The 246180-nt window shown below is 49.2% G+C and overlaps 1 protein-coding gene and 2 long non-coding RNA genes across 3 annotated transcripts; 2 read left to right on the top strand and 1 right to left on the bottom strand.

Annotated features, from left to right (window-relative positions):
* Positions 1–9392: 9392 nt before the first annotated feature.
* HECW2 (HECT, C2 and WW domain containing E3 ubiquitin protein ligase 2) lies at positions 9393–192579 on the bottom strand. Its single transcript, XM_054723028.1, has 28 exons — positions 192262–192579; positions 147638–147745; positions 140513–140607; positions 135884–135959; positions 129127–129296; positions 125553–125695; positions 118799–118899; positions 117005–118369; positions 115518–115613; positions 110237–110387; positions 109186–109289; positions 108329–108453; positions 100337–100522; positions 86042–86176; positions 81899–82001; positions 80603–80699; positions 64843–64926; positions 57206–57315; positions 47784–47904; positions 45985–46098; positions 35176–35328; positions 32679–32777; positions 29242–29371; positions 28126–28272; positions 26900–27014; positions 23917–24002; positions 22806–22918; positions 9393–9936 (listed from the first exon to the last, which is right to left on the bottom strand). Exons 1-28 carry the CDS (start codon positions 192548–192550, stop codon positions 9825–9827), a joined length of 4728 nt encoding a protein of 1575 aa, XP_054579003.1. The 5' UTR covers positions 192551–192579; the 3' UTR covers positions 9393–9824.
* On the top strand, positions 13684–14582 carry LOC129150702 (uncharacterized). The gene is made up of 2 exons (XR_008557423.1): positions 13684–13735; positions 14121–14582. It is a non-coding gene; the product is annotated as an uncharacterized LOC129150702 (long non-coding RNA).
* LOC129150701 (uncharacterized) lies at positions 54947–56288 on the top strand. The gene is made up of 3 exons (XR_008557422.1): positions 54947–55032; positions 55903–56029; positions 56186–56288. It is a non-coding gene; the product is annotated as an uncharacterized LOC129150701 (long non-coding RNA).
* Positions 192580–246180: the final 53601 nt, after the last annotated feature.

Raw genomic sequence — 246180 nt, 5'->3', positions numbered from 1 at the left:
GCTCAGGACAGGTAAAAGTCAGCTGGGAAACATTAATTTACTAGCATGTATGTGTGCAATCGCCACCACACCCAAACCGTGTGACCGGTTAGCAAAGATCTGGCTCTACACTCCAGCCACAGAGCTACTGGCATTCCTGCCGGGTTCCAAGGTTCAGATAGCCTGTTATCTTCATTCCTCCCTAAACATGGTTCTGAGGGTTATAACAGACAGGTTAATTACAGACGAGAGGAAACAAACCCAAACATTTTCACTCCAAATTGTCAGTAGTGTTGCAGGAGGAAGAGACTCTGGTGTTACAGACAGTGCTTCTCAAACCAGTGAGTGCACACCCAGGGTACACCGCGTCTGGCCAAGGAACAGGCAAAAGGCAAAGTCTTCCTGGGTCAGCAAACTTCTTTGCTGTCTGAGGAAGCGGGGACCCAGCCGTTATTAGAGCTAATAGGGAAAATCCTTATTTTCAAATGAAAACCAAGTTTGACGATATATGAGAGTTTTGCTTAAACTAAATGAAGCCTGTAAGTAATTTTGTATTGGTAGGGTGGCTGCACGCTGCATTTCCCTACCTGGGGCGGGGGTGGGGGGGGTGGTGCTCTATCACTATGGGTGATGGAATGCAACATTGAAGAAATGTTGACATGGTTTCCTAATTAAAAATGGAGTACTAGCAAATCGTCGCTAATTAGCGAATGGTTCTTTAGCCAACAGTTAAAATGGTTTTTGTTGTTTTGTTCTGGGAAGTCAATCATTCAAGAATAGAATTGGCCCCCCAGGGAAATGCTCAGTTCCTGTCCACTCTCCCCGCCTCCATCCCAAAACAGAAAGGCTGGTCTGGACTGGGCCGCTCAGGAACCCAGACTTGGGTCTTGTCCTCTTGGGGGACTTCATCACTTGAGCTTTCTCTTGCCTTTCCAGGCCACAAGGCTGGAAGGTCAGCGGAGCTGCCCAACCGCAGTCAGGTCTGACCATGTAGAGTCCGGCTTATCCCATTTCTCTGGCCCCGTGAGTAGCACTGTTTCCATTTAGGGACTCCTCTGCCCTGAGAAGCCATAAGAGTGGGCAACCTGGACCAGGTGTATACATTATATATCCAGATTCATCTATCAGCATATTCCTCTTCTTTTCATCCATTGGTTTTTCTCTTCTTGGAACTTGCCTTTCCCTCTAAGTAAGATGCAAAGGATCAATCTGTGAGTGTGGGTTTATGGAGGACCGGTATAGGTATAGGAAGTCTCCTGACCTTGTTTGGTCTCTTTAGAACTGACTCTACTCACTGCAAAGGATGTCCTTCATATGGTTTAATCCTATTCAAAGGAGATTGCTTGGGACATTGGGGCAAAAGCCTCACAGTAATAAGAGGCAAGACTTTACTTCATCTTGAGCTCAGGCATTTAATTTTGGGGTGGAGGCAGGGAGAGAGGTGTATTGGCAATGTCATGACAAGAATTTGGATTCGGGGTCCATTTCCCAATGCCAACCGAATACCAACTAGACATGAAAAATACTACCTTACCCAAGAGTTGTGTATGTATAGCAAGAGGTAGTATTTCATAACATTATTATCAATTGTCAAAGAAATATATATTGTTCCAATGATTTATGCTTTCGAAAATTGCTTGCTTTTTCTTTCTAAATAAACAATTAGTGACTAAAAATTTTTTTGCAAGGACTTGTAATAATGGGGCAAATAAAATGTGTGAGATTTATTTCTATCAATGTAAACATCAGCTCTTTACCAGATTTCCTCATTTTAGTTCATTATGGTGATTCCAAACTTTACTTTGATTGACAAATGGAATACTAGTCAACCCAGTATCTAGTTAGAAGGAAGTATCTATTTAGAAAGAAAAAAAAGCCATTAGTAGGTAAATATTTTTGATAAAGGAAAAGAAGGAAGCATGAGGAAAACATATTTTCCATTTCTTGATAAAAAGGTTAAAAGCTTTCTGGTTAAAAGATGAAATAAAAAACACCAAGAAAGACTCTCTGGGGCCTGGCCAGTGTTGCTCAGTGGTTGAGCATCAACCTATGAACCACGAGGTCCTGGTTTGATTCCTGGTCAGGGCACATACCCAGGTTTCGGGCTTGCTCCCCAGCGTGGAGTGTGTGAGAGGCAGCCAATCAATTATTCTCTCTCATCACTGATGTTCCTATCTCTCTCTCCCTCTTTTTTCCTCTCTGAAATCAATAAAAAATATATATATATTTTTAAAAATCTCCCTGGGGATGATTAGCTGGGTGGTGGGAATTACACATTTTAAAACATTCACTAATTAACTGGGTTTCAGGTTTTTTAAAAGTATATAATAATGGAGGCAGATACATTTATCATATTAGAAGCACTTGGAGGTCAAAGGTTATAGAGGAACGTTATAATACAAAAACCAGGAAGTCGGTGCTGGGGATGCAATCTCTTGCTCGTCCCTTTCAATGACAATGTAAAACTTTCGTCAGTTATGCAGGGTGAGTCTTTGCCTTCGACTGCTCTCCTGTGACCCGTGAAATTCATTTTACTGTAAAATACAGAACCGAGTTTCAGGGCACATCTGCCCCATGAAACCTTGACAAGGATTCTCTTAACTCGCATGAGTTAACACTAGTTAGTTTTCAGAAAGATAATGGTCAGCACAGATCATTTTTCAAGTACATCCTTCATAATTGTCTACCCTCATTGTATATATTTGCCTTTCCCCATCTCTTCATATGAACTGCCATGTCTTAATAGTGTTTTATTGATTTGGTCAATTATTCATACTACCAATCAAATATAAAAGATAATGTATTGATTAACTCAAGGGTTCCAAACTGATGGACCCACAAGGGAAATTTAGCCTATAGACATATTTGCTTTGATCCAACTGGTATTAAAAAGATCTAAAAAAAAAAATCACACAATTTTAGATTTCTCAGTTTCTCTTTCCACACGGGACCTGAATCTCATGTGACTAGAATCTGCTTGAGCAGATTGGAATGCCCCCTTTAGGTAAACCTCAGCACTCTCTGTTGCTTACACTCAGCCGGTTTTACTCATTAAATGCCTACTTGGATCCTCTACGTGTGTGACACCTGCATTAGACTGGTGTTGGAGGTTGTGATGGTGTGCATACGTGTTTATGAAATAAACATTCAACCAAGATGGCTTAACAAATAGTCTCAATCCATGTGAGAAAGGAGATTATATTTATGTCAACTCATTTCTTCAGCACGAGAAATGAGTTGCCTATCAAATAGCAAAATATCACTCTAAGAATAAAAAATAGATTCCTAATTATAAATATCATGAAAAGAAAACTTCCTATATCCACAAAGCTGCACACTAATCCCATGAGACCTTTATCCCTACATTGTTTTGTTCCCTCGAGTTTTTTCTTCCCAAATGTATCACAGAAAAGTCATAATCTATTTTTTTTAGAAGAAGATTTATTTTGGATTAAGTGATTTCATGATGCAACATGGTTTTAAACAAAATAGAGATCAGTATGAAAATAAAATAAATTGTACACATTAAAATATCTTTCCTTCAAAGCATTTCAGAATCATAAAAAAAACACCACCACAAAAGCCAGGGGTTCAGATGAGGCTAAGAATACAGACTTTGCAGAAAACAAACAAGGAGTCTACATGTCAGAGTTCCAGGCTCCACTTAATACCACCCGAGAATCATTTCTAGGATGTCAACCATCTGCATTGTTTGCTTAAAAAAAAAAAAAAAAGATGAACTTTAAATATAAGGTGAAATGAGAGCTGTATAATCTTAATGCCAATAACAAATGCCTCCCATTATTATTCTCTATGAAAAGTCACATTGACTAGGTATGAATTTTAAATCAACTCAGCAAAACAGAAATATAACGATTACCTGGGATGCGTGGTGTGGTAGACACAGTAGGTGGATTTGGTGAAAGGAAATGGCAAGGCTTTAAAAAAATACATCACCTGGGCTCTACTGAAATCTTAGAAATAAATATGTTTGGTTTTTTTCTTGCAGAGCCTTAATATTAAAAAGTAAGCATTATTATAAAATTAGATTAATACTTTCAGTAAGAGGCGAGAGAGATGCATGTATTTTCATTTACTTTGGAATGCCTGCATCCCTATTGTAAAAACATGTAATCTTATGTACGTTCCAAATATTAACAGCCTCAAATTTTACCTATGATAGCATATAAAGAAACAGAAATAGGTTGTAATAACATCTTTTAGAGCATTAAGGTCCTAAAAGAACATTCGGTTCTGTGTGTTTCTTAGTTAATCCTTCCAAGGTATTTCTTGAATGTTATTTACCCCCCCCCCCCTTTTATTTTTTTTTTTGCAGAAGGTGATAGTAACCAGAAGTTTACTGATGATTCCTCATTGGCATCAGTAACAGCTGATTCAGTTTGAATCACACCACATACCGATCAACATGCCTCAGGGTTGTAATATCTTCAAATGAAAATCGGATAGAAAGACCTCACCTGCCCAAGGCCACTACAAGTAAAAACCACACACATAAATGTAGGGTTCCTGTGTTCCCCGGGAAATGGGGCCTGCCCATGCTGCTGACCTGTCCACCATGAAAGACAACTACTCTGCATCATAAGTCTAAGCAAATGTCTCTTCAGTCTTGACTTCCTGAAAAGTTGGAAACACTGACCGGGTCTCCATTTGAAATCCAGGAACCCAGTTCTGAGGTTTTCGCCTTCTAGATTAGCAGAGAACATTGAAGTCACCACTAGAAACCACGAGAATGTCTCCAAAGCTATTGGAACGTCCAAGAACGTCTACTGAAAAAACAAATCCAGTGGAATAAGCCAAGCAACACCCTTTCCTCTAGTTCATGCACGGAGTTCAATAGTAGTAACAATGCTTAAGTTTAAAAATACCCACAACGGAATTTAATACTAAATTACTGACTCTCCCCTGATGGAAGCTCTGGCTAGCTCTACCAGTGGGGGGCTACATTCTGTTTCCCAATACCAAAATGTCACCGACCTGCCGAACTTAGAAAAACGGGCTACTCCCAAGCAGCGCCCTCATTAGGCAACATGGCACGCTTTTCCTCAAAGTCAGAAACCAGATTGAGGTGCTTGCTCCCACCCCACCAGCAAGCCCTAACAGGATCCTCCCACCCCGTTTCAGCCTTCCCCCGCCCCCGTTACAGTCCTCCCTTCACTACTGCTAGTCCCACAGGCTCCTGGAATGCAGTTACCACTCCTCAGTCTGGACTGTTGTCAGTAATTAGCACTGCGTTCCTGGCGGGCAGGGCACGTCTTTTTTGCTTTTTTCGTTTCTTATCTCCCAGCGGGGAGCAGTCGGTTGGCTTTAAGCCACCATTTAGAAATGAGAAGCTTGGCTGTCTCTGGGATCCCTTTGCTCCCAGGTTAGACAAACACACCTATCTGGAAAGCACAATGGAACCACAAAGTTAATGGATTTTGCAAAAATTGGGAATTTAATTGAAAGACAGTCTCGATTTAAACTCAGGTTTTATGGGAGGAAGGTGTCTAAGATCTAGTGTTTGCACTCATCACCTAAATCAGAAAGCAGATCAGAGAGCACGAAGGGCCGGAGACTCGGTTTGGAGATTAGTCTTCACTTGCACGCTTTGACTGTGCAGACTTACACAGATCTCTTAATGATCACATGGCATCATTTCACCTGCCTGGGGAATTTCCTGAATGGGGTTCAAACTGGAAAGATTTTTAGACTCTTCATTGTAAGATCTTTGTCTTAGTTAGAAGTGGTCACGTTCTAAATACAATTTGTGTAGAAAGAAAAAAAAAAAATTGGATGACTGTGAGGACAGAGAGGAAAAAAACCCAACCCTGCAGTAGTTTCTTCATCCACATCACTGCCACTCCGCTAGCAGGGCTTTCTAGATCCATCCTTACTAAAAATGAAAAAATAAAAGAAGGCTTCTGATTAAAGACCTTTTTTTCCCCATGATGTTGCTTCCAAATAGTATTTGAGAAAACTAAACTGCTATACTATATAAATCCACCAAAAGCAATCAAATTGGGCATTCTGTTTTTCATTTCTTATAACAAACAAAAATTTCTTAATAAAATGCAACCGTTAAGCGAATGGGGAGTTTTTCCAGAAATGGACAGTACTCATTTCTTCATGGGCTTTTCTGAAGGCGTCACATTTTAGAGGGTTCGAAAAAGCGAGCCTTTGGTAGATGAATCATCTTGCGAAATTCACTGAAAGCGAAACATGCTGGTAGAAACATTAGCTCTCCATCTCTGGTGACGAAACCTAGAATTGTAACTATAAAGTACTGAAACCTCTCACCAGCCAGCCACGAACACCAGCCTCAAACCAGATGGGGACGTGATACCTTCGACCCCACGAAGTATGTGAGGATCCAGAGATGATGCGCCCGGAAGTCCTCTGACACTCTAACGTGCGATACAAGCAGGTGCTACCATTGCCGTTAACCAGTTAACCATCTGAACGCCGTTCTACCATAAGGATTCTTATGCAGGTGACACAGATTTTCCTTCATTTACTACCGAATTCCTCCTAAGTCGTCCTGGACACAACAGATGCTAGAAAGGGATGGCCACGCTTCTCTGACCAAGATCCATTCGTCTTGTGCACAAGAAAAACGTTTGGCCCCAGAAGTGGGCCGGGCTCAAGGACTGGCATTTTTCACAGTGAACACGGAAGGTACACTGGAGTGCAGATGGAAGGAACCGGAAACGTCCAGGTTTCACTTGGGCATTTCTTGGATAATTTGGAGATCCCCCAGTCGTTCCTTCAGGTTCAGCTCCTCACATGCACACTTTAAACCCTCGTGTATCAATGCATCATGAGCTCCAACACTTGACCAGTATCAACACACTATGACATGCCTGTAGTCCCCAACAGAAAGGGCATTGATGTGACCTTCCTTCCCTCCTTGGTTATAAGCACCCACGTATGAAGCCTTCAATGACTTCCCAGATGGAACAAGCCATTCTCTTCTCATTCCTTAATTGTAGAACAAACCAAATTCTGTTAAAAATACTTTTTTGAACCTTGGTGCCTACTCCTCTAGACCATGAGCTTCTCAAGGGCGGATTTTGAATTTGCAGCTCCATGATCGGACACAGTGGCTGACACGGGGCGAATGCCAACACTGCGCCTCTCCTCTCATCTCAGAGATTCTCTGCGTACGTACACGATGCATCGTGACTCTCTTTTATGCTGTAAGACGGGGCGGTGTGAGTATCACTTAAGAGTTTCTTAAAGGAACGAGGCCATGCAGCGAGTTACCCAGTTCACGGTCCAGAAGAAAAAGATATATGGATATTTCTATTTGTAGAGTGTATTCAAGTCTAAATTATTCTGTGGACATGATATTTAATATTCTAGAAAGTGATCATTGGACTTTTTGTTTTACTAGTGAAGAAAAATAGGCCAGTAACCATGGCGGTTTGATAGGCTAAGTACATCTTTGAGAATCCCCAATTCTGAGAACAGTAGCAGCTAGATGCTTGTACTGTTATATGAGAAGTTGGGATGCCCTCACAAATAAATATATTTGTTAGAAATAATTAAAGAGATACACTTTACTTCAAATTTCTTTCACCTGATAATGTGGAGTATGGTAACAGTGCCACAGACCAAAATGAAAGCTCACGTGGTCTATGAATGTATTTTTGAAAGAAATGCAACCTTCAATTTCAGCTGTTTAGAGAATGCCGGCTCTGAAACATCACATTACCATAAAAAATGTCGTTTTTTTAAATAAAGTATATTATATTATTTTCCTTATAATGAAAACATATAAACAAGTAAAAATAATTTGCAAAATTAAAAATACTTACATTCATGATCAGTAAGTACACACTAACAGCTCCAGTTAAAACTGTTTTCTCTTCCCTGTGTTTCTGGCCCAATGATCGGACTCAGGGAACCTTCCCTTCCCAGCTGCGGGCTCTGGGGGTCTTTATTCCAGAACATTTCCCCGCACGGCAGCATCTGCCTCTAGTGCAGGAACGCAGCCTGGGTGGTTTTCCTCTGGAGACTCCAGCAGTAAATGCAGCTTACCCAACGGGGAGGGGTGGGGGCAATCGCTCTTCCAACCAACCCACAAAACCCATGCACGTGACCTCTATCAAGTGTGAGACCGCCAACATCCCATCACTAGGATCCCACGGCTCCGTATAGCTCAGAGAAGTGGCCGGGCCATGCCTGCAAAACCATAAGCTGGCAAACCACACGTCAACCCAACGCGTTTATTATTCACAATGTAACGTCACTGCCGTGAGCCTCTGGGGAGGTATGGCCATCCGTCCAGAAATAAACAACGATGTGGGAAAAACCCGAAAGCAGTAGAAAGGACGCCCTCTGATAAAACGAAGCCGATGTTAACGTCAGTGAGGTCACGCGGCGTCCGAGGTGCCCGAGGAGCCCGCTTCCTTATGTCGGTAAGGAATCTGCGCATCAGCGAAAACACAGGCTTGGAAACGGAGTACCGAGGGCTTCCGCCTGTGACGTCACTGACGAGGGAGCCGGAATTCCCGTTACTAAAGAGAGCTGACCCCTTAGGTGCTGCTGACGGCTCCCTCAGTGAGCTTGGGGTTTCATGATGCTGAACAAATAAAAAGTGGGGGGAGGGGGAAAGGGGGTACGAAATATCTTTATTAAATGCCATCCTGTAAAGTATCTGATGGATGGAAGAGTCTAATGCATTTTAAATAAATGCATAGTGTACGATCACGTATCGTGAGCCTTAAAAAATTATTACTGAGATGCACAGTCCGGTGGTGGTAGACATGGCACGGTGGAGAAGTCTGGTTTCGAAGCTGTTTCCGGTTATCCTTGCCAAGGGAGGGAGCTGCTGTCAGTCACCTTGTAACGTCCCTGCAACTTTGGTACATTCAGTGCAAAATGTTTCGGGGAATTGGTTTGTACCTTCATAAAAATCAAAGGCCCTTTGGTTCCCTGGACAGTGCTTCGAAGGACACCGACGAGCATGATGCCCACGTAAGCATGGAACACGGCAATGGCTCGGGCGACACGGACAGCAGGACAGGTGGGCTCCTATACACACCTCAAAGAACATAAGTATCATGAACCTGTAAAAAAAGGGAACAGAACTCACCGGGGACTTCTTCCTGATACGCTGTGAGTTAATCGCTAGTTATTGAAAACAGTTTCCATGCATTAGGAAGCATAAACCTGTCGGGAGGAATGCGCTGTAGAACAGTTTGTCTCCAGCCATGACGGCGCACAGACCACTCTGCACATCCATCGTCACAGACCACCCGATGGCAAACCTTTCGAGCTGCCTCAGGTCGACTTGGTTTCGTTTCCACTCGGGTCCCGTGGAAGCTGAAACCCACGTGCACACCATGCAGGCACACAGAAGCAGGAAAAGGAATATTCTGTGGTGACGTGGGGCGCACACACAAAGGTACTTTCGGGAAATACACGTGTTTTTATTCCGTTATTGAGCGCGCACTAATCTGGAGAGCGGGTCAAGGGCTGCCGGTTTGGCTTGAACCACGTTCAAGGTTAAGTTTCGAGAGTCTCCCGAGTCCCTGCACAGTGACCTTGAGCTGACCCCGCTCAGGTTCGTCTTGGTCTTGGGACGCAACGAATGGGAAGAAGCGTGGCAGTCAGGACCTGCTGATGGAAAGACGGCGGGGCTGTCCCCTGGGCATCAAGCTCACCCCCATCCTTCAGAAAGGACTCCTCACCACGAGCCCGTCCCCAAACGTGGCTCAGACCTGCCAAGGGATGGCGTCACTTGGATGGAAGCACGCGCTGACCCTCCCGGTGGTGGGCCATCCTGGGAGGGCAGCTCCCCAACCCGCCCGTCCCCACGCAGCCGGGCACTGGGCTTCTGGTCACTCAAGTCCAAAGGTGCTGGTCTCTTCAACGGCTGTCAGGAGCTTCTCATACAGCATGGAGAACGAGGGGTACGGGGGGAGGTCCAGGCGGTTGAAACACGTGTGAGCTCTGTGAACAGAAGAAGCACATGGAGCTTAGAGTGCTTAGGGTGATAGGAGACTGCCCTGTGTGTGTGTGTGCATGCGTGTGTGCGCACGTGCGCAAGCAAGTTGGTTTCTTGTCTATTTCCACGCTCTTTTTGGGGAAAAACTTTGAAAATATTTTGACTTGAAAATTCAGAATTGAAAACAAAAATTCAGAATTAAATTTCTCTTCGGGAAACGGATATTTAAAAAGTGTGTTTTCTTTATATTTTCACAACCACTTATCCATTTGACATACACATTTGGTTTTTTGTTTCTCTTGACATTTTTTTTAAAGACATGCTTATATACTCTTGCAAAGAAATTTATTTTCAGAATCGGCATTTGCATGGATGTTTCAAAAATCTATGGTTTCACGGTGTTTCATTTTCTGGGGCAGGGACGGGCACCGAGTGTCTCTGAAGACCTGGCCATGGTGTGGATTCTCTGGAAATTCCCTGGCAGGACTTCCCTGTCAGTCAGGGCACCACTGCCGATGCCTTTGAATTCTGTGTATAATCTGTTTTCTCCTAAATCACAATGCAAAATAATGGCCACTTAAAACATTACATGAAGTATCCTTTTTTAGAAATACCCCTCCCCCTATTTTGCCTAGATAGGGAAAAACTATGCTTTCCTGTTATTTGCACCTGAATCACAATAAAAAAATTGACGGTCTTCAAATAATACATCTTATCAGGAAGCAAATCTACACTCTGACATGGAATAGGAGGCACTTTATTATGAATGTCCAACAGCTTGTTTGTGGAGCTAAACTTTGACTTAAATGCTCCTGCCCTGGCCCAGTAGCTCAGTTGATTAGAGCATCATCCTTGATGTAAAAGGTTTGTGGGTTCAATCCCTGGTCAGGGTGCATACACGAATCAACCAATGGAAGCATGACTAAGTGGAACAACAAAGTGATGCTTCTCTCTCTCTCTCTCTCTCTTCTCTCTCTCTCCTCCCCCCCTTATTCTTTCTCTAAAAATAATGCTCCTGAATTAATATGGAATATCAAGAGCTATGTCTTAGATAGAAGTGGTCAAGTTATAAATACAATTTGTGTAGAAAGAAAGAAAAAAATTGGATGAATGTGAGGACAGAGAGGAAAAAACACAACCCTGCAGTAGTTTCTTCATCCACATCACTGCCACTCCGCTAGCAGGGCTTTCTAGATCCATCCTTATTAAAAATGAGCTCTTCTTACAAAGCCACATTTACATTTCTGTTCTTATAAATCACGTGTATACTTATGAAGTCAATCAATTATGTCCCTGGACGCAGTGTAGCGTGGTGGTGGGACGATCGGAGGTTTGGAGCTAGCCTCGGGTTTGAGACCTAGCTCTACCAACCAGGATTTGGAGTGAGTTATTAAAACTCTCCGAAGCTCAATTTTCTCCCCAATAAAGGGAGTCACATAATTTGTCTCGGAAGGAGATGAGGATTAAATGAAATGACAGAAACATGCTTAATACAATGCGTGGCTCATCCTGTTTGACCAATTAATAAGAGATGCATTGTTAACTACACTTCCTTATCATCAAAAAGATTCACTCTAATTGCCTACATTGAGTTGCCAAGAGAGAATCATGACGCATGGAAATGGTGAGCGAACAAAGACATGAGAAGGCAGGTGTGTGCCCACACGGCCGATTAGAGGCAGGAATGGAAAGGGGCTCGGGTATGAGAAGACCCGTTTTCGGACTCAGCCACAGCACCAGCTCGGAGTTTACAACTCTCGTTACTACAAACTCTGGGACATTCGGAGGGGAAGTCATCTCATTAATACTTGCAGCCAAATACCTTTTCGTTGGAGGCAGCCGATCAATGGTTCTCTCTCATCATTGATGTTTCTGTTTCTCTCTCCCTCTCCCTTCCTCTCTGAAGTCAATAAAAATATTTTAAAAAAGAATAGTCCATTGTATGTATATACCAGTTTGTTATCCACATGTTGACAAACATCTGCTTGTTTCCATCTTTTGGCTACTGTACAAAATGCTACCACGATTTCCGCCTTGTGAGACACCGAGCAAAAGGCCCAGGTAAGCCACGCCCGGACTTCTGAGCCACAGAAGCAGCGATGGAACAGTTGTGTGCTGTTGGGAACTGCGACGTGTGTGGGAATGTGTTCTACAGCAACCGAAAACTCCTACAGGTCTCCAGGTCCAAGTCCAAGGAAAGGCGGCAGGTGAGCTAGCTGAGATTCAATAGCATCACACCTGTCGAGGGCAGGCAGGGCAAAGCTGGGGTGAACAGCGGCCTTTCGCTGTCCAGGTCCCTGAGCACAGACACAGGAATGCTGCCTGTCTCTGCAGCTCCTGCGTCACCTTTGTCGACACGAGTATGTTAGCCCCCGAATCCGTAAGCCTGGGCAGGCTTTTCTCCGAGGTCCCAGATCCCAACACAAAGGGAGGGACTGGACACCTTTCTTGATCCTCTTCGGTCCGGACACACTCGCAGTGGCTGGTCCATGACCTAAGGCGACCACTGCCTCCCGAGGGACAGCGGCTTGTATAACATACGGTTACCCTAACGAAACGTTCCTTCTGAGCGAACTGGCCGGCTCCTCCTCTGACAAATGCCTCAGGAGGATGGAGAAAGCACATCTTGTAAAGGGGGAAACCGTGCAGAAAGACTAAATGGTTTTCCCAAGGTCAAAGTTGAGTCAGTGGCCAAATCAAGAGCAGGGCCTCAGCCGTGGGTTCCTAGGGGAAGTCCAGCATCAAACCCAAGCAGGGATGCTCATGGGCTCAGTTCTTTCATTCTCGGACGCCTGTCAATTTCATCCCCTCCCGGACAGCAAACCGCTAGTCCTCCCCCTCCTACCAGACTGCATACATTTCGAGGCCAGGGATTAGCCAAATAAGCTTCAAACGGCTTTTAAATGGATTACTCAAAGACACTACGCAGTGTCAGCTCTGGGGAAAACGGTCCCCATTGGGTCCATCCAAAAAACCCTGGGAGATACCGGGGGATTTTTAGGTGCTTAGCTCTACCTCGGGCTCCCCAGAAAACAGCTACTCAGAGTGATAAGAATCTCCAGGAAGCTTGTTTACAGTGGAGACTGGGGCTGCACCCCCCGAGGTTCTAATTCAGAAGGTTTGGGGGGGTGGGGTGGACTCGGGACCTGCGTGTGAACTGTCACTCCAAGTGCGGCTGATGCAGGTGGTCTCCCCTGCGGAGAGGCATCGAGTGGGTCAGAAACAAGCTCTCTGTGCCGGCGGTCCACACCAGCATTCTGTGCGCTTGCAACGAATTTCACAACTCCTCACAAACAAGGCAGCGCTGCTAACGAGGAAATTGAGGAATCGTGCGGTCCAGCACATTGCCCAATATCTACCATCGACGTGCCGTAGGAGCCAAAAACAGGAAGGGGGAAAAAACAAAGCAAAACAAAACACAACCCTCGGAGGCTTTCACACCCCCGCCCGCCCCACTCCGCGTCCCCAGAAAACTCCAGCAGGAGGAACAGCCGGCTGGGACCGTGTTGATGTTGGCAGCAAACACACCCCCGTCAGTCAGGCTCCACGAAAGGACATTTTCCAAACCTCTCCGAGGGCTCTAATGAGTTTACCTCACTTTGGCCTCCGCAGCCAGAGCCACGCGCGGAGGCCGGGCCGGAGCCGTCTGTGGGGGGTCACGCTGGCACCAACATAGGGAACCCCCCCCCCCCCACCCCCCCGACATCTGGTCTGGCCTAACAGATAGATCTCTGGGTGCTTTCTGGATTCTTCCGATGTTCACCAGGAGGTCGCATTCGTACCCTCTCTTCTTTCCTAGAGAAGGTCAGGTCTGTTACCCAAACCCAGCGGGCCACGTAGCACAGGACAACCAGGTGGTCTGCGATGGTTCACTGCATTTCTGTGTGTGTGTGTGTGTGTGTGTGTGTGTGTGTGTGAATATGTGTGAGTGTGTGTGTGTGTGTGTGTGTGTGTGTGAGTGTGTACTTACCTATTCATTTAGTCCCCATTTTCCCAGAAGTGAATTATGGTAGTTTATAAGGACTCAAAATATAAGACACAAAAAAATTATAATCAGGATCTTAAATTGAGAGGAAAAAGGACAGTAAATGCTGTGCTAGAAATAAGATGTATTTGAATACAATGAGGCCTTGCTATTTGCAATATAATTTAGAAAGTGTTTGTCAAAATTCTCTTTTTTTCCCCCCAGTTGTCCGTGGTGCCTCATTCTTCAGAGTTTCAGTTTCCTTACTCCTACTCCTGCCTCTGCACCAAATAATTAAAAGCATTCTGGAAAATTCCTAAGGGATCTTGGACCGTACAGATTTGTCTAGAAATGGGAGGATTCCTGACCCCATGGACCAGTCAAGTCACAGTGTTATGTACCCGTTTTACCCCCGGCTGCCCCCCGAGGCCACGGGTGCCTGCAGCGCCACGGCCAGGGCACTCCCGGGAAGGCGCTGAGTGGGCCTGGAGGGGGGGCAGGCAAAGGGGGCTCGCCTTGGCCTCTCCGGAGCCTCCTAATTCAGCGCCCAGGGGTGCTCGGGCAGCACCCACGCCCCTTCGCCTGCAGAACCTCTTTTATTATTTCCCCCTGGAAGATGCCATATTTTGAAAGCTTGTCGTTCCCATGCAAAATGCCCTGGTGAATAAAAAGTAATCTTTAATTTGCGTTCCACTTCATTCCCTCCTCTGTTCATTGAACAAACTTCCTGAGCTCACCCTGCAGGCCGGGCACCGAGCTGCCGCCGGCAGGTGAGGATGATTGGTCCGGTTTCTGCCTACGAGGAGTCTGCACTCAGGCAGCAACATGTACAGACATCTGGGACCCCCGCAATGCCATGCAGTCCGTGCTCTGTACTCGGGGACCTGGCCACTGTGAGCCGGTGCTGAAATCCAGCCCCCCTTCGGCTCTGCTCACCACACCGGGGGCCCTCCCTAGCCCAGGAGACCACGGACACCCCGTCTAACCGACCACAGGGTTCCCCGGGGCCCGCACACAACCCATCACAACACGACGCGTTTCAGGTTTGCGCCGCAGAGCGCCCAGTGCTGAGCTGGGGAGCATCTGGGTGTGCAGGTTTTCCGGATCGAGGAGGAGGAGGAGGCTGTTCGCAGCACAGGGACCGGAAGGGAAGTGTGAGGGAGCACTGCCTCTTCAGGAAACCTGAGAAGTAGGGGAGCTTGAGTGACAGGAGCCAAGGCCGCACCTGAAGCCAGAGGAGGAGGTGGGGCCACAGCAGGAAGCGAAGGGAGTCCATGCAAAGGCCTCTCCAGCATCCCGCGGAAGAAAGGGAGCTGGGGTCTGGGTGTGGACAGCGATGTGGCAGAGGTGCCACTAACCAAGACAGGAGACGGGTAGGGGGTGGATGATGGATTCAGAGCTTGCATTCAGCCTGAGGAATCCCAAGGGACCAGCTACACGGTGATAACACTCCATGGAAGTAATCTGGTGACTGTTTTGCTAGCCCAAGGAGATTCATGAACGCAAATAAAGGTATAACCTCGGTTACGACTTTCAAAATATTCACAATTTCTCTCCCGCCCCCCTTAATACTTTCTTTGGCCACGAGATTGAGAGTAGGAATTCCTGCTAAGACTAGTGCACACATCTCTGTGTGACCCCTGGTGGCCCAGCACAGCCCCCGACCCTCGCCAGGTGTTCTCTGAATGAGAATCGATGAAAAGGAATTCTATGGCAGTTACTGCCCCACGAATGTGTCATGTGCCATTTGGTGCCAAGGCGGTTGGTTACCTGTCCATTTAAATATCCATTACTCCTCCCGCTGTGGTCCACATGGACAGAGACCAGCCTGTCTCTCCCACGAGGATTCTGCACACAGTCAATGCACGATGAATACCTCAAGGCTTGTTAGCGCCCTTCATAGTTCCAATTAGAATTAATGTCTTATTTTAAGGCCTCATTAGCTCACCTTGGCTAAAAGGCACCGGGGCCTATACATAAAGTGTGTGTGTGTGTGTGTGTGTGTGTGTGGGGGGGGGGGTGTTCCCAGCATGGGAATTCCTGCATCCAGGGAGAAGAAAGTCTTCAAATTACCTATATATATAAAAGCCTAAGATGCAAAGTGTCCCCTAGGGAGTTCGACCAACCGGAGTTTGATCACTCACTATGACGTGTGCTGACCACTAGGGGGCGGCACGGAATGAAGGAAGGCCCTGGCTGGCAGCCGCTAGGGACCCCCCTACTCGTGCACGAATTTCATGCACTGGGCCTTTCTTATAAGCAGGTAGCTGCTTCACCTGTGGGTGGTCCTGGGAAAGATGAAGAGTATATACTTTCTAAACATAAGAAATTAACGCCAATAGAAGAAGCCCCGGTAAGGAGCTGTTCCAGGCTGAGCACTCCTGGAAGCCCCAACAAAACAGAAACACCCTGGGGGGAGACAGCACGCTGCTTACACACTCAAAGGTTGTGGGATGCCACGCCAGCTCTGAAAGCTAGGGATTAGAAACGATAATAATACGGGCTACATTTATTTATTGCATGATGCGTTAGGCATCATTTTACACACTTCGCATGTGTGATCTCATTTTATCTTCAAAATAATTTTGTGATGTGATGACTAGTCTCTATCTCAATGGTTCCGATGAGGATAGAGAGACACAAAGCGACTGTGGTATGTCTTGTCTGGAGCGGTCCAGAGTCACCGCCAGTTTCAACATTTAATAATTTAAGGAAAACAGTATTCACTGAGTGTCAATTATTTGCTAGGACCATGCCCTGGGGGCAAAGCCACGTGCAACTCAGACAAGGTCCTTGATCTCATAGCGTTCTATCCTAGCGGGGGAGTAGACCATCCACAGCAAACCAATCACGGACACAATGACTGGGTTGGGGTAGGTCCTCTGAAGGCACTAAGGTGTGGCAGAGCGACAGGTGCACTTGGGCAGGAGCCCAGAGGACCTCTCTGAGCAGATCGTGTCCGAGCTGAGACCTTGGGGATGAGAAAGAGCCGCCGGTAAAGAACCGGCAGGAAGAGTTCGTGCATCAAGTTCGAGTCTTGGGGAAGAACCGAGTTTGGCACATGGAAGAGCAGCAGGAAAGAGGCTGCTGGCTGTAGCGGGCGGAGGGAGAGCATAGGCATTGAGGCTGGAGTGTAGGCCAGACCAGGCCGCCGACCAGGTAGTCATCTTTGGCGAGGAGTCTGGGAGGTGTAAGCAGGGGAGGGAGTGACCTTGAGATTTCAGATCACTCTGGTTGCTGAGCGCAGAAGGAACGCAGGATGTGCGAACAGAAGTGACGTTTAGCCAGCAGGTGCTACGTGGTCCAGGGAAGAGGTGCTGAGACATGGAGGGGGTGGTGGGAAGAGATGATTTTGCCCTTGAGGCCAAGGAAAGGGGGATCACCACTCCCTAAGAGCTGTCCTGTCTGACCCTCACAAACGTACACTTTCAAGGATGGCTTGTGGGACAGCCCCCCAGGGACACTCGTCCTTCTGACTTGGGTTATCCTACTCTCCGTGTCTCGCAGCAATTAAGATTCCTTTCACTCCGTTACATAACCACAAATGAGTTCCGTAGCCCTACTTTTTACATTAATGGCTGAAGAGTCCCTTTTCAGACACAGTCTGTTTTTGTGACCACTTTACCCACTTCCCAAGGTAAAGACCAGTCTAAAAGGCACAGGGCACCTGAGGATGGTTAATGAGGTGCTATTACTAGCCATCGCCGACACATTTTTGCTAGCACACAGAATAAAGTAAAAGCTTAAAATGTTCTTGTCAGACAGTAAGGACGGAATAAGAGGACGAGGGGAAAGGAATTGAAGAGGATCTCACGTCAGAGATTAAACTTGGGAACCGACTATACACTGAGTGGCCAGATTATGATGATCTCTGAATGCATAATAATCTGGCCACTCAGTATATATATATATATATATGTATATATATATATATATATATTTATTAGAGGCCCAGTGCAAGAATTCGTGCATGGGTGGGGTCCGGCCAGCCTGGCCAGGGGCAGGGGATATGGGCAGTTGGCCGGCCTGCCTGCTGGTCGAACTCCTGGTTGAGGGGACAATTTGCATATTAGCCTTTTATTATATAGGATATACACTGAGTGGCCAGATTATTATGCGTTCAGAGATCATAATAATCTGGCCACTCAGTGTATATGAGAATCATCTGCTGATTTCCCCTCAGACCACAAGGCACCTCAGCTGAGCAGCAAGTGGCGAGGACTGGGGAGCCCGAGGGGGGTGCCCCAAGGCGAATACAGAAAAGACGGGGCACCAAGGGGTCCCTCCAGTGCCCACCTCTTGTCCTGAGACATTTTTAACTAAAGAAAGTGGCACCATATTACAGACTCCTCAGTCAGTTTCCCACGTCCTGGCCGGCAGCTCACTTAGTTGGCAAACCATGCTCTCTGCACGGAGGAGGAAAAACCTGAATGATTGATGATGCAGAGCAATCGTTACTGACATGGAAAGATGTCCATGGTCAGTGATACCTGGTAAGCAAGAAGAGGTTACAAACAGTATATGCGTGTGACTGTCTTTTTCTTTTTAATTGTGTGTATATGTGTGTATAGAAATGAGTGCAAGCACACACTTCAAAATGCTAGAGGTTATCTCAGTAGTGGATTTTATAGATATTTAACTTCTTGGCATGTCTCGGTGAACAGTTTCTTTTTCATAAGAATAAAAAGCAGAGCTTTAAAAATGAAAAAAAAAAGTTGCCTTTTATCTTTAAAAGATAATTTTATCTTTTTAAGCTCTGTTCCACCAGAAAACCATCTCCCCGAGTTACCCACTTCATAATGAACTTTGCTTCTGATTTCTTCCTTTGGGCCATCATTTCATCCACATTAACCTCCAGACTCAGCCGTTTAAAATCTCACGCTTCCCCCTCTGGCCAAACCCACGCGGTGGAGGAGGACACCAGGATGGAAGCTCCCAGCTCGTCTGCCCTCCTCCTGGGCCAGGACCTCAGATAGGAGCACACCCCCTCCCCCCCCAGGCTGGGAGGGCTGGCCCCGCACCATCCAGGCTGGCCCGCCAGCCGCCTGCTTCTCAGGGTGTTTAAGAGCAGCTGCCCTGACGGGAATCTACTGCCCCCAAAGCCCATCAGAACTCCGGGGACAGGAAAGATACGGAAATGCAGAGCACAGAGCGAGCTGCCCACCGCCCGGCCCGGGACGCACAGTGTGTGTGGCAGGAGCCTCTGTGGAGACGGCCGGCTGCCGCCATCTCCATTCATCATCTGGGCCTCAGTCCCTTTCCTCCCACAGAGAGGAAGGAGCCTGGATTCCGCGCCACTGGCTTCAGAGACGACCGCGTGTACTTGGACGTTCCTCGGGCCCCTGGGGAGCAGGGCTGGATTTACCGCCACCGCAGAGCGGGGCCAGGAAGCCGGAGCGAAGATGGGACTCGTCTGCTTGAGCTGGAAGGCCCTCTGTCACCCATGTCTAGAAAGACTGACGCCCTGCCGTCTGCCAGGGCTGCCCGCCCCGCCCCCAATAGCCCCTGCGGCTTTCCAGGGCACAGCCTCCGTGCCCGACCCGGGATGATGCCAGACCTCTCGGAGAATCAACTGTTTGAGCAAGAAGGACAGCCACCCAGTCTGTACATTTTACATAAACGTCATCTCACTGACAAGTATAAGAAAGGCGCTGGGGTTGACCAGCTTGAGACAACCCCATCATTGTGATCGGTGAAGAAATCACTGCTGATAAAGAGGTTCTTCTTTCCTGAAGTCTATCAGGAAAGCGCCTGGGACATGGCGTGGGTGCCTCTGCTCTGGGCGTGGGAGGAATGGGCTCCCCAGACAGGGCCATCGCTTTAGACCAAGCGTACAGCCCTTTTTCACACCAGCAACACCCCACACTGCACAAAGGTGATGACACTGTGATCGGTGAAGAAATCGCTGCTGATAAAGAGGTCCTTCCTTTTATTGTTTTTTTCCAACTGTCCTTTTCCTGTGGAGCACAAGCTGAATCTTACAGAAGATTCAGAATAAAAGGTGAGAAAGATCAAAGAAGGCCTACTATCCCCGAGGATGGGTATACATGTCATCTCACTCATCACAACTACGCTGAGCAGAGCATTGCTGTTCCTACTCTTCATGGGGGGAGGTTTGGCGGTGGGGGGGCACCTAGACCTTGCTCAGGATCACAGAGCCAGTGATCGGCGGGCTCAGGTCGGCAGCCATGCCTGTCCACTGGGCCATGTGCGCGGACTAGTGTGCAGTACGGCAGCCAGGCAGCTCTCTCCTCCTCTCAGACCTGAAAAGTTGGAGCTTCTCACAGACCGAGTGGGAACCCAGACTGCCTTCCTGCTGTGCCTCAGATGATCGTTCTTTATGCGATGTTATAATCTGGGTGAAACCAAGACTCTAGAACCAGCTCCGTTCATAACAAGAGAGAAGAAGCATCATCGATTGCCCAACTCTGTGTCGGCAACAGCACTGCCCGTGAGTCAGCACAGACTTCCTGGCGCTCCCGGGGAAGTGACAGGCGACTCTAGCCCGACCTCCGAGAGTCTCCCACCGCCTGTTGGTGTTTCTTCTTGCTCAACCAAACCTCAGATGCCACCTCCCCTCCTCTCCCCCCTCCCCGCCCCCCAGCTTTTTATAGGTGAGGAAACTGAGGTCCAGAGAGCAAGAGATCTAGGCCCCAGAGTCAGGTGGTGGCAGAGGGAGGATAGAACCCAGGTCTTCTCACTCCCCACCCTGGGCTTCTCCCAACCTCTCCTGCCTGATACACGTGACAGGTGATGGTACAGACACCATGATGGCAGCCGGCAGCCATTGACCGGATGCTCATCGGGGCCAGGACCAGCAGCACACGTTTTAGATGAAGGATTTCATTCAATCCTCAGAATGACCAGCCTACAGGGAAGAGGAGGAAACGGAGGCTCGGAGGGATTGAGCAACTGCTCCAGGACCCCCTGGGGCACGAAGGCCCTGGGACAGAGCCCAGGCCCTGGGGCGACAGCCGCATGTCTGTCCCAGGCTGCCTCTCTGCTCACCCGGTGTGGTGGCAACTGCAGCGATTCAAGGTGCGCAACCCATCTCTCTGCTTCCTGTTACAGGTTGTCCCACCTGCTTTCCGGAAGCAAATCTCTGCAGAACCAGACCTCGCAAGAAAGGGACGCAATCGCTCCGCCCTTTCCTGCCTCCTTGGTGCCCAGGCTTGAGCTTCCCTGAGCTTCTCCACAGGGTGAAAGGCCCAACTTGGTATCTGCATCCATCGATCGATCTATCTATCTATCTATCTATCTATCTATCTATCTATCTATCGTGTATGTATCTGCTTTTAGATACAAACATGAGTTTAAGGGGGAAAAGGACACGGTTCAGGCACAAATAAAATAGAATCATCCTATAAATGAGGAAACTACAGGCTGCCGAGAGTGCAACACCAGGTGTGCCAGGTGGTATCCAGGGGTTTCAGGCACACCAGCTGGTACCCGGGGTCTCAGTGCCGCGCCTCTGCTCATAGGCCGAGGTGCACCAGGGTGGCGGAAGAAGCTGGGGCATCCCCGGGCTCCCACGATGCATCGCTCTCTGCATGTGTGTCTTCAGCATCCTTTTCTCAGGTGTGATGCTTGGAGCAGGATTCTCAAAAACTAGCGTTTTGCAGTTGCCAAGAAGAAAGTCTTGTTAACAGGTTTCTTAAAGCTGTGCTTAAAGGAAACTGGGGATGAACTCATGGGAAGATCGCTCAGCCTCTAGAGTGCAGGTTTATTGGCAGTAAAATGAGAGGCAACCTGAGGTCCTTTTTACCTCAAAAATTCTACATGATCACCGCCGATCAGAGAAAGCAGGTCTAACACCGACTCCTCCCTCCGCTCTGTTCACTGGCTCCCTCCGGTTCTTCTGCTCCAGCTCCAGTTACCGCCATTCAGCCCCAAACACTTTCTCGTTCATAAATAGTGCCGCACCTTTACGGCGGTAAGACTCTTACACATATTAGTAGCAACAACGAAGCCCCTTTTTCCACGTGAAGGAAATGTCATCTTGTTATGAATGAGAGTGCAACGCAGAGAGCATTCCCGTGGAATTAAGGCATGGACGACGGAAGCTACCGAGGTACACAGCACATTCACATGATTTAATGTTCTGCAGAAACCCCACGGTGATTCTGAGTGAAGGGCTTCTAAGTAGTTACTAACATAAACTTCACACCAGAGGTTCTGGAAACATCTAAATTAGAGCCACAATCGTAATGATGACCAACACGGCTTTGATAAAGCTAACAAATGCTTTAGTCTTATTGCATTTTACATTTTAAGCTATGTGTTTATGTATGTTAACTATGACCAGGAAGATCAATCCCTCTACCCCCATTTAGAAAGGTAAATCAGCAAATGAGATAAGCTTATTCTAAAAGCTTGTCCCACTCTCCCAAACTTTTAACATGAAAAAAAGGTAAATCATCAAATGAGATAAGCTTATTCTAAAAGATTGTCCCACTCTCATTTAGAAAGGTAAATCAGCAAATGAGATAAGCTTATTCTAAAAGCTTGTCCCACTCTCCCAAACTTTTAACATGAAACAGTCACTAATACACTGAGTGGCCAGATTATGATGATCTCTGAACACATAATAATCTGGCCACTCAGTGTATATCCTATATAATAAAAGGCTAATATGCAAATTGTCCCCTCGACCAGGAGTTCGACCAGCAGGCAGGCCAGCCAAGCGCCCATGTCCCCTGTCCCTGGCCAGGCTGGCCGGACCCCACCCATGCACGAATTCATGCACCGGGCCTCTAATACACACACACACACACACACACACACTGAGTGGCCAGATTATTATGCGTTCAGAGATCATCATAGTCTGGCCACTCAGTGTGTATATATGAACATGTGCATAACTTCCTAGAGCAACGTGGTGACAGCAAAGAACTGTTGTTTGCACTTTACCTGGGAAGCGCGGTGATTTTCCCCCACTTTTCCACACAGAACCTTCTGGGGCCATTGCTTCCTCGGAGAGAAGCGAAGCCTTCGTAGGGAATGCTGGACGTGCCCGTCACGAACTACCGACGAGAAAACAGGAGGAGGAGGAGGTGAGGCCCAGCGACCAGCGGCCCAGGAAGACCGGCGTCCCCCACATGCCGAGCTCCCGCCCCGCCGCTGGGGAAGCTGGAGACAAAGCTGATGCCGGGCACCGGCCATCGCCGAGCATCTGGCACAGAACCAAGGACGGACGGGCCTTGGAAAGGGAAAGGGGTGGGGGCCTGAGAAGAGGAAGCCTCTGGACCGCTGACCGGCTCGGGAGCGTACCCCAGGGGTGGGTCCCACTCCACGTGAATGAAGTGGGTGTGTCGATTAACCTAAGTCTATCGGGCATCAGCCCCTCGTCAACTCGGGGTGGATTTTTAAAAAGTGACGATGAAAGGAAATTAAAAAGAACTTCTGGGCCTGCAAATGTGAGGGCAGGTCCTTGACCCAGAGCAGCCAAGACTCCGCCTACGGGTAAGGCTCCGTCTGAGCGTCCAGAAGCTGTCCCCGTGTCTGATGTCGCTCTAGCTGCAACCCACCAGCAACTGCCCGGGGCGACTATAATCACCGCAAGAAAATGAGCCCGTTTTCCAGTGTCCTCCAACTGCACTGTTCTCTCTACTTTGCTGAGAGGCAGGAGGAGGGAAAGAAAGGGCTCTTTATCAAGGAACTGGGTCACTCCTTAAGGGACCGAGCGGAGAGCACCTGTGGCTCAGGGTGCTGGCCTGCGGAGGGTCCGGGGACTCTCTCGGAAAGGGCCCCGCTGTCCTGAAGGCAGAGGCTGACCCCGGGTCCCTACCCTGGAGGTGGTACTTCCTCGCCTCCCTCCTAAAAGGCGTGGACCTGGCTGGGGACGTTGTGCCCCGTGATGGAGCCCAAGGAACGTGCCATCTGACGAGTCTGGAAACCATGCAGCCCACACGGGCACATAAACACGGGATGGGTTTATCGGGTCCCCAGCAAGTATTAAAAACACGCAATTCCAACAGTAATTCTACGGATGCGTGAAAAAGACGAACTAATGGCGTCTTACCTGTAACAACCGCAGCCGCTGTTCGTTGTTGAATCTCTCCACGGCCGCCCAGAACCACCGGATTACAATGTGATTGTCGTGGTACCCTAGCGAACCAACCACAGAAGCCTGCGTTACTTTGGCTTTTCGAGCGGAAGCCACCACGACACACTGGAAAAGGACCCCCAGACACATGTCCTCGCCTTGGACTCCTTAAAGGTCACTGACAATGTAGGACTGAGGAGAGCACCGTAAACATGATCGTATGCGTGTCAGAAGTCCAGCAAACACAACACTGAGTGACAGCGAGAGGCCCTGTTTCCTTGTAGTGTCACCAAATACAGCGAGGGGAGAGGAGAACCACAAATGAGGGATGTTAGCCCTATCGCCTCTGAAGGATATAACCGCTGTGACTGGAAATGCTGAACTCTTTGGGCCACTCATTTAAGAAATAGTTTGTGAGGGTCGCTATGCCAAGTGCTGTACCATGCTTGGGGGTACAGTGGCCAAGAAAGCAGACCCTCAAAGGGCTTCTGGGAAAGGAGAGACACATTAATCAAATAATTATACTGCTGGGCCAGTGTGGCTCAGTGGTTGAGGGTGGACCCATGCACCAAGCGGTCACCGGTTCGATTCCTGGTCAGGGCACATGCCTGGCTTGCGGGCTCAATCCCTGGTGGGAGGTGCGGCCAAGGGTCGCGCGGGAGGCAGCCGATCGGATGTTCATGTTTCTCTCTCATCGATGTTTCTCTCTCTCTCTTCCTTCCTCTCTCTCTTAAATCAATAAAAACTTATTTTAAAAAATAAAAACTATACAAATACATAATTGCAAAATATTTTAAAACTACATATAACATTCATATTGTTTAATCAAATTACTTTTTAATAATAAAAAAGGAAAAGAAATTTCACTTCTTTAATTCCTTCGACTAATAAATCCCCAATAACCTTCAACCTAAATATTACTTTTATTCCATACTTAAGTAGCACTTAATAAAATGTTAAAAGTGTCATCCCATGGGTGGATTAAGGAAGTAGTTGTAGATGCCCATCCTATCAATAAAGAAAAACTACGCTCAGAGACACGGCTCAGAGATTAAGGTACAGTCAGTGGTTCAAACCAGTGAACTGACATAGTCCATCAATATGCATCAAGCCACGGGGATTCTGGGTTGGGGGAAGTCTGCTGCACGTGTTGCAGTGGCCGTAGGATCTGGGACCCTTCCTTCCTGCTTCCTCTTAGACCAGTTATGCTCAGAGCCCTTGGGGAAGAGAGGGGTCCAAGCGAAGGGCAAACAAACCCGGCTGGGCGTGGGGCTGCGTGGCCAGCTCCGCGGTGCTGAGCAAACAGCTTCCCCACCTCCACAGCAGCGCACCGGCTCTGGACTCACAGCCGGACATTCTCTGACCCCATGCACCGGCCCTTGGCCGCCTCCCTTCGCTGTGTGTGCCCAGCCGTGTGGAGGAGGAGGAGGAGTGTCTCACTGGACCCCCACGAACCGCTGCCTCACGGACACGTGGCGAGGGGCAGGGAGCCCCGCTTCTCGCAGTGCCACGGAGCGGGGCCGGCAGGCATGGCAGCTGGGTGGCCCACCCCGCAGCACCCCTCCCCAGGAGCTCATCTGATAAGCTCTACAATAACCATAGAAATAGGTACTCGATGAGTCACACGCGGTGAGTCAACGTTTATTCTAAGAGTGGCTGCCTGGATGAATGGCACTGCCAGCAGAATCGCCCGGGGTGGGGAAATGAGCTGGTACTGTGTATGGTAACGTGCAAGTTATGGAGAAACTGGAGAAACGGTGTTCTAGTTAGGGAACGTGTTTGGTTAACCAAGTGAGAGTAACCAAGGGCCGTCTAGGGATTGGCCTGTGGGCCGACTGGACGAGACGCGCTACGGCAACTGAACGCTGCCTGGCAGAGACAACGGCCGGCAGACCGCCCGGCAGCACCGGGAGCCGGGAGGGCCTCCACAGGCAAGAACAATAGCCACTGAGCGAATGCCAAGTTACGTTTTACTCCGAACCTTTAACGCTGTGCTTTGAGTTTCTGTGCCAACGGACAGGCAACTAGAGGACTGTTCGGGGATGAGTTCAGGGACTTCAAGTTTGTCTGTTTCACTCTCCGAGCTCAGAGCTGGCGCGGACCCCGCACACCCCGAGGGAGGAAACCGACACCAAACCTACACAACCACAGCCGCTACTCGTCACGACCGCCCAGGGGCTCTGCGATGGAGCCTGCCCTTCGGGAGCGGTGCTCTTCCTTTGCTTCCACTCAGGAGTTTACCTGTAGCTCTGGGTGACCATCAGACCCTTTCAAAGTACACAGACTCAGCATCCAGCCTCAGTGGCTGGGCTCCCAGTTCCTCACGGAGAGTCTGCACTGCCCTCCGCAAAGGCCGCCGCTGCGCCTCCCATGCGGTGGAGGGTCCTAGAGGGCAGCCTTTAGCCACCCTTCCAGCAGCTTCCTTCCAGTGGACGTGAGGCCTGACTGGGGAAGGGCTCGTCCAGGAAACCACTTGAACTGTGAGAGGCACGCCCTGCTCCCTTCACGTGTTTCCACCGCGAAGCACAGCTGCCAAGCGGCTCAGTTAAATGTAGGAGCACGGCCTTGGCGTGTTAGGGAGTCGGGAGGGTGTGCCTCTCCGAGCGTGAGAGCGAAGGGGGACCACAGGTGCAGTCTGAGCTAGCTCCCTGGTGCTTCCCTACCAACACCAGAGAGCAGTTAATCGGTGCTCCGACGGGCACATTTCTTCACCCACAATTCAGCGTGATGACATCCCGAGATGGGGCGTAAGCCGGCCTTCCTCCCCGGGGCGGATGCGGTAACCAGGGAGAGAAGGGGGTGTCCCTAGCCCCAGGTCTCAAAGGAGAAGCGCCAGACCTATGATGAGGTGCAAGTGTCCTTGCTGTCCCGGCCTCGGACCAGCAGCCGAGCCCTCGGCCTCCCTTCCCTCTCCAGCTTAGCACCCAGCCCCCCCCCCCCCCCCCCGAGCCCGGGTCACCTCCTCTGTACTCCGTGTTGTTCCTCCAGTCACTCAGGTCGATTTCGGCGGTGCCCGCGATGACCAGCTCCAGTTCCCTCGCATCGAACACAGAGACCAGCCTGGCATCCACCACCTGTGGAACAGCAAGAACACGGGGCCCGGCTCAGGCCCCGGAGGAGGCCCAGCGACAACCCGCCTCGCCAGGAAAGGAGGGCACGCGGAGTTTGGGGAATACGATGGATACGCCCTGTAGGCGCTTTAAAAACGGCAAAGCTCTCGACACATAGAAGGTATTTTTAGCACAAGGTCCACGAGATGTCTCTCAGCAGGATTTCTGTTTCATGGTCGAGCACTGATTAATCTAGTTTGTTTTTCTTTCCTAAAAAAGATCTAGTGCTGCCGAAACCGGTGTGGCTCAGTGGATAGAGCGTCGGCCTGCAGACTGAAAGGTCCCAGGTTCGATTCCGGTCAAGGGCGCGTACCTTGGTTGCGGGCACATCCCCAGTAGGAGGTGTGCAGGAGGCAGCTGATTGATGTTTCTCTCTCATCGATGTTTCTAGCTCTCTATCTCTCTCCCTTCCTCTCTGTAAAAAAAAAAATCAATAAAATATATTTTTAAAAAGATAATAATAAAATAAAAAAGATCTAGTGCTGTCCGCCTGGTTTGGCTCAGTGGTTGAGCGTCGGCCTAAGAACCAGGAGGTCACAGTTCGATTCCCAGTCAGAGCACAGGCCCGGGTTGTGGGCTTGATCCCCAGTGGGGGGTATCCATGATTCTCTCCCATCACTGATGTTTCTCTCTCTCTTTCCCTCTCCCTTCCTCTCTGAAATCAATAAAAATATATTTAAAAAAAATAAAAAGACCTAGTGCTCCTCCGGAAGAAGTCGCACGGATACTGGATACGTGTGACGCCTGGGCAGGCCCTCCGATACAAGATTTCACATGTAGAGCATGACATGTGGCTGTCTGCATCCAAGCAGGCGCCAGACGCACGGCATACATGTTACCCGTGGTCTCTGAACTGTCAAATGCTGTTTGAGTTCAGGCCGTTTTAGGTCAATGCTCTCTGTAACAGGCATGAAGCTTTCTGTGTGTGTTCCCGAAACGCGCAGGACAGAACACTGGAGAAGATTCTACATGGAAAGAGCCGCCGTAAGCACAGCACACGGGACAGCACCGTGGGTGGGCTGCGGCCTGGGGGACGTGGCCCGGGAGCCCCCGCCCCGCCCCGCTGGCGCCGCACCTCGTAGAAGCCGCGCACCAAGCTCTCCGTCTGCTGCACCACGCCGCGCTCGATCCGCCACTTCACCATCCGCTCGATGTACTCCTTCTTGTTCTTCTCCGTGACCGGGATGTTGGCACCCCCGGGCTTCAACTCGCGCTCCGTGATCTGGGGTAACGCAAGAGGACCGACAGTCAAGCAACCCCTCGGGGGGGGGGGGTGGGGGGGGGGGGTGAGAACGCTGTCCCGCAAGCAGGCGTGAAGGGCGCCCGGGCCCACGCTCACCCCACGGCCCAGTAACACCGGGCATTGGGCGCGGGTCCAAGAGCCTCCGTGGCTAAAATATATGTAGCCGGTGCCGAAGGTTAAGTTTTAGAAATCCTGCCTGAACAGATAAGTCCTTTAAATGACGATAAACTGGTTCCAGATTCTGGGCCACTGCTAGTCGGATATTTGGCAAAAACGCATTTTCTCGAATTCCTTTAGGGTTTCGAATCAACCACACAGAGAAAGCCCATATTTAGGTAAAGACTGACTTTAAGGAAACAGAATTACATTCAAGTGAATATTAAATTGAGAACTTCTTTTCCAAAACACGAAATTCAGAAAAGCAACCAAATATTAGTATATAAATAAGATTATTACTTATGAACTATTATGTAATTTCAGAAAGAAATATTTTAAGCAACCCTTCCACCGACTCTGTAAAAAAGATCAACATTGGTTGATGGGTCAATATCTTCAAACCTTCACTAAAATATTGTTTACTTTCCCTCAGCTTCGAAATAATCCATTTCAGTTCTGAAATAGGAATGAGAGTTGAATCCAAGTGCCAATTAAGTAATTGTGTTTTAGGCACATTCTAATACCTTACATGGATATTTTCGTTGGAAATAAAAGGATCGCTTACAACACACAAATAGTTGTCACACTCTGTACGCTAGAACACCTTCATCTGCAGTTGGCATTAGAGTAATCTTTGCAACCACGATGACTGTAACTGCACATAAACCTGGCTTTAAACCACCCAGCAAGCCACACGTAAATACGCATCTGATCTCAGCCACTAAGCCCTTCTTCACCGACCAGCAGCCTCCAGGCAGCACCCTGAGACACCGGCTGCCCACACCCACACACCTGCCCGAAGACTTCTTCGTTCACAGTGAAGGTGAGGTCCAGGATGTCATGGATGTCGTTGTCCTTCATCCACTGCAGGCTCTGGTGGAACTCTTCATCCAGGTACTCGAGGTCACTCAGGTCACACAGACTAGGATGACACACGGACGGAAATAAACATGTGGGCACGGCGAACAGCAAAAGCCCAGAGTCACGAGGAAAGAAACGAAGAATTGAAGACAAGATCAACACAATAGGCACCGATTTCTAGAATGTACTGAGTCAAAGGCAGTAGCCAAAGCCGTGAAATCAGTTAGAAATCTGTTATACAATTTTAAAATCCTGGGTGTTTGTAACACATCTGAAGAATCACTCAGTCTGACCTTTCAGAGACAGAGAGAGTTGGAGGTGCAAAGAGTGACGGCCATCGGCACAGTCACCCACAATTCGTGCCCCAGAAGAAACCGGAACTCGGGTTGACAACTTGGGTCCATGTCCTTTGGCTATGTTGCACTGTCTTCAACAGTGTTGTCCTAATTAGAAATTCTTCGTATGTTTCTATAGTGCACTTGAACTTTCTCCCCCTAAAGACCAGATGTGGTCCATGTTTACAAACATGCCTTTTTCCTCATGGTTCTCACTTTTTCCGTGATTCTGAAAACAGCAAGCCACAGAGCCTCTCTCTATAATTATAAGGGTTTTCTATAGCTCTTCTTTCCTGCTGAGAGAGGCTCTACAGGAGGTGGAGTAACTATTATGGAAATGTAAGGTGGCAACATTTGATTTGCTTCAGTTGTGTTGAAATTCCCTCCTGTCAGCCCAATTTCAAAGGTCAGGCTGTTTGGTTCAGTCTAAACATTTAGTAGGCTTCAAGTATGTTCCAGATATCATAATAGCTACTTGTTAAACACTAATTGACCTCCAGGAGATAATGGTCTAGCTGGGGAGACAGGAACACAAATTGATGAGTTAATATAAGGTGGTTAGTGATAGCCAATAATTATAAGTGGGTAACACAATTTGTGCAATAGTATATAGGTATGTTACACTCCAATTAGAAAAAAAAAAAAAAAAGAAGATAAGGTAGCTACAGAGAGCTCTCACAGCAAACATGAAGGACATGGACTTCGACCTAGAGATTCAGGGAGCGCTTTCTGGTGTAGGTGATACCTGTGATAAATTTTGCAGGATGTTTAAAAGCTAGAGAGGTCAAGGGCACTGGATGAAAAGGAGAATTAGGGGGGAAGAAAAAAGAGAGGAGCAGAACAACATGAACAAATCATAAAGGCCAGGAGTAGGTAGAATACGCCAGCATCCTGGCAGGACCAGAGAGTGACCCGCTAGGCGGAATGTCCAGGGACTGAGGCTAGGAGCTGGGAGCGGGCCATTCTAAGGGACTTGGTCATTCAGAATGACGGAAAGGCTTTAGGGAATAACATGGTCGGCTGTGAGATGTGACTTTCAATTGTTGCTCTGGAAATGGCGGTCCAGAGGATTACTTAAAACAAGGGGAGGTGTGGTTATGATAAAAGGGTGGGGATCAATTACACGTCACCGTAGTCATCTGGGAAACATGAGACAAGGGTTTCATCAGGGCACAGTTATTAAGGGTGGAAAAGAGAAGATGAATTTAAACAGTGTTTAGGAGACACATGTGGAAATTAGTAAATGGGTTTGTTGGGGTGGCGTGTATAAAGAATGATATCTAAAATAGGGATAGCAAATAAACTCATGTTGCAAGTCAACTCGGATTGGTCTTGAGGGCTCTAAGTCAAAAACTCCCTGCGGCCCCAACAAGTTCAGCAGGAAAAAGCAGCATGAAGGACCTGTGGCTTGTCTCCTGGGGATGGGCAGGAGGTGGGGAGGAGTTGGACACCTCCTGCTTCCTGATGGAGGGTGACTGCTGATTTCTGACCAGAGCAACCTGAGACTGCTGGGACCATGAACCGTAACTGGGCACATGGGGAAGGGTGCATTTCAGGTCAGGGAAAAGGGATGAGTTTCGTGTCAGCCACGCTGATTGCGAGGTGCCCGCGAGACACGCATGGGAGACATTCAGCGGCCTGTTGACCACTTCAGCCTACAACTCCAGGGAGATCAAAACTGAGAGTCTGATTTGAGCGTCAGAAGGAGAGGAGACTGGTGAAGAGATTTCCCCATGAGAACCCCCCCCCCCCCCGACACACACACACACACACACACACACACACACACACACACACACAGAGAATGCCAAGAATGGAAGCTTCTGGAACACTGAGGTTTAAGGGAAAATCAGAGGGGAAGCCCACAAAGGAGACATAAAAGCAAAGGAGGACAGGGCCATGGATGCCAATGAGATCAGACTCAAGATACATGGGCGGGGGTTGCGGTGGTCAACAGGACCAAAAGCAGCGGATGGCCCGTTCAGATAAGGTCGAAACAGCATTCTTTAAAAGCTTTGCTAGGGTACTGGCGGAAAGAAGCCAGGCGCCGTGGGTGGAGGGTGTGCCAGCAGTTGGTATAGACTGCTCTCACAGGAAGCCTAAATGAGAAGATGAGAGACGAAGCCATAAACTGGGAAGATACATCAGGAGCTGGGGACCCTCAGGAGAAGGTGCCCAGTGCCCAGCTGCCCAGGGCTTCATCCGCCCACATACCCAAGGGGAAGATGGCAGAAGTCTTCCTACTGACCTTCATCCGAGCCCCCTAGACACACCTTATTTCACTTGAGGTCTAGGCTTCCGTTTGCAGGGAGTGAGCTACACAGAACCGACCATGTGTGCTGTCCCCATTGCAAGTGTGAGCCTCTGCCCCTCAGACAGGTGCCGGCTCCTGTTCAGCCTTCTCAGCGCCTAGTGTTTACAGGACAGAGGCTGTCTGGCTTGACATCTGACAACGACTGCAAACTCTCATTGTGACAGCCATGAAGAAGAGTTCTGTGAATGCCCGTTTCTCCGCGGCCATCATAAGGTACCGTTTTGCATGGAGGGAGATCTCAGGAAAAATATAGGACTGCCCAGCCCTAACACACAAACAAAAATAGGGCAAAAGCCAAACCAATAAGAAAGGAAATGTGGACTGAGAGCAAGCAGTTAGAAGTGTGCATAAAGCAAAATACGAAGTGCATCATCTAACAGAGAGAGGACTGTGAGTCACCCAGGCTAACCCACAACTATTCTATTAATAATCAGCATTGCTACCACAGGAATCCCAGGGCTGTATTTGAAGTACAATTGTTTTTTAAGGAACATGTGTTGCAACAAATGAGAATCAGCTATTTGAAGTTCAGCAAAACGAAGACAGTGGGGGCGAGACAGGAGGAAAGGATCCGAAGCAGGAAAAAAACAGAGTCACTGTCTTTGTTTCAGAAATCTAACCCTCCCTGAAGTTTAGTAACAACAGGTTGGGACCCCTTCCAGGAAAGGAAATATTGCAGCCTTACACGCTAATTACACGAGCAATAAAAACACTCTTACATTCTGAGGAGAGCCTTGTAAAAGGGCCGGGTGAAGAAGGCATCCAGCAAGTACTGGTGTATCAGTGCAAGACCCAGGATCCTCCCGCTGAACCGGAACCTGCGGAGGAGAAGCATGCGATCACTCACACGTCACGGACCAGGTTCGAAATCGTTTCGCTGGCTTGTGAGAACGCCTTCCAGCTCTGACCATGTACGTCTGTCCAAGGTCAACTGCCTACCGGGCCGCGGGCATGTGTGTGCCCTCCAGGGCAGTGGTTCTCAACCTTTCTAATGCTGCGACCCTTTAATTTAACACAGTTCCTCGTGTTGTGGCGACCCCCAACCATACAATTATTTTCGTTGATACTTCATAACTGTAATTTTGCTACTGTTATGAATCGTAATGTAAACATCTGTGTTTTCCGATGGTCTGAGCGACCCTACTAGCGGTTCTCAACCTGTGGGTCGTGACCTGTAGAGCCTAAGACCATCGGAAAACACAGATATTTACATTATGATTCATTAACAGTAGCAAAATTACAGTTATGAAGTAGCAACGAAAATAATTTTATGGTTGGGGGTTGCCACAACACGAGGAACTGTGTTAAAGTCAAGGGTCACGGCATTAGGAAGGTTGAGAGCCACTGCTCTAGGCTGTGTCTTCCTGAGGCCAACAGTCACCTCTACCGTTGAAGGGAAGGTGCCTCGCTCCTAATCACAGACACGCTGCTGCACCTCCACCCGTGCCAACAGCGTGTGCCATCTGCACCCGCGCGGCCACCGGGAGGCTCCTGGGCGCACGTCAGCGCAAGTCCCCCCACCGCTTCCCAGCGACGGGCAGCGTGAGCCCGGTGGCGGAGGAGGACACGCGGTCTTCTCACCGGGTTGCATGAAGAGGAGCAGGATTTCTCTCATCAAACCCAGCAGCAATCCCCTGGGAGGAAACCCCAGTCTCAGAGGGAGACGGCGCCTCTCCCCACGGTCTCTCCAGCCCCACGCCCGACCCCTGTCACCATCAAGAGCCATGCACGTGGGCATTTGCGGGAGTTTCCTCCGGCACATTCTGTTCCCTAAAACCTCCAGGCTCACGGCCGTTCTGAATCACTCGGGAAACTTGACTAAGTTTGTCTGTGATGCCTGGGCTGGCTGGCGTGAGATGTGCCTTGTTTTCTCTCTCAGGAGCACTCCGTTTCTAGCTCTACGAGCCGGATGCCTTCCGAGAGCCTGAACCCCCCGGGCTCCCCGCTGCCCGTGGAACAGGCGGGTTCGCAGCCATCCGGGGACGGCTGGCCGGCAGCTTGGTTTCTCCTGCTTTCCGCTGGTGTTAGCTTAACGGCGACAGCTTCCGTTGGGAGGACTCCAAATTGGAGCCAAACGGAAGTCAATTGGAAAAATAAGTCCTGAAAGTGATGCCCTCCACCCGCCAGTACTAACCTCATGACTCAATTTTTTTCATGAGTCCTACTCGTGGTTTTTGGTTGTTTGTGTGTGTGTGTGTGTGTGTGTGTGTGTGTGTGTTTGGTCACGATCAGTGAAAATGAGCAGAAACAAGTAAACGGGGTTATAAAACTAAAGTCTATACGTGCAGGAATTTTTTAAAAACGTAAGGCCGTTTAGTCAGAGCACAATCTGGGATTTTCAGAATAAATAATGCCCAGACGGGGCTCCTGTACCGCTTGTCCTCGGTGCCTTGGTGTGAGAAATCAGAACAAGGGGCAAGCCCCGGCCACAGACTTCGGGTGGCTGATGGGGTCCGAGCGGCCGCTGCTGTGAGTCCACATGCCTCCCTTCTGCCTTCAGTCGCTCCAGCCCCTCTCCCGCCCCGTGTTAGCCGCTGCCCCAAGGGCCGCTCTAGAAGCCGCCTCACCTCGGGGGCAGGCTTTGCCTCCCTCACCCTCACCCCCCAGAGCTCAGGGGTGCCTAAAGGAGCAGAGAGGGGCCTGGGCATCTCCCCGGGAACCTCACATCATCCATAACTTGCATCGGATGGGAGAAACCCTTTGAATTCCAGCCAGCTCGCTTAAAATGGGTCCGAAGGAACATAATCTATTCCTGCTTGAGACTGACGAGAAAAATCAGAGTCAAACGAGATGTTTAATTGAAAATATGGCCCTACCCGGTTTGGCTCTAATGGTTGGAGTGTCAGCCTGTGAACTAAAGGGTCTCGGGTTTGATTCCAATTCCGGTCAAGGGCACAGACCTCGGTTGCAGGCTCGATCCCTGGCCCTGGTCAGGGTGCGTGCAGGAGGCAACCAATAGATGTGTCTCTCTCACATCAGCCTCTCTCTCTCTCTGTGTCTCTCCTCCTTCCTCCCACTCTCTCTAAAAAACCACACACAATGCATGAAATCTCCTTCAGTGAGGATTAACAAAAAATAAATAAGAGCCACACCAGCCAGGGCAATAAGACAACATGATTTTCTCCGAGGAAAAAGGCGTTAGAACCGAGGATTCCTATCAAAACGAGTATCACGGAAATCAGCAGAAGAAAAGTGTCGAGGAAAATGTTTACTTACCATTCGTGGTGATTGTCCACAAAAGCAGACATGGGACTTATTTGTACTGTGTATGTGTCATTGGCCGAATACTCAAATAAGCCGTAATATGGGTTAAAGAGTTCTCTGGACACCAGGAAGAAGAACTCTCTGGAAGGTCCACTGTAATCCAGCCTTTAAAGAAACCCACAAAGAGAACAACCCGTTATATATGTTTTCTACGTATTAGACGCCTTTTCTACAGAGCTCCGCTTTCCACGGAACACTCATCACAAGTCTAACCGCCCGCATTCCAGGACTGTCCAAACCCAACGGGACTCCCCATCCTGATTTCCTGATCGCATCCATGTCTTTTTTTTTTTTTTAAATATATTTTATTGATTTTTTACAGAGAGGAAGGGAGAGGGATAGAGAGTTAGAAACATCGATGAGAGAGAAACATCGACCAGCTGCCTCCTGCACACCCCCCACTGGGGATGTGCCCACAACCAATGTACATGCCCTTGACCGGAATCGAACCTGGGACCCTTCAGTCCGCAGGCCGACGCTCTATCCACTGAGCTAAACCGGTCTCGGCTCGCATCCATGTCTTGGCCCAGAATAGCGAACTGCACATTTTATGTGGAGCATATCCAAGACGAAGGCCACCCATCAGGTAAGGGATGCAGCAGGCAATATGCACTTTGATGGTGTAAACAGATATGAAGAGGTAAATATTTTCAGTGTCCGGGGCCAGGTTATAAGGAAAAGGGAGAAGAGTGGGAACGCTCTCTTGAAACAGGGCAAAACCAGAGGCATGAGCTGCCTACATCCAGGGACACGGAGTCCTTCCTCAGGGGCTTCTAAACACTTTTAATTGGGGGAGAAGGAGACTTGAGCGCATTGGAGGAAAGGCTATTACAGATGAAAGACCCCCTGGGAAGATCAGAGGCAAAAGAAAATGGAATGACAGAGTCCCAGGGAAAACGTTAAATTACAAAACACCAAGGAAAAGTATAGACACGAAAAATGAGGGTACCCAACGCTTCCTCGTGGGAGAATTTGGAGAAGAGGCTGAAACTCTAGCCCCTGACCTACCGTGTAAATCCCACTTCCGGCACAGGGACATCGAGGTCAAAGCGAGGCAGGAAAAGTGACTGTGTTAGGTTTGAGGAATGACAAGTGGCCAACCATGCCGAGAGCAAGACATGCAGTCCAGAGGCGTTTGCAACAAGCAATTGGATACGTTAAATTTAAAGCAAAAAAAATACAAAGGACGCCTACCCCATGACCAATGCTCACGCCTGGACTCAGAGACAGGAAGGGCCGGGGAGGGGAATTGAAGCAGTGGGTAAGCTGGGGTGGTGGGATTTTATAGGACTTCATTGGCTCACTCTGCTTTTTGCCTCTTAGGGAATTTCCTCCACGGGCCCTACTGCATTTTTTTAAAAGGAAGTCATCTGAGTCTTGTCCAGTGATGGAATTGTGTGATAGAGAAGAGAATCCTGTGATAGGTGGCAGGTGGAGCTGGGAGACCCGTAAGAAACGTAACATGACGTTTATTCAGAGTTGAGAGTTTCAGAGAACTTACTGAGAACAGACTTCCGCTAGCCACAAACTGCTCTCTCAGTGTTTGGCCTATCTGAATACAGGCGTATGCTGTTTCCTTCACCTTTCTCATGCAGCCAACTTCAAATCCACCGGCTTTTTCAGTGTAGCCTGGTCTTAGCTAATGTCTCTGAAACTATGACGTGCTAGCTTTATTTTTTTCTGATACACAACAAAAGAAATACGTAGATATTAGAATACAAAATGTCAGTCTGTGGAACAGCTAAAGCCATCTCACACAGCCCCAGCGCACGCCGCCCTATGGGCGACAGGGTGTGGGTGGCCAGGACGCCTATGGGTGCAGAAAATGCAAGCACAGCGGCCTCTCAGGCCAGAAGGCGACATACTGAAACCACCCTCGGGGGAGATGGAGTCCATAGTCCTGTCCACCGGACTCCGGTGGATGCGACAGGAGGTGGCCACCAGCTCAGCGGGGCGGGGGGGGTGGGGGGAGCTGCTCAGAGTGCAGGGGCCTGCAGGGTGCAGGGCGCAGACCACACCTCCCAGGTGCTGAGCTGGGCAGCCCCATGGCTTCCTCCCTCTGTCCTAACTGGATCCCTGACGCCACCACCAACAAGCAGAATTCTTCTTCCACCTGAATGTTCTTCACATGCTTAGAGGCTTTCTCCCGGCGAACATCGGAGGCCTGTTAGGCTCCGGGTGCTCAGCTGGATGCTGACGGTAGATGCTTTGTTTGGAAAAGTCATTTTCTAAGAACTCTTACGTGTGGCAGTTTTCATACCCCCGGTCTCTCTCCCTTTGCTCCCTCCCCACTCACCAACAGGCCTCTTCTCCCACCCCTTCAAGGAGGGGCTGGGCGGTCCCTCTGCTGGGATCCGCTCCAGGCCCACGTCTGACCTACAAGGCGGGGCCTGAGACTGGAGGTGCGGTCCCCTCCTCGGGGCTCAGCCAGGGCTTTGCCCTCCTTTCCGGCACACTCTCCCCGTGAACGCAGCCGAGAAGCGCCCGGCCCGAGGGGCAGCCGCCTTGCTGACTCACCACGAGCTTAGTCATCGCTCATATCTTTCTCCTGGGCGCTGCAGCCCGGGGCTCTCCGTCCTGTCTGCAGTCACCGAATCTGTTCAAAACCCAAGTGCTGGGCGCCCTGCGTTTTCCTACTGAATTTCACTTTCTGAGATCGAGTCCATGATTCCGGGCTACCCAGATCCCGGTGGAGGCAAAACTTCTCCCTAAATTTCCTGCCGGCGGCAAACTGCATCAGGCCCCGTGTCTTTCCAGAAACAGAAAACGCCAGTGGTCCCTGGCACCTCAGGCGTCCTTCTGTCCATCTCCTCGTTTCACCGAGACGACTGGGACTGAAGGAAATCACTGACGGGCATCAGATGGAAGCGCGGTGGAGGGTCCGGGCCTTGATGCTGGCTTCCCGACCCCCCTGATCACCCATCACTGCTCACAGCCTACCCTCAGGACATTGTAAATGTCCAAGACTAACAAAAAAAAAGTCGCTTTTAGGCCAGGGTTGGTCAACGACGGCCTGGGGGCCAAATCTGGCCTGTCTCCCAGCTTTGTAAATAAAGTTTTATTGGCACACAGCCATGCCCATGTACGTGTTGCCTGTTTGTCTGGGGCTGCTTTTCTGCTAAGACGGCAGAGTTGCGTGTGTGGGATGGAGGGTGCAGGGCCTGTGAAGACTGAACTATTTACTATCTAGCCCTTCTCAGTACAAGTTTGCCAACCCCTGTGACAGGAGGAGGTGGGAGGAATCTGCTACTTTATTAAAACACCTGGCTTACTACAGACCCCCTTCTTCAGTGAGGTTCCTTCCAAGAAGTGGGAAATGACTACCACACTCTAGGGCCGTGGTCAGCAAACTGCGGCTCGTGAGCCACATGCGGCTCTGTGGCCCCTTGAGTGTGGCTCTTCCACAAAATACCACGGCCTGGGCGAGTCTATTTTGAAGAAGTGGCGTTAGAAGAAGTTTAGGTTTAAAAAATTTGGCTCTCAAAAGCAATTTCAATCGTTGTAACTGTTGATATTTGGCTCTGTTGACTAATGAGTTTGCTGACCACTGCTCTAGGGTGTATGCAACCTCAAGGCGTGGCCATAACTAAGTGTGGGGCCCCGAGTGAGTGGTCCGAGCTTTGCGGGGGCTCTCGCACACAATCCCGGCACCGATCCTAAGGGTCACGGGCAGCTAAAACACGAGCCACATACTTTATGAGTCACTGTTCGTACAAAGAGACAACTGGTAGAAGTAAAAAGGCCTTTTCGCTGCTTAAAATGCAGCTGTGGCCTTCAGCTGGAAATAGCAGGTTTCTCGGAGGCTGGACTCTCCGTGGTTAGTAACACTGCACGCACCGCGGGTTACAATGAGCGGCTGGTGCGTCTGCCTCCTCTGTGCACACGCCTACATCACCGAGGGCAGGGACTGCGCCGTTCGCATTTTCGGATCCCGTAGGGGCTCCATATATGCTGCTGAACCAATGCGTGGAGCTCTCCAAAGAGATCAACCTCCTTTACCTTGTGAGCTGGCACCTGGCAGGGTGAGTAACTTGGCACAGGTTTGCCTTCAGGTGGTGTGTTGACTCAGTGACATTAACAGGCTATGCCCATCCCTAACTCCATTCACAAATACGCTCATAAGTCACTCGAGTGAATGAGCCTTAGAGAGCTTGGCGCTGGTCTAGTCCTTTCCAGGTGCCAGAGCATCGACCACGGTCCAGTTTGTTAGGACAACGAAGAGGGACCTCACTGAAGGGCTCCTTCGTGATGACAACAGCTGGATCTGGCTGACCATCACATAAAATGTTTCCTGAAAAGTTAACCCGAAAAATAACTTTCCCCCCCAAGAGAGAACACAGCTACCAGTTCTCCAGGAGGAAAATATATTCGTCCTGCGCGGGTCAGACTTCTCTCTGCGGCTTTGAACTCCAGGAGCCCAGGGGGCGTCCATCGAGGGCCAGCACAGCTTTTACAGGTGGATTTGATGGCAATCCCAAACGTCAGGGCTGCACGCCTGAGAGCCGGCTGTGGCTGCAAATGACAGGCCGACCGAATCCAACAGGACGTGTCCCAGCAGGCACCTGGTGCGTGTGCTCCTGGCTCCTTAGCAACCTCCGCCATGTAAACAGCTCCTCTGACTCATGGCCCAGGGATCGTCGGCTACATTCCTGTTCTGCCAGTTAGGTTGGTTCCGCAGCGACGGGCTTGGCACGGAAATGCAGAAACTCCGGGCCGCGGGTGTGGGGCCACCCGGCAGCTGCCTGCCAGGGCATTTCGGAATCAGCACAGATGTCTTCGGGGTGGCGGTGCAGTGTTGAGCCCCGGGAAGCGCTGATAAAGCATTTTGTTTATTTAGTTTACTTTTTGGTAAAGCATTTTAAACGCCGTCACGTTGCCGGGCTGACCCGGCCCGACTTGTTCGTGGCCTCCAATACTGGTTAAAAGTAATTTATTTCATTCTCCTGTCCTTTGCGTTCAGCTAAACATCACCGAAAGCGAAGTATTCCAAGGGAAGTAGACTATACAATGAGAGAAGGCGATGGCATTGGCAAGTCCCACCACCGTGTCCCCCAAGTTTTCAGGAAGACAGAGAGCGCGGCTTTCTGACAGGCCGGGTCAGGCCCACACGCCTGTGCACCTGCCGACCCGCCCTCACGTGGTTATAGCAGCAGCTACGCCCGGAGGCCTCGTGGGAGGGAGGGGTTTTGTGGGCAAGGACTGAGACAAGCCGCGTTGTGCCCGGTGGCTCCGAGCCTGGGCCTCCATCCACAGTGTCCGTCTCCGGTGGTTTCACTCGCTGCCTCAGGAGAAAGGCCACAGGAAGAGCTCGTCTGTCCTTGAACCCTTACGCCAACCCTGTTCGCTCCCATCCCCTCCCTCGGCTCAGTGTGGCTTTGCAAGACAGGTGGTTGACGTCATAGAGGTGGCTCCTTGCGTATAATGAACTCATTCTTTCTCAGAGAAAGGCGCCTTTCCCGGAATTGGCCACGGAGGAGACAAGGAGGAGGGGCAATCAGTGCAAACACCCCTCTTTTTTCAAGGCCGCCGCTGCCTTCCTGCTCGGCCTACTGCGAAGCCCAGGGCCCAGGACGCCTGATCAGAACACTAGAGTCTTCCTAGCTGACGTCTGCCACCACGCAGCTTTGGTTGCTAGGACTTTGAAGTCAGAGGACAGTGACACGCTGGAGGCTCCGCGGTGCCCCACTGAACCCCTCCCGAAAGGCAGCCAGAAGCCCCCCGAAAGGAAGCAACCACGGCCTACAGTCTCCCCGACATTCGCTCAAGATGACTCAGTTCCCAGCCCAGCCACCGCCGCTGACACGCACAGCTCCCCACGGTGCCAGCGCAGGTCACCAGCTCAAGTGGGACGGAAACTTCAGCGACGGGGACAGACCTCCAGCTCCGACCAAAGTAGATCACAGTGATGTGCCTGGAAACTGTTCACTGTTGGCAAAAAGCCAAGTAAAAACGTGCATTGTTTTAGTGAGAAGCATGAATAGCCTCTTGATTTCATTATTTTTGCATTTTTAAGTTGAATATAGGCATCACCAATATTCGCAGGTTAATTCTACCTCACCCGGGATTTGTCGTTAACCTGTACATTTCTGACTCTAAATTTCCCCAGCATTTTTCTTGCCTCAGCTTTTCATTTCAGGAACAATCTATAGATCATGTTTCGGGTCCGTGCAAAGAAACAGCCTAAAGCAGTGGTTCCCAGCGTGGGGCACACGCCCCACAGGGGGACAATTTGATTTTTAAGGGGGGCAATTCGAAAATGAGTTATTTACAGTGAATTTTTTTCTTATAGTTCTAGGGGCCTCAGATACAGTATATAAATATATATTATGACATAGTTATGCATTTCAGTTCACTATTATATGTTTTGAAACTTTGCTATTTTTTCATATCACTTCATATTATTATTTTTTTAAAACAATTTCTTAGTGATTTCTTCCTCAGTACTTCACCTGTCCTTTCGTTCTTTTATTTTTCTCTTTCATGGATGCCATGCTCTTTGGAAGCTTGTTTAGACCAAGTTAATGGCCTTTCAGGCTTCCTCCCCGTGAATAGGAGTTAGTTAACTTTTTGAATAGTAAGAATTATATGTCTTACATATGTAAGGGGACATCAGGATTTTAGAAACGCTTAGGTGGGGCGTGGCCAAGAAAAGGCTGGGAACCACTTTGCTTAAAGCAAAGCGAACGTCTCTGTAAATCTGCGGATTCACACCTTTTTGGAGTACAGGCAGATGCATTCTTCTTTTGTTGTTAAAGTTTTTATTGAACTTATTGAGATTATGTTGGTTAATAAAATTATATAGGTTTCAAGTGTACAGTTCTATAATACTATATATAGACAGGGTGTCTCAAAAATGTAGATACACTTTAACAGGTGATAGCTCAATTTTGAAAAAGAACTGTATTTTAATAAACACTGCCTTTATAATTATTCAAAGTGTGTGTATATGTAGTATTGTGTGTTCACCACCCAAAGTCTACTCCCCTTCTGGCACCGTTTACCCCCTCTATCTCCTCCCACCACCCTGTCCCTCTGGTAATCCCCACTGTGTTGTCTGTGTCTATGAGATGCTGTGTTGTGTGTGTGTGTGTGTGTGTGTGTGTGTGTGTGTGTTTTGCTTAATTCCTTTACCTTTTTCACTCAGCCCCCCAACCTCCCTCCCATCTGACAGCTGCCAGTCTGTTCTCTGTACCTATGAGTCTGTTTCTATTTTGTTAGTTTAATTTGTTCATTAGATCCCACATATAAAGGAAATCATATGGTATCTGTCTTTCTCCGAATGGCTATTTCACTTAGCGTAATACTCTACAGGTCCATCCATGCTGTCACAAAAGGTAAGATTTTCTCCTTTTTTATGGCCGAGTAGTATTCCATGTGTAAATGTACCACAGCTTTTTATCCACTCATCTACTGATGGGCACTTGGGCTGCTTCCACATCTTGGCTGTTGTAAATAATGCTGCAATGACCATAGGGGTGCATGCATTCTTTCAATTCAGTGTTTTGGGTTTCTTGAAATATATTCCCAGAAGTGGAATCACTGGGTTATAAGGCAGTTCCATTTTTTATTTTTTGAGGATCCTCCATGTTGTCTTTCACAGCAACAGTGCACAAGGGTTCCCTTTTCTCCACATCCTCGCCAGCACTTGTTGTTTGATTTATTGATGACAGCCATCCTGACAGGTGTGAAGTGACATCTCATTGTGGTTTTAATTGGCATCTCTCTGATGATCAGTGATGTTGATGTTGAGCATCTTTTCATATGTCTACTGGCATCTGTATGTCCTCTTTGGAGAAGTCTCTATTCAGGTCCTTTGCCCATTTTTTAATAGGATTGCTTGCTTCTTGGGGTCTTCAGTTATATAAGTTCTTTATAAATTTTGGATATTAATCCCTTATCAGATGTATCACTGGTGAATATGTTCTCTCATTCAGTAGGGTTGTCTTTTTATTTTGTTGATGGTTTCCTTCACTGTACAAAAGCTTTTTAGTGTGATGTAGTTACACTTGTTTATTCTTCTTTTTGTTTCTCTGGTTGCAGGAGATATATCAGAAAAAATATTGCTAAGAAAAATGTCCAATGATCTTACTGTCTATGTGTTCTTCTATGACTTTTATGGTTTCAAGTCTTACATTTAAGTCTTTAATCCATTTTGAGTTTATTCTTGTATATGGTGTAAGAAGATGGTCTAGTTTCATTGTTTTGCATGTATCTATCCAATTTTCCCAGCGCCATTTATTGAATAGACTATACCTCATTGTATGTTTTTGCCTCCTTTGTTAATAATTAGTTGGCCATAAAGGCGTGGGTTTACTTCTGGGCTCTCTATTCTGTTCTATTGATCGATATGTCTATGTTTATGCCAGTACCAGGCTATTTTGATTACTATGGCCTTGTAGTAGAGTTTGATATCACAGCATGATTACCTCCAACTTTGTTCTTTTTTTTTTACATTTTTTTTAATTGATTTCAGAGAGGAAAGGAGAGGTAGAGAAAGATGGAAACATCAATGATGAGAGAGAATCATTGATTGGCTGCCTCCTGCATGCCCCACACTGGGGATCAAGCACGCAACCCGGGCATGTGCCCTTGACCGAATCAAACCCGGGACCCTTCAGTCCGCAGGCTGACGCTCTATCCACTGAGCCAAACCAGCTAGGGCACCAACTTGGTTCTTTCTGAAGATTGCTATGGCTATTCAGGTCTTTTGTGGTTCTATATTAATTTTTGGAATATTCTAGGTCCATGAAATACATCATTGGTATCTTCACAGGAATTGCTTTGGGTAGTATGGCCATTTCATTATGTTAATTATTCCTATCCATGAACATGGTATATGTTTCCACTTATTTGTATCTTCTTCAATTATCTTTCTTCAGTGTCTTATAATTTTCTGATTACAGGTCTTTTGCATCTTTGGCCATTCAAATGGTATATTGTTGCCTCTTTGGACGTCCCTACTTCCCATATATCCTTCCACATTTCCTGTCCCCACACGGGATGATGTCCTGTCATTCACTGTTGTTTGTGCCATTGTGGCACTCACAAAGTTAAGGGATTGTTTCTGATGACTGAAATTCACACCTCAATATATCCTCTTATTTTCTCTCTGGAGTTCTAGGTGAAGACAGGTGATAGAAGCAGGAAGCATTTGGACATTTGTGGCAATCAAATACAGAGTTATCAAGCCCCACTCAGCCTGGGCCTCCTCCCAGGAACAGATGTCATCCCAGGCAGACTGCATGAGGATGACCAAACATCACAAGCACCTGTTCCATTCAGACTTAAGTTCCAGGGCTCCCAAAGACTCTTCTCTGCATCTCTGAGATCTCAACAATGAAGGAAGGCAGCTGGCGCTCTGGGGGAGGAAAAGTATTCTCATTCAAACCAGGCTGACTCTGTCAGGAAATACCTGGCATCCCATGCATACCTGTGATTAGGCTAAAAGCATTTGTCTTCATTTTCAACTGAGCACCTGCATCTTTAAGCCAATGAACATACACGAGAAACCCATTGGGGCATGTCTCAGGCAGCTTCTGTGCAACTTGGTCACATTATGCTCTTTTCCCATGTAAGGTTTCACTTTCATCGAGTCTCAGCGGGGAGACGATACAACAGTGCATGCGAAGAGTGGAAGTTCCCGGGCACTAGTTGAAATGGTGAAAAGATCCACGGGTAGAACAAACATTCAGACAGACCCGAGTGCAGGAGTTTTGCCTGCATCCCGGCGCTGGGCCAAGAGGACTGCATGAAGAACTAAGACCTGGTTGTGAATCTCAATTTTGCTATAATCTGGTTCCACTGGCACATGCAGTTATTTTATACATTGGAGCCTCCACTGCGTGAACCATATACTGGATGGTTTAATTTGTTGGATATTACTACTATGATTCCATAATCTGACACAGTTTACTCCTGGGCATGACTGAGAGGGAAATAATCCCCATCAATACAATCAAGGAGAAGACAAGCAGAGTTCAGGCAATGGCGTGGGGTTCTGTTTACTTCACTCTAGTGATGCCTGGGTTGCACTGGAGGTGCTGACACTCGAACCCTGCCCTGAAACGGGGAAAGCAAAAGGGGCCTGGGAGACAGGAGAGCTGCCATCTCTCATGCGCCATGTAACAGCTGCCACGTCTATCTGGATGCAATAAAGACTGCGAGTGTTCGGTCCTCATTCCCTGACCTTCATCTACATGCGCACACTCAGGCTGAAGTCATGGAAGGGGGGAGACCTTAGTTTACGGCAGGCAGCCATCTCTGTAGGTGTGCTGCCCTCTCAAAGGAGAGCACAGCAAGAACCAAGACCCAACAGTTACTGCTGCGCAGGCTTCTGGGTAGAAGAGCAGAATTCCAATGCGCGATGCTGAAATGGGATTTGTTCACCAGGAGAAGCACGTTCTGCTTGGCACCCGGGGCAGGGAACGAGAGCACAGATGCTGAAAGCAATTCCTTGGTGTGTTTTTCCCCTCAAAGCCCCCTCTTCCCTTTTAGAGGGAATGAGAGACTAGACCAAACCAAACGCTGCTCCCAAAAATGCTCAATAGCTACAAGTTTTTACCAAAGAATTTCTATGCCAAATAAGTTGAAAACCAGAGAAGGCCTTTAAAAAAAAACAGCCAAGAGATTTGAGTGTATGAGAGCGGCATTTCCTGCCAGAGGGTTTCCTGTTTCAGGCGACCGCAGCGAGGATGTGGTGAGACCCCGCCCTGCAGCCCAGCCTGCGCTCCCCTCCCCGGGCCGCTTCTCGGTGCCACTCACCCTTCCTCCCCGACGAAGGTGACGTACAGCTTGTTCCTCTGCAGGTCTTTTCGGGAGTAGCCCATGATCTGATTAAAAGCATCTTCGAGTAAGTGATCTCTTCTGATGATTAACCTGTCCATAAGGAGGCAATTTGAAAAAAAAAAAAAAAAAAAGGGTTATTGCCTAACCCTCATCTTTCTAGGACTGGGCACTTGCCATGTCATTTCCATTTACCATAACGAACGAGGCCAAAAGGAGGGACTTCATACCATCGCTCTCTGCCACCAAGGCCACGTCTGCCTTTAACTCTCGGCAGCATTATAACGGCCGCGCCAGAGAAGCGCCGAGAAAGGGGGCAGCCCACCCCGAGAGGCCCTCTGAGGGCCGAGTCCATCTGTCCAGGGCAACGGGCAGCGCCACGGGCACGACACTGTGCTGAGCAGAGGAAGGACCGCCCTCGGAGGGCATGGCTGGAGCCCGAGTGCCCCTCGACAAGCCACTGAGGTGCTCAGTGCCTACAGAGTTGACCGTGAGAACAAGAGGGAAAAACTCCCAGTGTCCTCCAAGGCAGAGGGGTTACCGCTGTGCTGGACTTCACTTTTCCATTAGGAGACTCTCGAGGTTCCCTAAGTGACAGATACAGACGACGGATACGTGCGGCCCATGAACCCACTTGCCCTAAGGACCGTTAACGTCATCCCTGAGCACACGCCAACTCGCCTTTAGTGACGACAGCCATGGAAAGGGGGGCAACGTGGAGGCCAAGGGCTGAAAGCTTGATCCCGAGCTTCGTCAGAGAAACGTCAGGAGGGAAGGCTGAGAGGCCCGGTGTGGGCCGGCTGGTGTTTTCGGAGGCGAGGGAAGTGGACCGGCTACCTTAACCCCGTGAGCCCTCCTGGGGGGTGGCGAGCCGTGGGCTGTGGGCTGCCCCCTGGGCCCTCTCGGGCACCCGGAACGTGGTGGGACTGCAGTAGCGGCCCTCCCTCCCGTGTCCCCTCTCAGGGGGCACGTGACCTCGGTGAGGCCCTGGCGCAGGGTGGAGGGGGGGTGGGGGGGTGAGGGCCGCAGGGGCACGGAGAGACTGAGCATCATTCTGCCCACACAGGTGCGGCCGCGTCCATCTCCCCACGTAAGCGGAGGTGAAGGGAGACAGGCAGGAACACCGTTCACGAGGGGTGCCGCGGACAAGCGACGTTTAGTTCACGGCGGACAGGGCTGGGCCGGTGCCCGCACTCGGGTCGGCTCAGGAGTTAGTGCTGAGCGACGCAGGACCTGGCGACAGCCTCAGAGCCGATGAGGCCACGCTAAGCCAGCAGAGGTCCTTTCCAGGAGAATAAGTAAACCCGCTTGTCATTTTTATTATTATTATTATTTTTTAAATACAGTTTTATTGATGTCAGAAAGGATGGGAGAGAGAGAGAGAGAGAGAGAAACATCAATGATGAGAGAGAGTCATGGATCAGCTGCCTCCTGCATGCCCCCCACTGGGGATCGAGCCTGCACCCCAGGCCTGTGCCCTGACCGGGATTTGAACTGTGACCTCCTGGTTCCTAGGTCGATGCTCAATGGCTGGGCAGCTTGTACTTTTCCTTAACATTTTTTACATGGAATGTGGTCGTTTCTTTACTGTTTCCTTTAAAACCTTAAGCTGAATCGTGCTCAAAGCCAGAACTGTGTTTTGTATGGTGCTGCCACGTACAGACACCAAAATAATTACACCGACTAAAACCAAGGTGGGTGTCCGCCCCAAATCACAACCAGTTGCACCCCATCCTCCCACCATCCGCAGGCCCTGTGCTGGCTTCGCTCTGACTTACTTTAACTTCCCTGGGCCTTGTCCGTATCCTTTCGTCTCCAGCTTCCTGTAAAAGTTCCTCAGCTTGGCTTCAAAGTCTCGCTTGTAAGGGGCTGGTGCCCGGGCATTGGCACGCTGCGTACCTACAGCAAACCACAGAGAGAGAGGGTTGGCTTTGCGCATGTCCCGGCGTGCATCCTGTCACCGTGAACACGTATCACCAGACCTGGGACCGGAGGGAACGTGTGCAAGGGGCCATCCACACGTCCCGTTCCTGCGGCTCCCCCCTCTCCAGGCCTCAGGCTGCACAGAGCTCACGCACACAACACGGCCACTTGCTGCCTTCTTGTTCCGCAGAACCATGAGAATGCATTGGCTTCTTCATTGTTGACGCTGTTACAGGTGCCCCCCACGCCCCCCACCTTTGCCCACCTCCACGCAGCCCTGCTTCTCTTGGTGGCACACTGGCCGGAAAGAACGAAGCTGACTGGGTAGTTATGATTGTGCCATGTGCTCGTCAAATATGTTCCCCCTTTCAGCCCAAGCTGCTGCGAGCCAAGCAGGATTACTCATGCCCAGTGCTGACCGGAGGGCGGGATATCCTTGCTGGCTGCTGAGGTGACATCATGCCAATTAGACAGGAAGTTATAATGCGAGAAGTATGCGGTGGCTAAAGCAAGGGCAGTGAGTTTCCATCCTTTACTCCGTGGAAAACCTACGAAACTTCTTTTGGGTACGCACTACAACTAGGAATTGCTCTAGACCAGTGGTCGGCAAACTGCGGCTCGTGAACCACATGCGGCTCTTTGGCCCCTTGAGTGTGGCTCTTCCACAAAATACCACGGCCTGGGCGAGTCTATTTTGAAGAAGTGGCATTAGAAGAAGTTTAAAAAAATTTGGCTCTCAAAAGGAATTTCAATCATTGTACTGTTGATATTTGGCTCTGTTGACTAATGAGTTTGCTGACCACTGCTCTAGACACATAATTGCATGCGTTTTATGTCACGGGGTAGAATAATCTGGATGTCAAAACAGAATTCAGACGTAACTGCAGAAGGCACGTCTCCTGGTTACGCAGAGTAAACAAGACTGCCATTTGTTGCGTTCTTTTTTATCTTAACAATGTGGATGTATTTATTTCTTTTATTGTTGACACTGTTACAGACATCCCCTGTGTCCCCCCACCTTTGCCCACCTCCACAGAGCCCCTGCTTCTCTTAATATGTGCCAAGTACTGTGATTATCTACAGATTATCTAAAGATTTTAAAAAAATATCTCATCATATGACAAGTATCACTAATAAAATGTAGAAGTAACAGTTCCTCTTTCCATGGAAAAATCTGGCTTTGGGTCATAAGGTGTCTAACCAACTGGCCGGGATACAGAATCGGTGATGAAAATGGGAGTCAGGGCCCTGACAGGAACACTGGAAATTTCCACCCAAGATTTCACAACGCAATGAGAGAGCCAGAAAACAGGCATGCTGAGGTCCTGGGCATTACACACCACGGTAAGCTCATTAAATATTTATTGGATGAATGAATCAACTCAGTGGTGGTCATTCATTGCTAATACCATGTTAGATTCAGCAAGGGATGCTCAGAATGAGTCAGACAGCGTTCCTGAAGTGGGCACCGGGGCTGGGAAGTCAGCAATAAAACGTGTCAAGCACAATGGAATGCTACGCTGCGGTAAAAAAGAAGGAATTCTTACCGTTTAGATGGAACTGGGGAGCATTATGCTAAGCAAAATGAGCCAGTCAGAGAAAGATAGATATCACATGATCTCAGTCACTTATGGAATACAATGAACAACATAGACTGATGAACAAAAACAGATCCAGAGACGGAGAAGCATCGATCAGACCGTCAACCCTTCGAGGGAAGGAAGGGGAGGGTGGGGGTAAGGGGAAGAGGTCAACCAAAGGACTTGTATGCATGCATATAAGCCTAACCAATGGAAGCAGACAACAGGGGGATGAAGGCATGAGTGAGGGGGGTGGGGGGCAATGGGGGGATAAGGACACATATGTAATACCTTAATAAGGAAAATTTAAAAAAACTAAGTAAGTAAGTAAATAAATAAATAAACCATGTCAAACAATTGGAGACCACGTGACTACATCCTAACCCAGATGGCGTGCCAACCATACAGCAGAGAGGACAGGACTGTTGCCCTGGGGCGGGACCCAGACCTAGCGATCCATTTTGTTTGCATTAAAATCGGTTTCAAAGATTTTAAATTAACTTCTCAGCATTTAAAAATGAGGAGATTTCAGTAAAAAATCCGTATTTCCACCGGAAAATGTAGGGCGCTCCTGCCATCGCTGGCGGACGTGCGCGCTCCTGGGGCTGCGCGGGCCGCCGCTCCATCGAAGGCAGCGTGTGCTCCGCGGCGCCACAGCCACGCGCTGGCACGGCTGCCCGGCCCCGGATGTGCCCTGAGATCAGGGCTATGGCAACGTGACAGTGAAGAGGATAACAGGGATCAATGGAGAAGACTGGGAGCAGCTGCCTTGGAGCCAGGCCTTTCCCCCCGGAGATCTGCACTCCACGGGCGGCAGCGTGAGCTCAGTAAGCCCTGTGAGCGTGGGCAGCAGACACGGGAGACCGCTCACAGAGCAGAGGGGAGTGCGGGGAGTGGACGGGGAGGGGAAGCAGGGAGAAGGCTGGAGCCAAACTAGAGAGGAACTGAGAACACGGCCGAGGGGCCTGGGCCCGATGCAGGGAGCAGTGGGGTGCAGGTGGCAAGGAGAGAAGACGGGTGAAGGCAGGTAGGAGTAGTTGCAGCGGAGGCCTGAGGCCGCTGAGCCTGGGCTGCAGGGTGGGGACGCAGGGGCACACGTACAACGTGGAGTAAGAACGCGTACCAGTAGCTAAGGAGAGGAGCAGGAACTCTCGTGGTAATATCAAGTTTTTAGGCCCGGCCGGCGTGGCTCAGGGGTTGAGCATCGACCACTGAACCAGGAGGTCACAGTTCGATTCCAGGTCAGGGCACATGCCCAGGTTTCGGGCTCGATTCCCACTGGGGGGCGTGCAGGAGGCAGCTCATCAATGATTCTCGCTCATCACTGATGTTCCGATCTCTCTCTCCCTCTTCCTTCCTCTCCGAAATCAATAAAAACATGTAACAAATAAAGTTTTTAGAACAATATCGCTGCCATTCGCTGGTCAGGTGCCTGCTATGCCTTAGGGACCATGCGCTTTGCATAGCGGATCCTGGGGAGTCCTCACAAGTCTAGGGAGCAGGCATTGTTACCCTTCCCAGCATCACCACCGTAACTAAGGCAACGGAAGTCACATGCCAGTGAATGGTGGGTTGGGGTTTGAGTCAGATCTATCTGACATCCAAAGCAGCATGGGGAGGGAGGCTGGTGGACGGGCCTGGGAGCTCTATGCGTGTGGAGCTGGAGATGCCAGCTGCGCAGGTGCGTGTACAGGAGCGGCACCGCGGTGCGGGGAAGGGCCTCGCTTCGGACTGAACGAGTGGCGCACGTCCGCTCTGTGCAGGCCTCTGCCTGAGCAGCCCGTCCCAGCTCTGCCGGCAGCTGTCTGCTGGAGCTGGGCACCGGGGCGGGGGCTGCACCGGGCCTCAGCGATGGGTTCGGTCACACGGCTGCTGATCATCCACAGGCCCAGACGTCTGTCCGCAGAGCTGACGCTTCTCCCCCCAGAGGGAAGCGCCGTGTCGCAAAGGAAACCAATGAACTGACCTAAGTGTCTGGGGTGCAGAAGGGGCCCTCGGCCGCGGTCCCCACAGCTCAGCTGCACGTTAGCATCACCTGGGAAGCTAAAACCGCCCTGGCCAGGCCACACCCAAGACACATGCCATCAGACTCCTGGGGTGTGGCCTGGCTAGTGTTTTATAGGCTCTCCACCAACTCCAGAGGGCAGCCAAGCTTGAGAACCATTATCCGCCACCGCCCCCCCCACCGAGGGCAAAGTACCCACAAAACACCTGGGCAGCATCGCATCCAGCGACCGACACTCCTGGACGCCCAGGGACAGGGCAGCGCACCCCAAGTCCATTCAGGGGTGCAGCACGAGGCTGTCAGTGCTGCCGTCTACCAGTAAGAAAAGCCACCCAGACAGCTCGGAGCAGACTCCGGAATCAGTGTCGGGGAGCACGGCCGTGGGCAGGGAGGAGGAAAGGAAGAACACAGCACTCCACGAACATCGTCCAGGCTCTAAAGCAGGGGTCCTCAAACTTTTTAAACAGGGGGCCAGTTCACTGTCCCTCAGGCCGTTGGAGGGCCGGACTATAGTTAAAAAAAAAACTATGAACAAATTCCTATGCACACGGCACAGATCTTATTTTGAAGTAAAAAAACAAAACGGCAAAAACACCCGCGTGTGGCCCGCGGGCCGTAGTTTGAGGACGCCTGGTCTGAAGAAACGTGCTTCTGCAGGAGTTCGTTGCTTAAACAGAAACACAACCGTGCATCCTATGCTGCCGCTGCGTGATCTGAGATGCTTACGTAAAAGGACGTGGGGGACCCCATCACGCATTCATCGGTATCAGCTCGGGCCTCAGTCAACCTGAGCTCCGGCTCCCCTGAGGCTCCAGCTCAAGTGACTCAATTACGGAGACTCCGGGGACAGACGTCGTTAAAGGCAGAAAAAGCTTCTGCTAATCGTTCTATCCTGAAAAAGCCATCTACCCATGACTTCACGGCTTAGAAATGACAGGGAATTAGGCCGCTGGCCCGTGTCAGACTCCTAATGCACGTCAGGTGCAATGCCAAGAAATTCCAGGGCAGGAGCGACGGGACTTCGCTCTGGAAAGAAAACACGATCTTTCTGGGAGACGGAGGCGACGGCTCTGTGCGCACACAGCTCCCCGGGAGGCTCCGGGCCCCACGACGCCGGCCGAGCGCGAGTTCGCGGTCTTTACGGACTGGGGAAAGGAAGTCAGACTCAGAAAGGTGGATGTCACATTTGGGAAGCGACCCAGTGAGGGTGGGGTGATTTTAAAAACCCTTGGGTAGTCTGGCCTCTCAGACCGGGTTGGATTAAAAGGGAGAGCAAAGGGCATGCCAGGGACAGGCACCCCTGAGAGCATGGGGGTGGGGGACAGGGAGCCGAGCTACAACCACCACCACCTCTCAGCTGCGACGGAGACATACTCGGGCCCCCTTCCCCTTGTTTCTGGAACCACAGGTCCCCATCTCCCACAAGGGACACCGACAGTTCTATCATGTGGTTCCCAGATCACCTGGGGGTGGGGGGTCAGAGTAAAGAGAAGGGGTGGAACCCCATTTCTAGAACAGGTGCAGAGCGACTCCAGGGAGGGTGGGGTGATGCGGGAAGGGAGAGGGGATTAGAGGAAAGGAGGGAGACACAGAGAGGATGTTTGTGGGAAGAACAGGCCATGAGATGAGCAGCAGCTAGGATGCTGACTCCCGAAGGAGAGAGGGAGAGAGAATCCCTGTGGGGTGGGAGAAAGTATTCCCTCTCCTCCCCCATGCCCTCAAGACGAGCCCAGGAAGACCCACGGGCTCCCCAGTGCTCTCTGGCCGCCCGGGACCTGGGCTGCTGTCGCTCCAGATGGCCCAGGTCTGGCCAAGGACCACCAGTGCCATGCGACGGTCCCTCAATCCGCCAAGGACCTGGTGCACCCAGAGCTTAGGTGACGGAACGGTCACAGGAGCGAGCACACCTCCCACCGCACTCGTTAAGTGAGGGATTTACTGCGTCTACATTCCTAGAAATGCTCTGGGCCCGGATGGGACATCATAAACCATACGGTGCTCGGGAAGGGCTCTGCCTTGGGGCGGAGGGCGCGAAGGCCGGGCCTGCCATCTACGGCCCTAGGAAAGCAAAGCTTCACGCTCCAAACGGGGACAGCTGTCGGCGGGCGCTTCACAGCTAAAGAGCAGCGAGTCCCGCTGCCCGCGACCGACGGCCCTGCGCTCGGGTGAGGAAACGTGGACAGCTGCCCGGTCCTAGGCGCTCCGGGAAGATCATCAGCATGTATGATCGCCGTCATGTATGATCACAGCATCATCCCCACACCCTCAGGGGGTGGCATTCTAGTCGCAGGGAGGACCAGACACCTTCTCAGAACCCCTTCCAAGTATTTCACGAAAACTTGAGAAACACGGTAGACGGAGAGACTCTCCCACTTGGAGAACTGGAGGACGGCGGCCAGCGAGGCCCCCCGGGGGTCACGTGGAATCAGTTAGTGACCCCACAAACCACGCCCACTGAACCCCGGAGGGCCAGAGGTATGGGGACGTTCTCCCTGGAAATTACAGCCGCCACCAGCTCTGCTGGCGAGGGAGTCTGCCTGGCGCTCCTTGACTCTGGAACAGAATCCCTCACCTGCTCCCAGGAGGCATGTTACTCCCACCAGGGCCTCCTCACGGGATGGGAGATGAAATGAAGTGATCTAGGCATCACGTCGCTTGTTCACACACGCCAGTCTCCTGACCCGCGCTCGGGGGCAGGAGGGGGGTGCTCAGAGGGACACCCCGAGATCTATCTTTTCTCAGGGAGGGCGCCTCAGCCAAGGCCTGGGAGGGAACGTTGGCTGGAATCAGTGACAAGCCACAGGGCTTCATTTCTTTAACCGGGAAGCACCGGAGAGGGCAGCCCATCTGAACGTCACCCTGGGCTCCAGCCGCGATCAAGACCCGTCGGAATAAGACCCGTCGGAATGATTAGCGGTTTAGGCAGCCAGCCCTGCGAGTCAGGGAGAAATGGGTTGGTATGTTGCAGTTATTCATGGTTCAAATATTGGCAAACGCCACTTCTCAGGATCCTATTTCCAAAAAGGAAAAAAGAAAGGAATAAACGAATATGTACTGGATGCTGGGGATGGTGTTCTCCAGCGAGGTTTCCTCCAAATAACCAGGGGAGGCGACCACTGTTATTCCCATTTTACAGAAGTTCAAGGTCAGGGAGGAGTGGGTCCCGACGTCACACACGGTGGACAAAGACGAAGGCCAGTTGTGAATGATGGACATTCCCCCCTGGACGCTGGCATCCAACGTCTATGTGACAGTGAAACTTACCTGTAGTGTCATCTACTGCTGTCTTTCCATCCCGTAGCATCCAAGCTGGTGTCCCTACTCTGTTCCCAAGCTGACCTGTGCCTCGGCCCCCAGGGTCCTGCCTGCCCCCGGCCTGGGCTGTGCCGCCTGCTGCTCTGCCCCATTCGAGGGGCCACTCTCTTCCCACCCACATCGTCTGACCTCTGTGTGCTTGACACATGGACGCTCAGCCTCCCCCTCCGAAACCCCCTCCTCAACGCCTCTTCTCCTTTCCAGGTAACTGTCCTGTTTTTCCTTCCTTTCACACTTTCTGAGAACAACCTTCTACCCGCCTGGCGTCCACCTGACGTCCTCTGTCATGCTGTCACCAGTCACATCCCAGTCTGTGACCTATTGTTTCATGGAAACTGCCGTGGCAAAGGCCAGACCCCATTCCATCAGTTCCAAATGTAATGGCCTCTTCTCAGACCTCATCCTTCATGACGCCTTTGAAAATGTGGCCCTGCTAACCGCTCCCTCCTCCCTGAAACCTGGCTTCCCTGAAAGGACTTTCCTAATTCTGTTCTGAAATCCACCGTCTCTCTCTCCTGCACCCTCTCTCCCCGCCCGTCACTGAAATACTGGGGTCTCTCAAGGGGCCAGCTCTCTTCTCCCTTCTGTCCACAGACTTGTCTTCCCTCGTTCCTCCCCTCTCACCCTGGGCCCAGCGGCCGCCGCACCCCTGTGCTCCCAGCCAGCGCTTCTCCGGAGCTCCATGGCGGTCTTTTCCAGTTGTGTCTGGATATCGCCGAAGATTCCTCAGGAAACGGGTCCAAACCAAACCCACTCCCCTCTCCCCTCCAGTCTAACCCTTTTCCTTTCTTGGTAAACGGGGTCACCGTCTGCCTAGCAATCTAGGTGGCGAGGACTTCAGAACCTTCCTTACCGGAACTCGAAGTCCTGGTGTCTCACCTCCTACATGTCTTTCAAATTCATTCCCTTTTCTCTATCGTCAGGAGTCCAGCTCCTAGCATGTCACCTGGGTTAACACAACAGCCTCCCAAACAGTTTCTCTGATTCTGGTCTCTCGTTTTCTAACCCATCCTCTGTATCGCCACCACGCGGGTCTTGGTAAAGCAGGGTGTTCGTCTGTTTATGAACTTTTAGGGGCTCCACGTGGACTACAAGGGGAGGCATGGATGACCAACAGGCCCTCGTCCGTCCTTCCAGTCTGGGCGTTGGGAACTTGCCTTCACTGTGCCCTAAACTGTGTTCCTGCTTTGGTGCCACGAAGGTCCTGCTTCCTTCGGTCTCCCTGGGAAACTCCTGTCCTCATTCTTCGGGGCTCCCCTTCATACCTGGTCTCTTCATCTTTCCCTAAACACCCCACCCCTGGTCTTAAGGGGAGACGTGTTCCCACATCTGTGTTCCCACACATTCTTCCATACAGGACGGACCGCAGAGCTTTCTGGAGTCGTTTGCTGACTCACTGGCGCACTACGAACCCTTCAAAGGCAGAGAGTGCCTTACTCCTCTTCGCAGCACCGTGCTCCGGTCACAGATGATGCTCAATAAATCTGTGGTAAATGAACCCTTTCCTGTTTGTGGCATTCAAGCCGGCGGTAGCTTCATTACCACAACAACATGTGAAAACACATGTTACAGATCAACGACCACAGAGCAGCTCTTCGCAAAACATATGGAGTTGGGATTCCTCGTAACATCGTTTTAAATTCTGAAAGCTGTTAAAGTGTGAACAATGCATTGCCTATAATGAGGATGACACAGCTGATTTGCAACATCATGACTACCCTCCTTTAAAAACACTCACTTGCTAAGCTGCGTTTTCTACCATTCATTCATTCATTCATTCATTCGTTCGTTCGTTCATTTGCTCATCTATCCATTCACCCCTTCATTCATCCATTCACAACATGCCTCCTTCAAAAAGAATCTGAACGTAAACATTTTCGTTTGTTCATCTATCACGTGCTCTGTCTGCCCACACGTCTTTCCCCTCCAGCGCAGGTCGTGACTTCTGCAGGGAAAACTCTCCAAGTCCCTGAGGCTGACCAGTTTCAATTCTCTATTATTTCTTGAAAGCAGAGATTTCTTTTTATTATTCCTTGAATCAGCCTCCTAACTAAAACCTTTTAAATCCAAAAAGCTAACCTAGTATTCTGTGCCGTAACGCTGTCCGAGGCACATTAGGCCCTGCAGAAGGAAGACTAAGGTCTGTCCCTGGCTTGGTCACACGGCAAACCTTGACCACTCTCTTCTGGAATGTCATTACCTCCTGTCAGTATGAATCCCCCCGGGAAGCAAGCCAGTCCCAGAGGACAGAGCGGGCCACAGAGCATGCCCCTGGGCGGGCCCTGAAGATGCTCCCGAAAGTCCCTGATGAAGAACAGAACCTCTGACCTGGGGCTCGCTCCTCGGGGAACCCCCCGGGAGCTGCAGGTGGACTCACCTGGCGAGTTCTGGGGAGAGGACACGGGGGAGCCGCGCGGGGACTGACAGTAGCTGGGGTGGAGTAAGGCATGCGGAGGCACATAAGACATTATCTCTTCTTCAAATAAACTGGGGAGAAACAAGAAACAAAACGCGCACTTTAGCCAACGAGGTGGGGACAGCCTGTTTCCACGCTGAGACAGCCGCTCTCTCCTCCTGGCCCGCCCGCCCAAGGCCTCGTCCCCGTCCCCGTCCCCCGGGAGTGCTGTCCCCCTGCCTGCTGGCCCGTCCCGCACAGGCCTCGTCCCCGTCCCCCGGGAGCGCTGTCCCCCTGCCTGCTGGCCCGTCCCGCACAGGCTGGCGGCTGCGGCCACTTCTGAGAAACCTGCGGCCACTGGTCTGGTTTCCTCTCGACTCCGGACAGTGTCGGTTCTGTTTTGCCACTTTAACCTTTTGCACTCGGATGTCGAGTGTGACTCGACACAGTTAGCATTAGAATAAAGGAATCGAGAAAAAAAGCAAGCGAGTGCAAAGGGTTAAATTTGGGAATAAGATTCCAACACAGCAGACATCCGCTGAGAGCCCCTCGTGGGTACACACAGCACGTTTCACAGCTTCCTCTGAGGGACAGGCCGCAGTCTCAGCCTTCGGAGCTCAGGACGTACAAGGAGCATTAAAAGCAAAAGAAGACAAAACAGCTCCTCAGTCGTCAGCCCCCGCGCTGAGTCTGGCTTTATAATGGTTCTCAAAGGTGAGGGCGCTGATGTTCGATGGCCCAGTCCCGCATCTGTGGTTCCCACCAGTCTTCTAAAAGGCAGCCAGCAGGTGCCTGCTAGCTTGGAATCCCACCTCATACATATCATGGTAAGGAAAAGCAGGATTGATTACACTAACTCAAACAAACACTTAAAACAGAATGAAAACAACCATAAGGAGTTTTTAAATTAAGAGGTGGACGTAGGTTTGCTTTAGACTCAGCCACGTCTAAAACCGGCTCCTTGTTTTCAGAAGACATTCAGAAAAAGTGGGAGAGTTTAACCTTGTAGGGGTTTAAAGAAGGGCCTCCCAAGACCCTGCTTCCGAGCCCGGCAAGGCTGCCCTTCCCCCACACCCGTGGTCGGCAAACTGCGGCTCGCGAGCCACATGCGGCTCTTTGGCCCCTTGAGTGTGGCTCTTCCACAAAATACCACGGCCTGGGCGAGTCTATTTTGAAGAAGTGGCATTAGAAGAAGTTTAAGTTTAAAAAATTTGGCTCTCAGAAGAAATTTCAATCGTTGTACTGTTGATATTTGGCTCTGTTGACTAATGAGTTTGCCGACCACTGCCCCACACCATCCGAGGACGCGGAGTGATGCTGGAGGCCGGATTTGGTTGCCATAACTGGGGGAGGGGGTGCTTCTGGTATCTGGTGGGTAGAGGCCAGGATGCCGGTGAGCATCTCACAATGCACAGACCAGCTCCCTACAACAGAGGCATGGCCAGCACACAGCGGCAGCACGTCCGAGGCTGGGAAACCCGGGGTGGCAGCGGTGCAATGACAACTCGATAGCCTTTCTGACCTTCATCCACATGCACACGCCTGCGAGACCGGCCGTGGTAGCAAAGGCACTTTCAGACAGGGTGCTTTTTAAAGCCATCTTTCCACTTTTCAACATAGAAGTCAGGAGATTTGGAGACAGAGCGGTAAGTAATCACATGTTTAATTCCTAATTAGGCCCTGAAACGGTCATTTCTCTTTTTCAGTAACTCAGCAGTCCTTGGAAAAATGTGATTTTAAAGTGAATCACTAGTGAGAAGTCCCATGTAATGGTTGCTATCACAAAGTCCTAGCTAAATTAATTGTGGAGATTAGCACCCTCTCCTCAGACATCTACACCTGTGTTTTATTTTTACTTCTGACAAACATGCATGCATACGTGTAGATCTGTGTATATGTATGAGTGTGTATATATATCTGCATGTGTGCAAGTGTGTATATGCAGTAGCTTTTGTTCCCCTCTTTCATGACCTTAATAGGTATCCTTCCATAGTTTTATATTTTGCAACACATAGGCAAAGATAAAAAAATATATAGCTTTGCCTAATGCACTGCTAAAAATTACAAAAGCTATATGTGCATAGCATCCTTGGACATTTTGTTCAACAATATAATTCTGAGATTTGTCTGTGTTAATATATAAGGATGTAGTTTATTATTTTTACCTGCTATGCAGCAGGTCATTCTATGAACAAAGTTTATTTATCCCTATCTCCTCTGACAAATATTTACTTCTCCCTGACTTTGTGCTTTTATCAATGGTGCAGTGAACATCCTGCATAAATCACCTTGGGCATATGTAAAAGAGCTTCTTAGCATAAATACGGTAACATATCTGAAATGAGAACTGCTCAGTCATGATGCAGATGCCTTTTCAACTATAGAAAACATTGCCATATTGTATTCCGAAGAGGGTCTAGGAATGGCAATCCCACCACGTCCAGGCAACAAAAGAGGTCCAACTTCTCATCTGGTATTATCAGGCTTTGGATTTTTTTTCAAATTGAACAGTGTGAACCAGTATCTCATTATGTGAAACTGCCTATTATGACTGCTAGCATCTTTCCATACTGTTGCTTGAGTTTCTACGAAATGCCTTTTGACAGCCTTCACCCATTTTTCTTTTAAATTGATTTAAAGGCATTCTTTATGTACTTACATCATTTTTATGTGTTGTGAATATATTCTTCTAGTTTGTTACCTTTCTTTATGTCCTTATATATGGTGTCATTCATTGGGTAAACTTTAAAATTCAAATGTAGCCAAATTTATCAATCATTTCCTATATGAACTCTAACAGAGGTATATTTTTTTTACATGAGCTGAGTTAGTGAAAGAATATATGAATTAGAATAATCAATAACAGATGCAGCAAGGTCATTTAGGTACTCTTGGGTTTCATGATATCGATATTGGAAAATAGCCTTACACAGGTTTATTTTTTTTTTTTTTTTTTTTTTTTTTTTTTTTAAATATTTTTATTGAGGTATTATATGTGTACATATCTTACTATTACCCCCCACCCCACACCCACACATGCCCTCCCCCCCCAGAGTTTTGCGTCCATTGTTTATGCTTATATGCATGCATACAAGTCCTTCGTTTGATTTCATAACTCCCCCACCTTTCCAAACTTTCCCCCTGTACTTTGAAAGTCTGTTTGATGCTTTACTGACTCTGTATCTATCTTTTTGTTCACCACTTTATAATGTTCTTTACTATCCCTAAATGAGTGAGATCATGTGGTATTTTTCTTTCATTGACTGGCTTATTTCGCTTAGCATAATGTTCTCCAATTCCATCCAGGTTGCTGCAAATGATGAGAATTCCTTCTTTTTTATGGCAGCATAGTATTCCATTGTGTAGATGTACCACAGTTTTCCGATCCAGTCATCTGCTGATGGGCACCTAGGCTGTTTCCAAATCTTAGCTATTGTAAATTGTGCTGCTATGAACATAGTGGTGCATATATCCTTTCTGATTGGTGTTTCTAGTTTCTTCGGATATATTCCCAGGAGTGGGATTACTGGGTCAAATGGGAGTTCCATTTTCAGTTTTTTGAGGAAACTCCATACTGTTCTCCACAGTGGCTGCACCAGTCTGCATTCCCACTAGCAGTGCACGAGGGTTCCTTTTTCTCCGCATCCTCGCCAACACTTGTTGTTTGTTGATTTGTTGATGATAGCCATTCTGACAGGTGTGAGATGGTACCTCATTGTTGTTTTGATTTGCATCTCTCGGATAATAAGTGACTTTGAACATGTTTTCATGTGTCTCTTGGCCTTCCTTCTGTCTTCTTTTGAAAATATTCTGTTTAGGTCTGTTGCCCATTTTTTTATTGGATCATTTATCTTCCTCTTATTAAGTTGCATAAGCTGCCTGTAGATGTTGGAGATTAAACCTTTATCAGTGATAGCATTTGCAAATATGTTTTCCCATGCGGTGGGCTTTCTTGTTGTTTTGTTGATGGTTTCTTTTGCTGTAAAAAAGCTTTTTATTTTGATGTAGTCCCATTTGTTAATTTTCTCTTTAGCTTCCATTGCCCTAGGGGCAGTGTCAGTGAAGAAGTTCTTTTGGCATATGTCTGAGATTTTGTTGCCTGTGGAGTCCTCTAGTATTTTTATGGTTTCCCGTCTTATGTTTAAGTCCTGTATCCATTTTGAGTTTATTTTTGTGTATGGTGTAAGTTGGTGATCTAGTTTCATTTTTTTGCATGTATCTGTCCAGTTTACCCAACACCATTTATTGAAGAGACTGTCTTGACTCCATTGTATGTTCATGCCTCCTTTGTCAAATATTAATTGAGCATAGTGGTTTGGGTCGATATCTGGGTTCTCTATTCTGTTCCATTGATCAATATGTCTGTTCTTGTGCCAGTACCAGGCTGTTTTGAGAACAGTGGCTTTGTAATACAGCTTGAAATCTGGTATTGAGATCCCACCTACTTTATTCTTCTTTCTGAGGATTGCTGAGGCTAGTCGGGGTCTTTTTTTATTCCAGATGAATTTTTGGAGAGTTCTTTCTAGGTCTGTGAAATATGCTGTTGGTATTTTGATGGGGAGTGCATTGAATCTGTAGATTGCTTTGGGTAGTATGGACATTTTAATGATGTTGATTCTACCAATCCAGGAACATGGTATGTTCTTCCATCTGTTTACGTCTTCCTCTATCTCTTTTTTCAGTGTCCTGTAGTTTTCTGCGTATAGGTCTTTTACCTCCTTAGTTAAGTTTATTCCTAGGTATCTTAATTTTTTTGGTGCGATGGTAAATGGGATTGCTTTTTTAGTCTCTCTTTCTGTAAGTTCATTATTGGTGTATAGAAAAGCCATAGATTTCTTGGCGTTAATTTTGTATCCCGCTACATTGCCGAATTCATTTATTAAGTCTATTAGTTTTTTGATGGAATCTTTTGGGTTTTTTATGTACAATATCATGTCATCTGCAAATAAGGACAGCTTCACTTCTTCTTTTCCAATTTGGATGCCTCTTATTTCTTCTTCTTGCCTAATTGCGATAGCTAATACTTCCAGTACTATGTCAAACAGGAGTGGTGAGAGTGGGCATCCCTGTCTTGTTCCTGTTCTTAGGGGAAATGGTTTTAGTTTTTGCCCATTGAGTATGATGTTTGCTGTGGGTTTATCATAAATAGCTTTTATTATGTTGAGGTACGAGCCTTCTATTCCCACCTTGTTGAGAGTTTTTATCAAGAAAGGGTGTTGGATTTTGTCAAATGCTTTTTCTGCATCTATTGATATGACTATGTGATTTTTATCTCTCAATTTGTTTATGTGATGTATCACGTTTATTGATTTGCGGATATTGTACCATCCTTGCATTCCTGGAATAAATCCTACTTGGTCATGGTGTATTATCTTTCTGATGTACTGCTGGAGCCGATTTGCTAGAATTTTGTTGAGGATTTTGGCATCAATGTTCATGAGGGATATTGGCCTGTAATTCTCTTTCATTGAGTTGTCTTTATCTGGTTTTGGTATTAGGGTGATGCTGGCTTCATAGAAGGAGCCTGGAAGTGTTCCTTCCTCTTGAATTTTTTGGAATAGTCTGAGGAGGATAGGTTTTAGTTCTTCCTTGAAAGTTTGATAAAACTCTCCTGTGAAGCCATCTGGCCCCGGGCTTTTGTTTGCCGGAAGCTTTTTGATGACTGCTTCAATTTCTTCCATAGTTACTGGCTTGTTGAGCTGTTTAGAATCTTCCTGATTAAGTTTTGGAAGGTTGTATTTTTCTAGGAATATGTCGATTTCCTCTAGGTTGTCCAGTTTGTTGGAATAGAGTTGTTCGTAGTATTTTGTAACAATCCTTTGTATCTCAGCGGGATCTGTTGTTATTTCACCTCTTTCATTTCTGATTTTGTTTATTTGGGTCCTCTCTCTTTGCTTCTTGGTGAGCCTGGCTAGAGGTCCATCAATCTTGTTTATCCTTTCAAAGAACCAGCTCTTGGTTTTGTTGATCTTTTGTATTGTTTCTTTGGTCTCTATGTCGTTTATCTCCGCTCTGATCTTTATTATTTCTTTCCTTCTGCTTACACTGGGCTTATCTTGTTGCTCTCTCTCTAACTCTTTGAGTTGTTGGGTTAGGTAATTTATTACCATTGTTTCTTGTTTTTTGAGGTAGGCTTGTAGAGCTATGAACTTCCCTCTCAGGACTGCTTTCCACAGGTTTATTTTTTAATGGAATACTTTCCCAGAGCTGTGTCATTCATCTCTACACTGCAGCCTGCTGGCAATCAAGTTCATGTGACCAGGAGTGATTTCTCTTTTTAAGAAATAGACAAAGTGTAAAAACGGGCAAAGTCTCCCCGTGTTAGCAACAAATCCGTTGCTTGAGTTCACAGTCACTATTTCAAATTACTCAAACTCCAAAGTAAAATTAAAAACAAAGAACTAAGGATATCCCCCAAAGTTTCAGTAATCATTAAAGATCATTTATTAAGCAGCACAAGTAATACAGTGTGTCACTGTACTATTAAAATGATAAACACATTTGATCATCCAAATATTTCCAACCAAACTTATGGTGGAAACACCATACTCCATATTAACTGACCAATCGTCTTCCTGGCTCTCTGGCACAGTATATCCTGTTTTCAGAACGAGCTCAGGTCACCATAAGCAAGGCTCACCCTCTTGTCCGAAAAGGAACCCCTCTACCATAGGTCTTATTCAGAATCAAGTGAAATGAAATCTTTATGGAAAGTGAATATATCCCAATGAATTATGCTCCAAAAATCCAGTAAAGGAAACTAACGTTCTGGCTTTCGTCTTTAAAATATGGCAACTATCAAGTAGCAGTGAGGTCTTGATCGGGTCAAGATCATTATGAGTAACAGGAATGAGGTTGTTAGCACTCTGGGATAAATAAAATATTGGCTGATGTGGCTCAGCATGATTTGCCCTTTAATTCTATGGGGGTCACACCGGCGGGGTATCTCAGCCACTGGGGGGAGCAGGCATTGTTTTACTCTGGCCTCCTCCATTCGAAGGGTAATACTGACAATGAAAAGGGCTTTTGGAACCTGGCTGTTTTCCCTCGAAACTACTCTAAAATTTAAGACCAAGGCTGCTCTCGCCATCAGCAAAGAAAACACCATCGGTTGGTTTTATGCAGGGCTATCACGTTGACAGTGAGTCCCAGGGACCAAATCTCAACTTGATCTGATTTCCCAGACCTAAACTCTCAAGACCGTAAAGTAAATGAACACTATGGAATTAGCCAAAGGGGACCAAGCCCATTTTACACACACACAAAATCTGAAAGAAAATACCAACGTGACCTCTTCTGCGCTGAAGGGGTAAGCTGTATCTACCCTTCTGCTCCATCCTGCGAATGGGACATCCCCTTCATGGGCCTTCTCCAGACCCGCCCCTGCTCTAATTCCACCTCCTCTGCCAGCCGGGCAGAAACAAAACCAGACACTCCGTGATGGGAAAGGGTAAGGCAATCTGGGATGAAGGACCGCTGCACCAACACCCACCTCTGCATCGTGAGCATGCCACAGGCACTCGAGAGTCCAGGCTCCCAGGACTGTCAGACTATTTTCTAAAATGCTCCTGATACCTGGTAACAAGACCCTTCCTAGTTCAAGAATGAGCGTCACCCACCTCAGCAACATCACAAGGTCTGCATCACTGGAAAGACGCACCAATCCTGGGGTCCCTTCCGTTCGAATAAATTGGATCTTCTCCCTGTTCAAGCAGAGAAACGGCTCACAGTTTATGTAGTCGATTTTTGAGACATAACTCAGTGCTTTAAGCACCCATTTTTTAAACGATGGTCACATGGTTTTTTGGGGTACCTGTTCGGTGGCAGCCACGGTGTGACACCCTAGAAACACACACCCAAGGCAGACAGGGTCCTTGCCTTCAAGGACAACCTCACGGGGGGTCAACGTTACCCCGTCCTCATGCTGGGAAAGATGCTTTTATTGCCTGCTACTTTGCTGCCCAAGCCCTACTACCGGTCGTAGTAGCATCCAACCAAGAAAACTCGGTCCCTGCTTAGAGTTAAAGCCTGTTGTGGGCGTGAATCTAACCGACTGTAGATCATTCAGGCTGATTCGCTGATATTTCAAATAGTGAGTGTGTAGGGATAGTCATTTATATTCCTGAGGGAATACCTTTAAATTATATGTGATGAGCGCATTCTTACTTGGAAGCAGGTAGCATCTATGCATTATATTTTCAATATAAGAGCAGACGGTTCTTTCAAATAACTGAAAATGTGGGACACTTTCAGTTACTACAGTTGGAGAGACAGATTCTGTGTCTACCTGTGTAAAGGCACACACGCTTATACAAACTCATGTCCAACACCACCATGTGCTCTATTCTACCATCATTCTATTATAGACGTATGTGATAACATCAGGTGTTTTGTTTGTTTGTTTCATGAGTCATGTTACTATTTCCAATTCTTTATATCAATACAATTTTAATAAAAAATTTCCTAGTTGCATCCCTGATTTACACCAGGCTATTTCAAAGCAAACCATTTTTTTTTTTATGAAATGGGGGGAAAAAATAAGAACATAAATTATGAAACTGAAAGCATTACATCTGATAGGAACATTGGGGCCCACATAAGCATGTCTTACTTTAAGGACTAACGACAATGTATTCGGATTCCTGTATACCATACTATGAAACAGCAAGTATTTAAACATTTATTTAGATGCAAGTATTTATTTATATTGAGCTCTTATCTATAGAGCATTTCGCTTCCCTGTTTATTATTTTAGTAAAATTCCACTGCAATTTACATTTCCAAATTCTCTTTTGAGCTACGTAGAGGCCTGAAGGCAATGAGGTGGAAGGTGAGGTTTAATTGTTGAAACAAACAAACAAACAAAAATCCCTAATCACAGAAAGTCACTGGATTTTCTCTCAGCCACACAGCTTGCTAGATAAACAGTTCAGTTCCTGGCTTCTTCTGGATAGATCCATTTTACAGAACATGTTAGCATATGAAGCAGCTAACCTTTGGTATGGCCAATTTTGTCTGTCCTTCACTGCCAGTAACTGTCCTTCACTGCCAGTAATATATATATATATGTATACATACATACACACACACACACACACACACACACACACACACACACACATTGGCAGACATGTGTGTAAGAAAGCCCAGCTCTCTGCTTAATGCTATTTCAGTTTGGAGGCTCCAACCAATCAGAACATTTCCCCCAAGTGTTCAAATCACATGCCTAAAGCACAGGATGAAAACCGAGGCCCATTATCTGGTGAATGATTTTTTTTTGGGGGGGGGGGTAAGAAATATAAAAGTTGGTTTAAAAAAGCTAACAAGGAAAAGTTATCTTGGAGAAAAAATAAACAATAATTTAAACAAAGAAGTACTCTTTGAGGGCCAGTAACACTATACTTTGATCTTGAAGAATCAACATCTATCTCCAACAAATACACCATTTATCTCCTCAGTCTATCATCACAGTGAACCAGGCAAACAGATCAAAATCAGAAAGCAAACAGGCTGAGCTCCCCCCCACTTCTCTGCCTGGAGGTACCAGAGTGGGTGGGGCAATGGCAAGGCTATCGTGCTCTGGACTGTGGCTTGTGTGTTTCCTGTGAATAAGGAAAAGATCACAGTTCTGAATCACCAGGGTGACGGGGTGAGGAGAGAAAAGCCCGAGACACCCAGGGAAACATGCCACGTGGGAAACTGTTCACCACGTTCCAGATATTAACTCTTAAGCAGTGAAGGTCGCTCGTCTGACTCTTCAGGCAACAACAGAGCCGAGGCAGGCTGAGGCTAGCTCCCTGCGGGACCAGCTAACTCATCACAGAGACAAGTTATGGGTCATATGCTTCCGAGAACAAGACACTGGAGCATGTCATCTGATGTACATCAGACCACTGTGTACCTTCTTATACTAATATTCACGCGTTCTCTCAGCATACATCTTCTGAGTGCCTCCTATGTGCGAGGCACGGTATCACACACCAGGAATCCAATACATGATAAGACACAGTTCCTTTCGCAAAGAATTCATGGCACCGTGAAAGAGAGAAAGTCAATGGGCAACTCTAGTATCACATGAAAATACTTAAGTTACTTTCAGCTAGCTCAGTGATCGGCAAACTCATTGTCAACAGAGCCAAATATCAACAGTACAATGATTGAAATTTCTTTTGAGAGCCACATTTTTTAAACTCAAACTTCTTCTAACGCCACTTCTTCAAAATAGACTCGCCCAGGCCGTGGTATTTTGTGGAAGAGCCACACTCAAGGGGCCAAAGAGCCGCATGTGGCTCGCGAGCCACAGTTTGCCGACCACAGAGCTAGCTGAACTCTGTTTTGGCCTGATGCCCACTCCCATTCTATGAACTCCTTCCTAAAGCCTTTTAGGGTAGAAACAAAGTAGGCATTGGTCAAGGGAACATGTTGGTCAAGGCTGAGAACTAGACAGAAGTCAGCAGCTCTACTCAGAAATGTCACCAATCCTTTCTGAGAAATGAAAAAAAAATAAATAAAAAAATAAGGGAACTACTTTCTTGTCCTCGGGTACATGACCAATATTCTATAGACCACTATTTCTCAAACTGGTGTTCTTGTCTACCAGAAATCTACAGACAAAATCTTGAGTTCTGGGACAATTAAAAAATGTTGTTTTCACTTCGATAATCAAAAGTGCTGATATGGAGGAAAGCCTATTTTAGATAATCTCCTGACGCTTATGACTGAACACCGCCATGTGACTTTGGCTCCCATGTTTGCATTTACAAGACAGTTGCTGCCAAGTGATCAGAGATTAACTTCAAAGCGTCAGGGCCGGGCCCCTAGGTCTGTGGCAAGGCCTTAATGGTAAATATGACGATAACAACGACCCTTGTCTACCATTCATGCACAATTCTTTCCCAATTGAAAACGCCAAACTTTTCTTCTGTAGCCTTAATTTGCATAATGACAATGCTGAAGGAAGGCGAAGTGATGTATCTCCAAGTTGCCATAGGCTAAGGAGAAAAACAAAATAGATGGGTGTGAAAGGTAAATGAGGTATTTATACTAAAGAAAGCGTAAAAGATGTCACAATTCATTCTAAGAACACAGGTTTTACAATAGTTTACAATAGAAAAGTGGCAGTAGGATCGTCACAGGGTACAGTTAAGGACGTATGTTCTCTTGTGCACTGTATTTAGGGGCATGCTATTGAATGAATTCGCTCATCAACACAATGAATCGGCAGACAAAATTTACGCTATTTGTTAAGAAGTAAAAATGGTGACCACGATAATGCCACAGATGCACTGATGGACCATTAGATGCAACATCACAACAATCAAGTCAAACACAACTGAAGCGAAAAGCACAAATGTATCTTTCCCCTGACCAGGGTCCCAACGTTGGTGATGTGGCCTCTGAGAAACCAAGTCTTCTCATTAGTTCAAATGTGATTGATTTTTTAAGTTTTTACTTAATTTATATGTCTCTTGGTTTTATAGTTTACAAAAGTACAGAGATAAAAAGGTTATGCATATCTTACATTGGCACACGTTTATGTTTCATTAAAATAAAAGTGGTTAAAGTCGACATTGTAGATCTGCCATATTTCTTTTCCTTTTAGAGTGAGAAGTAACAGATTTGGCTCCTAACAAATTTCCATGAGTTTACTCAGTTTCTGAAATAAACTAACAGGTTTGGGAAATATTATTGAAGATACAATGACTCTTATTAGGGGGACATTTGAAAGTTACATGAATGTATTTATTCAGTTTTATTTCATAAATGCATAGAGTTATGAGGACTCTGGCAGTCCTCTTTACTGCCTTCACTTTAAAGCCATGTTAGTGGCTTATAATGAGGATTAAGATTATATTCAAACTAGAGGCCTGGTGCACAAAATTTGTGCATGGACAGGGGGGTGTCCCTCAGCCCAGCCTGCACCCTCTCCAATCTGAGACACCTTGAGGAATGTCCGACTGCCCTCTCACAATCCAGGACTGCTGGCTCCCAACTGCTTGCCTGCCTGCCTTCCTGATTGCCCCTAACCACTTCTGCCTGCCAGCCTGATCACCCCCTAACCACTCCCCTGCCAGCCTGATTGATGTCTAACTGCTCCCCTGCCAGCCTGTTTGCCCCCAACTTCCCTCCTCTGCCAGCCTGGTCACCCCTAACTGCCCTCCCCTGCGGGCTTGATCGCCCCCAACTGCCCTCCCTTGCAGGCCTGGTCCCTCCCGACTGTCCTCCCCTATTGGCCTGATCACCCACAACTTCCCTTCCTTGCAGGCCTGTTCCCTCCCAACTGCCCTCCCCTGCTGGCTATCTTGTGGTGGCCATCTTGTGTCCACATGGGGGCAGCTATCTTGTGTGTTGGAGTGATGGTCAATTTGCATATTACTCTTTTATTAGATAGGATAACGGTTTACCATGTGAACTTCTCTGCATGGCTGTTGCTCCTCTCTGTGCCCTCTGGGGTACATCCCAGCACTTCCTCCATCAAACTTTCCCACAGGGCCATGCAGCTAGAACTTAAGTTCCTTTTGAAACATGAGTTTCTTGAGGGCAAAGCCCTTCCTTCCTCCTTTGCTTGTATGTTCCCCAAGTGCCTACCACGGGGCTGTGCACACAGCAGTGCTCAGTAAAATGCAAGCCAGGCACCGGATCAGTTAACCCCAAAAGGACAGACTCAGCCCCAAACATATTTCTCTGAGTCCAGTCAGTGTTTGGAAGGAACTATCTGGCCATCATTTTGTTGTTGTTGTTGTTGTTGTGGTAGAGAAAAAGACAATCAGAAAGTGGACCTCAGATTATTAACTCAAACAGAACCCCCTGAGGGATGTGCAAGGACAGGCAAAGAAGCAATCCCTTCTAAAGAAAACTCACAACCGTGGTACGAGGCTCAGCTGTCTAGTGAGAACCTCAGGAGAAAGTTGCTGGCTGCTGCTGTCTCTCCGATGCCCATAATAATTAGCCTTCTGCAACCACTTCCTCCAGCACAGAGAATCACCCCAGAGGAAAAACCCCAGCAGATCATTTGAGGACAATAAACATAGTCTCAAGACCGGAATTCCCACAGAAAATACTCCCACCGGAACCAGCCAACATTTTGTTGAAGTTGAAGAAGGGCACATGATCAGAAACGACCAGAAGCGTCTAAACCACAGAGCTTCGGGTTGCAGGCTCTGCAGCACACACGGTTCCTGCAGACACAGCTCGGGAACACCTTAAAAAATACACGGGTTTTTAAAAAACTCCCCGAGGGCAGTTTTAGAGAAATCCCTAGGACTTCTCTAATGCTGGATGCCAAGGAAGGAAAATCAGCACCAATCTTTATCACAGTCTTTACTGCAGTCACAGGGTCCAGTCTGACTTTTATAGAGCCGAGCAGTGACAGGATCAACTTTCCTTTCTCCGTCCTATTACAGAGGTTAGATTTGGAAATATTGGTCCATTACGGTCACAGTATACTTATGGACCCACAGAAGTGACATTAACCAGCCATATGTTTTGGGGAAAATATTTGTTGTAAATGGATACGAATCAGTTCCTTGATAAGAATTTAAAGAGTTACTTAGAACTATCGGACAAGGAAACTAAGGAAACAATGCATCTACAATTGCATCAAAGAATACCTAGGAATCGCACAGCTGGCGTGGCTCAGTGGTTGAGCACCGACCTATGAACCAGGAGGTCATGGTTTGATTCCTGGTCAAGGCACACGCCCAGTTGCAAGCTCGATCCCCCTTGTGGGGTATGCAGGAGGCAGCTGATCAATGATTCTCTCTCATCATTGACGTTTCTATCTCTCCCTCTCCCTTCCTCTCTGAAATCAATAAAAGATATATTTTAAAAATACCTAGGAATAAATTTAACCAAGGGGAAGGCACTTAGGGGTGACCAGGCCTACAGGGGAGGGCAGTTGGGGGGTACCAGGCCTGCAGGGGAGGGCAGTTGGGGGGTACCAGGCCTGCAGGGCAGGGTAGTTGGGGGTGACCAGACCAGCAGGGGAGGGCAGTTAAGGGTGACCAGGCTGGCAGGGGAGGGCAATTAGGGGTGACCGGGCCAGCAGGGGAGGGCAGTTGGGGGCAATCAGGCTGGCAGGGGAGGGCAGTTAGGGGTGACCAGGCTGGCAAGGGAGGGCAGTTAGGGGCAATCGGGCCAGCAGGGGAGCAGTTAGGCATTGATCAGGCTGACAGGGGAGTGGTTAGGGAGTGATCAGGCTGGCAGGCAGAAGCGGTTAGGGGCAATCAGGCAGGCAAGTGGTTGGGAGCCAACAGTCCTGGATTGTGAGAGGGATGTCCCAGATTGGAGAGGGTGTAGGCTGGGCTGAAGGACACACCCCCTCCTGCACGAATTTCGTGCACCAGGCCTCTAGTAAATAGATAATACAAGAATAAACTGTTTGCATACTCACAACTGTAAACCTACTTTTGCCACACCCTGTATATCCAGAGAAACCCCAAACAGTAATTCAAACGAATACACTATGTGTTCACTGCAGCATTATTTACAATAGCCAAGCTATGGAAGCAACCCAGGTGCCCATCAACAGACGCATGCGTCAAGAAGAGGTGGGACATATACACAATGGATTAGTATTCAGCCATAGAAAAGAATGAAATCTTCTCATTTGTGAAGTCTGTCAGTCAGAGAAAGACAAATGCCATACAATTTCACTTATATGTGGGATCTAAAGATCAAAATGAGCAAATAAACAAAATAGAAAGAAACTCATAGACACAGAGAGCGAAGTGATGGTTGCTGGAGGGAAGGGGTGGGTAGAAAAGATGAAGGGATTAAGAAGTACAGATTGGTAGTTGCAAAATAGTCATGGATGTAAAGTACAGCATAGGGAATATAATCAATAATATTGTAATAACTATGTACTGTGCCAGGTACTGAACATATTCGGGGGAACACTTTGTAGAGTATGTGACTGTCTAACCACTAGGCTGTACGTCTGAAGCACCGACTGTAAACTGTAATCAAAAAATAAAATTGAAACATAAAGAGTTACTTAACTCTCTTTGCTGGCTTCCTCATTTTGAAATAAACATAATTATAGTGCCTGCCTCAAAGGGTTGTTTGTGGGAAGGATTAAATGAATGAATAAAAATACAATACTTAGCGTGGAACCTATTTCATGGTGGCACTGAATAATTTTTAGCTATTGTGTATATTATTAAGTAGGCCTCATAATTATTTATTCATTTTTCAAGAGCCAGTAAGATTTAATGAAAACAGGACCAAATTAGAAGCCTTGTAACTGACTTCTGCAGGTGGCTTTAACCATGCTGTTTGTCTTGTTCATGCCACAAATATTTGTTGAGTACTTTTATGATATGCAGTCGACAAAATGACGGGCTCTCTATAAAACTGAAATAACCCTGTGAGTATCAAAGAGTTAACAAATATGAAGGCTTTACATTTCTCATATTTCAATAGCTAGTGGGAAACATCCTATCTAATAACAGACAAATATGCAAATTGACCATACCTCCGACACACCCACAAGCCATGCCCACCATCCAATCAGAGCGAGTATGCAAATTAACCCAAACCAAGATGGCTACAGCCACAGAGAGCAAGGTTTCCTAGGTAACAGAGGAAGCCAAGCTTTCCGCCTGCCCTTGCCAGGCCTAAGCCTCCACTCAAGCTACAAAGTTTCAATTATAGAAGGTAAACAAATTCAAACAAATGGCGGCAGAATGGAGCTCGAGAGAGCAGGCCAGGGTTGCCGCCGGCAACAGGGGAAGCAAAGCTTTCAGCACACCCTGGCTGGGCCCACCCGATTAAGGCAACAAAGTTTCAATTATAACCACAACAGAAATGGCTGCCGGCCGTGGAGGGAGCCCCAGGCTTGGCTCCGCACCAGGCTACAAAGTTTCAATTGTAGAAGGAAAATAAATTCCAGATACCAGGGCCTCCGCTTGGGTTGCCAGGGGGCATGGCCGGCCTGCAAACCACCACAGGCCCCTCGCTCAGGCCGCCCCATGCCCCAAGGGAACCCCCACCCTGATCCAGGACGCCCTTCAGGGCAAACCAGCTGCCCCCACCCCTGTACCAGGCCTCTATCCTATCTAATAAAAGAGTAATATGCAGATTGATCATCACTGCAACACACAATATAGCTGCCCCCATGTGGTCAAAGATCCTGCCCCCATGTGGACACAAGATGGCCACCACAAGATGGCCAACAGGAGAGGGCAGTTGGGAGGCACCCGGCCTGCAAGGGAGGGCAGTTGAGAGGAACCAGGCCTGCAAGGGAGGGCAGTTGGAGGTGATCAACCCTGCAGGAGAGGGCAGTTAGGGGTGACCAGGCTGGCAGAGGAGGGAAGTTGGGGGCAAACAGGCTGGCAGCAGAGTGGTTAGGGGGTGATCAGGCTGGCAGGCAGAAGTGGTTAGGGGCAATTAGGAAGGCAGACAGGCAAGCAGTTGGGAGCCAGCAGTCCTGGATTGTGAGAGGGATGTTCGACTGCCCGTTTAGAGATCCGACTGCCCACCGGGATCGGGCCTAAACGGGCAGTCGGACATCCCTTGAGGGGTCCCATATTGGAAAGGGTACAGGCTGGGCTGAGGGACAACCCCCCTCCATGCACGAATTTCGTGCACTGGGCCTCTAGTTATCAATAAAGAAGAGCCATTTTGAACTCTAAAAGTGGAGTTTAGTTATTATACACAAGAATCTGGTTATAAGACACCTTACCTAAGGCATTCCCAAGAGCTTGAACCTAAGTCTATCATTATTCTGAGGAATGAATATCAAGGATATACTAGAATGTATAACTAGAGAATTTTATTTTCTTATGAATTATACTATTTTATTATGTATTTGATAACAGGTGTTTTAAAGAAAATATACTGAGGAATTGAAACTGTTTTATCTCCTGTAGTTTTATTTTAAAATAACCATATATATTAAAAAACAAACAAATTAGTTAATATGAAGCAATTGGGATGGGCAAACCAGGAAAAAGCATGTAAAGGGACAGATAAGGATATGGCAGTGTTTTCTAAACAGTAATAAAAAATGTCAAGGCAAGGACAAAAAAACCTCGAAGTACCAATTTCCGGAAAAGAATACTATAAAAACTAGTGGTTTCCCACATTTTAGTAATCATTATTTAGAAGACTTAAAAAAAAAATAAACTCCACCCACAACAGAAAGAAAACATAAAATACTTTGGAAAACCTAGACAAGAAATGCTGAGTTCTTAAATAAACAAGAAAATTTTATTGTAAGAAATGAAAGGGTTCTATACACAAAAAAATGTTATGGTTATAGAAGAGAAAATAGAAAAGTGTATTTTAATTGTATCCAAAGTAAATATAAGAAACACTCCCCATGAAAATCCCAATGTATTATTATTTTAAATATGTTTTCATTGCTTTTTAGAGAGAGAGGAAGGAGAGGGAGAGAAACATCGATTGGTTGCCTCTCAAATGCACCCTTATTAGGGATCAAGCCTGCCACCTGAGTATGTGCCCTGATGGGTAATCGAACCTATGACCTTTCGGTCCACAGGACAATGCTCAACCAACTGAGCCACACTGACCAGGGCTGAATCTCCATGTATTTTAAAAGTTGAGAACATTATTCAAAAGTTCGTCTCCATATGCAAAATAATGCGGTCCAGTCAAGATGGCAGCACAGGTCGGTGCATGCTCCCACCCGCCCACAACCACCTCCAAGGTACAGCTAGTCTACAGAACATGCTTCAGAATCGCCTGAGGCCCAGCGAGCAGACGTCCTAGAGCTGAGGATGTGGAGAGGCAGCTACTTCGAGGCTGATCCCACACCCACTTATGGGGGATAAAAATCGGGAGGGATGTCTCGGCTGAGGAGGTCCCCCCTGGAGAGCAAAGGGTCCCTGCCCCACACCAGGCCCCCCAGCCCAGGGTTCACGTGCTGGGAAGAGAAGGTCCTATAACTTCTGGCTGTGGAAATCAGCAGGGATTGTGACTGAGTGAGATGCAGGGGGTGGGGGTGGGAGGTAGGGTTGGGGGTATCTTCTGGAGTCTCAGGCAGTTCCTCTTAGAGGGCCTGCCCAAGGACTTACTCCGACCTGCTCCCTCTGGGTCCTATGAGGATTAAAAAGAGGAATAAGATGTTGACCTTGATTTCATGTAGCTTGCACTTGACTTGGAATATAAATACATAAGAATCAATGTGTTAGGGAAAAAACAAGATATTGTAAAACACTTTAAGCACAGATGGTATACTATTATGCCATTTCTATGATAAATTATCAAAGTCAGACACATAAGGCACCTGATTTTTAACATAATGACACCCTTATGAGTCTGCAAGACCGTTTTCAGTAAAATGTGTCCCAAGGAACTGATAGCAATAACTAATTCAACACGGTACATTAAGAGTATCCCCATTTTATGTAGGATGGTGTGTCTGAACAAGGAGATTTTAATTTTAGGTTAGTTCCAAATACACTGCTTGCTACCTTCTGGTTTAGGAGGAATCATAAGCAAAACAGAAAAAAAAAAAAAGTAAAGAGGTGTATCTATTTGAATTTCTCAAGAGCAACACTTCTCATGGCATTATGGGGGAAACACGGAGGGATGTTTTCCCTCTCGGGCCAGGCCACCATGAGGGGGCAGCACACAGGGCTACGCTGGTCCTGGGAACCCTCGCTCAGGACATGCACAGAGGGTCCACGGTCACCTTTGACACCGGGTCACTCAGTGCCTCTATCCCATGCAGGAATCTCTCATCACAAACATCACTGGAGCACGAGGTGCAAGAACCCAGCTGCTCCCCACACCTGGGGCCGCGGGAATGCTTCTTACGGTGCAGTTTCTCACCATCCGAAACAGAACAGACAGACTACTGCCCCAATATGCTGTCATGACAAGCAAAACGCTGAACTACCCAAGCTCTTCAGAAAGAGCAGGCACGGCGCCACGCCCCGTGTGAGAGGAACAGCACTGCCTCGCTGCCTTACGTCCCTCTTCCTCTCCTGTCACCGCTGCAGGTCCTTTTTTTTAAAAAAAAAATGTTTACTGATTTCAGAGAGGATGGGAGAGGGAGAGAGAAATAGAAACATCAATGATGAGAGAGGATCACTGATCGGTTGCCTCCTGCACACCCCACACTGGGGATGGGGCCCGCAACCTGGGCATGTGCCTTGACGGGAAATCAAACCGTGACCTCCTGGTTCATAGGTTGATGCTCAACCACTGAGCCACACCAGCTGGGCACGACTGCAGGCCCTTTTCATGGCTGACTTCTGTAAACAGCTTGGGAACGTGTAAGTGGAAACTCACTCCAAAATGGGTCTTGGAATAGGATGGAAACTTACTTCAAAACCTATCCAATCATTTCTTAGCAACTGGTTATCATGTGAGATCTACCCTAGAAGAAAGGCTGTCACTAAAAACTAAACATCTTCAGCAAACTTTAGGAAATTAGAGACTTCTAAGACTCTAAAAAGCTGGAAAAAAAAACACCACCAAAATGGGAAGCTACCAATGGGACCTGCAGCTCTTCCCTCTGTTAGGACCTGTTATGGTTCTAAGAAATTAAAGAATTATTCTTTAAGAAATTAAAGAATAATCACAGGCCCAGCCAGCGTGGCTCAGGGGTTGAGCATCAACCTATGAACCAGGAGGTCACAGTTTGATTCCCAGTCAGGCCATGAATCGGGGTTTGCAGGCTCGATCCCCAGTGTGGGGCATGCAGGAGGCAGCCCATCAATGATTCTCTCTCATCATCGATGTTCCTATCTCTCTCTCCCACTCCCTTTCTCTTTGAAATCAATAAAAATATATTTTAAAAACATAATAAAATTAAATAAAAGGAATAATGACAATGTTAGATGCCTTGTTCAGGTAGATCAAATCATCTGATTTCCCCAACAGTGGAGATTTGAAGAGATGTTAAGTTGATGTACATAATAATGTGGAGAGCAGAGCAACAGGAAAAAATTTACTACTGAGTTTCTGCTTTCTTGTTCTTGTGTGTGTGTGTGTGTGTGTGTGTGTGTGTGTGTGTGTGGTGTGTACTTTCAGAAGAACAGATCTTGACGAGAAGAGTGTGAGAGTGTGTGTGTGTGTGTGTGTGTGGTGTGTACTTTCAGAAGAACAGATCTTGATGAGAAGAGTGTGAGAGTGTGTGTGTGTGTGTGTGTGTGGTGTGTACTTTCAGAAGAACAGATCTTGACGAGAAGAGTGTGAGAGAGTGTGTGTGTGTGTGTGTGTGTGTGTGTGGTGTGTACTTTCAGAAAAACAGATCTTGACGAGAAGAGTGTGAGAGTGTGTGTGTGTGTGTGTGTGTGTGGTGTGTACTTTCAGAAGAACAGATCTTGATGAGAAGAGTGTGAGTGTGTGTGTGTGTGTATTAGGGCTGGAGTTGGCAGAAAAGAGAGAAAGCAGAGTTCTTATTCAGGGATTAGCTAAAGAGGAGGATTTGGTTGTTTGTCCCTTTTGCCTTGTGGCCCGGAATCTGTACTATCTCTCATTAGACAACGGAGGAGCTCATTTCTCAGTTTTATTAACTAGGCCTTCTTACGCAAGACTCTCGGTGCACCATGAATTGCTGAGAGGGTGCTACAGTATACAAACGCACAGATGGTAACGTGTGTGGTTTGGGTGATTTTGGTGGGATTTAGAGCAGCGTGCTTGTGAAGCTGGGGAAGTACTCAGACTAGAGTTAGAGGTCAACTAATGGGAAACTGGGATTTCTGTGGAAGCAGCCGCTGCGGTGTCAGACTTGACCTTTAGAAGGTGATGATAAGCTTAGAGATGTGACAGGGGTGGGTGGGGAGGGTGAAATGGGTGGAGTCTAAAGGTACAAACTTCAGTGGTAAAGGAAACAAGTCCTGGGGACGTGACAGACAGCATGGTGACCTTAGGATTTTCAACCCTTCCCAGCTCAGGGCACATAAACTTAGTACTAAAAGTCTGAAACACACCAAGAAATATATTTTTTGCTGATCTGACAAAATAAATTGGAATAATTTTAATTTATTCACAATGGACAGATATTGCTGTGCTGGCTGTTGTCACTTTTTTTTTTTTAAATAAGAGAGATCCTCTATCTATCTATCTATCTATCTATCTATCTATCTTGGTTAATCCTCACCCGAGGATGTTTTTCAATTGATTTTTAGAGAGAGTGGAAGGGAGAGGGAGAGATAGAAAGAAACATCAATGTGGGAGAGACACATCGACTGGTTGCCTCCTGCACACACCCTGACCAGGGCTGGGGAACCTGCAACCGAGGTACATGCCCTTGACCAGAATCGAACCCGGGACCCTTCAGTCCATGGGCTGATGCTCTATCCACTGAGCCAAAACAACGAGGGCTGTTGTCACTTTTTATTTGACAATCTAAGGGAAAAGAGGTCAGTGCCCCTGGCTAAATAGTATTGCATGCACAACGACTGAAAATCGCTACTGCAGTTAATTCTGTGTTGCTTATTTGAAAGTTGCTGAGAGAGTAGATCTTAAAACTCTCATCACAAGAAAAAATTCTGTAACTATGGTTGGTGACAGATGTTAACTAGACTTATTGCAGTGATCATTTTACAGTCTATGCAAATATCAAATCCTTATGTTGAACACCTGAAATGAATATAATGTTATATGTCAGAAATACCTCAGGAAAAAATAGAGACAGACTGAGAACATCATAAGAATATTTGGCAATTTATTTTCAAATAAAAATATATATATATATGTGTGTGGGTATATATATATATACACTAGAGGCCTGATGCACGAAGACTCGTGCAAGAATGGGCCTTCCTTCCCCTGGCTGCCAGCACCACCTTCGCTCTGGCCGGAGCTGCCTTTCCACCTTCCCACGCTGCCCAGAGGCCCTGAGCGGCTGGGGCAGTGCAGAATGCCTGTCATCACCATGGCAAAGGCGCAAGCATCCCACCCTGCCCCCACCTGCTCAGCACCTGTGTATGCAAATTAACCCGCCATCTTTGTTGGGTTAATTTGCATATTCACTCCTGATTGGCTGGTGGGCATCATGAAGGTACAGTCAATTTGCATCTTACTCTTTTATTAGTATAGATATGTACGTATATATGTGTGTGTGTGTGTGTGTGTATAAATATCTATATATATATATACACACACATACACACACATTCACTATATGCAAAATGTTACTCTAGATATTTGAGCATAAGGAAGAGAAATAATGATGATTTGAATAACATCCCTATTTGTAAGGAGCTTAAAATGGAATTGAAAATAAAGCATAAAGACTCAAAAGTCTAATTAAAGCACAGAAGTCATATAACCAAAATAGTATGAAGGATAACTTGATATATTACATGATTAAGTATCAAGTTCAGTGTCTGGACCACAGCTTATTAAACCTGGCAGCGCCCGTGAAATGATAGAGAGAGGTTTTAAGAAGTAAGTGCTGAGCTCTACTCCAGACCTCCTGAATGAAACTTCTGGGCAGGGCGTGGAAGATTAGGGGGTTCAAATTCAGAGAAGGGAGAGGAGTTGGGGGCGATGAGACCTGGCATCTTGCACTTCCTAAAGCTCCCGGATGATCCGGATGAAAACAGTCTGGGACAGCCCGCAGAGAAGTACTGGAGGGTCACTGTGGGTCAGGACGGCACCCCTGGGCAGACCTATTCCCACCAGTGAAAGTGGCGTGTAAACCCAATGGGCTTGGAGTTCCGGCAGACTGGCCGCATTCACTCCCACTTTTCCATCTCCCCAGGGACACAGAAAGTCTAGCCGGGCTCCTGAGAGGGAGCGTACACAGGGAAGTTGCACCGCGTCATGGAGGGGCGGGTGGCATTGAGTTCCGAAGGCAAGGTCTTTCCTGCCCAACGCAGAAGAAGAGGAAAATCCTGTCAGGGAAAAGGAGCCTCGTGTTTTCAGGGAAGTACAACGGGCTTGAAGCCGGAGGCGTGGAAGGCCTGTTTAGAAGGAAGGGTTCGTGCAGGGGAGTGCGGGACTGCAGACGTATCGGGTTCCCTCCCCCGGTGCCCCTGTGTTTTTATTACGGAAAAATTCGAATACCAAGTCTAGGGTTTTATGAATCTCAATTCAATACGCTCTATGTTCCTTTTGTTTTCTCAAGCTACTCAAAAAGGTCCGTGTCTTGTTATTTTCAATATAATCTGCACATCTAGGGTGCATTCTTGGCTGTGAATTTTTGTGGGGTGTTTTTTTCATGTTCTTTAAAGAAGGTTCTAGGTTCTTTCGTCAATTTTATTCTATCCTTGTACTTAACAGAGAAAAGCCAGGACGGCAGCGACCTGGTGTTGACGACATAAAGTGTTTGTGCACAAGATGCCCCTGGTCAGCATGCCAGACAGAAAGAGTACATTTCCAAGACGAGGAGCATTGTTCCTGAAGATTTAAAGCTGGGGCGTACGCACCTGCACCAAACGCTAATGTCATGGTTACCTGAGTGAGTGGTTCCTGGTGAGATCAGGCTGACGTTCCTGTAGAATTTCAAAGATATTGGGTTGGCGCAGAAATGCAACAATCTTGTCATTGTAAGCTGAAAAATCAGAAAACAAGACAACATTTACAGACAACCTGTTATTAGTTTTGTGCATATGAACACAAACTTTTAAAAATCTGTTTTTCTGGTTAATATTCCTGGTACTCAAGCCACTACAGACACTTAAATTCCCCTCTGTGTCTATGCTGTTATGAACATTGGACTTAGATCTATCCGGTGTGACGTTCTTTACCATTCATTACACTCACTTGATGAGTCATATTTGTCATCAAATAGCAAGGTGAGATCACCAGGACTCTATATATTGATCATTTCAAGCTACGGCTGATCAAAATCAACTTCCTAAGTAACTTTTAGAAATAGAAAACGTTCTTCTGATTACATATGAGCCATGCAGCGAGGTGAAGAGGCAGAACAAGTCCCCAAAATGCAACGGTCGCCAGCAACAGCTACTACCAAATGCAGAGAACAAGCCATTCCCAAATTCCAAGTGGAAACAGATGCCATGAAGCCACACATGGCTCCTTACCAAACCAACGACATCAACACCTACAACACAATCAGCAACATCAACTATTTGTTAAGAGAAAAGTGTATCTTAGCCAAGTGTGCCCAGTGCCCACAGAAATTTAAAAATCGTTACTTGAAATTTATTGAGGGCTTTTGTCATTCCTCTTATATCAAGAAAACTTAGTTTTTTTTTTACTTAAGATGATTCATCTTGATTACATTTATTTATAATCAGAAATATAGGTATATTTAGAAATCCTTAACAACTTATTTTTCTTTAACTTCAACAATCTAATGCAGGGGTCCTCAAACTTTTTAAACAGGGGGCCAGTTCACTGTCCCTCAGATCGTTGGAGGGCCGGACTATAGTTTAAAAAAAACTATGACCAAAGTCCTATGCACACTGCACATATCTTATTTTGAAGTAAAAAAACAAAACGGCAAAAACACCCGCATGTGGCCCGCGGGCCGTAGTTTTAAGGACGCCTGATCTAATGCAATAGCTCTACTCAGAAAAGGTAGAGCGTGGCATTAAAAAACCTCCTCCTAGAGGATTTTACAAGGCCTAAGTGCTCTGCGATTCAGATCAATTTCTTGGGGATGACGCCGAGTTCCTGAGTCCAGGGCAAGAGCAGCGGGCGGACAAGGGGGCGGTGCCAGCACAGCATGCATGGGCCAGGCTGGCACGAGAAGCAGGGGTGGAGATTCTGGGAGGGGTGCCATACCCACTGGAACCATGTCCTGGTACTGCGGCCTGCTGACGGTGTTGAACGTGCTGGACGGCCTGGGAAGGACGGGCGGCCCCGCGTGTCGCGAATCCTCTCCGACCTGCGGACACAAGCATCCCTTAGGCTCCGCACCGAGACCGCGCATGCTCGCTATCGGCACCCCAGCCACGTTTCTCCTTTTGCTCTTTTTTTGGTGAATCCTCACCCGAGGATATTTTTCCATTGTTTTTAGGGAGAGTGGAAGAGAGAGGGAGAGACAGAGAGAAACATCAATGTGAGAGAAACATATCGATTGGCTGACTCCTGTACACACCCCGACCAGGGCCCGGGCTAGGGAGGAGCCTGCAACCAAGGTACGTGCCCCTGACCGGAATCGAACCCAGGACCCTTTGGTTCGCAGGCCAACGCTCTATCTACTGAGCCAAACCAGCTAGGGCGACGAGCATTGGTCGATACCAACTGATCAGAAGGGATGCCAGCGGGGGAGCTGGTACGAGATCCCCCAAAGCTCTGCTTTCGTTGCTGAACTGAGCGGAGGGGCGGGACCCCCGGGTCCTTGAGGGGGCAGGGGCAGTGCCTGCTCACCGCGAGGCACAGGGGTAGCTCCACACACTCACAATGATAGGGCCTTCGGGTGCTCAACGGCACACCCGCTCAGCAGGGGTGACTTCCGCCCGACAGAACCCACGCCTGCCACGGGACACACAGAGGAGGACCCGCGTGGGACAAACACGTCACGGCGCGGCAGAGCCAGGGTGTCCCTGCCATTGGCCGGCGGAGGGCAGCCGTCTCCATGTGGGCTTCTGGGCTGGCGGATTACCTGCTCAGGAGCAATTCCGCTCGCCTGTTAGAGCGCCCGGCCCAACAGCTCTTTCTGGTTTGAACCTCCCACCCGGGGCAGCTAATCACAGCAGGCGTGGAGGAGCCACGTGGGGTTGCCCTGACCTGAATTCGCCATGGGGCCTGTTACAGACTCAGACACTCCTTCACATCAGTGGACAAAAAATATTCCGAAGAGGAAACGCCACCATTCCCTTCGCTCTGTGTGAGCATCCCCCACCCCGATATCACAGGAGCCTTTTAAGACGACAGGGAACAGGAGTGTAAGAGGACAAAAGGCAGAATAACACGCTGGATTTATAAGTCGGCACTTCTAAAACAGCCTCTCCTCCCACCCATTCAAACCTGCACAAGCCTTTTGCCATCTGGCATCCGTGTGGGGTTTGGTGAGGGCTTTTCTCAAGGCCCTGAAACTGGCAACGTCTCCCCACCCTGCACGGCGTGCTCACCCCCCAGGATGTTCTCGCTGTCGGTGTCCAGCAGACGGCCCTCCTTGAGGCCTCCCCTCCCCGACGCCCAGATGAAGCGTGAGCATCCCTGAGCTCCCACAGCTCGGGTGCGCATTTCTAACAGGTGACAGAGCGTTTCTCACTCGTGCTTTTTCATCTGTACTGGGCTTAGTTTCCTCTACTCTCTCCTTGATAAGAACACAGGACGGGAACCTGTGTTACTGACGCGAATCACTCAAACAAGCAGCATGCGGCCACCCTGCAGGTGCGGGGTCAGTATCCGCCCGCCGATGGAAGAGATGCCCCATCCCCCCACCTGAGGGTTTGCTGAAGGAGCAGAGGAGCGGGGCGGGGAAGCCCGACCTGTGACTGAACGGTTCTCACGCTGCCTCTCGGGAGCGGCTGGTCCCCGGCATGAATCCCCGCGACTCCGCGACGTGGGGAGACTCCAGGGTGAACTGCACCTCGTGTGTCGGTCACAGCGTTAGCGGTGCAGTCGCCCATAGACACGTTCCCTCCTGTCCGGATGCTGCTGCTGCCATTTCCCAGGACAGCGGAGGTCTCCTCCACACCCCACCCCTCCTTCCCACCCGGCGGCCAGCCCGGGGGCGGCCCGAGAGCTGCGCCTGTCGCTGCCTGAAGTGCACCTTCCCTCGCGGTGCCAGGACACGTGTCCCCTCAAAGGCTGAACAAGGCGGGCCCCCATGCTCAGTCTTTATGGGGTACCTCTCCCCACTGCTCAGTGTCCATCAAGGCACAGAGCAATGGTCACTCAGATGTTCACGTGCCCCTTAGGGCCCCTCTCCCACCACAGGCTACTTCTGGATCATGGAAACAGTCTAGCTCATGGGAAGAAAACACGAGTCCAGCTATGCATCTCACGCACGCAGTCCTGAGCAGCCGAGCAGTCAGCTTTGCGTGGTTAAAGTCGAGATAAGACGGGGGCTCAAGTGCACCGGCCACGTGGGCGAGTCGGGCCACGCCCTCACTGTGCTCCACGTCGTGCACGGGTCCAAAGGTGTGTCTGCCTGTCAGACGAGCGCGGGGTGCATCGCCCACTTCACCCCGAACGGCTAACGGAGGGCAAGGTGAAGATTTATCAGCCGCTCATAACGCACAGATATTTCTGTGGCGGCCTCATCCTGCAGTGGATCATGTTTACATGCGCGTCTCGCGTACACGCCTGTGTCTGCGCTCACAGCCAGCACACACGCCGGGTGCACGAGAGCCAGAGTGGAAAGGGTGAGGGGGAATTCCAGGGTGGAATTCTGATGTCTCAAGTCCAGTTACTCACTGCACTCATCATTGCTTCTTATAATAGAAGCTACGGAGATATGAGGCTTGCAACGCAATGCTGAAAACAGGGTATGCCCAGCGATGGGGAAGAGGCGTGCAGGAAAACAGCCGGAATTAAGTTCGTCGAAGGGAATTATTGGAAACAACGCATATGCAGTGAGGATAGGTATCCAAAGCAGACGTCCGTGTAAGGAGGAGACATGTGACCTCCAACACTCCCTTTCTCTCTTTAAGCCTCCACAGGAAAGGAGAAGCAGGAAGGGTGGCTTCTGGTTTTGGTTGGGCTGTTAGAGCGCCCTCGTGTGGTTGCCATGGGTCCCTGCACACTAGCCAAGGAGAGCCCCATAGAAAGGTCAGTCATTCTTAATCCCACCCACTTTCTCTGGGCACTTACAGTGCACAAGTCAACTCTCAGACTCCATTTTAAAGAATATTAGTCAGTGAGAATGCCACAATCCCACAGCCTTGGCCGAAGATTTTCACGGAATCCAGCAAGCCTCACTTAAGAAACCCCCTTACGTCTTACCCACATTCAGAACACTCAAAGTCCCATCCATTTCTTCCTGGGAAGCTGCCCTGAGGGGGGCGAAAGGGCTCATCATCCCTACTTTTTAATAAATATATATTATATTGATTTCAGAGAGGAAGGGAGAGGGAGAGAGAGAGGGAAAGATCCATGATGAGAGAGGGCCATTGACCGGCTGCCTCCTACACACCCAAACTGGAGATTGAGCCTGAAAGCAGGGCATGTGCCCTGACTGGGGATCGAACCGTGACCTCCTGGTTCACAGGTCAATGTTCAACCACTGAGCCACGCCAGTCAGGCTCATCATCCCCTCTTAAATATTTTACCACATTATGAATTCTCTCTCGCACCATCCTCTGAGTGTAAGAAAACCTCTCATTTCTTGCGTCTCCCCTCCTATAGCCTGCTTCTTCTACTGGGCACGGGGCTCCACGGGGCTCCAAAGGAGCCCTGTCAACATTCCAGCACTCCCAGCCTCCAATGAGCATCTCTACGTCAAACCAGGAGAGCGAAACAGGGAGGAGGAGCCAACATCACCACCCTGGAGCACCCAGCAGCCCCAGCCGGCGGTCCCAGGGTCAGCAGCCGCGGTCGGGGTGTCCCAGGGTCAGCAGCCCTGGTCGGGGGGGGAATCCCAGGGTCAGCAGCCCCAGTTGGGGATCCCAGGATCAGCAGCCCCAGTCGGGGGGTCCCAAGGTCAGCAGCCGCGGTCGGGGGTCCCAGGGTCAGCAGCCGCGGTCGGGGTGTCCCAGGGTCAGCAGCCCCAGTCGGGGGGGGGAATCCCAGGGTCAGCAGCCCCAATCGGGGGGTGATCCCAGGGTCAGCAGCTCCAGTTGGGGATCCCAGGATCAGCAGCCCCAGTCGGGGGGTCCCAAGGTCAGCAGCCGCGGTCGGGGGTCCCAGGGTCAGCAGCCCCAGTAGGGGGGTCCCAGGGTCAACAGCCATGGTCGAGGGTCCCAGGGTCAGCAGCCGTGGTCAGGGGGTCCCAGGGTCAGCAGCCCCGGTCGGCGGTCCCCGGGTGTGACTCACCTCGCCCGCGCTGTGGCTGCGCTGCCGGGTCAGGTGCTGCCGGTGCACCAGCGCGCTCGTGGGCCTGCCGCTCTGCAGGGGGAGCCGGGGGTCGATGAACGTGGTGGTCCGGGAGTTGTGGTCAACGAAGAACGCCTAGGAGACAAGCCAGGCCGTGGTCAGTGCGCGCCGCACGCTTCTCAGCTGACCTGCCACGTCTCACTTTTGAGCAATGGTCTTAACTCCATTTCCTCCTAATGTGGGGAAATTTTCTCCTTACCACCCCCACCCCCAGAAAAGACCAAAACAGAGAAAGACACGTTTCGATGGGATCTGGAATGAGGAGAGCAGGAAGGCACCTGATTCCCGGTTTTAGGAAACACTCTGGGCGACGGTCATCGAAGATAGGATCTCAGAAAGAAGTCACATGAGTGCACACTCGGGCTTCTCTTAACTGATGCTCTTTAAGCTCTTACTGCCATCCACAATTACTCCCACGTCTGGTCACCCGGAACTCCCACCGCCATCGCTGCCTCTCCTCTGCGGCCAGCCACCAGCCCCCCACTTCCCACGGCAGTGCCTCCTCTCTCTGTCCCGTCCCAGCGTACAAGTATTGCCAGTTCCTCAGGGGACCCACATCGCCGCCCTTCCTCATTGAACGGGCACCTCAGGACCAGAATTATTCTTTCTTTGCGCCTTGATTACATCCCCGCTCCAATCCTGAGCCCCTACTGGCTACCCATCACCTATAGAAGCAACATCCCACTCTCTGGCCAGTTTTCCAAGACTTCAAAATCTTCCTCCCTGCCTTCCTGTTCTGCCACCGATCCCTCATTCATACGAATTTTATCAGACGCAGTGACTCTGGGCCAGCGCTGAAGTTCTCTCTGTAGATTCCTTAAATAAACAGGCTCCTTATTCATAACAAACACTTCTCCCCCATGATAAGCGGGAGGAAACCGTGCCTACTGTGTTCACGGCAGACTCCCTGATGACATGATGTCATGAATGAGCATAAACCACTTCCCTCGGTACTTTCATACAGTGTAAGAAAGCTGCCTTTTTAATCTTTTTTGTTTGTTTGTTTGTTTAATTCTAAAGATCAACACCCAGTGCTACTTATCATTGTCTTTCGGAGCCAAATGGTATAAGTTTTCCAAGTAAAATTCACTCCAGGTAATAATGAAGCCCGTGATCTCAAGGACAATTAGGAAACGTAAGTTTCCCACGATCAGATAACGCTAATTAGGTCATCCAAGATGAGAGCGACTGCGGGGAGAGCCGGAGACTCATTACTTGTCCATCCAGGGCCAGGGCACCCGAGACAGGCCAGGCAGCCTCAGCAGGAAACCGGCTTCTCGAACTGAGGCGGCTCGCTCGCCGAAGCAGCTTACACACGGGATGGAAAGGCCCAGGCAGACCCCGGTACAGACTGGTTCGTGCCTATCCAGGACAGCCCTCCCCACCATGGAGCACAGCGCTTCTGCGCACACGTGACCAGGAGCGGGGGGACCAGGTGCAGGGAGCGCCCGGGTAGGAAAGAAGGACTTCTTCGTGAAGAAATAACTTCAAGGAGCAGGCGCACCGGAAAACAGAGCTGAGAAACAGACAAGATGAGAATCCTTGCCCGTCCCTCCTCTCCAAGTCCCACGTGCAGGTGGCAAGGACGGGAAGGAATAAGCGAAGTCTTGTAGGAGACGGTGTCGCCAGCCTCCCAGCCTCGGGCAATGCTCTCTCCGTCCTCCCCTGCCGGGGGAACATCTTCCTTCCCTGGCCTTGTGGGAAACACACACCAAGGGTAACCCGTAGACAGGTCAAAGGTCACCACCGGCCCCCCAACCCCCCGCCCGACTCGAATTTCTAACATAATGGTCTATTATTTCTGCCACTATTCAAAATGTCATAAAATAGGAACTGAACTATTTTTACAAGTGGACATTCAAAATAATCTATAATAATAAAAGTGTAATATGCTAATTAGACCGGACGTCCTTCCCGATGACCTTCTGGACGAAGCCAGGGCTGCGAGGGAAGCCTGGATCCCGGGTGCCAGAGGGAAGCCAGTGCCAGCAGCCAGGGGAAGGAAGGCCTACTCTTTTTTCTTTTTTTTTTTTATAATATATATTTTTATTGATTTCAGAGAGGAAGGGAAGGGAGAGGGAGAGAGAGATAGAAACATCAATGATGAGAATCATTGATTGGCTGCTTCCTGCACGCCCCACACTGGGGATCGAGCCCACAACCTGGACATGTGCCCTTGATCAGGAACCCAGGACCCTTCAGTCCGCAGGCAGACGCTCTATCCACTGAGCCAAACCAGCTAGGGCGGAAGGCCTACTCTTGTATGAATTTTGTGCGTCGGGCCTCTAGTAGGTATTATAATTAACCCCATATCTACTTTATGTAAATTAAGATTCAGCTTCTATTACCAAAATCATAATGTGAGAATGTGAGTAGTGTTGCTTAAGGGGAAGCTATAAGGAGCACTGAAATAGAATTGCCTGTTTACTCCACCTAATTTCTTGGGAATGTTTTGAAGGGGTGGGCGGCCGTTTGGCGGTAACCACGATGTACCTGTAATTACCGGGACACCTGGGTGTGCGCACCAGGGCAGCTCTGATTCACATGCCGACTCACCAGATAATTGGATGTTCCGAGGCTCGTCTACAGTCCGTCCTCACAGAATCGCACTGTAATGCCCGGGGTAAGGGCTCTTTCTTACTCGCTCTGTGATCACCACTAGCTTTGAGGGTTCCTCTAAACTGCCCCAAACGCTAACATGCAGACGCCTGACCAACATACAGAAAGACAACTTATAATGAATCAATCAAGTATAGAAAGCCGTGTTCTTTTACATAAGCATAGAAATACCTAAAGATTTGGAAAAGTAAATGAGTGTGTGTGTGTGTGTGTGTGTGTGTGTGTGTGTGTTGGGTGAAAGGGGTGAAGAGCTGAAGACTATAAAACCACAAGTAGGACAGCAGGTTCTACACCATCCCAGGGTCGACATGAATGAATGACCACGCTAGCACGTGAGCGGCAGCAGGCACAGCAGTGATTCGATGCTTGGGACCTGGAAAAAGACAAGTCTGGCTCTGAGCTCCGGCTCACCCCTTACTAGAGACATAACCTTGGGCAAAACGTACCTTTTTTGAAACCACAATTTCTTTTCTGTGAAATGGGGATAGTAACACCCACATCTAAGGAAGGTGAAGTATGATGGTTCATATAAAACGTGGAAGATAGTGCCCGTGAGCCCTTAAACATGAGTTATGTTATCATGACTAACAATAAAGTTTTAACTTCTGAGACATTTTTCCAAGGACAACAGTGTTTCTGGCTCAAGAGAATGGAGAAGGGCGAAGCTATCCGCTCTGGGCTCCTTGTAGGCACGTGTGGTCCACACTAAGTCTGGACGGTGAGATACAAAGAGAGCGTCACGTGGGTATTCCGGAAACCTCCTCCCCTTATTCAAGGCGATTTTACAAGGTCAGGCCCTCCCTCTGGCCTTCATCCATCTGCTCCCTGAAACAAGGATGTCCTTGCCGGAGCCCCAGCAGCCGTGTGGAGCCATGAAGACGAGGAAGGGCTGAGCGCAACGCTGGAGGGAGCCAGGGCCCTGAGAACTTGAGGGACCACCGGGAGAGCCCCCGACTTCCTCTCGCTGAACTTCTTCACGTGAGAGAATGAAATCTTGTGCGTCAAACCTTGTCTGGGTCTCGGCTGCAAGCCAAACCCTCCCTGGTACGCTGAGGTCTCAGTTGGCGTGGCTCCGTGGCTGAGCGTCAACCTATGAACCAGGAGGTCACGGTTCCATCACATGCCCGGGTTGCGGGCTCGATCTCCAGTGGGGGGCGTGCAGGAGGCAGCTGATCCATGATTCTCTCTCATCATTGATGTTTCTCTCCCTCTCCTTCTGAAATCAATTAAAAAAATATTTATTTTTTCAGAAAAGAAGCGATTCATGGGCAAGCATTCTGGCTTTGCCCCGCCCACCGTGTGGCCTTCCGACAGGTGTCCTTGTTCTCTGCTTTATCCACCTAAAGGGGACCACGCAGGTCGCAGGGGAGCGGCGGGACATGAATCCCACTTTGGAACCGAGAGGAAAGCGTAGAGAAATCACTGTGCCACGTTCAGGCTCGCCATTTCTATTTCTGACACACAACTCGATTACGCCAGGAAAGTGGGTCCCCTCCCCGCAGGATACCCGAACTAGTTCAAGCCAGGGATGACACTGACCTCGTCCTTTTTCAAAAATAAAATTGGGGTGACCTTTGATGACACCGTTCTTGAGCAGCCTGCCTGTCTTTGTGGAAGTATCTAACGTGTACTGACAAGTTCTGTCTGGGTGAGCACATGTTGAGAACATCGACTCCAGGAAAAAAGCAATGGTCTCAAAAAATGCATCCTTTTTAGATTAGCCACCAGCAAAGCCAATCTGAAGGACATAGACCTCCTACTGCTGCGTGTCATTAAGGCAAGTCCCTCAAGCCGCCCAGTGCTGGGCCAACTAGACCCACCACACAGTCCAAAGGAAAGGAATGCAGGGACCCAGCTGAAATCTCACTTTGCAACCCTCTCCCCTCTCCCTGCTCCGGGCCTGGTCTCAGGCAGGAGCTCTGGGCTGCTCCAAGCCAAGGGGTATTTTGGTGAAGCCAAACAAAATATGCTTCTCTCTTTACACAATTCTTTTTTTTTTTAAAAAAGCTTCTATTATTTTAAGAAAAGAAAAAGGCCATCCGTATTTGTGAAGAAATACCGACCTCAAGCACAACAAATCTTACTGACAGAAGTTTGAAATTGTTTCCAGTTAATAAACATTCTGCCAAACCAGAAATCCATATTAAAAGACTGTGTAAACAAACACAAGAGAAAAACAAAACAAAAAACCCCAAAGCACTTGTAACTACGCCACAGAAAGGGCATCAGGCCTTCTCTCCTCCTTTCTCACAGGAGCCATGGAAACGATGAAAGAACAACAGTTTATAAGTCAGAAGCACCGCGTCATGAACCTGTCCTAACTTCCGGCTTCTCAACTCTGTAACGTCTTAGAAATGTTTTTAAAAAAATCAACTTTAATTTTTATAAAGATCATATTTATGCACACATTCACTCCTCCCTTCCAAAATATAAATTTCTTCTCAGCTCCTGGGTCCCCTAGCAGCTCCCTAAGTATAAGGAATTACGTGATTTTCTCTGCATTATATCCTATTACCAACAGCAGAGATGAAAAAGGCTTAAAGATACAGTTTATGATAAGTAAAAAATAGCCATGCTAACGTTTTCAACCACCTGGTTCACTTGAAGGAGGGAGTGCGCCCAAATATTTCATGATACATGTGTCACAGTCACACAAAAAAGTTAAAGAAGAAGGTTGAACTGCTATGATCAGAGATCTACAGCTGCCAGGAGATGGCTGGTGTGGCTCCGCAGGCCTTATCCCATGCATCAAAGGCTGCTGGTCTGATCCCCAATCAGGGCACATGCCTGGGTTTTGGGCTTGACCCCCAGGAGGCAGCCAATGGATGGCAGCCATTGACTGCAGGAGGCAGCCAATGGATGTTTCACTCTCGTACCAATGTTTCTTTCTCTCCTTCTCTCTTCCTCTCTCTCTACAAATCAGCATAAATATTTAAAAAGTAAATAAATAAAGTTGCTAAGAGGGAGAACGGAAATCATGGCGCTTCAGCTAAAGTTCCAGAAACAGCTGGTTGGTTAGTAGGGGTCGGTAAGTTCACTGTCCCCCAACACTTTAGATGTGAAGTGTTAGCTAACGGAGAGGTAGTGTACTAGTGTTATGCTGGGGGGGGAGGTATTTAGGTGCTGGAATATTATAGGAGAGCTAGCAGTATTCTGGCGATGGCTTGTCCTGGCTCCTAAGAGCTGATGCGAAGTTGTAAGGTATTCTGTGGGCCGGCTGACAACGCTGCTGGCAGCGTGAACCTGGCGGTGACGGGAGAATTTACACCACGGGCAAGGGCAGGTGCCACAAATCAGCCCTCCTCCACACCCACCCTGCCGAGCTGGCTGTTAGCTACCAGCACATTCCTGCAGACGCTGAGAATGGAGTTCTCCAAATCGGCCCATTTTAGGTGGAGCAGAAAAAGGTCATCGCCGTGAAATTTTAAAATAGCTAATTATATTTTTTTTAAAAAAAGAAAAAGATCCACTGCAGGTCATGAAGATAACTGTTTTAAAATAAAATTGAGGTAAAAAAAAAAAAAAAAGGCAAAGGCCATCTCCATATTTGGGCAATTCCTTCCAGATTCCATGAGTCTAGCATTTTACTCAGAAATAAACTCACAAACGCAATCTCTGCTCCATTCTCTCATTTGAAAGGCACACTCCCCCAGGAAGATTCTTTACCTACGTGGGTTTGTTTGTGTGTTTTCTTACCTAACGTCTTTTTACGCCTGTAAAATGAGTGAGAGATTGTCTAAAAACCACGTGTTACATATACATTTAGAGTTTAATTCCATCTCCGCCTGATTACTGTGTAACTTGGGGTGACTGAGCCAGGTAACCAACACGAAGAGATATTAGTTGTTTCAACGCCTTTGAAGAACGTGCCACAAAAATAACAAATGCAGCCCTAGCCGGTGTGGCTCAGTGGATAGCGTGTCGGCCTGCGGTCCAAAGGGTCCCCGAGTTCAATTCTGGTCAAGGGCTCGTACCTTGGTTGTAGGCTCCTCCTCGGAGGCGAGCAGGAGGCCGCCAACCAATGTGCTCTCTCACATCGATATTTCTGTCCGTCTTTCCCTCTCTCTTCCACTCTCTCTAAAAATCAGTGGGAAAATATCCTCAGGCGAGGATTAAAAATAATAATAAAAAAGGCAGTGGTAGAGTTGACCAAAAAAAAAGCCCCCTAAAATGTATTTCTCAAGGTACAGAACGTATCCTGCCAAGAGGCTTTGGTATTCACTGGAGGCCTCACAACGTTAAGTTGCATTTTGTTCCCGGAGCGGAGCCTGACCCAGGACCGTGAATGGTGGCCATTCGCTTCACGGGGGAGGGGGACCAGAGTCTACGTCACCCCGGGGGCCACTTCTGCAGGCACGCAGGCCGCGAGGGCCGGGGGAATGAGAACCCTCACGTAGGCTCAGACTGTGGTCCCTTTCACTGTTCAAATATTTGTTCTCTCCCCCCAAAAATCTACCCTCCTAACCATAACTGCCGTGTGTCATGTTTATCCAAGTTGGGGATGTGGACCATTCTGATACTCAGAACCCCAATCTGACTCCAAAGGCACAAACCCACAGAGTTACGAGGCTTGGCTACGGAAACAGAGGCCGATGTAGCCGGAAGGTATTATAGCACATGTTTTTGTTTGTTTGTTTTGTAGGAAAAAAAAACAAAGGACTGGAAAGGATATTTCATTTTAAAATAAAATGGTTGCCGTCTTACATTTTTATTAAAAAAGAAAACATGGAAATGTATGATATATGTTTTTTGTAAACCTCGCTGTTTCCTAGTATTTCAATTTAGGCACAAGTGGCATGATTTGGTGGGGGGATCCCTCCGTTAATACTGCCTGAGAGTACAAAGCCAAGAGGCAAGGAGAGAAACAGGGATTCCGTATTTAACATCTGACAGGGAAGTCCAATATAACGCTTTTCCTAAAACATTAATCCAAATGGTAAGCCCACTCTGTGAACGTGGTAACAGATGCCACGGGGCTTCCTATGATCCGTGCCGCTCGGCCTCGTTCCCGCTCACCTCGCCCTCTGCAGGGAGCTTCCTCTGCGTTTATCTCACTGCTATGGTCGGGGATGGTTCAGTCCATGTGTCCACGTTACTGGGCCACGGGTGCCCAGACATTTGGCCAAGCATTACCCTGGGTGTGTCTGCGGTGTGTGGGTCAGATTAACATCTGAATGAGGAGACTGGTTCAGCAGACGCCCTCCCTCGCGTGGGTGGCCTCATCGACTCAACTGAAGAGCTGCATCAAACAGAAAGGCTGAGCAGAGGGACCCTCCCGCCCAACTGCTGGAATTGGGACACCGGTGTTTCCTTACGTAACATCGTCTCTCCTGGGTCTGGTGCCTGCCAGGCGTGGGGTGGAAACATATCATCAGCTGCCGTGTGCGTGTGTGTGTGTGTGTGTGTGTGTGTGTGTGTGTGTGTGTGTAGCTGATACAGAGTCTCTTGAAACGTGCCCATACTTCTTCAGAGGAACCAACCGTACCCACCTGATGTGTTCCTGTCTCTACACCTTGATGCTGGGTGTTCTTCCATCATCTCTTGTTCTCAACAGCCCACTCATCCTTCAAAGTGCAGTTCGAGTCCTACCTTTGCTATGACAACTCGCCAGGCATCCCGTGCCAGAACCAAGCCAGTGGGCCCGGACCCTGCAGGCCCTGGCCAGCGCCTGGGGCACACTCTCCGCGGGCCGGGTGAGAGGCACTGAGGGAGGAGCAGTCGGGGAGGGCGCGTAGTGGCTTTGCACAGGAAGTGCATGCTTCTGTGCAAATGTGCGGATCTGATGTCAGATCCAGTTCCCAGGAGAAAGCTACTTATCTTGCTAAGGATGTTTTTTAAAAAAAACCTACTCTTGCCTTGGCCAGTTTTGCTCAGTGGGTAGAGCATCAGCCTGCAGACTGAAGGGTCTCAGGTTCAATTCCAGTCAAGGGGATATGCCCGGGTGGGGGGCTCCATCCCTAGGGCAGGATGTGCAGGAAGCAGCTAATCAATGATTCTCTCTCATCATTGTTTCTCTCTCTCTCTCTCTCTCTCTCTCTCTCTCTCTCTCTCTCTCTCTCTCCCATCCTCTCTGAAATCAATAAAAATACATACATACATGCATACATACATATATATATGTTTATTTTTATTGATATATATATATTTTTTAAATCCCACTTTCATGACCGGGGCTGATGGAGACTGTAACCACCAGCGTAGAGGGCAGGAGAGCAAACCTACGGAATGAGCACAGGAGCAGAGCACGCGTGCTGAGCAGGCGCCTCTCCGGGTAGTTTCAGTGCTCCGGCGGGAGCAGCCTCCGAGGGCAGACTGCCCTGGTCACAAACAGGATGGACGACAAAGACCGAGAGCGACCACGGAGCCCCCGTGGAGAAGGCCGTGCTGTTGGACCACCGCGGGTCAGGGCGGTCCGCGGGTCATCGGGGGACGGAAGGGGACCCTGTCAGGAATCGCACAGCCTCTGTAGCACCAGATGCGCTTCCCATCCGAGTGAGGGGTCAGCCGTTAACAATAAATCTTCACCATCTTTAGACAATTCTAAATTGATGAAGCTCTTCAGCTATGGTTCTCTATAAATCCTTACTGCTACCCAACCATGCAAATCAAGATTTTGCGGAGCTGGGTAACCAGGTTAGCAGCACTCCTGGCTACAAATAAATACAGTAATAAAATAGAACAGTCCATTTGACTGTGGAGGCGTTCTGTATATTCTAGATCCTTGCTTTCCCCAAACGAAGTCATAAACCGGGAGAGGTTTTTGTTGGACAGTTTTTATCTTTGGTACCGTACGGTCAAGTAATATTATGTAAATGACCGGATCCATTGGGATAATGACAATCATCATTGTTTTTTCTTCCATTTGTAATCCCTCTATTACCTGAGCTGATGCTAACCACAGCCCCGGGGGCTGCAGAGAAGGCTACTCACCTCCCTTTAGAGAAACCTGGGGTTCAGGGAGGTCAGGGGAGATAGTGATGGATCTAGAAATCCTGACCCCACTGTGGCGTTATTTCCTCAGATTTAATTTCATCAGATTGACAAGAGGAAGGATGGAGGAAAGAACACTCCTAAGTTAAACAACATTTGGTTTTCCTTACGCAAGCCCACATTTGTCTTCCAGATTACACGCATTGTCCCCATGAGCATCTACCAGCGACCAAGCCCAGCCCAGGACCAGAAACGTGTGAAACAAGTCACGTTTTAACGCTACTGTCGCATATTTCTTGCAAACATTTAACTGTAGCCCAGATCCCAAATTACCCTTGATTTTCGTACTCCCGAGAGTGTACAAAAACTTAAGAACTCTGATCACAGGAAGCAAGCAGAACATTTTTTTGTCCTGGGCAACTTTCTTTGCTTCTATGTTTTGCTTCAAAATGAGGGCATGTTTCACCCTAGAACTCCCCCAAAGAGCCTACCCAAAGCCTGTGGAATCTCACCCAATTTAAACCCGTGGCCTTAAGTAATTAGAAAACAGTCTCTTTTCAAAATTGAAGACAGCTAAAGTGCAGTACAAGCATAATCACTACCGTGTTCCAACATGTAATGCAAAAAATCCAGGACAACATATGCATTAAGGGAGGTCAAATGGGGGTCATTTGAGGAGAGACTTCTGGAGAGTGCCGGGGGGAGGGGGGGGGAGGAGGGGACAGGGGGTGGGGGCGGGGAGGAGTAGGTAGGGGCTTCTCCGTTTGTCCTATGTAAAGATACCTGACCTTCATTCATTCATCACACTTGTTTTGAGAACCTTCTATGTGACAGGCACTGGGGTAGAAAAGGGGGTAATTAAAAAAAAAAGGCATAAAAGAATTCTTAACGCATTGCAGACGGATCATGAGAATTCTTGTGTTTTCTATTCTAAGGCTTGTGGCCCATCACGAGAATTCTTTAAAAGGCTATTAGCTTGTAAGAACATGTAATAAATAACTTCAAAATGCAATGGGTATTTCATTTTAAAGCGTGCCTTTAACATTTATGTAAAACGTTGTTTGTACTCGTTCGATAGAAACATATCTGGCCACTGGGTAAAGCCAGCAATAAAACCACTGGTCCGCAATGTGTGAAGAAGGGACATCTGTCTGGGAAGACAGAACACGCTAACAGGTATACCAGGAGGTGAGTGGAGACAGACGTCATGAAACAACGCACGTGAACTGACGGGGGATTCAGGAGAGGGCTGATCGCTCACCCCTGGAGAGCGGAGAGCAGCTGCCCCCGGGCTGCCTTCCGCCATGTGTCGGAGAGCCCACCCCCCACAGCGCCTCTTCCTCCCTGCACCAGAACTCACCCCACTCCCTGGCGAGAGGCAGGCTCCGAGCACCGGCTCCGGAGCTGGGCTGCCTGGGTTCAGATGCCATTCCACCTGGTACTCTCGGTGGGACTGGGTCACTCCCTTCCACCATGCCGTGCCTCCTCTGAAAGTTTCGTCATCTATAAAATGGGGATGGAGCTTGGCCCTGTGGCTCAGTCAGTTGAGCACTGTCCCATGCACCCAAAGGTTGCTGTTTTGCTACCTGGTCAGGGCACATGCCCAGATTCTGGGTTTGATTCCCAGTAGGGGGCGTACAGGAGGCAGCTGATGGATGCTTCTCATCCATGTTTCTATCGCTCCCTCTCCCTTCCTAAAGGGATCTAAAATTAATTTTTTTTAAAAAAAGCATTTAAAATGTGGGTAAACACAGCAGCTATCTACAAGACTGCTGTAAGCATGAAAGGATCAAATCCAGGTGCTCAAACATCATGGAGTCAACACTGCATCCCACAGCATGCATATCACAGTGGCAGGCACACAGTAGGCACACAGAATGACTAAATGAAAACGCGAAAGGAAAACGCTGCACTTGAGAAGAGGGAGCCAAATTTTATCAGCCCAACGAGCTAAGTGCGAGAGCATTCCTCTCAAGAATCCTTTCATGTAACTGCAGATTTGGACACCCTATCCCATGTCAAGTCTAGAAGCCACGCAGCACGGTAGGAAAATAACTGTAACTTGGATAGCTTTTGACGTTACAGTAAATGGATAAAAGTTTACTCCCTTTCAATGCTCTGGAAGCAAAGCAATCTATATATATATATCAAAGGCTAATATGCAAAGTGTCCCCTCGGGATTTCAACCGGGAGACCAGGAGTTCGATCACTCGCTATGATGGGCGCTGACCACCAGGGGGCGGCGCGGGACAAAGGAAGGCCCTGGCGGGTAGTTGGAAGGCCCCAATCGGCCCCGATCCCCAGCCAGGCCTGGGGAACCTACCCGTGCACAAACTTCATGCACTGGACCTCTGTCTAGTTCATTCGCATTGCAGGGCTGGGAGAAAGCCCACTCATTGCCTGTGGGATAGGAGCTGTGACTTGGCAGCACAGCTGACCACTGACATAGCATGAGCCTCCCCCAAGGGTCCCCTTAAGTCCCTTTAGCTCACTGGGAGCCAGTCACCTGGACAGGAAGGACGGGGGAATCACAGGGAGGCACACCTGCTCTAGCGAAGGCGTCCAGCTTAGGCAAAAATCCTGTTGAAGTCCTAACGCAGGAAGCGGAGAGATGAGGCTAAAGTAGCAGGCTTTCGGGCCCGGCTGATAATCCGTTTTGTCCACAGGGCAGGGGTCCTGGTCTGTCTGCCATGCCAAAGGGCAGCCAACGGCCAATCCACCAGCAGATTGTGCCGTCAGCTGTCTACCAGCCCCAGCCCACATTCAGGGCCCGCTGCAATGCCTACGACTTTCGGTGGAACCTGCCTCCACACCCCCTACCCCCCACCCCCCACCCCCCAACCCCGCACCTTGAGTCCACAGCCCTCAGGGAATAGGATGCATCGCTGTTACTCCCATGCCGAGATCATGCTTACTGCTGTCTAACCATCGAAACTTTTATAAAAGCTAGGAGACAGAACTTGTCCTTAACCCTCGATCATAACTCATCGGCAACAGCACCCTAAATGCAACTGAAACTGTCCTCGAGGTCCAGGGGCTGTGACTCAGGCGCTGTCCCCCGAAGGCGTCAGGCAGGCTAGGGCGGGCAGAAAGGGCCCTCCGCCCCCATGCACAAGCTCCGCGTCCCTTCGCTGAGGGTGCAACTGACGGAGCAAGTTCGTCTCTACACAGAGCAGGCCGTGGGCAGCATCATCGCCCCTGGGGTTTCCCGGGCCAGGGGTTCTCTGATGCGTACAGCTCTTCCCGGCGCCAGGCAAACGTCCTGGCCGAGCTGAGAAGAGAAATGAATGCTGGTTGCCGCTGCTCTTGCACACCAGGCATAACACCATCAGTGCTTTTCCGAGTCCTTACCGGGACCAGCTAGGCCAGGGATGGGGAACCTTTCTCTGCCAAGAGCATTTGGATATTTATGGCATCATTCAGGGGCCATGCAAAATTATCAACTTCAAATCAGCCTATTTGGTCAAACATTTCATTAACTCACCCCTAATGCCTTGGCAGGGCCAGACCGAATGATTTCGCGGGCCTTCTACGGCCCATGGGATGGACGTTCCCCGGCCCTGTTTTAAATCATAGCACGCCGAGGCTCCGGGCATGCTATGCACTTATTTACTTGTTTATTTCCCGCCTCTTCCCATGAGCACGCAGCTGCACGCAGCAGCTGGCTTGTCTGCCTTGCGTGGGTGCTCGATAAATGTTTACTGAATGGATGAGCCAAGCACAGGTACTTCAATGTCAGGTCGCTGCAATCCTCCGCACCCACAGGTGAGGTCAAGTCCCTTTACAGACAAGGATGCAGAAGTCGGTTCCTGCACGGCGAGCATGGTGCCTTCGGCCAGCTGCCCGGGCGAGGGCGCCGCTCAGTCCCTGCCCGTCTCTGCGACACTGGGACCAGCAGGCTGTCTCTGCAACGGACACTTCACACCTCAGGTCACCAAACCAACTGCTGAGGCCCCGTACCTGGAACTGGCAGTCATGGTAACAGGACCGCCTATGGAGCTGCTGGCAGAAGCTCAGACACATAAAAAGCTTAGAACGTTCATGGCTCAGAGCGGCGCTAGACAAGAATCAAATACACAGCATCTTAGCTGAGGAACCCCGACAGAAATGACCGAGGCCCTCATTCCGATTCCTACGCGTGACAAGCTCCCGCTGACAGCCCGGCTTTCCGGTTCACCGTCTACAAAGGAAGAAACCACACAGGTGGCTCCTCGGCCTGTGAGACCAGCTGCGCGTTGCTCACCACACACGAAGCCACCTGTGTTCCTGTTGGGCGTGCTAACAAAATCCGGGATCTGAACCAACAGGACTGAGGCCCAAACCCGGACAGCGTCACAGAGACACGCCCTGTGTGGTTGCCTAGCAACCTCCTAGCCACCGTCTCCAAAACAATACAACTGTTGTTCAACTCTCCATCACACAAGCTGTTACACCTCTTCTCTGGTCCGCAGGAGAGTGTGAGAGGTCACAGGGGAAGCGGATCCAGGCTAACACGACTGTCTCAGGAGCAAACGCCCCCACGCCGTCCTCCGCACACACGACTGCCGAGGCGTGTGGTGACCGCTGTAGAGACAGCCTGCTGGTCCCGGTTTCGCTCGAACCCAGGAGCTGGCCTGTGCCACCTCCCAAAGGGCCTCCCCCCGACGCCAGGGACAGAGCCCCGTGCCCGGGCCGCGTGCAGGTTACCTTGCCCTGATGGTCGTGTTTCATTTCCCAGCCCCTGGGCAGCTCCAGCTGTTTGTTGGCGAACATGTTGAGAAACCCCACAAGGTCCCGGTTGTGCTGGTAGCGTTCAAAGTGGTGGGTGTCCCGCCGGACTTTGGTGATCATGTGCTTCAAACACGTGTTGTTTGTAAACATGCGGTAGGCACTCTGGAGAAAGGATGGAGAACCAAGGTTAACCCCTGGGACAGGCAGCAGCCACACAGGCACACGGGTGTGTCTCCTCCTCTGGTGGGCACACGGGCTCCAACGTAGCTCTAGACCCACACACGGGAAGGGCAGACACGGAACAACGTATTTTGATCAAATCATATAGAAAGGCTATAGAAAGCAAGGCCGTCTTTCCTGAGGAGGTCTAGGTAGCTAATGAGTAAGAAGGACATAGGGAGTCTCATTCTGTAGGGAATGCCAGGTCTGACGTTTTCACCTAACGTCGGTTTTAGGCAAAAAAAAAAAAGAAAGTCAAAATCAAACCGGGCTGAAGACAAATATACCACCTTCCAGTGAACCCCCCAAAGCCCGCTTTTCTGCAGCATCGGAACAGATCACGGGTCCCTCGCTGAGTGCCCCTGAAGCAGCGGGCACACGCTCAGAAGTCAGGGTGTGGGGAAGTGCTTGGCCATGTGCTTGAAGAGAAGCACACGCAATGGGCTGAGGTGCTCTCAGAGTCGAGCTGTGTTCATCTGAGACCATAGTAGAGGGAGATGTTTCACCTCACACCTTCTTAGAGGCATAAGCTCAGGGGATGGAGTGGAAGACAGCACTACCCGGACTTCACACCTCTTACCTATAGATATTCTTTCCCCTCTATGTTTCCTGTATACGTGTATATACAGATACACACACACACACACACACACACACACACACGGCCCAATTTATATTATCGAAAATGCACACGTAATAAAATTCCACTACACAACCACACACAAAAAAGTGGGTTTTTTTCTCAAAAACACTACAGTCTTCATCTCTATGATACTTAAGGAATATCCTGAAAATGGACCATAAGCCATGGGTGGTCTACATAGAAGTCAGTCAACAAACATTCATTGCACAATACCACATGCCCAGGAGGGAACAGGAATAACTATGAAACTGACCTGGCCAGGAATGCCCTGTCCTGGAATTAACCTCTATTCTCAGGTCGGTACAAAGGGCTTTCAATCCCTCTTCCCTGGATCTGGAGACCTACAGGTTTGACTTCCTGGGTTATGTTATTTATTTCCGACTAAGACGGACTGGACTAAGGCAAACCCCACAGAAACCAGAATCCGTGGGCATCATTTCATTCTAATAACCACTCGCTGTCGCTGCCGTGCCCAGCACTGTGGTAGTGACTGAGGATAAAAGACAAGTGAGTATGAGGACCGTCCACACTGCTCCTAAGTGTCCAGGGTCCCTTGAGACGTGTCATGTCCAGGTCAATGCACTCATTGCCAGTGTGAGTCCCTCTTGAGCTTTCTTTCCTTTGGCACAGCGACTGGCAATGTTTGGAAAGGAACCCAGCCTGGGCCCCTGGGTCTCGGAGTGGCTACGGAGATCAGAGAACCCTGACCGTCCAGTTTGCAAGGCGAAACACAGCTTTGTTAGCTTGTCACTGCGATGTGCTATTTGCCATTACTGACATGTAACCTACACTATCCTATATAATAAAAGCCTAATATGCAAAATAACCAAACAGCAGAATGACTGGTGGAACAACCAGTTGCTCTGACGTGCACTGACCACCAGGGGGCAGATGCTCAATGCAGGAGCTGCCCCAAGCCCGCAGGCCCCAGGCCAGCCAAGGTGGGTGCCAGTGGGGACCCCCAACCGCCCCATCGGTCACCCCGCAAAGGGAGGTGACCAGCAGTGGCGGCAGGGGGCTGGGCTGGCAAGTGGGTGGCCCCAGGCCAGCCAAGGCGGGTGCCAGCGCCCCCCCTCCCCAACCCGATCGCCCTGCCAGTCGCCCCACAGATTGGCCCTGATCACCAGCCAGGCCTAGGGACCCTACCCATGCACAGATTTTGTGTACCGGGCCTCTAGTATAACATAACTATTATGTAGTAATTCTGATTGATTCACTCATTATATACTTTTTACTTTGCATTCAAATAGTTTCTCCCTTTCAAGACGAAAGGAAGGAAGGAGGGAAGGAAGGAAGAACACACATTCCTAAATACTAGTGTAGTCTAGTTCCCTAATACGCCCGAGTATACAGTATTTGGAGGTCACACTTCAACCTGTCTAGCCGAGAGCAGGCTCTGACGGCTGTGAGAAACCAAGGTGCCCAGCACAGAGTCTGCCAAGCCGGCATGCCTGCGCAGGGCTGTGGGCAATTAGAGGGCATGAGAGGAAAGATGGCACTAGCATGAAAGCAGAGACGGAGGCTAATAAAAGCAGTCGAAGGCTGTGAGAGGCGAACGTTAGCTAATTAACAGCTTAGCCCGTGGCTGACCCTGCCTTGGCGTTGAACGAACACTCAGCAAGGCATCTGTTTGCTGCACTTGGCTTTGGGCTGCGATCTGTTTCCACAGAAGCCCCTGCAAGCTCAGAGGCCCGAGACCACACCGGCCTGTCTGGAGGCAACAGTAATGAGCTCCCAGGTCACAGTCCCCCGCACGTCTCTTCGGGGACAAATGATGGTGGGATAACTCCGTCCGATAAATCGTTCCATTAGCCTTTGTTGTCAATCGGCGTATCTCTTGATCCCCCTCGTTCCTCTCTCCCCACATTGAAGCAACTCAATAGGCCCCATCCCGACCTTTATCCGGAGCATCGGGCCTGCCCCTCCCTCGCTACAGGGCAGAAGCAGAGCTTCATTAGGACGAGCAGTGGCCGTAATGAGGTGCGGAGCCCGGCCCAGCCTCTGGCCGGAAGCGAGTCCCTGGGGTTGGACAGCTCTGCGCTCCGGAGTCTCGGGCCGCTCTCCTAATTAACTGCGGCCTTTCATCTTCCTCCCCGCCACTCGGTGAGACGTGTAATAGAGTGCCAACCTCAACGGGTCTCTGCAGAAAGCATCGGCCAGAGCAAATTAAGCACAAGGAAGACTTCTCTCATCAGGACTGGCGGGCAACCTCGAGCACCCGCGGTTTTCCCGTCTGTGCAACAGGCACGTGACCATCGGGGCCCACGCAGAACACGCGGCCAAACAGAAACGCCCCTCCAGACGCTACCCTTTCATAAAGAAACTACATACAGGGTTATTCACCTCTACGTTTATTCTATTTTTTAATACATTTTATATGTTATTCAACATAGATACTATCTGTGTATATGTGCATATATATATATACATATATATACATGTACACTGAGTGGCCAGATTTTTATGATCTCTGAACGCATAATAATCTGGCCACTCAGTGTATATCCTATGCAATAAAAGGCTAATATGCAAATTGTCCTCTCGACCAGGAGTTCGACCAGCAGGCAGGCCGGCCAACCGCCCATGTTCCCTCCCCCTGGCCAGGCTGGCCTGGACCCCACCCATGCACGAATTCATGCACTGGGCCTCTAACACACACACACACACACACACACACACACACACACACACTGAGTGGCCAGATTATTATGCGTTCAGAGATCATAATAATCTGGCCACTCAGTGTATATGGTTCAAAAATACATTAATACACTCAGTTCATACAGTTCTATAATGAAGATTCTAGTCACAGTCCTGTCACTCATGACGGAGACAAAGGGAGTCATTTAACCTCTGCCTCAACTGGCCCAGCTATGGATGAGATAATAACTGTCCTGCTTTCTTCATAATTAATAGGATTTAAATCCACTGGAACAAGGATCTCAAAGATATATAAAGAGGTAAAATATGAAGTCTATTTTTTAAAATATATTTTATTGATTTTTACAGAGAGGAAGAGAGAGGGATAGAGAGTTAGTAACATCGATCAGCTGCCTCCTGCACACCCCCCACCGGGGACTGACCACCAGGGGGCAGGTGCTCAATGCAGGAGCTGCCCCAAGCCCCCCACCGGGGACGTGCCCGCAACCAAGGTACATGCCCTTGACCAGAATCGAACCTGGGACCCTTCAGTCCGCAGGCCGACGCTCTATCCACTGAGCCAAACCGGTTTCGGAGTCTAAGTAAGTAAAGGAATACATACAGGATTATACCTACCACATCTGTAACAGACGAATGATAGTAAAGTTGTTTTCTACTCTGAGAGATCTTGAGCCAGAATCCCCCTTCCTATGAGCTGAAGAAGGCTCTCATCCCTTTTCATGAATTACATGCTAAGCCCTGACCTAAAACCCGAGGACGCAGAGATGCGCAAGGACGGAGGTGGAGAATCGCAGGGGAAGGAGGGAGGAAGAGGCTGGCCGAGCAGAAGCAGAGTTTGGGAAACCAAGGCCACAGGGGGGTGAAAACACTGAACCCCACCGACAGGACTAGCAGAGCTAAGGACAGGGTCCAGAGAGCCTGAACCGGTGACGAGGAAAAGAGCCTCTGTTCCCCCTCGGGGCTCGTGGGCCTCACGGCGAGGACCCCTCTCTGTGAGGGGGTTGCTCTCTGTGGTGCTGGTCCCGGTCTCACAGGGAAAGGTGCCGTGAGGGGTGTGAGTTCCTGCCTGAGACACAGGTTAGGGCAGGGCCAAGGGACTAGCTTCCCGGCACCGTCTCGGAGGACGCACAGGGTGGAAGGCGAGTTGGCAGTCGGTTAACGGCCGACAGAGCCCCTGTGACTCTCTAAATGGCACACGTTCTGCTTTCCTTTGAGGTGATTTAAAACATGCTCTCCGACTACTCCTTCTCTGTCCCAAACGCCCTTCCCAGCCTCCCTGTTGGCGACTGTTGTCTTTCTGGCGAGAAATGAACACCCGATGGCTGAGGGACCCACCAGCTCAGTGGTCACCTGGATGTTTCAGTGAAATTGTGTGAGAGCAGTGGTCGGCAAACTCATTAGTCAGCAGAGCCAAATATCAACCGGACAACGATTGAAATTTCTTTGGAGAGCCACATTTTTTAAACTTAAACTTCTTCTAACGCCACTTCTTCAAAATAGACTCGCCCAGGCCGTGGTATTTTGTGGAAGAGCCACACTCAAGGGGCCAAAGAGCCGCATGTGGCTCGCGAGCCGCGGTTTGCCCACCACTGTGTGAGAGCAACACTCCTTAGGGCTGACTGTGTGTCGTTTGCTGCAGTGTCTGAGGTGTCAGACGTGAACGATACTGAGAGCAACCGAGGGGAATGCTGTGGCCACTGGGCAGCGGAGTAAGACAGGACAGGTCAACATTGAGTGTGTGCCCATCGACCGATGCTTCTCGTGGCAGGTTTTGTTGTGGGTGCTTTAAGGTGACTATCTGTCCTGCATCCCCTGGCCCGGTCTGTTCTGTTTAATGACACAGGTAAGCACGTTACTGCTAAACAAAATGTATCTTTCATATTTCAAAAATCCTTCATCGGGAATAGGTTTTCCAAATTCACACTTGGAAAATATCATCACTGCATCTACAGCAAATGCCTCTCACCTGTGGGAGCAGATGTAAGCATCTGTATACAGTACAGAGGCTCAGTATAAACAAAATCAAGTACCATTGCTAGGATATGGAAATAGCCCTGCCTTACACAGACTGTCTTTATTTTTATCTTATACGTTTTGTCTGTATTTTTAATAAGAGGGATTTTACATTGTTCTCATCTAGCTAAAGAGTAAAATGGAGGGAAAATTTAACTTATTGACCAACGTTATTAACTTATCTCAATTCATCTATGTTGTAATAGTAGGAATACCTGACTTGCAAAAATATGTTTATATATTTTGGAACAATGTGTTTCTTCATTAAGCACTAAAAAGTTTATATGGTGGGATTAATGTATTTCTAGAGCTTATTAAAAGCCAGAGTAATAATGATTTGGCATGTATGTTGGAAATATTATCCAGTCGCATATAGTGAATATATTTATGTCTGAGAATTATTAGACACACACAGGCATACCATCTATAAAAGACGCGACAGTAATAATTACTAGTAAGTCTAGAGTTATCAGGAGAAATGGTTTATCTGGACAATTTGGAAGAAATCTGATCACAACCAACAGAGGGCAGTAGAACATATCTTAAAGCAGCCATCATGCAAAACAGAAAAAACACACCAATATTTTGTTTTCCAGTTTTCCTTTAGAGTTATATCAACCATATATCTACTTAATTATGTTCTTCTCGATAAAGATGATTAAGTAAGATACTGCTATACGAAATCTATGTTTTTATGACTAGCTTAAAACATAAACTGATACGTTCAAATCACAAAAAAAGAGAACTAGGAAAGCTTTTAAATTAATATACTCCTTTTGTATGCTGAACATTTTCAATAATATAAACAGGGAGTTTATTGGAACAGTTGTAGATCATAAACAACTCAGGCAAAAAAAGAAAGGCTAGATAATAAATCTTAAAATAAGGAAACCAAATAAAAGTTTGTTTTATAACATTTTCCATTAACCTAAGAAAAAGAAGAAATGCCAGCAAGCAATGCCCTTTACCAAAAATGGGCTGACTTACCCCCATAAATTCCTATCTTGAGACCATTAGCAAGAAACATCCAGCTACTATACTTCCTGCCACGCATAAATCAGGGAAACACCCCACAGGGTTTCAATCTCGTAGCTGCGTTGTACAGCCAGGAACGCATGCAGTCGGGGCAGGAAAAGCAAATGCAATTTAAGTGCTTTAGGAAGAATTGTTTAAAATCAAGATGGGCTCCCCAGCAAAAGGAGTTTTAAAATCATGCCCGCAAAAAGAAGAGGGAAGACCAGAGCTAACGTGCAAACCAAATAAGCAAGAAACCTGTCGTCTGCTGAGACTGCTCAGCCGTGAACGTCCGTTAGCTGTCAGGAGTCCTGCTGAATTACGGTGTGCCCAAGGCAGCAACATCGTCAAATGCAACACCTCTTTATACGTGGAAATCCCAAATTATGGGTCACAGACCAGTTACATCAGCATCACGTAAGGGGTCTTTAAAAATAAAAGGGCTCTTGGGACTTACACTACACCTATTAAACCGGAATCTCTGAAGTCTGGAAACCAAGAATACGCATCTATGCATATAGAAGAGTAATATGCAAATGGACCAAAAGGCAGAATGACCGCTTGACCAGTTGCTATGAGGTGCAATGACCACCTCTCAGCCCCTCCCCCCGGCTGGCAGGCTCCAATCGCCCGATGGCGAATGGAGAACCAGGGTTGGGTGGCGGCAGGGGCGGGGCCAGCAGTCGCCAGTCAGGGAAGATGGCCCTGATCACAGGCCAGGCCTAGGGACCATCCCCGCACATGAATTTCATGCGCCGGGCCTCTAGTTTATTTATAAAAGTCTGCTGAGCTTAAAAACTGCAGCCTGGTGGTCCTTCACGGCATAAACCCTAGAGCAGTGATGGCGAACCTATGACACGCGTGTCAGCACTGACACGCGTAGCCATTTCTGATGACACGCGGCCGCATGCCGAGGATGAAACATCTGCTGCTCCTGAGGATGAAACATTTGCGACTAGAGTCTTGGAGTTAGTTTTTTCCTCAAAGTGACACACTACCCGAGTTATGCTCAGTTTTTTGGCGAAGTTTGACACACCAAGCTCAAAAGGTTGCCCATCACTGCCCTAGAGTCACCATCTCTGAAACGTTAACCTCCACGATACCGAGCGGCTGTATGACCTTGGGGATAGTATTTAACCTCTCTGTGCCTCAGTTTCCTCATCTGGAAACAAGGACTTTTCATCTAACTCAAAACGTTGGAGGAATGGGTCAAAACATATAGAGTGCTCACCCCGGTGCCTGGAGCACACTTGGTGTTCGGTCAACATCAGCTATCGTCATTCCTGCTATTGTTCACACACACACACACACACACACACACACACACGCACGCACACGCATGCACACGCACACGCATGGGGAAGATGTCCTACGGCCTGCTGCTTTTCCCAGCCCTTTCTCTCCGGTGCGATACTCACGGGGTTCGAGTGTAGCACGGTGAAGAACTCGGGGCTGATGAGGAACTTCACGGGGGGAGACTGTAACAGCAACGTGAGCCTGGATCTGGAGGTAGAGTGCGGCAGGACGTTCTCGCGGCGGAAGTCTACGTGGGGCAGACCAGACGGGCTGTCAGGGAGCGCTGTCCACGGGGCACAGACACACCCACGTGCGTCCACCTGGGGACACCTTCCTCACTTGCTGTGTTGCTTTATCCCCCAACACAGGGGTCGGCAAACTCATCGGTCCACAGAGCCAAACATCAACAGGTCAACAATGGACATGTTTTTTGAGGGCCAAATGTTTTAAACTTAAACTTCTTCGAACGCCACTTCTTCAAAATAGACTCGCCCAGGCCGTGGTCTTTTGTGGAAGAGCCACACTCAAGGGGCCAAAGAGCCGCATGTGGCTCGCGAGCCGCAGTTTGCCGACCACGGCCCCAACACGTCCATCTCTGATGTAAATTCACACAGAAAACCTGGTGGCTCTTCACTCGACTAAAGTGCAATTGAGGGTATTTCTGGTCGGTTCCCATCTGAATGCATCCGATGATGATGCTTTAAGGGACCAGACTCGATCTTTGCCCTCTAGCCCACAGATCCAGAGATTAACGTAACTTATTTTCTATGTGGGCTGGTGATTCTTTTCGCAGTACTAATACAAAGTCAAGGATTAAGGAGTAAGAGGTCCCTGGTGAACTCTACTTGTGGAGCTGGATTACCAGATCTTATCGAAGATCCAAAGTTCTCTACAAGAAAAGCCTCATTTTTTGGCAATCCTTACTGCATCTGTGTTCTGCTTTTGTGCTACCATGACAACGCCCACCACCCGCTCGTACCTGCGCTGGCTTGGTGGAAGTCGGCCTCCTCCCCGGCCCCATCGATGGCGTTGGCGTTTTCCTCGGGCCTCTCATTCGTCATGGTTCTGCGGATGCTCTGATACCTAAAAGCAGGAGCTTAGTCATCTCTCAGCAGCCCTGAGGTCTGGGACCCAACCGCTCCCCGAGCCCAAAGTTCCCGCTGTCACCCCTGCCTCAGCCACTTCCTCCCAAAACTCTATTCCCTGACCCACTAGGCCAATGGTCGGCAAACTCATTAGCCAACAGAGCCAAATGTCAACAGGACAACGATTGAAATTTCTTCTGAGAGCCAAATTTTTTAAACCTAAACTTCTTCGAACGCCACTTCTTCAAAATAGACTCGCCCAGGCCGTGGTATTTTGTGGAAGAGCCACACTCAAGGGGCCAAAGAGCCGCATGTGGCTTGCGAGCCGCGGTTTGCCGACCACTACGCTAGGCCATCTCTCACTTAAGTAAATCACGTCGCGTTGGATTTCTTCTGTCCATCGCTTGTGGACATTTTCCTAACAAATTTTTTTTAAAATTGTGGTCCTTAACCAAAGAACACGAAATCCCTCTATTGTTCAAGAAGAAACAACTCTTTGCTCTGTAGCAATTAGTACCTGAAAAGGGACAGAGTAAAAAGCTTCCATTGATAATGAGGATGCATCATGAATGGAGATTCTAGATATTTAAAAACGTATTTGGCTTACTAACAGGCAATGCCTTGGGTTGACGAACAGGGTCAGCGTTATGTATTTCCTTTCCAGTTTCCAAACCAGCTGTGTGTGCGCGTGCGTGTGTGCGTGTGTGTGTGTGTGTGAGTGTGTGTGTGTGTGTGGTGTAGGTGGTGGTGGTGGTGTGTGGGGTATTGTTATTTTTTTAACCAAGAGAAGTTCCACGAAACCTATGCATCATAAGACGTAGCACCTACACCTTGATGACAGGACACGCGGAGATGAAAGCGAGACCCCGTGTTTCCCCCTTCGCACCACGTAACTAACCATGAGCCCGACCACAGCGCAGGCCCGTGGCAGCGCGCCGCCCTCACCTGCGGTTCAGCTGCTCCATCTGCTGGATGGAGTTGGACCTCTGCAGCACCTGCGGGGCGGGGGGCGCCGTGGGCCGCTGCCACGTCGTGGTCCTGTTCACGTGGTCCACGTAGAAGATCCTGCCGTGGCTGTCGATGCGCGCCTCCCAGTCTGGAGGGGTGGGAGGAGCTGAGCTGTCCACGTGGTCCACTCACTCAGCACCCGTCTCCCCTCCGGCACGCTATCATTCGGGGCTGACAGAGACCTCCCTGCGTAATCCGCCACCCCCCTCCGTCCGCACCTGAATCTGCTGTGCCCACTGAGTAGCCAGGTCCTCGGTGCAGAATGCCAACCCTTTAAAGACGCCCTGAGTGCACAGATCTGCCCACGACACTCGTCCTTAGACATGAGCACCAGTATTTTTAAAATACAATTGGTATCCTCATGCTTTAGGTATTCCCGTCAAAACTGGTACTGCTGTTGGCTTTCCCCAAAGCAAGATTTTTCCCCTGTTTTTCCCCATCTTACATAACAATCTCATAGCTGGCCCTAGCCAGTGTGGCTCAGTGGATAGAGTGTCAGCCTGTGGACTGAAGGGTCCCAGGTTCTATTCCCGCCAAGGGCACATGCCCCGGTTGCAGGCTCCACCCCCAGTAGGGGGCAGGCAGGAGGCAGCTGATCTATGATTCTCTCTCATCATTGATGTTTCTCTCTCTCTCCCCTTCTCCCTTTCTCTAGGAAATCAATTTTTAAAAATTAAAAAAAAAAATCTCACTGCTGGAAACTTCCGCGTGCATATTTACATACAATTTCAGTAAATGGTCTTCAGAAGAAAAGAACGCAACCCGGTCAGCACACAGCACCGCTGCCTCCGCACTCCTTCTGCACGTGTCCACAGACGGACACACGTTCAGAGCCCCCCACCTCCCATCAGCACCATGTTTTAAAAGACTGTCTAACTGTATGCGTAAGCAGTCTCATTGATTAAGCGTGTGCGCCTTTGTAAACAAACATATACATGCATGTTCAGTGCAAACAGCTAGCAGGCTGGTCCTCGGAGCCAAACGCCCCAGCTCCGTGGCCCGATGAAAGGCTATTCCCCTATTAAAATACCGGGAGCGTGAGCTCATGGTTTCAAAAGGCAAAAACTTTAGAATCAGTTGCAGTGGGGAAGAGTAATTGACATGGGAAAACAGCCGAGGTCTGTTCTTTAACCAGCCAAGTTCTCGCCCATTTCCCTTTCTATCCTAATTATTTCTCGACATTAATAAGCCCCTTTCTCCTAAGCAGCTTGATTGTTTCAAAACGCTCCTGTGATTACACAGCTTACGGACAGACACCGTGCGGGCCGCGCCCTGGGGGCCAGGCGGGGCGTGTCTGCCCCGACCACCACGGCTCTGCTCTGGGGGCGAACGGGCAAGTATTCCAGCCAAGTCCCAGGGCTGGCAAGGCTGCATGCGGGACCCCAGCTGGCACCAGACAATCACGGAGGGCTGCCTGGAGGGGGTGGCGGTGGGGGGAGCGGAAGGTCTTTTTTTCACTGATCTCAACACATTGGGATATCTGACACATGGCAAAGGAAAGAAAAGCTGGGCTGAGGAAAAGCACACACAGACAAGACAAACCCCTCCAAGTCACTCCCGCCTCGCCCCGAGGTAACAGAGACGCCCAGGGGCCAGGCCCCCGGGTCTGAATCCTTGGGGCCCGGCCACACCCCCATCAGCGGGACATTTCCCAAAGGTCCGGGGCTCAACCTGCCACCCGCTGACCAAGAGCAAGCACGGGGTCGCGGTTCCGGGACCCACTTTCCAAACCCTTGGATCTGCTCCGTGGTTTTGCCCTGCTCCTTGCACACGTGCCCATCCCAAATATTTCTGAGAACCAAGTATTCCCAGTTCAGCCCTTTCTCGCCGGATCTGCGACAATCCAGGCAAACGCTCTATATCAAACCAAACGTACATGCGAACAAACGGCCATCCCGCCCCGGGAATGTGTGCAATCAATAGCTTCCAATTGAAAAAAAACAAAACAAAAAACAAAAAAAAACACAGGATAGGTCAACCGGGGACAAAAACAGAGCGGAAAGCAACGGACAGGAAGCAGAAGGGAGACGCTGCCAAGCTCCCCCGATAAGGTTAGAACTACAACTTGGCTCAATTTTCTGGCAGCTAAAGCAGAAAAGAAAACACATTTCCATTTTCTGACCAAAAAAACCCAAAAAACAAAACACACACACACACACAAAAAAAAACTTGTCTTCAAAGATGGAACTTTTTCCTTGAACAAACTAAGCAAGCATTTTTCCCAAGAAATATCGGTATGGAGTACAAAAGTCCGTGGACCAGATCTCTGGTTCTGGAGCCTGGAGAGCAGGCCCCTGCCCTTTCGGGGGCGGGGGTGCCAGTAGTGGGGGCTGGTGCACAGGTACAGCCGGCTTGGGGGTGCAGCAGCTGAGGGTGCTCTCTGCCTCATGTGTGTTTGAATAAAAGTTGTAAAGGATCTCAAATAGCTGTATATTTTGTGCCTTCATCTTTAATTTTGAAGAAAGTACGTAGCTTTTTAGATGAAAAGTATCCCTTCTGTTCTCAAAACTAACTTTCAAACTCCGGAAAACAAGAGTTTCCCCCTATTAGCCTTCAGCAGAGTAGACAGTGTGAGGTTAAACGGAAGATCTGAAGGTGAGACAAGGCGGGGTGGGGACCGAGGTGAGCAGGAGAAGGTACCCTCAGGCCTCACTCTGTAACTTCTCCAGTTTCACATAACCACCCCCCCCCCCCACCCATGTTTGCAAGCTGAACGCGAGGAAACACTCTCACGGATTTTCCTCCCGTTCATCAGCCGCTCATTAAATCGGATGCACTCTGGCACTGCCTTTTTACTTCTGAATACACCCCCTTATTCAAATGAGCTACCCGGGGCTTATAGTTTTAAGATCCTGAGATGTGTTCTGCGTGATGAAAACAGCAGCGTTTACACAGATGCACCGGCACGTCACACAGAGCGGCCGCCACTCCGGCAGGAACGGACCTGTCCTTATAAAACACCATCTGGAGGCCGAAATCAAGGTCCGGCAAAAATCAGAGCAACTGGACGTGGCCGGGGGACGCCACCTATCCACACACGGATGCCATGCGATGCGATGCCGTGACTCTGTTTACCTACCACTCACCCACACACGCATCTACGCGAAGCTCCTCGGAATTCGCCCCCGCTGTTCGCAGTTCACCCTCCTCCAGTGAGATCTGAGTATCTCCCAGGAAGACTTTTCTTTCCTGCCTCTGATCTTCTCTCCAGGGGTCAACAGTAAGGGAGTTCTTTCTCCCCCTCCCGCCTTGCTTAGGATGACACAAGGATTAATCTCTTGGTTGGTTTTTAAAAACGGCTTAAAATACATGTTTCCTAGGAGTAGCCGCCCTCAGCGACCCAGGTGTATGAGCAGGGATGTGAGGAGCAGAATTTCAAACAATCAGCCAATATCGACCTACACGGCACACAGCCCCACCTGCCCTTCTGCCGGCCTCCCCTACCCTCCCACTCACAGGCTGGCCCTGTGCAGGCCACTCCCCTGAGCCCCAGGTCCCATGGCGTCCGCCCCTTGCCAGGACCACAGAGAGGAGGGTGAGAGGGGGTGACGAGAAGGGAAAGCAATCCCACAGGAAAGTGGCTTTTCCCACAAGACGCTCCCAAAGCAGTGGCCACTGAGCGCTGCTTCTGCTCATCAGAACGCTGTGCTCTCCGGGGAAACGCAGTTTCCAGAACCCCAGGGCGCACAGCGTCACAAGGACGTCTGGGTGACGTGGCCGAGGGCAGCGTGGACCGCTGACTGCAGGTGTCCAGCTGCCTCCCCGCGTCCCAGCCCTCCTGACGTGGCAGAAGGACAGACCTTCCAGACCCCCAACTACGGGCATGACCGCAGGAGGGTTACCGTCTGACACCACAGACACGGCTGTGTGAGGACAAGCCAGCGCCGCCCTAGTGGTTTACAGCGCGGCCAGCGACAAAGGCCGTCTGTCACACAGAGAGGCTTTTCCTGAGAGACGGACCAAACTGCCCCCCACTGACAGGCACGCTGCCATTGGGCGCACGTGTAAACGTTTAGTATAACCCCCGTCTAACGTGCCTGGGTCTGGTGCCCTCAGGACACAATTACTCCGCGGGCCCCACAGAACCTATCTTTTCCCAGCTGCCCTTTCACTACAGCACAAGCCCGACAGGGGTCACCTTCCACAGGGGTCACCCTCCACAGGGGTCACCTTCCACAGGGGTCACCTTCCACACAGGGGTCACCTTCCACAGGGGTCACCTTCCACAGGGTCACCTTCCACAGGGTCACCTTCCACACGGGTCACCTTCCACAGGGGTCACCTTCCACAGGGTCACCCTCCACAGGGGTCACCCTCCACAGGGTCACCTTCCACACAGGGTCACCTTCCACAGGGTCACCCTCCACACAGGGGTCACCCTCCACAGGGTCACCCTCCACACAGGGGTCACCCTCCACAGGGTCACCTTCCACACAGGGTGACCTTCCACACAGGGGTCACCTTCCACACAGGGGTCACCTTCCACAGGGTCACCCTCCACAAAGGGGTCACCCTCCACACAGGGTCACCTTCCACAGGGGTCACCCTCCACACAGGGGTCACCTTCCACAGGGGTCACCTTCCACACAGGGGTCACCTTCCACAGGGGTCACCTTCCACACAGGGGTCACCTTGAACAGGGGTCACCTTCCACAGGGGTCACCTTGAACAGGGGTCACCTTCCACAGGGGTCACCTTCCACACAGGGGTCACCTTCCACACGGGTCACCTTCCACAGGGGTCACCTTCCACAGGGGTCACCTTCCACAGGGTCACCTTCCACACAGGTCACCTTCCACACAGGGGTCACCTTCCACAGGGGTCACCTTCCACACAGGGGTCACCTTCCACAGGGGTCACCTTCCACACAGGGGTCACCTTCCACACGGGTCACCTTCCACACAGGGTGACCTTCCACACAGGGGTCACCTTCCACACAGGGTCACCTTCCACAGGGGTCACCTTCCACACAGGGTCACCCTCCACAGGGGTCACCCTCCACAGGGGTCACCTTCCACAGGGGTCACCCTCCACAGGGGTCACCTTCCACAGGGGTCACCTTCCACAGGGGTCACCCTCCACACCGCACTGGCTGTGTCAGGTGGCAGCCCGAGGCCCCTTCCTCCTGGGGCCTGGGCATCCATCTCTCAGGTCCCGTGGGTCCTGCCCCCCCTGCGCCCCTTGGTCAGGGTGAGCCCATGAGCCAGCAGGTCCTCACTTGGTGGGAGAGCCTCGTCCACCCGCTGGTACCGGCTGACATCCTGGCGCACGGACGGCAGCGAGCGCAGCGGCTGGTGGCCGTTGGCCTGGGAACCTAGGATCAAAGGTACATGTTATCCAGGTGCTATCCCCGCCTCCGTGTCAACAATCCTAAACAACAAGACAAAGCTAGCATAATTAACATAATATTGTACTAAAACCCTAACAACTGTGGGGCTCGTCTCTTTTCTCTCTGGAGTCTCATTTCCCATAGGGAGACCCAGAAAGAGAAGAACAGGAGGTGACTGCTGAGTCAGAAAAGGGATCTCCGAGATGTCCATCTGTACGCATCCCTCCTCTCCCCTCCCCTCCCCGTCCCCTCCCCACCCACCCCTGTCCTGGTCATGTGCTAATGCTTTAGGGTCACCTCCCACACATATGGCCACACGTAATGAAGGAAACAAAACAACCACAACAGGAGGGGGAGGAAGAAAAGAAGGGGCACACTTTAGCTGGGAAAGTAAGTTACAGCCCGGCCGGTGTGGCTCCGTGGTTGAGTGTCGGCCCATGAACCGAGAGGTCCCAGTTCGATTCCCTGTCGGGGCACAGGCCCAAGTGGTGGGCTCGAGCCCCAGTAGGGGGCGTGCAGGAGGCAGCCCATTGATGTCTTTCTCTCATCCATGTTTCTGTCTCTTTCTCCTTCTCCCTTCCTCTCTCTCTCTCAAATCAATAAGAATATATTTTAAAAAATAAATTTCAGAGTAAGAACACCCTGCCCGTTTCTGAGTCTGTGCTGTTTAGGCATAGGAAACTACCCTTCGGCTTGCTGGTGCATCTATAATGGGACATGTGAAAGGAAGCATCCTAGGGAGCCACAATACCATTTTTATGTACATCTGCACCCCAAGACACTCAAAGACACAGGTCCACCTGATGCAAAGCCCACGTTCCTTTCTCCTTTGCAAGTTGCACAGAAGCAGGTGGACCTCCAGGTGTTCCTGAAAACCCCTGCGTGTCACACTGACCTTGAAGCTGCTGGCCCGCTGGGTTTTGTATCTGCAAACTCCGGTCCTACACCGAGGTGCGTTATGTACGCTCGGTTCTGCTCTTATGCTGCCCAGGCCAGGGCCTCGTGGCTGTGCATGTGTGTGCCCGTGCAGTTCACGCCTGCGCACCTGCCCTCAGGCATCGAGGCCCTCCAGGCCCCCAGCACCCCCCCCCCACACCCGAAAGCCATCCTCCTGGGGAGAGCAGGTCCCCACAACGTATTCCTGACGCGGAGCCTCAAGACCCATTATCTAAGTCTCAAGACTTCTCTGACAGGCCTCTTCTCTCAGCATTAGAAGGTCCGTTGAAAAATAAGAACAGCGCTAACCACTGAGCCCCGAGGTGAAGCATTCCGGCCCTAGTCAGCCTGCAGCCTAATGGGCACTAAGGGACAAAACCATCAGACCCCTCGTGGGCAGGTGGCCTGAGCCAAGCGCCATGCTGTCCCCCACCTCCTACCTCCAGTGGCGCCCTCCTCCTGCGCGGCGGCCCCTTCACCAGCCCCCCCGGCATTGCCGGCATCGGCCTCTTCCTGGGGCTGGCTCTCCATGGCGGCAGCCGCTCCCTCGAGGCTGCCCCTCCGCTGCCAGACCTCCCCGCCCTCGTCCTGGTCCTGGTCGGGGAAGGGGGCCGACTCCGCCCCGGGCCCTTCCTCCTCGGCACTGGGCATGTGCACCGCAGGCAGGGACCCGGGGGCGCACGGGGCCTCCTGTGCCCCCCGGGCGGGGCCGCTGCTGGGGGGCTCCCCGGCACAGGCCCTGTCCTCCTCCTCCTCCTGGGAAGAGAAGGTCGGGGTTTCGGGGAACCGCGCGCTCTCGAGAGAGGAACACCGCGTCTCCACGGAGGACAGCTGCGTGGCCGCGCTCTCGTGGCAGGAGCTGTCCGCGCCCTCCAGGTCGCTCTCGCCCTCGGGCCTGGTGCTGGCCTCGCTCACGCTCTCGGTCCGGGCGGGGTCGCTGGGCTCCGTCTCGGAGGACACCTGGGAGGGCTCCGAGCCCTGGTCAAGGGACTCGGCCTCGCTGGCGGCCCTCTGGCTTCCTCCCGCGGTGTCCGGGGGCCCCGTGTCTGCCCCCCGCGTGGGCGGGTCCACCTCTTGGGAGCCACACGGCTCCGTGCCGTCCGGGTCGGCACTGAGTTGGGACTCTGGCCCATCTTCGCTTTCGCCGGGGGCAGGGCCTGCTGGGGAGGGGCCCTCGGCCAGCTCGGGGAGACTCTCCGGCTTCCCCTCCAAGGAGGCGGCATCATCGTGCGTGGGGCCCTCCTCAGTCTCCAGCTGGGTGTCTCCCGGCTTCGTCTGAGACGACAGGCTGCCGTCATCATCGGTTCTCGATGGCCCGCCGAACATGATCAGGCCCCCCTCGTCCTCCGGGGACGTCGGGGAGCCCAGGCCCGGCTGCGGCTCGTGGTCCTCCTCGTCGGAGTCGATGTGGAGCATGGCGCTGAGCCTCGTGTCCGTGGGGAAGCTGCTCCTCAGCTTCGGAGAGGCCCCCACGGGCCGCTCGGCACAGGGCGCGGGGCCCGGCCGGGAAGGGCCGTTGTGTTCGACGGCATCCAGGTAGTCGTTGAGGGACGCCTGGCGCCCTCGGGGCGGCGAGTTCCTTGAGGACATGGAGGTCAGATCCTCCGCGTCCATGTCCAGGGTGGAGCTAGTCCTGAAGGAGTGCTTGGGCGTCCCCTCGGCGCTCCCCTCGGACACGGGCCCGTTGGAGCAGGCCGGGCCGTCGGGGTGGGCCCCGGGCACCTCCTCCTCGTCCGAAGGGCTGCCCAGGTCTCCGTTCACAGAGCCGGCCCCGAGCATCGTGCCCACGGCTTCCGGGGAAGCATCTGCGGGAGAAAGCAGCGTTCGTCAAGACCAAGCCCTCTCACAAATGAACTTTTCATGTCCTATTCCTTGGTCAACCGTCACTTCAAAGGACGCAGTCCTCCCACTGAGCCCTCTTCCCGGCATCCGACGCGCTAAGACTCACGCCTCACTAGGAACGGGCCTGTTGCCGGTCACGCTGACATAGGAGGTGTATGCGTTCACTACCGCGGACAGGCGACCGCCCAGAGCACACGTGCAGGTGCACGCACCTGAGAGATGTGTCTGGGAAGCCGGCTTTGTGTCGCCGCTGGACCCTCCATCTCCAGGTCATCCCTGGCCGCTGTTTTTATTTTCAGAACAGGACGCCCATCTGATTCTATGCACACGCAAACTGACAACGAAGACGCAACGCGTTTCCGCACACGGATGGGCTTATCCCGGCATCTCACCTTCGTGCAGGGAGGACGTCACCTCCACTTTGAACTGGAGGTACCCGCTCACGTGGTCGGCGGGCAGCCTTCTGCCGAGGCTGTAGCTCAGCATCTGATCGCTGCGGAGGAGAAAGGGTTTTCATCCTTCTACACTGGTGCCAGCCTCCGTCTTCTCCCCAAAACCCGCCCCCCCCCCCCACCGCCCCATATCCCATGTACTTCTCTTAACACTTGCAGACTCATACGGAAATAAAAGGCTCAAAGGCATGTTTGTGTCCAATGAAATACTATTCACTCGAACAAGTGAATACTTAGACAAAAGGAAATCTTCTCAGCCCAAGTGGCCCGGCCCGGTGGTTGAGCATTGACCTATGAACCAGGAGGTCCCGGTTCGATTCCCAGTCAGGGCACATGTCCGGGTTGTGGGCTCCATCCCCAGTGTGGGGTGTGTAGGAGGCAGCCGATCAATGATTCTCTCTCATCACTGATGTTTCTATCTCTCTCTCCCTCTCCCTTCCTCTCTGAAATCAACAAAAATACATTTTAAGAAAAGGAAATCCTGTCAGAAGGAAATTCATTAGTAAAAGCAGAAAATGCAATACAGGGTGTGGGGGTTTGTTAAGTGCACTGATTCGCTCCCTCGCTGTGCAGGGTGCCCGGGGAGAGGACACGTGGAGGATCACGGAGGAGCTGTGAAAGGCCTGACATGGGGGCGGGGGCGGGGGGGTGGTTCCGGGCTCAGGTGCAGGCACAGTGGGCCTGGTTCCCTGGCACTGAGCACGTGGGGAAGCTGGTTCTGGAAGGACCCACAGGCCAGGGTTCTCACGCGCGGTCCTGGAGGGCACTGTGTTCTGAACAACGGGAGCTGGGGGTTAGGAGGCGGCAGCTGCGCCCTGACAGCTGCTCCCGCTGAGTGAAGAGCGGGGGCGCTGAACCTCCCCGTCCACCTGCACAGGAAGGGGGAGTTGGCCCTCGCCGATGGGACGGCTGGAGAAGGAGGATGTGCCCCCCGGGGTGGGTCTCGCTGCCACCCTGGCAGGAGTGCTGAGGGGACCCCATGTGGGCCTGTCCAGGCTCTGCCCCACTCGGCTCCCGGCTCAGGCTCCCAGCCTCCTCAGGGGTGGAACTGTCTGTCTTTTCAATTCCGTGTTTGTTTATCAACGTCAACTGCAATTACATCAGTTCTTGGGATGCAAGCAACTTTCATTCCGCGTCTGACCTACATTTCATCAGGAAAGCAACCATGGCCCGGTCCCCAGTCACACCATCTCCGCTCCCACACTGCCCTCTGCTGGCCGCGGCAGGAGGCGCCGCGCCTCTCCCTGCTGCTGGCAGGTGCAGTGCAGGCCCAGCGGGCGGTTTAAGGTACATCTGCACCCCTGTCTGTGCTCCTCCGCTCCTCAGCGCAACGCCAGGTGGATGCTGTCTGTGTAAGAGAGCACGGGCTAGTGTGCACTCCCAGTTCAGCGCCTATGACGTTCTCTGACTCCACAGCAGGGACTGCATAAAACAGCATCACACCCCTCACCGTTCTCTTTTCCTCCCCTAGAAACAGCGAGGATTTGTCTCCTCTTGACTGATGCTTTTAAAATGCCTTGTTTCCCCAAACTGAGTCTCCGTGTTGTCACTCACACTCCGCCGGGGGCTCTGCCTGCATCTTCTCTTTCACCCTCCCAGCATGCTCTGGGGGAGGCTCTGCTGGCTAGAGGCGACGGCACAGGGAGGGGAAGCAACCTGCCTCCCCCAGACACGAGGGGGGAACAGAGCCAGGGTCAGACACGGAAGCCCGGCCCTGCTGTGCCCACGTCAACCTCCGTTCACACAGAATGCGTGATTCTGCGGCTCTCAGGACCCCGTGTCTTCGTGACATGCACTTCCTCATGGCTCCCCTCAGTGTGACCCCATCATGATGCTTGTTCTACTAAACTTAGTATTTTAACACTTTTCTGTAGAGGAATCGGTGACTATTAGACATGACAGGTGTGTTGAATGCTTCCACGTTAGTGTTGAGATCATATTACATACTGGCTGCTGATTCAGGGGTGCCCCTCTGTGTCTTACCACCGTCTCCCAGCACCACACACACACACACACACACACACGCACACACACACACACACGCTCCACCTCTGAAACCCACACACACAGGCCCAGCAGCAAGCTACACGGGTCGGCTCCCTACACTGTAGCTCCTCACCTTCTCTGTGGACACGCAGTCCTGGAGTAACAAAAACCTTCCTTTCCTTGTGAAAACTAAACTGACCCTCCCCTCCCCTCCCCTCCCTACCCCTTCCCTCCACTCCCTTCCCCTCCTCTCCTCCTTCAGCCAATAAAAGTAAAGGGTTTGTGTTGATGAGGAAGACATAAAAGGGATGCCTTTTAGTAGGAAATAAATGTGCAGAGGGATTGCAAAGACAGAACTGCCCCATCTGTTTTGTTCACTATCACATCCCCAACACCCAACACACACAGTGCTGAACGCTGAGTACACACTGTTTATCTGCACACACACACCCATACACACACACACCCATACACACATACCCATACACACACACACACCCATACACACATTTGTTGAATAAGTTAATTAACAAATGAGACTCTTTACTTGGGAAAATAATTTTGACTGGTATTAGTGCTATTTACTAGCCAAAGTGACAAGATCCTCAATTCGACGACTCCGCTACACACCCAGGAAATCCCCGTGCGTGGGGACTCCCCGCTGAGGGCCTCCCCTTGGCTGAGTGCCTGTGGGGTTCAGCGGCTGCCCTGCTCTCCCCACGTCCCATCTGGCTCATCCTGCCTCTGGCCGGGCCACACTACTGTGAACGGCGTATCACACACTCTTGTGCTCTACAATTATAAGGATCAGTGCCCGGAGCTCTCACCACCTGCCTGGAGCATTCCTCCCCGAAGGCACCGCAGCAATGCCCCACCTGGGACGGGACGCCCGGACAGCGGCAGGCCCGCCCTCTCTGAAAATGGCCGGCTTCAAGCAAAGGCACCCAGAGCAGGTGGTTAGCGGGGAGCCCCAGCTCACCCTGCACCGCCCCTGTAAGCCCCTCCCTGTGTCCGACAGTCTCAGTCTCCCCCAGAGTAATGGAGACCCGGCATTTTTCAAGTAGCGGTTACTGGATGGGAAGCAATGATCAGACCAGAAGTATGTGTGTCGATGCTAACGTCCGGCCTACTAATACGTAGCACATGTCATTCTTACTGAATGACGCCAATGCCTGGTCTCTGCATCGGGCGATGCTCTTACTGTGCGTGTACAGAAATATGCCGTGATTCTGCTCTGCTGTCCATTCATGCTGGACCTCCTTCCAGCACACGCGGGCTCCATGACCTTTCAGAGACTCACTGAGCCCAGCTGCGTGGCTCAGTGACTGAGCATCGGCCTGTGAACCAGGAGGTCATGGTTCCTTTCCCGGTCAGAGCACATGCTTGGGTTGCAGGCTCAGTCCCCAGTAGGGGGTGTGCAGGAGGCAGCTGATCGATGATTCTCAGCATTGATCTCTCTCTCTCTTCCTCCCTCTCTGAAATCAATAAAAAGAAAAAAAAAAAAGAAAGACTAAATGAAAAGCCAGCAAGTCAACAAGTTTCACACTCTGACAAGGTTTTATCTTTCCTTGATCATTCTGACTGACATATGTAAATGAACACTTCTGCCACGAGTAAAGGGTCTCATTTGTTAGTGACACCTTTTATTACGTAAATTATGTAATTATATAAATTAAATGGTAGCTACATTTCCCATAGTTATCCTCACGCTTTATAATCACTCACATTCTATAAATCCTAAAAATAATTTTAAAAACTTCCCAAAGCACATTTATCTCCACTAGAAGCAATAAACATCCTTAAAAATAACAAATTTTTTAAAAAATGGTGTATCTCCCAGCTTGTATCTGATAAATGAGCTGCTAGGATTTCAGTGTCATTTATACTTCACGTAGGCTGGCTCAACCCCAAACTCCACTGCCTCTGAGGGCCAGAGATTTAGAATCCACTGGAATCTCTTCGTTTCCGGTTTCTAAGGCGTCTTAGAGATGACCTGGTCTAAACGCCTGATTTGTCCAGAGAGAAGCTAAGGCCCGGAAGCGGTGGTGCCAGCCCAGGGAATGATCTCAGGGGAACGCGGTGCCCGCCTCCCGCAGGTCGCCAGCCGACAGGACGTTCCTGTGGCCCTCACTCCTCCCGGGGCTGCAGAGAACCCAGAGTCCAGAGCAGACCGAGCTGCACTCGGCTCCCAGCTCCGCCCCCTGCTCGGGAGCCTCTCCTTCCTCATCTCTGAAATGGGTTTAATGACATTCTTCACCTCCCAGGGCTGTGGAGAGGACGCCATGAGCTAATGCGTGTCCTGTGCTTCACTCCTGACAGAGAGCGAGTCTCGGTGTCTTATCTGTTCACTAGCTCTGCCGGGACGAGTACGGCTGGGAACCTCAGCCACGAATGCTGCCAACGCTGACACGGCCACTGTCCCCACTCTTACTACTGTGACTCCTCTTACTGCTATGACTCCTCTCACTACTGTGACTCCTTTTACTACTATTACTACCCTTACTGCTATGACTCCTCTTACTGCTATTACTATCCTTACTGCTATGACTCCTCTTACTACTATTACTACCCTTACTGCTATGACTCCTCTCACTGCTATTACTACCCTTACTGCTATGACTCCTCTCACTACTGTGACTCCTCTCACTACTATTACTACCCTCACTGCTATGACTCCTCTTACTACTATTACTACCCTTACTGCTATGACTCCTCTTACTACTATCACTACCCTCACTGCTATGACTCCTCTTACTGCTGTGACTCCTCTTACTACTATTACTACCCTTACTGCTATGACTCCTCTTACTGCTGTGACTCCTCTTACTACTATTACTACCCTTACTGCTATGACTCCTCTTACTACTATCACTACCCTCACTGCTATGACTCCTCTTACTGCTGTGACTCCTCTTACTACTATTACTACCCTTACTGCTATGACTCCTCTTACTGCTGTGACTCCTCTTACTACTATTACTACCCTTACTGCTATGACTCCTCTTACTACTATCACTACCCTCACTGCTATGACTCCTCTTACTGCTGTGACTCCTCTTACTACTATTACTACCCTTACTGCTATGACTCCTCTTACTACTATCACTACCCTCACTGCTATGACTCCTCTTACTGCTGTGACTCCTCTTACTACTATTACTACCCTTACTGCTATGACTCCTCTTACTGCTGTGACTCCTCTTACTACTATTACTACCCTTACTGCTATGACTCCTCTTACTACTATCACTACCCTCACTGCTATGACTCCTCTTACTGCTGTGACTCCTCTTACTACTATTACTACCCTTACTGCTATGACTCCTCTTACTACTATCACTACCCTCACTGCTATGACTCCTCTTACTGCTGTGACTCCTCTTACTACTATTACTACCCTTACTGCTATGACTCCTCTTACTGCTGTGACTCCTCTTACTACTATTACTACCCTTACTGCTATGACTCCTCTCACTACTGTGACTCCTCTTACTACTATTACTACCCTTACTGCTATGACTCCTCTCACTACTGTGACTCCTCTTACTACTATTACTACCCTTACTGCTATGACTCCTCTCACTACTGTGACTCCTCTCACTGCTGCTACGGCTACTGCTATGACTACTGCAACCGCCACGTGTTCATCACGCTCTCTTACAATGACCAAGGTCCGAGTGCCGCCTCAGAGCGCCAGTGTCACCGCGTTTGCTGGCACTCGCCATGTACACATCGACAGGCCATTTATAACAAGGGGTGGAGGCGTGTTATGATTTCTTACCTCTGTTACTCACAACTTACAAAAGGCTCCCAGCCCTAACCGGTTTGGCTCAGTGGATAGAGCATCGGCCTGCGAATTCAAGGGTCCCAGGTTCGATTCCAGTCAAGGGCATGTACCTTGGTTGCAGGCACATCCCCAGTAGGGGGTATGCAGGAGGCAGCTGATTGATGTTTCTCTCTCATCGATGTTTCTGACTCTCTCCCCCTCTCCCTTCCTCTCTGTAAAAAATCAATAAAATATATATTTTTTGCCGAAACTGGTTTGGCTCAATGGATAGAGCGTCGGCCTGCGAACTCAAGGGTCCTGGGTTCGATTCCAGTCAAGGGCATGTACCTTGGTTGCGGGCACATCCCCAGTGGGGGGTGTGCAGGAGGCAGCTGATCGGTGTTTCTCTCTCATCGATGTTTCTAACTCTCTCCCCCTCTCCCTTCCTCTCTGTGAAAAATCAATAAAATATATTTTTTTTAAAAAGAAAGGCTCCCAGACAGCAAAAGTAAATGACAGCCGCCTGAGTGAATGTGTATGTCTAGGAGTTCGTTCTACCGTCAACCACGGATGGGATCAACTCAGATCGGGGAGGGGTCAACCCGACACCAGGATCTGACCTGGGGAGGCCTTTCTAGAAGATTCCCAGAGACTCCACTCGGCTGAGCCCCGTGATCTGGTGCGGAAATGCTAGCGGCAGGCCACCTGGGGAAAGACAGATCCCCAAAGCGGCGCCTAACTAAATCAAAGCGCTTTCTCCGCACGTTTTCACGTAGGAGCATTTCCACTTTCAAAAGGTATGTGTCATCACGTCTTAGCAGTAAGCACAGGCCTAGGGCCAGAAATGAAAGCATCATTTCAGCTGTTTCTGTGCAAACCCCCCGTCCCCCCTGAAAGGCCCACCCAGAGGTGTTGGTTGGGGGGGGGCGGGCTGGTGATTACCCGATGGCCTGGCGCTCCAGCAGCCGCTGCACGGGGATGGTCAGCTTCCCCAGGAAACGCTTGATGATAGGACGGCTCTTGGCAAATTTGTCTTTAATTTCAATTTCTAAGACATCGGTAAGAAGTGCAAAAAAGGAGTATTTCTGAAAATAAAAACGGATAACAGGTTGATTCAGAAAAAGGCAAATAGGAAATGACATCATTTATTATGATAGGAAATGCTATCGCTTTTCAATCTTAATGACATACGGAGTCCACATTGCCTGAAGGAGCTGCAGCTATTGTCAATCCTTTATTCCAGGCGTCCTCAAACTACGGCCCGCGGGCCACATGCAGGTGTTTTTGCCGTTTTGTTTTTTTACTTCAAAGTAAGATATGTGCAGTGTGCATGGGAATTTGTTCATAGTTTTTTTAAACTATAGTCCGGCCCTCCAACGGTCTGAGGGACAGTGAACTGGCCCCCTGTTTAAAAAGTTTGAGGACCCCTGCTTTATTCACTCAGACTCATTAACTTCCACAATCAACAGCTGCTCGGCTGGTGTGGCTCAGTGGTTGGGCATCGACCTATGAACCGGGAGGTCACAGTTCGATTCCAGGTCAGGGCACATGCCTGGGTTACAGGCTTGGTCCCCAGTGGGGGGAGTGCAGGAGGAAGCCGATCAATGATTCTCTCTCATCATTGATGTTTCTGTCTGTCTATCCTTTACCCTTCCTCTCTGAAATCAATAAAAATATATTTAAAAAAAAACAAACCCAACAGCTAGGGATCTGTATAACCACATCCTTTCCTGCTTCAACAGTTTTAGGAGATGTTACCAAACAGTAATTGTGCACAATACAATTTTAGTATTCATATATTTATTGTATCTTCATTCTTCGAAATGTAATATGCTGGTATAGGATGGTTTAGAATGAACCGATATATTTGGTTAACAGCAATTTTCATTCCTGATCCCATGTTATGTAGAAGTTGCCCAACATAGGTTCAAATACCCCCGTTAAAATAGAAACATCTATCGAATAGCCTGGTTTCCTTGGTAAATATTCAAGTAAATAATTTGCACCCCCTCCTGAGGCTGGCACTGGCCACGTGGGTAAGAACTTTGTAAATATCAAATGTGAGGAAAATAAAATAAAGTTATTGCTAATTATTGCACTCTCTGCCTGCTAGAGCTCATGTTGAGATAAATTTTATGTTTTCTAGGCTTCTAATGTGTTGAAATTAGGTGGTCCGCCTTTACAAGTGATTTACTATTTTAGAGACAGTAAGTACTTGTTTTTAAAACCAGGAAAAAGGAAACATGCTTTTATCTGTTTCAATAACCTGAGAACTCTCCCGGAAAAACACCTTGCTGGGCCGGCACGTCTCAAAGAGCCGTATCTTTCCTCCAGTTGGTATTAGGGCCCCTGAGTTCTCTCCCTCCCACAAGAAACACTTCCACACACTGTCAGAGCATGACTGTCAATTCTCAGTTAGGGCAGTGGTTGGCCAACTCATTAGTCAACAGAGCCAAATATCAACAGGACAACGACTGAAATTTCTTTTGAGAGCCACATTTTTTAAACTTAAACTTCTTCTAACGCCACTTCTTCAAGATAGACTTGCCCAGGCCGTGATATTTTGTGGAAGAGCCACACTCAAGGGGCCAAAGAGCCGCATGTGGCTCGCGAGCCGCAGTTTGCCGACCACAGAGTTAGGGAATGTTGTAATTAACAGTGTGATTCCTATGCCAGTGAAGGTTTACCCAGAAACGCTCTATCTAGTCCTGGAAATGTGTCTTGGATCCCAAAGAAACGGTGGAGAGCCCACGCTGTCCGCACTCGATGAGAAACGGGGTCTCTGTTCGTTCTCGGACTTTCTGTAGCTCTAGGGAGAGCCCCTCGCTGGGCTCCCTGGCACGCTGCACCGAGCCCACTGGAAGCATAAGGGAGTGGGGAGGGAGCTAAGTACCATCAACACAATCTGGCTTCACTCTCCGAGAGGCGCATGGAATTTCCTGAAATCTAGAAACCCCAAACACATTTGCCAAAGCCTGCAGGCGGGGAAACTCCTTTAATTTGTACTGAATATATGCTAGAACCAAACACCAACATTTTAAATGAAAAACAAGACCTCTGATTTCCCCTTCTGCCTCAAGGTCCAACGTGACTGCAAGATAATGCTGCTGGGCCTGTGCTGTCCCCACATTGTGACACTTTGTTCTCATCATCTGTTTGCATTGATTTTGACTTTTTAAGAAATATATTGCAGCCCAGCTGGTGTGGCTCAGTGGTTGAGCATCGAACTGTGAACCAGGAGGCCACGGTTCGATTCCCAGTCAGGGCACATGCCCGGCTTGTGGACTCGACCCCCAGTGTGGGGCCTGCAGATGGCAGCCAATCAATGGTTCTCTCTTATCATTGATGTTTCTATTTCTCCCTTCCTCTCCCTTCCTCTCTGAAATCAATAAGAATATATTTTTAAAAACTAGAAGTCATTAAATACACACACACACACACACACACACACACACACATATATATATATATATATATTGCATTAAAGTATGAAAACATGCTCACTAATCATCCGACAGATGCAAATCAAAATGACAATGAGGTGTCATCTCACACCTGTCAGAATGGCTATCATCAATAAATCAACAAACGACAAGTGTTGGCGAGGATGCGGAGAAAAGGGAACCCTCGTGCACTGCTGGTGGGAATGCAGACTGGTGCAGCCACTGTGGAGAACAGTATGGAGTTTCCTCAAAAAACTAAAACTGGAACTCCTATTTGACCCAGTGAACCCACTTCTAGGAATATATCCCAAGAAACTAGAAACACCAATCAGAAAGGACATATGCATCCCTATGTTCATAGCAGCACAATTCACCATAGCTAAGATTTGGAAACAGCCCAAGTGCCCATCAGCAGATGAGTGGATTAAAAAACTGTAGTACATCTACACAATGGAATACTATGCTGCCGTAAAAAAGAAGGAACTCCTACCATTTGCAACAGCATGGATGGACTTGGAGAGCATTATGCTAAGTGAAATAAGTCAGTCAGAGAAAGATAAATATCACATGATCTCACTCATTTGTGGATTATAATGAACAACATAAACTGATGAACAAAAATAGAACCATAGAGAAGCATCGATCAGACTGTCAAACCTCAAAGGGAAGGTAGGGGAAGGTGGGGGTGAGGGGGAGAGATCAACCAAAGGACTTGTATGCATGCATATAAGCCTAACCAATGGACACAGACACCAGGGGGGTGAGGGCATGAATGAGGGGGTGGGGGGACTCTGGGAGGACAAGGACACATATGTAATACCTTAATCAATAAAGAGAAAGAAAGTATTTCTTTCGATTTTTGAGTCTTTTGGCATCCTTTAAATTGGATGGTGCTTCCCTTGCCTTATCCTAGACCAGCTCTGGCTAGAGGGCATAGCTCATTCTCACTGTGCCCTCTCTCTAACAGACCCCGCAGACACCTCTGGCTCACACCTGTACACAGATCAATGATGCACAGAGTCCGGAGGGAAGGGATGGAGTTGTCACGTCTCAGACCCCGAGGACCACCTTACCTCTCGGTGCCAAATGGGGTTGGTGGTGTTGCTGATGATGGTGGACCGCCGCTCCTGCCCGTGGTGGGCACAGGTGGGGAAGCTGCTCTTCTTCCCGGGCTGGATGGACATCTTCAGGTAAGGGTCCGGGTTGAAGAACATCCCTTTCTTTAGCCCAACAGCTCTGAGATCTTCAAAGAAAGAGAGAGAGAGGAGGGAGGAAGGGCAGAGGAGGGCAGAGGAAAAGAGACGGAAGGACAAACAGCTCAACGACAAGTTGTTCTTAAATAATCAGACAGGAAGCGCCGAACAGAAACGATCTGGTGAGACAGTAACACCGTGACTCATACCGCGATCGCGTAGGTAAGTCAGGACAAGCGGGCCGTGGCTAATCCCAGCGGAGGGGTCTCCTAACGGGCTGCCAGCAGGAGACCAAACTTTACCCCACCTTACACACCTACACTCCCTCCGGGAATCATTCTGATTCTAACGTGAATGTGGGTTGGCAGCCAGCATTGCAATGTCTTGAGAGAAATCCTTAGTAAACTGTTTATTTTTTTAAAAAAAAAAAAAACACACACACACAATAGGTCCCTTCATGAGAGAAAAATGAATCTTTGACATACATACATACACGAAATGCACTGACCTACGTTTAACTGGGGCGGACGCTGCTGAGCGCACATTCAGTTACACACATTTACAGTGTCACATGTATCCCACAAATGCCACGGACGATAGGAACACGGGGAGACCAGAAATATTTCTGAAATCTGAACGCTACCTACTAGATTAAATAACTGTGAGGTTACTTTTTCAACAGCCTCAGTCACTTAAATGTTGAACGAATGCCCCACGTCTCACCTCAGATGCAGCAGCTGTGATTTCACTACGTGAGCTGCTAAAAGTTCTGGCCAAAGTCTGGTTCACAAAGAGAATGACACTTCTTTTTTTTTTTTTTTTTTAAGGCCAGGCTAAGAGAGGCACACACGTCAGGAAATGAAGCTGGCTTCACTGGACCCCCGACACCCTTCTGCGAATACCTGTGTGCCGGGGGTCAGCCTGAGAACTGAGGGGTCTCGGAGTGTCTAGAAGGACTGACTGCTTCCAGGTCACCTCACGCAGTGATGCTTAGGGTCGGGAGGCCCCGCCCACTGGTGTAGACAGACACCTGCAGATAGATGGCCCATGAACCTCCAAAGACCTCTGGGTCACCCAGACCCGCTGGGGAAGAGACCCCGTCACGTGACCCCAAATGGTCTCCACGGTCATCCTACTCAATCCCATTTCTGAAACACAAAGTCTTTCTTAGGACAGAGCTGGCCCGGGGCTGCCCAGAGAGCCCTACTCCCTGGGGCCTGCTCCCTGCTCACGGGAGGAAGCTCACGTCCCCATCTACCAGCGGGAACTTGGGGTCTAGACGTCTGTGCCATGAAAAGAGACCAGGAGAGTCTGATGACACGCAACTGGCAGTAGAGGGCGGCAGTTTAATGTGTTGGCAAAGCCCTAGCTGGTTTGCCTAGTGGATAGAGCATCGGCCTGTGGACCGAAGGGTCCTAGGTTTGATTCCTGGTCAAGGGCACGTACCTGGGTCGCAGGCTCCATCCCCAGTGTGGGGCATGCAAGAGGCAGCCAATCAATGATTCTCTCTCATCACTGATGTTTCTAGCTCTCTCTCCCTCTCCTAAAAACAATTAAACACACACACACACACACACACACAAACACACACACACACACACACGAAAAACTTACTTTAATATCCTGGCAAAGATTGAAAAATTCAACCAACAGGACCTGATGCGGAGAACACTGCATGAAGCAGAGTAAGATCACTGGCCTGAGGACCGGCGGGAGCTGAGAACTAGACAGGCACTCAGAGACGCTGCTGTCATCTCAGGAGCCTTCCCGTTCCCATCCCTGGCACCGCCCAATGTGCCTGCACTTCATTACCAGTTTAACACTGCGACATGTCTTTACTTGGCTTTGTTTAGCATAAAATAGCCTTGAGAGAGAAAATGCAATTTACATCCTTATTTTCTTACCTTTCTTGATTATGCTCGCCTCAGACTCAAAGACAGAAAAAAATGATATTCTTTAGATAGTAAGTCGACTTCTTTGCAACAAATGAGGAACAGCAGGTGCAGAAATGGCTGCCGCACAGTCTGACAGGGCTAGCAAATCATTCATGCAAAACATTCCCTTGAACACCAAGAATTTCCCCAGAAGAGGAAGCCGCCGTGATGAAAGAAGTCACTGTCAACCTTCACACCGACGATTCCCACAGGGACACTGCACAAATCAACCTCCCCTGGGAAATACAATCAACTGCCGACGACGTGTAGTCTGCTTGCTCAGTTCCCCGCACCCGTCTCATTTCTGCTCTCCTTTCTCTCTTTTGCCTTTTGTATCTCTTGTTGCTCAGAAACATCTGCCTCACCTAATAGTCCAATGAAGGCCTCAAAGTCACAAAGGTATGACATGGTAAGTATCCTGGTTTACAGTTTTATTTAGAGAAGAGGGTTAAGATATTCATCAAAACACAGTTGTTGTTGTTTTGTTTTGGGGATGTTGGTTGTTTTTTGTTGTTGTTTTTGTTTTTTTAGAGAGAGGAAGGGAGGGGGGAGAGAGAGAGAGAAACATTGATGTGAGACAGGAACATCGATGTGAGACAGGAACATCAATTGGTTGTCTCCCGCACAAGCACTGACCGGGGATCAAACCCACAGCCTTTTGGTGTATGCGATGATGCCCCAACCAACTCAGCCAGGGCAAAACACAGCTTTTGGTTTTTGCTGTAGAGCTCGATTATTTGTGTCCCTACTTATCTGTATATCATCAAGAGTAGAGCGTCTGCAGGCAGCCACTCCACAGGGCTTCCATGCTCCTGGGTAAGTATCGCCACTCACTGTCAATACGCTACGACCAGACTAATTTTTCCAGAATTACCATTGGAGTCTTGTTTTCATAGTCCATCATGTTAGCCACTTCTGCCTACCACCTGCACATATCTGACCCTACGGTAGGAAATAAGACATGATGTTAGCCAGCCGCCACGTGCACTGAGGTGGGACATTAGAAGAAGTTGTATTTAACGAAGAAACAACTGGCTGTGCCCCTACTTTTTAGGAAAATGTCCTGGGATTTTCATGATCTAGATGCTCATTCTCCTGTAGTGAGTTAATTAACATCCCTCTGGAGCCAAAACCAATATCTGTGTGTCATTTTTTAAATATTTTTACTAGAGGCCCAGTGCATGATTGAATCATGCACGTGTAAGGTCCCCTACACGCTTTCGCTTTTCGCGGTGGAGCTGGATGCCTGTCCGGTGGTGCACCAGGCCTTTCAGAAGCCTCTGGCTCGGCGGAGGCTTCTGAAAGGCCTGGTGCCGGAGCAGACAGGCACCCAGCTTCCCCACTTTTGATGGTCCGCGGCCGCTGAGGGGGGCTACCCTGCTGTTGAGAGGCGCAGGGGGCGGGACTCCCGCCCCTGCGCCTCTCAACGGCCACTGAGGGGGGCTGCTGCGGACACCTGGCTACCCTGCCGTTGAGAGGCGCAGCTGGGTGTCCGTGGCAGGCCCCCTCAGCGGCTGCAGATCTGGCCGTTGAGAGGTGCAGGGGGCGGGAGTCCCGCCCCCGGCGCCTCTCAACAGCAGGGTAGCCCCCCTCAGTGGCAGCGGATCCGGTGCCTCTCAATGGCCGGATAGGCCACCCCGAGTCCCGCCTCCCAGCCTCCCGCCGCCCAATCGTGGGCGTAGCGGAGTGATGGTAATTTACATGTTACTCTATTATTAGATAGGATTGATTTCAGAGAGGAAGGGAGAAGGAGAGAGAGATAGAAACATCAATGATGAGAGAGAATCATTGAGCGGCTGCCTCCTGCACGCCTCCTACTGGGGATCAAGCCCGAAAACCGGGCATGTGCCCTTGACTGGGAATAGAACCGTGACCTCCTGATTCACAGGTCGACGCTCAACCACTGAGCCACGCCAACTGGGCTGTGTGTATCCTATTCAGAATGATACTGACCACTGGGAAGCACAGGGCGAGGCTTCTACACTAAGAGAACCACGTGTGGCCAAACTAAATGTCCTGAGCCACGCAGGCTGGCTCGGGTTCCCACCGATGAAGAAAGAACTCCTGACCTGCAAGAGAAGAGCAGCCACTCCACAGGGCCTCCATGCTCCTGGATAAGCATCATTGGGGGTGTGAGGTCTAAAGTACAGGACCTGCCCTGCTCTCAAAAGACGGACAGATGAAGGGACAGGGGAGTGTCACAGGCAGTGGGACGTCTAAGGGCCCTGCTAAAAACCTAGACATCGGCAAACCCTGAGGGTTCCAACCAAAACATACGTACTGGCCAAATGTGAACCGTAAGTCACCCGTTACCACCGCGGGGACCTGCCAAGAAACAAAGCCCAGAAAGCGTTCCCAGGAAGTGCCTCCTCCGCTGGGACAGACATGGTGCTGAAGGCCCTGGCAGCCGTGAGCGCCGTCCTGTGCGCCCTTGGGTCGTATGCGATGAGGGCGCACCATCGCCACGTCTGTTTTCAAGATCAGCCTGCTCACCCTCCCTCGTGAGAACATGCATTTTCATGCACATGTTTTGCAGCCAAGAAAGTGAACTGAATTTAAGTTTCAGAAGCACAACACAGATGGGAAAACGAAAACAAAGCATCTGACAGTGACAGACGTCGGTTAGACTTCATTTTGGATGCACTGTAGCAGAGTCGTCGGCTTTAAAAACCCATGTCAAATGCTGACTTCCTCAGTGAATTCTTGACCTTATGACTGCCCGTTAATTTTTTTTTTAAATCAGAGGCTTTCAAACTTTTTTGAGTCGCCTACATACGAAGTAACATTTGACACGGATGCACACATACAGAGGTGTTTTTATTTTCTTGCATGCGTTTTTTTTCCGTTTGTATAAACTGACTAGAGGCCCAGTGCACGAAATTCGTGCACGGAGGGGGTTTGTCCCTCAGCCCAGCCTGTACCCTCTCCAATCTCGGACCCCTCAAAGGATGTCCGACTGCCCGTTTAGGCCCGATCCTTGGGATCGGGCCTAAACGGGCAGTCGGACATCCCTCTCATAATCCAGGACTGCTGGCTCCCAACTGCTTGCCTGCCTGCCTTCCTGATTGCCCCTAACTGCTTCTGCCTGCCAGCCTGATCACCCCCTAATCACTCCCATGCCAGACTGTTTGCCCCCAACTTCCCTCTTCTGCTGGCCTGGTCACCCCTAACTGCCCTCTCCTGCAGGGTTGATCACCTCCAACTGCCCTTCCTTGCAGGCCTGATCTCTCTCAACTGCCCTCCCTTGCAAGCCTGGTCCCTCTCAACTGCCCTCCCTTGCAGGCAGGGTGCCTCCCAACTGCCCTCCCTTGCAGGCTGGGTGCCTCCCAACTGCCCTCTCCTGCTGGCCATCTTGTGGTGGCCATCTTGTGTCCACATGGGGGCAGGATCTTTGACCACATGGGGGCAGCTATATTGTGTGTTGCAGTGATGATCAATCTGCATAGTTCTCTTTTATTAGATAGGATAGAGGCCTGGTACAGGGGTGGGGGCCAGCTGGTTTGCCCTGAAGGGTGTCCCTGATCAAGGTGGGGTTCCCTTGGGGCATGGGGCGGCCTGAGCAAGGGGCCTGTGGTGGTTTACAGGTGGGCCACGCCCCCTGGGACGCAAGCAGAGACCCTGGTATCTGGAATTTATTTTCCTTCTACAACTGAAACTTTGTAGCCTGGAGCAGAGCCAAGTCTGGGGCTCCCTCCAAGGCCCGAATCCATTTGTGTTGGGGTTATAATTGAAACTTTGTTGCCTTAAGCGGGTGGCACATCCAGGGTGTGTGGAAAGCTTTGCTTCCCCTCTTGCCAGCGGCAACCCTGGCCTGCTCTCTCAAGCTCCATTCTGCTGCCATTTGTTTGAATTTGTTTACCTTCTATAATTGAAACTTTGTAGCTTGAGTGGAGGCTTAGGCCTGCAATGGCTGGCAGAAAGCTTGGCTTCCTCTGTTACCTAGGGAACCTTGCTCTCTGTGGCTGTAGCCATCTTGGTTTGGGTTAATTTGCATACTCGCTCTGATTGGATGGTGGGCGTGGCTTGTGGGCGTGGCTTCTGGGTGTGTCGGAGGTATGGTCAATTTGCATATTTGTCTATTATTATATAGGATGTTCTGTGAAAAACTATTTCCCTTTGGTGGTCAACTGATCTTCTCCTATTCGTTTCTAAATTGCTAGTTTCAATGAAATAAGCCTTGTAAACCACAAATGAGTTCCCGCTCACCACCAATGCGTTCGTTTTATGATACACATGCAAGCAATTAGAACATTGCAGCAACCAGAAAACAACAAAAAAATTGTTTTACCCACTTTCTATTTTTATGTGTATTCCTCCACAGAAATAGGGGTTTCCCTCGGCTTTTCCCCCACTAGTTTCCACATTTCCCTTTCTCTAGATGAGGTAAGCACAAATCACGTTCAATAACCAACGCCCTCACGTGGGGTTCACACATGACATTACTGATTTTTTTTAAAGTAACTGTGCACAGTTAGAGTCTTTTTCCCACCAGAAAACTCCTTAGAAGAAGTAACTTCTGAGTTTATATCAATGATCTATTTTTATCCTGGTAAAAGACATACTTGAATTTCGGAAGTATGAGCCCCCAGATCAATAACTAGTCCACCTAGAACATATGAGAATCTGTAGAAGAAGGGACTACTGAGGCCCTTACAATCGCACACTTTCAAGCTGGACATGGAGCCAACGAAAGGCGGCCTTACCGGACAGCGTGAAGCTGACGAGCTTCCGGGAATGCGGGCTTCCGGACGCACCTCCTTCCGCGCCTTCTGCCCCCATCTGCAGACAAAAAACACGCGGCTGAAGCTTCACGGGGTCTGAGGCTCTCAGCCTTCCTGGGGAATCACGTATGTTTGCCAATGTGATGATGTTTGTACCAAACATGCATGGAGTATATATGCCTTTTCATAAGCTGCAGAGCTGGGAATTGAGACACCAATGCAGATTCTCAGAGATGAGAGAAAGAGCAGACCTAACTTCATCTTTACCCGAAATGAGATCACTGATAGGAGCTTCTAGATTTGCTGGGATATGAATCAACTGACTTTATGTCCTTTTAGTTCTTTGATAAGAAGATAGTTGATAGGTTGTAAATGGACTTATGTTGCTATTAATATATGAAAACATTCCTTAAGTTAAAAAAATCAAACATCAAATTCCTTCAGAGCTTTTAGAAAACCCTAGAATAAACTAAACACGCGATTTACACCAGACTCATCCATACATATGTAGAATGATCCTCTCTCGCCAAACATTTTTAGTGGCCACATGGATGTCCCATCGCCTATATGACTGAGCTACAGTAGGTACATGGCACCTGCTGTTATAATTAGTTGTAATAGGCATTCTCAACGCTATTGTACTAATCCTTGTATTATGAAGCTTTTCCTAAAAGCTTTCGAGTAAATTATCTCATGAAACTAGTCATTTAGAGACCACATAGCAGATTTAGCCTTTCCATCAACTTATGTACAATGAGTGCTCAATTATGGCATACTAGGAAACAAAATTTCATAGTTTTCTAAAAAAAAAAAAATCTGCAATACTGTAAGAGACAGGCTGAAGGCAGAATATATGTTGAATCGTTGGAAAAGAGAAACCACGTCGTTTATATCACACCCTTCCATCTTTCATCTTTGGAACACTCCCCACGCTCCTCTAAAAATCTTACGCCACCAACAAATAAAACTTTCACTAATCCACGAAAAGCCGGAAAACTCCGAAGTAAGTTCCACGCAAATGCTGAAATATCCATTTCTACTTCCTTCTCTACTTCCTGTAACCTAGTCAAAACTATCTTATGTGGCACTTAACTGCTTCCTGGTCGTGTCATTTGCAGGATCCTGGGGTCCCATCCAGGTATCTTTTTACATTCCAGCCATCAAACCACGTCCTTGACGACACTGGGCTGGCTCTCAGTGAGTACGTATGCTTCGTTACACCGCGTGCCACCTCTCTGACTCATCCCCCCCAGGTTGACCGGCGGGACAATAGCAAACCAGCCAGGCTCCTGATCGCTGGTCACTACCTCGTCCTGCTTTCACCACGCACAACCCCGCACTGCAGAGCGGTGAGCAGCAAGGGAGCGCAGTCTGCAGCTGAGACAGCCAGACCGGATAGGTCCCGGCGTCCCCTCAAGTGGACCCCATGGCCCTGTGCGCTGTACCGCCCCCAAGACACGATGACCCTTTCTTCGAAGAGAGACTCACCCCACGTGAGCTAAAGAAAACTGGAAAGACGCATAGTCTTTTAAAAATAAACTTTAAATAGGTTTTCTTTAAAAACCTACTTAAAGTACTACAAGATATTATAGAAACAAAAAAGTTTGCCCTTGGATTCTCATTTTTAAAATGTAGTTCACTGTCCGGCAAAAGGTTAATGTGAAACCATGTTCACATAAATCACAGATCTACACTGTCCTTGCCTGCAACGGTGGCAAAATGCCCACCTGAAAGAATACCCAAAGCATTCGATGTGATCACCGATGACCATAAAGCCAGGGAGGAGCACACAGCCCCTCGAGCTCCGGGGCATGAGCGGTGATACACACGTCTGCGCTCGCTGTTGGGAGAAAGGGTTTTAAATAAACTCCCTCCCTAGCTTCGTTCCAGGAAAAGCCAGAAGCAGCTCTGTCAACCCAGGGCAGAAACAACACATGGCAGCGAGTGGCGGCAGCCTCGGCCTGTCCCTGAGGCCGGAGGATTTCCTGTCCCAGGCGTCTGAGATGCACACCGCCGTGTACTCGGAGGAATGACAGTGACGTCCAGGTCCCAGCGACAGAGCGGGCACAGCGGTGTGTCCTGGACTCACTGCAGAAGGATGTGTGAGAGAGGACCGGATGAGGGCGGCAGCTCATGTCCTTCCCGAGGGAGGCGCCCAGTGACGGCTCCCGGGACTATTCCAAGTGGGCTTTGCGACTCTCCGCGCCGTTTATCAGTCTCAATCCCTAAACACAGGCCACAGGCCGTGTCCCGGGATGGCCATCACGCTGGGTACAAACACGGCGCTCACCCTCACAACGCAGGGGGCACAGCCACGAGGCACAGCCTCTCCGTTCTGGACACAGACCCAACCGCCTCAAGCCTGGTCAGGAACCTACTGGCCACCCATCCTAGGAGTCACCCTCTGAACCACAATATTCTATTCTGATCGCAAGCGCTGTATCGACGAAGCCGTTAAGGTGCTCTGCACGCTGTCTGAGGCAAATTAATTATCTCCAAACGAGCCACGGGACTCGACAGAATAATCTCAATGCAAAGATCAATGGAATGAGATCAATGTTCACCCGGCGGCGGACTCCCGCTGCCTTCAGTGATAGCGGATCGTTGAAACCGCTCAAGTCTAAAAGAGATAAATAAAAATTCTGGAGTTCAGAAAACCGCGTCTGGAAGCTATTGTCTAATTTCACACACAGTTAGTTTTTCAAAGGGTTTTACGGCAAACAGCGCCGCAGTTCTCCTTTTGCATTGTTTCCCTTTAGAATATTAATTACAGCATGTGCCAGTGCCGACTATGTGACACGGCAGAGGTTGCAGTCAACAACTGTTACTCTCCTTGTGGACTTCCAAGGCTTATCTAGGAAATGTGGGTGATCCTTTCGTGTTCCATACCATGTGTCCTACGGTGGGGACTCAGACATAATTCACCCGTGGGCTCGGTACTTAGGTACTGCAGATTTCGCACGTACTGCTCCCTCTACCTAAGATGCTCTTCCCTACCTCTCTCCACCTGAGTGGCTCCTACTCATCCTGCAGACAGCCCCGCAAGCATGCCTCCTTCAGGAAGCCCTCAACACCTTTCCGATCAGGATCAATCCTACCAGCAGGTGCCCTCCTAGCCCCGTCTGACTCCCGCTCATTGTCATTCGACTCAAACAAACACAATTTAACTTAGTTGATGTCTCTCCTCCCCCACCAGACCAGTGAGAACAAACGCTGTGTTTTGCTTATCACTGAGTCCCTGGTGGTGCGTGCGATGCCCGGCACTTAGCTGGCACCCCGTGAGTAATTGCATGCGTGAGAGGAGAAAGGGAAGGACTGGCTGATACGGCACTGGTGGGTCTGGACCAGGCGTCCTCAGACTGCGGCCCGCGGGCCACATGCGGGTGTTTTTGCCGTTTTGTTTTTTTAGTTCAAAATAAGATATGTGCAGTGTGCATAGGAATGTGTTCATAGTTTTTTTTTAAACTATAGTCCGGCCCTCCAACGGTCTGAGGGACAGTGAACTGGCCCCCTGTTTAAACAGTTTGAGGACCCCTGGTCTGGACAATTGCAAATCGCCATCGGCAAAGATTACTTTCTGAATTTCAAGGAGTCAACCTGGCCACTTGCCTATTTCCAAAAGTGCGTGCATCTATACATTTACACACACACACACACACACACACACACACACGTTATGAAGATTCGATATTATGGAAGTCTATTTTTCTCCTATGCTTCCATGACCTGATTTTTAGGAACGAGCAATGTAAGTGTAATGACTTACATCTCTTACACTCTCGGGATTCCCCTAAACTCTAAGTCCAATCACCCATGTGCAATGCAGAGCAGCTTGTGAGGCTGAGAGATTCTAAGGTTGGTGGATGGAGTGAAAAATCACATCGAGAAAAGGACTCCCCTGGGAAGTGCCAGGTTGGAAATGGACAGACTTTCCCTTCCAGGGTCCAACAAAGCCAACGGTGCCCTCCAAAACAAAATTAAACATCTCGTTCTCCCACCGAGGCCCGGAGAAGCAGCTGGCCGCCGCGGACCGGCCACGTCGTACAAAACCATGTGTGGTCTCTGGAGGCACTGGGCCCCAGCTCGGCCTGGAGAGGGACTCAGCACTGAGCCTCCCAGGGGAACAGCACAGGCCTGACCCCCTCTCACACTCCCTTTGGGAGGAAAGCTCACTGATCAGCAGGCAGAATCACACCCTCTCCGTCATGACTGTTCTCCCTTCGACTCACTGAGCTCCTGTAAATTCAATTCACACTCAGATGCAATGCTACCATTTCCTACCCAATGAAGTCTGAAACCCCTTCCATGGGGAAGCACTCATAATTTGCTTCATGGAGAGCCGACTACACAGAGCTGTTCTAAATCAAATCGTATTTTCCCACTGGTTAGATTATGGATGCAGGTCAGCCAGCCTGCGCGTGATTTCCTTCACTAAAGCAGAGCCCCAGTGCCCTGTGTTTCCTTCTCATTGCACCCCATAAGCTGCCAGAGGTGCACATGCAGAAATAGAAGGCGAGGACCCGGGGACCGCCCACCCCCCGGGACCACCCACCCCGGGGACCGCCCACCCCCGGGGACCGCCCACCCCAGGAAGCAGGGAGGAGGACTCACCATCACAGCGGGGTTCCTCACAGTGATGCAGGGGGTGGTGGCTCGCAGGGCTCCGCTGATGCCGTGGTAGTACTTAAAGCAGATTTTTATCTCCGCTGCAGACCGATAGGAGAAAAACAATCATTCAGACAGGAGGCACGTTCTCTGGGAACCAGCTGAGGCCATTCCCACACCGCCTCTCAGAAAGCCCTGCTCCTGAGTCTCTGAATGACCCCTCCTTTCCCAAGCAGAGGCGACGGATTGGTTATCCAGTGGTCGGCAAACTGCGGCTCTTTGGCTCCTTGAGTGTGGCTCTTCCACAAAATACCACGGCCTGGGCGAGTCTATTTTGAAGACGTGGCGTTCGAAGAAGTTTAGGTTTAAAAAATTTGGCTCTCAAAAGAAATTTCAATCATGTACTGTTGATATTTGGCTCTGTTGACTAATGAGTTTGCCGACCACTGGCTTCTTACTGGTCTCAGATGCTTCCCTGGACTGTTATAAGAACACCCTCAAACATATCCTACCTAATAATAGACAAATATGCAAATTGACCGCACCTTCGCTATGCCCAAGCCACGCCCACCAGTCAAGCCACGCCCACCAACCAATCAGGATGAGTATGCAAATTATCCCAACCAAGATGGCGGTTAATTTGCATATCAAGACAGTGTAGAAAGAAGCCAAGAGCTGCAGAAGGGAGCAAAGCTGCGGAGAAGCAAGCAAGCCAGGGGGAGGAGAAGGGAAGAGCGGAGGCGGGGCCGGGGAGAAGGGAGGAGCGGAGGCGGGGCCGGAAGAGAAGGGAGAAAAGCAGGCGGGGCGGGGTAGAGTGCAGCAGGAAACCCTATTGCAGGACTCTTCCTGCAACGGGAATGCTAGTTAGAAGATAATGTGCCAACGTGCCACCAGAGACGAGGCTAAGACTAGCTGCCCTGCGTGGAGGTGTCTCTCTGGTCTCGCGGCTCCTTAACCTCACCCCCACTTTGGGAGGCAGAAGGCCTGCCCCCAGGCTGCAGATGGGGTGTGGAGATGTGCTGAAGGTCAAACAGGAAATGACAGAGTCAGGACGCAAGCCAGCCTTAGGTATCAAAGCCTTCATTCTGAACCCCTACAATACAGACAGACTGCAGCTGCCCACGGAAACAGAAAGCAGGTTAACACGTATGAAAAAATACTGCCTTAGCCTACGCAGTGCTCGGGCCTGGGGACCTGCATTGTTTTAAATGTCCAAGTGATCTAAATGCACCTACTAGACAGGGATCAAATTCAGTAACCACCGGCACAGACACTCCTGGTATGTGAACAGGCAGGTGCAGATGCAGATGTATGTGGAGGTCTATATCCACAGGTTATGTGTGTGTTTATATATACTACACATGTATGTAGCATATATGTGTTTTATATGTGTAAAATTTGAACTCGATAAAGAGCAATACCAATGTCATGTACTGATTTTGGGAAGGAACAGTTTCAAAGCTCGTGCAGTCAGAATGCGTCACAGGTCGATGGCACAGACACGGGGATGTTCCCGTGTGCAGAGCGCCTGAGCCACCGCAAGATGCCTGGTTCCCCAGGTGTCATCCGATACCGGCAGGGATGCTGCCGGGCAGCCCCGGGCCAGGCCGCCTACAGGAGCGGCTTCCTCCCCTGAGTCCCCTGGATCACACCCTAGAGCGGGGCCACTGGACGTGTTTTCCCAAGGAAGCTCACCTCCCACTGGCCCTCCCGGCTGCACCCGATGACCTCCACAGAGTATGTGGCTCACTTGTTTTAAGAGAAAAAAAACACAACAACTAAAGAAAAACCCTTTTAGGAATTTATATTATTGCACGTTTCCTATCCATAATGAAATAAATAAATAAATAAACACACAGTCTTGTCATGAGGTAAAATACTGACTCTTTCCATCACCAACGTTAATCCCTGTGGTGATTCAAACTGTAGCGAGCACTGCCGAGCCGAAGACTGTGACCACGTTCCCATCACAGACAGGCCCGGCCCCCCCTGGGCAGGGCAGAGAATCCGAGGAAGGCGTCTGGTCCAGCAGGGGATGGGGTGTGGAGGTGACAGTCACAGGCCTGACAGAGCACAGGAGACAGACGCTAAAAGGGAGGATGGCGGGGAGAAGGCTGGAGGCCCCAGAGACCAGTGAGGACACGCGGGATCAGAAAGGCTCACAGAACGCACTGGCTGGGACTGAAACCTGCGGGTGAGAAAACCTAACCGATGAGAAGGCTGGGAGCGAGGAGTGGCCGAGGCAGGAACGGTGAGCTGCTGGCTCTGAGGACGGACCTGCGCGGGAATCCCAGCCTCATTCTCACCGCCCTCCGCGGAACACCCAGGCGTGACTGTCCCGAGCACCGACACGGGGCTCTGATTATTCCCGAAACGGTAACAGCTGCGTAGACCTGAGCCAGCCTTTCTCTCCCACCCGCTTTCTCCCGAGACCAACAGCACGTCTTCGGCAAGAACAGGGCTCAGCACGGTGCACAGGCCCATCAAAGCCCGGCAAGCTCGGTGGCAGGCGTGAGCACTGGGCTCTGCGGGCAGGAGCTCTCAGAGTCACCCTCTAACGCTGGAGGCCAGGACTCCGACAGCCGGACCTCCGTGACCAAGTCAACGGGGAGTGAGCGAGATGTGCATTTGTGTAAGACATCTTCCCCGAACTCTCACGTTAGGATGCCATGTCCTCGAAATAGTCAGCGAGGGAACACACTCTAAGACAAAACAAGTGACTGCTCGTTTTTAAAATATATATTTTTTTATTGATTTCAGAGAGGAAGGGAGAGGGAGAGAGACACAGAAACATCAATGATGAGAGAGAATCATGGATCAGCTGCCTCCTACACGCCCCCCGCACTGGGGATCAAGCCCACAACCTGGGCCTGGGCCCTGACCGGGAATCTAACCGGGACCTCCTGGTTCCTAGGTTGATGCTCTATCACTGAGCCATGCCGGCCGGGATGCTCATTCTTATCTGTAGGATATTGGTAGCCAGGCCCACTTTGCCAGCCGACGCATTTTAGGAATTTTATTCCTTGCTATGACCCAGATCTCCAACCCCAGTGATACACTAGCGTCTCAGTGACCTCTAAGATGAACTGACTCTGAATTGAACAAAACAGATTCTGTGGGCGGACATGGTCACCCCAAACAGGGCAGAGCCAACAGCTTCCCACGGCTTCCTGCTGGGGCAGAGCACAGGGACTGACGCAGATCACCCGTCACAAAAAGCCAACACACAGCAGGTCCCCAGGGAGGAAAACACAGAACAGCTGTGGGCCCCTGGACTCCAACCAGCCAGGTCCCAGAGCAGGACCCCAGGAAAAAGGCCTGCCCCTCCAATACGGGCCTGTCCCATGCGGGGTGGGAGCGTCCTGTCCACATAGGATTTTTAGTGCTTTCGGTCACTCAAGATTAAAACACAGTGTAACCATAGGACCTCCCCTCCGAGTAAGAGAGAAACCAGCAGGTGGACCAATGTCCCTGCACATTTTAGTTATGGGAAGAGGCCCCTGGAAAGAAAACCCAAAAGGGGGGCAAGGGCAGTTGGGGCCCCGCCATCTGTTGGAGCTACATGTTTACCCTCTCACTGCGAGAGGAAAACAGAAAGCTACTCATTCCTGCGGGAAACGGACGCAAGGACAGGGGAAAGCCAACGCAGGTGTGATGACCGAGCATCAGAACCGGGAGAAGCCCACTGCTCACAGGGCCAGCCCGCTCCCAGGCGGCGAGACGGAGGAGCTGGACTAGGGAGCAAGGAAGGATCCATCGACCCAAGAAGGGATTCCCCACATATCGATGGTCAAACAGACAGGAGGAAGGCAGGCGAGAAAGCAGGTCTGAATGAATGGATGAATGAATGACCATCCTATATAATAAAAGGCTAATATGCAAATTGTCCCCTCGGCCGGGAGTTCAACTGGGAGTTTGACCAGCGGGCGGGGCTGGCCAACTGCCCGCAGCCCCTCCCCCTGGCCGGCCTCACCCCTGACCGCCCCCCCTACCCTGATTGGGGGGCAAGGCCAGCCCGCCAACCATCCACAGCCCCTCCCCCCAGTCAGCCCGGCCTGATCGTCCCAATCAGGTTGGGCCGGCAGGACCCGACCCATGCACGAATTCATGCACCGGGCCTCTAGTAGTCTATAAAAGACTATAGAAACAGACGTTCTGGCATGTCTGACCCAAGACAACTTTTGAAACCTCTTACATTTCAAAACTCAAGAATGCACATGGCCCAGATGAGCAATCCAGTTTCTGCAAGCATCAGCTCATTTGAGGAATATTTGACAGTCTGATGACAAGTGCAGAGGGAAGCGTCCTCTTCTCCAATGCCTAGCAAGGTCGTCTACCCCAAATTAAACCAGTCTGTGTCCTCCAAATTCATCCAGGCAGGTCCCGTAACAATATGCCTGGCCTCCTGCCTCCTGCCTCCTGTAGGGGTTTATCCAGACAAACCAAAGCCGTCTTTACATTCAGAAATAGCTCAGTGCTCAAATCTAGGTTTTGCCATGAATTTAGGTCAATTTTTGGAGAATTTTACTTTGCCTGGACTTCTGATGAGCTAAAGATAAAAAACGTTCTGTCTGAAGATGAAAGCAAATGTTTTTCTCTGTCTTTAAGTTTTCAAGATCAAAGGTTGAAAATATAAAAACTGTCTAACATACTCAGCCACCTCCTGATTTAAAAAAAAAAATGTTGCATAATCTCACCAGAGGATATGTTTTTCTTGATTTTTTAGAGAGAGAAAAGGGGGAGGGAGAGAGAGAGAGAGAAATCTATTAAGTACTAGCAGGAGGGGTAAAGAAAAACCTTCTCTGAGAAAGAGAGATTTACTAGCGCCTAATCAGCCAGGACGTCCCGAACCTCTACCACTTTGGAAGGGAGAAAGAAAATCAACCACACAAACTGAGACCGTCTGTCCACGGGCTGTTGTTTTTCACACACACTGTTCCACATGACAGCAGCATGTGATGCTGACTTCTTCCCGGTGTTCTGAGGTATTTATCTCGGAACACCCCCGAGTATGAATCGGCAGGCGCCACCCAGGGCCATCACTCCGGCAGCCTTCCGCACTTGGGAGCCCACACGAAGGTCGTTTCCCCGTTTCCCCTGAAGCTCCGCTGGTGCTGTTTCTCAGCCAGGTCAGCCTCTCAAACCCTGGGACCCTCCCAAAGGAGGAATCACATTGACAGGAAGCTGGGCTAGTTCCCGTTCCATGTTTCCCCATATCCTTTTATCACTTACTTCTCCGACGACTTAGGTAGTAATGCCAGCTGGGCCACGGTGGGGAAGTAAAGTAGAAATAGGCAAGAAAAAGCGCCCGTGACCTCACCCCCCAGAAACAACCTCTCATTCACGTTCTGGCAAACATACCCTTCGGGGCTTTCCCTTCTGCCATGATTTCAGCTGGGGCTGTGCTGTGTGTCTCTGCCTTTTCCCTCTCACTTATATCATGAGCATTTTCCCTTAAAATTACATTCCACTCAAGATTTAAAGAGAGAATCTAGCCAGAAATTAAACTGAAAAGAAGGCATTGCTTAAGGGTCAGAAATGGGATTAGAGAAAGCTCTAGGATGCTGACTTCCCAGTGAAAATGTGGAAGAAATAATCTGATGGCAAGTCAAAGTAATAGCTGCTAATCTTTCAAAACAACTTGTTACAGTGCAGTAGTTTTATATGCTTTAACTAGAGGCCCGATGCACGAAGATTCTTGCAAGAATGGGCCTTCCTTCCCCTGGCTGCCGGCACCGCCTTCGCTCCGGACCGGAGCTGCCTTTCCGCCCTCCCACGCTGCCCAGAGGCCCTGAGCGGCTGGGGCAGTGCGGAACGCCATGGCAATGACGCAGGTGTCCCGCCCTGCGCCCGGCCGCTAGGTGCCTGCATATGCAAATTAACCCGCTATCTTTGTTGGGTTAATTTGCATACTCACTCCTGATTGGCTGGTGGGCATCGCAAAGGTATGGTCAATTTGCATCTTTCTCTTTTATTAGTGTAGGTAATGTGCCTACATCAAGTCGCTACTCGATCAAACCTTACTTTATATTTTAAGGTGTAGTAAGTACCCTCCTTGTATAGCATCCCCACACTCTCCTGGACTAAACACCCTGCGTATGGAAGATTTAATTGTTACACAGAGATAAATAACTCAGAAAATGTTTAGAGCCAATTTTGTCTGCAGTAAGGAAAAACTCTGTAAGTGTAGACATTAACCTGGACCAACCAGTAAATCATTTGCTTCCAGGAGTATCTAGCTACTCCACAAAAATGTACTTACTATGTTTGCAATAATATTAGTGGAAAGTATAGATACTCCCCCTCATCCAAAATAAAAAGGAATGACATATTTCTGTGAATCACGTGTGCTATGTAAAAGCATTTGCATGTACAAACGAATATAACATCAGATAACGGGGGCATGGTTGAATTATCTGCAGGATTCCTACTAAATAGACCTCTATCGCAGTCCCAGACTATCTGACCCACACTTGTAAAAACCAGGACCCAAAGGCAAAAGTTATTCTGCCGCTGGGAAAAATAATAGCAGAGTTAGCAAATAAATATTTTAAATTAAGTTAAATCCTTAAATTTAAATCTTGGAATGTTTTTCCTGCTCTCTAACATTAGTATTAATCATTAAATATGAATTACAAATGTAGACGCAAAGGTATATAAAAATGTGTGAAGTATTAAAATAGCCACACATAATTTATACTAGAGGCCCGATGCACGAAGATTTGTGTAAGAACGGGCCTTCCTTCCCCTGGCTGCCGGCACCGCCTGTCCGCTCCAGCCTGGAGCCGCCTTTCCGCCTCTCGCCTTGTCACATCAATTTGCATATTCCCTCCTTATGGGCTGTGGGCGCCGCCATCTTTGTCGCAGAGTTACCGTCAATTTGCATATTCTGTCTTTATTAGATAGGATATCATATGTTCATACAACACACACACACTTTTCAAAATATGTGAACATTCTCTAATGAGTATTTTCTAAAATAACACATTTTCCAATTTGGAGTTATATGGTGTAAGTGTGTGTAAATCAGAGCCAAAAGCATTTTAAATAGCACTCAGAAAAGACCCATAGATCCCCGCATCTCCAGGCAACGTCGCATAACAAACATCCGTTTCACTCGTGGCTACTTACGTTCCATGAAGTAGGGCCCCGGCTCAATCCTCCACACGAGCTGCCCTTTCTGGGTGCCGGTCACGCCCCTGTTTTTAGAATCCCAGAAGTTGGCTGGAGAATTCTCATCTGGAAAAAACAAAGGAACACCTTTCAGCTTCATTACCGCTCTCTGTCCTTCCTCAGCTCCAAGACCAAGACAAGTCCTCAGACAGAGAGAAGATGGATGGGAAATGCCCGTGAACACCAGCATGAGTGACGACTCCCAGCAGATGACTATGCTGAATGTCTCCACTGGCATTGTACGGGGGACGTGGGGAGGGTGCGGGTGGCAAGACGCTGGCATCGCTGGGCTTGGCCGGGTTGGTCAGCGTGGCCAACAACAAGACTACAGAGAGCGAAGGGCACAGCAGAGCCGGGGGCCGAGCTGATGTGTGGGGAAGGGGCTGCGCCCACCGACAGGTCCTTCACGGAAGGAGGGAGGAGCAGAGCGGGGAGAATATAACAAAACTCCACGTGGGGGACAAAAAGGCACGTTAAGCTGTAAGACGGAGTCGGACACACTCCAGGTTTGCCACGGACAGCGTCCCGGCTCCAGGTCTGCCTGGGACACCTTTCACAAACCGCCAAAGGCAGGAGGCCTCGAGCCGACGGAAGGAAAGGGAAGAGGCAGCGTCTGGACCTCTGAAGGGAAGAGGCTAGAAAGAACAGACCCGGGAACAGGCCTGAACGTGGCCCTCTCCACGCTGTCTGACCTCATGACACAGAAAACGGTCCTAGTTGTAGGCACACTGGGGTCAGTGGAAGAGGCTCTCACCACTCCAGATGACGGGCGGGGACACTCTGGCGGCCCAGGCTCCGCCCCCACCCTGAGCGCTGTGGGATGCATAGTCTACAGAACTGGCTCACATGCCACTAGTCTGAAGCTCTGTCCCAGAGCCTAGAAGAGGAAATGAACTGAAAACGTGAAAAGGAGCCCCTTCAGGGTTTTACAGGTGCACAAAAATGTGTACAGTAACACTGGCTCTCACAGTCCGATGTACCTCATTTGGTTTTGGTTTTGTTTTTAATATATTTGTATTGATTTCAGAGAGGAAGGAAGAGCAAGAGATAGAAACATCAATGATGAGAGACAATCGTTGATCAGCTGCCTCCTGCACCCCGCTACTGGGGATCAAGCCTGCAACCCGGGCATGTGCCCTGACCAGGAATCAAACCATGACCTCCTGGTTCATATGTCAATGCTCAACCACTGAGCCACACCGGCTGGGCCAAATGCACCTCATTTGTTTCCCCAAATCCCTTTTCCGGGAGGAGAGATTAGGGATGCACTTTAACCGAGAGCAGAGATCAACCAGACAGGGTGAACAAAGAGCTACACTAAAAAACGGAAAGATAGAGGAAAGGTCCCAAGCCCAAGGGTAAATCCCAGAGGAGAAACCTCTCTTCTTTTTTTAACCCCACCTGAGGATATGTTTTTATTAATTTTTAGGGAGAGAGAGACATACACAGACATAGATAGATGTGAGAGAGAAGCATCGACTGGTTGCCTCTCGTACATGCTCCACCTGGGGATCAAACCCACAACCTTTTTCACCGCAGCGTAGTATTCCATTGTGTAGATGTACCACAGTTTTTTAATCCACTCCTCTGCCGATGGGCACTTAGGCTGATTCCAAATCTTAGCTATGGTGCATTGTGCTGCTATGAACATAGGGGTGCATGTATCCTTTCTGATTGGTGTTTCTAGTTTCTTGGGATATATTCCTAGAAGTGGGATCCCTGGGTCAAATGGGAGTTCCAGTTTTAGTATTTTAGGAAACTCCATACTGTTCTCCACAGTGGCTGCACCAGTATAGATCCAGAGACAGAGAAACATCGACCAGAATGTCAAACCTCAGGGAAGGTAGGGGAGGGTGGGGGTAAGGCGGAGAGGTCAACCAAAGGACTTGTATGCATGCATATGGGCCTAACCAATGGACACAGACACCAGGGGGGTGGGGGCATGAGTGGAGGGGTGGGAGGGCAATGGGAGGATAAGGACACATATGTAATACCTTAATCAATAAAGAGAGAAAAAAACAAACTAACAAAACAAAAAAAACCCACAACCTTTTGGTGTACGAGATGATGCTCCAACTGACTGAGCCACCCCACCCGGCCAGGGCGAAACCTCTCTTCTTTTGAGCGTAAAAGAAACAAAAAGCGAGGCTCGGATAACCCAGCTTTGAGCGACTTCCGCCTGCCGCTGTCCTCGGAGCCCACTGGCTTCCTCACATGGACAAGCCAGAGAACTCGGGGGGCGGGGGGGTCCTTTCGTGGGATTGGCATTCAGCACATTAGAAGTCAAAGATGCTTTCTGTGAAAGTCCAAGAGCAGCCACTGTCCTTTACAGGAATGGAGAGGCATAAGCCGTCCAGAGCCTCCCCTCCCCACCCGAGCACACCCAGGACGTGACTCCCCCCACCATGGAATGCAGCCGCAGCCCGATCTCTCCAAGGCGCCCAGGCGATCGCCTAACGCTGGCCGCTGGCCGGGAGGGATGGCCCGGGTCCTCAGAGCAGACGCCGGCCCCTGCCATCCGCCGAGCGGCTTCCATGCCCACGGAGCCCCACCTCTGTCCACGGCAACAATGCGCCCCGTGAACCCTGCTTCTCTCTCCGAATCCCGCGTAGCTGAGGGTGGCACGGGGTCTCGCTCCAGCCGGTGAGATGTGCGTGGAAGCCTCCCGGGCGGGACTCCTGGGAAAGCTATCGTTGTTCTAATGAATTAAAGGACAGGAACCTGAATTTTAGCACGCACCCCAACCAGGGGGTGTGACCCCGGTACCGCACACACCGCACGTGGGAAACTCTGTTCCCGGCGCTTTCCAGGGAAACTGAGCGATTACAGCAAAGCTCTGGACAGTGGACACCTCCTGTCCCTTTCACCCGTTAGCTCGTCCCTTCCTTCCTTCCCTCCCTCCCTCAGTCCAAAGGCATCTGCGGAGTGCCTATGTGGAGGCCACGGACACCCACTTCCTGCCATGGAGAGCGGACGGTGCGGGAGGAGATGGGCACAGAGGGTACGAGGCCATGTGGGGAGCAGCAGGGCAGAGGCGTGAAAGGGGACAGAGGAGGGGTGGCCAGTGCTTCCGGGGACGGTGCACAGTCCATAGGCTCTGGGTCCATCAAACGGGAAGTGTCTTTGGGAGGTGCAGACGGAGGTATCCTTCGGGGGATCTACACATTGAAGCCGGTCATTAAGGTGTCCCCTCTGTTCCTTTGCTTCACTGTTCCCGGAGACATGTTGTTTGACCTCACAGGGTTCTTTTTGGGGAGGAAGAGGGGGTTCATGGGTGGTCATCAGAAGCAGCAAGCAAGTGGCCATGCTTAGAGCTGAATTCAGCAGCACAAGTTTCTATTGTTGCCCGGGCCCGGGACATAACGCCCTGCAGCCGTGGAGAAGTAGGGTTTGTTCTATTCTCCTATAATGTGATCGTAGACAGTCGCTTTTTAAGAAGCTCAGTGAATTCTTTCTTTAAAATGCCACGAAATCTAAAATAATGTAAGCATAAAGTCTTTTTTAAGTTTTTTTTTCCCCCAAACGCTTCCTTCCCCATAATATTTGATACACAAAAATCAGTGTGAAAATTTTCTTTTAAAAAAAGTCTTCTCCTGTATGTGGTTTTTCAATTCACAAAAATGTTCAGGAATCGGCTTTTAAGATAATAAAAGAATATACAGGAGACAGGACCAGACATGTCAAAGGTATCCAAACATAATCTGGATTTGGAAATGACTCAGCCTCTATCTCAGTATTTCCCAAACCTCCATACAGTACTGGAGATAAAATAGGACCAAAATAAAATATTCAAAGCCCTCACTCCTCTATCAGGGGAGTTGAGAAAGGTGAGGACTTTTAGGAAAAAGATGCCATGAGACTGACTGTGTCAGAGAATAAAAAAATAATAATAATAATGCTTACAACTTTTGCTTTAAAATAATCCCTCCCTACATTTTCTCCAAAAAATAGCATAAATATCTAAGTTGATGTTAAATTACCTTTCGGATACACGTTAAGTAATACTATGTCCTGAGGTTGGATCATAAAGGGGCCTGGCTTCATTCCGGCTACACGCAGACATCAGATGCCCTGTCTAGGACTTGGGGTTGGGAGACTGATACTGAGCAACAATCATTTGAATCAAAATGATCACTCCAGACCCAGGCCAAGTACACACCTCCACAGAGGCCACGTGACGGGTAAAACTTTGCAAACGCACCAGCACGTGCTAGGCAGGTTGTGGAATCCCACTGCAGTGTGAGAAGAAAACTCTGGTAACGACTTTGAGACGCGGACGACGTTGTGGGAGGGGCGAGTCTTTACCAGCGCTGGTACCAAACAGAGCACCAGCCGTACCCGGTGCTATGAGAGTCATAAGCGAACTTCCAGATGAAGGGGAAGATGTGGCATTCGTGTTTAACCCATCCTCCCTGGACGTACAATTCCGTACCCTGAAGCCCTCTCTGGATGGAAGAAAGAGTGTGTGTGACAGGCACGCTTGGCGGTTACAACGATGACACCGGGCCACCCGCGGAGAAGGCGCCCACGGGTGACGACGGCTTTGGAGCCACCTGCATGGTACATTTCCTATCGACACCGGAAGAGCTGGATGACTGTAATGTGCCAGAGACGGGACAAAAAGACACCAGCCCATTACAGGACAGGTCTGCAAGTCTGGCCTGGGGGATAGCTGTCCCTTCCCACAATTCACCACCCCTAGAAGCCAAAACCTCCCATTCTTTAGCTAGTTACTTCTCTACCACGTACTGCCCTTTGTTCGAACGGTGTATGAGCTCCCGAGACCAACCACATCTCTGAGTCTTCATGCCCATGAAGGTTTCCATGCACACAGAAATAAAAAATGTGCAGCGGATGAGATGTGTATGCCTCTCATCCTGTCGCTCTGTCGTTGGTCAGTCTGATTGGCAGGCCCAGTCCCTGAACCTAGGAGGATAGAGGAAAGGTGTTTTTTTCTTCCTCTACATAGTCCTCAAAGGGGTGGTCAAGGATGGCCAGCATTTGGTAGCTTGGTAAACACCTTGGCACAAGATCCAATATTAGGCCCATCAACAATCTATAATAATAAAAGCATAATATGCTAATTAGACTGGACAGCCGGACGACCTTCCGGATGTCCTTCCGGACGACCTTCCGGACAAAGCCGGGGCTGTGAGGGCTGAGGCAAGCCGTGGCGGCTGCGAGGGCTGAGCCCCTTGCACGGATTTCGTGCATCGGGCCTCTAGTATTCTATGACAATGACACTACAATGCTTCAATCCTTTTTCGTGCCCCAAGGCTGTCAGGTTAGAACAAGATTTCCTGTTGCTAAAGAAGGTTCATGAAAAAGAACAGAGTAAATGACCTTTTTCTAAAGGCCCAGAATCAGAGACGGGTAGACCACCTTGAGGACCTCAATAATGATGTCGAACACTGCGGAGCTCACTATGCGCCGGGCACTGTTCCGCTGTTTTGTCTTTATTAACTCAATAAAGGGCTTTCAAACAGGCAAGTAACGTATTCAAAGCCCTCACTTTTCTATCAGCCAGCCCAGGGGAGTTGGGAAAAGATGAGAACTTTTAGGAGAGAGACGCCATGAGACAGACTGTGTCAGAAAAACAATCCCTCCCTACGTTTTCTCAAAACCCTCTGCGAACAATCCTGTAAGATACTGTTGTCATATTTTTAACGATGGGGAAACGAAGGCACAGAGACGCGAAGAAATGTGCCCGGGTCCGGAATCCACGTGCAGAGTGAGCACAGGCCGCTGGCTCGGAGGCCACGCGCCCCGACACGACGGCACGCTGCCCACCGGGACCACGGCGAGGAGCCTGGGCTACATTCTGCCGATCGTGGAAGGTCACTGACGCACTGAGAGCAGGGAGGGGCGTGACCTGCCCTTCGTTAAAAAATCCTTCTGGCTGCTGCCTGCAGAGCGCACTGCACCAGGACGAGAGAGGACGGCCCCAGTGCCTCAGGCCCGGGCCCGGCACCCCGTGGGGGAGCGCCACCTAAACATGACCCTCCCCGGCCCCATCTTCCCTGGGCAGACAGAGCTGGGCAGCTATAAATAGCCGCTCCTGGTGCACAAGGCTGCACACCAGTCCAGACGCTGCAGCCCCGTGACCCCGGGAGCTGACTCATCCCCGCCGCGCTCCCTCCAATCAAACCTCCGTCCTGCAATGTCACGCGAAGTCCTGCAGGCTCTTCTCCTCCCTCCCTTTACGCAAACAGCTCCTGCAAGTCCCGCCTTCCCACACTCGGCCTCGACCAGTCACTTATCTATCGAAATAAAAACGTAAATGTCCGTTTGTTCAAAATCTTAAATCTCCGAAAGTTCTTCACCGATTGCTTTGAAATTTTGACACAACGTTGCATTCGAATACGCGTGTGTTTGTATATACCTTATACCTACTATTGTATAGATGTCACACCTGTGACAGGTAAAAACATGTTTTTTAAAAAAACAGCGCCATCTGTTGGACGTAAAAGCAACATGCTATACTAAACCGCTAGCCCAGTGGTCCTGCCTTTGTCAACAGTGTGGTTTGGGGGGGACCAGGCCTGCAGAGGTGGGCAGTTTGGGGGGGGGGACCAGGCCTGCAGTGGAGGACAGTTGCGGGGGGACCCAGGCCTGCAGGGGAGGGCAGTTGGGAGCCAGCAGTCCTGGATTGTGAGAGGGATGTCCGACGGCCCGTTTAGGCCCGATCCCACTGGGATATATACTGAGTGGCCAGATTATTATGCGTTCAGCGCTTCTCTGGGCTCCTGCAGCAACAGGCTGAGCCACAGCAACGCGTGGCCGGGTACAGCTAGTAACTCCATAAAACACTTCATGGCACATATGAAACACGAGTGGCCCGGTGCACGGATTCGTGCACACTGAAAGGGGAATAATTATAAGAAATATTATAATATTGCTATTTGCCCTTTCTCCCTCAGGGCCTGGGAGCTGGGCGGCGCTGGTCGCCGTCTGTGGGGCGATTGACAGGGTGATCAGGCCCCCACTCGCACCCGCCTTGGCCTGGCACCACCCGCTCACCTGCTCCACCATCCCATGCGGTCCCACTCTCATCAGGGCCCATCAGGGCTGGCAGTGCCTCCACTGCCGCCCACTGCCCATGCTGTGTCACCGACGCCCACCATGTTCCGTGCCGCCCCCTGGTGGTCAGCACACATCATAGCGAGCGGTCAAACTCCCAGTGGAACCACTGCCCAAGGGGACAATTTGCAGATGAGGCTTTCATTCTCTAGGCTAGCCCTGGCCGTCAGTCCACACACACCCCCTCTGCATCGAGAGCAGGAGCTTTTGGTTCTGAGGGACATACCGTTTATTCCAGGTGCCATGCAGGAAGGACGCCTCCTGGGAATGACACTGCCAGGCTGTCTGCAGGGGGCTGTAGGGTCCCAGAACGTCAAGGCACAGCAGACCTGAGTTCAGACTTCACTTCTCCCATTTGCTGCATTTGTGACCTTGGACAAGGCCTTCCCCTGCACAGACTCCATTCCTTCCTTCTGGGAAATGATGCCAGCTCCCAGCTCGGGAAGCTGAGGAGTCCGTGGCACAGCGTGGAAGCTGGCGCGTAGTAGGAGCTCAGCAGTGGGCTTCTTAAATTTTTCCATTCGTTTCATCCTTCTTTCCAAGGGAGTTATTTGTTTACTTTTCATCTATGTTTATTTTTAACTAGAGGCCCAGTGCATGAAATTCATGCACGGAGGGGGGGGGGGGTTCCTCAGCCTGGCCTGCACCCTCTCCAATTTGGGACCCCACAGGGATCAGGCCTAAACCGGCAGTCGGACATCCCTCTCGCAATCTGGGACGACTGGCTCCTAACCACTCGCCTGCCTGATCACCCCTAACTCCTCTGCCTGCCGGCCTGATCGCCCCTACCTTGTCCCCCTGCTAGCATGATCGCCCCTAACCTCTCTGCCTGCCTGTCTGATTGCCCCTAACTGCCTCCCCCACCAGCTTGCTTGCCCCCAACTGCCACCCCCCTGCCGGCCTGATTGCCCCCAACAGCCCCCTGCCAGCCTGCTTGCCCCCAACTGCCTCCCCCTTCTGGCCTGATTGCCCCCAACTGCCCTCCCCTCCTGGCCTGATCACCCCTAACCGCCTCTGCCTCAGCCCTGTCACCATGGCTTTGTCCGGAAGGATGTCCGGAAGGTCTCCCGGAAGGTCTCCTGGTCTAATTAGCATATTACAGTTTTATTAGTACAGATACTCGAAAGCACAGTTCCTCAACTGCACTTTGTTCATTTTTACGTTTTAAATGTATTTGTTTTAAGTAAATGTATTTCATTCTAATTTCTCATAAATATACGTAAGTCAAAACAAAAGCATGCTTATTGGTGTGTTTCTGGAGCCTGCTTTCTTAAGCGCAGGATGTCAAATGACGGACAACACAAGCGCAGGCGTTCGCACAGGGGCAGTCGCTATGGCCTTACACGCGGCACAGTCTCGCAGCATCTCAGCACACCCATGTCTCGGAGGGGACAGTGCTCAGAGCCTGCAGTCCGGCCAGCGAGCCGTAAGCCTGGCTTCCTCCAGCCTCAGGCAGAGGGCCCTCCCTCCTGCCACACGGAAACCGGGTCTTGGAACAGAGTGTGTAGCTGGGGACACTCTCAGCGCCGTGTGTGTGTGTGTGTGTGTGTGTGTGTGTGTGTGTGTGTGTGTGTAAAAGCTGCCAGGAATGACGAAGGTCTGATTGCATAGCCTCCTTCCTCTCCTCTCATTATTTTTTTTTAAAATACCATGCATACACTAAGCTCTCACCCGAAGATAATCCCTTTTAATGCCAGGGGAGGTTTAAAAGCAGCCTCCGCATCCTACAGGATGTGACTGGTCCATTGCACACGCCTGCGGGGGATTCCGAGAAATGCACGGCCACCCTCGAATCTCACGTTCAGCACGAAAACGCCCTCCGGTGAGGGTGAACGCCGGCCTGGGTCTTCACGAGCTCATACCATCAAGACAGAGCTGCCGTCGCTCAGTGGGAGCTAACCCACCAGGTCTGACAATGTTAACTGGGAGCCTGTGGGAGCAAGCTTTCTGGAACGTTCGTGGCTCCTGACCCTGAAGAATTAATTTTGCAGACGTGGCTGCTCCCTGTGGGTCCCTCCCCAAAAGGACCTCATCAGAAGATGAATGACCTTCTCGGAGGTCGGACGGCTCACCTGAGTCTTGACTAAATCATCGGCGTATTTTTTCATTAAACTGAGCATGCGCCCATGTTGCCCCCTGAGGTGCCACTGACGTTCCAGCCGGTAATTCTCCGTGAGGGTCTGTCCGGTGCACGATAGGGACGTTGGCATCCCCGGCTCTCGGGCACTAACTGCCAGTTGCATCCCATTGGACAATAAAACAAATAACATTCCCACCCCCTTGAGAACCACTGACGGGCATTTTATAGCCAAGAAATAAAAACTTTCATCTGAAACACCAGCTAGTAAAGGATCAGAGTAGAACTGAAATGCTGCCCCGCAATCCTTCCCGTGTTCAAACCGCGTCTAGAAGGCCTGGGAAAAGGGGGCCAGTCTGCCACAGGGCCGCCAGGAAACCTGCTTTCAAAGGCATGGTTTTATCCTCAAGTTCAAGTCTTACTGTAAGAGCGTTACTAAATCCATCAGCTTCCAGCACGTGGCTCTCCATGGATACTGGTCCATATAAATATTACATCACCAATAAACTCCTTCAAACATCTCAGTCCCTGGGAAAAGGGTTTTAAAGTCCATCCAAAATATTATTCTGGTGGCAGATAAGCCGTCAGGAAATCTATTGAGACTCAATCAAATGCCGGTTGAGGAGCATTCCTGTAAAACCTGCGCTTAACCTCCCAGCGAAGTGACTCATCAAGAACCGGCGGGACTCCAGAAGCTCACGCTGCGGGGACGGCGTGTTTATTTGCACAAGTTTTGGTAGCTGAACCCCAGCACCGATCTGCTGGGCGGACTGTGCGGTGACGGACTGCGGGGAACGCCCCGCACAGCAAGTGAAGAACGGTCCTACGCACGCCGGGAGGGACCACGTTTAAGAACTTTTCAGAGAGAAAGGCGGAGGGAACGTGGCCGTCAGGGGACAGGGCGGTTCATCCCCGGGAGCTTCCCGACCCCTTACCTCGCACAGTCCCACGGCGTCCCTCTCCGCCTTGGCCAGGGGGGACGCCATCCCTTCAGATCCGACGCAGGAAGCAGCAGGAAGAAACGGGCTTCCTTCTCCTTAAAACCGTGCACCGGGCCTCCCCTCGGGCAACGCCATTCCCGGGAGGGGCCAGAAGGGACGTGCAGGGGGGTCGGAGTCCTGACGTGCCCTGAGAGCCCGGCGGGTCCCCGCACCGATGCTCCTGCTTCTTCCTCTCCCCCAAAGCTCTAGAAAGCAGAGACTCGGGAGGCCTCGGCCAGGAGGCTCCTGTCCCGCCGGGAGCAACACTGAGGGCCGCGCCGCCCCTCCTCGGGGCTTAGCATCGCTCAGGCATCCTGAGCGAAAAAACAGAGCCCACCAGCCGTGGTGGCCACACCCCTGCACAGGGCACAGGATGCAATCGCCCCATCCTCCCCTCAGCTTCCTTCCTTTGCTTCCCCTGGGAGCATTCCAGAGAATGAGTTATGTGTCCCCCCCACACACACCCACACTCACTCATACACACACACTCACAAACACAAACACACTCACACACAAACACACTCACACACACACACTCACACACAAACACACTCACACACACACAAGCTTTCACACACACATACACACACACACTCACTCATACACACTCACACACACACACACAAACTCTCACACACACACTCACTCATACACACACACAAACACACACACTCACACACAAACTCACACACACTCACACTCACTCATACACACACACTCACAAACTCACACTCACACACTCACTCACACACTCACACACTCACACAAACACACACTCACACACACACACACAAACACTTACACACACACACACTCATACACACACACTCACACACACACACTCACACACTCACATACACACACTCACACTCACTCATACACTCACACACACACACAATCACACACACACACTCACACACACTCACACACACACCAACTTAACACACACTCACTCACACACACACACACTTTCACACACACACACACACACACCACACACACAAGCTTTCACACACACACACTCACACACACACACACACACACTCACTCACACACACACACACACACACACACACACACTCAGAGTGGGCTGATGTCAACAAGCTGACTGCTACGGTGAAGAGGAGAACTTGGTGTGTGATTTACTCAGAACAGAGTGGCCACCATGTGGGAACTCCAGTTGACTGTTCCCATGATCAGATATCACTGAGTCAGGTCACTGAAACAGGCTCCCCGCGCCCTACCCAGTCCAGAACGGGGTTGGTGGACTTGTGATTTCAAACCATAAAAACGGAATACAACTTTCCCAAGCATCGCCGAGCTCCCGTGAAAAGCCCACACCGTGCTTATCAGTCAGAAGTCGCTCTCAGAGCTCACTCAATGCAAAACTACATGCGACCATCACTCTAGCTGGTGCTCTTGGCCTGGGCTGGGGAGAGAGGGGAGCGTTTCATGGAGAAAGGGGCCGGAAGTGCAGTCATTGCAATTCTAAGTGCTGGCTGATGGGTGAATGCGATCAAAGGCGGCAAGACCCTGTCTTTCCAGCAAACTTCTAGGAAAGCAAGATGACATATCGAGTGTCACGTGCTTTTGCTGTGTAGAGGGGCAGACTGGATTTCAGCTCCACTCTCCATTTGGTGGCTGCAATTTCTTCTCTACTGTGCCCTTGACCCAGATACACTTGGCCATGAAGCTCCCAGGGGCCACAGCACTTGGGGCTGGCTCTGGAATAGACTGAGGGGACACAGGCAGCCTGGAACTCCAGAATCAGCAACCCCTGAGCAGGACATGCAAACCCAACTGAGTCCCAGGACAAAACACTGCAGGTGTGCGGGTGTGTCCTAGCCAGTAACAATAACAGCAATAACACTTACAAAATGCCAGCCACGTACCAGGGACACATGGTAGATACTCCATCTCTAAGGGGTGCCTCTGGGCTCCAAGGCTGAGCGGGGGTGTTATTAGGCCCACATTATTGGGGAAACAGAGAGCAAGTGACAGTAGCCTGGATTTGAAGAATGTTACAGTATTTGGGAGGCAAAGGCTTGGAGCATGCCCCCAGTGGGTGGCAGTGGAAGCCGGAGCGAAGCAGCCCGGTTCCGGGTGCCTAGAAGCAGCAGGAGTGAAGCAGCCCAAGTCCTGGTGCCGGAGGGAAGCCGGTGTCGGCAGCCAGGGGAAGGAAGGCCTATTCTTGCAGGAATCTCCGTGCATCGGGCCTCTAGTTTACAATAAGCTGCCTCCTTCAGAAGATGCCAGCGACCTCCCTGGCTCGCAGGTGGCATGGGCCCACAGTGGCCTCAGGCCCCAGTAGGAGATCAGACAAAATAAATCTAGAAAGGACCATTCACTGGCTTCAAAGACGATACAGCCTATGAACAACAGACTTCCCAACGCCAGCCTCTGCGCTTCCATCCTGAGGAAGTGTGTAACCCTGAGCTCTTGCCCGCTTCCCAGCTGTGGACCCTCAGCCTCTCCCCAGTGCCGAGGAGCGGCTCGCGCAGCTGGGCAGGTGCAGCTGCAACCCCACTCACACCCAGGTCTCCGGACGCCCCCTGCTGCTTCCCCCGCTCTGGCCCTCCAAGCCTCTGCCTCCCAAATACTGTGACATTCTCCAGATGTGCCCCTTTAGCTGAACTGTAGGTTCTGGTCCACACACACGTCACTGAGGTTTGGGCACGACAGACAGGCTATTTTCCCACTTCCCCACAGCACAAGGCGTTGTCCGGGTTGAAAGAAACTTATGGAAGCAAGGGAGGTTAGATAAACGTTGGCGTTTAGACCTAGGGCCATCGTACTCACACTCCCCTTCTTGGGGTGGTGTTTCCTAAACACAGGCCATTGGGCCAGCACCCTCTCAGTCGCAGTCATCGGCAGGCTTGAGGAGGTACGGCCAGGGAAGTGTAGTATCATACCCTCAAATTTACATATGCTATTGTTCCTTTCTCCAAAACCACACGCCTCTGGGAAAGAAGGCAAAAAAAAAAAAAAATCAACAACAAACAGAACAGGGAAGCACATTAATGCTGCTATTGCATCCCTTTCACACCTCAGCATTTCCATGTACTATGATATGGCATGGTGCAGGCACTGGGGATACTGGTGAACAAGACCAGTGGAGAAAGAGAGAGAGAGAGAGAGAGAGAGAGCTACACTGAATATCAGATAGACAATGAATTCTTTACCCTGGCCAGTGTGCTCCGTGGTCAAGGGTCAACCTATGGACCAGGAGGTAACCGTTGGATTCCTGGTCAGGGCACAGGCCCGGGTTGCTGGCTCGATCCCCAGTGCAGGGGCGTGCAGGAGGCAGCCAATCCATGATTCTCTCTCATCATTGATGCTTCTCTCTCTCTCTCCCTCCCGCTTCCTCTCTGAAATCAATAATTTAAAAAATGTTTTAATCGGGGAATGACACTGTCCTTTTGCCCCACTCCGTAAGGTCTCCTCTGAGCGCCCCACCAATCATCACAACTCTCAACATCTGACTATCGATCTAGGAGGCTACTCGGGAGTGCCGAGAGGATTCCTCATCGGAAATGAAAGACTTCACTTAACTCAAGCAGCCTATTCCCAAAGCTCACAGCACGTGTGTTCGGAGTAAAAGGCGAAAGATTTATGCATTCTGAAGGGGAACACGAGAGCACGGCAGAGAAGCGCAAAGACGAGACTCTGAGATCACAATACGAGTGGACAATGGGAAAAGTCAACAGTTGACGCTGGTACCAAACACACAAACAGAGTCAAGGTCGGCACGTCAGGAAGGCACAGCCCTGTTCCTGGAACGCGCATGATGAGTTTCCCTTGTGCTTCTGCATCCTGCAAGCCTCCGAGTCTGACATCACTCACAGGCACGCCTGACTTTTTGCAGCCAGTGTCTGCGGATCTGCCCCAGTTTTCACTGGCGGCTCTTCCCTCTGACCGTGTGTTCGCTGAAAAGCCAGATGAACGCCCGTCGCACCTCCGCTGTGTTTTCAGATTCCCCGAGTCTCCCAATGGGAACCCACGTCCTTTTGCGTGTCCATCAGAAAGCGTTTTTGAAAACATACGAAAGCTGAGACAGCTGCTAACAGAGCAAGGGACAGAGTAAAAACAAAGAGACACATGTCCGTGAGATGCGTGGGTTTTTTTTAAAATTTGACTTAGGATGTGGTAGGCGATCCAACTGAATAAAAATAAGAAAAGCTACATTCCAGGCCCTGGGAGTGTGTCCTCACATCCCCGCAGGGAATCCTCAGAGTAACCCTCCGGCACAGTTATTCCAACCCCCACTGCACAGATCAAGAAAGCCGGGGGACAGAGAGACTGAGTAACTTGCCCGCAAAAGATAACACAGCAAGAAAGAGCTGAATTTCAGATGTAGCTGGGTGACGGCAAAGCTTACCCACACATTTCCCACGGACACACGATCTTCCCAGCAACAGCTAACCACCGCCCACCAGGTTCATGAACTGTGCTCAGTATTTCAGAATCATCCACTGGCAGAATCCCCTCAGCAATTTAAAAATATATATTTATTGATTTCAGAGAGGAAGGGAGAAGGAGAGAGTGGTAGAAACATCAATGATGAGAACCACTGATCAACGGCCTCCTGCACGCCCCACAATGGGGATCGAGCCCACGACCCGGGCATGTGCCCTGACCAGGATCAAACCGTGACCTCCTGGTTCCTAGGTTGAAGCTCAACCACTGAGCCACACAGGCCGGGCTCCTCTCAGCGACTTGGAGGCAGCACTAGCCCCAGGGCGGGGAAAGGGCTCGGCAGGTCTGGCCACTTCACAGGGGCGCCTGGCAGCGCGGCTGGAACATGCAGAGCCGGTCCAGGAGCCGGTGCAACTTCCCAGCCGCATTTCTGTCCTCCTCGGAGCTCCGGGAGAGAAGGCGTGGGCCTGTGGCTTTCCCCGGGTTCTGCAGTTTCCTCTGGGACATTGTCATTATGCTTTGGAAGAGAGGCAAGTCCCCAAGAACTGACTTTCTCACCGTCCGTGGCTGGGGAAATCCCTTAGTCGATGCCCATCGGAGACAAAATACCGGGATTCTGACCCGTTGCCTTCACACGGGAGAACAAAGGACCCTCGCTTTTCTATTTCTAACGGACCAACACACACAAGCAGGCGTGAGGTGTCGAACCCCTGCACGGCACCCGCCAGTGAGAGTGATGTGGGTCTCTCCCTTTCCACGACCCCCCTACAGAATAAGAAAGTTCAGGGCTGAACTTGACTGCAACAGGGTACGCAGAGGGTATCCGCCCCTTATCGGGGAATCTTGGCCGACGTGAAGCGATCGGTTCAGGCTGCTCTCAAAAAGCAGGTCTTAGCAGCCACCTTACCACTGGCCCCTATCAGCTGCCTAACGATGCTCATGAGCTTGGGCGATGACAACGGTAAAAGAAGCACACGCACCAATACACCGTCCCTGTCCTAAGTCCCCGGGGCTCAGGGCTCAGGTGCGGCCACCTGCCTCCTCGTGAACTCCGAATCCGAGCTGTGCCCCTCCCGGGAGCCCTGCCTGCAAACAGCAGGAGCATGAGCGTCCAGACCCGTCCTCACAGCTCCTGCCTCAGCCACGGGTCCCTCGGGCGGGCTTGGGGCTGCCCCTCTGGCTCCGAGCGTCGCCAAGAATCACCTTCCCCTTCGGAGCGAAACGCGGCGTTTATAAAGGTGAGCGACGGAGAAGCCGGGACAGCATCCGTGCGCACCACAGACGAGGGCTCAACAGCAGCAGATGCACCCGGGTTGCCAGGATGAATGAAAAATGAGGATTCCCCCCCACGTTACTGTGTCCCCTTCTTAAATGAGAGAAAAGAAGTCAAATTTTAAATGTCCAGGTTCATTCTGTGAGGCTTAGAAGTTCTCATTTGTTCATACACCACATTTGTTCATGGTTTTCTTAACATTTTTAAATCCAACAGGAGACATTTTCTCCTTTAGCCAGCTAATGAGATGCCTGAGTAGGTCATACAGAACAGCCCCGGTTCGCAGCTGACATGGACATCGATGAGCGCTGTGACCTTGATTAATCCTAAACTGTAGCTCCCTGGGCTACAACACGGGGTCACGCCACTCCGAGCACACGTCTGCGAGGACTGGAAGGCAGGGCGTATGGACTCACTCAGTCAACGCTCGGGTACTCCACAGGGGAGACTCCGCGTCACTGAAACACCGGGAGAAGTTCTTAGAATTTATTTCTGTGACACACGACAGTCCACCAGGAAGGCGGCTGCGAGAGGAACTGACCTCTGGGGTCCCCGGATCTAGGTGATCCGACGTGAACGTTTAGTAGCATTCAAGTAACGTCTTCGGAGAAAAAGAACGGTCTTCCTTCAACCAGCTTAGGGAATCACAGCCATTTGTTTCAGCAATCACTTTGGGAAAGGTGAAGTGGAGCAGATAAAACCCAAATCACAAGACATCTCTGGAAAAGTCGATGGCGCTCGTCCAAAAGGCCTTTTCCTGGAACACGCTGTACCAACAATCCTCCCCCGCGCCCCCCCCCCCCCCCAAGCTCTATTTAAGGGCCTGCGAGCATTTCCATTATAAACTGGGACCATCAGGATTGGCAATGTTACCTTCTAGTCTGGGTTAGAGTTTGTGTATAAACAACTCAATCAGACTTTTTAAAAAAGCTATTGTTTTGTAAATTTAATAACGTCCTTCAGTAAAAGATAATAGTATGAGGAGGGGTGAGGGGCAGAATCACCAGGAAAGTCAGGACTGTTTTACACATGAAAAAAAAAAAATCTGCCATGTCATTAATAAGCTAAATAACATGCATGTTCAAGAAACACGTGCCACCCAAGATTATATGAATTCAGTGGTCACTGTGTCACAGTCTGTAATAATTACGAACTACATATACAAGCATCCAAAAATAAATGAGTAGATAAATCACGGCACGGCCATATGATAGGATATTATGTAAGCCACCACACAATGTTCCCAAATAATGACTTTTCTTTCCAAATAGTGCTCAATGGCATGTAGAATGCTCATGATATAGTAAGTGTAAAAACACACTGCAGAGCTGTATGCACAATAACTCAATTGGGCTTAAATATATACGCATATAATGTTAATTGGAATAAAGTTGTGAAGACTATGCCAAAATGTTCGTAGTAAGTAGTGCTTGGCTGGAGGGCTTCAGCGTGCCTCACATTCTTCCATATTTTCCAACTTGTCTATAATGAACTTGCATCACCTGAATCGTCAGAAACGAGGCTTCAATCTGGCCCAGGGTGACAGAGGAATGCAAAAGCAGTGAGAGAGAAAAATGACTCCCTTCTCGGTCTTTCTAAATCCTCTGTGTTTCCATGGCAAATCAGTCTGTAATCATCAACTATGCTGACATTTTAAAATATCACTTATACTGTGGATTTATGAAGCACTCAACTCAAAAAGGTTTTATTTATCAAGAGGAGTTTCCCCGAAAAGTGACCTTGTAGCTAATGACATATTGTCTCAAGATACTGAGAACCACAAATATCACCCACCATAAGGGCGCCCCTAGAGGACAAAACAGATGCAGGGTCTATCTGGTCAGGGGACAGGAAAAATAATCTGAAGAAAAGAAAACGAATTTGAATCAGAGTAAGTTTAAAATTGTATTCAAAAGTTCAAGGACTGGAATCACCAACCCAAGACGCTCCAAATGGAATTATGATGTCGAGTAATTTATTTATTTTTTCTTCTTTAAGTCTTCGCCTGAGGATATGTTTTTATCAATTTTAGAGAAAGGAGGGAGAGAGAGAGAAAAACATCAATTGGTTGCCTCGCATACGTGCCCTGAACAGGGAATCAAATCCACAACCTAGGCATGTGCCCTGATGGGGATTCGAGCCTGCAACCTTTTGGTGTATGGGACATCTCTCCAACCCACAGAGCCCCCGGCCAGGGCCACACGGCGGCTTTCTGATGACGGCATCGGCTAACTGGTTGGCAGGGAGGACTAGCACTGGGCGGGCTGCTGCCCTGAGGAGGAGCACCCGTGAGAAACAGGACAGGAGTGCAGACCTCCGCACAGGACGGCCGGGCGGACGACAGGAAAGCCACGCTTCCCGAGTGTGGAGCACGGACTAAACTGTGATGGGGTGCAATCTGGTCACTTCACGGGCCACCCGGGACACATTGCTCACACCCATCTGATCTCTCTCTCCCTGTGGCACAGCGACCTCATGCCATTAACTGAAGAATGTTCCACGGATGAAATTAACTGTCTGTGGCATCAAATGGATGCGCTAGAGAGAGCCTTACAGAGAGGTATTTCCTTACGAGCGCAGCATTTTCTAAGGTGCATGTGGGGCAACCCAAGTGAAGTTACCAGGAAAGGGGGCCCCTAGTCAAATCAGAGTAGGATATGGTGGACCCTACACCCCACCCCTTAGAGCCCACAACGTTCATTGGCAAATATAAAAGCTCTCAGAAGCCTTCAGACTTCTATGGTGTCCTAAACGGAGGCGACCAGGGACCCTCGATCACATGACACCTACAAACAGCCAGAGGAAAGTGCTTAGAGAGACTGTGCCGTGGTGAAACCCCCGCCCACCCTCCAGATCTTCCCCCGAGATCAGCAAGAGCTAAGAGCTTGTCAGGCCCTAGACTCGGTCAGAATCAGAAAGGCAGACGACGCTGAACAGGAAATGGAACCTCCTGCCCTGCTGGTGGGAATGCAGACTGGGGCAGCCACCGTGGAAAACAGTACGGAGCTACTGCAAAAAAATTTAAAAATGGAACTGCCTATGACTCAGAGATTCCACTTCTGGGAATACTTTCTGAAGAAACCCGAAACACTCATTCGAAAGAATATATGCACCCCTGTGTTCATAGCAGCGTTATTTACAATAGCCAAGATTTGGAAACAGCCCAACTGTCCATCCGTAGGTGAGTGGATAAAAAGCTGCAGTACATCTACACTAATTAAAGAGAAACATGCAAAATGACCATCCCTCCACCACGCCCACCAGCCAATCAGAGCGAGTATGCAAATTAACCCAACAAAGATGGAGTTTAATTTGCATACACAGGCGTGGAGTGAAGCCTGAAGATAGCGTAGAAGGAAGCCAAGCGCTGCAGAAGGGAGCGAAGCTGCAGAGAAGGGAGGGAGGCAAGGCAGTGGCGGAGACAGGAGGGAAGCCTGCCTCGATGGACTTCGCTCCCTTTTTTGCTTCGCTCCAGCTGCAGGAAGCCCTATTCTTGCAGGAATCTTCCTACAACGGGCCTCTAGTTTATAATAATGGAATACCACTCAGCTGTAAAAAAGAAGGAACTCTTACCCGTTGCAACAGCATGGATGGACCTGGAGAGCATTATGCTAAGTGAAATAAGATAAGGGTCAGAGAAAGATAAGAATCTATGGCATGATCTCACTCATGTGTGGAATCTAAAGAACAAAATAAACTCACAAACAAAATGGGAAAAAAAGAAGAAATGTCCCTCTGAAGGAGGCCTCATTCTTGCATCCTCCAGCCTTCTAGGAAAACTGCACAGGAAGCCAAGTCATCACGCTGTTTGCTTGGTAGCAAGAGTTCCAAAGTAGGCGGGGCTTGGGATATGTAAAGGTCTCTGGCAAATAGCGTCTCCTACATGCAGGTCTGGCCCCTGGGACCACACGGACCTCATCCTCGGGCCAGAGATTAGAAGGACACTGCCCAGGGCCACACTGTTGACTCCAAGTTTCCACAGCTCTCCAAGACCCCTTCTGACCGATTCCCATAAACTCTTGGAATATTTCAAAATGCTGGGTCTGCTACAGCCTGGGCTTGAAATAATAATAGCTATTAATCCGGTGCTTCCTTGATGTTAGGTGTTGCATGAAGTGCTTTTAATTCATCAGCTCTGATCATTTTCCCTACAACCCCATGAGGTAGACCCCATTCCAATACCCATTTTATTCACAGGGGACCTGAGGCTCAAGGAAATTAAGTGGTTGCCCAACATCACAGAGAACAAATGGCCACGTCAGAACTTAAACCTGGGCCCCCAGATTTTGGGACCCCCACTCTTCGCAGGCTGCTGTCGTGATTCAGAAACACGAGAGCCTTGCAAGTTCTTTCAGGCCACTCGGCACGATCAATATGCCAGCGTTAGAATTTAACTCTCAGAGGGAATTATTTTTACAGTGTGCGAGCGCTCCTAGTGCTCCCCAAAATTATCACGTATCGTGACTTCACAGCAGCTGCCCGACCCCTCCTCACGCGGAGGGGCAGGAGTCACTGCGTGAAATGCTAACCACGCTGGACGTGACCCTGGGAAGCGACCCCGGGAGGGGTCCTAGTCTTTTCTGTGCCTTGATTTCCTCATCTGTGAAACAGGAATCACACTCCCGTTAATTCCCAACGTGGCAGGGCAAGTACTGTGAGTGCACTGTCGGCCTCCTGGGAACTAGTGCCACCTACAACCTTGATTTGACTGATACAACACTTCCATACTCAGTGCCTGCTGGGGCCAATGCATTCACCAGGCTGGACACACACCCAGGTTTCTACGAAGCCTGTCCCCGTAGCAAACCAGATACGTGGAGAAGAGTAGATGAAAAGCGTCTCACCAGGCAAACACATTGTTCTTATTTATGTGATGGACGGGCTAAGCATTTAGACAAGAGGATTTTCTGATTTGAACTTGGCAAATTATTCTCCCTTTTGGATTTTTTTTTTCCAACCCTCACCCAAGGGTATGCTTTTTATTGATTTTAGAGAGAGGAAAGGGGGAGGGGAGAGAGAGAGACATCAACGTGAGAGAGAAACATTGATCGGCTGCCTCCCACAGGCACCCCAACAGGGGATCGAACCCACAACCTAGGTAAGTGCCCTGACCGGGAATTGAACCCGCCACATTTCAGTTGCAGGATGACACTCCAACCAACTGAGCCACACCAGCCAGGGCTGGATTCCGTTTTTTAAATCTGTAAAGTAGATTCTATTAAGATTGGTAATAGGACAGAATTGAATTGAATAGTGTTCTTCACCCCTTACCCATGTTAAACATCACTAGTGGATCACACAACTCTTTCCAGAATAAAGCCTCCATCTCACTCAAGATGCCACTCTACGCAGCGTCCGCATTCAGCTCAGGCAGGTAAGCTGGAACCTGTTTCCTGTGTCAGGGCTCTGTGGTCCCTAAGGACCCTTCTAGTCCTTTGACTTTAAGTTTTATACTTACCAAGTAAAACACTAGGTACAGAAGCCTGGAGAAATGTGACATATCAGAGAGAAAAGTGAATAGTAAGTGTTCAAGTCAAGGACTCAGGAGAGACTTATCTGTTAGTGTTTTGTCAGCAATGTAACACAACATAGTCCGTCTTCTAAAACGTCAAAACGATAGTTTATAAATCTCAGAAGTAGGCGAGGTAACGGAAAAGCACGAATCATTCCCCTTAAAATATAAAACACAAAAACGTCAAACGCCACCGCCATGATTCACAAATATTGCTGGAAAGTGTTACAGAAACACAAAGGAAGCACAAACCCACACCAAAACAACAGTAAACAGAGAGAGAGAAATGAAGGCATGAAAACATCACTCCTTGCACACAAAACTTTTACCTACCTAGGAAATTACCCCAGGAAAATGTGACAGACAATAACGGCGAAAATAGAGCAGATGTTGGTTTCTATGTCTCTCATTACGTGGCCCAAGATAAATCAGGTAAAGGGAAATGAAATTCTACTGTATCTTTGCTTTAAGAATAATACATTTCCCCCATCTCTTTGCCTGAATTTGGGGCTGGGGATGCAATTTTAGCAAGTCCATAAACAACGCCCCTCCCAGTCATCACGGAGCTCGGACCATCTAGAAGCAGAGGCTCGAGCCAGACAGGTGGAGGAGCCATCGAATGTCCTGGCGCCGACAGTCAAGTGACTTAGGCAGGTCAGACACTTCCTTAGTAGTGGGGCGAGAGCTAAACTCGGGTCTTATGATTCTGAAGCCCAGCAGACTACACAATGCCCGTCTGAAAGAAAGAAGAATTTATTTGCAAATATCATTCTTTAAAATGTTTGCCATTCCGGCTGCCTTCAACAAATCAACAAATGGCCAGTGCTGGCGAGGACGTGGAGAAAAGGGAGCCCCTAGAACACTGCTGGTGGGGATGCAGGCTGGTGCAGCCATGATGGAAAACGAAATTAAATATGCAACTGCCATTTGACCCAGTGATCCCACTTCTAGGAATCCATCCCAAGAAACCCAAAACACCAATCAGAAAGAAGGTATGCACCCCTATGTTCATAGCAGCACAATGTACAATAGCTGAGATCTGGAGACAGCCCCAGTGCCCATCAGCAGATGAGTGGATAAAAAAAGCTGTGGTACATTTACACCATGAAATACTGTGCAGCAGTAAAAAAGAAGGATCTCTTACCCTTTGAGACAGCATGGAGGGGCCTGGAGAGAATCATGCTAAGAGAAATAAGCCAGTCAGAGAAAGACAAGGATCACATGATCTCTCTCATATGTGGAATCTAAGTAACAAACAAAAAACACACCTGATGAATGGAATGGATCCAGAGACATGGAAGCATGGAACAGAGTGTGGAATCTTGGGGAAAGGTGGGGGGGAAGGGAGGGTGGGTGGGTGGGTGGGAGGTAATCAACCAAAGACCTTGTATGCATATATGCATGGCCCATGGACACAGACACTAGGGTGCTGAAGGCCTGGGGTGGGGGGCAAGGGCAGACTGGAGGGGTTCAATGGGGGGGGGGGAACATATGTAATACTTTCAACAATAAAGAATTATTTTAAAATAAATAAATTAAATTAAATGTTTGCCATTCAATAGGGGCAGGCCGGACCCCAGTGTGCATGAATTGGTGCACGAGGCCTCTAGTTGGATTATAAGAGTAACTAATAACCGGAACCCCTGGAATAATAACATAAGGTAGAATCTGGAAGCACTGAAACATGTCTTAGTAGAAATTAACTGGCTCCTCCCTCAGGACAGTTTTAAAGGAGGATTTTTCACAAATCTACGAACTAAATTTTCAACAATTTTTCTTTTTTTAAAATATATTTTTTTAATTGATTTCAGAGAGAAAGGGAGAGGGAGTGAGAGAGACAGAAACATCAGTGATGAGAGAATCATCGATCTGTTGCCTCCTGCACACCCCACACTGGGGGTGGAGCCGGCAACCCGGGCATGTGCCCTGACTGGGAATCCAACCGTGACCTCCTGGTTCATAAGTTGATGCTCAACCGCTGAGCCACACCAGCCGAGCTGAACCATTTCTCTAATCACAGTGAACAGTGTTTGATGCCTCACTACAGGATTCCTGAGGCCTTTGCAGAAGGGATAGCCTAACCATAACTGCCCACACTGCAGAGAAATTGCATCACTCCTGCTCCACATACATCAGCAAGGAAGTGGGGCAGACAGAGGAAGGGCCGTGTGTGGAGGGGAGGGAGTGGGTAGGTGACTAATGCCCGCATTCCTCTAGAGAAGATAGAGCACTCCTGCTTGTGTGAGCGCAAAGATAAGCTTGGGCATTGTATTAAAATCAGGCCCTCTGGCTGAAACAGGATAGCCCAGAAATAGCTCAGAGCACCATACTTGCGACTTGAAGTGTACTTTCAAAGAGGTTATTTTTATAAACCAAGTATGCACAGGAAACTTGGTTATTCTACGTCTGCTCCTCAGCCTACAGATCTGTATTGTCCTAGCACAGAGTCCTCCTGGGACTGAGTCCCACTTTCAGCTACTTGACTTAAAAATCATGAAAACCTGACTAAATACTATCTTGTTCCTATAAAGATGCCCTTTACGCACCTCCGTGTTCGGACCAAAACGTGACTCCTTTGCCCTCTCTGAGCCACTGACCAACCGCATTCTCGGGAAATGCAAAACACGAAGTTTAAAACAATTCTTATTTTATCATTAACCATGATATCTACTTAAAATACAGAGTTTAAGTTTCCATGCAACCTGGAAAGGTGCACATCTCCATCTGTAACGTATGCCCTAACCACTCAGCACACTTATAACCCCATCATCTGAGCAACTTCTAACTTAATTTCATGCTGAATAACAGGCGTTATTAAACTGATGCGGTGTTTCTGGAGGGATCAGTACCCCTCAAATTAAATGTGCACATTCTCTGCCTCAGCAGTTCCATGCCTAGGAATTGTTTCTTTAGAAAGACTGATACAAATACTCAAAAACAAATGTAAGCGTGGAAATGCTTACTGCAGCATCATTTGTTCTAGCAAATGTTGGCACCAATCCAAATGACCGTCAATAGCGTAATAGCTAAACAAATTATGGTACAAGCATATAAGCGAGTATTATGACAAAGTTTAAAAGTATTATAAAAAGGCATCATGAATATTGAGACGGATGGAAATTCAAGACACTCTGCAAAGTGAAAACAAAAGAAAATTAACAGGAGAATAGCATGATGCATTTCTGTTTAAAAGTTTATTTCTACGTGCATGTGTGTTCACGTGTGTGCATTATTATGTATATGAACCCGTCATTAATAAGTTTTATCTTTGGTGGAGAAAGAGGAACAATTTGCCTTGTCCCACATCTTACAAAAAAATATAATACTCTTGTAACAACTTTTAAATAAAAAATGTTTTTAAAACTCTACATCTTGAAGGATGGATCTCTCCCTCCCTTTACCAAATGCTTCAACATATCATGTCAGGGAACAACATACCTTTCTCAGATGCTCTATACACACCGGTGCCAATGTACATTCACAGAGGTGTTCATATAAAATGTGAACATTTAAAGGGCTTCCATTTGTAATTTTAGAAAAAGAGTTTTACTAATTCCTATACTTTCTTCACCAATATGGTTTCCAATGGAAAGCAAAATCCCCATTTCTTCACCAATATGATTTCCAATGGAAAACAAAATCCCCACCTAAGTTAAAACACTGACTCAAAATAAATAAATAAATAATTTTTTAAAGAACAAAAAAAAACCTGACTCAAGGGATAGTTCCCTCTTATAGGCTCACCAAATGGAGAGAATACCAGCAATAACTAGACTTCCTCAGGAAAAGCACTTGCCATAATAACCTTAAGTTTCTGAAGCAAAAAGAAATGGCAAGCTGTAGTCAGAAACTCAACAACCAAGCAGCTATCCAGTGCCTGCCCTCTCAGACAGCGGTCGCCAACGGGTGGTCCTGAGGTCCGAAAGGTTAGCGACCGCTGCTCTAAGACATCTGGGATTTACTCTGGGGGGGGGGGGCCCTGAGCAGTCGAGGAAACTCTGGATCTGTTGTCCAACAGGAAAACCCGGGGAGAGTACCTCCAGGGTACATGCTGTACATGGTACACTTCCACTCTGGTTTTTGTGTGTGTGTTTTTAAGAATTATCATCTTTTTTTCCCCAATTTTTTATTGATTTCATAGAGGAAGGGAGAGGGAGAGAGAGATAAAAACATCAACGATGAGAGAGAATCATTGGTCGGCTGCCTCCTGCATGCCCCCTACTGGGGATCGAGCCCACAACCCAGGCACGTGCCCTTGACCAGGAATCAAACCCGGGACCCTTCAGTCCGCAGGCCGATGCTCTATCCACTGAGCCAAACCGGCTAGGGCACCTCAACTCGTTTTGCTTTGACTGTTCAGTACCCTGAGAAATATCATGTTCCATAACGTTTCTCGGTCATTCATTTAACAGCTTTTTTCACGGAGTGAATAATGGCCCATATGGAATGGCATGTTTTTTATGTTACCTAATACTAATGACTTCAGTGTACCTTTAACAATGACACAGAACCAATCCTTCCTCAAAAAAAAAAAAAAAAAAACTATAACAGAGCAAACAAAATTTCCAAGGCCAACAATTTAATTTGGAAGGCCAAATACTGTATGTGCTCATGAAGGAAACGTAAATATTTGTAAACCAGAAAAAGAATTAACTAACTGACAGATTCTTCGCCTGGGGGAGGAGGGTGTTCGTCTGTGGCTCCCACCTGATGGCCACCTTACCTGCGCTGGGTAGGGCAGGACATGGGCAAAGAGCGCTAGCAAGTACCAATAGCCACAGACCAAAATGACACTCCAATCTGTGTTTTGATTCTTTGACAATTGATGTGACGTGCAAGAAAGTGTTTAATAAATGCATTTTGAGGAACACTAACCGATCACTAACTGTTTTTGCTTTTCACGTGCACCTGGGTAGACATACGGCGGACTCTGGGAAAAGACTTCCCGGGAGAGCCAGGCTCTGCCATTAAAAATTCATCTCATCACATGAAAGATTCAGTGAGTGCAGAGCTGCAGGTCTTCAAGATGCCATCATCTGCAAAACGTCCTTTCAAAGAGGCATGTACACGACGCGGCCCGCTCCTGTACCATGTGACGCGGTTGCAAAGTCCTCGGCAACTTACACAGTATGTGTTAGGGGACTGAGTCACTTCCCTCAGGTTGTACAGCTATCTTTTATCAGAGAGAACATTCTGACGCTTAAAAGCTCCCAAGGAAATGGACCAAAACATTCTGGAAAAGTCATTCTCTGCAGGGAAGATAAGATAACCAAGGCTATAAGAGCGGGGGGGGGGGGGGGGGGGGGGGGGGCGGGGGGAGAATAAGGAAATCCACAGGAAAGAATAACAAAATGCATGCGGGCCTCAGCTCTTTGGGAGAGAACCTAAAAGCAAACAAACAAACACGGGAGCACGGCTGACTCCGAGCTGAATAGATGAGCCGGTGGCGAGGCAGACTTCTGTTCTGAGGTTTCCTCGGGTTGTTTATCAAGTGTGCTTCCTCCCTCCGCACCACACTGTCAACGCTTTCTGCCGACTGCAGGCTGCACTTTAAAATCCTGCTCCATAAAAGTGATTTAGACCTCACAGTCGCCCAAGATCAGTGCTTTAGGTGGCATCGCCGCCGCTCCCCCCACCCCCCCGCCCCCCGGATCTTCTGGTAGAAGAAAACGAGGTTCACATTTCCCAGCACCCATAAACCTGTCCGGCCACAGAAAGGTCCAGAGGGTTTTCGAATGCCTCTCCAGTCACACGTTTATAACTTGATAACGGAATGACCCTTTCTCCCTGTGGAGAAGCCCTCAAAATACTCCTTTACATTCCAAAGAGCTTTCATTCCTGAGATGTTCGTGTTTCCTGCCTCGGCACACAGGAAGTGCCCCTTATCCGCAGGGCACGTGCTCCAAGCCTCCCGTGGATGCCTGAAACCGCGGTAGCAAACCCTGGGAACCTTGTTTTTCCTATACACACATCCAGTATATACTGTATATAGCTACAATAAAGTTTACCTGTTAAATTAGGCAAGCGACAGGTGACAGCAGTAACTAATGAAACAACAATTTTAACGACATACTGAAATAAAGTGTATGTGACTGGCACTGGTAAGTAAACTGAGGGCGACTTGAACTCGGGCACAGTGGTACACAGCAGTGGGTCTGACCCCTACACGGCTGCTGAGCGACTAACAGGTGGGGAGCGTCTACAGCGTGAACACACAGGACAAGCGGCAGGAGATATCGTCACCTTACTCAGAATAGTTTTGGTACAATAACAAAGGATGAATACAGGTAGATGATGGATGGATGGGTGGGTGGGTGGGTGGGTGGAGGGATGGATGGATGGATGGATGGATGGATAGATAGATAGATAGATAGATGGTAGATCAATAGATAGGAAATGTTCGATAGATAAATGATGATAGATGATAGATCAATAGATAGGAAATGTTCGATAGATAGATGGATAGATAGATAGACAGACAGACAGACAGACAAATAGATAGGAAATGTTCTGTACCCTTCCCTCCACTGGACTTAGTCTCAAGATGCAAAATCTTTATAAACAGCAAATTCCAAGTCCCGCAACTTGACTGTTTCAAGATGCTTTAGCACCAAAATAAACATGACCCCGCCGCCTGCAGTATTTGTTATCAGTTCATTCAAGGAGACTACAGAGTCTTACAGAGAAAACAGAATCAGGGACTAGAGGACTCGTTTTCACTGAGCTGATCAATGAAACAGGCGCTCCTCTTAGTCACCATTTTCTCTCCCATCACAAGGGCTACCGATTTCACGCAGCATTGGTACTGATACTGCCCCCAACAACCAGGAAAAGAGCAGGCGGGAGAACACAGCCGGGTGTGCTGGAGCCAGCTGTGAGTTCGGGAACTGTGAACCTGGCCGCCAGGCTGCCGGGAGCCTGGACTTGGCTCTGGGGGAGTCTTCATGCCACAGGATTCTGTAACGCTACACAGCAGAGGGCGTTCTTAAAAGAGAGAGCCAGTTTCCCAGCACACCACTGAACGCAGTGCTTGGCCAGAGAGGTTCCGGGCACCACACACCATGCCAGGACAGCAGGACAGAGACAAGGCCTGCCTTCCAGCCCGGACCCAGGCGTCCCCACTCACTGCATGACAGATGGAGCAAGGCCATGGGCCTCGGCTTTGAGGACTAAAATGTGAGAGGCAGTACACACGTCAGCTTCACGATCCTCTCGGACCTAACCATTAGCCTGCACGGCGCTGGGTTTGGGTCATGCCCACCCTGACGCCTGCGCCCTCTTACGGGAAGTGCCCCATGAAGCCAGCCCCGGGCACCTCCGAGACAGACCCATCTCCCCCGCGTTCGTGAAAGCACTTCCGTCTAATGCCCTTGGCCAGGCAAGCGCGCCCAAACATGACCATGGTCCTAAAACTCCCAGGACCCCTTAACTCCTGAGTTACAATTTTCTTTACAAAGTTCAGTTTGACTTGCCGGCGTGGCTCAGTGGCTGAGCACTGACCTATGAACCAGGAGGTCACAGTTCGATTCCCGGTCAGAGCACATGCCCAGGTTGTGGGCTCGATCCTCAGTGTGGAGCGTGCAGAAGGCAGCCGATCCATGATTCTCTCTCATCATTGATGTTTCTATCTCTCTCTCCCTCTCCCTTCCTCTCTCTGAAACATTTCTTTTTTAAGTTCCAGAAAACCTCCAGGATTTCCAGGAGTGTCCTTTAGACTTAGGCTAAAGGCCCTCAGGGCATTCCTGGCCACATCTGTCAAGCATGTGCTCCTTCTGTACCTGGTTCAGGGTACGGCTCACAGGGAGGCCTGTGGGCACGCGCAGACGTGAACAGCCCAGGCTGTGGGATGAGATGTAGAAGCAGATGCACCAACGCCGGGTCCCTGCCTTGAACCCGGGCCGGCATGCTGAGCTCACCGCACAGTAAGCCCCTTAATCGTAGGAACTGTGTATCAGCCACAAAACCTGGCACCAGAAGCACAGAGGGTTTGCTAAAGTAAATTCCCCGGTTTGGAAGAGTTGGGGGTTCATCAACCTGGGGCTGGCCTGTGGGCAATAAACAACAGGTCAGTGTTTCTCCCAGAGAAGCAAAGGGCTCCTCCGAATGGCGCTGCGGACGAGCTGGCAGGTTTACCCCACGATGTGAGGCGGCGGTGTCGCGGGCACGGCCAGGTCAGGAAACAATGCAGCTGCTCGGTGGCTCAGCCGAGGGCTCTCATTCCCGGAGGCGAGGCTCCGTAAGTGTCCTCCCCATCCGCCTGTCCTGCTCTTCCAGATAAAGATGCATCGAACACATTTAGAGGAAGTATTTAATTGGCGAATGGCAACCGTCCATTTGGACATAATCCGAACAGTGGTGAGAAGTAGAACATCATCCCATTTGTCAGTGAGCTGACAGCCAGATTTTTAAAAATTCAGGCAGAGGGAGTAGAATTTAAAAATAGAGTTTAAGCTTAGAATGGATTCTAGAAAATGATCATGCATGTCCAATCTAACTCACAGAAATAGAGCTTTAACTGATGGTGGGGGAAGAGGAGGGGTTATTTAGATCCCTCTCCCCATCGAACCAGAGATGCCTAAACCCTGAAAACAACTAAAGCTCCGAGGAATAGAGGACCCACAAAACCTCGGAATCCAGTCGAGCACTAACAGCCTTCTCCAAATCAGCAACATTCTGAAGCTAAAAACTAGAAGGGCATTTCAGGTGCACCATATCCTAGCGTTCAACTGCACGTCAGATTCACATGCAACCTTCAGGACATGGGAGCTCTGTTTTCCTTTTAAAACTAGTGGCCCGATGCACGAAGAAAGCCTTCATTCCTCTGGCTGCCGGCACCACCTTCGCTCCGGCCTGGAGCCACCTTTCTGCCTTCCCACGCTACCCAGAGTCCGGAGCGGCTGGGGTGGTGCGGAATGCTCAGCTCCTGCATATGCAAATTAACCCGCCATCTTTGTTGGGTCAATTTGCATGCTCGCTCCTGATTGGCTGGTGGAGTTGTGAAGGTACAGCCAATTAGCATGCTATTCTTTTTATTCTTTTATTAGGTAGATGCTCACTGATTCAACCAATGTGCACTGCACTTGAATTGGGTACTAGATACTGGGGATCCAAACATGATTAAGATGTGGCCAGTCTGTAAATTCACCGTAGACAGTGGAAGGAGAGGGTGTGCTGAGAGCTGTGGTAACAGCAGCCCGTCAGGATAAACACGGACTCCGAGCGCCAAACGCCACGCCATGCAATGGCTCAGCGGGAGGTAGCAGCATCTTTTAATTAAGGGCGAGGCTCTGGGGTCAATTCAGCCCGTGCTCTTTTTTTCTAGTGGGTGCTACCACTTCTAAAGATAACAATATTTTTTTTTGGTCAGAAGAAGTAAAAAAAACACAAAGCAGCAGAAGCTTAAAAAAAGCAACCCAGGTTCCACTCCGAGGCCTTGTAGAAGCGCGGATGGCCCTGGACGTGAGTCAGGGCGGCAGAGCCCAGACCTCAGGGCCCGGTTCATGTAAGGAGACTCGCCAGAGGGTGCCCCGCTCAGGAGACGGGTGCTGGGGGGCCGGGCGTTACTGAGGCAGAAGGAGAGGGGGCAGCCTTGCAAGGCCTTAAAGCTCCTGAGGAGGCGTTTTAAACTTGAAACGCTTTATAGATGTGATCAAATTACACTGGGAGGAGATCACGTCATTCAGCTTAAGAATTCTTATTTAGCCCCGCTGGCGTGGCTCAGTGGTTGAGCTATGAACCAGGAGGTCAGGGTTCGATTCCCGGTCAGGGCACACGCCCAGGTTGTGGGCTCAACCCCCAGTGTGGGGTGTGCAGGAGGCAGCCAGTCAATGATTCTCTCTCATCATGGATGTTTCTATCTCTCTCTCTCTCCCTTCCCCTCTGAAATCATTAAAAATATGTATTTTTTTTAAAAGGACTATTTAGTTACATTGCTGGTAAGTAAGGAAATGCTGTTTTTTCATTTCCCAGGGCTGCTGGAGCAAAGCACACAGACATAGAACTTTATGTCTCCCAGCTCGGGGGCTGACAGGCTTCCCTCTGGGAACTGTGGCGGTGGGGTTGTCCGGCTACAGATGGCTGGCTTTATGTTCGGATGGCTTTCAATCTGGATTCCATGTCTTCACCCCAACTTCCCCTTCTCCTAAGAGTAACAGGCACATGGATTAAGGTGCCTCCCAATGGCCTCCTTCTAACTTGACCACCTCTGCAAAGTGAGGTCACATTGGGAAGTACCAGGGTTAGGACATCAACATATGAATGGGGGGGGACACGATCCAGCCCCCAACAGCTGTATGAGAGAGGACACAACCCCAGTCCATGAAGAAGTGCTAATCCCTATGTGAGGTCGGGAGCGAGCCACATGAGACCATTCAAGACTCACCCCAGAGGGTGTTATCGAATTAGCATCTCTATGTTTTAGGCCAGGGGTCGGCAAACTCCTCAGTCCACAGAGCCAAATATCAACAGGACAACGATGGACATTTCTTTTGAGAGCCACATTTTTTAAACTTGAACTTCTTCTAACGCCACTTCTTCAAAATAGACTCGCCCAGGCCGTGGTATTTTGTGGAAGAGCCACACTCAAGGGGCCAAAGAGCCACATGTGGCTCGCGAGCCGCAGTTTGCCGACCACGGTTTTAGGGACAAGCCTCCAGTGGCTCCTAACACCGCAGGTGCCCTGAGTTAGGAATCCAGAGGCAACGCTGATGGAACTCTGGGACCGGCCGTCCATCTCGGGTAAGCAACTTCTGAACCTGCTGAGTTTCCTCGTCCACGTCCCACCATCCGGGGCCTGATGAATCCGCGGCCGTAACAGGTGCTCTGAGAACTACATGGACCGTCCCTGGAAGACTCTCTAAATCCACTCGTAAACGCATGATCATGAACACGTGGGCGGGAAGTCCCAAATCTGAAAACCTGGCTTCTGCCTTCTTCCCCACGCCCGTTGGCCGCTCCCTTTATTCCACAAGGTGTACGCAGCCCGCACCACCCGCTCCATCCCGCATGGCCCTCCGCCCGCTGGTTCCCGCTGGTCTCTACAGAAACCCGAGGCCTTTCTTGGGGACAGGTGGCCTCACTGCCGCCACCGTGCACAGCGCACCCCCAGGACCGAGGCGGCCCGGCCTGGTTCGCTGTCAGTGGCGTCGGTGATGATCACTGCTCTGCCGTCTCCCCCGCACCCGGCGCAGCCGCCAGTGCTGCCCGGAAGCACCGAGGACGCGGGCTCCGGGCTCTCCTTGGCTGCTTTTGAGTGAAATGCTTTGCTTTGCCACAAACAGCTCAGAGCCTGCGGCCACATACACGTTTCTTCTCCAGCGGTCCTCCCCAGGACTCGAACACGGCTGTCCGTCCGCTAGACGCAGAGGAAGACACCGAGGAAGGAGCATCCTCCCCACCGGTGCCGTTTTCCGTCCGCTCCGCCCAGCCGCCGGCAGTCACCCCACCTCCAAGTCTGCGAGAAAGCCCTGCCGGCCCCCGTCCTGTAACGCCCCCATCTGCAACTTGGAGAATCAAGCCCACCTAATCCCAACACACCTCCACTTCGAGCTCCAAAGACAAGGGTGAGCCCCATACTCTCCCATCTGAGTTTTATAACTGGGTATTTATGAACTATTCCCTTGAGCAAGCACCACTCACAGGGTACAACTTAAAGCAACATTATTCTTTTTTTTTTTTAATATTTTTATTGATTTAAGAGAGGAAGGGAGAGGAAGAGAGAGACAGAAACATCAATGATGAGAGGGAACCATGGATCGGCTGCCTCCTGCATGCCCCACACTGGGGATCGAGCCCACAACCCGGGCATGTGCCCTGACCAGGAATCTAACCGTGACCTCCTGGTTCATAGGTGGACACTCAACCACGAAGCCACACCGGCGGGCAAAGCAAGGTTCCTCTGTACCCGCTGACTGCTCTCCTCTGCCGGAGGTCACAGAGATTTTAGGTTTTGAAAGGAAATTAGTGCTCATTCAGCCCACTGGCCTCATGCTACATGCACGTCAAATCTCAGGCGGGACCAGTTCTTCGCTTAGCATTTCATAAAATGAGAGCAGGCGCCTCGATTTTCCTGGTCACTCTGAGATGATGAAAAGTCCTCTGGTCACATCAAGTCACAAAAAAGTTCACTTCTGGCCAAGACCGGTTTGGCTCAGTGGATAGAGCGTCGGTCTGCGGACTGAAGGGTCCCAGGTTCGATTCCGGTCAAGGGCATGTACCTTGGTTGCGGGCACATCCCCTGTAGAGGGTGTGCAAGAGGCAGCTGATCGATGTTTCTCTCTCATCGATGTTTCTAACTGTCTATCCCTCTCTCTTCCTCTCTGTAAAAAATCAATAAAATATATTTTTAAAAAAAAGCTCACTTCTGTGCAGAGCAGGCGCCGTCCTGGGCCACAGGCACAGCTCCAACGCCCGCTAAGGGGAGCTCTGCCTCCGCTCAGGCTGCGTTCACCGCCCCTTTCCCGACAGTGCGCACTGGCGTCCTTTCTCCTTAACTCAGCAGACACTCCATCTAAAAGTGTGGGCTCTCCGTGCCCGGGAAGCAGACAGAAAAGGAAGCGGGGGCTCTTTGCCTTGCTGAGACATAATTCCATCATCAGCGCCGTCGTCGTTTCTTAGACTTTGTCCAACAGTCCCGTGCCCCGCACAAGGCCCGCGGACGGGGCTGCCCGGGACGGGAACGTGAGAGGCCGCAGAACCGAAAGCATCTCTGTGTCTGTAAGAGAAGGCCCTGAACAGCGACGGCTTGGCCATAAAAGCTTGCACTGGAGTCTGCCCCGGACAAAGGGACCGTGTGTACTGCAGGGTTGTTTTAGACAGAGCTGTAAAAGACGATTTATAAAGTAAATCCTTACGAGCTTCCGTTATAGGAACCGAGTTACCACCGACTAATCTTCACCGATGAGATGATGCTCGGAGGGCACAGCAAATGCCCGTGGACCACGTCCTGGTGTAACCGCACGAGCCCTCTCAGTCCGAGAGGAGAGGCAGGAAGAGAGAGAGCCGAACAGCACGGGGACCTTTCAGACCCGGAGAGTCCGCCCCAGAGGGACCGTGAAACAGGCAGGGCCCCCAGGAATCCCCGGGCTGAGTGGAATTTCAGTTTTAAATGAGAGGGGATCTGGATGAAAGCAGCCCCTAAACACACGCCATCAGTCTAAGACGGGAGTCCGTTCCAACACTGAAGAAAAACCGACTCGGTGGAACTCAAGTCATATTCCGACAGGCTTTCAAAAGCAACTTTACACTCAGAATCCCGGCAGGAATTGACCTCAGCACCTGACCCCACTGCAGAGGAAAGTCCTATTAGACGCTTTGCTTTTTTTCTGTCTATTTAACTGACAACCATGGGCATAATTCCTTAATCCACCTGTACCCTCGGTTTCTCATGTAGCATGAGGCCAGTGGGGTGAGTGAGCACTAATTTCCTTCCAAAACCTAAAACCTCTGTGACCTAAGGTTTACAATGAATGTCAGCCGACAAATCACATATTTTAACTAGAGGCCCGGTGCACGAAATTCGTGCACAGGTAGGGTCCCTAGGCCGATTGTGGCTTTCCAGCTGCCTGCAGGGGCCTTCCTTTGTTCCGCACCACCCCCTGGTGGTCAGTGCACGTCATAGCAAGCAATAGAACTCCCGGTCTCCCGGTCGAACTCCCATGGGGACACTTTGCATATTAGCCTTTTAGCCATTTATATATATATATATATATATATACACACACATATATATATATATATATTTATATATATATAGATGATTCCAAATGATAAAAATACAGTACCTCCCTACCAACATTCACGCTCCTTCAATAAGTAATATGGTTTCCTCACCCTTGGGTGAGACTCATGAAGAATGAGGTCCCTCCCATGCACAGCCTCACATAATGCAGCGGTGATATTGTTGCTGCTTGTCTGAGCAGTACTGCTGTACTTAGAAAGACACCTTTACAAGTAATAAGAAAGATTTTTTTTAAAGGAAATTTCATTAGTTTCATGGCACTCCATTCAGGCCAATGAATCACCGGAAAATTGAAAGTCACCTGACGTGTGCTGACCTTGCTCACGTCAGCAGCCCCCACGGGCCACGTGCAGGCACGGGTCACCTTGTTCACCTCCTGGAAATGGCCCAGGCGTGACACATTTGGGCAGTTACAGCAAACAAACAAAAAATGGCTGTCAGGTGGCCCAACACTGAAAATTTAACCTCCTCCAAATGTTCACTGAATTCTTAAGGCTTTCCTTTCCACATGGAATGTTCTAGCACATTAATAACATGCCACAGACATACACTTAAAGAAAAGAATCTACTTGGATGCTGTAAGAAGATAGAGAATAAATATTTAGAATCCTGTTAGTTAACTTAATGTGAATTCTCACTTGGAATTTTCAAGGTTGTTTCTTTTGGGCTAGTCTTTCAGTAACACGTTGGCTTCTGATCGTATGTAGCTTAGTGCTCTAACTATAGTACCCCCAAAAGTAGAACTTATTCCTTAGAGTAAAAGGTTAATTCCTTGACTCATCAATCACTTAATAACAGTTATATTATGAATATCTAAGAACATCTTTCAGAATTTCAAAAACACTGTGGATGTTCTTCATGCTAAACTACATGCAACTTTCAGAAAAAACATCAATGACAGCGTGAGCAGCAGACACATGATTTTGGAAACAAAAGAATAGGAAAAGACACAAAAAATGAGAGTATAAAACAGTCAACATGCTAAATTCAGGAAATTAATTTACATCTATATAAACATACAGCAATTTCCATACTGAAGATGGAAGCCATGGGTAGGCAAACAGGAAATAAAAGGTCAACATATTGTATAATAATTTGGGAGAAAAATACCTAGAATGACATTCCTTTAACTATAATCTTAAACACAGATGGTTCTTTAAAAATTATTTCAGAGAGATTAACTGGGGAATTTATATGCATAACTTGATAGAAAATAAAAATCATCTCAATATTTGGACAGAAGAATGCCTATTTCAAATATTGCTTGCAACCAGTATGTTAGGGAATAATATATACTAAAGTTTCTTGGATACACTGAGCTATGTAATTTTTTTTTTTAGCATTAGCTGTCCAGGAAAGTCTTCCATAACTATTTTGAACACATGGACTTCTGTGTGAATGAAATTTCCAACATGTGTACTAAAAGACAGAGCCGCGATGGCCTGCGGCACCAATGCAATGCCGCGAATTCCGACTCTGCGAACAGCTGCTGTGCATGCACGATGTCAGACACGGTCCTGGGTCCTACCTGGGCGTGGCCTCTCACTCAGTCTCCTGAACACCTTGCAAAGTGTATCCCAAAGTAGGACACCTCCTAACCCCAGCATGCATTCTTTTTTCTTTTTTTAATCTTTATTGTTGAAAGTATTACATAGATCCTCCTTTTCCTCTCTTTAACCTCTTCCAGCCCGCTTCCGTCCCCCGCCCCAGGCCCTCACCACCCCAGTGTCTGTGTCCATGGGTGATGCATAGATGCACACAAGTTCATTGGTTGATCTCTTCCCACCCACCCTCCTCTGCCTTACCTCTGAGGTTCAACAGTCTGTTCATGCTTCCATGTCTCTTGCAGTGACCACGAAAGGATGCCTTAGGCTTTGGAACAGACCAGCGTAGCAGTCACATTGCTAGCAAGACACGTACGTCTACTCTGGCAGAGACACTGAAGGGCTAAGGGCATCTCCTGTTTCCCAGCCCGCTGGCAGTCGGGCAGATCCTGATGATCAGAGCTGATGCGGAACGACGGCTCTGAGCAGGAGTGGAATGTGTCACCGTGGGGCCAACGCATTGAGGAGCTGGTGTGAGAGTCCCCAGCTCTCTCTTCCCTTGACACCTGCTTCTTTGTGTCCCAGACGGTGTGATGACAGGATGGCTGAGCCTCCCATCATCCAATTGGGCAAAAATCAAGAGGGTGGTGAACCTGCATCGCTAAATGACACTACAAAGCAAGACCCCGCCAACCCAGGCTGGCCACACAGCATCAGCAATAAACCATCTTTTGTTCTCTAAGCCGCTGAGGTTTCGGGATTAGCTCATTTCTACAGCACAGGCCGACCGATTCTGACTAACACAGGGTTGGGCAAACACACTAGCAGGTTTACACTGTGAGTATGGGGAACAGTTTAGTCTTGTGTTCTCACTTATTGTTGTAGGACTTTCCATAAGAACAACTGTAAACCTACTTTTGCCCCACCCTGTGTAACGAGGGAACAGAAAGTACTTCGGCGTGAAGTTGTTCCAAAACCATTTCATGCCCAAAGCTCTTAACTTTCTACAAGCATTTTTAAACTTTAAAGGCGTGACCTGAAACAACTCTTCTGTGGCAGTAACCACGTAAAAATGCCCAGTGAGCTCCAGAACGGACACACTCTTCACCGCATGTGACAGCTATTCTGAAAACCACACGCCCAGCACACAAATCCTTCGTTCCGTTTGACTGACTTTCGGATGAAACTACAGTGTTCGCGTTACCTTGAAAATCCTGTTGGTGCAGCACCTACGGAGTACTCAAGTCTAAGCACTGCATTGTTTAGCATTGATCCTTTAAGGGTTATGTGATCCCGAGTGCTTTGTGTCACAGGAATGGATTTTGCTTCCTGTTACAGAAGGGGACACCTGAACGTGGAAATCTCTTCTTGTGATTTCATTCTGTGGGTGAGCTTGTACGTCAGCTTAAGACTCCCAGGAAATGACTTTATGATTATTACTAATAGCCAAAATAATGATGAGAGTACCTTACCATGAGCCCCACAGCTTTACCACATTATCTTACTTAATTCTCATGATATTGGTACTTTTAAAAAAAAACAACATTTTTTATTCTTTTTTTTTTTAAATGTTTTTATTGATTTCAGAGACAGGAGGGGAGAGGGAGAGAAAGATAGAAACATCAATGATGAGAGAGAATCATTGATTGGCTGCCTCCTGCACACTCCACCCAGGGGATCAAGCCCGCAACCCAGGCATGTGCCCTTGACCAGAATCAAACCTGGGACCCTTTAGTCTGCAGGCCGACACTCTATCCACTGAGCAACACCAGCCAGGGCTTCTTTTTTTTTTAGAGAGAGAGGAAGGGAGAGGGAGGGAAACATCGATGTGAGAGTGAAACATCAATCAGCTGCCTTCTGCACACCCCCTACTGGGGATTGAACCTGCAACCCTGGCATGTGCCCTGGCCAGGAATCAAACTACAACATTTTGGTGCATGGGACGATGCCCAACCGACTGAGCCACACCAGCCAGGGCCTACTGGTACTTACCTTAGTCTTTTTTTCTTACAGGTTAAGACACTGTGGTTTTAAAAGGTTACATAATTCACCAAGCTAGTAAGCAGTTTGGATTTACTAGTCTGTCTACAGAGCCTGTGCTCTAAACCACTGATAACAGAATTTCTCCAAGTGCGATGCATGTAAGAGAGAACTATAACTAACACAGATAACTTTTCCCAAGCCTTATTGCTTAGGACCGTGGTCGGCAAACTGCGGCTCGCGAGCCACATGCGGCTCTTTGGCCCCTTGAGTGTGGCTCTTCCACAAAATACCACGGCCTGGGCGAGTCTATTTTGAAGAAGCGGCGTTAGAAGAAGTTTAAGTTTAAAAAATTTGGCTCTCAAAAGAAATTTCAATCATTGTACTGTTGATATTTGGCTCTGTTGACTAATGAGTTTGCCGACCACTGGCTTAGGACAATGTCAAGGTAGATAATCACTTGTTTTGTTTTCATCTGGTGGTTTAACAAAAATAGTAACAGCACAGGTGATAATCCAGTACTGCAAAAATCATGAAGGTGCTGAGCAGATAACGACAGGTTAGAAAACAATGGACTACGTGTTTCAACAGAGGGGAAGAGAGGAAGACTGGGACGCCAAACTCAAGTCCCAGCCTCGCTCGAATGCCTCCAACTAGCTGTATGGCATCACCCTCCCGGATCTTTGCTTGGTAAGGTTTTTTTGTTGTTGTCGTTAATCCTTACCGGAGGATATTTTTCCATTGAATTTTTTTTTTTTTTTAGAGAGGGAGAGAGGGAGGGGGAGGAGGAGGGAGAAAAGGAGGGGGAGGAAGAGACATCGATGTGAGAGAGACCAGAGCCACGTGCCCTTGACTGGAATCCAACCTGGACCCTTCAGTCCACAAACTAGCACTCTATCCACTAAGCCAAACCGGCTGAGGCCTGGATCTTAGTGTTTATCCATAAAACATCAGCTAACACGTTGGGATTTTAGATCTATAAAATATTATGACCGTAGAACATGCCTTTGAAATAAGAGGCACCTTTACTTTTTTATATCCTTTATGTACTCATGCTCCCCACCATTTACCTACTCGCCTTGTGCCTCTGTGCAACAGAAATAAATAAGTAAATGAATAAAATATGGGATCTTAATGCCTTGGCTAACTATTGTGACCTTTCCTTATTTTACCATCCAAATGCAAAGACACGTGAAAAATGTCAAAAGCTCTCACAAGCCGTGGTATTTTTTTAAGGCAGCGTCAAAACACAGTTGTTCTGCCACTCACCTCTGAAGATACGGAGATGTGGGCACTAAGGTATGTACTCCAATGTGGTCCAGACAAATGCTGGTCAACTGCACGTGACTAGGCCCCTGACAAGGTAAGAAGCTCAGCCAGAAGATGAAACACCCACATCAAGCCCGTTATTTAGTTTAGACGATTTTTAACAGCAAGAGTTTCTAAACGAGCGAAGCAGCTACACGGACCCCCATTCTGGAGAAAGTTCCTTGTTAATGACAAACTGACGGCAGACCAGCACTCTGAGAGCGCAGGTGTACAGCGCAGGCGATACCGCTAATGTTCACAGTGCGCGTCCTTCTAGCGCTGTCCATGCGCGTGCGGTCGCCTGCAGAGGAGAAATGGCAACGGAAGCCTTTAGAGGTGGTTTCCTTCTGAACCGTCAGAAAAATCAGCCCAAGACCAAGCATTCGGGGGAGTTAGAGGGTGAGCCCGAAACAATGTCATATGCTCCGCCTCCTGCTTAACGGGTGTCCGTTTGCCTTCAGGGAAAGCGTCTGAGCTGGGCACCCTAAGTGTTCCTGCACAAAACAACACACGTGGCTGTTTACTTAGTGGGCTGAGGAGGTGGTGACGAGTAGCACTGTCCAATGTGTGAGGGGTCCATTCTCACGCGGAAGACCAACGATAAACCATAAAGCTAGCGATTTCCAAAAGCCACGTCCAAGGCCTTCCTTGTTGTAGTTTGGAGCTCCAGGGCTGTCACAGAGCTACGCTGCAAGTCTCGGGGTCTCTACGAGAAATGGGAATCAGCATCCGCTTCCAGGGCCGTGTTTACACCCAAAGTTTCCCCAGACGGTGTCTTGGTACTTTCAACTGTGTTTTTTTTAAAAATATATTTTATTGATTTTTACAGAGAGGAAGGAAGAGAGATAGAGAGTTAGAAACATCGATGAGAGAGAAACATCGATCAGCTGCCTCCTGCACACCCCCTACTGGGGATGTGCCCACAACCAAGGTACATGCCCTTGACCGGAATCGAACCTGGGACCCTTCAGTCCGCAGGCTGATGCTCTATCCACTGAGCCAAACTGGTTTCGGCACTTCCAACTGTTTTTCTTCGTATTCCCAGCAGGACCTATATCCTGCCTGAAATGGCTAGAGAAATATTTATGTTTCTGATCCAGGAGGATCTATTTTCCCTCCAGATGAGGAGTGCTGAAAGTCAGCTGGAGTTGAGTTATAACATAACAATTCGCCAAACAAAACCAAAACTCAGAGAGAGGAGAGTGGGGGGCATCTGTAAGAGCATCAACAATAAAATAAAATAAAAACTCAGACTTGTAGAGAGGCAGAAAAACGAAGCCCAGAGAAACACAAACAAAACGCAGAGCGTGCCCATCAGCGACACCTCGCCCGCACCGTGCTCTGCCCAACCTTTCCCCTCGGGGACTCCTTTCTATAGAGACCACTCTCTGCTCCACAAAGAAAACGCAGCGTTGCTAGGAGACAGCCCAGATTCTCAGGACACAACCTAAGGGGAGCGGCTGCTCCCCACCCCGCGGTATAGGAATCTGAAGCTATTCCTGTCGCCCGTGCTGCTGTTACGAAACCCACACTCTCAGCACATCTATGTCACGGAGCGCTCAAGAGCTGTCTGCCCTGGCACCCTTAAATCTGACATAACTGGGACCCCAAAACCCTTTTCCCCATCCCGGCCTTGCCTTGTTTTCCCCATTCCTTTCAGGCCTTCTCCAAACGGAGCAGCATCTCCCCCGTCTTCGTTTCACAACGCCCAAGACAACATGCCTGTGTCCCGGTTACCAGTGGCTCCTTTGAAAGGTCCTTCCTACTAGGAGGAGTCCTGTTCAACTTCTCAAAGTTTCCCCACGACGTGGAGTTACTGTTTGCAAAGCAACTTTTGCTTGGTCTCTTTTAAGACAACTTAGCCGTTTTCGCCTCTATCAAAGCGTCCCCAGGCGCTCTCCCCGAAGTAGCAACTACCAAGGTAGCCCACTCACTCCCCGCCCTGCCTCTGAAAGCAACGGGCATATCCCCTTCGCCCTTCCTCGTCTTCCCGTCCAGCCACCCCAGCAGCTCAGGCAGGAGTAACGGCTGGGATGGGAAGGCCTCACGAGTCATCACTAAACAAAGAGGGGGAGGCTTTCGAGCAGACACCAAGAACTCTGCAGCACCGGCCCGAGCTCTTTCTAACCTTCTTTATGTCACCCTTAGCTGGTGTTCCTCTGGATGGATGCCGGACGGTTGCCACATGGAGACAACTTAAGATATTACATCCTGCCCTGGCTGGCGTGGCTCAGTTTGTTGGGCATCGTCCTGTGCACCAAAAGGTTGCTGGTTCGATTCCCGGTCAGGACACATGCCTGGGTTTCGGGCTCGATCCCCAGTCGGGGGCATGCAGGAGGCAGCAGATGGATGATTCTCTCATCAATGTTTCTATCTCTCTATCCCTCTCCCTTCCTCTCTCTCTAAAATCAATAAAAGCGTATTTTTTTTAAAAAAAGAGATTTATGTCCCAATTCTACTTTCTGAGCTCAATCCTTAGATTAACTCCAGATTTAAAACTTTGACTCTATTTCTGCCTCTAGGAAATTATACATAAGAACACAAAGCTTTTGTGGCTCTGGTCACTCAGAGATGAAACGAATTCTTTAGTTCCTTCTCAAATCAATCTAGATAGAGGAATATAACAAGTGGGATGGGGAAGCACAAAGGAAGGCGGGGAGGAAGTCTGGAGGAACAGGAGTCAATGTCTGAAGTGATTCCAGCATCTCACAGACTGTCATTCACACCCACGAAAAACCATCCCATATAAAAAAATAAAACTGATTATGTCCCAACAAAATCTATAATAATAAAAGCGTAACATGCAAATCGACCCAACGACCAAACAGCAGACAACCGTCCAGACGACCACGCTATGACACCCACTGGCGCCAGACCAGTCAAGGCGGGTGTAATGTGATTGGTTGGGGGCCCGGCAGTCGCCCCATGATCACCCTGCAGAGGGAGGCCCAGGCCACCGACCAGTGGGCTGCGGCGGGTGGGCGGGGCCTCCCTCTTTGGGGGCGATCCATCGCGGGGCTCCTGGACTGTGAGAGGGCACAGGCTGGGCTGAGGGGCCCCCACCCCCCCCCCCCCCGCAAGTGCACAAATTTCATGCACCGGGCCTCTAGTATCACATAAAAAGCACTTAAGAAAACACAGTCTGCTCTTTGTAGTCCCATAGAAAGCATTGTGAAATCTAAAATCAGGGGGAAGGAAAAAGCATTATGAGAAAAGTAGAAAAGAAAAAAGTTTACAAAATCCAAAAGGGTGAATTTATTAAAAACCAAGAGTTACTGCCAAAAAGTAAAATGTTTTGTGAACCTAACAGGTACCATAAATGAAAATATAATGTTTCCATCATGGAACCTCCTCACTTTGACAGTGTATTTAAACGCACTTGGGGAAAACGCTGGGCACTGAAGATTTTCCCCTGCTGTTGTCATGAGAGAGAGAAAAAAGAAAAATGCACCGATGGTTTTTGTTGTTTGAGATTTCTTGCTATCCAGCATGATGAAACATTTAGAGGTACAAAAGTAAACACAAACGAATTACTTTAAAATTCCTGGTCCCGGAGACACATAAAGCGCAGCGGACTTAACACGAACACAATTTCAACAAGGATGTTTGTCACTTTGCCTCAAACGGGGTTTCCCAACAGGGGCACAGCTGACACTTGGGGACAGGTAAGTCCGTTGTGAGGGGCTATCCTCCGCATCTGAGGAGACTGGGCAGCATCCCTGGTCTCCCACCCGCCCCCCCCCCCCCGACCAGCTGTACCCACCAGAAACGGGTCCAGACATCGCCCAATGCCCTCCAGGAGCAAAATCGCCCCTGGCTGAGAAGCACGGCCACAAACAGGTCTTCCCCCGCTAATTTATTTATTACAAAACCCCCCAAAAATGCTTGGTTTATAATCTACATGGAAAGCAATGACGTCTTTCTAATAAAATAACGAATGTTAATTTTTTTTTAATTCCCTTCCTTCCATGAACACGTTCGCCAACGTTGGGGAATGTTAGGATTTCATTGTCAAGTTCGGTTTAGATTTCCTATCGGGCTGGTGAGAAAGTTCTGACCTTTGCTTTCCAATAAGCACACTTTATATGTTCGGGGACACACTGTTCATCACTCACCTCCCTATGAATACAAAGGAGCTGAAGAGAGCGGGGACGCGTTTCTGAAAACGAAGAGCAGCCTATTCTAACTCACGTGTTAGAAGAATAGGACACTCTCTTCACCTAACTGGCCGGGGACACACCAAGGAATTCTGAGGTAATGCTTTAGGCTGCACGTTGTTCTCAATGAAGTGCAACCTTCAGGAAACACAGAGCCGTCCTTCAGATCAGTTATACCGAGCTCCAGATCGTCTTCTCCGTCCGTTTAAAAACACCCACAAATGCCAACAGCCACCTCTTCCCGAAGTGGAACTATTCCTCAAGGGTGACATGAAGTTTCAAACAGGAAAGAACTGTACAACCTGCAGACCTGGGGGTTTCACTAGGAGAGAGATGTGACCGCAGAATTCCTACCAGCGAAGGCATTTCCGCTGCTGTCTCGCCTCCTCCCGGCCGGGAAGGAACCCCTGCCAGGCCCTGCCGTCCTGCAGGGTTTCCCCGGGTGAGTGGTTTACAGGGGCAAACACAGAAAAGCGCAGTGTCCCGCGGAGCGCGGCGGGCCCTGCGTCTGACTCACCGATGTGGTACAGGCCGATCCAGTCGCTGGGGTCCACCTCCTCCTTGATGTCCCAGAAGAGGATGAGGTTCTGGGCGCGGCCCAGCGTGTACTCGTACATGCTGGCCGTCAGGCTGGAGCGGCTCTCGGAGGTCACCAGGTCCGTGTCGCTGTTGGCCCGCTGCAGGGCCATGTTCTCGGGCCTGGGGCCCTGGGCGAGGCTCTGCAGGTTCTCGGGGCTCAGCGTGTAGCGCATCTGGGGGTTCCGCCGCCGCACGAAGAGCAGGTGCTCCCGGGCCGAGCCGGCCATGCCGCCCGCCGCTCCGAGGGTGGCGTCCTGCACGGCTGGGGACAGACAGACAGACAGGCACACAGCGTCAGGGCCGCAGCACGGGAACCAGGGCTGGGCTCCCCGACAGAGAGCCTTGGGCGAGGGCCCGGCCCTGCACTAATCCCCGGCTGCCAGAACTAAGCCCGGACTCCACCGTCAGCGATGGCGTCAGAGACAGCTGAGGTCAGAGGATGGCGAGGCCCTCGGCCGCCCTGGGCCCAGCTCCGCCCAGCAGGTCAGGAGGGCAGGGGTTTCCCGGCCATCCCTGTAGGTGTGTCCTTTCTCCCTCAGCAACGGCATCCTCCTCCTCCACCCCCGCCCCCCATCACATAAGTATGTGCTGCTGCTGTTACATTTCAAAACAGCAGGACAGAAAAATGAGGCAACTTCACGGGGACAGGTGAAACAGACCACTGAGGACAGGTTTCCATCGCATGGGAATGTCACTCACTCAGGTCTTTCTCAGGAGCCCCGCCCGTAACCACAGAGGCCGTCAGAGTTAACACGACAGCACCCGCCACACACACACACACACACACACACACACACACACGCACGGCACTTACTCTTTCTAAGACATTCGCAAGTATGTACAAGTTATGTATTTGTTTATTTAATTCATCTTCATTGTCGGAAGTTTTACAGATGTTCCCCTTTTTCCCCCCCAATGCCCCTGGCCACCCCACCCCCACCATTCCCGCTCCCCAGGCCTTCACTGCACTAGTGTCTGTGTCCAGGGGTGATGCATACATGCATGGAGGTTCTTTGGTTAATGTCTTCCCACCCATCCCCATCCCGGCCCCCCTTCCCTCTGAGATTCGTCAGTCTGCTCCATGCTTCCATGTCTCCGGATCTGTTTCATCGTTACTTATATGTGGAACCTAATGAACAACATAAACTGACAAGCGAAAGAGATCCATACACAAGTTATTGGTAAGTCTTGAGTTTATAAAAAACATCGCTTCATATATTTACATTCCACCCTGCCTGGAGAGATTCGCCGACGAAATGGAGGTAACGTTGATGTGCCATGCCAGACCATTGTGAGGAGAGAAAAATCGTAAGTGAGGGTTCAATGAAAAGCCACTGCTGCTGATAGGGAGTCAAGTCAGTACCACCATCATAACTATGGGCGGCGGGATGGTTACTGGACTTCCTGTGATCTCTGTGGAAGGTATACAAATGTTGAATCGCTGTGTGATACACCTGAAACTAATACTGTATGCCTACTATAATCCTCTAAAAAATTTTTTAAAGCCACTACTGTTATTTTAATAGGAAGATATTATAATCCCTGAATTAATGCCTTATTTAGTTTGGAATAGCTCTCTCTGGCCTAGAGACTCGGAAGAGTAATACCAGGTCTTGAAAAACAGATAACAGACATTAAATGCTAAAGACACACCAATAAATTTAATTTTTTTTTAAAAAGGAAGCAATTTAAAAAAAAAGACCCTCTTTACACACGAAGAATCACTATCAGCTCTCCCTCGTGCTGGCTGACCCCAGGCTTCAGGAAAAGGAGAAAAACAGCCCACCCTCACGGAGCCGCCCTAGTCCACGTGGCTTCCGGCTCCCAGAGCTCAGGCATCCGCTACATCAGGACCCGCGGGCCTCTGGGTTACAGCTCGTGACTCAACCCCGGCAGATAAAGAACGGTTTCTACCTAAAAATGCAATTCCGACTTCCAAACAGCCCACTCGTCGAAGAACTTCCGGAGCCCACCTCTCCCAAACTGGTGACGGCACGTGGTGAGGTGCGAGGTGAGAGAGAGAAGGGAGGAGGGGGAGGGTCTGCGGCACAGAATGGGGAGTCAGTCAGTGGGAACCTCACCAAGGGTAATGGGCACAGACCCCCCCCCCCCAGGGTCTTGAGCAGAGGAGTCCACTAGGAAGCTTACGCCTGGGAATCTTGATCTGAGCACATAGTAGGGCTGATGGTCAGAGGAGGAAAGCAGAGGTGGGGAGCCCATTAGCAGCTAATTAGTTCGTTAAGGCATCTGGCACTGAATGCTGAAGAATGGACTTTAGCTACACAAAAAGGGAATATAGCAATCAGCAAAATTTAAAAAAAAAAAAAAAAAAGAGCCCAAAGACTTGGCAACAGATGGAATACAGGGGGTAAACGTGAAAAAGAAATTAGGACTAAATTCTGGATTTCCCATCTAAGTGACAACAGAATCCCAGAGATGTTGATAAGGCTGAGAAGAGTTAAGACCATGTTGGGTGAGTTTGCAGTCAATGCAATACATCCCAGTAACTATGTCCCAAGACTCCCGTGAGGGTGGGCACGAGTTCCTGGTTATTATGAGGCCAGGGAGGAAACAATATTCAAATGTAAGTTTCTGCTTCGTAACGGCCTCAGGATTCACTAATTAAAATTGGCCCTGCCAATGAATCTCTAAAAGGCTTATTAGGTCAGTGTTTAAAAACCTCATTCGGATGCTTTCCTTTATACAACTTAGATCAACAGAAAATAAATAAAATCAGAATGCGTAGACTATAGTGAGCGGCTATTACCAAACCTGCTTTGGAAAAATTCATTTCTCCGTCATAGGAAAGGTAATGCCCAACACCATGCAAAAGTGAATTTGCAAAGTCTCATAAAAATGAAAAAGAAAATCAAACCACTCTAAATTTTATAGTTCAAAATTGTAGCCTAGAACTACCTTAATCAATGCAATGTTCGCATATGAAAAAACTAGTGCTGCTCAAACAACCAGCATGGCTGCTTTTTTTCATTTTTTCCTACTGGAATCTAAAAATTCCTGATTGGCTTCTTGGCTTCAGACCTAGGCCTTCTGCAATGAGAAAGGCAAATTTTCTTCAGAATATTATCCATGCTCTTCTGAAAAGCTCAGGAGATAAACCACGTACTAAGGAAAACTGAGTCGTCCCCACCATCTCTGTTAAAGGGAAAGCAGTTCTTTAAAGCTCTTAGATAACACACAACGCCCCCCCCCCCCGCCCGCGCCGTGGCACCCTCTGTGCTGTCTGTCCCTTCCCAACGGACACAATGTCCCAGCAGGCAGCTCTCCCCCAAAACCCCCCTCCCCTAATCATGATGAGGTCTGCACTGCGCTGCTCCCCCCAGCACAGACACCGGCCTCAACAACGCGGAGCACGCCGCCCCTTTCCTTCCCGAGGTCAAGAGAGATGCATTACTAAGCAAACTGCAAAACACCTGAGTAAACAACTCCGCGTCCAAAGCAGCAGCTTCTGTTTAGAAGACACAGGCAGTGGCAGGTGACAAAGGCACGAAGCAAGTGTTTTCACTTAAAACACGTTCGCTAAAGCATTTGGAAGTCAATGTCCAGTCACTAAACCGCCCCTGAAGGGAACACATGCATGATCAAGTGATTTTTACAGACTGGAAACGCACCCCAGAATCTTAGCCTACACCTGGCATCCTATATAATAAAGAGGTGATATGCAAATTGACCCTCACGCCCTCACAAGATGGCTGCCTACGACCAGGCTGGCAGGGGGGTTAGTGAGGAACGACCAAATGACTGAACAAGCAGGCTGCATGGGGCAACCAGGCCAGCAGGCAGAGGCAGGGGGGGGTAGTTGAGGGCGACTAGGCCAGCAGGGGGGGCAGTTTGGGGCAATCAGGCCAGCAGGGGGCAGCAGTTAGGGGTGACCAGGCCGGCAGAGGGGGGCAGTTGGGGGCGACCAGGCCGGCAGGTGGGGCAATAAGAGGTGACCAGGCCAGTGGGGGGAGGTGCAGTTGGGGGCGACCAGGCTGGCAGGGGGGGCAGTTGGCGGCCATTAGGCTGGCGGGGGGGGCAGTGAGGGGCGACAAGGCAAACGGGGCAGGGGGGGCAGTTAGGGGCGACCAGGCCAGCAGGGGTGGGGCAGTTAGGGGCGACCAGGCAGGCAGGCAGTTGAGCAATTAGGAGCCAGGGGTCTAGGATTGTGAGAGAGATGTCCGACTGCCAGTTTAGGCCTGATCCCAGGGATAAACCGGTAGTCAGACATCCCCCAAGGGGTCCCGGATTAGAGAGGGTGCAGGCTGGGCTGAGGGGACACCCCCTCCCGTGCACAAATTTCATGCACCAGGCCTCTAGTTGATAAGTAAAACCAATAATAATAATTAACATCCTGTTTCACCCTTCAAATTCCAAAAACACCACACACACACACACACACACACACACACACAACCTTGTTCAACTACACTCCGCTTCAAACTCCATGTGTGTTTTACTACATACATGAGAGAAACAAAGGGGGAAAAACTATTTTGATGTCAAAAGACACTAAAGGCCATTAGCCTGCAGAAGGGAGGGATGGGAGAGATCTAGGAAAACGGAGACCCATCAATGCCAGCTGGCATCTGAGACAAAGAAATCCATTCCCAAACTGTCAACCACGGACCCTCCGCAGTGGGCTTCCCCTGTGTCCACTGCTCAGAGAAAGCAGTCATTCCTCGGTGTGCGTCACACATAACCATAACCTGTGCTGAGCTTGCCCGGCAAGAGGGTGCTGGTAAAGCCGGTGAGGCCAGAAGAATCTCTCCGAGACAACCTGCCAGCAAATGCCGTGACTTCAGGGCATCCCACAGGGAGCCTGGGCTGACGGAGGCCGCCCTCACTTCTTCCTCCAGGTGGGAAGTGTCAGAAAAAGCGCAATTTTCCCTCCAGGCCGCTGCCCTTTGAGAAAAGGCTCTTCTCCCCGCAATTTTATCAAATGATGCCTGATGATCCACAACAATTCTACAGACACCGAAGGCGATGGGCGAGAAGTGGTACCTCAAAAGGAAGTGAGCTGTTCCTAGAAGAAGAGGAAATGAACGCTGCACAAAAATAAAGAAAAATGAAAAAAACAACAACAACACACTAACAAAATGTCAGCGTCCAAAGGACAGATCATTAAATAAGAATATAGGATAACGAGGAGGGTGGGTAGGGGCCGGGGGTGGGGGGAGGAGGAGGGCGGGGAATGGGAGATATCAGTAATACTATCAACAATAAAAAATATAGTTTAAAAACTTTAAAAAAGAATATAGGATAGCGAGTGTGAGAAAAACAAAGGCACCATCTTACTCATTTATCTCCATAGTGGAGGACAGATTGTCAGGAGTCCCTTAATGGAATGATAGTCATTGGCATAGACACCAATTTTTTAAAACATCGATCTATACTTTTTAAATGCTATTGAAACAAGAAGAGCAAAACTTCATCTCAAGAATCATTTGTAAACATCACGTCACATTAGGAAAATGGAATCCAAAGCTTCCTGTATTTTCAAGACCTTGTTAAAATTCCACCTATTTTTCAGTATGTACAGAGGAAATGTCATGGTCTATCCAGGTGTTAATAAAAATAGAAAGATTCTTTGCTTTTATATCCAGTCCTGTGGGTGGTTTGCTTGTCTATTCACAAGCATTGCCGAGTTACGTGAAGGAAACGGAATCAATTCATTTTAGAGTCATCTCTTCTGAAAGACATTAAATGTTTACTCCCTCTATATCCTTAGGGGGGACGGTGTCTTTTTTCTTTTGCATGAACACATCCCGAAGCATTATCTTCAGTAAAGCTGCAGATAATTGCCAATAGTTGGTCTAAGGCAGTGGTTGGCAAACTCATTAGTCAACAGAGCGGTAAACCGCGGCTCGCGAGCCGCATGTGGCTCGTGAGCCGCAGTTTGCCGACCACTGGTCTAAGGCATTCAGCTATTTCAGAATTCTGCATTATTTTTTGTGTAGGTTGAAGCACATTTGTGTGGGAAAGTGTTCCTTGCAAAGAGAAACCACAAAACATAAGCTTCTAGTTACTGAGTGTTGAAAGCTGCTAGCAAAGATAACCAACTGCGTTTAAATACAATTGTTTATTCCATAAAACACCAGCGCTCACACCTATCTAAACACTCGTGATTGGAGCCTGTACTCTATACCCACAGAAGACATCTTTACACCTGCACGCTCCTCCCTTTCCGTTCCCACTGCCACAGCAGCACCAAGCCAAGTTCACGTCCTACGTCTAGACCAGTGGTCGGCCAACTGCGGCTCGCGAGCCACATGCAGCTCTTTGGCCCCTTGAGTGTGGCTCTTCCACAAAATACCACAGCCTGGGCGAGTCTATTTTGAAGAAGTGGCGTTAGAAGAAGTTTAAGTTTAAAAATTTTGGCTCTCAAAAGAAATTTCCATCGTTGTACCACATGATCTCACTAATTTGTGGGATCTAATGAACAAAACGAACTGACCAACAAGATAAGACCCAAAGCATGGAAGAGACGGACATACCTCCATGTAGGGCTGGGGGGACGAGGAGAGATGCCCCGAAGAATGTATCTACTTATGTGCATAGCCCACGGACACAGGCAATAGGGAAGTGCAGACCTGGGAGGGAGGCGTGCTGGGCAGAGGAGGGGCAAGCGGGGGAGGAATGGGAGACATCTGTAAATCTGTCAACAATAAGATAAAGTAAAATAAAATGGCCCTTGCTACAGTATAGAAAGAAATAAAAATCAGCCTACAGCAAAGACACTGAGAACAAGCAATTGCCTTCGATACTGTAAGATGTAAGTACACAAGTCAGTAAGTGCTCACGACAGGAAGTGGTCAATGGGGGGTACAGAGTTTACGGCAGGCCTAGTGAGGAAACGGAGCTGGGCTTGGAAAATACGAGAAGACCCTGGACATATGGCCTGAATGCCAGGCCAAAGAAAGAATCCAACTAAAAAGTAAAGGAAGACAGGAATTCGCTTTCACTGACCTCACTCCGGCCCGAACCGCTACCATCTGTCCTCTGGATAGATAACTGCCTCCTTCCCGCTTCCATCCTTGATTTCTTGCTGCATATTCTCAACACGGCAACCAGAGTGATTCTCTTCCCATGACAGTCAGACCATCTACTCTCTCCCCAAAACCCTCCAGTGACTACCACTTCCCCCAGAGTCAAAGCCAAAACCCTCACAACGGCCTACAAGGCCCACGTGATCTGGCCCCTGGTCCTCTCTGGCCTCCTCTGCCACTACCCTGGTCCCACTGCTGCTCCTAGGGGGCACCAGCCACACCCACCTCAGGGCCTTTGCACCTGCGATTTCCCCTGCCGCAGAAGAGCTTCTCTTCACTATCCACATGGCTCACTCTGTTACCCCTTCACATTTTGACCAAATGCCATCCTCTCGGCAGGACCTTCCCCAGCCACCCTAAGTAAAATTCCAACGGCCCCAACACGACCTACCCCGTTCCCTGCTTTACTTCTCGTCCACGGAACTTTTCATGCTCTAACACCCAGTGTCTCTCACCACTTGAGTGTACGCTTCATGGAGAGTTGGAAATGACGGGCTGATGTTCACTCTACTTGGCAACTGCACTGAGATGATTTTCTCGGCAGAGCACCTGGAACAATGTCCATTCAATTGAGTGATGAATTATTGCTTTTAGCATCACAAGTGATTTGCCACCACAGTAAGATTTCTACCTGAAGTCCTTTCACTGGTACAAGGCAATGGTTGTGGGCAAAAGCTGCAAACACACCGGTGAAATTTCAGTGTCTGAGATTACCAACTGATGTTCGTCATGATTACAGAGGTCAACAGAAGTCACAGTAGAACAGGAAAAGGGGTAAGGGATGAAATCAAACAATCTACACTAATAAAAGAGAAACATGCAAATTGACCATCAATCCGCTACGCCCACCAGCCAATCAGGAGGGAATATGCAAATTAGAAGGACAAAGATGGCGGCCTCCCAGCTGCTCCAGGCGTGGTGGCCGGGCGGGACAGGACGCCTGCTATGAGAGGGAGGGCGAGGGCGAAGGGATCTACAGGAGCAGCACTCCGGCGCAGTGAAGACAAAGACTGCAGACTCTGGAGTCTGCAGCGAAGACAAAGATGGCAGACTCTGGCCAGAGTCTGCAGCAAAGATGAAGACAGCAGACTCCAGCAGCGAAGCAGCAAAGAGGAAGATAGCAGACTCTGGCCGCTGGCCGGAGCGAAGGCCTGGGTCCCGGGTGCCGGAGGAAAACCGGTGCTGGAAGCCAAGGGAAGGAAGGCCTATTGCACGAATCTCTTCATGCAACGGGCCTCTAGTAAGAAATAATCATGTTAGAGAGGGGAGTCCCGTGTAAGTCATAAGCACAGCATGCGAAGCATACCTGATGCTCACACAGATATGTGCCAGGCACTGCTCCACCTCCAGGCTGCAACAGGAAAGACTCCATTCCCAAGGAACTGACAGTCTTAAGACTTAAAAAATGAAAATTTAAATACTAATGAAAACGTCACACAATTCCCAGTGGCATAGAGAATCATCCAGAACCAAAAAATTAACTGAACATCAACATGCAACATGCGGGTTAAGGAAAGATGAAATCATCTCTCTTCAGGGTTTCAAGTCCATGTCGGAAATGCAGGTGCGAGCAAGCACCCGCCCCCACAGCAGAGCCCCAGTTCTTTCAGGAGCATGATCCCCCTTATCGATGACACCGAGTTTAATCTCCACACAAGCATTAGGATAACAGGTCTGAAAGCTCCCCCAGAGGACTACTTGCCTTTTCATAGCACTGCCGTTTCCAAACACTTTTGACCAAGAAGAGGTCCTTTTTAGCTACAGAGTCATTATCCACCTCCACTCAATTGAGGAGCGGAAGAAGAAAGGAAAAAGAAAGACACAAAACCGTGAACTGAAGACTTTTTCAATTGGTCCCCATTCCACCATTCCTCCCACGCAGTGACAGCTGACGCTTGCCAGTCACGGCCCAGTGCGTCCGTGGGTCGCTCGCGGAATCCCGACAGTCCAACAATAAACGGATTGCAGAGAGGAGCTGCATGGACTAACAAAAGATCAGGAATTCAGGAAAGTCAATGAGAGGGATTTTGAAAAACGACTTGAATCGCATGCCAAGCCACGGATGAACGAGGGTCTGGCAGGGTCAGAAGACTTGACAGCTGAAGGACAGGAAAGTGAAGAGCAGTCTGAACGTCACAGGATTAGAGGGGCCGTGGGAAGGGACACACCCCCAGTGTAGGGTTTGTAATAGGACTCACGATTGTGGCGAGAAAGACAAAGACCAATATGCGTTATCACACCATTTTCTTGAAAAAATTAACACCCCCCCAACCCTCTAAAAATTTCAACACATCACTTCTTCTGTTTCCTTCTAAGAAGTAAGCCATATTTGAGATTATCATCTACATTTTATTGTGAGATAAACTGATTCTCATAATTCCAACTTTTGTCAACAATCAAACCCTTTTCACCCTATTTTCTATGAAATTTGATTGCCTTTCATAGGCCTGCTTTTCTGGCCTCTCCTGCCCCACCCTCACCCCCACATTACCTCTCCAGCTACCCTGTGATGGGAATGCTCATTCTAGATCTGACTTCCAGACAGAGGCGCCGAGCTGATGGGTGGCAAGCTGAGCCCACACGGACGCCTTTACAGCCTGCCGCCCTCCCGTAAGCCAGAGCGTCTCCTGGCTTCCATAACAAGGCCCCATCGCGTGGTACCCAGGGTTTCCCACAGAACTGGGGAACGATGACATCATCTCTCTCCAGGGTTCAAAGCCAGTGCCTTCCATGCAGGTGCCAAGCACATCCCGCCCCACAGCCGAGTCCCAGGTCACCTGCCTCGCCTTCCTCCTCCCGCCTTCCCCTTCTCGTTCCTGGTCCACCGCCTGGAGCTTTGCTCCCAGGAAGTCATCGCCTACTAAAGTGTTAGGAGCCACAGGTTTGTTATAATCGGTCAACTTGACGAGCCCGTCGTGATGCTGAGAAGCCGCGATTTCCCTTTCGGGACAGGCTCCGGGGCTCTGCCGGCGGACGGAGCAGGCGGCACAGAGGCCGAGAGCGTGGCTTCCTGCTGGGAGCCCTTCCAGAGGGAGACTCGGCCAACATCGCCTCCCCCGTGCCGGTCTCTTCGCACCCACCCATCTTTAAAGGACACCGAATACATATTTCAGAGATCCCCTGAGCAGGCACACGGACAGTTGTGCCTAGAAACCCTGCGGGGCCCGGCCGGCGTGGCGCAGTGGTTGAGGGTCAACCTATGAACCAGGAGGTCACCGTCCGATTCCCAGTCAGAGCACATGCCCGGGTTGCGTGCTAAATCCCCAGTTGATGTTTCTCTCTCATCCATGTTTCTCTCTCTCTCACCCTCTCACTTCCTCTCTCTGAAATCAATAAAAACATATTTTCAAAAAGAAGAAGAGAAAGCCTGCAGTAAGCCAGAGGAGCCGTTCTGCCTCCAGTGTCAGTGCTGAGTCACATGCCGTGGCTTTGAGTTTGTGCTACAGGAAGACGGCGATGGCTTCTTATCCCAGAAACGGGGAAGAAAGAGACTGGGGGTGCCACGTCGGGGACCCTGCCTGCAGCACCAGCCCCTCCCCCAGAAGGCACTGACGCGCACACACTGGCTCTCAGTGCCCCACGCTCCCCGCCGACTCCCGGACCCTACGTCCTCACACAGAGCACAGCAGGTTAGCGTCTCTCCTCTCCCCATCCCCCGGAGCAAACGAGAACATACGAATGGAGTAAGGTCTGAAGCCTGGTGGCATGATTGCTAGAGAATAGGTCATTCTGACAAAACAGTGACAGACCTATTTGAACTAGGTCATTTATCAATTAGAGTTAGATGACTGCAAGTAAAATGGCCAATTTCTTTCTGAAGATGCTGAGAAATTTCATTTGTTTCAATGAGTCAAATTATGTTCTCACTTATTAAATTTATAGAAATTGGATTCCTGCTCCCAAATTCAATATACTATAAGAAAAAGCATTTTAATCCATAGGCTAACATCTATTCAAATAAATAAATCCATAAATTTTTTTATAAATAAAATTAAATATTTTTTTTCTTAGACTGCTACATTATTCAATTTAAAAAGATGCCATGGCTTTAAATAATAGTTTCAAACAAATTAAATCAATATAACTGGTTGTGATTTGGGGGGTGGGATCTCAAAACTCTATGCACTTATTCGTTACCCCGTTAATCTGATTATTTTAATATGTTTTTATTGATTTCAGAGAGAGGAAGGGAGGGGGAGAGAGAGAGAGAGAAATAGCGATGAGAGAGAAACATTAATGGGGTGCCTCCTGCACGCCCCCTACTGGGGATGGAGCCCACACCCAGGCATGTGCCCCAACTGGGAATCAAAGGAAATCTAACAGGCAACCTCCTGGTACATGGGACGATACTCAACCAACTGAGCCACACAGGCTGGGCAGTCTCTGAGGGGGTTGATGCTGAGGTCTGTCAGGCAATTAATTACTCCTAAAGAAGACTCTGAAAGAACGGAGCCCACTAAATTAGTAGTTTTAAGTGCGTGTGCTCAACGTCTAAGTAAAAAATAAATACTCCCTACAGGCTTCAATACCAGCGTAGTCTAAACCCAGGGCGGCTGTGCAATGGAGCATAAGCTTTGCAAGAGTTTCCATCAAAGATTTACGAAGGAAAGAACTTGCTAATTGGGATCTGCATATATGATCACGGAAGAAATATTTTGACTGTTTGCCAAAACTCCTGATTATTAATGGCACTTGATGTTAAAGGCAGCTTTAAAATCTCACCTGCTTTAATTTTCAGTGACAGCTTCCATTTAGTTACTTCACAGAGTTCTCTCTTTATATAAACCAGGTAATGGAAAACGTCATGTGTAAACCAGGGAGCTGAGCCGGGGAGGTGGGCGCTGCCTGTCAGGGCACATCCAAAGCTCATCAGCGCCCCCTAATGACGGCACACCTCGCCTCTGGGCAGCTCGGTGCAGGGGACCCGTCACTCGGGAGCTTCGTGAAGGGCTCCGGGCAAAAGACGGCCTTGCGTTCCGGCAGCGTGAACCCCGGGTAAAACTGGCCAACCGAATTTCACAAAAAATGAAGAGTTAAGAGAATAAGGGAAAAAATACTTTTAGAGCTTTTTTCCAATTATAAAAATAACACATGCCCACTATAAAATCTCAAAAGAGCCCTAACCGTTTGGCTCAGTGGATAGAGCGTCGGCCTGCGGACTGAAGGGTTCGATTCCGATCAAGGGCATGTACTTTGGTTGCGGGCACATCCCCGGTAGGGGGTGTGCAGGAGGCAACTGATTGATGTTTCTCTCTCATCGATGTTTCTAACTCTCTCTCCCTCTCCCTTCCTCTCTGTAAAAAAATCAATAAAACATATATATATATTTTTTTAAATCTCAAAAGAGATGAGAAAAGATAACGAAGATAACTATCAGCCATAGTGCCACCACCCAGAGATGCCAGCCCACTGCCCTGTGGTCTATAAACACATGCACAGCGACTCAGACGTACCGGTAAGATGAGGACATGCCACAGAGTACCCACTGTTTTGTAACCTGCTCTTTTTCACGCAGAGCGTCATGCAGGCATTCGTATGAATACACAGAGCTCCATACCATCCTTTCCAACGGTCGTAAGACTTCCCATGGATGAAGTGCCATAATTCAGATAAACAGCTCCCTCCACAGGGCCATGTAGATTTTGGCTATGAACCATACTGTAGACACAGCTCATACATTTATTCTCACACTTGCCTGGTTACGTCCTTAGAAGTGGACTGGCTGGATTGTAAGGTGTTGAAGAGCGTTACCCCAAAAGCTTTAGAAAGGAGGTGCGAGAGGCGTCCCCCTCACCTTCAGTGCAGGGGGGCCGGCTAGTTGCTCCCAGACACCTTCACTGACACGGAATGCTTTCCATCCTGGAGGCAGGTCAGTGGGTGAGAGAGCGGGTCCTAGAACCTGCATGTACAGCGGGATGCAGCTCCCGGCTCAGTCATGGGCTAGCTCTATGGCCCCTGGGAAGTTACTCAACATTTCTGCCGATTCTTGTAAAGCAGAGGCTACATCTTTATACCTACCTCAAAGGGTGATTGATTGATTGATTGATTGATTTCCGAGAGAGGAAAGGGAAGATAAAAACATCAATGATGAGAGAGAATCACGGATCAGCTGTCTCCTGCATGCCCCCTACTGGGGATGAAGCCCATAACCCAGCCCCAACCCAGCATCAAATGGTGACCTCCTGGTTCATGGGTTGACGCTCCACCACTGAGCAACACTGGCTGGGCAAGGGTTATTTTTAATGAGTAAGTGAGTTACTATCACACCTAATACACAATAAGTATTCAATAAATATGTGCTCATATTATATTGGATAGTGTCTACCTGAAAGGTAAAAACAAATCTCATTTTTGTTTAAGTTGCATTTATTTGATTCTTACTGGGATTAAACATAAGCCCTTTCATTTAATTTTTATAAGTATTTTCATTTCCTTGGCCTATTTTTTTAAGTAGTCAATCATATAACTTACTAATGGTGATTTCTCTTTCTTCCCGATTTATTTTGGGAGGATAGTTGTACTGGTTAGAATTTCTAAAACAAAGTTGAATAACATTAAAGGTCACAAATATCCTTATCTCATTCATAACTCTATAGTAATAAAAACATTTTTAAAGTATTTGAAAATTCAAAATTATAAAATGTATAGACAATTTTGTCTATACATTTTTCTTACAAAGCATTCTGGAAAAACAAGTTCTGTGTTGTTTCTGAATTCTGGCATCTTTGGGAGGAAAAGTCTTCTTCGGTACTTTAAGTTACGATAAATTTTATTAACTAAACTTGCAAACACCGAAAAAAACATGGTAATCTTTAACACTGAAAATATAAATTATAGAATAAAAATTATTATATTTCTCTAATTTGTGAATTAGCAAAAGAAATTCAAAAGACAATAATGTAGTTTGTCCACACCCCATACTCCCACATTCTGAAAAGGAGCCTGAATTATTCCTAGATATAAAACCCTCCACATACAAATTAAGACCCTACTTGCTCAGCCGCAAAACGAGGGGATACTCTGATCACAGAGCAGGTCGGCTTCTCTTCCCCGAGTTAAACAACAGAGAGGACACGGCGCTAAAACCCTAAACTAATCTCATATTCTGGAGGATCTTGCCAAGTCTTAACAACATACATGAGTCTGTTTGCTGATTGCCTAAGGTCTATAAACCTAGAGGCGAAGTTATAAAGCAGAATAATAACATATTTAATAAGGACTGAAAATGTGCCAGATCGCATGCTAGGAGCTGGTACAATACGCATCATCTTCCATCACCAATTCACCTACCACAACAAGGAAAACATCGCCCCCGCTGGCTGCACAGTGCCTTTGCCCCCACTCTTCCAAGAGCACCCTATAAACGGACGGCAGAGGGTCCTTTGGGTGTCATGGCTGACCAACTCTCCCCTGAGGAAAGACAGGGAAATGTCAGGGCCGCAGGCACTGCAGACTCTGTTGGAGCTCTGAAGGGCGAGAGGTGGATTACTGGAAATCACCACAATCAGCAAATAAGAGTCATCTTATCCCAGAGTGCGGGACAAGGTAAAATGACATTGAAGTATGCCCAGATGGCCTTCTAGTTACCCTCCCGGGACACTTCCCCTGAGCAGCAGTGAGCATGGCTAAGAAACTCTGGATTTACTTCTCTGTGGAATGGAATGTAAAATGAGGCAAAATACACCAGTTTAACAAAACTGCCCGATAGAGCAGGTATAGCGCTTTCCAATAAAACATGCTTCAAATGTAAACAACCTAGTTTTCTTTATTCTTTTTAAAAATATACCTTTTTCTTTATTTCAGAGAGGGAGAGAGAGAAACATCAATGATGAGCGAGAGTCATTGATCGGCCGCCTCCTACACACCCCCCATTGGGGATCGATCCCACAACCTGGGCATGTGCCCTTGACCGGGAATCAAACCGCGACCTCCTGGTTCATAGGTCGACGCTCAACCACTGAGCCACACCATCCAGACTATTCTTTAATAACACCTGTGCATGGGCTGTTCATTTGGAAGGGCCCAAAGATTCCTAAATAATAAGTCTACTGGTTCATATGCATCTAATCCTGGTATTCCTAGTCCTTGAACAAGCTCCAAGCGGAGAAGAGATGTCCAAATTAAGCCTGAGAAGTAGAAATCATCTGGAAAGGCATCAATAGAGCCTAGTGAATAGATACAGTACGGAATGGAGACATGAAGTTCTGAGTGCTGAGCTGCTGACACGTTTAGTAAGACACTAGATCCATCAGTCTCCGATTCCATAAAGCCTGGATCGTGTCAAGTGCCAAGTGTTGACCACTGCTTCATTTCAGCACCAGAGTTAGAACGGAAAGAACTCTCAGAGAGAATCTAGTCTAACCCTTTCCTTTTTGAGTAACATCACTAACTGAGTCTCTGAGTGCCATGTGATCTCTGTGTCAAGGTCCTGCAGTTCAAATGGGTAGACCTGGAATTACGAGCCGCATTTCTCATCTCCATGCCTCCCTACATGGAGTGGCACCTGTCACCTCGGCTCCATGGGAGGCCATCTTGCAGTGTTGGTCAGTGTATCAGCATAGGAAAGGTCTTTTGAAAGACTTTCCTTTCTTTTAATGTTTTTATTGGTTTCAGAAAGGAAGGAAGAGATAGAAACATCAGTGATGAGAGAGAATCACTGAAAGGCTGCCTCCTGCATGCCCCACACTGGGGATCGAGCCTGCAACCCAGGCATGTGCCCTGACCGGTAATCCAACTGTGACCTCCTGGTTCATGGGCTGATGCTCAACCACTGAGCCACGCTGGCCGGGCAAAAGACTTTGTTTTTTAAATATCACACTGATAAAGAATGTGTGAGTTTCTCAGATAGCTATCTACAGAATAATACATTCCACAAACTGGGTCAGGGAATCCAGAAGTAATATAAATCGATGATCCCATCCAACTCACAGTATTGTCCAATTCCAGATTTCTATTAACTGTGACCTCACCTAAGTCATTAAATCACACGGGTCCTGGATTTTCTCATCTATAAAAATGAAACAGTAGGACTATATAATTTCCAAAACATCTCCCAGCTCTACAAATGTGTACGTCTGTGACACCTTTACATCAGAACAATCATGTTTCCTACTTCTGTTTTCCTTTTCCACAACAAACTTTTAAAAACGCACTATAGCCCGGCTAGTGGGGGTCAGTCAGTAGGATGAGTGTGGTCCCATGCACCAAGAGGTCACAGTTCGATTCCCAGTCAGGGCACATGCCTGGGTTGCAGGCTTGACACCCCAACAGGGGGTGTGAAGGAGTCAACCGATCAATGATTCTCTCTCATCAATGTTTCTAGCTCTCTCTCCCGCTCACTTCCTCTCTCTCTAAAAATCAATAAAAACATATTTTAAATAAATAAATAAAAACCCACTATAACCACAAAACTGTTACACCCCCCTCCACCATCCCCACCCCCTTGAATGAAAATCTGTGACTTGTCACTGCTAAGTACTGACTGAAGAAAACGATACAAGTCTCTCAAAAGCGCCAGAGCGAAAACTGTGACACCAGCTGGTGAAGATAACGAGAATGTAAACACATGGGCCTAAGGACCGGACGTCCAGATGACTAAGTACTAGGTGTTCATTACGCATTTAGTTTATGTCCGGGACCGTGTCAGGCACTGCAGAACATACAGCAAAAGGAAAAAGACTCCGTTCATGTTCTCTCGAAACTTACAGTCCAGTGGGGAGACATTAAATCACAACAGCACAGGACTACGGAAGTCACATGTTAAATTCTGCACATAAGTAATAGAGGGATTGCTGTTAATGAGCAAAGACAGGCAAAATAAATTAGCTCCCCTAAATGAATAGAAGTAGGGAGACCAGACTTTTTCCGTAGACTTTGGATTCTACTCAACCCACCGTATTTTTTTTTTTCAGTGCAAATTCTATTAGATGATTCAAGATGACAATGACATTTCTGGCTCCGTTAATAGCGCTTTCCAGATGGCCAATTCCTGGTTATGCTTTAATCAGCTCTTAGCCAAATAGAATCTTAGAGCAATATAATCACTACTTCCCAGAAACGGAACCAGAACAGGTTTCCTTCTCATTAATAGGTGTTCTTTAAGGCCATTTGTTTATAAAGCAGTTTGGAATTTTTAGTAAATGATAAACTTTTACCTTGAAGAAGTCCCTAACCACCACCACCACCAAAAAAAAAAAAAAAAAATGACACGGGGAAAAAATGAAATGCTCTTTCATCCTTCTTAGCAGTATGAGCATCACTGGCCATAAATCAGGTGCAAACAGCCGTGCTCTATCATCTCAACCGCATGAGAAATGTGTAAGCCAAGGAGACCCGTGGTGAGCCAATGGCAAGACCAGGGAGGAAAAGGAAAAGCCTGGAGGGGGTGGCCTACGCAGATGAAACATGACGAAGGGCGCCAGGGGGACCAGCTCTCACCTGCTCATTGTCCCCTGCTCCAGGAGGACTTCCAACCGAGAGAGAGAGAGAGAGAGAGAGAGAGAGAGAGAGAGAGAGAGAGAGAAAGAGAGAGAGAGAGAGAGAGAGAGAGAGAGAGAGAGAGAGAGAGGCCTCCCGACTCCCACCAGCAGGGAAAGCAATGGCAGCTTCTCCAGTCCCCAGGCACTCACGCCAGGGCCTCCGCGTCCTGGCAGAAGTCTAACCCACAAGCTCTGTAGTCGCTATTGGCAATTAGGCACGGGCTTGGGCGGTGACCAAGTCTGCCTCCCAAGTGATCCCTCACCAGGGGCCACAGCAGCCCTGGGGGAACAGAAAGGTACCTCACCGCCTCTGTGAGATTAGAACAAAGCAAGGCTGCAGTGACTATTGTAACAGGCATTGGTTCCAGCAGGTGCAATTGTTAGCATGGGTCACTGAGCTGAGATGACTTCTCTTAAGAGAGGGGATGGGGGGGGGGGGGAGAGGGAAAGAGAGAGAGGAAAAAAAAATGCCCTAGTGTCTGCAATGTTTGGGAATAAACAGAAACAGACCCAAAGTAGCATCGTCAGGCAACCCTGCAAAAAATAAATATCTTTTTAAATTTTCATTGTAACAGCAAAGTGGGAATTTTAGTAGAAATGAAAATTCAAAACTATGGATCTGGGCTTCCTCCGATACTAGCGCAGACGGGCATCACTTGCGTTACGACTGTAACAGTAGTAACTGCAGAGAGACAGCTGACATCACTGCTTAAAACTTGCTCAGATAACGCCTGGCCAGTGTGGCTCAGTGATTGAGCATCGAACTACGAACCAGGAGGTCACGGTTCGACTCCCAGTCTGGGCACATGCCCAGGTTGCTGGCTAGATCCCCAGTAAGGAGGTATGTGGGAGGCAGCCGATCCATGATTCTCTCCCATCACTGATGTTTCTCTCTCCCTCTTCCTTCCTCTCTGAAACCAATAAAAACATATATTTTTTAAACTTGCTTATGTAATATCCTATTTTACATTATAAAGTGAGACCCTTTCCCAAGTGGTTTAACTTGACTACCTGTTCTCTTTGTTCTTTGAATTCTATCAGACAAAACGGTTGTTTGCCGAGGTCCTTCCCCCCGCACCCACCGAGACTCCCCACATTTTATACCGCAACTGCCCGGCAACACCTGTCCAGGGGCTCTCTTTCCTTAAAATCCACGGTGGCCACCGAACCAATCAGCAGCATTCATTATCTGAGCTTCATTTTGACCCAAGAAATTAAATCAAACGGTGCTGGAAGCTTCCTAAGAAGAACTGAGGGTAAGTACTATTTTAAGCTCCCTCCCCACCCTCCCTCCTCCGCCTCGGAGGAGTTAAGTCCTTTTATTTCACTTTTAAACCCATCTCTACGCTCCTTAATATATTTCTGAAAGCTCCTTCACCAACACTTCTGAAGAGGGATACAGTAAAATTGCCACCCCCTCGGGGGTCCTTATTTCATTCTGGATCTTTCAACAGTTCCATTAAGAAAATGGCACCTAAAAAAAGCAAGTGACGCCACGTAATCACCAGCTGCTATTGCCTCCTCTTAACTCTCATTTTAGGGCCTTTGAGTATACCCCAGAATTCCCACCTGAAAAGTTGCATACATTGTATGGGAGGGGAAAAAATACAGTGTGGGTCCAGGGCCAAATGGCCTTGCCGGGAGTTAGAATCCCAGCCAGTGTCATCGGTGTTTTTGTTGTGTGTGTTGTGTTTTTGTTGTGTTGTGTCATGCTGTGTCGTGTTGTGTTTTACCAACCATGAAGCTCCACCCAAACGAAAGCAGACTCCTATTTCCTTTCTTGATATCAAACGACAGGTTTTTGACGACTCAACTCAGATACTAGTATGCAGTCCTCTTTCCATCACAAAACTATCAAGAAGGGGAAAACGTCAAAGGAAAACTTGAGGCAAAGACTCAGTCTGTAATCACCTCGATGGCTATGCTCAAACCTGTAAGGATTCAGGGGTGGCTAATGGGTTAGTGCTTTGACAATTTTTTAAATGTATCTCTATTGTTGAAAGTTACAGATGTCCCCTTTTTCCCCCCAACTGATCCCTTCCATCCCGCACCTGTCCCCCCGGCCCCCCAGGCCTTCATCACACTATTGTCTGTGTCCATGGGTTATGTGCACATGCTAGGGAAGAGGATGATAAACCTGCAAATAGGATAAGATTACTTGTCTACAAAACAACTACTCTAACAAGGGGGTGGCATTTGCCTGTCCTGCTAACTCCCTCCCGGAGAGGCAGTTCTGTATACACCTCCGTGGATCCCAAAGCACAGCTCTAAGAGAATGTATTTTGTTTCTTACTAACAAATTAAAGTATTTGGCAGTAATTTTTTAAGCATATGGGTTGAAATATTTTGGGAAATGCTATGAAGTTGGCTTTCTATTGCCTTTTAGAACTTCAAGTTATAAAATAAGATTTTGGCAAATCTAGCCTTCTTCCTAATTCAGCTGTGTTTATTAAAGGCAACAGGCTTCAACTTTCTTAGCTGGGGTATCTATGAAGCAGTAGTTAGCTTTAATTAGGGATTCAAAATCATAATTTAAAAAAAAAAACACAAAAAAACGACTAGATTCAGTGACTTTAGTCTTCCAAAATAAGAACAGATTACAAAAATAACCATGTGCCCAGGACAATATGGGCCCAAACTGTACAGTGATAGTTAGGATGCTCTTATATTCCCCGTCTCTTCTACTGCTTTTCTACCTAATTTTATTTAATGGAACCTGCTTATCTTTTACTTTGTCCATAAAAAAGATTAGTCCCCTTTCTCAAACACCGAGGTTTATATTAAGCTCAAACGAACTCATGTTCCGTAATGGGGCCAGGCAAACCCTTGGCCATCTGGTTGACCCTAGAGCCAAGAGGACATCAAATAAGGATGAAGCTTCCAGTTCCTTGTCTGACATTCCTCTATCCTTGTGCAAAACCGAACTGCACAGAGGAATTATTCCTCTCCCTCTGGCTCTTTCCTGAGATCAATCATCCGATCAATATTTACTAAATATCTGCTAGGCATATACTCTTTCAAAGAATTGCTTTCACGGGCTGTCCAAATAGGCAGCTATAAATCTTTGCTCAGAACCTCTAATCCTATCACCTCTTCATCTCTCTCTAACCGAGAAGCTTAAAAAGAATACTTTTTAGAAACTAGAAAATTAGTCTAGAGTAAACGCTAAGAATTCTTTCCCTCACACCCACATACTAGAAAAATCCAATGACTGAGGACCAATGAGTGACCCCCACACCCCTACCACACCCATGAGTTCCATACTGAGGGAAATCATGTTATTCAAACCTATTACTTGCTGATGAGACTTGGATACTGAGTTAGGAAGTGGGGGGGGTCTCTTTACGTGGTGTGCTGGAGCTGGCTCCCACGGGCCCAGGAGCCACTGTGTACCATCTCTCCCCAAGCTTCAGGGGCCTCAGATCAGCAGCTTCGGGTAAGGCATGAGGAACGTACGCATACCTCTTTGACTTCCCTCCAAATCTCTCCTCTCCAAAAAGTTACCCAAATCTATTCTGTCCTGGGTTCAGACGGTATGAGTTTAGCTAGTAAGATGATCTTTTACTTTCAGAAACCAGAACTTGGGGTGGGGGAGGGGTGCGGGGCAGGCTGGGAGATGACAATAGGGGGAAAAGGCGACATATGTAATACTTTCAACAATAAAGAATTTTAAAAAAACAGAACTTGTAAGAACCAACAATGCTAAGATCTCACACCCTCCGGGAACTTCCAAAGCATTCACGGGGACAAAATGGAGACAGTGCAGTGAGGGGCAGGTGCACAACATACTCCTGAGGCTGGCAGGAGGCACGGACTGCCGGTACCCAAACCATTTGAAACTATCGGGAGGAGCTCAGAGCTGTAGACAAATACATACTATATATTGTATGCAAGTTTTTCATGACATTTTAAAAATGCAAAACAGCACATGGTTTGAGCGCCAAACCTACGTCTATACGTGCATGGAAGCAGCCAGTCGGAAGACAGGATCCCTCAGCAGGAGGAAGGTGATGTTTTATTTTTAAGGTGGTAGACACGTCTTGTATGTCTTAAAGATTTCATAATAAACGTGAAGACCTTAACTGGGTGAACTGGTAGCCACGTTCCCTGAATAGATAACTCAGAACAATTCATTGTGACCAGAGGCTGTACTCGTTATATTCATTCTGAAGTTTACTACACACTTCACCCTTCAAAAACATCCACCTGGGATTCGTGGTGTATCTCAAAAAGAATTGGGGTGCACTGAATCAACCTTTGCTTTCTACATCAGTGCTCTCTAAAGTGAGGGGCATTGGGCTCAAGAAGAAAATATGAGCACTTTTTTTTCCCATAAAATCCTTTTGATTCCTGGATTTTGTCTGCAGTACACATAATACATACCAGTATGAATTACTTATATTAATTTATATAACATAATTTATAATATGCTCTTTCACAGTGGTAAGTGTACCTCATGTGTAAATAAATATTTACCGACAGGGTGCAAAGTCCAAAAACCACTGTTCAAGCTGACCATCCACTGATTTTAACCACCACCCGTCCAAGTCACCTATACCCAAACCCTGGAGGGAAAAAACAGAAACTGTAGAGGACGGCTGGAGTTTGAAGAGAGAATTTCTAAGTGAAAAATACCTTGAACCACATGATGAAAAGCTGCTGTCTGAGAACCGGCTGCCTGCAACTGTCTGCCGAGGAAGCTTCCTGTCAGCCTTCACGACAAAGACAGACAGGCATGCCAACCAGGGCATCCCCGAGTCTGGATTTATTAGTGCTGGGTGCTTGTTTGTAAAAGAAGGGAAAAGAAAGAGAGAGAAAATGAATTCCTTAGAAACCACCAGGATCAGGCCTAAACAGGCAGTCGGACATCCCTCAAGGGGTCCCATATTGGAGAGGGTACAGGCTGGGCTGAGGGACAACCCTCCTCCGTGCACGAATTTCGTGCACCGGGCCTCTAGTTGTCTTAATAAAAGGGATCGCAAGGCCAGAGCGGGGTGGAGTCCTTCCCCTTGAGTTGGGCTCCTGCCTGGCCCCCAATATTTCCAAATTAATATTTTCTAGTCTCTTTCATTTGCATGCGGCCTCCTCCAGAGCCCGAACCCTGAACCTGAACCCCAAACCACGCAGGACGTGAAAGGGGTCACCACAATACCAGATAATGGAAAGATTTATCGAACAGTTGGCACTGTGTCTCCATTGCTGACTACTTGTTTAGGGTTAATTCCCACAAGGTACATTATGGGATGGAACAGGTCATCCCAGGATAGATAAGTTGTTGATGAAAGCATTACTGACGTTCCTAATTTCTTCCCTCAAGTGCATGAGCCTGAGTAAAGGAATCTCTCTAACAGCCAGAGTCTCAAAGCAGAGGGCCATGTATTAGGACACGTTCAAATAGAACACAGGGCATGCCTCAGATGTGTCATGCATGTTCCCGCGCCCTAGACCAGTGGTCGGCAAACTCTTTAGTTAACAGAGCCAAATATCAACAGTACAACGATTGAAATTTCTTTTGAGAGACAAATTTTTTAAACTTAAACTTCTTCTAACACCACTTCTTCAAAATAGACTCGCCCAGGCCGTGGTATTTTGTGGAAGAGCCACACTCAAGGGGCCAAAGAGCCGCATGTGGCTTGCGAGCCGCCGTTTGCTGACCACGGCCCTAGACTCACCAAGTCAACAAGCAGAAACCAAAGAACACGATAGAGGATGGCCTGTTCCGGGAACTGCACAGTTCACCTGCCGGGGAGGTAACGGGAGAGGGTGTGTGTGCACCTGCGAACGGGTGATCAGGAGTGGGGTGGAGGGGGGGAGGTATGTGACAAGCAGCAACCAGAAGGCTAATGCGACTTGAAGAAGCAAATCACAGAGGGCTTGGAATGTGCCCTCAAAGTTTCCACTTCATCTTGGAAACCATGGAAGTGATGGGGGGGGGGGGGGCGGGCGGGGAGTCAAGCACAAGGTTACACATTCACTGTGGCGGACTGTCCTTTGCTGCCCTCTGGGCGGGTGGCAAGCTGGGAGCCCCTGCAGGCTCTACGGCAGGATTCTAAGTCCCGGGGCAGCGAGGCGGGACAGAGCTACCAGCTATTCAGGAGGAAAAGCCGTCGGGTTGGGAGTGACTGGCTGGGGAATCAATGACTGAGAGGAGGAAGAGTCCAGACAACGCCCCGTTTTCCGAAGAGCAGGAGCCCAGGAAAGAGCAGCTGGAGAAGAGAAGCGGCAAGAAAATGATGCGCTCCCTCCAGGGCACGGTGCGGGTGAGTTATCCGTGAAGCATCGCAGTCCAGATCTCCAGCGGGTGCCGCGGAGAGAAACTGAGTCAGGGCAGAGCACGGAGTTGGAACGGGAGGAGAAAAAGGTCAGGTCCAGGACAGACGGGGAGAGCATCCTTAGGAACACGGAGCCTGAGGAAGCTGTGTCCGGGAAAGGGGGAAAGAGGCTGGGAAGGGAAGGGGCCAAGGAGATGGGAAGGAGAATAAGGAGATAGCACAGCCATGACAGCCAAGGTCTTGAAAACTAATTCATTAGAAAATAAAAAGGAGTTTTAAGACGAACCATGCGATCAACAGTGTGGGGCAGGAAGATGCTTAGAAAACTGAAGGAGAAAGGGCAAGACTAGTAAAATAAGTAAAAAGTTGACATTCTCAGAAACACAGAAAGCAAAGTCCTGAATCACTTCAGAACTGGCTTCTTTCATCAGAACGCACGACGCCTATCTCTAAGCAACACCACACACAGCACCCATCCCCCCACCTGTACCCACGGCAATGGTGCCGGGAACATGGGGGCGCTTGGGAATTTTGTAAAGAGTGTGGTGGCATTCTAGGTCCCAATTCTGACACCAGGGTTCCTGTGATGGCTGACTGCCTTGGTAGAGGGGAGGGAGGGAGGAGGAAAAGAGGGAGGAAGAGAGGGAGAGAGCGGGGGAGAGAGGAGGGTGTGGCTCAGTGGTTGAGCCTTGACCTATGAACCAGGAAGTCACGATTCGATTCCTGGTTAGGGCACATGCCTGGGTTGTGGGCTCGATCCCCAGTAGGGGGCGTGCAGGAGGCAGCTGATCCATGATTCTCTCTCATCTCTGATGTTTTTTCTCTCTCTCTGCCCCTCCCTTCCTCTCTGAAATCAGTAAAAATATTTTTTTAATTACATGCCACACTTGAGCCAGGCAACGCCTTGTCAGGCCACTCGACTGTGACACAGTTGTCTTCCAAGACAGGAACCAAATATCAAATGAACTGAATCATCTCTAAGCTGTAGTACTGACCATGGGCGCCTGGCTCAAAGGTTCTGATATTGTTACAGGATAAAATCCCCACATAAAGACAGCAATTCTACTAGATCCACGCACGGTGAGGCAGTTGCCCAGGAGTATAGCACCAATGACAGCGATGCCAAGGGCAGCAGCGCTCCCGGGAATCCTGGGACCTCTCGGGACGGCTGCATGCGGATCTTTCAGGACGCTGGTACTCTCCAATCAGCTGGCCAGGGAGCGGGAACAAGCCTGCGTTCTCAAAAGCGGGGCGGGGTGCCGTCCTAGAACTTCCAAGTAACAGACAGGCTAGTTCCGAAGACGGCGATGTTTCTGAAACCCCATTTATTATATTTCATCTTTAAAATGGGAAAGGCATGGGCACCTTCTGAGAGTAGAGAGGATCCGGGGAGCTGGCTCAGGCACACGGAGCAGACACCTCCACGCCTCTAAGGCAGCTTGCTCGTGTCCTCCGAGGGGTCTCTTACAGTCCTCGCTCTCCACGGCATCCGTAAGGAGCCGAAATGAATCCCTTCTTACATCCAACACAGCAAATACCCAGTCCCCTTCTTACAATCAACACCCGAACCAGCAAGGTCCTAACGCTGACAAATAGGCCCACCCACATGTAAGCAGCTTTTAAAGGAGACCAAGAATAGGGGGGGGGTTTCTCAAAGCATAGACACAGAGCAGCGACTCCACTCTTCTTTATGTTTCTGACCTGACTGAGTGACTGGCAGTGAGCCTTACTGCATTTGCAATAAGCAGGGAGATTATTACTGAAATGATGTCCCAAAGGCATATGTGATAGCATAGGGCAGTGGTCGGCAAACTGCAGCTCGCGAGCCACATGCGGCTCTTTGGCCCCTTGAGTGTGGCTCTTCCACAAAATACCACGGCCTGGGCGAGTCTATTTTGAAGAAGTTTAAGTTTAAAAAATTTGGCTCTCAAAAGAAATTCCAATCGTTGTACTGTTGATATTTGGCTCTGTTGGCTAATGAGTTTGCCGACCACTGGCATAGGGAAATGTTCATACCACGATACATTTTTACATAATAAAAAAGCACATTTCAAAAGAACATACACATTAAATTCTTAAGCTTATCACAAAGACTATACATTCACACACATACATACACATGCCACACGAATACACCTGCATCCGTATATAACTGGGGGGAAAAGGTATGCATGTCATGTATGTAAGATGTTCTCCAAGTGGTTGGATTTCTAATTTTTTTTTTCCTTTCAGGATTTTCCTATTTTTCTACCATCATCATGACTTTTCAAGTCAAAATAGCACCGAACCTCGTGTTCCCGGCCTGCAGCCCGGGCAGGATTCAGGCGAGCAGAGAGAGACGGGGCAGTCGGGGCGGTGGGGAGAGGCAGGCCAGCAGGGGCACAGGCTTATGGTCACAGAGCCCCGTGGGTAGTAAACTCTGACACTGACTAGCTGTGTGACTCTGGACAAAACAACGGACCCAAAAGAGATCGACGGCCACTATGTTAGTCACATTAGGATTTTATGAGATAAACTATCTAAGGCTCTCAGCACAGGGCACAGGGCAGCGAGCACCGTACTCCGCGGAACGAAGAGGCAGGAACTTGAGAGAACACGTGGCTACCGAGGACCGTTCACGATGTGCACCGTGGGCACACCCAGGCTGCAGAGGTTAGAGAGAGGGGGAGGATTTGGGACTGTACGCTGCAGACAAGAAATGCCACGGACGCATGTCATTTACCTTTCCAAACATCAGATGTCTCATCGGCCTGGATGGGCTTTTATTCTAAAATGATCCGCTTCCCGTCCCAGGCCTGACTGCACACGGCTTGTCAGTAGCAGCAGAGGGAGGCTGCAAATCCTAGACCCGCTCCAAAATAAAAATAAAAACTGGCTGACATTCCGATAGTACATGCTTGCACATATTATTTCCAACGTTAAGTGTGTGTGTGTGTGTGTGTGTGTGTCCTGTAACACTAAGAAAATATAAAACCCTTGGATCATGGTAGCCTCAGAAACTAGTACAGTATTCGAAACATAAGACTCAAGAAAATCTTTACTGATTTTTTTCATTATTTTTCATTTTCATTAACTCCAAATGCAATATACTTGCGCTGATATGAGAAAACTGGTTAACGTTTTTCTTACATACACGCAAAATACATATACATGTACCTGTCCACTAATTCCCCTCTGTTTATATCCTATCAGTATGACCAATCTCAAGTGTGTTTTGTAATTGTCACACTCACATTCTCCTTACCTGTCTTCCTCCGAACCCTAAGCCCCTTTCCACCCTTCCCTCGCCAATGAACTCCCGCTGCAGTTAAAAGCGTCACACTTCCCGTTCAGCAACGCACGGCGCTTTCCTTCCGAGGGGCTGAGGTCGCTGTCTAACTGTCTCACATCGGTTAAGTCCCTGTGAGGTAGTAGATATGAAACACGATATCCCTTCACTGGCCTACACAACGGAGCCAACATTCCTCCCACCAGTTCACCCTGAGCATGACGGCACTGAGGAGGCGTGTATTTGTACAGAGCTCAAACGTCAGCCTGGTTTTTCTCCATCCATCTAGTCCATATGACAGCGATTGTTAATTGAGAATAGATCCATAATCTGTTGTTTTCCAAGCATGTACTGCGTGCCTACCCTGTGCCACACACTACGACATGCCGGGGGGAGTGAACTAAAAGGCGAATAAGTCTTGGTAACTGGTTCCTGCCTTTTAGGCATTCTCAGTTAAGTCGGGAAGACGGGCCCGCTCCCAGCGGACAGCATAGATGAATACGAACCAGACATGCTTAGAGGCCAAAGGAGAAGCAACATGAAAAGGTGTATCAAGCCCTAACCGGTTTGGCTCGGTGGATAGAGCGTCAGCCTGGAGACTGAAAGGTCCCAGGTTCGATTCCGGTCAAGGGCACGTACCTTGGTGGCAGGCACATCCCAAGTAGGAGGTGTGCAGGAGGCAGCTGACCGATGTTTCTAACTCTCTATCCCTCTCCCTTCCTCTCTGTAAAAAAAATCAATAATATATATATATTTTTAAAAGGGTGTATCAGATCTGACTACCAATTCTACCATCCATACATTCCCCCAAAATATACTGGAACTGTCCAGACTAAACTGCCCATTTAGAATTTCCCAAGGAAAACTGGATTTCCCAGCTTCGTTTCTGTGCCCGGATGTCCCACCTTGATTCCTAAAGCACACAAGGCCGTCCGCCCAGGGAGGAAACCCAGGCCGTGACATTTACCTACAACTCCGCCGCTCGCCACTGAACACGCAGGAGCAAATACCAAGTTTGCCTGCAGATACTGGGGATTTTTTTAAATATCTTCTTATTGATTTCAGAGAGAGGAAGGGAGGGGGTAAAAACATTAACGATAAGGGAGAATCATTGATCGACTGCCACCCACACACCCCACCTGGGGGATCAAGCCCGCAACCCAGGCTTGTGCTCTGACCGGGAATCGAACTGTGACCTCCTGGTACACAGACTGACGCTCAAGCACTGAGCCACACCAGCCGGGCCAGATACTGGAGATTTCAGGCTCTCCATCTTTGTATCTCAGGGCCTGGCTTAGGACCTGGCCCAGGAAAGGGGGAATGGATGGCTACGGACTTGAATGAGGCACACAGCCGCTCCTCTGCGATGAAAATGCGCCAGCTCACCAGAAAGGTGAAGGCATCCCGGAGTTCCCAGCTGCTGTCACCCCCGATTATCGGGAGTTGTCTGCACCTTACAACCTGTTTTGTTTTGTCTCTTAACATTCTAGCAAACGTGCTTTCTTTTCTCCTTGAACTAACAATTCTCAGCACGTGTCATTCTGGAAGCTATGTAAATATAATATTACGCAGTTTTCTAACCACTCCCACTTATTGGCACCAGCCCCAAGGTCATTTTTTATGAACAAGATTATGATGACAGCCCGGCCGGCGTGGCTCAGTGGTGGAGCATCGACCTGTGAACCAGGAGGTCAGGGTTCAATTCCTGGTCAGGGCACATGCCTGGGTTGCCGGCTCCATCCCCAGTGTGGGGTGTGCAGGAGGCAGCCGATCCATGATTCTCTCTCAGCATTGATGTTTCTATCTCTCTCCCCCTCTCCCTTCCTCTCTGAAATCAATAAAATATATATTTTTTTAAAAAAAGATTACGGTGACATCTTTGTACATAAAGGGTTGCATGGGCTTCTGACTATTTCTTAGGAGAGGGATGCAGAGTCGGATTCTGAAAGGCCGCCTACGTAAAGTTCACAGGATGTACGGAAAACCTGCTTCCCCAAACAGCGTAACTCATTCCAATGCAGGATACGAAAGCACTCCTTTCGTTGGCCCGCTGCCAGCACGAAGAACTCTTAATTTTTTTTAAATCAAGTTGGTTAGTTTGCTAACTTGAACACATTGGACAAGTAAATGGAAATAATGCTCTTTGCATCTAACAGTTTCGAGGTACGGGAACCCTCCAAAGACTTGAGAAGGTGTAAGAACATAAGCTATTTAGAGAGGGGCCTACCTTAGAAGATGAGGCTGGGCTTAGTCTTAGGATCCACACAGTTTCCCACATCCCTGATCTTCACTGGTAACTTCTCAAAGGCAGATCTAAAGTCCTTAACTTGGGAAATGTTCTTATTACATGGAATTCTGGGGTTTGCTTGGACTCACAAAAACATGTTCAAATGCATGCTTGCCCGGCCAGTGTGGCTCAGTGGTTGAGCGTCAGCCTGTGAACCAGGAGGTCAGGGTTTGATTCCTGGTCAGGGCACATGCCTGGGTTTTGGGCTCAATCCCCAGTGGCGGGGCGGGGTGGGGGAGGGGAGGCGTGCATGAGGCAGCTGATCAATGATTCTCCCTCATCAATGATGTTTCTATCTCTCTCTCCCTTCCTCTCTGAAATCAATAAAAACAAGAGGGAGGAAGGAAGGGAGGGAGGGAGGGAGGGAAGAAGGGAGGACCTCCTCAAAAAAAAAAAAAAAGACACAGTCAGCTCCTTGCTCATCACTGAAATTCCCAATGAATGATGCTACCGCTACGATTCCAAGTTGTGAGAATTAAATGACATAATACATGTGAAAACACCATGAACTACAGAACTTGTTGCCTTCGAGTTTTTTGACAAAGATCCAGCATTCTGAATTTCGAATTTTAGTAAAAAGACCATCATATAATTTGATACAACTCAAGATTGAGGGAACTTAAAGCACAATTCCCCATCTCGTGACCGAAAGAAAACCCAGGCATTAGCAGTGGGCTGATCTCCTTAATACACAAATACATAAAATACATGTGTCCTGACATACATGACATCTTCCACTACTAAAAGATGTGAGTATTTCCCCTGATTTTCCTAGAAACAACTCCCACTGCTGGAAAAAAGACCAAACGCTAATGACATAAAGACCAAACGCTAATGACATAAAAACCAAACGCTAGCCAAAACCGGTTTGGCTCAGTGGATAGAGCGTCGGCCTGCGGACTCAAGGGTCCCAGGTTCGATTCCGGTCAAGGGCATGTACCTTGGTTGAGGGCACATCCCCAGTGGGGGGTGTGCAGGAGGCAGCTGATCGATGTTTCTCTCTCATCGATGTTTCTAACTCTCTATCCTTCTCTCTTCCTCTCTGTAAAAAATCAATAAAATATATTTAAAAAAAAAACAAACAAACAAACACTAATGATATAAAGACCAAACGCTACTGCCACCAAAAGAGTGAACGGTGGGCCTTGGGGCTTCGCAGAGCAGTAAAATTCCAAAAACATCCCAGGGACTAACACAGAGTAACTGACTTTTTATTGTCAAACAAAGATACTGAAGAGAAAGAAAAACTAGCACTATGAACACCATTCTACCACTTTACCACTGAATTCCTTAAGTTGAATAACCTCAGCTTTCATGACAATTCAGCACAGTGTCCGTGTTTTTCAAAACCCACAAACACGCTGTCTCAGAACAGCACTGGGAATGGCTTCCCTAGACTACCTGGGGCCAGGGCGCCCACTGTCCCCTCCACATTGCCATTTCTCGTCCACGTTTCCCCCACGGCTCCTTCTTGTTGTCCTCTGCCCTCTCTCTGCCGACACGGTAGTCGCCTATCCAAAACGCAACCCTTCGGAGACCAAGGGGAAGGCAGGCGTGGCCGGAGGGACACGGCGCCCACAGGGGGAGGGCAAGTGTCCAGCAGTGAGGACTGCCCTCGTTTCCCGCCCTCATCGGCGAGGTTAAATCGCTTCCGAGAATAAAGCCTTTTCTCTTTGGGATGTAATGGGAGAGAAAGACACAGAGGAAAGGTCAATGAGTGCAAATATTGACGTAGTAGAACCACCTCTTAACTTAATCCTTGCTCAGAAGGTGTCTCTTTTCAGAAGTTAAAGTAATAAATAATACACAGAATCTTCATGTAATAAAAATAATCTGTTAGAAGAGGCAGAAACACATTTTCTTTTATTTTATATATTTTATTGATTTTTTTACAGAGAGGAAGGGAGAGGGATAGAGAGCTAGAAACATCGATGAGAGAGAAACATCAACCAGCTGCCTCCTGCACACTCCCTACTGGGGATGCGCCTGCAACCAAGGTACATGCCCTTGACCGGAATCAAACCTGGGACCTTTCAGTCCGCAGGCCAACTCTCTATCCACTGAGCCAAGCCAGTTAGGACGAAACACAATTTCTTTATCTGTCTCTTATGAAAACTGTAAAATGATAATTGTTTAAAATTATAAGCTAAAAGGTGGCTAATATTTTTGAAATGTTTTCTTTACTGTGAAACTCGAAATTTGCCTGGTATTAAAGAGACAGAAGAGATGCCACAATTACAGAAACTGACAGAAAAGATAATTTTATTTTTTTTTTTAGGAACAAACTACCAGTTCTCAAATTAGCACCCACAGGCTAAGTCCTCCGAGTGCTTTACAGTTACATTCACGAGAGCACGGAGATTCTCCCGTGTTCGCCTTTTCAAATACTCCTTTAACATGTAAAAGACTCCGTGTCCACGCCCACAAGTCCTATGGTAGATGAAAACACTGCGTGACTTAGGCGTGCTTCTAATTACATGTAAGAGAGAAAAACGATCTTCTGGTTTGGAGATATGAAGTATTTAGACTTCTCTTGAGCATCAGGTAGAAAAAGTCGCTGCGTGACTTCCCAAAGCCAGAAACGAGATCAGCATAAAACAGTTTACTAAGCTTCAACTGTGGGATGCTCTCCTGAAGAAAGACCAGGACACAGGACGAATCCCACTTCCCATTCTCGTCCAGCAATCCAAACGATTTCCACTGAGTTTAGCGTTCACCACGAATGCCTTCCCTGAATCTAATTCCCACAGATGGCATTATTTATTTTAGGAAATGCTTTCAAAATCATGCAAGGTCATACAGGAAAAAATAGTCACCTAATGTTTCCATTTTTCTAAAAAAATTTCATCTCGATGATCAATGACACTCACAGTGGTTTTTATACTGATTTCCGACTTACATGTCAACATTTAACCAACTCTGGTAGTCTAGGGTTTTGTTTATATGTTTGTTTTGCTTTTTTTCCTTCTTTCTTTCTTCCAATGTAGTTGGATTATATGCCACCCTGTAATGGATATTTGTGGTGAAAATGTGAATCAAGACATTATCATGGCCGAAACCGGTTTGGCTCAGTGGATAGAGCATCGGCCTGTGGACTGAGGGGTCCCGGGTTCAATTCCGGTCAAGGGCATGTACCTTGGTTGTGGGCACATCCCCAGTGGGGGGTGTGCAGGAGGCAGCTGATCGATGTCTCTCTCTCATCGATGTTTCTAACTCTCTGTCCCTCTCCCTTCCTCTCTGTAAAAAATCAATAAAATATATATATATTTTAAAAAAAAGACATTATCATGAAGTTCCCTTCCCTCAGAGGGAGAATATGCTACCAAGTCAAACAAGAACATCTTCTCAAAGTCACACATCTGAGGGCCCCTAAGTGACACAAACATTCTCAGAGTCCGTATGATCCAAAGGGAAGGCTATGGGAGCGCAGCCTGACACAGGTGCACTAGGACACGTAAGTGCACCCCGGGGTAGCTGCTAAGGGTCCATCCCTGCTCTTTTCTGCTACTGCCCAATGACTCCCTCCCTCCCATGGTGCTCAGATCCTGAGTCCTCCTCCTTTCGTCAGTAAGTGTGCGCCGGGCATTGATTAAGAAGCAATCGTGAGCAGAAGCCATGAGGGTCCCTGCCCGGTGCAGCTTACGTTGGGTGGAAGAGGCCTCCTCTGACCCAGCCCTGATCCCCCACAACACCAGCAGGCGGGGGAGGGGGAGGGTGGGGCCACTCTTACCCAGATCCACTGCTAATATCTGCAAGGTTCAGGGCCGTACAAGTGGGGGCTCCCCTCCGTATGTCTAAGCATGTAAAGGCTATACATGAAGCTAACAAACAGGCTTCGTCCTCCTGCCTGGACCCTCACAACAGCCCGTCCGGCTACTTTCCTCCTGCGACGCCAACGTTCCTCCGTGACTCCAATGTGCCCTGGGAACTGGGCCCACTGCTGCCAACTGCTCCGGGAAATTCTGTGACAGGCGAGTACGCTTTAAAGACTGTTTGCTTACACCATTTAGACCATTTATGTTGGGAGGGGAGTGGGGGGCATGAATCATTTTAGACAAGCAGATATTTTTAGACTCTGCAACTGTCTCTAGCAGAGTCTGGGGGGAAAATGGAAGGAGACATAAATACAGTGTCTTACTTTTCTTCGGTTAAGTCTTGTGGCCTACTTTTTCTAAGCTGTTTTCTACTCCTTCACTACCACTGCGGACGGGAGAAAGGAGCAGGTAGTAAGTCACCGGGTGTCAAATATAGAAGCTCGTGTCTGTCAAGTGTCCGGGTACATTCAAGACAAAAGAGTAAATATTTCCACCCGTCCCTGCGATGCAGCTAAAATATACAACGAAACCCCTACACGTTTCCTGCAAGATCCCAACTGAAGGGCCCGTGAAAGGAAACCACTGGATTCTCAGGGCAGCTCGTGCCCAGGAAGTGCCTGACTTCCAAAATCCATGGATTATAAAGGCACCGTGTGGGGGGAGGGCTGGGGGGAGGGTGCGTAGGTGGGGGTATAATTAGAGAAAACAGTGCTTTGGTTCCTTAGAAGATTTAACTCCTTCATCCCCGCCTCCCACTAACATTTCTGAGGATATGCAAATCCCAGAATGCCCCTCTCCAGCCTTCTGCTTCTTTGCCCTGCCCCCCCATGTTCCCCAACGTTATCTTAGTGGGGGGATGAGCACTTGTTTCATGCATTCCTCCTCCATGTTGCCCATCCCTGAAGAGAACTCCATTACTTCCTACAGGGTTTTTGTTTGTGAATATTTTCATCTTGAGCTTTCAAATAACCACCATTATTACTCTGTAAGAAATAGTTCTACCCAAAGTCAGGTCAAAAATACATTGTTAAAATGTTTACATAAGCTTCTAGCTCACATGTAGAAAAATAAAAATGGGTAATAGGGTTGTAGGATTTTCTTTAAATATATTTCCTTCATTGTTATACTTCATAAAGAGACTGGCTTTTTTTTAACGTAGGATTTTAGTAGTTATTTCCTACAAATATGGGGATTGTAGTATTTTTTCTTTTACTTAGCCATCTATTTTTTAATGGTGTGCTCAAAAGCCCAAAAGAGCTATGGACAAGCAGATCTAATTATGGTAGAACACTGCAGTTTTAATTAGTAAAAACTAAGTTAGCCGAAACCGGTTTGGCTCAGTGGATAGAGCGTCGGCCTTTGGACTCAAGGGTCCCAGGTTCGATTCCGGTCAAGGGCATGTACCTTGGTTGCGGGCACATCCCCACTAGGGGGTGTGCAGGAGGCAGCTGATCGATGTTTCTCTCTCATTGATGTTTCTAACTCTCTATCCCTCTCTCTTCCTCTCTGTAAAAAATCAATAAAATATATTAAAAAAAAAAAAAAAAACTAAGTTAATGGTGACTTACTTTCCCCCTCAGAATTATAACAGCAAGCAATTAGTAGTAAGAACTTCTCCCATACCCTCTTGAAAATCTCTAAAAATTGGACTTTGTGATCTGAGTGATGATAATATAGGAACTATAACGTATTACATTCCTAAATGTGAAAAACACAGCACCAAAAATGTAACTGATAAATTTATCAAAACATCAATCACCATGTCCATTCCTTTTCTGGAGTAATCCCAGTAGAAATTAAGTTCAAGTGACGGCTGCACTGCACACCGCAGAAATGCAAATCCATCCCACACCAGCCACAAGCCCCCGGCACCAACGCCCTCACTTCTCTTCCCCGGCAAACGTGCCAGGGCCTCCCTCAGCAGCGGGTGAAACAGAGATGGCCCAGCAGACGCCCATTTGGTAGTAAATAAGTAAGCACATACATAAGTATACGATTACAAATTAGCATAGGTGAGACTGAAGCAACAGAGTACTATGAGAGAACATTCCAGAACAGGGAAGTTATGCAAAGGCAAAACCACAGGAACTGTAAGGCCAGCATCGCATGAGAAAATCGTGTCATCTGAAAGACAGGTCACTTCTCTGTGTTCCCAGCACCATGTCCAGATCTGAGCACCCAGACGGAGCCAACAAGCATTAACTCCATTGACAACCGTGTTTTATAGAGCTAATATGAGTAACAGCTGGCGTGTATTTAGGTGCTCTATAGACACCATCTCAGTCAGTGCAACCTTCAGCCACCTGAGGGATCGGACTCTCCCTGGGCCACAGTGAGGGCCAAGGCGGGGAGAGGCTCAGAGCAGGTGCATGTCCAACCTGACACCGAAGAGGGGGTGGGGGCAGGCCTGGAACTCCCGCCTCCGGGGAAACCCCCGTGCCTCTGCCCCCCAGTTCCCAGGCTCCCAGCACGGCAGGATGCAACGCCTCCGTCAGCAGCGTCCCCACAATCACCCATCAGTGACTCCGCTGGCCCCAAAAAATCCAAATAAACAGGAACGCACAGAAGAGCGCGTGGGGCCAGCTGCGGCCGGACATCAGCACGGCGGCCTGAGCTCCGAGGACCGTGTGCTCACGTCCTTCTTTCTGGAAAACACAGACGCGTGGCATCCCGTCACAAGCCTGCTGAAACCAGTCACTGCTCACACTGGGCAGACCTGTCTCCTCGCCGCTCCACTCAGCTCAGCCCAGTCCCCTGATGGCAAAAAGGCAAACGCCCCCCGAAACCCTCCGAGGAAGATGGATGCAGGTTCACGGACTGCACATGTTTCTGACATTCTTCTTGCTTCTGGGGGACCCTCGGGTAATTAGATTTAGGGAGGGGAAGAAGGATGAAGCCAAGAAAATCGGTGCGATGGGAATTAGGCACATTCACTTTTGTATGTTTTTCTACATTTTCCATGTGTCTTACAAGTGAACGAAAGTACAACCTTTTATAATTAGGGTGGAAACGGTTATACATTTTTTAAAAGAACCGAGGACTTCTTTCATCAACGATCTCTAGCACATACTTCATTGAAACTGAACTTGAACATGACCCAAGGGCTGCATCACGTCCTGTGCCCTAAAGAGCGCCGAGGGGACAGACAGACTGCTGGGGAGCCGGCGCGGACGGGGCAGACGGTGCGAGGGTTTGGTACCGCCTTGCCAACACACGTCTTTCTGTGCCAGGGGATGAAGCCGGGAGCTCCCCTGGCCGCCCGGTAAGAAAGTGACTCCTAACGACTGCAGGTTACAGAGGTCCGTCAGAGCCCATGCGCCTCATCGGGGTGCACACCCCGAACTGCCCAGATCCGCTGGCATCCAATGCTCCACGCGGATTTCCCACGGCAGCGCTGAATGAACGCGCACGGGTGCCCAGGGTTCCGAAGAATAGTTAGCGTGGAGGCACGGAGGTCCCAGGAAATGCCATCCAGTTCCGACTCAGGGACAGCTCCCACAGAGGGAAGTGTGTGAGTAACAGCTCACCGTGTGTACGAAAAGGATTTATAAGGTCAGGAAAACACACTGTGAGCAGGAGAGCGCCAGCTCCAGCGTGAAGCAGCAGGTGTGAGGATGCACAGGAGGAAGTGTGGATGCCATGCTAAGGCCAAGCTTCCCGGCCCTTGGCATTGCTCACACCCCTGCCCAAACCCAAAGTCTGTGCGTCCTATGACCACATCGGGCAGGGGGCAGACAAGCAGCAAGGCATTATTTCATTTCATCTTCACCACAGACATTCCATGTCACACATGAAGAATCGAGGTTCTCTTGTAGGTCAAGTATGATCAACTGGCCCTCACCGGTTTGGCTCGGTGGATAGAGGGTCGGCCTGCGGACTGAAGGGTCCCAGGTTTGATTCCGGTCAAGGGCACGTACCGTGGTTGCGGGCACATCCCCAGTAGGAGGTGTGCAGGAGGCAGCTGATCGATGTTTCTCTCTCATCGATGTTTCTAACTCTCTATCCCTTCTCCCTTCCTCTCTGTAAAAAATCAATAAATAAAAATTTTTTAAATTAACAACTGGCCCAGCCCACAAAGCTGCCAAGTGGTGGAACCAGAAAGAGACCACAGGTGTCACCTCACAGCATTTCCCTCTGGCCCTGGCCCGTGGCTCAGTTTATTGGAGCGTCATCCTGTGCATCAAAAGGTTGGGGGTTTGATCCCTGTGACCGATGTTTCTCTCTCTCTCTCTCTCTCTCTCTCTCTCTCTCTCTCTCTCTCTGTCTCTGTCTCAAATCAATAAAAACATATCCTCGGGTGAAGATGTTTTAAAAAGCACCTTCTGCTATCTTGCACCAATTCTCTTCAATTTTGTCACTACTGTGAAGTGAAGCCAAAACAAAAAGAACCTTTCATTCGTTACTAAGTCATAACTGACTTTATTAGTCACGCATTTCAATCCCTTCATGCTAACCCGCACTGTAAGTGACATAAGAGCCTAAGAGTGTAATTGCCAAACTTGGGAGCCGCACTCAGGGCGGGAGGCAATGCTGAAAGCACTGCAAACAAAGGGAAACTTGGTTGAAATTTCCAATGTTAACCAGCGTTGAATAATTTAAATCAGAGTTTTTATGTTTAAAAATATATATATATTATAAGATAGAATACTTCAGCTGCATAAACATTAAAAATAATGCCTTTTGACTCAATGATCCCACTTCTGGGAATATATCCTAAGGGTCCTGAAATAGCAATCCGAAAGAATGCATGCACCCCTATGTTCATAGCAGCACAATTTACAATAGCCAAGATCTGGAAACAGGCCAAGTGCCCATCAGTAGATGAGTGGATAAAAAAGCTGTGGTACATTTATACCAAGGAATACTATGCAGCTGTGAAAAGAGAAGGAAACCTTATCCTTTACAGCAGCATGGAGGGACCTGGAGAGTATTGTGCTAAGCGAAATAAGCCAGTCAAAGAAAGGCAATTACCGTATGATCTCACTCATATGTGGAATCTAATGAACAAAATAAACTGATGAACAAAATAGGACCGGAGGTATGGATATACGGAACAGACTGACAGATTTCAGAGGGGAGGCAGGGGGGAGGGGAGAAAACTGGAAGAGATTAGCCAAAAAACGTATATGCATATATGTATAACCCGTGGACATGCACAACAATGTGGTGAAGGCGGGGCGGTGGGGAGGGAGGCTGGATGGAGGTGGGCAAAGGGGGGAGGGCAGGGGGGTCATCTGTAATAGTACGGCCAATAATAGAATAAATAAATAAATAATAATAATGCATTTCAGAGAAACTTGATTTACAGTCCTCTCCAAGAAGTATCCCAGTGAAAAATTTAAAGAAATATTAAGTGATTTTTATGTCCTGGTTAAAATTTTATAAGCAGTTACGCAAATTACTGCTTAAAGCAAGCTCACGGACATGAAGACTCTCGGGCTTCCAAATTTTAGTATTTCAACGTTTAAAAAGTATAATGATAAAGATTTCTTCTTTTTTTTTTTGTTTGTTTGTTTACAGAGACCATAAAAGATTGAGCTGCTGTCCTTTCAAAGCTTCATTTTCCTCTTGTAGAAAATGAGTCCCATCGCAAGGGCTCCATGCTGACGACAGAGGTGAGGGTGACTGCACAGTGGTGGCATCTCTGATTAATGTTCGCCTATATTTCCAGGAGATCATTTGGGCCATTACTTAATGTGCCAAATTCTTCCCTCAATAAAAATGATACAGACTTTTAAATACACTGAGTGGCCAGATTATTATGATCTCTGAATGCATAATAATCTGGCCACTCAGTGTGTGTGTGTGTGTGTGTGTGTGTGTGTGTATTAGAGGCCCAGTGCATGAATTCGAGCATGGGTGGGGTCCGGCCAGCCTGACCAGGGGGAGGGGACATGGGCGGTTGGCCAGCCTGCCTGCTGGTCGAACTCCTGGTCGAGGTGACAGTTTGCATATTAGCCTTTTATTATATAGGATATACACTGAGTGGCCAGATTAGTATGCGTTCAGAGTTCATAATAATCTGGCCACTCAGTGTATATCTCTTCAAATGACTCCACTGCACAAGTGTGTGGTGTATTTTCCAAGCAATTAATTAAATATTACATTAACATCAGTCCCTGCACAATGGCAAGTTGACTAATTAATTAATGGAAAACAAAGCCAAATATATTATTTTTAAATGACATAACTTAAATTACTACCATCCTGTTCGCTGCATGGAGGACAGAACACACTCAGCCTCCCCCATTTTAAAAAATAATCCATTGCCTGAAACCACCAAAAGCGAATCGATTTTCAAAGTCCACGCTGGGAGTCAGTGACGGAGGCACCAAGACGAGAGCCCTGGTAACCCGGCTCCACCGACCAGCACAGGACGCTCCTCCCAAAAGCAAAACAAAGCAGAAGAGAAAAGAAGGCTCTTCTATTGTGCACGTCCCAGGCATTGTCCGCCCATCACTGCTTCATTGTTTGCCCACTCGCCACCCGAGTGATGTGGTCCTGCCTGGTTCTTCTCATCCCGACGCCAGCCCGAGGAGAGCGCATTCTACATCCTGACAGCCTCTCTTCCTCCAGAAGGCCCAATCACAACTTAAATCTTCCATGCAAAGACTTGTGTGAGCACAGGAGATGGGTTTTCTCTGATCTGGATTAGCAAAAGGCCCCCAAAACTGTCAAGTAGGATTTTACTGATCTGTGCAGGGACTTGTGGTTGCGCAGAGCTGGAAGAGTGATTTGACTAGTGAGAGCAATTCTGGCCAAGACGTCCTCTAACAGTTTTCTCAGAAACAGCAACAGGATGAGGTCGAGGGTTATAACCACATCATATAAACCACACCATAAGGAATCGATGTTCCTGCACGTAATTAAACTAACACTTAGGACAAAAAGGATGTGCTAGGACTGAGAGAGCAAAACCGTCCTACTTGAGTAACACATCCTGGGATCAGAGAGCCGTTGGCTTCTGTGCATTCCCCCATGATGCCTGGAGTGACCGAGAACGGTCCACTGGAGGAGAAAAGGAATACCTTTTGCTGGGAAATACAAGTAAATACTAAGAGTTGCTATGAATACACAGTCGGGGCCTTGAGACAGTAGGCATGCCCCATCCATGCTCTCTTTCCCTCTTCGTGAAGACGGATCTATGGACACACAAATAAATTATAATGCTGTGAAAATGTTCAAGCCAAAGTTACCTTCTCCCCTATCAAGAAACTGGAAGAGAGATCCCTATGTTGGCTGGAAGTCAGCAACCGATGAGCCCTCTCCACTTCCCGTGCTATGTCTCTAGCACGACGATGTCTGTCGTTGAGGTCGGACTTGTAGAGCCACTTCCATAATGTGAAGCAGCCTCAACCACCACAGAGAAATCTCCCCCTTCACGTTACTTTGAATCACAGCAGCCAAGAGACAGCTCACCTTCTGTTTTCCTTACCTGTATCTCACTTCCCTTCCTCCCCTCCTCCTTCCCCCCTTCACTGCAGGCTGTCGCATGGAAAAGCTCCTATTCCTTAAACACGTACCCTTGTCCATGGCACCAGAAAAGAAATACATAGGTGTCATTTCATTCTTGGTTTTCCATTGGCAATGTGTTTAATGAGGCAAGGAGCTCTGTTCCCATCACCTTAAACTGGGCTGACTTTTTGGCTCAGCCTACCTCACTATCAAACAGTATGAGGTCAACCGTAGAGTCCGCATTTAATTAACTGCCTAAGACGAAAGCTTTACCATCTTCCATTCTTGCTTTGCATACAGAACAAGAATCCAGATTTTTCTCGGGGCTAAAATAATAATACTCGCCTTGTGAAACATGATCACTGCAGAGCGTGTGTAGCCTCAATGCAGGAACCATCCAACCCAGTGCATCTGCTGTTTGGCTATTGATCGTGAGCTATGGGCTGGGCTGGGGCTGTGATTCGGTTTTTTCACTCCCGCTCCCTGATTTACTGTCGCACACTATTCCCAGAACTCTGCTTTCAGTTGCTTAGACTGATAAGATGTGTCTACTACAACGTTCCCGCTATGTGCCCTAAACTAAATGAGAGCAGACAACTGGAAAGGAATATGTGTCAATTATAACCTCCAGGTGTTTCTTACATGTTTCAATTGCAGCTGACATACGTTATTAGTTTCAGGTATAGAGGACAGTGGTTAGACGTGGACATATCTTACGACGCAATCCCCCAGCAAGTCTAGTACCCATCTGGTACCACCCAGTTATGACAACATTACTGGCTATGTGCCCTGCGCTTGTACTTCACATCCCTGCGACTGTTTTTATAACTGGCTGTTTGCATATCTTAACCTCTTACCCTTTGTCACCCAATCACCCCAACACGCCTCCTTTCTGGCAACCATCAAAATGTCCTCTGTACCTATGCGTTTGTCTCTGTCTTGTTTGTTCACTTGTTTTGTTTTTTCAGTTCACATCTACGTGAAATCCTATGGTGCCTGCTTCCTCTGTCTGATTCATTCCACTTAGCACACTACCCTCTAGTTCCACCCATGCTGTTGCAAATGGCAAGAGTCCGTTCTCTTACATGGCTGCGTAAGATTCCACTGAATGCATGTGCCACATCCCCTTTACCCATGCACCTAGCCATGCACACTTTAGGCTGCTTCCGTAACATGCTGCAATGAGCATAGAGGTGCATGTGTCTTTTAGCATTAGGGTTTGGATTTCTTCAGGTAAACGCCCAAAAGTGGGACTGATGGGTCAGATGGCAGTTCTAGTTTTAGTTTCATAGTCCTACTCCACAGAAGTGTTTCCCGAGCACAGGGAAGGGTCAGTCCGGCTGTAATGGGGCCTCTATTTGTGCCAGGGCCTCCTGTCCTTGTGCAGCAAAAAACTACCCTGCGCTGTCCTTAAATTGTGCAGCTCTCCCTGCCACGCACCCTGAGCCACGTATACGTCAGCATTAATGAGCAGGAGCAAATTAGGGGCAACAAGCTCTGAGGTCTTGACTTGGTGAGTGTGAAACATGGAGGGGGAGGATCTGTTACTTTGCTCCTCTTTATTTTTGTTGTAGTCTTATTGATTTCAGAGAGGAAGGGAGAGAGAGAAAAACATCAATGATGAGAGAGAATCATGATTGGCTGCCTCGAGCGCCCCCTGCTGGGGATCAAGCCAGCAACCTGGGCATGTGTCCTGACAGGGAAGGGAACCATGACCTCCTGGTCCATAAGCTGACGTTCACCCACTGAGTCACACTGGCTGAGTGGCATGTTGTTTGTTTGTTTTTGTTTTATATTTGTATTGGTTTCAGGTAGAAAGAGAGAGGGAGAGGGAGAGAGAAGCATTATTGATGAGAGACAATCACTGAATGGCTGCCTCCTGCATGTCCCCCCCTGGGGATCGCCCCTGTAACCAGAGCATGTGCCCCGACTGGGAATCGAACCATGACCTCCTTGTTCATCGGTCGACGTTCAACCACGGAGCCACGCTGGCTGGGCCTTTTCTCTCTTTCAATAATACAAACCTAAGGACCATGAAAGAATGCGTTTAGCCTTAGAAATGAGAAGGAGGGGGTTGAGGTCGCTAAATCCCCTTCTATTCCCTTGGGCCTCCCCCCATCTCCCATAAATATCAGACGAGAGACGGCATATTCTGGCGAATGTAGGCCAGCGGCGGTGACGCAGGCGGGCGATGTGGGGCTTGGAAATAGAAATGTTTCTAAGAGCTAAAAGTAGCTCCCGGGAACCTGTTTAAGCACCGCCGGCCCCCGCCTGGGCCAGTGGGACAGCGTGCCCAGCGCCAGTGTCTGCGGCGAGGCCAGAAGGCACTCCCTCCCTCCTCAGTGGGTGCCCTGGCTGCGCAGGGCGACCCGGGACACACGGGGCCCTTTTTGTGCTTCTCTTGCCCCAGACTGTATCAGGGGCGAACCTTACTCCTGCAAGCCGGGGCCAGCAGTCACCCCTGTTCCAGCTGCCGCACGGTCCTGGATCTAAATGGGGGGCGGACAGTCCTGGATCTAAATGGGGGGCGGGAGTGCTTTCTCCCAGTGCCTCTCCTTTTCCTACCCCCCACCCCCACCCCCCCAAAAAAATAGATAAATGGGGGGGGTGGGGGGGAGGGGTTTGACATGACAAACACTAGAGTAGCAAAGCTACCCTAACATGCCTGCAAGCTCTCTCGCGGACAGCTAAGAGAGCCGGCCCCTAAAAGGCCGCGTCTGAAGCCCGTTTCTCACGGCCCTGCGAAGAGAAAAGCTGTCACGCTCCACCTCACACACCCCTGCTTCCTGTGGAGCTATGCCCCCGTCAACTTCTAGAACTCTTCTATTGGTAAGGGGTAAGATGAGCAATTAAAACAATAGCAATTTCTTTTTTCCGGCTGCCCCCTGCACACCCCACACTGGGGATCAAGCCCACCACGGGAGCAGATGCCCTGACTGGGAATCGAACCATGATCTCCTGGTTCATAGGTCAACATTCAACCACTGAGCCACGCCGGCCGGGCCTTAACAATGTCTTGATAACCACTTGAGTCTACCATTCGATGCCTAGACGCCCCCATCTGGGACTCACCCCCAGCGTGAAGGAGAAAAGGAAATTAAACATCTTGGAAAGTTGGGTGGCAGGTGATCTCCGGGAGGCACAGAATCCAACTTCCTTTCTGGCCTAGGAACTGAGCGCTGCGGGCCAGGTACCCCCACTGTTAATCCGCCAATGGCCACGGTGCCCCCTGAATAAACGGAGCAGCGATCCGCCGAGTCAGGAGGCCACTGCAACGCACCGGGCCTTTGCTGGCTGCCCCGGCGGGGGTGCTGGGTGCAAAGCGGGCGCCGCTGTAACTGAACGAGCCCAGAGCTCCCCACACATCACCCATCTCATAGCCTCCTCACCTAACATCACAGACCGAGGCCAAACCAGGTGAAACTAAGTGAGAGGGCAAAACCCAACTCCTTTCGGTTTAAGTTTGCCTAAAGTCATAACCACCCTAGGAAGAAGGAAGAACACGATGCTTCGTCCTCCTCCATCCAAATCAGGGCCCCCTGCTCCGAGGAAACAGCAACTCAGTTCCCATGTAACCCGAATCAGCTTTGAAATGTGCCCCTCGGAAAAAGGGGTCCTAGACTTAAGCAACAACAGGACCAAAGCGGATGGGGAAACCTGCCTGGGATGTAAGGCTATGCTGGGCCGATAATGGGACAGGCTGGGGGTGGGGAGGCAACAGCTCCAAGAGGTTTCAAACATCCATCCTACAGACAGTCCGCTAGATCCAAAGGTTTGTAATTCAATTGAAAGGGATTGGGAGACCGCAGAGTTCTGCCAAGCAGACCAGACAAAGCCCAGATGCTTCTCATTATTAAAAGATTTCTCATAAAAGCAGGGACAGCATGAACCGGGCGGAGAGCAGGCCGGGCTGAGGTGTGGCTGACAGTGCTCAGGAGAAACAGAGAGACCAGCAGAGACAGCCAAGAACTCCAGCTCTTTCTCTGCCTTAGGGGATCCTCCCCCCCGCATCCTCCCGCCCGCTTCCACAACGCGATTTGGCCCCAGCGTATCTCAGCCGCTTGTGACAAAGGCCAACCAGAAGATGACGAAGGAGAAAGTGCTTCTCAAATTGTAAAGGATCTATGAATGCTTGGGGAGCTCGTCTAAAATTAAGAATCCCAGACCCCAACCCAAGAGATTTTTTTAAAATATATTTTTATTGATTTCAGAGAGGAAGGGAGAGATAGAAATGTCAGTGATGACAGAGAATCATTGATGGGCTGCCTCCTGCACCGCCCCCCGCCCCCCACTGGAGATTGAGCCTTGTAACCCAGGCATGTGCCCTTGACTGTAACCAAACCTGGGACCCTTCAGTCTGCACACTGATGCTCTATCCACTGAGCCAAACCAGCTAAGGCCCGACCCAAGAGACTGTAACACAGTAGTTCTGGACCACACCTCACAAACGCTGGATGGCGGTGGCGGAAATACGAAGGATAATTCGCTAGTCATCCCAGCGGCCTCGGGTTCATCCTGGCAACATGAAAGAGACCCACACACTCAGTGAGCCGCGGAGAGGGCACTGCCAAGGAGTTCTACGGAACTGCCCACGTTCCAGTTAGGAGAGACTGTGGCTCCAACCGGGATTATCTTACCTTCTACCCGGGCAGCCACCTGGGAGCTCAGGTAATCACAGACTTAGCCAAGTGCCCCCTCCACGCCCAACCATGAGCATTTTTTTTTTAAATTATTACATCTTGTTGAAAACTTTAAAACTACACAAATGTACCCTGAGCCAACAGACTCTGACACTTCCGTTTCTGCTGGCCTGTTTCCCAGGCACCCTTGCTTTCCTTTGAGGGACAGCCCTGGTGATGTGAGCGGGAACAGGGGCCGGCGTGCCGGCTGCTCATCCAAACCTGGCGGGAACAGACGCTCCAGAACTTGCCTGGGAAGCAGCTGCTGCCTCGGGACCAGCCCAGCCACTGCCGGGCAGCCTCCCTGGAGCGTCAGACATCATCCTCGGAGACGAGAAAAAAATGTCTCTGAACAGCAAAACCGAGCCCTTCCCCCAGTGAGAAGTGGTAGTCTGAAAAGGAAGCGTCCATTCCTTTATTTATTTATTTATTTTTTCAGTCCTGAAAGCAAGGAAGGAATTATTGGCCAAATAGCATCGACAGTGGCCGAAGTCCACAAGTATCCTAGAGTCTTAAACTGGGGCTACGGACGGGTAGGTAGAGAAACGGTGAACACCCCTAAAGTCCTGTGTAAGGAGCCCAACCACTGTGGGGCCCCTGAGGCTCATTGCACAAATGTGTGAAATGGGAATATTCCCTCCCACCCCTCCTTGCGGGAGGTGGGAGGCTTGAAGGGCAGAAACGGTTCTGTAAAACGTTAGGCAATCGGGTCCAGAGGCAGGGAGCATGGAACAGAACAGTAACAGATCCCAGGAGGGGGGCAGGGGGAGAGGGGGAACGGAAAGAAGTTAAACAAAGAACATACACCCAGATATGCATAACCGTGGCCACAGACAGCAGTGTGGGGAAGGCCTGGGGTGGGATGGGGCTTGGGTGGAGGGGAGCCAAAGAGGCGGGGGAGTGAGGGACATCTGTAATACTGTCAACAATAAAAAAAATTGTTCTGAATGTTAGGCAATAAACACATATTTTTATCACTGACTAGTAGCCCATTTGCAGGAAGAATCCTGCAAGCGGCCACTGCAGCCGCGTGCACTGCCGCTGCCGCCACCATTGCGGCCGCCACGCCTGCACCCGTGTGCCGCTGCTGCCCGCCTTGCTCTGCCCTGCTTTGCCCTGCTCTGCCCCACCCGGGCTTTCCCTCTGGCAGCCACCTTGCTTTCCGCTTTTCCTCCCTCTTCCTTCTAAGTTGTCTTCAGTCTTCACTCCTCCCTCCCTCAGTGTATGCAAATTAACCGCCATATTTATTGGGTAATTTGCATACTCACCCTGATTGGCTGGTGGGCATGGCTTTGGCTGGTGGGTGTGGTTTGGGTGTAGCGAAGGTGCGGTCAATTTGCATATTACTATTTTATTAGGTAGGATTATCATTCCTGTAAGCTTTCAGAAACTGAAAGAGCAAGTAGTTGTTCTACCCATGAATGACCTACCCACTGCTCCTTAAGTTACTCAGCTAAAGAAACCTATTAAGTCGATGAAATTCATCAGTACTTAGTAACCAAGTACAGAAGGAATATTTGTGCCTAAGGAATCTAAATGTAAAATGCCCTCGCCTTTTATCATACATTATTATGAAACAAAGAATAGAGATCACTACCAGGAAGTACAATATTTTAAATCGCCGCACAGAAAGATTACCCAAGGAATGACTGGTTATCCTATGTACATGGCAGAGAATGTATCGGGAACTGAAAAGAAGCAACACTTGGAAATTTAGCATTGCGGCAGGAGACTGTACATAAAACCATCCTCAGCTCGTGTGCGCCCTTCCGTCCCTCAGTATCTTTACAGTAAAAACCCTCTGGCTTCCAGTCAAGATGACAAAGTAGGTAAACACTGTATTCCCATCCTCCCAAAACTACATCAAAATGAAAGCTAGACTACAGAACAACCACTACTCAGAACTTCCTAAAGTCTAGGCCAGTGGTCAGCAAACTCATTAGCCAACAGAGCCAAACATCAACAGGACAACGACTGAAATTTCTTTTGAGAGCCAAATTTTTTAAACTTAAACTTCTTCTAATGCCACTTCTTCAAAACAGACTCGCCCAGGCCGTGGTATTTTGTGGAAGAGCCACACTCAAGGGGCCAAGAGCCGCATGTGGCTCGCGAGCCACAGTTTGCATACCACTGGTCTAGGTGAACGGAAATCCATAACTAAGAATGTTCAGCAGAAGCCACCTGGAGACTGGTAGGAGGGGAAGAGATGCGGAAGGGGCTGGGCCACAGAACCTGGGACAGTTAACTATTGGGAGGGAGCCCAGCCAGTGTGGCTCAGTGGTTGAGCGTTGACCTATGAACCAGGAGGTCACGGTTCAATTCCCAGTCAGGGCACATGCCCAGGTTGCGGGCTGCATCCCCACTCGGGGGCATGCAGGAGGCAGCCAATCAATGATTCTCTCTCATCGTTGATGTTTCTCTCTCTCTCCCTCTCCCTTCCTCTCTGAAATCAATAAAAAATATAATTTTTAACTGGAAGGGATATCTCAGCTATGGAGGTCCCCCCTGAGAGAGCCAGGGGTCCCAGCCCCACATCAGGGCCCCCAGCCCAGGGTTCCAGTGCTGGGAAGAGAAGTCCCCATAACTTCCGGCTGTGAAAACCAGCAGAGATTGTGGCTGGGTGAGACAGAAGGCTGCTGGAGTCCCAGGCAGTTTCTCTTAAAGAGCCTGCATACTAACTTAGACTCACCCACTCTGAGCTCGAAAGGTGCCAAGGACATATGGGAAGGAACTGAACGGTCTGGCATCAGGAGGGGCAGCTTTCCCCCAGACAGAAGTGCTGGCAGAGGCCACTGTTCCTTTTCTGAGCCCTCCCCTCACAGATCCAGCAGGCAGGTGCCATAGCTGAGTCTCCATTAACCTGGCTAACACTGTTCACGCCACCCCAAGGCCCAGCCCTGCCCAAACTGCTGGCCCACCCCAGCTGTTTCCAGTGGCTTTTCCACACAAACAAACAGCCTGCCTTGGCTCGTGCTGCAGACTTAGCAAAAATCTCTCAGAGGTTCACAGGCCCCAAGCAAGCAGCATCTGGCCTTGGTGTGCCCTGTACCTCTGGCTAAGCGACCCCGGGCCCGACATTACAGCCGCCAGCCTTGGTGCACAGCTTGGCCTCTCCTGGGCACCCCCAAGCCCAGCACGAGGAGCAGCCATCTGCAGATCAGCTTATGCCAGGTGGCCCTGGGCAGGGCACAGGCAGCAGCTGATCTTGGCCTGCACCTCCAGGTGGGAGGCGGGGAGAGCAGAGTGTGGGAAGCCAGTGGACAGCTTCCAACCACAGCGAAGCACCACCTGACCACACCACACGTGGCACACCCAAGGGGCAGACTCAGAGGGCACCAGAGCCCTGCTGAAATGAATCCAGCTCTGTGGGGGCAGCCCTGCTTAGTAGATCGGTTGCTTTCTGTAGGTGCCCCGACGAGGGATTGAACCCACAACCCAGGTATGCGCCCCGACCGTGAAGGGAACCAGCAACCTTTTGGTGCACAGGATGATGCTTAACCGACTGAGCCACTCCAGCGGGCTATCAGCAATTACTTTAAATGCAAATGCATTAAATGCTCCAGTCTAAAGGCCTACAGCGGCTGAGTGAACAGAAACCAAAACCCTTCCACACGCTGTCTACAGGAGACTCACTCCGGATCAGAAGACGCGGGTACAAGCCCACAGGTTCCATTTGTGGGACCTGATTCCACCCGCAGTCCTGTTTGCACAGCAGGACGCAGGGATGGGAGGAAGAACAGAGCTGCTTCTCGGAGAGCAAATCCAATCAGAGGTCTCTAGCGAGCATTTGTAGTAAACAGAGAGCTGGCTGGAGGACAGGCTGCTCTGTGGTGGGAACTCCCATCTTCCTGCGGCCACGTGCTCTTTAGGAACTGACGTGCCACACACACTGTGGTCAGCACGGTGGGAATCCAGAGCAAAGGCTAGGGGAACAGCAAGGAGACACCTCCACAGGCCTCACACCCGGACTGCCTGCCCAGGTCCGCACTCTGCCCTCGCTCTGGAAGGCTTGGAGCCCAATCAGCTGCCATATTCTGAGTAGATGCATCTCTCAGGGTCAGTTCACCCAATCACAGCTCATCAGATGTACCTATGAGCGTGGGTGCACACCACACACACACACACACACACACACACACACACATACCACACACCACACCACACACACACCACACATACACACACACACACATACCACACACATACACACACACACACCACACACACACCACACATACCACACACACACACCACACACACCACACACCACACATACACACACACACACACACACACACAGGGAAGGCTCTGTCCAGGAGCGTGGAAGCACTTAACACGAGGCAGTGCCTTTGCTCCCTGTGGGCACATCACACGGAAACCACAGAACAGAACTGGACAGGAAAGCGGCCACTTCTGCCTATTCCTTTATTCTGGTTACAACGTTTTGCTATTGAGACCCACTCGCTCCCATTAAGAGAACCTGTGGTTTGGACGGTGAGATGGACCCTTGTCCCAGGACTGGCCAGTCGGGGGTGGAACAGCCCGGTAACGGGTGGGATGGCTAACCGATGAGGGTATAAGCAGGGAGATGCCGAGAGCCACCGCAAGAAGAGAGCAATGGCTGAACATGAAGCCAAACAGGCGAGCAGAACGAAGAGGCAGAGCGAGCCACTGCCTGACAACATCATTTCACATCAGCCTCAAGCCCTGCCTGACAGCAGGACACCCCTAAACTTGGCATCAGTGAGAGAATGAATTCCCTTCCCTGCTTACGCCACTTTGAGGTGGAATTCCCCCTCCCAACAAAAAGAAGTCCTGTTTCATACGTAAGAGTGTTGTCAGGAAGATGGGATGGAAATGAGGAGAGTTCATGATATGATTTGAATGTTTAATCAGCATTAGTTTAGCAGGGTGGGGAACCTTTTTCATTTGAGGGCCATACAAAATTATCAACTTACGTGGGAAGAGATCAACCAAAGAACCTGTTGTCTGCATATACGCACAGCCCATGGACTCGGACCATCGCGTGGTGAAGGCCTGGGGCGGGGGGCGGGAGGGGTGAGCTGGAAGGAAAAGGGGACATGTGTAATACTTTCAACAATGAAGTTTGTTTTTAGGGCACTTGGTGCAGCACAACGTCCACCGCTGAGCACAGTGGCAGAGAGCCTCTCCCAGGGACCCCGGCAATTCTAGAATCCCATGACCCTTTGCTTTCTATTTCCACTTAATTGTGGATATTCATCACTGAGCTTCCTTGGTATGAAAGGAAGACTGGGAGATCTTTCAACAGCATGTGCTGAGCGTGCGTGTGTGTCTTCCTCCCAGAAAAAGACCCATTTTAAACCCAAATCCCCAGGACATATAATGAACTCCAGTAAAATGAGCAACATCCCTTTCAAATGAAAATCCTGATTGTTAAAAGCAATAGACACACATCAGACAAGCTGAAAGGAAACTTCATTTAGTCGTTTCTCTTGACTCTATGGTGTCTTGATAACTTGCCATTATATGCAGTGCTCTACATTGACATTTATGGTTATAAAGTGGGAAAAACAGCAAAAAGTATGCACACAGGTCAAGCTGTTTATATGTAAATCTGGAAATATAGAATAAAATCATTACAAACTGACAAAAGTGTGTGGGGCGATAACAAATGATTTCCCGCAGGCCGGACATCCCCCACCCCTGGTTTAAGTAACTTAGAGCATCACATCTACACCCGGGCAGGCCAGCGCTCATCCCTGGACATCTTTCTGAGACTCCGGCCAATCCCACTTGCACTGACACATTCCATTCACCAGCAAGCCGTCAGCCATTCTGGCTCCGCTCCATTTAACTTCAGGGAAATCATATACCCATCCCTTGGCCTCACGTTCTTAAGGAGATGCATGTTTGGATCCCAAGTACTGAGAGAAATCGAAAGCCACTAAAGAGATTATTAAATTCTAAGACACCCAAGAGAACTCATAATTCCTCTAAATTAAATGCTATGCATTCCTTCCAGTGAATTCCAACATCAAAAAAAAAAATCAATTACTGTAGCAAAACTCAACAGTTTCCAACTGTCAGGATATGTTAATATTTTCAATTAAGGTGAACATATAGCTCCTATACTTTGATTAAGGTGGATTCTTTAAACCCACATCATGTTGATGATGAGTTGTTTATGCTCACTGCTGTAAGAAATTCACAGGTCAAGAAAAGTGTGCATCTTTGTGAGTGTATGTCCTATTGTAGCAACCTTTTATGCAAATAAAGGCTCAGTGTATCCCTCTTCTCCACCCTTTCGGGCACAAATCCCATGTGTACTGAGATTCTCCAAGGACCGCCCCAGCTCCTGTCCTAATTAGCCAGGCCAGGGAGAGAGCCAACAAATGGCTGTCTTCTCCTCTAGCTGCCTTCACCGTTGGTTTACTAAGGATGACCGTGTGGATGACTGGATGACTAGTCTAGCACAGTGTCCGGCAGACGCTCTGTAAACATAGTTTTGTGGATTTAGTTCACTACACTTGTCGGAACGTTGCCAGGATACCTGGTTTGTGACCCTGATGTCACTGTTTGGTTTCCAGCATCAAGAAAAGTTCTGGAAAGGACTATTAGAAACTTGGTGTCTGCCCCCACTTCGAGAACAAGGGTCCGGAAACAGTTTCTCGTGCATGAGTTTTTCAGTCTTTGTAAAATTTACCTGCAACCCTGACTACAACTATCTGGCCCAGAGGTTGGTGTTTGACCTAAAGGTGTCAGCTCTAGACTGGACACGAAATAAACCATTGGCCTTCAAGGTGGCCGGGCATGAGACCTTGGGATGGATAAAGTGTACTCAATGGTGATGAGGCAACTCCATCAGACCCTTTCTCAGGGTGTTTTAATGCAGCTTGTATAGAGAGCCATCATATAGTGGAAGAACAGAAAAAAAAATTTAAGAGAAAGTAAAAACGGGAACTTTAACCTTTTGCACTCAAATGTCGAGTGTGACTCGACACGGTTAGCATTAGAATAAAGGAATCGAGAAAAAAGCAAGCGAGTGCAAAGGGTTAAAGCCATGAATAACAGGCTATGAGGACTCTAGGGGAAAGGAAGTGTATAAGAGGAAGAGAGCAGAAGACCCAGCAAGAAGCTAAGCTATCAGGCAAGTGCTACAGCTACTGTGTGGTCTGAAATTCCCTTTACAATTCATCGTGAAGAGTGAATTAATCGCAAGGCCACATTAAGAGACAGGCACTGTGAGTTTCACAGAAAACTAAGGTTGTCAGTTATCAAAATGGACTTTAGAAATGGGCTTGTATTGTTGTAATCTGAGATGTCCACAACTTGTGATTGGCTAGGAATATTCCAGGGGTACCCACCACTCCACGGAGGGGCATAACTAGCACGTTCACGAGGCTGGACCCGGGAACAGGGCTCAGGCCGGGTTCCACGCTCACGCAGTTTATCTGGACTCCATGTTGAACTGAATCCTGCCCCTACAACGTTATCCTAGTTGCCTCAGCTGAACATCTTAAGCAAATGAAAGTCTAAAGAGGCAGAGACACAGATCTCATTAAACTCACAAAATGGGGTGCAGGTGTATTTTTATGCCCTCTTATAAACAAACCTTTGTTTTCATAATGGGGGACAGAGGGAATGGGTGGGAAACCTATCGCCCTCACCTTCCTCTAACCACTGGCTGCGTTATTTGGGGTTGTAGATGCAGGTGCTATTGCACAGGAACCGGAAAGTCAAGTGGCCTGAACAAGAGGCATATTGATGTCTTAACATTGCATAGTCCGGAGGCAAGAGCCCGGGCAGGAAGAGCTCACATTCCTAGTCGGATGACTGCGTCAAGTCTCACCATGTCCCGGGCAGCAGGGAGGAGGAGAAAGAAATGGAGGCACACCCTTCCCCGTTGGCTAACCTGCTTCAGATGCTCATGCCTCGCTTCCAGGGCAGCAAGGAAACGCATTTCTACACCAGCCACGGAGGGCACCTGAGCGGGACGATGCTGTCCTACAAGGTTTGGGCGTCTCCTTCCCTGGACGGCTCCCATCATCTGAGAAAACCTGCCTGAGGCCTGGCCTGCATGGATGAGGTTAATGAGAGAATGCACCTCATTGCTTAAGGGACACTAATACATCCACGGTGACGTCACTACACGAAACGCACAGGTGTTTACAAACAGAGAAAGGCCAAAGAGAAAAAAAATCAGGGCTCTGAAAAATAACTAGGTAACCATCCTATTAAACAAACGCTAGATGACTTGAGAACAAGCCACATCCTGGTTTCCAGCCTTCTTCCGTCGCCTTAATTAGAGACTCCTAAGTCCCATGGGGGAACGACGCTGTCCCTGCTCTACTTTGAAAAAACCCCCAAACAGGTCACTGCAGTGAGTCGAGCCACTGCGTGAAAGATAAAGTGCAATCCTTACTACCCTGCTGGGGCTCCCGTAACCAGCACCCACACTGGCTGGCTTTAGGCAGAGCCCGCCTCGGTGCTGGGGGCGAGAAGTCCACGGTCACAGTGTGCAGGGCTGGTCCCTCCGAGGGCTGTGAGGGAAGGGTCTGCCCCAGGCCCTCTGCTT

This window comes from Eptesicus fuscus, chromosome 11 (genome assembly GCF_027574615.1).
Source record: "Eptesicus fuscus isolate TK198812 chromosome 11, DD_ASM_mEF_20220401, whole genome shotgun sequence".
NCBI lineage: Eukaryota > Metazoa > Chordata > Mammalia > Chiroptera > Vespertilionidae > Eptesicus > Eptesicus fuscus.
This window is presented reverse-complemented; position numbering and strand designations above follow the sequence as displayed.

Excerpts from the sequence above, each read along its gene's own strand:
- HECW2 (XM_054723028.1), bottom strand. The coding sequence starts at position 192,550 with ATGGCCGGCTCGGCCCGGGAGCACCTGCTCTTCGTGCGGCGGCGGAAC. Across the intron at positions 86,177-100,336 it reads AACACGACCATCAGGGCAAG|GCGTTCTTCGTTGACCACAA; the intron begins GTAACCTGCACG and ends CTTGTCTCCTAG. Across the intron at positions 28,273-29,241 it reads ACGAAGAAGTCTTCGGGCAG|ATCACGGAGCGCGAGTTGAA; the intron begins GTGTGTGGGTGT and ends GCGTTACCCCAG.